A 288,358-nucleotide genomic window follows, 5' to 3' on the forward strand; every position below is an offset into this window, starting at 1 on the left:
TCACCCAGCAGAGGAATGACTTCCAGAAACACCCCATCCCACACTCTGCTGAAGTGGGGAGTCAGAAAAACTATATTTTGACAGGTTTCCCTGATATGAGCAACACATACTGTAGCCAGACATAAAATGAATGTCATCAAGGAGACCACTGAACCACCTCTCTTGAAAGGCAGCTGGAGGACTCCAGTGGGCAGAAGATTTGGGCAGAACTGTGGTTAGGAATCTGAGATACAGAGAGAAAGAGAGCTGGGAACCAGAAAATGAGACGAGGAGCACACTACCAGACGGAGCCATTTTTATTTCCAAACATGAGTCAAAACAGACATACACTTTCCTACCTCCATACAGGATTTTCATCTTATAAAACAGATGTGCTGCTAAAATCCTTCATAAAATTTTCCTTTCCCCTTTGCAATGGGAAATAAGCAAGTCAAAGGTTAAAAGGTCATGCATAAAATATTTTATCCACCGAGATAATTATATAATAGTCTTAAATTCTTCACAAATCAATGATAAAACATGAAGACTAATTTACACTTCACTATATTTTGCTACACTTCGACTTTTTTCTTCATATATTTATGTTCATATTTCACAAACGATATTACAAAAAAGGTTATCAACTTTTTCATAAACTAGGAAAACAAAACAAAGCCACAGCATTGATATATCAATCTGCAGAGCATAAACTTAAAAAAAAAAATAATAAAGAACAAAAGCTAAAAGAAAATGAACTCACCCCAAACCAAAACACCTTCAACATAAAGTCTGTAGGCTTCCCAGAGGAGTTCTTAGCACTCGGATGTTTGGTTGCTTTATAGCCTCTCTTGTATCTAGTGGTTTTGTGTATCCTGATTCACAACTGTTATTACTACAAGGAGAATTTCGAGGACTGAGGCGAGACACAGTGCAAGTCATTAGACAAATCACGCATATAAAAGCTTTAATGAAACTCAAGTATTTCATCAGAAACAGTGCTTACCCCTTTTTCTTTCACTCCCTTTCCATCTGAGCGATCCCTTTAGAAATCTGGAATCATCTGCTGTCTACAATTACTACTGGATTTGGCTTATAATCCTAGGGGGAGGAGATGCCGTTTTAAGGAAGTCTGTGCATATATTATATTTTCTTTGCTTTATTAGAGGTAGATAACCTCAAAGGTTGTAAAAAAAAAAACACACAACAACACATAATATTAAACAAGGAGGGTGGATGTAAGAGAGTAAGAACTAAAATCCTAATTTTTAAGAAAAAATAGCTTTGATGAAGCATGTGTCTGTGTATATGGAATAAATGACCTACAAAAAAACGCTGTAGAAGAAGAGGTCAATACACACAGTTTGTCAGCCTTACAAAAGTGGTTGGAATTTATAGTTTGAAGAAACCTCATAGATCAAGTAATCAATTCTCTGATTTACAGGAAAGAGAAAAGAGGCCCAGAGGTGGTTGAGTGGCTTGCCTGAGTACATTAGCACACTAATTGGTATGACTATTTTTATACACACACTGTTGCATTTACTTCCGTTTTGTACAACAAATAAAAAAATAACTATGCCAATTTTCATTTGTTATTTCATTGCCAGAAGTGGGAAATGCCCATCTTTCAAATGAGTAAAAGGTCCTACTTCCTCCCCCTGATAAATCTATTAAATTGTATCATTACTTGGCTGGACTGCTACTCTCCCAAGTCCCCGAAAGAGGCAGGGACTGGGGGAGACATACGCGTGGCAGGAAAGAGAGCAGAGGTACTCAACTCACACCCGGATTGGAGTTCCCTGTCATGCCAAGATGTTGCCACTGGCAGTGAAGGCTTTACATCAAGTTAAACTCGGGCTATTAACACTTCCAGACCTGATGGAAGGAGATGAGAGTGTAGGCACCAGGTGCCGATGTCTGCCCTTCACCCAGAAGAATAGGAGCTAGTGTTCCTTTGACCATTGAGAGCAGAAATGAGCAGTGTGTGTCTTGCCTAAGCTATAAACTATCAATTTAGATGATTTTACTAATTTCTAATGATCTTAATTTGTATATGCATTTGAACATCAAAATACTTAGGCCTAGTGAATAGTAGTATTAATAGCTATTTTACCTTTTATATCCAAATTAACATGTGGATATAATTCTCAGGTAGTTTTTTAAAAATATTATTTTTAATAACCATTATCAACTTTATTCTGAAAAAATCTTGAATCTAGCTACATATATGAACATTAAATAACTTAAAAAAATAAACAATACATTATATATATACCAAAATAGCCCCATTTTAAAGCTATGAGAGTGAAAAGGTTGTTTTCAAGAATAAACTAGACCAGTGGTCTGCAAACCACAGCTCACGAGCCACCTGCGGCTCTTTGGCCCCTTGAGTGTGGCTCTTCCACAAAATACCACGTGCGGGCGCACACATACAGTGCGATTGAAACTTCGTGGCCCATGAGCAGAAGTCGGTTTTTAGCCTGGGCGAGTCTATTTTGAAGAAGTGGCGTTAGAACACTCAAGGGGCCAAAGAGCCACATGTGGCTCACGAGCCGGGGTTTGCCGACCACTGAACTAGACCCTCCCCAATGTTTTTCCTAAATTTAACTAATATTAAACCTATCCTTTTTTCTGACTATGCCAAATATATATGCACTGCTCTTGGTAATTTATGTCAGAAGTATTCATTATGAAAACAATAGGTTGGTTCATTTGTTTTTACTTGTTCTACAATGGGAAATTTATTCTAAATTTAAATAAATTTGGTCCCACAAGTTCCCCCCCTAGGAGATGGCATAACAACAACATCAACAAAAAACCCCAACAATGTATAGACATCTAATGCATGCAGTCTTATATTTTCTAATAATAGTGGTAGAAAGTAACATTCAAGTATCATCATAATCCAACTGGACTTATAGATAGCTATCTCATAAAATCAACACTCTAAAGGAAGAACGTCATTTGAGAAACTTGTCCTTGCTAGAACACTTTTGCCGAAATTCCCATAGGAAACAAAACCATCCATCCACAAAGGACAGAGGGCCCTTGGTACCCAGCGCTGACCTTCAGGTACATGCATTTAATAGTGCTCTGAACTCAAAGTAAACTCTAGCACACTGAAGGAGAGCCCACACTTTCTTAACTCATTAAAGGTTACTGTATCCTCCAGAGGTGGACCCGTTTCTTCTAAAAAGAACTTCTTGATGAAGGCAGGACCCACAGCTATTTCCAGCTCCTAGTCCTGCTCTCTGCAGTGATGGGTATTCGCAGCAGTTTGGCTAAAACAAGAACAGAGAGACTGGCCCACCTGGAGAACCAGATTTAGATGTTTTTGCACTTCCGTTCATCCAACGCATCTTTAAAAATTAAATTAACATAAAGCAGGGAATAGAGATTCCATAATTCACAGGGAATAGGGCGAAATGAGTCGACTAAAAAGAACACGTCTTTCCAAAGCAGGTGCAGGAGGTCAAGAAGGGCACAAGCACTCTAGAAACTCTACTCCTTCACAGGTTTTGATCCAGCCACTTAATGTAGCTATTCCTAGTCCGGACGCCCACGGAGAAGTTGGTGGGCCAGCTGGTGAAAATCATGCACCCGTGGAAGCCATCCTCGAAGTGGTCGAGGGTCACCTCCACACCTGCACTCTCCAAGCGCTTTGCGTACATGATCCCATCGTCTCTTAGCACATCGTGCTCACAGGTCAGAATATAGGTCTTGGGGAGGTGCTGCAGGACCTCCTGGTCGGCGATGAGTGGGGCAGCACGGGCATCCAGCAGCTGAGGGATCTCCTGCACAATCCTGGTGTTGCCGGTGGCCTGCACAACAGGCTTGTAGTTCTTGGTGATAGACTCGGGCAAGAGGGACATCCAGTTTAGGCGGGCCCTGAGGGCAGCGGCCTCTTCCACATCAAGAGAAGTGTGATTGTTCACTATCATGGCCTGGACAAAGTCATAGTTGCCTTTGAAGTAATCCACCCAGTACTTCACCATGACATAACGGGGCAGGATTGGGGTGTTCACATTTTGCTGATAGGAGGGTGTGTTAAAATCCAAAGCTTGGAGGACTGGATAAATTAAAGCTTGCACTTTGAGCTTGTTTTTCAAGTTGGGATCTTGACTAAACTGGAGGAGAAGAAGCAAACATGTTATTTTATTTTGCATGGTTCCTTCTACAGAAACCACACCTTAAAAAGGTGTAACCAGCATAGCTCAGTGGTTGAGCATCAACCTTTGTATGAACCAGGAGTTCACGGTTCGATTCCTGGTCAGGACACATGCCCAGGTTGAAGGCTCAATCCCCAGTGGGAGGTGTGTGCAGGAGGCAGCTGATTTGATGATTCTCTTTCATCATTGGTGTTTTTATCTCTCTCTCCCTCTCCCTTCCTCTCTGATATAAATTATATATATGTACTAGAGGCCCGGTGCATGAAATTCATGCATGAGGGTGGGGGGTCCTCTCAGCCCAGCCTGCACCCTCTCCAATCTGGGACCCCAGGATCGGGCCTAAACCAGCAGTCAGACATCCCTCTCACAATCCGGGACCACTGGCTCCTAACTGGTCACCTGCCTGCCTGCCTGATCGCCCCTAACTTCTACCCCCTGCTGGCCTAGTCACCCCTAAGTGCCCCCCCTGCTGGCCTAGTCACCCCTAACTGCCCCCCACCAGTCTGGTTGCCCCTAACTGCCCCCCCTGCAGGCCTAGCTGCCCCCAACTACCCCTCCCACCATCCTGGTTGCCCCTAACTGCCCCCGGCTGGCCTGGTCACCCCTTACTGCCCCCCTGATGGCCTGGTCACCCCCAACTGTCCCCCCCTGCCAGCCTGGTCACCCCTCACTGCCCCCCTCTGCTGGCCTGGTTGCCTCTCTGCGCCCCCCCCCCCCCCCCCCCCGCCAGCCTGGTCATCCCTCACTGCCCCCCTCCGCTGGCCTGGTTGCCTCTCTGTGCCCCCCCCCCACCAGCCTGGTCGCCCCCAACTGCCCCCTGCGGGCCTGGTCTCCCCACATAGCCAGCTGTTCGGTCATTTGGTCGCCCCTCACTAACCCCCCTGCCAGCCTGGTTGCCCAACACAGCCTGTTCGGTCGTCCGTTCATTTGGTTGCGATGGTCACTTAGGCTTTTATTATTATAGATATATATAAAAGGTGTTACTTTGAATCAGTCAAAAGCATACAATTGTTAAATTTCTAGCAAGCATGGTATTCATGTAGTTTAAAAAAAATAAATCACCAGCCACCACTACCACCTGATCAAGCTGCTGGACACTGACCAACAAAGGTATGATGTTTGCAACTCATAATTTTAAATGAAAACTGCAAAGGTACATGATCTCTTAGGTCTTTAAACCCTCATTAACATGTTGCCTGAAGCCAATTCCAGCATGTCATAATGTAAGAGTTTCATCAAAAGGTTGATGGAACTCAGGAACTCAACAAGGGCTGAGTCACATATGTTATTGCCTGCTGGACTGGCTAAAGGCATTTCCCCAAACCTGAAAAGGATGATTGTTTACTGCCAGACAGCTCAGGGCATCTTAATCTACATGTTATTGCTTCCTGTTGGCCAAACACCTGAAGAGCCGAAGGCAATTCCCCAATCTGACAATGGATTCTGTAGGAAACCCTACCCTTTGAAGTGTATATCTCCCCCTTGCCTTAGGACAAATTGTGTTAATAAAAAGCAAGGGGTCCCGAGACAAGGAGAACTTGGTTTCTTCAGCCAAGCTCCTCTGCCTCCCCCAATATGCCTTTCAAAATTATGTTTCATCTCTGGACTCTTATTTAATATACGCACAGCCCTTCTCCAGACTGCTGAACCCTTCTAGATGCTGGATCAAGACAACTGGCGTTAAATGACGCCCAATGTCCGGCATTAACATGTTACTTGTATCTATCCACTGGCACTCAGCACATCCTTACTGGGTGTTGTGTGATAATGTGTGAACCTTATTTAGTTTTGTATTCCCTGCAAGGCCCAAAAAGCAATGGCTCCCTAGGGAGAAAAGACAAGTCTGACCCTTCCAAAGGCGAAAGGCAGGAAATGAACAGATGTCAGGAATCCAGTGTTTCCTCAGGGCCTCGGGTTATCTACTCGGCCAAGCACTCAGCCGTCATGCTGGTGAGAGTGAGGTTTTACATGGTGCTGGCCATGTACCCTCCATTCTGCTTAATGAGCACGTGCCCCAGAGTGAGGTCGAAATGGGAGGGGAAGGACCCCCTCACCTCAGCAAATCTCAGTTCCCCCATTCCTCCCCCAAATGAGAATGCACCACCTCATGTTGTGATTCTAGTGTCTCAAATGACTGATTTTTCAGGTAACACCTAAAAGACAGCTCATTAGCTCACTGTGGGCAACTAATCAATCTTCCAGGTAACTTTAGCTGTACAATTCTGTTTCACACTGGCCTTTAGAATCCCATCCCCGGGGAAGATGGAACTGCTCTGGGAAAGTGAGAGGAAAAGAACAGGAAATAGTGCCATTAATATGTGCCCAGAATTGTATAAGGACATCTTCTCTCTAAGTCCTGGCAACAGCCCCGCAATCAGATGATACAATCCTCATTTTCCCGAGGCTCGGAGAGGTTAAAGGACTTGCCCAGAGCCCCGTAGCTCCCAAAGGGGGCCTGGATACCCTCTCAGTTCTGTCTGGTTTTAAAGCCTCCCCAATGCACCAGGCCTTCTTACCGCATTTGGACACATGGATAGCAAACCTGCCAATGCCAAGTGGAGAATCAAGTTTTTTAATTACAGAGAAGGGGAGGAAACCAAGGTACCCCCCAAATAAAAAGGCAGAGGCTACGTGAAAATAGCCCCCACATTTGGAGATGAGAAGGCAGAGAGGCCATTTGTAAGTTATTTGATACGTTAAACAAAAACCTTGGCAGCCAAAAACTTCTCTGGAAGAGAAGGTTTATGGAGCCATGTGCTAGCAGAGAGAGGCCCACGTCCTGGACACGCAGTCTGAACTCCAGCTGCAGGCCGAGGTGGGAAACACAAATGTGTCCACTGTCCTGGAGCTGACAGGGCTCTTTTTTTTCTTTTATTTCAGTGAGGAAGCGAGAGGGAGAGAGAGAGAGAAACATCAATGATGAGAGGGAATCACTGATCGGCTGCCTCCTGCATGCCCCACACTGGGGATCGAGCCTCAACCAGGGCATGTGCCCTGACCAGGAATCGAACCGCGACCTCCTGGTTCATAGATTGACGCTCAACCACTGAGCCACACCAGCCGGGCTGACAGGGCTCTTTTATACAATGGGTTCCAGGAAGAAAACATACGTTGTTTGAAAGAATTTACACTGGACAGAGGTAGGGGGGCAGGAAAGGGGAAGCAGGGGGAAGTGCTAGGATAGGTGCTAGCTGAGGTACGGTTGTGGTCCCCAATCTGGAAAGTTCACGCATAAGCAGGGTGCAGTCGTGCCTGGTGATCGGCTATTTATTATATCTTAGATCACCACCTGGAAGCTGATTCAGTGTTTCAGCATCCGTTCAGGAATGTGAGCAGTCTGCTGCTGGACTGGCCCTGAGGCTCTGTACCAGATCCCCTCTTACCTCTTCCTCCCGCCCTCCAGCCTGCTGTCATTTAATGCAGGATGGCTCAGAATCTGTCTCTTGTCAAATCCCTAACAGGAAGAAAATGTACTTGTCGTTGAGTTTATACAGCTGCCCCAAATTTTGTTTTTAGAGACTTTAACCAGGTAAAGCTCAGATCTATTATTACATTTAAAGTGGCAGAGCCATTTAATATTTTCTTTGATATTAAAAAGAAATTGAGAGACACTTTTTAATTTGGCTCTAAGTTGTAAGGAACCAATCTCGGCAATTGGAATTTAAGGGAAAAAAATTTTTTTTAAGTTTTTAAAAATATATTTTTAGTGATTTCCGACAGGAAGAGGGAGAGAGATAAGGAATTGAATTAAACATCAACGATGAGAGAGAATCATTGATTGGTTGCCTCCTGCACTCCCCACAGTCGGGATCCAGCCCCCAACCAGGGCCTGTGCCCTGTCTGCGAATTGAACCGTGACCTCCTAGTTCATACTAGTGGATCAACGCTCAACCACTGAACCATGCCGGCCAGGCAGAATTTAAGAAAACTTTTAAAATGTTTCTACCTTTGGAAGTCCAACATGGAAAAGGAGGAGATCCTTAACTTCCATGCATCCCCTGAGGAGCAAGGGGTGGGGGCGGGAGCCTCTAAAATTGGCTTCTTGTTGTACTGACTGTACTCAGAGCCTGCACACGGACTCGGAGATGACATGTCCCTCAGTGACCCCTCTTACTTCAGAAAGCCCTCTGACCTGGGCATGTGCCCTGACCAGGAATCGAACTGGTGACCTCCTGGTGCATGGGCTGACGCTCAACCACTGAGCCACACTGGCCGGGCTGCACTTAAATATTTTAGCAAAAATGTCATGAACACGTAATGATGTGATAAAAAAAATTATCAAAAAAAAGTGTTGGCAATAGAGAATGAAAATCAGTATCTGATTTAATGAGGTACCTCTGAGTGAAAAGACAGCAGATAGTTATTCATTTTTATAAAAATTAAAGAAAGAAAGAAAGGAAGGAAGGAAGGAAGGAAGGAAGGAAGGAAGGAAGGAAGGAAGGAAGGAAGAAAGAAAGAAAGAAAGAAAGAAAGAAAGAAAGAAAGAAAGAAAGAAAGAAAGAAAGAAAGAAAGAAAGAAAGAAAGAAAGAAAGCCCTCTGAGCTCTCCAGGTCCAGCCATCTGAGTAACCTGGCCACACAGTGGCCAGCACACCTGGCTAAGCCTCTGCCATGGGTAGTGGAGAGTGTGTTGGTCTTTCGGATGTTACCATGCACCCTCCTCCTGCCAGCACCTCAGAGCAGTCAGTTACCTGTTGGCCCAGGGCAGCGGCCAAATTCCCACCAGCACTGTCACCAGAAACGCCAATTCTGCCTGGGTCCACCGAATACTTCTGTAAGACTTCCGGCTGCATGAAGTACTTCGTAGCACGTACAACATCGTGAATTTGCTCAGGAAAATAAACCTTTGGAACTAGCCTGTATCTGTGAAGACAAAAGTTGTATTCATTTAAGGACATCACTGAGTCTTTAAGGCCATAGAAGGCACTGGTTCTTTTGATGCCAGAAATAAACAGGTAAGGAATTGAATAAAAAAATAAACCATTCATTTTCTTGCAAATCAAATACTTAGTTTTAAAATGTAATGATTTTATATTATCAGTAATTCTTCTTCCTCCTCCTCCTCCTCCTCCTCCTCCTCCTCCTTCTCTTCTTCTTCTTCTTTTTTTTTTTTTTACTACCAACCAGCAAACCCAAACACCACCACTACCAATGCAGAAACAAAACTTCAAAGTAAAAGGCAGCTGTCGATTATTCAGCTATGGATAGAACCACAGTGGATTTGGAATTTCATTCTGGAAGTCAGCATCCCCTTCACCACACTTCTGGTTTAAAAGGTGACTCAGCAGCATTAACCACTTCACCGGCCCTGTTTAATGAGTCCATATGGGAATCTTCATGATATACTTGTTAAATGTAGTAAAACTGTACTCCACTGAAGAGGTCGTACCAGTCTGACATTACAAGCAGCACATTCACTCTCTGGAAGGCTTAAACTAAAGTGCCAGTTGTCAACCAGCTAAAAGGAAGCCAAACTGCCAGCCGGCCAGGGCAGGCCCTCTGAGACACCTCTGGGCTTCTCCGACTGCCCCTCTTTGCAAGATCAGAGTCCCTTTCCGTTCCTACTCTGTGCATTCATATTCCTTTAAGAGTCCCCCAAACCCGTTTTTGTCAAACGCCCCCTGCCATCTTACAAACCCATATTTGGTAGTCTCATCTTGGAGAATCCTCTCAGTCTCCACCCTCCTTCCTTGCTTATTAATTCTCACTCATCCTTTAATCCTTACTCTAGGGTTTGGCCTCCTCCAGGCAGCCTTCCTTGACTATTAACTCCACTTGCTTCTGGGGCTGAGCTAGCTACTATTCCTTGATACTTCTATGTGCTGGGGCATATTACTGTTATTGTCTCATCTTGAAATGATTTCTTTATGTATTCCTCTAAAGAGTGTGTTCTCTGATATCAGGGACTGTGTTTTGTTCATCATTGTGTCTCCTGTATCTATCAATGTGCTAGACCAGAGGTCGGCAAACTCATTAGTCAACAGAGCCAAATATCAACAGTACAATGATTGAAATTTCTTTTGAGAGCCAAATTTTTTAAACTTAAACTTCTTCTAATGCCACTTCTTCAAAATAGACTCACCCAGGCCGTGGTATTTTGTGGAAGAGCCACACTCAAGGGACCAAAGAGCCGCATGTGGCTTGCGATGAAGGCTCAGGATGAGTGGGTGTAGGGAGGAGGAGGTCAATGGGAAAAACAACAAAAACAAGGGGGGCATCTGCAATGCCACGGTGCTAGGCACATAATCATCCATCCAGTAAATCTTTTGTAAGTATTAATTTACCTTCATTTTGCAAATAAAAACACTGAGGCACAGACAAGTTACTTTACTTGTGAGTAAGTCTAACACATCAAAACAAGGTAGAATAGAAACCACTTAATTAAAATCTAATACTTTATTATATGCATATATGCATAGCCCATGGACACAGACAATAGTGTGATGAGTGGGTGTGGGGGGGAGGAGGTCAATGGGAAAAACAACAAAAACAAGGGGGACATCTGTAATACTTTCAACAATAAAGATAAATTTAAAAAAATATAAAATCTAATAGTTAAGAACTCAGGTCTTTTGATTTCCACTTCAAATTAGCATTCTTATTTTCAGAAACTAATTTTTCCTAAGCTACTCTATATAAGGCTATTTATTTCCCCATATACTAGTAAAATCCAATTATTTAACTAAATATCTTCACATTCAGTGTAGATAGTCAAATGGACAAATACTTGTGAAATACTTTGACAAACAGAAATGTAGATCTGGTCATTCAGGAATGACTACATTAAACAACTCTAGGTGCAATAAGAAATTCCCTTGGGAAAAAAAAATTCCCTTGGTGGTTGCCTTATAACAGATAAATTAAGTTTTCTGATTTACTTATTACTGTTCATATCTGTGGTGATTAAGTAATACCCAAAAATGTGGTTTTTTCTCTAGTTGATTTTCATTAGTCTTAAAGCTACTGCTATAGCATTCCATTGGTAATAACTGGTGAAAGAAATATAATGACATCATTTTGTCCACTAGGTGGAGACATCTCACATGGTTCTGGGAGGTCTCAAAATTTTAACTCCAGTATTACAGCAGAATTCTTAATTCTTTCAGTGAAATAAATACAAATGCACTTTATGACTCAAGTTGTGAAAATAAAGGCTATTTGGTCTCAGTAAGATTCCATATATCATGATAAACTATTTTCCTGATAGCCCAGGAAGTCAGAACATATTCTATTAACACACTCACATGAATTCAATTTTCAGATGTTGTTTCACAAAAGGCCCTAGTGATTTTTGAATAAAGAGAAAATGGGTTAGCCTAAAAAAAAAAAAATGCTATTACCTCAAATCTTATCAGCCAGTTAGTAACTGGTTCAGATTAAACATGCTTAGATAGGTTATGATAAAAAGTCTTCCCAGCGCCCATAAAAACCTATCTCCCCACCCTTCCCTTTACCTTTGTTCAAGCTGGAAGCATTCTCTAATTCAATAAGAAGGGACACTATTTGCACAGACTGGGGACTACAGTGAAACTAGATATTGCTGAGGTCACCTTGTGTAAGATGAGCCTTCAAAGGAGCTTGAAATGGACCAGAGGAGCATAACAAAAGTTCTGTTGTATCCAGACACAGGAAACTGAGAATCAGGAGGACATTTATGAGTGGTGTAGCCCAAGAAAGCATGTGTAAATATATTTATTGCCTGTTTTGGTTCAAATCTATGTCCCTACAAAGTACTGAGAGGATTCTGCCTTTTTTTTATTTTATTTTAAAATTATAGATCTTGACTAAAAGCGCCTGATGAATTCTAGCAAATAGAGTCTCAATTTCCCCAACTCACTGCTGGGATGGATGACTCTGCAATGCCAGCGTTTGCCTATCTACTACTGTTGCACGCCTCCCACCAGAACAAAACCTACTGTCCACTCAGGGATGCGGTTTAATCAAGTTAATAAACGAGTACACTCTATAAGAGTCATGTTGTTCCTGCTAGGCGAGCACCTCACCAAGTGCTCTGCGGGCCTGTTTCACTCGAATCTCAGAGCAAACCTGTGGGTGTAAGGATGAACATGGAAGGCTCAAGGAGGAAGGGTCACTTGTCTACAACAGCTAGTAGGTGCCCAAGCTGTGATCTGAATGCACACAGATTCCAAAACCCATGTGTGTCGTATTCCCCCTTTTAAAATATATTTTCTTCAACACTCACAGGCTTTTACTAATGTGCGTGTGTGCTCTCGTTACCCTACCAAAGCAGTAAGTTCTCAAAAGTGTAGATTTCTGCCTGGCCGGCATGGCTCAGTGGTTAAATGTTGACCTATGAACCAGGAGGTCATGGTTCGATTCCTGGTCAGGGCACATGCCCCAGTTGCAGGCTAGATCCCCAGTATGGGGCATGCAGGAGGCAATGATCAATGATTCTCTCTCATAATTGATGTTTCTATCTCTCTCCTCCTCTCCCTGCTTCTCTGAAATCAATTAAAATATATATTTTTTTAAAAAGTGTAGATTTCTGACACCCTAGAACATCTCTCATGATTTCAATGGTTTTGCAATATTCTCAAAACAAACCACCAAGCACAGTGTCTGGGCACATGGTACATCTTGTGGATGAAAAGGGGTGTTATAATAAACTAGAGGCTCAATGCATGAAATTCGTGCACTGGTAGGGTCCCTAGTGGCTGCTGGCCACCACCCTTCCCCCAGCTGCCTGCCACCACTGCCACCCACTGGCCAGGGCCTCATTCCCTTCCCCCAGCCAGCCCTGCCCCCTGGTCGAACTCCCCGTCAAGGGGATAATTTGCATACTATGCTTTTATTATATAGGATCATAAATCCCTAACTGGGCAAGTCATGGGGTAGTGATGCCCCAGGCATATAACTTCTTTAGTTTTTAAGCCAGCCCAGTCCATTGTTCTTGTGCACCTAGGTTAACACACCTTTGAGAGGCCAGATTAACTCACCTTTGAGAGGCCAGAAAAGACCCCTGGAAGGTGTAACCACCCTCAAGACAGCACATAATCTTGTTAACTACCCTGTAATCTAACCAGGCCTTGCTTTCTCCCGCCTTCCTGTCACCTTTCTTATCTTTCCTCCTTAATTCCAAATGCATAAAAGAAACTGCAAACTGACACTCTGGAGCATCGGACATCTTGCTTCCAGGTGACTGCCATCAGTTCTGGCTCCAATCAACGCTTATAAAAATTCTCTGCAGGTTTGGAGGTTTCTTATGTTGACAGTCTTTAGTAACATACTTTTCTTTCCTCCCAATACAATTTTAAAGGTTTACCTCTTTTCCATATAACACTCTCGGTGGTGAGAAAAGTAATAAGCCATATGGCTTTAACAACATCAAAACAGAGACTGTTCCTAACCCACCTACCCGTCTGGTACATCTCCAAGCTTCCTGCGTTCTATGCATAGCTCAGTTTCAAACTCCGCATGCACTGTGGGGTAACCCTGGGGGCTTTACAGAAACACCAAGCCCCTCTACAAAACATTCCAATTCGTCGGCTCTGGAGTGGGGCCCAGCATATCTATATTTGAAGAAAAATTCCCCCAGGCAAGTCTAATGTGCAGCCAAGGTTCAGAAATACCACCGAGTCCAGCCACATGGAGACTCTTCTCTGAGCCGGGTCCCAGTGCATTGATCCCTCTCTCCATCCCCGATGGCCCCCTCCCCCACCCAGCAACGCCTCAGCCAATGTTCCAATCCTTTAAGTCTCATTTCAAATAATGCCACTTCTTCCGTGAAACCTTCCGAGAGCCCAGCCAAAAGTAATTCCCCCCTTCCTGGAAGCCCTACAAGTCTCCCCGAGGACAGGTCAGGTCGTAACGCAGGCATCTCTGGAAGCAGATGGAAAGTCAGGATGACGTACTGGAGAGCTGGATGGACACCTGCCTGAAATAGGCGGCACCCACTTTATTAAGCAGCAGGGAGAGGGTGCTCAGAAAGCCTGACAAGCTGCTCCTTCCGTCAAAGGCTGGTTACTGCACACGAGCCCCGGAGTTCCCGGAGTTGAAGGGAAATGTAAGTTGCTACAAGCCCGCGGAGGCTGAAGCCCTGAATGTCACTATTGTTCTAGTGACACAGGAACGCGTTCTCCCTCCAATCACCCAACCGGGAAACACTGTGTCCAACCTCCCACTGCAGACAAGGACACCGAGTGCTCTCCATGGGCAGCCAGTTAGGTGACAGGTACGCGTGACATTCGAGAGTGAAATCATACACCTATGAGATCCGGCAGGAGTGAGATAAAAATCTCATTCCTTTTTTTCTTCTTTTTTTCCTCCTTTTCACTATCTCCCAAGAGGAGCTCAATAGATTCATCTTGAGAATACAAAAAGGTTACTATTCGCCTGAATGGTGTGGCTCAGTGGTTGAGCGTCGACCTATGAACCTGTCGGTCACGGTTCGATTCTCCGTCAGGGCACAGGCCTGGGTTTCAGGCTCCATCCCCAGTAGGGGGGTGTGTGGGAGGCAGCCTACCGATGAGTCTCTCATCATTAATGTTTCTATCTCTCTCTCCTTCTCCCTTCCTCACTGAAATCAATAAAAAAAATACATATATTTTAAAAAGCTTACCGTTCTCATTCATAGGGAAGGTATCTTCAACAGATCAATAATTGCATCCGTATTGTGCTCTCTGTGAGAGACGTCTCCAGAGGAAGTCTATTCCCCTAACAGGGAGAAGCTTCCTTTCCATGAAAAGAACCTACACTAAAACTGCAAATGTGGAAGCACTGGGAATGCTGGATCATGTATCTTTTCATTCTGAAAATGTGGTTTGTGCATCAAGATTGAGGAAGGGTCCTCCTTTCTGGTTCTACTCTCAAAACTGGCCCCTGGAGAGAGCTCTGATATATTTACGGTCCTTGGGCAAGGGAGAGCTGGGGTTAGCAAAGGCTTGGCTGACTGGGTAAGAATCGCATCCACAAGAACTGACGTGTCAGGATGCTGCACCAGAACTGTGATCCATTCCAAGGATGCGACTCTCTGATGCTACCTTCACCAACTAAGACTTCTGGAGTCCTATCTCCCTACACAGCAGGGAGCTCCCCAGACTCTCCGCCTTTATCTAACTGCCTCCTCCCATTCAGATGCAAACCTCCCCTTTCGCCTCAAAGGTAAATAGGGAGCCAGCACACTCCCCCAGGTGGCTGCAGAAGTCCAAGCAGGCTCGGTGCCAGGTCCCTCTGGCCTCCTTTCTCTGTCATTTCAGAAGCTAAACATAGCTCTAGGGTTCAGGCGTGGGCAAACTAGGCTCCCAGCCCCGCTGTGGTTTGCAGTCCCAGGTGCTCTGTAGCCGCAGTGCAGGCTTTTTGTAAAGCTCCAGTCTCCCCCTCGCCTCCCCCAGAAATTCTAAAAAAACCAAAACCACAAAAGAGAAACCGGTGGATTTTTGATAGTAGAAAACAAAGCCGAAAGACTTGAGTGAAATGACTAAAAAGGGGATTCATCACGTGAATGATAGGGAAGAGACTAAAAGGACTGACTTCTTCCAAGAAGCCTTTTCTCTTGTTTTTTTTGTTTGTTTTTTTTTTTGGTTTTTTTATGGTCCTGTTACTGCCACCTGACATCTGATGGAGAGGGAAGAAATCACCATCTAAAGTGGGGAGCGTACGAGTATAGTAAAGGTTTCATTGAAAGCAAAACACAACTTGAAACTGTTTTCCTCACCCAAGAAAGCAACATAAGTGCTTTCCAGAACTTAATAGAACTCATAGGATTAAATAAAATGTATTAAATAGAATTTAACAACATGCTGTGTTAGCTTACATTTTATCTTTTAAAAAAAAAAGGAAATCAAATCTTCCTTTTCCCTCCTGTTTCATGGTACTGGTATTGTGTCTTATTATATAAACCATGGGTAAAGAGGTACCATTTTTAAAGAAAGATACCATATTACAGCTAAACTGCAGTGAACGTTATGAAAATAAGTTTATGGATATAAAATAGGACCTTCCTAGATCATATAAAGTGAGGCTACATCCATGTATCCTTGGTATTCTAAGTTGAAAAGATAAACTTTTTCATTGATTTAATGAACACGTATTGGGCAACTGATTTGTAAAACAGTGTAGTGTTGTAGAAGCTACTGAGTAGAAGGCACAGCCTGTTGTTTTCATACCTCAGGGCCTTTATCTGCTTCCCCAGAACCTTGAGCCAGTGCCAGCAACACGAACTGAGCAGTTCCAACTCCTGCTGCTCTCCTCACGTGAGGGGATCCCATGGTCAGCGCGGGCCCCCAACCCTTGCCTACCAGCTTCCTCAGAGTAAACCTTCCCCCAGGCCTCACCCCTGTGAAGGAAGCTGTGACCCCACCACCGCTCCCGTGGGCCTTGAAGATAAGGGAGCAGCTATCGAGACAGCATTCCTGCTGGGGAAGGTGGGATTCCAGGAAAGCCAGGGGCCCTGTCTTCCCCAAGACTCTCAGGATCACCCACCCTTAATTCTTCTTTTCCTTAGTCATCGTCAGCAGTGTGAGTCCCTCTATCTGTCTTCTCTCCCATTTTATTCCCTAAATGCCCTCTGCCTCCTTTCCTTCCTCCCAAGCCCTCTCATGACACCACTTTGGACCTCCAGGACCAACTCACTTTGTCTAACTAGGTTCTACTCATCCCTAGGACCTTGATTCAAAGATGACTTTATGACACCTTTTCTGACCCTTCAAACTGGGTAAGATCTTACCTACTAGATTCCTCCTTTACTACCGACCTTCTACTTCACATCACTTATCACACTTAGCATGACTTGTTCAAGGTTTATTTTCTCACCTAGATTCATGAGGGCAGAAATGATGTCTGTCTTACTCACACTGTATGCCACCAGAATTTAACATAGAAACTGGCACATAATACAAATTCAATAGATATTTACGGGATAAAAGAAAGAGGAAAGATATAGCAGTGAGAGAAAATATGACTCCAAGCCAGACGATACTGTCCAAGAGAAACATCATGATCATATGATATTGGCTATCCCTCAACTAGAGCATAGGTTATGCAGCTCTTTGTGGGCTGGTTGGCCTGGATCCTAAGCATCTTAGCTCATCATTTCTGCGAAGAAAAGTGCTGAGAGTTCCAAACACGTGTTGGTAAATCGATTTGTCAGCTGGGCCTTTCCATTCTGTGGGCTCCAGCACTAATCCTCCCGACTGTCTTTGGGTATCTGAAGCCCCTCTATCTCAACTGTCCAAACTGATTCTCCTGACAACTCTCTGAAGTCATTAACCCAACTCAAAGCATATTTGCTTCACATACACGTGCTAAGCCGTGCACTGGGTGATGGGGACCCAAAGGAAAGAAGGCATGATTTCTGTCCCAGCAGCTCACATTTGAGACACACACAAAAGAATCCTAACCCCACTTTGCGCAAGAGGTTAAATGACTTGCCTGAGGTCACGCAGTCATGAGTAATGATAATGGCCCACGGCTGCGATGCCTCCCGGCTGATAACTTCTGGAAGCTACATTAGGCCCTATGGGAAGTCAAATATAGAAGTGGTCCCTCCATGTTTTAGTTCTTAAAAAAAAAAAAAAAATCTTAAAAAGCCTCTCATCCACCCTTGTGTGTTTTATGATAAGCCCGAGAACACCTGTTTTACTTAAACCAGATGCTGACAGGTGGGGAAGGGCGTGTCGGAAGAACGTAGGCATGTTGCCAACTGCTTCTATCGAAGCCCTGGAGGGTGAGGCCCGGGTGGAGGATCCTCGTGGTGCCAAGTAGAGCAGGGCCAACTTTCCTCCTTCCCCCAGGCCTGGAGGAGCTGGGGCTGCACAGGAAACCACAGAAGAGACTCCGAGGCTGGTTCCCCAACACCGAGCTGTGGGACCTTGCTCCGTACTGGGGCTCAGCGGCTTACACAGCCCTGGTTTCCTCTGGCCAGCTGCCTGGGCCAGATGACATAATAATCACTTAAGTGAAGGTTCCTGCATTACAACACTTCCCCGAGGTCCCTGGAGTGATCTGGGAGGCCTCACGGAGAGGCCAAGCTGCTGAGGAAGCAGCCACAGCGCCACCCCATGTGGCTCCAAGGCTTCTGGGCACAGGGTCAGGGCTGCCCACAGGACTCGGGAGACCAGCCCTTCCCAGGGCTGCAGAAGAAAGGATTCTCTGAGGTCTCAGATCTGGGTTGGGGGCGAGGAGGGAAATCTGCTGGCAGAAAGAGGTAGAGGGACCGGGACAGCTGGGTAAGCTCAGGGCCTGGAGAGTGGCTGATGGTGCCGTGACGTTGTCACACTGTTACTGAGCATTCTCAGCTTCCTCAGTACTGGCTTGATGCCGGGCCTCGGAACGGTTTGGCCTGGCTCGGTTCCCCCCTCCAGCACTGTGACTAGCTAGCTATGGGACCTCATGCAGGTTACTTAACTTCTCGGGCATCAATTTCTTCATCTGTGAGGAAAATATCAAAATACTTATCTGGATGATTTATATGAGAATTAAGCAAGACTCAATTCATTCATCCCACAAATATTTATTGAATGCCCACTATCTGCCAAGAATATTTCCAGGCAATGAACAAAAGAAGCAAAAAAATCCCCCAAATCTCTGCCTTTATGAAACGTACACTGTCCGTTTCCATTCAGTATAGTAACTACATAATAAGTTTAATTTATGATCTGTCAGATGTTGACAGTTTTGGAGAAAAACAAAGCAGTGGGTTGCAATTTTTTTTTTTTTAATAATGCGGTTCTATCTGTGAAAGGAGGGGGAAGAACTGGTAGGTAGAGTTGTGTCTGCATCTGAAATTTTCATTATTTATTAGCATTTTTACTTACTATCAGTTTACATTTTTAAGTGTTTTTAGAGCTCTTTAGGGGTATAATTGACATAAAATAAAGTACACAGTACACATATTTAAAATGTACAATTTGATAGATTTTTACATATATATACACCCTTGAAACCACTACCACAATCAAGATAATAAACACGTCCATCACCCTTCCAAGTTTCCTCCTGTCCCTTTGTAACCTATCCCTTCCACCACCCGCTTCCCCAATCTGTCCCCAAGCCATCACTGTTCTTTTTTCTATTACTATAGATGAGCCCACATTTACTAGAAATCTATATAAATTGAAGGGTTGCAATTTTAAATAGGGTGTCAAGGAAGGCCTAGCTGAAAGGATGACATGAGAAAAAGATGGATTGGAGGAGAGACAGGTGTGCAATAGCACCTGCACCAGGTCCGCCACAGAAGAGGTACCATGGTTTTACATTATCACTGTCCCCACATCTGTGATAAACATCCCCATTCTACTTAGTTTCCCAGAAAGATGGCTAATACATAACTGGTAGGAGCAACTCAAAAGATCGATACTAATATCACTACTAATAATGATAATAATAACTAAATCGAGGAAGATTCGTTGCACTCATTACTGTTCACAAGGTCTGACTTACAGAACCTGAGTCCGGGAGAATCACTTTTACAACTCTTGGTTGCAGGAGAGATTTTCTCAAAATGCTGATTGGTTTTTAATTTTAAAAAAGCAATAATCAGCCCAACTAGCGTGGCTCAATGGTTGAGCGTCGACCTATGAGCCAGAGGTCACAGTTCTATTCCCGGTCAGGGCACATGTCCAGGTTGCCGGCTCGATCCCCAGTGTAGGGTGTGCAGGAGGCAGCCAATCAATGATTCTCTCATCATTGATGTTTCTATCTCTCTCCCTCTTGCTTTCTCTCTGAAATCAAGAAAAAAATAAAAATAAAAAGCCAGTAATCAAGCTTATATGCTATAGATAACTGACTGTATATACCTCTCAATTTTAATTAATTCCTTTTCCAGAAGTTTCCAAAACTAAAATTTAAAAAAAAATAAGTTGAGGCATTATAAAGCGAGAAATTCTAAGTTATGTCTGAAATCATTTTGTGTAACCTTGGGAAAGTCACCTCACCTCTCTGGGCCTTTATTTTAGACTTTATTTTATCACTTGTAAAATAAAGTAACTACATAGTTATTGAGGATCCTTTCTTAAATTTTTTTCTATGACTAGTATTAATTACTTACTCAATGGAGACAATGACAGCATTCAACTCCTCAGCCATTGCTGTACACAGTTCATCATAATATCTGATTCCTAAAGGAAACAAAGGAGCAATCACTATTAAACAAGTTATCTAATACTGTCTGTTCTTAAATTCTGCTAATTGTGAATCCCTTTTAGACTTGAACTTAAGTTATTAACAATAAAAAGCAAATGTGACCATACATCTCCTTAATACAGTTACGTATACAAATGCAGAATTTAAATTGGTTTCTGTTAAAATGCAATTGCTATAAAATAACAGGGAATCTATATTAGATTGCCTTTGAATGTGTTTTTAACTAACTAGACATTTGTTTCATAATGGACTCTATGAAATGCACCAAATTCATTCTGATTTTGCAGCTCTTCAAATGTATGCCTTTCCAAAAATCACAGCCAATAAGCAGTTTTCTCCTGAGAACCATAAAAATTTTCTCTTTTAACACCCCCATTTACTGCAATTCGGGAAAATCACCAATTTGAAGAATGTGGTATTTTGTTTAAATCAACACATAACAAACTAAAATTTTAAGAACTCTTAGCAGTTCTTAGAAAGAGAATCCAAAGACTTGCAGTGACAGAAGCAATTTTATTATGTAAAAAAAATCAATCCCTTAGCTGTTCTCCCGATATATTAAGAGCAGATTGTGCCAACAAAAAGCCAAAATATCACCTTATCCATAGGCTTTCCAAGGCAGTGTTAGGATCAGAAGTTTAATAACAACATAACCATCTACACACCTCCCTCAGCCTGATGCTTCCTCTGACAATAGTGATCAGTCAAAATTAATATGGAAAAGGCCAGGTTGGCTCTTAAAATCTACACCATTCCTGGCCTCCAGTGTAATGTCTCACTGACAAGTGTCCACTGTACAGACTCATTCTTTCTAGGAAAAAGATTCTGTTTTATTCATTTTTATATCCCAACACCTAGCACACATTAGAGTGACCACAGGTACCGGTCTGCATGCAACTGTTTGAGTTTTTGTACCGGCAGCCCTGCCCTTCAGGAAACCTCTCAGTCCTAGGCAAACGCACATGCTCAGTAAACATCTCTTGAAAACGTCAACAAATCAACGATTAAAGAATAAATTATGAATATGGAGTTAAATGAAACGGGATTACTATAAAGAGCTATACTTTTGGCCTTCCCCTCATAAAAAAAAATGTTATTAAAACAAAACAAACAAGCAAACTAGAACTAGATGCCAAAGCTCTGGGTTGAAGATGAGGAAGTGGCTCCATGAAAATCGCAGGTGGAGATAAGGCCCTCACCTTCTTCCTGGTTTGCATTCTGCCCGCTGCTCCACCTGGCAGCGTGACATTTCCATCCCGTAATTCTACACTAAAGAGAACATTCTTGAACTCTGTCAGAGCACTTCCTTTTCACGGTGGCACACTTTTATATTTCCATCCTTGGTTTCATAAGCAGATGAAATGCAGATGAGTTAACATGTGCATTCGGGAATACCCGTTCTATTTCATAGAAAGGGGTCTTCAAAACGCAAGTTGGCAAAAGAGCTGCCGATCATTCCCATCTTCCGGCCCAACGAAATCCCACCTTATTTGGGTGCAGAAAGCTACTGCCAGCACTTGGTAATAAATTAGTCTATGATTTAGGTCCCAGGAAATATTTTCAAAATAGTCTACCTTAATTAACAAACCAATAAGCAAATAAGCAAAAACCTTTATGTAGGGTATAATCATCCAAACCAGGACACACCAGCATGAAAAGGACTCACCACTAATACTTCTGCTGGGATAATAGGAGCAACTGGGACTGCCCACAGGGACCAAGTCAAACGGTCCCCCTCTCTTCACCCAAAGAGAAAGTCAGACTCAATTACACACACACCTCTCTCCCAGGGCCAACCACTACCCCAAAGAACCTTAAGAGGACCAGCACATACTTGCGCTTGCCAAGGCCCAGCCTCCCCCGTGAATATAAACAACGCTGCGCTTCAGGGGCTCTTCTGGCTTTGCAGGCCCTTCAAACACTCTGACTTCCACGCCGTCAAAGTCAGTGTCCGTCACGTTCACCTGAGCAGATGACCAGGCGCTTTTCTTGCCGAAAGAACCGATGATAAAATTCAGGGCGAGCAGGTGATGGCTCAGGCCCAGGTAGTGCATCAGGTTACTCTGCAGGGTGAGGGAGGGAATACAGAGGGAGGGCACGGGTCAATGTTGTCATCACCGGAGCCACACTCACCAACGCTCAGTATTGAAATTCTTACAAGGACTTGCTGCCCCGTTTAATACAGTAACAAACTGCATTTACCAAATTGCTTTTGGAGCCTACATCGTATTTTCATGCCTTAGATTCCCTTTGATTTTTCAAAATCAGCTCTGAGAGGAGACTGGGACGGGTATCCTCAGTCCCCTCTTATCACAAAGGCATAGAAATGAAATAAACTTGCCCATTGAGATGGGTAAGTGGCAGTTCTGGGACTGAAACCTGGAACTCATGAATTCCAGGATCCAGTCCTTTTGTTTTTTCTTCCAACAGCACATCGCAGTTCAAAAGCATTGAAGGAGTGGAGGAAAAATACCTTATTTAAATGCAAGTAAGAGGAAAATTTATATTTAAGTATTTTTAAATGTACATATTTGTCTGTCTGAGAGTAGGGAAAAGGAATAAGGTATGAGAGGGAAGAGCAGAGTCGACTGCGACCCTAGCATTTAGAAGCAAGCTAAACCAGGATCACAACCAGGATCTTTTCAGAAATGTGCAAAGAACATACAGCACCCTCACTTCCCCTCTGAGCCCCGAGGGCATCGAGCTCCGTATTAAATGTTCACAGAAAGTTATTTGGGTGGAGAAGGAGCATAGAGAGAAGAGACCCAGGTCATCCCTTCAGCAAAGACCTCGTGGAATGCACTCCTCTCTCTTCACTTCTTATACGGGCTCTTCCTATTGCGTGCACTTGGGAAACTGACCTCCCTACAGGACTTACTTGCTTGTTTATAAGAGAGAGATTTGGAAGCAGCAGAGACCGGTCAAACTAGAGAGGCTCAGAGGTGTCGGAGTGATTGGAAACCAGTCATGCACATGTGTGTGAACTTCCTCCAAGCGGCTCTTAACCGCCGGAAGGGGAGTAGCTGGAGAGTAACAGTGCCCTCCTGTAGACCATGAAATAAAACACTGATGATTAGCAAAATATGTAATGCCATCCTAAGATCCAGGAAGCAATGCTACCAGCAGAAATCAGGACTAGTGCTGGAGGCTAATTCCAGCATGTCATAATAAATGCAAGAAGTCCTCCAAAGGTTGATGGGCTTCTATATTCAGCAGGGCTGAATACATGTTATTGCCTACTGGAATAGCCGAAAGCATTTCCCCAAACCTAAAGATCTGCATATATTATTACCTGTTACCAGACAGCTGAGGGCATTTCAATTTACATGTTATTGCCTCCTGTTGGTTAAACAGCTGAACAGAGGAGGGCATTTCCCCCAACCTGACAATGCCTACTCTATACCAAACTTACCTTTGATATGTATATCTACTTTGCTATAGGGCAAAATGTGGGAATAAAAAGAGCCCTGGGTCCGGAGATAGAGAGAAGTTAGCTACCACAGCTAAGCTTCCTCTGACTCCCCCATGGATTACAAATTTATATTATATTTCTAGTCTCTTTATTAATTTACGCGCAGCGCCTTATCCAGATTCCTGAACCCTTCTAGATGCTGGATAGCACCCTGGCATTAGACTAGATAAAGTCTGCAATACCCCATCACACAGCTTCCCAGCACAGTGTGCACGGCACACCGTGAAGAGTGTACCCATGTACTGTCACCCAGAACCCCTCAGCCCCTGGGCAGCCAAACTCCTGAGCCCATTATCCCAGTGTCCCATGTAAATATTGTTATTGAATACATATGGCTGCCATGAAAAGAGTTGGAAAGCACTGTATTCTAAATCCACTAGCCAGTGTTCATGAAAAGAAAAAAAGAAAAAGAAAAAGAAAAAAAACACCTAGAATAGTGGCTGGTACACACTAAGCCTTATAGGGTTAATGTTAGTATTATACCTCTGATCCAGAAGATCGCTGCAGCTTCTGGGGTCAGCCTGGGGGGACAGGTAGTGCAATTTTTCTTGAGAAACTGAGATAACCGTTTTCCCCCCTGATGTACATTTGTAAGTAGGACGATGAGGATGATCAAGTTCTAAAATTATTTCAGGTTAAAGAGATGTAAAATAATTATCTCTAAAAAGTTCATTTGTATGCTTATGTCAAAAGGGACGGGAGGCTGGGGAAAAGCCACAGTACACTGATACCCACACACGTAACTAACTTAGCACGTGGTCAACTTTCAGCATGAGCCAACCACATTAAATGCTTAGAGCTTCTATTGCTTCATTTCCTAGATTCAAAGGCTGTATTCTATGTCAGTGGTTCTCCACCTTTTTCAGTGATGCTCATTTCATTCTGTCAAACAGTTTTTAAATTCTCCTCTCTAAATCCTGCTTTACTTCTGCCTATTATAGAAAAACAAATTTTCATGGACCATTTATCTGCATGAAAATCTATGGTCATGATTAACCTCTGGAAGGGGAGTAGCTGGCCTGTGTGGCTCAGTGGCTAAGTGTCGACCTATGAACCAGGAGGTCACAGTTCTATTCCAGATCAGGGCACATGCCTGGGTTGCAGGCTCGATCCCCAGTGTAGGACATGCAGGAAGCAGATGATCAATGATTCTCTCTCATCATTGATGTTTATATCTCTCTCTCCCTCTCCCTTCCTCTCTGAAACCAGTATACTAATATATATATATATATTTTTTTTTAAAAAAAAGGTGGGTAAAATAGGTAAGAATTTAAGTCTTGCCTTATTCCCTCCCTTTCCGCAAATTCCCATCTTTTCTGAAGCTTTCACAGTTCCCTGTACTTGCTTTGAGACTTTAACTCTGAAAAAAATTCCTTTGATTTTAAAGCATCAATTCAGATTAGTGTTTTTTTTTTAAGTTGGGAACCGAACAAAACATGCCCGAAGGCCAAATCTGGACTAAGGGCCACCAGCAGCAACTTCTGGCAGAGAGGACTATCCGGTCTGACTGGAAGTGCAGCAGGAAAGCTGCTGGCAGAGTAAATGCTCTCAAGTGTAGACCTTAGTGTTCAACGGTAAAACAACAAAGATTGTGGGACACTGTTTTACTGTTGTTATGAGATTATCCTTTAGGAAGAATTATGCAGTTGAAGTGTATACCCAATAGGGTGGTTTAAGAGAAGAGATTGGAGGCAAAGGCAACTGCTATAAGTCAGGTGGTTGTTTGCAGGAGAGAAAATGAGGGTCTGCCCCTGGAGAACACGGGGGTGGGAACATCAGAAGGATCACGGAGTCAGAGTTGATGGGCCTTGGCAACTGCTCATAGAGAGGAGGGGCTGTGAGGCAGGTAGGCAGGGTAGAGGGACACAGAGAAAAGATTCAAAGATGCCCAGGGTTTTCACCTGGAGTATGAGAAACGGAGAACACGGGCAGAACACTCAGGGAAGGTAAGATAAGATTCATTTTAGAATTGTCCCATGCAAAGCCAATGGAACAGTTAGGTAGATCAGTTGCTCCCCGTATGTGCCCTGACCAGGGGTCAAACCCAAAACCCTTTAGTGCGAGGGATGACACTCCAACCAACTGAGCCACCTGGCCAGGGCTGGCCATCAGCAACTTTAAGCTAACTTATAATTTATGTTTAAGTTAACTTGTAAGATTCCAGTATATCTTCTAGTGAATCTGAGATATTATAAAGTTCTTCCAAAATGCTGATTTTTTAAAGATCTCTTTGTAATAAGTATACATCATTTAGGACTTGCCGAAGGAGAACAGTGTTACAAACATCAAAGATGAGCATCAGAATCTTAAAAGAAACTGCAGGTGACTTAGAAAGGAAAATTAGATATATAGGCTCATTTCAGAAATCAAAAGGGAAGGGAAGTGGAAAGCGTTGCCCAACTAGCTAGTGGAATGGCTATGCTCCAGAGAAAAGAAACCTGGAGGCAAGACTGGGTTAGCAGCCCAGAAAGAAAAGGCACAAATGTCTTACAAATATGAAAGACCGGGTAGTTGTGACACAGACATTCCCTTGCAGGGCTAATTCCCATCCAACCTCATTCCTGCTAATGCAACATTTCTCCAATTGTCACACTTCAGCCAGTTGGCTACTGCACCACCTCTGAGAGAATGGATGAGACTGGATGGGTTCCCCACCGCTGGAGGGAAGCTGAAAAGGCAATGCAAGGCAACAGAGTCAGAGCCTAGCTCTGCTTCTGTTGTAACTCAGCTCCTCTGCCAGGGACTGGACCTTCATGGACACCGGGTATTTGATAGAGAAGTCATGAGAGGTTGTAGGTATATATGAGAGTCTTCATTGTAGAAGCCAGGGGCCATGCAGCCATTGCTAACAAGGAGCCACTAGACAAAACAGTTCTCTAAAGTAAAGTCTCATACAGTAGCTGTATACCGGCTAGGTAACAATACATCTTTCCTACATCTGTACCCACAGCAGCAGCCTGTTAGTCAGCAATACATCTGTACCCACAGCAGCAGCCTGCTGGTCAGTAATACATCTTTCCCATAATACAGCCCCACATAGGAGCAGCTGCCTCTGGCTGGTCAGTGACAGCTTTATACTACTTAGATAAAAGAGACTTCTTTCTGAAATGTGAACTCACTATTTTGGGTTATAGAAGGGCACGCTTGTGCAGTGTACAGTGCAATAGTTGTGGCCTTGCTGTGCACCTGTGATAGCAACTCAACCTTCAACATTTTGATCAGGATTCCCATGCTCAGAGTGGCCTTGAGCATCCGGTGTACTCTGAATAGGGTCCCCCAGAGCTTCCTACCAACTTTGTGATTTATGCAAAGTTATTACATCATTCTGAGCCTGTGCTTTTTCTGTGTGTTAACAACAACAAAAAATCTCATCTCCTTCCATTTCACAACCCATCACAGCCTGGCTTCCAGAGAGACCAAGCAGGCCGTTAGTTGTGAAAATTTTATTGAAACATCTGGCATATAGCAGGCACTAGTATATTACTTTATTCATTTAATCTGATGGTTCTCAAAGTTGGCAGTATATTAGCTTCATCTGAAAGTTTTAAAACTTACCAGTGTCTGAGTCCCATCCCACTCCTATTAAATAATTATCTCAGCGAGTGTGGCCAAAGGCATTGGTATTTTTTCAGCTGTCTATGTGATTTCAATACATAGCAATGTTGAGAATCACCAAGTAAATCAAGTCAGCTAATTCACTCAACCACCACTTATTAAGAACCCATTTGGTCATGACTGGTCTAAAGCATTATGGGTACAGGATGAAGTTTTAAAGATCAACGGCTTATTTCCCAGAAACATACAAAGGTGGTGGGGAGGCCAGGAGGGAATCTCCCCAGAACATGCTACCCTGGCATACAGATTATTTCAAGCTGAATATAAAATTAAAGCCCAGCAAACTCAAGATGATTGTTTTTTCCCCTCCTCTTTCTTCTTTCTTTCATCTGAATAAGAGATTCAGATAAAAATGAAAAAGAAACAAACAAAAAATCTGCTTCAGGAAGGGAACCTTAACATAGTCACCTTAGCATATATGAATTACGTGTAGCAGACAGGGAGAATCCAAGCAAAAATCTGTTCTAGATTCCTCTTTGTGTCTTATTGTTTCTGGGTGGCCCTATAAAAATTTGTTTATGAAAAGTTTGCTTTTTCTCATCTCCCTGTGAATTGCCTACCTCCCCCTCCTTAGTCCAAAATGACATATAGACCTCATTTTGCCCATCTTTGGAATTTCGTGCTTATGTGAATTCCCCATGCACATGTGTTAAAATTTTATTTTCTCCTGTTAGGCTGCAGTATGTGATTTGAATTATTTAACCAGCCAGGACTCCTGGGTTAAGGGGAAAGTTTCACAGGCCCTGAAAGTGGGAACACACTAGACACAATAGATGATTATGATATGATGCAGAAACTTCAAAAATAGAGATGTATACCTTAAAGTAGAAAGGTATGTGGCCCAGCCTAGGAGAGAAGAGACAGCGGCTGTGTGAAGAGGCTGCCTGAAGACGGTCTTCGATGTGTAGTAACTGAGTTTTAATGAATGATCAGTAGTTGGGAGAAGGAGGAGAGGGGGAGGAAAGGCACACAGATATTTGTGTGGGGGACAGGTGTTCCACACTTCACCTTCTGCCCCCCGCCCACACTTTGCTTTACAAGTGTTCAGCACCACTCTCCTCCAGTGAGAATAGGAAGACATCGAAGTCCTCTTTCGTACTCCTACCCAGATTACAAAAATAAAAAACCACTCCTTCACTTGCTTGGGGCTGGCTCTCTGACCCAACCTGACTCCGGCTATCTGATCACCATTTCTGAAGGCTTTTAGCAATATGGTAAATTCCACTGGAGAGGGGGAGTCAATGTGCTCAAGGAAAGCAGGAATTGTAAAGCTGAACAAAATAAAATATGAAACCTTGGGAACAGCAACATTTGAAGGGACGGTGGACAGGAGAGAAAGAACCAATCCTTAAAAGACCTTCCCCATCCCTATCCCCCCGCAAAAAAAGAGGAGGCATTAATGATTAGTATGGCAAGAGAAAAAAGAAGCTGGAGAAGTTGAGGGGAAAGAGTTTCAAGAAAGAACAAGCTGCTAAATGCCTGCAGAGAGGCCAAGCAGGCCATCGGTGTTGACAGTGGGGTTATGGGATCATCGGTGAACCTAATGAGGACAGCCGAGTTGGAGATACCTGGCTGGAAGCCAGGCTGTGATGGGTTGCAGAATGAGTGGGAGTGAAGAAATATCCATGGTGAATGTGGAGGAGTACTTTCACTGTTGTAGAGAAGGCAGAAGGACAAGAGGCTGAGGGGAAAAGTAAAGAAAACCAGAAAACCTTTTTTTAAAGATGAAAGTTGAGCATGCTTGTAGGGAAAGAGCCTGTAAACAAGCAGAGACAAAGGTTCCAGAAGAGAAAAAGAAATAATAAGTGAAGTGAGCCCCTGGAGGAAGAAGGAGGAGATAGGTTCTGGAGACAGATAAAAGGGTCGGGCTTGGGAGGCAATGGCAGGTGAGATTAGAGTTGGTAGGCAGAAAAGCTGAGAGCATTTACCTCTAAAGAGAACGTGCTTTCTGTTGAGATTGGTTCTGTTTTTACCCTAAAGACAGCGACTTTTCAAAGGCTGACCTCTTTGAAGGCAACCCATTACAATCTGGCTTCCGGCCGGATACCTCCGACCCCATTGTCTTATGAGGTTCACCAATGGCCCCATCACCCCCTGCCAATGCTTGGCCTCACTGCAGGCATCTAACAACTTGCTCTTTCTTGAAACTCTCTTCCCCTTAACTTCTCCAGTCTTGCTTTCTCTTGCCATAGTAATAATTAATACCTCTTTTTTTTTTGGGGGGGGGGTGTCTTTTATTGATTATTTCTTCCTCTCCTGCCCACTGGCCCTTTAATAATGGTGCTCCTCAAGGTCCCATTTTTTAATTTTATTCAACTGCACAACTCCTGCTTTCCCTGAGGAAACCAATGTACTTCTACAGCACAATGCCTAGCAAACAGGAAGTGCTTACTAACTAGCAGCCTATTAAATGGAATGGCTAGGACCTCTGTCCATATGCTGGTGACTTCCAAATTTCTCTCCCCAGTTCCCAATCAGTGGTTCTTAAGCTGCAGGTGCCTATTTCCAACCATCTCCAGGATCTAGCCCAAGCATGTCGCGGGGCCCGCCGGGGGTGAGTTTGACATGCTCGATCTAGCCTAAAAGCTCTTGGAAATGAACATGTTCTACCCTCTCTTCTCCACCCCCAACTTAGCAACTCCATTCTTTATTCATGATCTGACCATAATTCTAGTGTTCAAGCTGGGAACAATCCTTCTACGGGTTTCTCCTGCCATCTGAAAGTAGAGCACCCTATGAAAGCTTCCAGTAACTGAAATGGCATGAAGCGAAGAAGCAATTACCATTAATTTAAATGGAAACATATTTTTAGTCCAGTTTTACGCTAAGTGTAACAGCCTTACAAGCTCCCTTAGGCTTTCCTAATAATACCTCAGGACACATTTTGCTAATGGATGCACAACATAAATCGGGAAAAAGCCCAGATGCTCACAGGCACAGTACAAAGCTATGGTGGCTTGATGCTAGGATACAGAGTGTAACTCCTGGGGTGCCACTCTCGCTGCTCGGGGTGTGTGCTACCTCCATGAGGGCTCGCTGCAAAACAAACTCTGAATGCTGTTTTTGCTTTTTACCATTTTTCATAAAAATGAAATCCTTCCTTTAGGTTAGCGAAAACAGGTACTAATGTAGGCCTTTCGTAAAAGCAAAGTGGCACAGCAGGGGACACCTGTATTTTCTTCAGCTCCTTCTCTCCCTCACATGATATCCAATCAATCATCCAGCTATGTCAATTCCACCTGCCAACCATTTCTGAATCTTGTTCTACCCCCAGCCTCCACCCACCCAACTCTACCTTGATTATATGCTCATCATTTCCTGTGTTTGCCTACTAACCTGAATTCTATAACCTAATGTTTACTGCTTATCAGAGTTCTTAACTTAAAAGGCTGCTCACATTACCTGGCTACTTAAAAACTTCCATTGACTTCCAGTTTCCTGCAGAAAAAAATAAACACACTGCACTTGACATTCCAGTCTGATACCACTCTCTGTTCCAACCCCATCTCTCACCACCCCAACCCTTGTACTTTCCAGTTCTCGGGAGTCACATGTACTCAAGTATAACTTACATAACTTTATTTTGTCCTGTACCTGCTGTTTTTGCTGGCAATGGCCTTCAGTGGTGTGCTGGAACTAACTCTTTCCAGGTCATAAAAATCAACTGTTGACATCTACAAGTCAGTTGACATCAGGTCAGCAGCTTGAAATTGGCCGTGGTGGGAGTACTTACATCATGGAAATTAGCAAGAGCTACAAAGCAGGTTTTCCCCGAAGCACCCCCCTCTCCCGTCCCCTCCCAGCACTCCATTGCCTCTCTACTTCACCCCTTTCCCTGCTCATCCAGAGCACTACATACTAGTTTAGGGTGTGGACTAAGAAGTCATTCGGCCAAAGTCTGATCTTGGCTCTGACACTTTACTAGTTGGGTGATTCCAAGCAAGTCACCAAACCTCTCTCTGCCTCTGTTTCTCCACCTGCAAAATTAGGGTGATCATCATAACTACTTTAGAGTGCTTTTTAAAGCCTTCCCGGCATAGAACTTAGGATATCCATTCTCATAATGCTCTTTTTATTTGCTTATGTAAGGCCTTCATAGCATCTCAGACTGTCATAGAATAAAGGCTCACTACCTGAGCTTAGCTGTAGTGACTGGCAAGGTCACTCTCACATCCACTGGGAGCCACGCTGACTCACTGGCTGCATGTCCTGAGCTGAGAGATATACAAGGATGTGGAGAGCGGCTACAGTGTTTGGACAGGTTCAAGCCTCAGACTAATGAGAGGGCACAGTCCTCTCATTGCCACGTGCAAGTCCCAGCTTGGAGGGCAGAGCCCTCCCAGCACAACTATAGCCTATGGTCTGAACACGTGGTCCCCATGTGCCTGAGTGATGTGGGCTTGATAGAGTTCAGGTGCATGTAATTGAGTTGACTGGAACATTGTAAACATCTTGACCACACCCTTACTTTGCCTTGTGGAATCTGCCTATAACATAAAAAGACGGCTTACAGGCTGTGGCGCTGTTGCTAGCTCTCCATCAGAGAGGACACTGTCCCATCCAGACCCAGCTTTCATTCTCTTGTCTGTCTTTTCTCAATCCTTCACCACCGCCTCTCAGGCTCGCCAAACCTGGCTGAGGTGGCTCGGCACATATGGCGCCCAACATGGGGCTGAGTGTGCCATGGCCTTGCCGGCTCGCCACACAAGGACTTCAAGGGAGCAGAGCCCTCTAAGTGATATAAACACCCATCTTCCAGGCTTCCTCCGAAGATGTGAAGAATCACTTTTCATTATCCTGCCTTGAAATTCTTCGAACAAGGTTAGAAAGGCTAAAGGAAATAGGAGGGAGAAGAAAGAGCCCAGACCTTGCACAGAGACCAAGGCCAAGTCCTGGCTCTATCATTTATTGGCTACATGACCTGGGCACAGTTCCTAAGTTCTCTGGGCCCCAGGGTCCCAGAGGGAAGAAAGAACACACGTGAGAAGTAAATCCACATCCCCTGTTGTTGCCTCCTCTCTCTGGAGGCCCTGAACTGGCAGGAGCCTCGCTCAGGACTTGGGTAGGTTCCCATCTGGTTAGGCCTGCCCTTCTCTCTCCCCAGTTCAGGGCCTCCAGAGAGAGGAGGCCTGCCCTTCCTCCCTTATTTCTTTTATTCAACACTGTTTTGGTTAAAGAAACCTTCTTTCCCACACTCTGAGAGTAGGCAGGGACCAAAAGAGTTGTGTGGGGCATAGCAGCACTCTTGTCCATATAGCAAGGCACTGGGGGGAATCGTTAAGACAACCTGGGAAGCACAGTAGGGTTCTCAGAGGAGATGACTCTACTATAGAATTTCAAATTTGTTTAGTTCTGTATCCAAGGATTTCATTACAAGCTACAAAGAAAAGCCTCATCACCACGCAGTTAACAAGGTAAACTACAACAAAGGAAAGAGCTCAGAGGGATCGACACCCTAATCCCTTTACCCTAAAGCCTTCCGTGTGTTCTTTCCCTCCCAATTCAATCTGGGGGAGCACAAAAAGGATAAGCTTTTTTCTTTCCAGTTCCTAAACCTGTTTGTTTTTTTACTATCACACAGAAGACAAAGTACTTGCTTAGTTCCAAAAGCCTCGCATATTCTGTCAAGACCTGTCCAGGAGTATAATAATAGCTCAGACATACTGACATGTGCTGTCTGCCAGCCAGTGTTCTCAGTGTGGAAGTATCTCGGACCAACAGTGTCCAGTGACTTGCCCAAGGTCACACAGGCAGAAAGGAGTGGGCTGGATTTGAACAGAAGCTTTCTGGTTCCAGAAACCTTAACCATCACCCTCTACTGCCACTCACCAGTCAATTTATTCTCAAACCTATATCATAAAACGGGAAGATTTTACATTTGGAACGCACATGTAATTTCCCATATTTACATAAGGGGAAACTGAGGCTCGTGGAAAATACATGCCTCCCCCAGGGTCAGCAGCCGTAGCAGAGCAGCTCTAGCCTTGACCACTCTGGGCCCAGGAGGCACACCCCCCGCCCCTCTCTTCCCTCCAGTTCTTCCTCAGCAGCACATTTCTCTCTCAGCCTTCTCTGGGCCTTTTCTCTCTCACCCCTTTCTCGGTTCTGTTCCATCTCACTTTCTACCTTCCAGACACACGCACATGACAGCTGGAATGAGACTTGAAAAAATTAATTCGAGTTCTTTCTTACTCACACCTCTGTTACCTATAATAGCAGTAACTAGATTGTAAGCTCCTTGGGATAAGGCCTGAGTCTTGGCAATCAATTGTTTTCCAGTGCCTCAGACAGAGCTGGTCATCAACAAATGTCCTTCATGGGGCCACTGCAGCTGCTAAACGCCTCCCTTGGTCGCCGGGACAAGCAGCATTTGTTTTCACTGGAGTGTTCCAGATAGCAGCTGACTAAAGGCAGCACAAAGGAATTCAAGTCCTCAACAAACCTCCCAAGCTTCCTTCGGCTAGATGGCAACTCAGAGCCTGCCCACTCACGCCCTCTGCCTGACTTCACAAGTGTGTTCCTTCTACAGGCTTCTCCAGAATGGAGATTAACCTTACTCTTTTCATGTAAAGTGCAAGAAGCAGCAAATTAGATGTGACCTTTGAGAAGTGGTTTCTTAAGTGGCAGGTAAACTCAAAAGTCATAGGCAAATGATTTTTATAGACACCTACAGATGTCGGAAGAGCCAGAGTCAGATGAGTTATTCTAAATTAAGACACCTTTGTGTACCTTCCGAATGTGATTATAATAAATGAATGCATACTATATAAAATACATAATCAATTTTAAGAAGCACAAGAATGACTCTTTTGTACAATGCTTTACAGTTTATGACCGTTTGAACTTTCCCTTGTTTCAATCTCAAAGAACCTGTGAAAGAGGAAGAGCAGGTATTACACTCATTTTATGCTCACTTGAAGCTCAATGCCTTGCCCAGGATCATAAGCTCCAAGTGACAGAGTGAGCACCAGGACCCAGCCGACTGCCCCATCGCTCTGAAGGCCATTACTCAGAGCTCAGCATAAAATCACTAACCCAACCATTATTTAACGCTGAGCCTCTCCCATCACACGGGTTTCGAGCACTTCAGAGTGAAAGGTTTAAAATCGGGGTGGAGAAGGGAAGTTGGTCATTTTCCCGACCAGCAGTACATGTGCCAGCAGATCTGCTGGGCCGGTCAACAGGACCAGATTGCCTCTGTCAACAGGGCCTAAGCAAACTGGCTTTAGTACAAAAGCCCGTGGCTTTACAACAATTAGAATTTCTACAGCCAGAAGTTTCAGTCACTCCTTGGCCTGAGGCCTTAAGAGAGATGATGGCCCAGCGGTCCCAGAGGCTCAGGAAGGAAGGCAGGCTGCAGCCACAGGATCTGGAGGTCGCTGACAATGGAGGTTCTAAATCTAGCCCAGGAGAGGATTCCGATCTAACAAACTCAGGAAATTGAAGCAATCTACACCGCACAGCCTTGTTCAGATGTTTCGCTGTAGATTGAATGTGTTTAAGGTCTAACATGAAGTCTAAGTCAAAATATCTATACAACAGATAACTATATTGGTTATAGTTAGAGGTTAGATAACCAACTGTTGTGAATTCATAGGTTAGATAGCCCATCACAAGGAAAAGAGTCCGTATCTATTTTTTATCCGCTTGTTCAGCAAACATTTGTGTTTACTTGTGTATCAGATACCACAACTGGTACAGAGGCAAGCAGAAGTAAAAAGATGGGCTCCATCCTTCAGTGACAGTATGAGGTGGATATATACTCTGCATGGCAATAGTAGGAAAAGGATCCTGGGTACATACACAGAGAAAGAAGTAACAATTTCTGCTCAGAGGAGTTTGCAACATGTTCACAGCATGGGTGATATTTGAGCTGGGTCTCTGGAAGCAAATAATAATTTGCCAGAAACAAAAAACAAAAAACAAAACGAGAAAAACGAGAGACCACATTCCAAAAGGGAACAGAGTATGGTAACTTACAAGGTAGAGAAGAGAAAGGCTTGCTGGTAAGTTGGGATGAACTACTTGGCCCTGAGAGAAATAGGGTTGACACTGTATTTCAATGTGTTAAAATAGTCTTTATTTGATGACTTTGAATCTAGTCTTTATGATACTTGCTTTTTAATCTTCACTGTTGAAAGTATTACAGATGCTCCCCCTCCCCCGCTGAACCCCCTCCACCCTGCTCCCTCTTTATGACACTTTCTAAGAACATCTACTCCTCCCCTCCATCACCCACCCCTCATCCCCAGTACAAAACCCAGGAAAGCAAGAGTCTGGTTCCACTAAAAGAGATAAACTCCAACTGAAAAGACAAAATGAGTTTGGCACAATAAGTAGGTTAGTAAATTATTAGTTTTTACAATTCACCTGACTCTAGCACTTAGCTATACACCCTTCATGTGTAGTGTGAAGAAGAGTTAAACTTGAGACTAATTTTTTTTTTCTCATGATCTCTTCTGAGAGGATTGGAAATTGAGGCTTATAATGACTGTCAAGCAGGTACAAAGTAAAGATTTCCATTTTGAGACCCATTCATCATACTATCACACTACACATGAAAGTCAAAACTGAACATATTCTCAGTACTTAATTCCTTAGTTCCGTTAGCCCTGAAATTCCCTAGTGCAGAGAAAGCAGAATCCCAGAAAAATGCTGTGTTTTATAACCCAGAGATCATCAGCTTTACACTTCAGAGGAGAGTGATGGGTTCGAGGAAGCCTGTGTTGGCAATCAGGACATTACTACTTGCATTAGTTGTTTGCATTAGTTGTGCCTTTATTACTTTTGCTGAATAAATGTTAAATGGTGCATGGTTAAATTTTACTGCTTGCGCATAGACATATATAGAATTTTCAGTAAGAAAACTTTAATGTAAAGACTCAGTTTCTTTGTGGGTTTTGAATTGTGTGTGAGCCAGTGATTTATAAAGAAACATAAGTATAAGGTTATTTCCCACTGTGCTGTTAATAAAATTAGCATTATTAAACATTGTCCTCCTCTCATACTATGTATTGGATATATAAAAAATAATATAGCCCTGCTGGTTTGGTTCAGTGGATAAAGAGTCGGCCTGCAGACTGAAAGGTCCCGGGTTTGATTCTGATCAAGGGCACATGCCCAGGTTGCGGACATGCAGGAGGCAGCCAATCCATGATTCTCGTCGTTGATGTTTCTAATCTCTCTCTCCCTTCCTCTCTGAAATCAATAAAAAAATATATATTTTAAAAACTATATATATAAAAGAGTAATATGCAAATCAACCAAACAGCAGAACAACCAGAAAGACCACTTGACCAGTCGCTATGAGGCGCACTGACCACCTCTTGGTTCCCACCGCCCCCCGCCCCCCTGCACCCCGCCCCATGGCAGGCTCAGATTGCCTAATGGCAAACAGGGAGCCAGGGGTGGGTGGGGGTGGGTGGCAGGGCCGGCTGCCGGCAGCTGGGGAAGATGGCTCTGATCACAGGCCAGGCCTAGGGACCATAACCACGTGCGCTGGGCCTCTAGTAATAATATAAACTGAGCCACCTCAAAATGGAGTCTGAGCTGCCATTCAGGGGAACTGCCTTGTACATCTTATGTCTCAAACTTTGAAATGTTAAAACAAAGCAAAACAACCTTTGGACTGGGCCTAAAGCAACACTGTGTCCTGAACAATCATTTGCAAAGATAAGAAAGCAGATATGACTACCAGACTGAAAATTTTAAACCCTCTTTAGAATTAGCATCACTATATCAGCTTATCTGCACCTATGGAAATGCCTTCCTTCACTGATGTAATTGTTCCCCTTTCCTTTTTCCTCAAATACCCCTTGCCTTTGCCTCCTAATCCCATCACTATCTGTGTTTCTGCCTGAATCAGAGCTTCCTGAATAGCTATTCATATACATATAATTCATATACATATAATTCATATATATATTGATTTCATAGAGGAAGGGAGAGAGATTGAAACATCAATAAGAGACTACAGTGGGAAGGCAGGGGAGAGTTGGAGGGGGTAAGAGATTAACCATAGGACTTGTATGCATGCATATAAGCATAACCAATGGACGCAAGACACTGGGGGGGGGTGGTGGTGGTGGTGGTGAGGGCATGTTCTGGGGGGTGGGGGGAGGGTAGGGGAGGCCAGGGGGAGGCCAATGGGGGAAAAAAGGAGACATGTGTACTACTATTTGTAATACTTTAAACAATAAAATTAAATTAAATTAAATTAAATTAAATTAAATTAAATTAAATTAAAAGAGAGAATCACTGATGGGTTGCCTCCTGTTTGGCCCCTACTGGGGATTCAGCCCACAACCCAGGTATGTGCCCTGACTGGGAATCAAACCATGACCTCCTGGTTCATAGGTTGATGCTCAACCACTGAGCCACACCAGCCAGGCGCTATTATTTTTTATCTCAAATAAATGCTGTTGCCTCTCACTTTGGCCTTTTATTTTTAGGTCAACAGGTAAATCAGGTGATAAAGCACATTTCCTTTCTGTGAAGCTTCACTGAAAGTTACCACTTTATCGTTCTTTTATAACTTGAATAGAATCCTATATAATAAAAGCCTAATATGCAAATTGTCCCCTCGGGCAGTTGTTCAACCAGTAGTTCGACTGGGAGACCAGGAGTTTGACTGCTCACTACGACATGTGCTGACCACCAGGGGGCAGTGTGGAACATGGCGGGCGTCAGCAACGCGGCACTGGCAGCGGGCAGCAGGGGAGGCACTGCAGGACTGTGGCGGGATGGTGTAGCAGGTGAGTGGGCGGCACCAGGCCAAGGCAGGTGCGAGCAGGGGCTCGATCGCCCTGCCGATCACCCTGCAGATGGCGACCAGCAGCGGCGGTGGGGGGCCTGGCCCTGATTAATTGCTCTGTAGGCAGGATGGTGGAGCAGGTGAGGGGCTGGCGCCAGGCCAAGGCAGGGTGCCAGGCTGGGCTATGGGGCTGGGAGGCGGGGGGCGCAAGCTGGGCCCCCGATCTCCGCAGGCCACCCCAAGGGACCCCACCCATGCACAAATTCGTGCACCGGGCCTCTAGTCATTATATAAAAGTGAATGAGGGAGAGAATGTTTACAAAGACAATTCTCTGTTTGAAGACAGACACCATAGGATAACGACAATGCATGTTTTCACTGCTTCATCCCTACCACTTAGCGCATTGCCTGGCGTACAGTAGGTGTGCACCAAGCCCTTGTGGAACGAATGCGTGTCCACAATCACACTTAGAAGTATATATTTATAATGCTTGACAACACACTGGAGCTTCCCATATATCTGAAACTATTTACCAAGACATACATTACCATGTCTGATAATTATGAGATCACTAAAACTAATTTTACCTTAGCAACTACTCAAGAAAATCAAATCTAGAAAATGCTGCAAGACTACAAGTAAACAAAAATTGGAAACAGCTCGCTAACGTGCAATTATCTAGGCACAAAAACAAACAAACAAAAAAACCATAAATCTGGGTGAAAGTTAATCCAGTAAATACATTTCTTAGGAGATGTAATGACTACTCAATCTAGTTCAGATGTCGTGTGGGTTTAGGTGGGAATTTAAGCCATGTTAACCTAAGAAGCCAACTGAACAGATACTATCTAGTCTGTGTGCAATTCTGTAGAGAACTCCCAGTAGCCAGAACTCGGTCTCAGAGAGAACCAGTAAAGATCCATCCCCACGGAGCATGTAAAGGAGCCTCTCTGACCTAATTCTGTCTCGTCTAGGTCTCAGCTCTCATTTCTTCAGACATCTTTCCTCACCAAACCCCTTGGTGAAAAACTCAATCCTGACTAACTTACACTGGATGTAAACAAAGTTGTGCAATTCTAAAACCTAAAGAGCCCACGGGTATATAGACTCTCCTCTCTACAAACTGAGAAAACTGATGCCAGAGAGGTAAGGTGACCAGCCCCACACCATCCAGTCACTGACATGTTTGGACTAGAATGCAGGTCTGCAGTCATAGTTCCAGGTTCTTTCACTACATCTCCATGGAAAAAAGTTTCAATTTATCTCAGAAAGTTTCTGTGACTCTAACGGTTCATCTCTCCCCCTTCATAGCAAAATGGCTTAATTCTAGACTTATTAGTGTTATTTTGCTATTGTTGTTGTTATTTTAATTCCTCTATTCTGAGGCAGGATAGTAAGAGGCTAGGAAAATTCTTTGGGAAGTGGAATGAGGGAAACTGAGACAAAATCATGAAACAAGGCCAAACAATCTGAGCAATTTACAGACACCAGGTGAATCACAAGGCCTTAGCTTCCCTAACCAAGGACACTTAGGAGCAAATGGTTTACACACTCCAGACCATGTGGAGGCAGACCCACCTCCCTCCCAGTCCCTCTTCAATGACATTTTTTAGAGATGAAACTCACCAAAGAATGACCCTGACCCTTCTATACACTCATTTTGATAAATCAACAAATTGAAGGACAACTAATGAATATGCTGTTAAGAGACCTCCCCTAGGATTCCCACAACAGAGGGGAGACAGAAGCCTCAAGACAAAGGACCCCGTGTGGGCTCTCTCTCAAGCATGCCCAAGCCTTTTCTGATGCATGGATTTTTTTACTTTCTTTTTTCTAAACTCTAAGGGTCCCCTTGAAACCAGGGGAGCAGCAGGCAATAGGAGCTTGTCCCAGGCTAACCCCCTGAACCTGTCTTCAAGATCCCCCTTTTTCTCTAAGCAGTCCTGCCCTAACTCACTTCTGTCACTGTGACTTTCACTTCTCAGTGAGTTCACGCAGCCTAGTGTGGCTCACTTCTTTCTTATAAAGCAGTGATGGCGAACCTATGACACACATGTTAGCACTGACACGCGTAGCCATTTCTGATGACACGCGGCCGCTGAGGTTTATTAAATACAATTATATATAACAATTATACATTTATGTTATTTAAACTATAAATATCGCGAAATAATGTTTTTTCCTCAAAGTGACACACTACCTGAGTTATGCTGTTTTTTGGCGAAGTTTGACACACCAAGCTCAAAAGGTTGCCCATCACTGTTATAAAGTCTCTAGAGAGCCAAAGCAGGCTCTGACCTAGGCTCTTTCCAGTTACTTCTTTTACCCTAAGGCCCTCCTTTGTTTCACTGTCCCCAGCTTTAATAAATGCACTCTCAAAAGCACCTAGACTCACGTTGTGATGTGAAATCTTTCCTGCCCGAAGCCAAGAACCCACACACGCCAGGCCAGCCCAAGGCAGACCTGGTCGGGCCCAGACCCCATCGAGTAACACTTCCACTTTATTATTCCATCTGCCTCCCCAACCTACAGCCAGAACGTCCATGTTTCAACAGCATTATTGTAAATCCTCACTACCTGCTAACCTGATTCCGAGCTCTCTTTGGCATCTCTGGCTTTCTAGGCTTTTGTTGCCTTTTCACATGCTTAGAATATTAGAATGTTAGAGCTGGAAGGAAAACTACAAAGCAGCTTTTCCCAAGCTGTGTTCCATGAACAGCAGTTTGAGGAGGTAATTTTGCACAGAGAACAGTGAAAGGCTCTAATCCTGTGATTAACTAAGCTTGGGAAATACTGCCTATCAGTTCTCTCACAGGTTCACAGGGCACACCAGCTTTTTATTTTTTTTAATCCCCAACCAAGGATATTTCTTTCCATTGAATTTTTTTAGAAAGAGGGAGTGGGGGATAGAGAAACCTCTATGTGAGATAGACACATCAACTGGTTGCCTCCCATTCGAACCCTGACCAGGGCCGGGGATCAAGCCGGCAACCAAGGTATGTGCCCTTGACCTGGAATTGAACCCGGGATACTTTGTTTCGTGGGCCAATGCTCTAACCACTGAGAAAACTGGCCAGGGCCACATCAGCTTTTTAAAGACAATGACAAGCCCCAGTAGTAAAACAGGAATTTATTTTACTCTGCTCAGTCTTTCATCTTTTCACACCTATTAAATTCCCTTAAAACTGGTTTAGGAAGACTGTGCCTAGCCTAGCTCCCTTCTTCTACAAATCAAAACTGAATCTGCGTTTGAATCACTTAACAAGATCCTGCTTTATTTGGGAGTCAGAGCCAGAGCTCCAATCCTGCTCCGAGTCCCAGACCCTCCGAGTCCCAGACCAGGGCCTACACGCTAAGTATTATCTCTCCTCTGCTAGACCCAATGCTTTCTGGTCTTCAGCACACCCAATATGCAACCGTTTGCCCCGAGATGGACTACAAATGTTCACACAGTGTACACCTAAGGGAAAGGGAAGAAGAGTGGATGCTTGGCTTTATCAGGACATAGGCCTATGCTGGGTTTCCTCTGTTGCACAACATCTGTGAAACACGAAACACTGGGCATAGGCATGTAAAGCCATCCTAGGGATCTTTCTCAGGGCCTCCAGGGACCTAGAGGAGCAAGCCCAGAGCAATGTGTCCTGGAGGCGATTTGAGGGTGAGACTGTTCAGAGGAGGGCCACAGTCTTTAGGCCAAAGGGTTGGGTGAACCTGGACCCCTCCAAAGATTTGATGGTACATGCCAAACTGCCCTTCCATCCTCTCCATGCTTCCTTTTCAAGTTCTCCAAGTTTTCCCAGATAGAGATCCTATTATGCCAAGAATTAGTCTCCTTTCTATTTTTTTCCTGGGAAGGGGGGCGGGGGGAGAGCTAGGAAGAGGTAACACAAAGGAGGTTTAAGACAGTGGGAAACATGGTTTGCACAAAGGGCCAGTGTTTGCACAAGCTGCTGTCTTTCTGTTTGGGCATTTCCAGAATAATTGTGAAGTGAATGGACAATGATGGTGAGAATTAAAGGATGGAGGTCAGATAGTTTCACTGATGAATGGCAGCCCATACTCTTCTAAACAGCTCCTTTATCCAACGAAACAGGCCTGCTCACAATTCCTACGCATGTGCTTTCCTACCAGCTTGCTTTTGTTCATATTTTATATTATTTCCTTTTCCCCTACCACACAGGACTCCCTTTCCCTACCCTCCCTGCAATACTATTCTGACCCACTCTTCAAGGTACAGCTTGGATCTTAACCCTCCCAAGGTTACTCCAATTCTGTTTTCACCCTTCTCTAAGCTCCCAGCCTTTGTTAATCACCCATGTACTCATGGCCTCCTAACATCTCTAAGCTTATGCTCCTATATTATTTTACTTACTGTGCCATTATGTCTTGTTTCTCCAAATAAAATCAGAACCCCTCAAGCATAGAAATAATTTAGAACACTTGTGCAAAATAAAAGTTGTTCAATAAATATTTGTTAATTAAGTAAAACATTAAATGAATGTAACTAGAGAACACAGGTCATAAACTCATGTCTTCAAGGGCCAGGGCAATGAATAAAACAGGTGTAATACACCAGGGAGTGGGGAGGCTGGTGGTAAACTGGAGAAACAATGTCTCGAATAAGGAAGAAGTCGCTGCTCTCCCCAGGTGACTGCATGATGTGGAAATTCTGGCCCCATGTTGCCAGATGATCTGACTTTTTAAAGCAAAAAACCCAGATTATTATGTAAAATATCTGAGATCTTAAGTATTGGCAATGAACTTTAAATTTTTTAATATATGGTGTCAGCCAAAACTAGCATATCTACAGGTCAGTCTCTGGCTCTCAAGCTGGCTGTTTAAATCACTTTTTTTTTTCATACAAACTATATGCATGATTGACAGTATTGTATCCCCAAATGTGGACAATAATAAACAAAACTAAGACATGAAATCAGAATATTTGATTTTTTGTTTTGTTTGTTTTACATTTTGAATTATGATGATGTGTAGAAACAGTTTAATTAAGGAGCAATGGCAATGGCTGTGGGATTATAGAGAATCTGCATGGGATTCATGGATCCACCCAAGGATTTCATAGGCTGATGCAATTGTTTTTTTTATTTTTATTTAATTTTATTTTTTAAAATATATTTTTATTGATTTCAGAGAGGGAGAGGAAGAGAGAGATAGAAACATCAATGATGAGAGAGAATCATTGATCGGCTGCCTCCTGCATGGCCCCTACTGGGGATCAAGTCTGTAACCTGGGCATGTGCCCTTGACCGGAATCAAACCTGGAACCCTTCAGTCCACAGGCCAATGTTCTATCTACTGAGCCAAACCAGTTAGGGTGTACTTGTTTCTTTTAAAAATTCCCTTTCCTTCAAAATACACAGATTTCCTCTTCCTTGATTTGAGTGCAGTCTTCTTGTCAGAGGTACTTATAACAACTTGGGAATTTAAAAAAATGGAGAATAAAGAGTCATTTTTCTGAGATTATTAATTTTGTTTGTGTTAGAAGAAAAGATTAAAGGGAAATATGTCACAGAGAATATAATCTACACTAATGAAAGAGTAAGATGCAAATTGACCATACCTTCGCAATGCCCACCAGCCAATCAGGAGTGAGTATGCAAATTAACCCAACAAAGATGGTGGGTTAATTTGCATACGCAGGCACCGAGGGGCCGGGTGCGCGGCAGGACGCCGGCCTTCCTTACCACCCCAGCCGCTCCAGGCCTCTGGGCAGCATGGGAAGGTGGAAAGGTGGCTCCAGGCCAGAGGGAAAAGGCGGTTCCGGCCGGAGTGAAGGCGGTGCCAGCAGCCAGGGGAAGGAAGGCCCATTCTTGCATGAATCTTCATGCATTGGGCCTCTAGTATGATATAAGTATGAAAAAAAGTCCAAGCTGTCTCCTTCACCCACAAGGATACAAGGAAGTGGGCTACTTATAGCTGGGTATTATAATAATAGATGCTCAATACTGTGTGAAGGGTCACTTGCCCTTCTCCTTGAGGTTGACATATGTCTTAAACACTTGGTGGTACCCACAGTGGCTGTGGACATGCATGGCCCTACAATCCATGCTGAAAGTGGAAGCTGACAGTTCTCACACCAACTGAAAACCAAAGCAACATCCAGAGCACAAACCCTTGCAAAGAAGGGAATTCATATGTGTGATCCAACTGTTTCAGAGAGCTTGGTTCACTTTTTTGTGTACCCTTATTGGGAACAAATCCTCTTTCCCTGGGGTTGAATTTGATTTCTGGAAAAGCCAAAGTTCCTCTAGATAAAGAGGTGTATAATGAAGCTAAGGACTGTATTTTATTCATAAACAAGGTGAACTGATGGTGACATGCACCTCATGAAATGGCTTGGAATGAAATTTCTGAAAAAAAGTTTTATACATGTTCTGAGTACTAGCAATGGCATTATAATTAGATTAAGTTTAGAGGAAGATACTTGGAAGAACAGGCACCCTGCTAAAAAGCCCCTATAGCCCAGCAGGTGTTGCTCAGTGGTCGAGTGTCACCCTATGAACCAGCAGGTCACATGCCCAGGTTGCAGGCTCGATCCCCATAAGGGGTGTGCAGGAGGCAGCTGATCAATGATTCTCTCTCATCATTGATGTTTCTATCTCTCTCTCTCCCTCTCCCTTCCTCTCTGAAATCAATAAAAATATATTTTAAAAAATAAAATAAATTAAAAAATAAAAATCACTTATATTTCCCTTCACAGGGTAGTGTAGCAGATTGGAAAGACCATGGGATTGAAATAAAAGACTGGGTTGGAATCCCTTCTTAGCTGTTCACCAGCTGTATAAGTTTTGCAAAAATAATTAACGTCTCAAGTATTTTTTTAAACGAAAGTTCCTTTAAGGGTAAGAATAGAGGGTGAGAACAGGAATTACTGCATTTGTTTACTAGTTTTCCTCAGGATAGAGCTAACACAAAGTAGATGTACAAGAAATAGTCATTGAAGGAATGAACAAGAATTCTAATGTCAACTGTTTTCAAAGAAATTACAATTAAACCGAGTACTGATTTAAGCTATTAAGTTAACAAGTTTTTAAAAATCAGTTACAATATTTTAGGCTGGGAAGAGTATAGCACAATTGGCATTCTCTCACATTGTTATTAACCATAGAAATAAGAGAATAACTTGGAAATAAGGACCTGCAAATATATTTGTACTCTGATCTAGTAGTTCTAGTTTTGAGGAAAAATCTTAAACACACACAAAAATTACATATACAAATATGTTCACTGTGACATCATTTATAATAGCAAGTACCTAAATAGTCTGTTTCTGGTAGTAGGGGAATATCTGCATTAAAATGGCACATGCTCCATTACAAACAGAAGGGAACACATAAGCAGTAAAAATGTGGTCCATCCTCCTGGTGGACTTTTGGGAGCTGGGTCCACAGGGTACTTTTGGGAGCTGGGTCCACAGGGGTGAAGCCCACAGACATGCTCCCTCCCCTCACACAGCTTCCAGCTTGGCTGGGGAGACAGAATTACTTCGGGAGACAAATTACTTGGAGTAATTAAACAAACAGACAATCATGAGTGGCAGCGTGTTCTGTGGAGGGAAAGAACAGGGTGGAGCGAGAGAGGAAAATAGAGGTGAGAGGGAAACCAGACTGGGTGGTTAAAACAAGAGGTCATATTCTCCAGCCCAAGACCCAACCCCTTTGACAAACATGCAAGGAGCTTCTGACTCACGTGAGGCACCATGGCTGCCAACAACTGCAGTGCTTGTGTCAAGCTTTCAACAAGGAATGACTTTCTGAGGCAGAGCATGTGGGGCACAGCAAGGAAAGACTGGCTTCAGTTTTTGTTTCAGACCAAAAGCCACTAAAACCACACAATCAAATGACATATTTGGCCACCAAAATATAAATGCCACTCTGGGGGCTTAATTAAAACAGAATATTTTTCATAAGAAGTTTAAAGCTTAATTTGCCAAGTGGTGCTAATTCTTGAAATACCAGTATCATACAATGGTTGTGGGCTTTCATAATCCTCCTATTAGCTTACTTAAAGTTACCATAATTAAAATGGTGAAATACATTTTTAACAAAACAAGGCTGGGATTAGCTCCGCCCACCAATCAGTTATGTGAAGATCTCCTTCAAATTTTTATTTTCTACTGGTCAGAAACTCAGTGGAAGCAGTTAGTTCCCTGGATGGGCCATGTTCTCCCACCTCACAGTTTTGCACCTGCTGTTTTCTCTTCCTGAAATGCCCTTCCTTCGCTGCCTGTCGTGTTTCTTTTTGTCCTTTCAGTCAGCTCAGCCTGCACTTGCTCTGGGTCCCTCCCTGGGCCTGAGTTCCCCAGACTCCCAGAGGCTTCCTGGGCTGGGCTCCCATGGCGCCTACTATGGACCACAAACTGCAGCACTCAGCAGGATTTGTTGGAATTGTCTACTTCTTGGATTTTCCAAACTAGAATATGAGTACCTCAAGGTCTCTGCAGGGTCTGGCACATTCCAGGTGACCAATACATGCCTGCTGAACATACGTCGGTATTTTAGAGCATGAATAATGCATGATTTTCCTCCATGAACAGAAACAGGAAGAGATGTAACAGAAGACAACATTATACATTTATTTAAGCCTCACTTCAATGTTCACAAAAATGACCCCAAGTAAACCTGGTTCTTCCACGTGATCAGAAAACCACAGGAACCGATCTTTATTGCAACAACTTCAAGGATCATTGGTGTATAGAACTTAAAAATGCTACCCATGGTTGCCTGCCACTCCCTTAAACCTAAAAATGGAAAGAAAAAAAAAATGGGGTTGGGTGGGGAGGGAGAGAATGGCATACAGACATAAAGACATCCCAAATGAAGTCCAACTTTTTAAGCAGTTAAAAGTCTGTAATTTTCTCAAATATATACTTTTATGCAATAAAGAAATCGTGCTAATGTTTTTAGAGTAATTGAAAAATCACTTCTAAACAGTTTCCTCCTGTAGACATAACCAATTAACAATGTTTTTTTTTATTTCCATCTAAGATATATCTTCATTTAAGTTGCAGAATTATGCAATTTTAATGGGCTACACGAAGAAATAAGACTGACAAGTTATTGGCTTTGTTCATTAGGAGCTTCTGTGGCTGTTAAGACCCAAATCTGGCACATGGAGTGTCCTGTAAAATAGTGGCCCACTGTCCTTGAGGAAAGTATAGCAGTGCATTTCAATGGTACACTGCTAACTATAGAATTAAAAGCATCAGGCTGCAATGGAGCAAGTTTAATATTCATTGATGTGAACCTCATTTTGAAGCATGCAGGAAAAGCTACTTAGACTCTTAAGAGTCCAGATTTTATTTTGTTTTGTTTTATTACTTTTTGTTAATCCTCACTCAAGGATATTTTCCCATTGTTTTTTAGGGAGGGTGGAAGAGAGAGGGAGAAACATTGATGTGAGAGAAACACAGCGACTGGTTGCCTCCCACAGGAGCCCTGACCAGGGCCCGGGCCTGCAACCAAGAAACGTGCCCTTGACAGGAATCAAACCCAGAACCCTCCTTTTGGGGCTTTGACCAGGTCCTGGTGACAGCAGAGCCCTGTGTTCCGGCAGGGGAGACCCCCTAGACCTCTCACTGCAGGGGCTCAGATGCATCCCTGTGTCTGTGCTTCAGCCCTGTCTCCCGCTCCACTGGGTCTCCTCGCTCCACTGGGTCTCCTCGGCAGTGGGCACACCAGAGCAGGCTGCTTGGTGGGAAGTGCAGGCTACGTGGCTCAGGGACTCCTCCCCTTACCGAGCCCCCAGCTGCCGGACGATGCAGGGTACTCCCCAGCCGCCTTACCTCCCAGGCTTTCCCCCCAATGAGTCCAGCCTGGGACTCTGCTTCCTGAAGCACCAGGGTTGACAGGAGCCAGCAACTGGGGTGTCATGCCCATATTCTAGATGCCAAAACTGAGGCTCAGAGAGGGACAGCAGAGGTCCCTAGCCTCAGCCCACCTCCCCCTCAACTCAGCCCAGCTCACAGGGGGCTACCCCAGCTGCTGCCTGGTTGCCATAGTGTTGGAGGAGGAGGAGGAAGAGGAAGAGTTTTCTGAGAAGCAATCCAAAAATACACACCCGCTGGCCCCTCCTTCCTCACTCCCTCTCTCCAGCTTCAAAGCCTTCTTTTGTGCAGGTAAGGGCGAGGGAGGGGGCTCTCCCTGGCCAGGCAACCGGGAGCAAAGGTCAAGGAGGCAGAGGGTCCACAGAGTGGGTTCTGGGACCCCAACCTCACCCAGCAGATTTCCTGGACCTGGTCTCCACGCTCTCCCACAGTTCCCAGACCAGGCGGGCTGTTTCCTGCCTCCCTGCCTTCGCACATGCAGTTCCCTCCACCTCGGATGCCCTTCCTCATCCTTCAAATCCCAGCTCAGCTTTAACTCCACTGGAGAACCTTCCCTGAGTCACTTGGGGTTCCCTCTGCATCCTGCACCCACCCCAGTCAAAGCTGTTTTCTTGATGATGCTCTCAAGGGGCTGTGAGGTCTTGGGGATGCTAGCTTTGCCCTTGTACCCCAGCCCCTGGCAGAGACAGGTGCTCAGTAAATCCAGAAGGAAGGGAAGGAGGGGGGAGGGGGGAAGGGAGCAAAGAAACACCTCTCATAGGGTTGGGGAGGATCTGGACCATGAACACCTGGCACAGGGCTGGGCATGGAGCAAAGCCCACTCCCTTCCTGCCGCCTCCACTTGAGCCTGGGCTCCAGCACCTTCTGCCTCATCTGGTTTGGAGCCAGCTCAGGGATCCTCTCCATACCTGCAGGCCTGTGTCTGTTGCCCATTTGGATGGAAGGTAATTACACCAGGATGCAGACGTGCCCTTGACTTCATAAGGAGCTAGTATGTTTGGAAGAAAGGCCTCCATTCTTGGAAATCCCAGACTGTGCAAACTTGCAAGGGCCTGAGGGCTGACCTTGAGCAGGGGTTTTCAAAGGGTTTTCACACTGACTACTTTCTGCAAACAAAGCCTTACCTGACAGCCATTATATAAAACAGAAGGAAACTAAGCTGCTTGGGGCCAAGTGGTGAGTGTTGAAGGAGACTGGGAGATGGGACCAGAGTCCCCTTTCCCCTGTAGCTCTCTCTGGGTCCCCGAGGAGATGGGGGTTGGGGTTGGTCCTGGCGGTGGGATGGGGCAGCCAGGAGAGAGGGAGAGCCCTGCGGAGAGTCCAGCGGCTGAGATTTACTAACACAGAAGGGCTTCAGTATTTTCAGAACTGCGTGTTCGTGCCAGTGTGGCTGGGCCAACGAACTCCTCTTTCACAGCAAGAAGGCAGTCTATGCAAACAAAAATGAAAATTTGTCCTTGGAAAAAATCATAATGACTTCAACCTTTAATGTTCTCACAGTTTCGGTTTTTTTTTTAAATCTTGAAGGGATATTTTAGGGGAAGTATCTCTCGTCTAGAGGAAGTATTTATATGAATTCAGCAATTCTATCAACTTCTCTTTTTTTGTGTGTGAAATTCAAGTAAAATTAAATTTAAAATTATATCCAAAATATGATTGTTATGGTTTTTTGTTTTTTTAAATATATATATTTATTGATTTCAGAGAGGGAGAGAGACATCAATGATGAGAGAGAATCATTAATCCGTGGCTGCCTCTTTCATGCCCCCTACCAGGGATAGAGCCTGCAACCTGGGCATGTGCCCTTAACCGGAATCGAACCTTAGACCCTTCAGTCTGCAGGCCAATGCTCTATCCACTGAGCTAAACCAGCTAAGGCGATTGTTCTGGTTTTATAAAAGTATCTCTAACCCCCACCTCCACCAAAAAAAAAAAAAAAAGATTAAAATAAGATTGGGCTCCAGCCAACTAAAATAAAACTAAAAACAAAAACCTAGAACTCTTTGGTCTGCAGGCCGACGCTCTATCCACTGAGCCAAACTAGCTAGGGCAAGAGTCCAGATTTTAAAATGTATTTCCATTTAGATGAGCCAACCAACAGAAATTTAATTATTTGGGGAAGGGGAGTTTCTTTACTTTTTTATTCCCCTTGGTTGTTTGTTTGTTTGTTTTTAATGTACTAAATTATTATATAGGTATATATAATTTTATATATTTAATATATCAATAATGTCCACCAGTAACCTCCATCTCAGGTTTTAATCACGAGCTATAAAGTATATTTAGGCTATTTCCCGTGAAAAATGAGAGCTCAATATCCACACTGCCTAAGTCAAAATGCTAGTTTTGTAAGGAATCCTTGAAATCATTCCAACAAACAGGCTACAAGTCGAGATGCTGACATATAAAAGGGCCAGTTGCCTAGGAGTACACTTTTGTGTCTGATACATTGAGGGATCCACCAGCATGCAGAGCTGATAGGACTTTTAGCATCCTCACGTTCCTCAGTCTCTCAGGAGAACTGACCTCCCACCCCCCACGCCCCCCATGGTGCTCTTTGTTGGTTTCTTTAACACTGTATTTTCCTCTTTGTTCCCTGACTGCTGTATCTCTTTTGCTGGCTTCACCTCTTCTCAGAACTCTAAAACTCCTCTCTTCTCCCTCAACACTGTTTCCTTAGGGGATTTCATGTCTTTATGGGATTAATATCACTGACCTGCCAACAAATTTCTCCATATTTCCTACATTTGCCTTTATGTGATTACTTGTCACATATTTTGGCATGGATTGTAGCTCCAGGAAGGCTGGAGGCTGGGGTGTGTGTGTGTGTGTGTGTGTGTGTGTGTGTGTGAACTGCTATAACCCAGCGCCTGGCACACAATAATTGCTCAGTTAATGAACGATAGAGGTCATGGTGGTCAATTGAGGACACCTGCCTTTAATAATTTAGACATCAAAGTCATCTTTTCCATAGTTATAGACCAGAACTCTGGGCCCACAGGCAATCATTTGAGCAAATCCAAAGCCCTTTGTTGAGGAAAATAATCCTGCTTTGCAAGTACTTCTTCATACCTTCACACTGTGGCAAGATGGCCACTATTAGGACAGAAGTCCAATAAAACACTTTATATATTAAAAAAAAAATGTCATGTCACCAACTCTAACTAAGGAACTCTTTTTCAGGTAACACATAATTTCTAAAACAAATTCATACCTTGGCAAAGCCCAGTAGAGATCTTTGATGTAAGACAGTGACAGTCTAAAAACATACAATTTCTCCAGCTTTCAGAGCACTAATTCCACCAAACTGCCTGAATGACAACTCTTGCTCTGGGTGTGGGACTTGGGCAAGTTACTTAACCCTTCTTTGTGCCTGAAATTCTTCATTTACAATATTGGAATAATAATAGTACTTACCTCACAGGGGTGTTATAAAGATTGAGGTAATATGTTTGCAAAATGATTAGAACAGTATGAATTAGTGATGCTGCTGCTGCTGACGATGCTTTATATATCCACTAGAACATCAGCCCAAGCACTCGAAATTTTAACCATAGGAAGAGGTTTTTAGTTCTTGCTATACACAAAGCACTGTGCTAAGAATTTTGTATCCACAATCACATTTAATTCACATAATGAGCCTTGAGAGAAGCTCTATCATTATCCCACTTTAATAGATAGGGAAACTAAACTGAAGTTCAGAGAGCTTAACTAACTTGCCCAACTAGTCTCACAACAACTACTAAGTGCTAAAGCCAGGATTTCAATCCAGTAGCCTAGCCAACAGGTTAGATCTACACCTATACAGAATTCCACAAACCTGAGAGCAGTAGCAGATTGACAAGAATAATGGTGAAAATAAAAAAATAAAAACCAGCATATTACTGTTGGAGTATACTGTAGACAATTGCCAAAAATCAGATCTGAAAGAAATATATGTCTTACGTGCCAGATACTATTTCAAGTGCTTTACTTATTAACTAATGCATGATAATGATGACAAACAATAAAGCTTTAGACACGTTACTCATACAATCTTCAAATAACTTTATGGACTAAATATCATGACTAGATAAGGAAACAAACTCATAGTGAAATACTCTTCAAGGTCACCCAGCGAGCATAGCTCAGAGCCTCGCGATTTGAAAACAGGTCTCCTTGATCTCAAAATTTATGCTCTTTAACACTATGAAAATGGTCCCCCAAATTTGGTAAATATACCATCAGTATTATGAACTCCTTTGTAAAATAAAGACCGATAGTCAATTAAGTTTGGACTTGTTATATATTCTCTCTTTAAGACTCAAAATACATGTCAGTATGGTAGGAATTCTGAAACATTTACAGTTTAAAAACAAATCCCGATGAACTCTGTTTAACTCAGCATTTCCAAGTCTCATTTAACCCTGGAATCTTTTACAATGTGTAACATACATTAAAATCCTCCAGAGCCCTGGCCGGTTTGGCTCAGTGGATAGAGCATCGGCGCTCAGACTGAAGGGTCCCAGGGTTTGAACTGGTCAAGGGCCTGTACCTCAGTTGTGGGCTCAATCCCAGACCCTGGTTGATGCTAGTGCAGGAGGCAACCAATCTACGTGTCTCTCTCACATCAATGTTTCTCTCTGTCTCTTCCCCTCCTTTCCACTCTCTCTAAAAATTAATGGAAAAATATCCTCGGGTGAGGATTAAAAACAGCAACAACAAAACAATCCTCCAGAATTAAAATTTGTAAATACATAATACATTCCTTTCCTGCGTGATGCTTTCTTTTTCTTTATTTCTCTTCTTTTTTTTTCGTACACCCTCTTAATGTGGATCACACAACTAGTACAAAAGATTTCAGAGTGCAGGAGGTGGAGTGGGAAGGGAGGAGGGGAGATTGCACAATCCTGATAGGAAACAGTAGAATAAAGTTCAAAAGGCACTGGTGTCCGGCAGACGTTGCTCACAGCCAGCCTCCCTAGGCAGTCATGTGTCTGTGAACCAGTTACTTACTCTTGCTGAGCTTCTATTTCCTCTTCTGTTAAATGAGGACATTAACGACTATTTTGCAAGGTGGTTATATTTATTATTCAGTAAGTGGATTCATTGTTATCTGCCAGAAATCTTATTCTATTAAAAGCAAATAACCTCCTAAAAGCAGAATTGAGTTGCCTTACTAAGACAGTCGAGGACGCAGGCACTATTGGTGCTCTGGACTTGCTTCTCACTGACAAGGAAGAACTGTGTCAGGAAATGGAAAGGACTGGAACCTTGGGACAGAGTGGCCTTATCTCCATCTGATGCAGAAACTAGGAAGAGAGAGACAAACAACTTGCACTTTAGAAAAGTAGACTTCAGAACAGTCAAAGAAAAGGTCATCTGAGTCCCAGAGCAGGGACAACATTATGGGATAGGCAGCACAGAAGAGGGTCAGGTCAAATTAAGTTTCTTATGGAGCATTCATCAATTATCCCCTCAGGAGGAAAAGGGAAAGGTAGAATGACATGAAATGCATGTGGGGATTTACCAGCAGCAATCTTTTAAGGAGATGGCCTGTAACTATAATTAACATTTAGCTAGAGCGGGCACGTAATTCACTACAAATCTGAGAAAAAGCATAATCTGCAAAAATATTATGAGGAAGCCAGAAACCAGAAAGCAGTGAGGCTTGCAAAAAAAGTTGCAAAGGGACAACAAAAAGCCATTTTTAGATAAGTTCGAAGTCAGGAGCACCTGAAGCACTAGGGGTGCCTCTCGGGGCAAATGGAGTAACACAGAAGACAGAAAGTGGAACCATGAATTCCTGTGTTCTCGATGGCCAATGATCTTCAAACCAAACCAAAGCAAAGCAAAAAACAAGAAACACCTGAAACAGTAAGAGAGAAATTATGTCTCTAATAGGTGAGAAAGTTTATGATTTGGTGGGGACTTTGTACATATCAACAGAAAGAGAGAAACATACAAGGGCCTTAAAAGAAAAACAAAACACAGGGAACATTTGCCATCTTGCTCCCAGGCATACGTTACCAGTTTGGCTCAAATAAATTCTTATAAAAAATCAAAAAAAAGAAAAGAAAAACAAAACGCTATCAGAGTATAAAGGAGAGAGGTAAAAGCTGACTGGTCACATGATCTCACTCATATGTGGAATCTAATGAACAAAATAAAGTGATGAACAAAATAGATCCAGAGACATAGAAGCATGGGACACTGTGGAATCTCAGAGGGAAGGCAGGGGTGGGTGGGTGGGCAGGAAGAGATCAACCAAAGAACTTGTATGCATATATGCATAACCCATGGACACAGACAATTGGGTGGTGAAGGCCTGAGGCATGGGGGTGGGGAAGAGAAGGGGGGCGCTAGAAAGGGTCAATGGGGGAAAAAAGAGGATATGTGTAATACTTTCAACAATAAGATTAAAGATAAAAAAGCTGACTGCAGATAAGGGGGAAGTTTCCAAAAGAGATGATTTTCCAGGAGGTATTGAAAGATGTGGGGGATGTTGGCCAAAGTAAGACAGAGAGTGGGAGGGCATGTGGGGCAGAGGGGACAGAGGAGGAAAGGTGTCAGGTAACAAGTGTGCAAGTAGACCTGCATGGGAACACTGTGAGGCTAGACTCAGCAGAGTGTTACTTCCAGGTGGGAGCAGGCCCTCAGTGCCAGCTAAGGAATGTAGTCCTTTTATTCTGCCGCTATCCTAGGGGAAAGCAAGTCAGGGGGTAAGGGCGGTGGGTGTCCACTGGAGGGTTAGCAGTCAGATTTGAGCAGAACAGGAAGCACAAGGATCATTCTACAAATTAGACATGATGCTGCTGAATGTTTGCAAATCAAATAAATGTAGGCCAAGCACCTGTCCAGATTTGTCTAGGTATAATTCTGGTTTAAAAAAGTTGTGTTGGCATGATTATTAATAGCAGGCCCTATCACTCTCAAAAATGGCCTGGTTTGGACAATTAATTAAATGGCTACCTAGATAACTTGAGGACTATCTCTCTACATGTAGTAGCACTAACAATAGACTATAGAAGAGGAGAGATTCCTACCAGGTATGTTATGAATGGTTTACAGGTGGGCCACAGATATTGGTTGAGGGTTTTATAGAAGTAAAAACTTAAAACCATGTTGTATAACTATTCAAATTTATCAAAGTTGGCATTTTGTTGGAGAACCATTGTATAATTCTCTTTATAAGTCTTATGAATTCTGTCATTCAAACCCATATAGATTTCCCCCCCATTATTTCCCTCTGTTTCCCCTGACACACTTTAAAAATGTAATCAAGTCTATGGCATGAAAAAAGAATGGGAAACACTGGTGTAGATTAATTTCACTGCTGGGTCTGGGGGCTCAATAAAAGGTCAGGATACAGTGCACTAGTGACTGTAAAGTGATCATGCATCCCCGCATACATGGCCACGGCTACGAGGGGCCTGTCAGAGAAGTACACCATGGACAAAAAGGAGCAAATCCATCCTAGAGGACTTCATTTCAGGTCAGCCTGGCCCAGCAGTAAGAGGCGAAACTAGGAGTCTAGGAACCTTGATTCCAATCCCTATTTCGCCAGTATAGCTAATCATGTAAACTTAGGGGTATCAATGGTCCTTTCTCACCTGACAAATGGAAATAACTAATGCCAACCAGTTATCCTATACAATAAAAGGCTAATATGCAAATAGACCGAACGGCAAAACAACTGAACAACCGGTCGCTATGACGTGCACTGACCACCAGAGGGCACACATGGAACATGGCGGGCGTCAGCAACAGGTGGCAGAGCGTGGAACATGGCGCGACGGGATGGTGGAGCAGGTGAGCAGGGTCGCCAGACCAAGGCGGGTGCCGGTCGCTATCATCGGGGCGAGCCTCTGGTGGTGCTGGCCCCGCTCCCACCTGTTGTCAGTGCCCCGTGCTGGCCCAATTGCCCCTCAGGGCTTCTCCACCTTCCCCTGCTCCTGAGGGGCGATCGAGGCCGACAGCCAACTCTTGTACCTGCTGTCGGCGATGGCCCCGCTGGCACCCGCAGCCAGCGCCAGAGCCGCCACTTGCACCCGCTGCCAGTGCCAATCGCTCGGCACCGTCAGCAGGTGCGAGCAGCGGCTGCTAGCCCCAATCGCCCCTGAGGGCTACTCTACCTCCCCCTGCTCCTGAGGGGCGATTGGGGCAGCAGCTGCTGCTTGCACCCGCTGATGGCGCTGGCCCAGCTCACACCCCCCGCTGGCACCGCCACAATCTCTCCACGCCATCAGCAGGTGCAAGCAGGGCCAGCACTGTCAGTGCGTGGGAGCAGGGCTGCCAGCAGACAGGGAACTGGGGCCAAGGTGGGAGGTGCCAGGCGGGGGTGTGGAGGATGGGCTGAGACCCGCCCCTGTGCCCACCGCTGCCTTGCAGCCCACAATTCCTTTCAAGGTGCACTAATTCCTGCACTGGGCCCCTAGTTTATTATAAAAATAAAATGAGATGATCTAAGTGAAACCCTTTGTAAGAACCTGGAGCTCTATATAAATGTAAGGTATCATAAAAACGTAGGTTCTCTAGGGTCTCATTTCTCTCAGGGCTAGCCTCCTTTTCCTCCAGCCACTGCTATCCCCCTGGGGTATCTTTGGTAGGATCCCCCAATCCTACTCTCACTTCATACACATTCATTCCCACTACTTACACCATTACCCACTCACTGACCACTCCCAAGTTCCTATCTCCAGCCCAACTCTCTCTCTCAATTTCTCTCTCTCTCCCCCTCTCCTGAACTCTGGCTTTGTGTATATGTAAGCTGTTTCTGAATTGCTATCCTTGGACCAGTCCCACAGATATTCAAAACAATATCCAAACTCTCTTATCTTAACCCTCAGGCCTGCCCCTTTCCCTAAATCAGAGTCCTTACCACCATTTACCCAGTTACTCCAGAGCCTGTGCCAGGAGTCATCTTTGACTCCTTTCCTCCCTCACTCGTACTATCCCCTCCATCAGCAAGCTTCACTCCAAACCAGTCCCACTTTATTGGCTGACGCTCTCACCTCTCACCGGGATTGCTTCCTAAGCGGTCTCTCACCTCCACTTGCTTTCTTATACTCTAGTCTCTGCACCGCCACTGACAGAGACTGTTCACACTAAAGCACAGATTTGATCATGTGGTTTTCCCACTAAACATCTTTCAGTGGCTCCTTTCTTGGCCCGCAAAGCCCTTCATCTTCTAACCTGTGCTTCCTTCCTGCATCTCGCTGACTTTTTTGAGCTTCATGCTCCAGCCAACCTAACCACGTGTAGTTCCTTAGCTGTATCACCCTCTCTCCTTGGAAAGTCCCTTCTGGCTGGAGTGCCCTTTTCACCCTTCTTTCTCCTCTCTCCTCTCCTCCCCGCCTCCTTCACTCAGCTGGCTCCTCAGGAAAGGCATTCTAGTACTGTGATCAAGCTCTGGAGCTCAAAATAAGACAAGCTGGAGGGGAAGCATGACTTCCCCTCTTACAAACTATCTCCTTGAGCCTGTCCTTTGCATTTCAGTTTCCTCCTTTGGGAGATAAAGAAAATAAGAACACCCATCTCTTCGTTATAACCCTTGCTAGAGGCCTCAGTCTTCTCAGCTGGGCTTCTAAGGGCAGACAAGGGGGGGTCAGGTGAAACCACAGAAAATGGGTTGGTTTAGATAAAGGGTGGGGAATGTCTAGCCCAGGCGTCCTCAAACTACGGCCCGTGGGCCACATGCAGGTGTTTTTGCTGTTTTGTTTTTTTTACTTCAAAATAAGATATGTGCAGTGTGCATAGGAATTTGTTCATAGTTTTTTTTAAACTATAGTCCGGCCCTCCAACGGTCTGAGGGACAGTGAACTGGCCCCCTGTTTAAAAAGTTTGAGGACCCCTGGTCTAGCCCATGGGCTGTATGTGGCCCAAGAAATCAGTTGGTCTACCCCTACCAAGACATTAGGGGTGAGTTAATTAAATGTTTGACCAAATAGAGCAAGCTAATTTTTAAGTTGATAATTTTGTATGGCTCTCAAATGATGTTCTAAATATCCAAATGGCCCTTGAGAGAAAAAATGTTCCCCACCCCTGGTCTAGATAATACATAAATTCCTTTCTGACCCAGAGATCTTAAAGGCTGCTAAGCAGAGGCACTATTCACTTCATGCTTTTACAGGTTTTTTCCAAGGCCATACACTTCATTTTGATGTGTCAATAAACCAGAAAATAATCCCCAAAAACAAAAGCAAAAAAACCCACCCGACTCATAGAATTAGAGCGTAGACTAAATGAATTGTATGCAAAGCATGTAGCTCAGTATCTGGCACAGAGTAAATGCTCACTGTACATGCCTAATAGATGTTAGCTACTTTTACCGTAAACATTAACCTTGATAACTCAGATTAGATGTCAATGTGAAAGGAAACTCCCCAATGCCCAGGCCTACATTAGATATCCTTTTTAAGGCCCTTGTAGCAAACCATAAATACTTCTATCATAACTCTCCTTCTGTCATTCAAGTCCCCACTCTATAATTACAATAAGTTTATCTCCCTTTCAGTTGACTGTAAACTTTTCAAGATTAAGTATGTGTCTTCTTTGTTTTCCTTTTGCCACTCCCTGGCATTGGTGTTCAATTACTATTCATTGAATATCTGATGACTTCTAAGTGGTAGAATTTTAATTTTACTTTGGAAACACTGAAAGATAAAATGAAGGAGAAAATAAGTGGTAGACAGTTCTCACATAGTTTCATTTGGCAGTAAAAGTAAACATTACTATTTTAAAAGAAGTAAGTGTGCATTAATGGAACATTTAAGAATGATTATTACACTTTCACATCTCACAGAATTACCATAGATCAAGCTCAAGCCACTTGTTAGAAATGGAATGTACCATTAAATAGAGTAATAATGATAGCATTTCTGTGCTTGGGACAATATTTGCAGAGTTCTAGGACAAATAAAAAGAAAAACTATAAATTGAGCATTATCTAACACACCTGGTAGCTGAATCAATCTGACCTTAATGTTTGATTGGATCCACCAAAGACCAACTCAGATTGCTGATCTGTCAGAACTAACGCTGAATAAATATTGTCCCAAAGCTATTCTTAAAGCCTCTCTATAGAGATATTTAAAGAAAAATCCCACCATATAAGCTAAAAAAATTTGTGACTGGTGAACTCTCTAACTTACTTGAAGAAATATGTATCATGGCAAGTATAGAAGGTGGTAGACAAACTTGTTATTACTATTGTTTTCAGGTTAAATCTACCTACCATTAGCACACACCCAGTTCATGCATGAATGGTTATGAAAAAGGTTAGCAAGTTGAAGCTCTGCAAGACATCCAGCTGAGCTGTCACCTAAACCACAACCACATCATGCTCAGAATATTCAGGTACGATCACTTTAGATTTCAACGAGTTTGGGGACATTTTACAGGACAATAAAAAACTTGCTCAACTAGTCCAAAAGCACTGACATCCATAAGAAAGAGGGAGGATGTTCAGTAGAAATACCAATCTCAACAACCTCTTTTACATATGTTATCAAAAAGTCACATCTCATGTAAGCTAAGAGATGATCAAGATTTAAAAAAAAGTCAAGCTCTTACTCTGAACTCCCTTTAGATGCCGTTATTAACTTTATTCACCATCTTACCGCCTTTCTAAACTATATATATAACCTTGCTTCCTCTGAGTTTCTATAACTGTACCTCTTCTGTAACATCTGTCAGCTCCTACCTTTTTAATGGCTGTATGTTAACAGGGCTTGTCCTAGGCTGCAGTTTCTTATAGGTCATTTTAGCATCTCCCTAAAACTCCACACAGTAGGCTTTCCACCTGTGTTACAGCTAAGTGACTGAGCATCAAGCAGACCACTGGGAGAGCCTTTAAAAAAACACCTGATTTTCTTCATAGAATAATTACTAAAAAATTATTCGCATTAATATACATAGGCACATCAATTCCACCTTAGAAGTAGGAAACCTACTACAAAACTTATTACAAAAAAGTTTTAATTTATTATATTACATGATCATTGTAGAAAAACTAGAATCTATAACCTTATGACCCCCCAAATCCCTATATTTTAAATTATATCCTTCTGCTTTTTCTATACCTATATATATAGATATACATAACTATGTTGTGTGTATTTTTTAATTTATTGATTTGAGAAAGAGAGAAACATCAATTTGTTGTTCCACTTATTGATGCATTCATTTGGTTGCTTCTTGTATGTGCCCTGAATGGAGATCAAACCCGAAACCTTGGTTTATTGGGATGATGCTCTAATCCAGTGGTCGGCAAACTCATTAGTCAACAGAGCCAAATATCAACAGTAGATTGAAATTTCTTTTGAGAGCCAAATTTTTTAAACTTAAACTTCTTCTAACACCACTTCTTCAAAATAGACTCGCCCAGGCCGTGGTTTTTTGTGGAAGAGCCACCGTCAAGGAGCCAAAGAGCGCATGTAGCTCGCGAGACGCAGTTTGCCGACCATGGTTTTAAACTCTTTCCTTGCACAGCAGTTTGAAATCAGTATCGGAACCTCCCCAAACTCCATTCTTTTGTCCCTCTAGTTTTCTGATGCCCAATCTTTATCTAAACCTCTCTTCCCTGCCTTCCCAGACCTTCATTTGTGTGTGCTTTCCCACTGCTCAAGTCTTATTTGATGGCTCTGCTGTAACACTGAAATTTGCCTTGCTAGGGTTTTATCCCCTTAGACTCTTAGCGCCAAAATATCAACCAACTAATCTGGTAGACTAATCCATGCTAATATGAGAGGCTCATTCCCAGCAACATATGTGCAACATAACTTGAGCAGTTTGAGGAAAATACATTATCTACATCTGCAGTGCATTTTATTTCTCTTAAAGCACAGTGGTTCTCAAATTATGCTGTACTTTGAAATCACCTGGGGAGCTTTTAAAAACACTGATGCCTGGGTCTCACCTCACAGAAATTCTAAATAAAGTTGGTATAGGGCAGTGGTCAGCAAACTGTGGCTCACGAGCCACATGCGGCTCTTTGGCCCCTTGAGTGTGGCTCTTCCACAAAATACCATGTGCGGGCGCGCACGTACAGTGCGATTGAAACTTCGTGGCCCATGTGCAGAAGTCGGTTTTCGGCTCTCAAAAGAAATTTCAATCGTTGTACTGTTGATATTTGGCTCTGTTGACTAATGAGTTTGCCTATCACTGGTATAGGGTATGACTTGGGCATCAGGATTTTTTAAAGCTCCCCAGATGAATCTACTGTAGCAGCTGTGTTTGAGATGACTTAGAGAAAAATTCCAAGTGGTTTCTTCTTAGGTAATATCGGAGGACTCCAAGGAAGAAAAGTACAATAAACATAATTCTTCCGCACAAAACAAAGGAGGTAAGAGCGGATTGAGGGGCGAAGCATTTGCCAATGACAATAGAGTAAAAATTAGTATTTGTGTTCTTCTTGATGGGGAGGCATGAGTCTGCTGTGTTAGGAAGTAGGCCAAGCTTCACTTCTGAAGTAGCTTCAGTTGCTTCTGTATTGGACCAATCATCTCTAAAATTATTTGGGTAACAAACTTTATGCCCTGGAATGTCTGTGGTAGCTCCCCAGGTTTCAATTACTTCCAGTTTACATTTGTTTTATTGTTTCAACAGAGTTGGGCAATCCCACAGACTTGGGAATCTCCACAAGCCGTAGCAGACCTACGGGACAACTCTTAAAAGAGTGACTACAATTTTCAGGCCTTTAAGTACATTACTAGACCTCACAACAACATTACAAGGTTAGCCTTAGTTTACAGGAAAAGCTGAGGACCAGAGCAGGTTAGGAAATTGCCTGGCCTCACCATCAGTAAGGGGTCTGGCTGGGATGTGCTTGGGGAAGGCAGGACTCTAACACTCATGCTCTTATCTAATTACAATGTGTCAAGCCACATTGTCCTTCCCCAGGACAATCTGAAACAACATTGGAAAACTGCTTTCCTGGGCATTAGAGGCTTCCATGCGGTCTGAATGATTTTTCTATTTCTCAATTCCGAAGGCGAGAGATGAGAGCCCCTTCTGTGCAAAGCCAGTCCCAAGCTCCGTTGCTAGGTGAGGATACTTGGCTACTTCATCTATATCCGGGACCTGGCATTACATACATTATCATTCCCAAGCACCAGCTAGGGGCACATTCTTCTGTCAAGGACCATAGGGTCCAAAGGCCTTGACTTTAATGGGTTGGTAGCCTTGTTGGGGAAAAATGGCTTTTCTTGCAACCTGGCTTTTCCCAGGTATGATGGGGAAGACTTCTTTGGTGACCTGAAAACTAAAATTAATCTCTGTGGCCAACATAGAAGTTTCATTCTTCCTCCCATCCCCCGTTTTTCTTATTCTTTTTCTTAGTCACCGTTTTCTCTTACTTACTATCTGCTATTTCCTAAAGACTATTTAACCCACTCCAGGTAAATACCATTGTACCCCAGAATCCTTGAAGGATGTTACTCCCAAATTCCATAATTTCTGAAGGAAAAGAGGGATTGCAGGGCTTTCTACATGAAGACTGCCTTTCATGAAATCAATGCTGGAGAAGGGGGTAGTCATTCCTTAACATTCTAGGGAGCAGGAGGAAAGGAAGAAGATCTGTAGCTTCATAGACACTTCCTAGGAGACAGCAGGAACTTGAGGGGTGAAGGAGGTGGCTGGACTCAAGAGAAGCAAATGCCTACTAGGAATATGCGACAGTGCCCTGGTAAAGGAGCTTTTTGATAGGACAAAGCTTCAGAGACTATGGAATCCTACACACAATGAGGACGGAGAAGGATAAGGAATATTAGGGAAAGTCATGATTCCCACCCTCCACCTCTTTCTCTAGTCATTCTTAAAAAAAAAAGTTAACAAACATAGCCTGAGATTAAAGCCTAAGGTTGGGGAGAGAAAGGAAACTTGATTTTGGAGGAAGGTTAGGAGCTTAGATAGAGCAAGCTGTTCAGAAATGCTGTACAATCATAGGGCTCAGCCTTGGCTGCAGATGGTAGTTTAGGTTTTAGAGTCTCTGGCACTAAAAATAAGGCCTCTTACCATAAAATAAAGCAGAGACAGTAATATTTTCCTGTTTGGGGGGCAGAGGGGGGAAGAGGAGAAATAGACAGCCATGATCCAGTAGAAAGAAATGTTACTCTACCAGGGTAAGCCAGGGCAAGCCAGTGTATTCTGGCTCAGGCAAAGGTTATCTCCTCCACAGCCAAGGACATCAAATAAATGCTGCAGAGCAGGCAGGAAACAAATGCATCATGCAAACACGGGCTGCTGGCCTCCAAGCCTCTCCTGCAGCCAGCCAGGCCTCCTGGCCTTCTTCCTTGGGCTAAGCTGGTAAATGCCACGCATGAAAGGGGAGATCTGAGCGGTTCCTCAAGTGCTTAGAGGAGCCCAGACCGCTGGCCCCCGGGAATGGAGAGCTCCACAGCCTGGGGATGTTGGTTGGGACACCGCCTGTGCCGGCTTCTGCTTTTAAGGTGGCTGCATTGCTGGAAACGAGAGCCGGTTTTATCCAGAGCTGTCCTGACAATATTTAAATCGCTCTCTGCCGGCCCCTTTCGGAGAATGAAATGGGGGAGAGGAGGTTTATAAAACGCTGCAAAATTGTTGTTGTTGTTAATCCTCACACGAGAATATTTTCCATTGGCTTTGAGAGAGAGAGTTGGAGGGAGGGGAAGAGGCAGAGACAGAAACATCGATGTGAGAGTGCCTCCCGCAGGCGCCCCGGACCAGGGCCAGGTATTGAGCCTGCCACGGAGGTACATGCCCTTGACCAGGATCGAACCCGCGACCCATCAGGCTGCCGGGCAGCCGGCTAGGGCGAAAGACTGTTTTGACTTTGCAAACCAAGAAAGAGGGGGCTGTGTAGGTCAGACGAAGGGTTAAACAGTTGTCAAATTCTATGCAAAGAACTTCACCTTCTCCTTCGCCCACGCAGACAAGGAGACGGAGAGCCAGCCCGCCGCTAGCAAGGAGGCGAAGGCGAAACCCCGAAAAATGCCACATGGAACCACCTTAAAAAGAAAAGCAGTTGCCTCACTGCGTTAGGAAAACATGCATTCTCGTGGGACACGGTCCGGAAATTTTGCTTCCCCTTCAAATACCACTTGAGAGGAGGGAGAGAGAAAAAACCAGCGCTGGGCTGCGTCTCACCACTTGCTGTGCGCCCCGGAAAGTCGCGTCCAGCAGCATCAGCTTCCAGGGATCGGACAGGGAGCTGGGCAGGGGGATGTAGATGTAATAGGCGGCCAGCGCCACCAGGGCGGTGAGCACCACACAGGACGTCCTCATCCTCCCCCGGGGGCCGGCGATCTGCGGGCGGACGAGGACGAAAGGGCGATGCCACGCGAGGACCTCGAGCAAGTTTATGCGAGGGCCAGCTGCTCATTCACTGGTTTCTTATGCGCCCAGGAGCCAATCAGAGGCGGCGTCGGGAGGAAGTGGGAGCGCAGACGCGCCCCCCTCTTCGGTGTCCTTGCAAAGTGCACACACTCCAGGTTGGAGACCGCGCCGAGGCTGCTCTGGGCGCAGCACAGCGGACTCTGGAGGACACAGGTCTGTATTGCACAAGGGCTGCCCCCTGAAGGTTCTCAAATGGAAAGCTGAAACACTGTTTGTCCAAAGCCTTGCTGACTCAAAATGGAGAAAAGGAGAGAGATAAAAATGGGGAAGGAAGATAATTACAAATTCGTATAGTGCAAGCAAGGACAAGCCAGTAGTAGTTCTAGCACCTAAGTGTGGATTTCTAAATCCCACTCTCCAGCCCTGGCCCGTGTGGTTCAGTTGGAGTGTCTTCCAGTGTATGGAAAGGTCGAGGGTTCCATTCTGGTCAGGGCACATACCCAGGTTGGGGGCTTGATCACAACCAATGCTTCTCTCTGTGTGTCTCCCTCTCTCTCTCTGGCAGATAAAATACAGGATTGGCCCTTTGTGCTAGAAGATAAAGAAGTGCTTAAAAAATGAAGAGGCCCTGACCCGTTTGGCTCAGTGGATAAAGCGTAGTCCTGCGGACTGCAGGGTCCCAGGTTCGATTCCGGTCAAGGGCATGTACCTTGGTTGCGGGCACATCCCCAGTAGGGGGTGTGCAAGAGGCAGCTGATTGATGTTTCTAACTCTCTATCCCTCTTCCTTCCTCTCTGTAAAAAATCAATAAAATATATTTTTTAAAAAATGAAGGGGACTGGTCAAAAGGACTCAAGTGGCAGCTTTAAGGATCTCCCAATGGTTAAAGTTGGGGTGATTTTAACATCAAAATGAATAATAATGATGGATTTTAAACCATTGAATGTAATAAAAAATACATGAGTCTATACTAAAAATATTACTAAATGGGGAAATGCCACCTGAAAAAAATCCTTAGTAGGTCAATGGAACCCTAAAAAGCACTCGAATCCAGAACTACAACCAGAGCTAAACATATTTAAAAGGGCACTTTTAATAAAGCTCTACTTTTGTTGTAAAATATTATCCTTTGCTAGCCTTTCCAAGTTCATATGTTTTGTTCTCCTCAAGGCCTAAACTGAGTTGATAGGAACCAAGCCAACTCTCTAATCAAAGTTTGCTATGGGGGCTCTTGACATGCCAAAAAAGGACATATTTCCTACACATTCCATGTTGAGCAAGATACCTCCTGACTTTTTAGGCTAACCTTTCATTTTAGCCAGGTTGTAGATTATCCTAACTGCCAGAATTTATAGCAAAATGAAGAAACTCAACATTAAAGATATATTGTTGTTGAAAATTGAATTATTTACTGGTAATTTTGCTTTTCTCTTATTAAACTTCATCCCACTTTTTGTAAGATCTTAAAGTAATTTAAAATTCTTACTACACCTACTAAGAAGAAAGAGGTTTGTCTGTTTTATTCACTGCCATATCCCTAGTGGCCTGGCACATAGTAGGTGCTTAACAAATATTTTTAATGAATGAACATTAGGAAGCATTGGTAAATTAACTCAATACTTTTTTAAAAATTTAATGAAAATGCCATTTATATAAATTATCAATAAGTACATTTAGAGGAATCATAGATTCAGAGAAAAAGACAAGGGAAAAAAGAGGCAGAGTAGGTAAAAATAGGAGATAAAAAGGAAGTGCTGGAGGGAAAACATAAAAAGGAAAGTTTTAAACTAACTCCCCAGAAATATTCACTTATTTCATTTTCTTTAAAAGGTGAATCATCTACCTCACAGGTGTGGCTCAGTGGTTGAGCGTTGACCTATGAACCAGAAGATTCCCAGTCAGGGCACATGTCCAGGTTGTGGGCTCGATCCCCAGTGTGGGGTGTACAGGAGGCAGCCGATTGATGAATCTCTCTCATCATTGATGTTTCTATCCCTTTCCCTTCCTCTCTGAAATCAATAAAAATATTTTTTTTTAAATAAAAAGTGAATCATCTGACTCTTCATATGCTTTATAGTGAACTAGAGGCCCGGTGCACGAAATTTGTGCATGGGTAGGGTCCCTAGGACTGGCCAACGATCAGGGCCGATCTGTGGGGTGACCAGTGGGGCAATCGGGGGCTCCCACTGGCACCTGCCTTGGTCGGCCTGGCACTGCCCGCTCACTGGCCGCACCCCCTGCTGCCACCACCAGTCGCCTCCCTCTGCGGGGCAACCAGCAGGGCAATGGGGGGGGGGGGGTGCTAGCACCCACCTTGGCTGGCCTGGGGCCTGCGGGCTGGGGGCAGCTCCTGCGTTTAGCATCTGCCCCCTGGTGGTCAGTGCACCTCATAGCAACTGGTCATTCCACCAGTCATTCAGCCGTTAGGTCAATATGCATATTAGGCTTTTATTATATAGGATAAGTTTGGGACCCTATTAAAGGAACATTATTTCAAAGAAAACTTGCATGAGTGCCATAGTGGACATTTGTTATATCTGTGTCCTTCTGAAATCTTTTGAAAAACTTTTTTTTTTTTAATTTACAGGAACAAAAACTTGATTCATCTAGTCCAAAAGCACTGCTATTTATGAGAAATATGGGGGACCACTCAGCAATATTTTTTATCTTTTATTCCTTTATTTTATTTTTTTTGAGAGAAAGAGAGAGACATCAATTTGTTATCCAATTATTTATGCATTCATTGGTTGATACTTGTTGTGCCCTCACCAGAGATCAAACCTACAAGCTTGGCATATTGGGATGACGCTCTAGCCAACTGAGCCACCCGGCCAGGGCTGAACACTCTTTATAAATGTTGGTAGTTTCCCACATTGTGAAAGTTGGAAGCTATAAATGTCAACTTTCCAGTCTCTCCCACATCCCAGACACCCAGCATGTGCCCTGGATTCTGTCATTAGCAGCACTCCTGGAGACCTTTGACTCAAAAAATCATCAAGAGGAAGAAGACACTGTGCAGAGTCCTGTTGAGAGTCATGGAGTTCTTCGTGGCATAAGAGGTGAAGGTTGGTGTTAGTATCTGTACGCATTGTTCCCAGAGGCACTGGGGGTGGTCTAATGGTGGCTTTGGATACTGCTCCACGCAGCACTAGCCTCTGAGAATCACCCTTTTCTGTTAAAACTAGCTAGAGTGAGTTGATTCTGTTGTTTGTAACTGAAAGCCCTGATACAACCATTTGGGAACTCACAATTATAATGATTTTTAACATTTTGTAAAACCAGCTCATTAATACAGGTATTTGTGAATTCCTGAAGGCAGAGGCTGGCCGGTGGTCAGCACATCTATTAGATACACAGGAATCACACTTAGTTGCATTTGTTCTTTCTCACCCTTTCTATCCATGTATAGGTCCACACCACTGCACTTCCAGAATTAAGTTAGTGAATGCACAAAGCAAAAATATATACTGAACCTGATATTTATATATTTTCCAAGAAGACAAAATAAACACAATGCAGGCATCTCTGTGAACTAGTCCTAATTCAATTATGGACCAACCATGTGGTCTGTGGGCCTCTTCCACCTAGCTTCCTCCTCTGTAAATGGTAGGGTTGTGCTAATAATAATAGCTATCATTTATTAAGCACATGCTTTGCCAGTCATTGCTGAAAGGGAGATGAGTAATATTACTACTTCAGGATATGAGAGGAGATATGCGAAGTTAAGTAACCTGCCCCAAGTCATACATTTAGGCAATAGCTGAGATGGACAACAGACTCAGATGCTACCAAAACTTTACTTCTGAACCTTCATCAGGTGATCTTTTGTGTTTCTTTCAGCTATACTTCTCTAAATTTCCAGAATTAAATTAGTGAATGCACAAAACAAAAATATATACCAAACCTGATATTTATGTATTTTCCAAGAAGACAAAATAAACACAATGCAGGCATCTCTAGGAACTTGTAGAATTGCAGGATAGAGTTGTGAAAGACAATGAGGGGTATGAGAAAGAGCATTGGCAACTAGTCCTAATTCAATTATGGACCAATCATGTGGTCTGTGGGCCTCTTCCACCTAGCGCCCTCCTCTGTAAATGGTAGGGTTTTACAAAACTCCTTGTTTTCTTTTATAAATTTAGATAAGGAGAGATGTAAGCTGACTTTCACAAGCAACACTCTGCATTTTGATTATTAAGCAGCCTAAGGTAGTGTAAGGGTTCTTGGTAAGCTTAATAGCCTGTTAATACCTGTTGAAACTGACCCAAAAGAGAAAGAGCCATGAGGCTTGGCGGCCATGGGAAGAATCCATGACTAATGATGACTGTGTATTTGGAATGGCACAATGACAAGGTAGAGACTTCTGGGCTGGGGTCCGCACCAGCAGCAAGAAAACCCCACACAAAACAGGAAGCACAGTGGTGGCAGTAGCAGCTTTGGAATAAAATGAAAATCCTTGATGATTATCAAACAGCAAGAATAGGACTGGAAACTGCAGAGTTCCCAGCATCGTTGTCTTCTGTGTCGTCATCATTATCATCATTGTCACAAACACCTCTTGAGTGTTTCTCTGTATCAGGCAGTATTCTAAATATTTTTTATACATTATGTTATTTAATCTTTTTTAAAAATATATTTCTACTTTTACTATTAGATAAATGTATATATTTATAAAAGTGGTTTCATATAATATAAAGTTTTATTACCTGCTTTTATAACTTCATGTATTATAAATATATTTTCTTGTCTTTGAAAACAGGGCTTCTCAAACTGTCCTTGGTGAAGGACCAGGGTTATTTTTCAGTTCTTTCAGGCCAGTATTTTTGTTACGTTACCCTGTGATCATCCACTTGGACGTCACAGCAAGCTATTCAAGTTTCTAAATGCTAACTTGTAATTTCTGTACTTATCTCATTGTGAACTTAGAATAGTTTATAGACTGCTTCTGATCTACAGATCACACTTTGAGTAGCACTGTTTTAAAACACCTAAAGTTATTGCACAGTATGAAGAAAAATGAATTTGATAACCAGTCCTGTTGAGGATATCCGATAGCTTTGTACAAGGGCAGTGCCTCCATTCAGTGGTTTTACTAATTTTATTGCCTTGAGAAACAAGTTAGGCTCTGCTGGAAATAAACTATACTTTGCTATAAAATCAACTCCCTATAGCATGCTGTGGATTATAGAAACTTGCACTTCTACCTAGCTTTATATTATTCTCCTGTATCTAATCAGTCACTAACAAGTCTTCAATTTTGTTTACCCTGGCTCTCACACTCACTTTCTTTTTTATTGCTATCACCCTTGTTCAGGACTATAGAAGCATGATTCATGAACTATTACAAAGGCCAGTTTAATAGTCTCCTTGCCACCAGTATCTGCTTCCTTTTCCTTCTCATGTTCCTTGTTTAGAAAATGAAGTAGCAGAGACTGTTTTTAAGGTGTTCTCTAGCTCTAATAGTCCATGATTTATTCTCCTGTTATTCTTACTGACTCTGCTCTGTCCAAAATACCTTATTGTAAGGTTCACATTGTCATCTTGACCACAAAAAGATAGGTACAAAAGGGAAGTACAGCCTGAAGATGAGCAGCTGAAATTTAAAAGTTACAACCTGGCCTAATATGCTGACACCTTGGATTGATGTTTTCTGGGTTTTTTTTATTTGGTACTATATCCTCAAAGTAATTAATATTTCTGTACCCTAGGAAGATAATCCCTAAGAGGAATGAGAACTAATAATGAGAATAGTATATAAATAACAAAAAAATAAATAAATCCGTAGCATTAATACTTTTTTAAATACTTGAAGTAATAAAAGTAATAATAAGTTCTATAATCTATATAATTTGTGTTTTTTAGTTTGATAAATGTGTATATCATATTTAACAAAATATGATATATCAGACTTGTGATTTTTAACTAATAATTATGAAATTTTGATATATTTCAATGTCTCAGTAAGTAAATAATGTTGAAATTTAATTTGATTTAATATCTCATAACAACTCATGTTTAAACAATTCATGTAATAAAGTAGCATTAAACAAAATACATATAGGAGTGAGAGTTCCTTTCCAGGAAAAACTTCATGACATTGACGATCCTATCAGTACTACAGGAAGATAGCTGTTTTGCATTTCAGAATCACTGGAGGAGGGAAGGAGGAGAGGGAGAGCTAGAGACCAGTCCTTTGAGGGGAAGGTAGATTCTGGTCTGACTTCTAGTGCCTTTTTCCTGAAACATAGTGAAGGCAATTCTGAGGGTAATGAGGATATCAGACTTACTCCCACACAGCATTCTGGGACAGCTGCTAAGTAGGGGTAGTTTGGAAATGCCTGAGGACGGATTTGGGGGAATGTCATGACTGGCAGAAATAAAAGGTATTCTTGTTCAAGTGTAGCATGAAAGGAGTAGAGAAGCCTGCTTGCAAATAATTCATGCAGACCTCAATAATTAACACCTGACAGGTAATCAGAATGGACTGAAGACCAGAATTCTTTCCCACACATTTTCTGGATTACTTTTTTAAAAATATATATGTTTGTATTGATTTCAGAGAGGAAGAGAGAGGGAGAGAGAGAGATAGAAACATCAATGATGAATCCTAGCTGGTTTGGTTCAGTGGATAGAACATCAGCCTTCGGACTGAAGGGTCCCGGGTTTGATTCTGGTTAAGGGCACATGCCCGGATTGCAGGCTCGATTACCAGTAGGGGGCATGCAGGAGGCAGCCGATCAATGATTCTCTCTCATCATTGATGTTTCTGGATTACTTTTGATGATCCAGATTGTTTATGATCTTAGAGGAGTAGAGCCTGTCTGCCCTATCAACATTGTCCTGTATAATCAGCTTAACAAGATGGGTTCGATTTCCCACCAATTCTGATGAGTACCAAGTTTAGGCAGACTGCCGGGGCTGACCAGCAGACCCTGATCGACAGATGAATGGATTACTCCAACACAACATTTGCTGTGAAAGAGAGGGCTAAGGAACTGCCTGGCTAAAGGAACCAGACAGGCTTGATTACCTGCCTTGTTAGGCTTTTATTGTAGCAGCAGTTTAAGATAAAGTTTATCTTTAAGATACAATCAGTAGGGTAAGTAATCTTGGGACGACACATGTGTTTGCAGTGTCCTTTAAGCAAGGACACCCAAAGACTTAAGCATAAGGATTCCAATAACCCCTCCCCCTCCTGGGACGTCGCATGTGCACAGTCTAGTTTGGAAAGGTCAAGGAATAATTAGGGGCACCGCCTTCAGCACTCCCCTAAGTCAGAATTCCGATAAATAGGGCAGGCGGCCTTCCACACACTTCCCTTTTCTCGGAATGTCCTCCTTACAAACTTTCCAACCAAAGTCTCATGTGCTCCCCAACAGCAGATAAATCTAATTTAGGACACTAAAGAAAAATGATGTGTTTTTGGACCCAGTATTATGAAGCAGATTCACATCCTTTGCAAATGTAGTAGAGCCAAGTGCACTTTGATTCAGCCTGAGCTGTTCAGTATTCATGGGAAAGGGAGACCACAGTGGAATCCTTGGCTTCTGGCAGAATATGCCCACATTTGAGAGGAGATATAAAAAGGACTATCATGTGAAGCAGGAGGAAGTGAAGCCCTGTAATGTGGTGGCAGCCAAAGACAATGAACTAGAATCTGGCTCTTCATTTCTATAGCCTGCGAAGCAAAGCCTCTGCTTAAATTCCCCTTTCCTGGTTCAAGAAGAGGAACTGTGCCCAGCCAGCATGGCTCACTGGTTGAGTGTTGAGCTATGAACTAGGTCATGGTTAGATTCCTGGTCAGGGCACATGTCTAGGTTATAGGCTCAATCCCCAGTGTGGAGCATGCCAAAGGCAGCCATCAATGATTCTCTTTCATCATTGATGTTTCTATCTCTCTCTCCTCTCCCTTCCTCTCTGAAATCAATAAAAATATATTTAAAAGAAAAAAAAAAGGAAGAGGAACTGTGCCACAATAATAAAAACTTGTCTGTCATGAGGGATTTTAGGTATGTGCAAGAAGTCAAGTCAGAGCTTGTTCACCAAAGGTGTTTTGTTATTTTTCTAAAAAATTCTTTTCCTTGTAATAATCTTGTTACACACATATTTGATTTTTCTCTTGGAACCTAAGATAGTAAATATATTTATTAAAGTTCTAACAAGATAATGGAAGAGATTAATAGACTTGAACCTCAAGTTGTGTTTTGTTGTTGTTGTTTTTATATTTATATTATTACTTGTAAAGTTTCTGGGTAGATGATTTAATTTCTAATTGTAAAATTGTAAATAAATATATTATTTGTGGTTTCTCCCTTAAGGTATTCCAAAACTTTTCAGGAAGTAGGCCTCTGAATTTATGTTCCTTATTTTCATAGCATGAAACCATATTTCTTCTTTCTGATTAGGGGAGAGTTGATAAAACACTTAACTTTCATGGGAAAGTTCTTGAATGTATGTTATTGGTAATTAACAGGAAGTGAAAGGTTTGGCAAAGAAAATGATACAATTGAGGGTGTTCTATTTTCATAGTTTTAAATTATAAAAGTAATCCTTGTTCACAATCTAAAAAAAATCAAACAATATAGAAGTGCTGTCTTGAGGTACCTACTATATGATAACACTAGAGGCCCAGTGCACAAAATTCATGCATGGAGGGGGTCCCTGAAACCCAGCCTGCACCCTCTCTAATCCAGGACCCCTCCGGGGATGTCTGACTGCTGGGGATTGAGCCTAAACCAGCAGTTGGACATCCCTCTCACAATCTGGGACCATTGGCTCCTAACTGCTCACCTGCCCGCCTGCCTAATCACCCCTAACTGCCCCCCCTGCCAGCCTGATCACTCCTAACCACCTCTGCCTGCTGGCCTGATAGCCTCTAACTGCCCCCCTGCTGGCCTGGTCACCCCTAACTGCTACCCCCTGCCAGCCTGGTTGTCCCCAACTGCACCTCCCCTGCCGGCCTGGTCACTCCGCACTGCCCCTCCTACCCCCCAGCCTGGTCGCTCCCAACTGCCCCCCCTGCTGGCCTGGTTGCCCCACGCAGCCTGCTGTTCGGTCATTACTGTTACTATGATGGCGTCCTGGACAATTTGCATATTCCTCTATTATTAGTATAGACTAGAGGCCCGGTGCATGAAATTCGTGCACGGCGGGGGGTTGTCCCTCAGCCCAGCCTGTACCCTCTCCAATCTGGGACTCCTGGAGGGCAGTCGGACATCCCTCTCACAATCCAGGACTGCTGGCTCCCAACTGTTTGCCTGCCTGCCTTCCTGATTGCCCCTAACCGCTTCTGCCTGCCAGCCTGATCACCCCCTAACCACTCTGCTGCCAGCCTGTTTGCCCCCAACTTCCCTCCTCTGCCAGCCTGGTCACCCCTAACTGCCCTCTCCTGCAGGGTTGATCACCTCCAACTGCCCTCCCTTGCAAGCCTGGTCCCTCTCAACTGCCCTCCATTGCAGGCCTGGTCCCTCACAACTGCCCTCCCTTGCAGGCCGGGTGCCTCCCAACTGCCCTCTCCTGCTGGCCATCTTGTAGTGGCCATCTTGTGTCCACATGGGGGCAGGATCTTTGACCACATGGGGGCAGCTATATTGTGTGTTGCAGTGATGATCAATCTGTATATTACTCCTTTATTAAATAGGATAGAGGCCTGGTGCACAGGTGGGGGCCAGCTGGTTTGCCCTGAAGGGTGTCACAGATAAGGGTGGGGGTTCCCTTGGGGTGTGGGGCGGTCTGAGCGAGGGGCCTGTGGTGGTTTGCAGGCCGGCCACGCCTCCTGGCAACCCAAGGGAAGGCCCTGGTATCTGGAATTTATTTTCCTTCTACAATTGAAACTTTGTAGCCTGGGGCAGCAGCCATTTCTGGGGCGGCAGCCATTTCTGTGGCAGTTAATTCACCTTCTACAATTGAAACTTTGTAGCCTTAAGCGGGTGAGCCCGGCCAGGGTGTGCGGAAAGCTTTGCTTCCCCTGTTGCCGCCGGCAACCCTGGCCTGCTCTCTCAAGCTCCATTCTGCCGCCATTTGTTTGAATTTGTTTACCTTCTATAATTGAAACTTTGTAGCTTGAGTGGAGGCTTAGGCCTGCAACGGCTATGGAAAGCTTGGCTTGCTCTGTTACCTGGGAAACCTTGCTCTCTGTGGCTGTAGCCATCTTAGATTGGGGTTAATTTGCATACTCGCCCTGATTGGCTGGTGGGCGTGGCTTGGCTGGTGGGCATGGCTTATGTAGAGGAGTGATGGTTAATTTGCATATTACCATTTTATTAGAGAGGATATTCTTGGCTTTTAATTTCACATTGGTGTACTCAAGGGTATTGATTTAATACATATCAACTTCTTGGTCAGTCACATTCAGGCAAAAGAAAGGAAAAGAGAGAAGGGAAGGGAAGGGAAGGGAAGGGAAGGGAAGGGAAGGGAAGGGAAGGGAAGGGAAGGGAAGGGAAGGGAAAGGAAAGGAAAGGAAAGGAAAGGAAAGGAAAGGAAAGGAAAGGAAAGGAAAGGAAAGGAAAGGAAAGGAAAGGAAAGGAAAGGGAAAAGGATTTCAATTAGGAAAATAAAACAATGTAAGTTGAAAATATTGATAAACATCTCAACCCTAGATTACCCAAAACAGCTCCATTTAATCTTTAAAAAGGGAAGCATGCAAAATGTTAATGAAAAATTAAAGGAAATTATGCTTAATGAAGGAGAAAATAGCCTAATATTTTAATAGCCTCTATAAAATAAGTTCAACTGTGTGTGAAAGAGAAGGTAAAAGTAATAAGAGATAAAGCATTAATTTTTTTCTCCACAGCAGTTGCTATATTAAGCATCACAACTTTCATGTTAGTATGCATTAGGAAAATGTTTTTTTATTTTATACATATTAAGATAAAATTACCTCTTTGTTATGGATGGCTTTATGAACTCCAGTTGTAACAAAAAGAAAAGCATGGGAAATAGGAGGGTTTGAAATTGTCTAGACTCTAGATAGAGCTCACTAAACTCTGATCTCTGTGAGGTCAAAGGCCACATCAATTTGTTCCATAGTTTTCTCTCCAGTGCCTAGCATGGTGCTTGGTGTATAACAGGTACCTAATAAATATATGACAAAGAAATAATACTAATAATGCTGATACTAATTAGTATTATTAGAAATAATACTAGTAAATATTGAGTGTTTTTCATGTGTCACTATCCTAAGCTCTAATATTTCATATAATCCTCACAGAAACTCAAAAAAATACTTCATAGGATACCTGTTAGTTCATTCGCTATAAGGCAAAGGTTAAGAACTTTTGGAATTGTACAATTGCCAGCATTTTAGGTTTCCTCTGATTTACTTTTGTTGTCTAAAATATGCAATTTCTTTGCCTGTCTGGTCTTTATCATCTCACACACTGTTTACTTGGTCCCTTATGCTTGTTAGAATTTTATTCCTTCAGTCATCATGGATTTAAAATTTCTTTTGGACCACATTAACTTGAGCTCATATCCCATAAATTATGAATTCCTGCACTCCTTTGCTTTATTTCTGTCCCAGAATTTAGGAAAGGTGTCATATTCAGAGCCAATATATCATAACCATAGGAAAAAAGATAGGAATTGGGAAGCCCATTAAGTCAACTACATGAATAAAATATAAATAAAATTTGGAACAACCAAAGAAAAACTTAGCAAGGGTCTCAAGAGTCTGGTTTGATTCCCAGTCAGGGCACAGGCCCGGGTTGCAGGCTTGATCACCAGTGGAGGGCATGCAGGAGGCAGCTGATCAATGATTCTCTCTCATCATTAATATTTCTATCTCTCTCTTCTTCTCCCTTCCTCTCTGAAATCAGTAAAAAGATTATTTTAAAAATAAATAAGTAAATATATAGTAAGATCTTTTTAAAGATTATAACCAGACAAATATAAATATAATAATTACTTAATATCATCAAATATCCAGTCTGCATTTACATTTCTTTGATATTCTCATTTTAAAATAAATTTTTATCAAATTTTCCTCCAACATTTTATGAAAATTCTCAAACAGCGAAGTCTAAATAATTTTATAGTAAACATCTCTTCACAGACCACCTTAAAAGTGAAATCAGACTATTAATAGAGTTAAATGTTCAACAGCCAGGAAAACAATAATCATCTATCAAAACACTCATGATAGAAAATTTGAAAAGTGCCCCAAAAGTAGAAAGGAGGAGAAATAATCTCCTCTGATATTTATGTAAGAACATATTGTATATTTCTCTACAGACAATTGTTTTCTATGTATAGGATTTACAGAGTTGAATTATGCAATGAAATATCATTTGCAATACTATATCTTACCTTTTAAATATCTTCCCCAATGCATTTCTATTGTTTCTTCTATGTGATTTTTTCCTTTTGTTATTCAACCTTCAGTTAATCTGCTTTTGTCAAATAGGCATACAATTGAGGTCAACTATCCACATTTTTTTTGATGACTTGGGATCCATTTTTATATCAACTGCACTAGAAATTACATTTTTTCATTCATTTAAACAGCAGCAACATATATATGGCTAAGGACAAGCAAAGTATTCAAATTGTTGTCTTAGCAAATACTACTCTACAAAGATGAAGTTGTAGTCAAAACTAAACTGGCAGGCAGTATAACTTTGGGATATCCCAAATGTTTGCAAGGGATAGTGAGGAAAAAGCAATTTAAGAGTGTCAGTGAATAATGCATGAAAGTGTAGATTATAAGAAAACTAAATTTTTGATATGGGTAAATGTCTATGTTCATAAACAGTGGCAAGTCTTAACTGAATCTGTTTAGTACCATTAACCTTAACTTTCTTACACTCATAGCTGGACTAACTATGGTACAAGAATCATTCAATTCTTGGGTAATTTATGCAAATGTCAAAGATGTAAATTATTTTATCCTTCTTTAAATGTATTAATTTTGAAAATATGCCACTCATTTTTTTAAGTTATAAATAATGGGTTAGAAAGAAGTAAAATAATAGAAACTTTCTTTTGTATCTTTAAAAATTTTTTTAATTATATATTTTTATTGATTTCAGAGAGGAGGAGAGAGGGAGAGAGAGATAGAAACATCAATGATGAGAAAGAATCATTGATCGGCTTCCTCCTGCATGCCCCATCCTGGGGATCAAGCCCATAACCCGGGCATGTGTCCTGAGTGGGAATTGAACCAGCAACCTCTTGGTTCCTAGGTCGACGCTCAACCACTGAGCCACACCAGCCGGGCTTTAGTATCTTTGGACAAAGCACCACTGATATTATCCATAATAATAAAAGCATAATACGCTAATTAGACCAGACAAAGCAGGGGCTGTGAGAGCTGAGGCAAGCTGCTGTGGTTGTGAGGGCCGAGCCCCTTTCACAAATTTCATGCATTGGGTCTCTAGTCTATACTAATAAAAGGGTAATATGCTAACTAGACCAGACGTCTTCTGGACGTCCTTCCTGACAAAGCCACTGTGGCGGGGGCTGAGGCAGAGGTGGTCAGGGGCGATCAGGCCAGCAGGGGAGGGCAGTTGGGGGCAATCAGACTGGCAGGGGAGCAGTTAGGGGTCGATCAGGTTGGCAGGCAGAGGTGTTTAGGTATGATCAGGCAGGCAGGCAGGTGAGTGGTTAGGAGCCAGCAGTCCCAGATTGCAAGAGGGATGTCTGACTGCCAGTTTAGGCCTGATTCTGCAGGGTCAGGCCTAAACTGGCAGTCAGACATCCCCCGAGGGGTCACAGATTGGAGAGGGTGCAGGCCGGGCTGAGGGACCCCCCTCCCTGTGCACGAATTTCATGCACCGGGCCTCTAGTCTACACTAATAAAAGAGAAACATGCAAATTGACCGTCCCTCCTCTACGCCCACCAGCCAATCAGAGCGAGTATGCAAATTAACCCAACAAAGATGGCAGTTAATATGCAGGCACGGAGCGAAGACTGAAGACAGCATAGAAGGAAGCCAAGCGCTGCAGAAGGGAATGAAGCTGTGGAGAAGGGAGTGAGGCAGCGGAGATAGGAGGGAAGCGAGGCAGCGGAGATGGGAGCGAAGCCCGCCAAGGCAGGCTTTGCTCCCTTCTCTGCTTCACTCCAGCTGCAGGAAGCCCTATTCTTGCAGGAATAGGCCTGAGGAAGCCTTATTCTTGCAGGAATCTTCCTGCAACAGGGCTTCTAGTAATATAATAAAAGGCTAATATGCAAATCGACCGAACGGCAGAATGACCAGTCACTATGACGTGCACTGACCACCAGGGGGCAGATACCTAACGCAGGAGCTGCCCCTGGTGGCCAGTGCACTCCCATAGGGGGAGCACTGCTCAGCCAGAAGCCGGGCTCATGGCTGGCGAGCACAGCGGTGGTGGCGGGAGCCTCTCCCACTTCCGCAGCAGTGCTAAGGATATCCGACTGCCGACTTAGGCCTGCTCCCCCGGGGGAACGGGCCTAAGCCAGCAGTTGGACATACCCCGAGGACTCCTGGACTGTGAGAGGGCACAGGCTGGGCTGAGGCCCCCCTCCCCGAATGCACGAATTTTGTGTACTGGGCCTCTAGTCTATATATGTAGAAGGCTAATATGCAAAGTGTCCCCTTGGGAGTTCAACTGGGAGACTGGGAGTTCGATCACTCGCTATGACGTGTACTGACCACCAGGGAGCAGTGTGAAATGAAGGAAGGCCCTGGCTGGCAGCTGGCAGCCAGGGAAGGGAAGCCCCGGCCAGCAACAGGAAGGAATGCCCTGGCTGGCAGCTCGAAGGCCCTGATCGGCCCTGATTGCCGGCCAGGCCTAGGGACCCTACCCGTGCATGAATTTCATGCACCGGGCCTCTAGTATTATAATAAAAATAAGTTAATTCATTTGTTAATGTATTCACTTGTATTCCAACAAATATTTAATTGAGTACCTTCTACGTGTTAGGCACTGTGGAAGAAATGGTGGATAAAAAGATGTTTTCCCTACTTTCAACTAGTTTAGATAGCGGAGGAGATAAACATTAATCTAGTAATCACATCTTTGATGAGTACCACAAAAGAAATACTCATGGTGCTGGGTATTGTGTAATGGCAGTTCTGATAGTGTGGATCAGGCGTCCTCAAACTACGGCCCGCGGGCCACATGCGGGTGTTTTTGCCGTTTTGTTTTTTTACTTCAAAATAAGATATGTGCAGTGTGCATAGGAATTTGTTCATAGTTTTTTTTAAACTATAGTCCGGCCCTCCAACGGCCTGAGGGACAGTGAACTGGCCCCCTGTTAAAAAGTTTGAGGACCCCTGGTGTGGATAGTTAGAAAAGACCTTCCTAGGAGTGGTAAGTGAGAAAATGCTAAAGGATGAGAAGTTGTCTACTACAGGTTAAAGGAGTGGGAATCAGAGGGATTGGTAAAAAGAAGAGCAGGTGTGAAAGTCATTGACAAGGAAGACAGGTAGAGAACTCAAGAGAAAGAAAGTGGTGCTTGCTTCGGCAGCAAATATACTAAAATTGAAACAATACAGAGAAGATTAGCATGGCCCCTGCGCAAGGATGACATGCAAATTTGTGAAGCGTTTCATATTTTAAAAGAAAGAGAGAGAGAGAGAGAGAGAGAGAGAGAGAGAGAGAGAGAGAGAAAGTGAACATGGTATAAGATGAAGCTGGAAATGCAGATAGAGGTCAGACCAGGCAGGTGGTGATATGATGAATTAGGATTTGCATAATGTCACTTTGAATGCAGGCTGGAGAATAGATTAAAAGGAGATATAGATTCTTGGAGATAAATTACAATGCCATTCATGCAACTCTTGAGAACATATTATGTACCAGGAACTGTTGCTAGGTGCTGGAAATACATTTGTGAACAAGATCAACAAGGCTCTTAGAGAACTGAAAGCATTTTAGTGATTTCAAAGGTAAAAAAATAAGCATTATGAATAAATATATTGGTACTTTTATAAGTATACTGTAAAATATAAATATTAATATCTTTAATAAAAAGACAGAATCGATTCATGGAAATAAAACTTTTGATCTTGGTTTTGCCACTAACTAGTTACCTGACCTTGGAAAAGGACGATAACCCCTCTGTTGCTAGCCTTAGTAAAACTCATCTGTAAAATGAATGAGACTAATGAGCTAAGATTTTTTTCCACATCTAAAATTTTACTAATCAAATTAGATAATTTGAAATAATGGCCTCATCACATTTGGAAAACTCTTGCTCCATCAAGGAAAGTGAATTCTATTTGTGAAACTTTAAGTGCTAAATCTGTACAGTCTTGTAAATCTATGTCAAGTGATTTATAGCCCATTGATTCATATGAATAAAGCAATGATTCATATCTTAATTACTGGCTATTGAAGTGTATAAAATAGCTTCGTTTGGCTCAAAGTGATTATAATTTCTGAAGCTTGTTTTTCAGGCAGAGATGACAGGTTAGAAGATGCTATATTATAACCAACTTGGAAATATGACATTTTAATTGGAAAATGTTAATAATTCCAAGATAGAACAGAATTCCATGGCTATTCATTAAACATTTTAGAATAAAAATCTTAAGTGATAAATTCTTAGGATTGAATCTTTGTAACTACCTAATGTGGCATTATATATGGCTATGTACCTCCTAAATGTCTTGAGGGAAAAAAACCATTATGTGAAATCTATGAGTCATTATAGTGTTAATATTTAGTTACAATAAAACATTTAATCCTTTAAGACATTTAAAATTATTATAAAATAGATACTATTATAGGTTGATAACATAACATTTCATATTTAGAAATAACATTAGACAATTATATTTTATCATAATTTTACATAATAAAAACAAAGACCATTACAACAAAGTTGCCCATTTATTGTAACAAACTTAATAATTTTTCAGGTATATTAGTAGATTCAAACACACTAGAAAGTGAGAAATCTTGTGTACTCTGATTTGAAGAGTGATTGCATGGGCAGTGTGCACACTTGCGACTGAGGGTGGGTGGAGAAAGATAGTCCATAACCCCAAACTAACTTTCCCATGCTCCCATTCTCTGCTGCCCTGAAGGAATATAGATAAAAGAAAGAAGATGGAGATGGATGGGGGACGGAGGAAAGGAAAAATAGAAACTATGAATAAAGAGGAGGGAATAAACTGGAAGAAGAGCAAGTGTGAGAGGGAAATCAGGAAAGATGGTCCAGTCTGTCACTCAATTCAGAGATGGAGGTGGGGAAGTTGATCCTCCAAAAGAATAATCTCAGTAATTCAATCTTTTTTTAAAATATATTTTATTGATTTTTTACAGAGAGGAAGAGAGAGGGATAGAGAGTTAGAAACATTGATGAGAGAGAAACATCGATCAGCTGCCTCTTGCACAACCCCTACTGGGGATGTGCCCGCAACCAAGGTACATGCCCTTGACCGGAATCGAACCTGGGACCTTTCAGTCCGCAGGCTGACGCTCTATCCACTGAGCCAAACCGGTTTCGGCAGTAATTCAATCTTTTACATTTCATTTTCCCCACCTCAGAAATTATTTTATTGCTTGGGGAAAGTTTGTCACACACTTCAGTATACTACGTACGGAAATTCAGTTCCATTCCTTTAGTACTTTTTGTCTGAAATCTGTTCATTCAGCATCTTAGGAGTTGTGGATGACACTAAGAATTTACTGAATGGTTTATTCCTTCAAGGAACTTCTCATCTTCATTTATCTATCTACCTAGCTAGCTTATACTTTAAACAGTTTCGTCCCCTTGACATATGAATTCAATAACTGTATTTCCAGGGGAGGGTCCTGGAGAAAGAGTGCAGCATTTAACATAAGGAATCTTAGCTAGGACCTGCCTTGGAAAGGGACAGAAGCCTGGACAAGAGCACCAGGAAAAGGGCCAAGTCTGCTAGACAAGATAAGGGAGCTTGAGTACACAAGCCTTTCCCCTAAAAGAGAAGAGGGAGATTAGATTCGGTATAGAAGAAGGACTGTGCACCTTCTGGTAGGAAAAGGATGCAATGGAGGTCTTCTCTGCATCAAGATTGGCCTGATGGGGTTTGGGGGGCGGGGAGAGGATGACTTGGGGCTGGAGTAAGGTGAGGCAAAGGGAACAGAAACGTAACTACCATAGCTCCTATGGTCAGGGGTGAGAAGGCAATGTAGAGAACCATTGGTGCACAGTGGTTCTCAACCTTTCTAATGCCGCGACCCTTTAATACAGTTCCTCATGTTGTGGTGACCCCCAACCATAAAATTATTTTCGTTGCTACTTCATAACTGTAATGTTGCTACTGTTATGAATCGTAATGTAAATATCTGTGTTTTCCATTGGTCTTAGGCTCTACAGCAGCGGTTCTCAACCCAGAGGTTGAGAACCGCTAGCAGGGTCGCCTAAGACCATACGATTCATAACAGTAGCAAAATTACAGTTCTGAAGTAGCAACGAAAATAATTTTATGGTTGGGGGTCACCACAACATGAGGAACTGTATTAAAGGGTCGCGGCATTAGAAAGGTTGAGAACCACTGCAGGTTACAGGTCTCAGCTGAGAGAATAGTAGTAGTAAAGTAGTAGTGATATTAATAGCTAACATTATTGAATGCTTATGTGCCAGAGTATGTTCTAATTACACACATTAACTCTTTTTTTATGAGACTGACGCGCTGCCTACTGCGCTAAGAGGGCAGTTATTAACTCTTTTTTTTAAAAAAAAATATATTTTTATTGATTTCAGAGAGGAAGAGAGAGGGAGAGATAGAAACATCATGCCCCCTACTGGGGATTGAGTCTGCAACCCAGGCATGTGCCCTGACTGGAAATCGAACCGTGACCTCCTGGTTCATAGGTTGATGTTCAACCACCAAGCCACACCTGCCATGCCACACGTGAACTCTTTTTTTTAAAAATTTCTTTATTGATTAAGGTGTCACATATTTGTCCTCATCCCCCCCATTCCCATCCCCCACCCCTCCCCACAGATGCCCCCACCCCCCTGTTGTCCTTAACCATTGGTTAGGCTCGTATGCATGCACACAAGTCCCTTGGTTGATCTCTCTCCCCTACCCCCACTCTCTCCTACCCTCCCTCTGAGGCCCGACAGTCCGATCGATGCCTCCTTGTTTCTGGGACTGTTCTTGTTCATCAGTCTATGTTGTTCATCATTTCCCCTAGATGAGTGAGATCATGTGTTACTAGAAATATACTTATAAGAACCGAATGTGAGACGAGCAATAATAGTTATGCTGACAGGCAAATGAATCAGTCTGTAGTGAGTTTCTTTCTGGACCAACAGTTCTTTTGAGATCCAATTTCAATATCCACCAGTTCCTTATGTGTACATGTCGGCACTGACTTTTCAGCTCATGATGGTGGGCAAATGGTGGTAATGCAGGTCCGACTCCCTCTGGTTTGGTCTTGCCCGGACTCAGGGGCGCGCGGCCTCACCCGGACCTGGGACCCACCATCACCCACGCCCGGGGGCGCGTGGCCTCACCCGGACCCAGGTGTGTGCGGCCTCACCCGGACCCAGGACCCAGCCTCACCCGGACCCAGGGGCGCGTGGCCTCTCCCGGACCCAGGGGCGCGGCCTCACCCGGACCCGGGACCCAGCCTCACCCGGATCCAGGGGCGCACAGCCTCACCCGGACCCGGGACCCAGCCTCACCGGGATCCAGGGGCACACAGCCTCACCCGGACCGGGATCCAGCTTCACCTGGACCCAGGGGCGCGTGGCCTCACCCGGACCCCGGTGTGTGTGGCCTCACCTGGTCCCGGGATCCAGCCTCACCCGGACCCAGGGGCGCGTGGCCTCTCCCGGACCAAGGGGTGCGGCCTCACCCAGACCCAGGACCCAGCCTCACCCGGATCCAGGGGCGCACGGCCTCACCCGGACCCGGGATCCAGCTTCACCCGGATCCAGGGGCGCACGGCCTCACCCGGACCCAGGACCCAGCCTAACCCGGATCCAGGGGAGCACGGCCTCACCTGGATCCGGGACACGTGAACTCTTTTAATCCTCATAACAACACTATGAGTTCAGTACGAACATGCCATTTTATACAAAGACGAACAGGCACAGAGGTTAAATAACTTGCTTGAGGTTAGATGGCTTGGAAATGTTATAAGATTGCACTGCCTATTTGGCAGTCAAAGTGACACACATCCCTAGAGGAATCAAGCAGAACTTTTGTTAAGCTAGCATACAATTTATGCAGTGATACTATGTGCTCAGTCATTAGGTTTGGGTGCAAAACATGTCTAACGAGGGAAATAGGCTGCTCTCCTCACTGGTGTAATGTATTTTCGGTGATGAGAATTTTTGACTTTTTTTGTTGTTGTTGTTGTTAATCCTCACCTGAGGATATCAACCAAGGTATGTGCCCTTAACCAGAATTGAACCCAGGACCCTTCAGTCCTCAGGCGGATGCTCTATATCCACTGAGCCAAACCAGTGTGATGAGAATTTTTGGAATGTTGGGCACACCCTAGTTTAAGAATGCAAGCACATTCCAAAGTGAAATTTCAATTACTGTTTTTCTTTTCTTTAGCCACAACGGTTATCACGGCTTATAATGAAGGGCAGACTGCAAATAGTCTTCAATTATAAACCGGGAAATCAATAATAACTAGACTGCTTCATTCATTTTGTTTATTGCATTATAAATTTCTTAGGTATTCTAAGTTGTCCTGACAAAATTAGAAAATATTGTAAATCCCCATGACTTGTTTGAGATATTCGCAAGTGCTCAAATTTTTTTCTTTTTTCTTTTTTCTTTTTTATTGATTTCAGAGAGGTAGGGAGAGGGAGAGAGAGAAACATCATCCATCTTGGCTGCCTCCTGCACACCCCATACCGGGGATTGAGCCTGCAACCCAGGCATGTGCCCTGGACTGGAATTGAACCCGGACACTTCAGTCCATCAGCCGACGCTCTATCCACTGAGCCAAACCAGCTAGGGCCAAAAGTGTTCCATTTCAAAGTGTTATGGAATAGAACAGGCGTCCTCAAACTACGGCCCGCGGGCCACATGCGGGTGTTTTTGCCGTTTGTTTTTTTTACTTCAAAATAAGATATGTGCAGTGTGCATAGGAATTTGTTCATAGTTTTTTTTAAACTATAGTCCGGCCCTCCAACGGTCTGAGGGACAGTGAACTGGCCCCCTGTTTAAAAAGTTTGAGGATCCCTGGAATAGTAAGAAGCTAGGAAAATTCTAGTACGAGGGGAATAGGTAGGGAAACCAAGACAGATAGTTAAATAGTTTGCAGCCATCTAGTAAATCCTATCTTCCTTAAACCAAGGACACTTAAGAGTAAACAGTTTGAGGGACATATGTAATACTTTCAACAATAAAGTTTTTTTTTTATATAGAATAAATGGTTTGCATTTCTCCCCAACCAGAGGGTAAATAGCTTAAATCACCCTATTCAGGGAGACAGATAACAGAAATCCAATTAAGTGCCATTTGCCAACCACACCCAAGGGCAGACAAATTAAGAGAATAAATCTTATTTTGGTACATCAGCCTGAAGCTGATGAATAGTCTATTGATCTGCCCCTAAAAGCTCCCTTACAGGCCCCGCCTTTAAAACCCCTGAAAATAGGGTCCCAGGGCACTCTCCCTTCAGGGAGCACACAGGAGCCCCTCCCCCCATTCCCCACATGTCCCCTAACCTCTAAGGGACCCCAGGAGACCTGCCCCCAGGAGAGCAAAGGCCCCCTATCCTCTGCCTGCCCGGTGACCTAAGGCAGCCCAGCCTAGGCTCCCCTGCGGCTTCCATGCCCTTCCTTGTTCCCCTCACCTGAGTCTTTTTTTGCTGCGGTCAATACATTCTTGTTTGCTTTTTTCCTACACGTTGTCTCTTGATTGAAATCTTTTTCTAGAGAAGACAAGAATCGAGGGCTCCTCCTCTCCTCCTCTCATTGGTAACAAAAGTCTTCCTCTTAATGGGATTCCCCTTTTTTTGTGTGAGTAAATCAGTGATTAGGTGGGAACTATGCAAAACCCACCTGGGGAAGACATACTTTTCTTAAGATCATAGTATTAGATAGGGCATTGTATTCAGAGAATGCAGGAAATAATATGCGAAAACAACCTTTGGTTTCATAATAACAATAGTTATTACAGGTAAAGCGATACATTTTTGGCTAGGCTTTAGCGGAAAGCAACAAAAGATCTCACGGTGGCGGTGGGGAGAAGGCATCAGGAAGCAATTTACTCTGGCTCCAGGAGATTCTAGAATCTCCAGACCATATTCTTACATTTGTTCAAATGGAAGCTTCTATGAAGAAAATAAAAGCCCAGGACATATTAGGGAACTTACTCTAATCACCCACGAAATTCCCTAGACCAGAGTCCAGTGCTTTACATCAGGGTTTAAATACAGCGGGTTGCTGATCTAACAAGTGCACCTGCAGAGGCCCGAGGTATCCTGCCCCGGTCCCTGCTGCGCGCACACCTTCCACCCAGCAGCCAAAGCACAAAGCCTTCGGGCAGAAAACTCTTCCAGATCTCAGCCATCAGTGGGGGTGTGGGGGGGATCATCTATGGAGGCACTGATTTCCTTTAGAGGATTTGGTGGCTCTAGGGGGGAAAAAAAAAGCTGTAGGAGAGGCGCATCCGCTCAAACTTTCCCCCAGGAAACGGGCTGTTTACTGAGTAAACAAGAGGTAGCCACAGACACACCTGCTCCTCCCAGTGGCGCCCGGGACCCACCACCGCCACCTGCTGGCCACATCCGGGCCCTTCTCTACAAAATCCTGACGTCCCGACGTCGGAGACGTTGGGTTCATTTGAAACCCAGGCCCCACCAATCAGGGGCGGAGGGCAGCGGCCCATCCCCGCCCCCCCGGAGGCTCCAGCCTATGGGAAAAGAGGTTGACATCACGCGCCAATCGGCATGGCTTTTAGAGAGAGAGAGGCTCCCTTTTTGAATTGGCCGTGGCTGCCTCCTGCGAGGAATGGCGGTAACGGGGAAAGGGACCGGCGTGTGAAGAAGTGGCACTTTCCGGGGCGCTGTGTGAGAGCGGTGAGGCCTCTGGGTGGGAGCGGGGGGGTGGGAGCGGGCTCGCGCCCCGGGAGCAGCGGGCTCCTTTGCTGAGGTCCGACAGCCCCGCCCCGGTGACCGCGAATTCCGGGCACCGCCGCCGGGTCCGGGCTCTGGGAGCTGCCCCACAGCTCTCCCGGCGCCGGGGCGGGGCGGGGCGCGGGGGTGGGAGCCCCAAGCCCACCAGGTGGCTGTGCTCTCCGCCGCCGCTCACCTGGCTGGCTGTTCCTTCCCGAAGAGTCGGCGGGTGGAGGGAGGGGGTTGGTCGGGAAGGGGGCCTTGGCCAGCCTCACCGCCCTCTGCGGCTGCGGGCCCGGCGCGGCACCCTCCGTGGTCTTATCTCAGGACGCAGTGGTTTCGCTCCAGGATTCTCCTGGGCCGGCCTGTCGGTGGGCAGGTGAGTTTGTACGTGAAACGCCAGCCCATCCCGCCCCATCCGCCTCCCTCCTACCCCCCCCCCCGCCCCCCAACCCCGGTCCGCGCGCGCCATCCTCTCGGGTGCAGATGCGGATGGCTTAGTGGTTAAAAGCGCAGTCTCTGGGGGTGAGCCCGGCCTTGAACCCCCGTTTTACCCCTAACATTGTGACTTGGGGGAAGTTACTTAACCTTTCTGTTACAGGTTTCTTTTGGTTGTTACAGGTTTCTCTATCAGCTGGAAGCAGTAACCGTACCCGCCTCTTAGGATTGTTGTAGATACTAAATAAACACAAGCAAAAAAGGGTTGGAACACTGCCTGCCCCATATGAAGGGTTAAATAAATCTTGTTAATCATCCTGTTCTGTAATGTTATCAGTATTATTAAAGTGGTCAGTTACACCAACTGCATAGCCCGGTATTGCATTGAGCTCCCCCACCCTGAAAGATGATTGCCTAAAAACTAAAAAGAAACCGAAAGTATTTTGGTTAAATGACAATTTTTAAAAAATATATATTTTTATTGATTTCAAAGAGGAAGGGAGAAAGAGAGAAACATCACTGATGAGAATCATTGATCGGCTGCCTCTTGCAGCGCCCCCTACTGGGGATAGAGCCTGCAACCCAGGCTTGTGCCGGGAATCAAACCGTGACCCCCTTGTTCCCAGGTGGATGCCCAACCGCCTGGCCTGAGTATTTTTGATTGTTATTTGTACCATAGTCTACGGAGTCAGGTACTGGTGTCTTTATGTTATAGAAGAGGAAACAGGTTCGGAGATGTTGAGTGAACTTTCTTTGGTTCAATATTAAGAAAAATGGGTGCTGATGCTTTTTATTCTTTTGTTTTTATTTATTTTTAAAAATTTTCTTTTACTGAATCTTTTTATAAACTCTAGTATAAAAGCAGAGTTTGCCCAAAGACCATATTTGTTTCATGTATCCTTATTCAAATTTATTCTTTTTTAGTGAACTTAGAAGAGTACAAACAATGGCTGACAATAGTGCACTAACGTGTGCTGGGAGGACAAGCTTGGCAGACTCTTCCATTTTTGATTCTAAAGTTACTGAAACTTCTAAGGAAAACTTACTTAATGGACCTACTTTGTATGTTGAAGGTAAATGTGCTTTAAAACTGCAAATCACTATTTTAATACTGAACTTATTAACTAGAGACTTTTTATCATTTAACTGTAACACTGTTAAGTTAGCGTACAGGTATTCAGTAAATATTTGTTGACAATCTTTACACTACATAGATTTAAAAAAATTATCTTTATTGTTGAAAGTATTATAGATGTCTCCTGTCCCCTAACCCTCACTGACCCCCCTACACTTTTTATTGTATGGATTAATGCTTCCTAACTTTGAAGGGGAAGTCATATGAGATATTGCTTTTTCTGTATGTGAGGGCAATCTAGCTGCAACAGTGTTAGCTAGGTTGTATCCAATTATGTATGGTTAGGTGAAAAGACTTCTTCCCTTACCTCACTATGTAAATGGGTCTTTCCTAAATTTGAATGCACTGTTGATGAAGATGATTGTACAAGATACTGAATGCTTTCTTGGGTTAGGAGGAGTGTTGATGTTTGTATATATGTTCTCTTCCTTAAAATGGAATGTGGTCAAAATATTTTTTAATAAGCTGGGAATAAGTAATTTTAATTTTAGAGAATGTTATGATCTCAAAGATGGAAAATATAGTAGATATAACCAAAAATGGGAATAGGAACTACTGATTTTGATGTTAATTCCTGATAAATATATTTAAACATTTTAATTTTAATAGAAGAAATGCCTCAGGTTGAAACAAGAGTGGTATTGGTTCAAGAAGCTGGAAAACAAGAAGAACTTATAAAAGCCTTAAAGGTATGGAGTTTTAAGTTTTTAACTTCTTAAAAAGGCTGTTTTTCTTCCATTAGGCTATAAATAATTTTATAGTTTTAATCTCATACTTAAGTCTCTTTTCCACAGACTATTAAAATAATGGATGTACCAGTTATAAAGATAAAAGAAAGTTGCCCTGGAAAATCGGATGAAAAATTAATAAAAAGTGTTGTTAATATGGTAGGTTCAGCATTTCAATGCATGTGGCATGCTGCACTTCCCTTGACTGTATTCTTATATTTCACTTATGGTGACGACCTAAATTAGGTGCAGGGTATATTGTGCACTCTGAAACTAGATAAATAGAAACAATTTTAAATTTATTTCTAAAATTTGGGTGTTTCTGAAACCCCAAACTATTGCATCTATTGCAAATAATGGAATCCTTATCATTTGTCATTGTAAATTTAAATGGCATATCATGAATTTACAAAGATCTGATATTTTTCTCTAAATTCTTTTATCTTTTTTCTCATTAACTTTGTATTTATTCTAAATTCTTTATTTCCAAATTATAAATCATAATTATTGACAGTCATTAGGGACTTTGCCTCAGCATATGAAATATATATATTTAATTCTCTGTACCATTGTAATAGTTTGTGAGGGCTGCCATACAAAATACCACACACTGGGTGGATTAAACAACAGAAATATATTTTCTCATAGTTCCTAGGTCTAGGAGTCCAAGATCAAGGTATTAGAAGGTTTGGCTTCTCTTGAGGCCTTTCTCCTCGTCTTGGAGGTAGCTGCCACTTTCTTGCTGTGTCTTCACATGGCCTTTCTTCCGTGTATGCACTTCCCTGCTATCTCTGTTGTGTGCCCCCTCAAATTTCCTCCTCTTATAAGGACACAAGACGGATTGGATTAGGGCTCACCCATGTGACCTCATTTTACCTTAATTATCTCTTAAAAGGCCATTTCATCAAATATACAGTCACATTTTAGGTTATAAGGGGGTTAGTTTCAACATGAATCTTGGGGATACATGATTCAGCCCATCACATCAACCTAGAAAAGAAAGCCCAAATCATTTAACCATTCAGAATTTTCCTTTAAATGGTTCTCTTTTTTTGTTACATGGGAGTCATATAGGTACTTAAATATCTTCCTTCTTTTTCATAGATGTACAGTGATATTGCTTTCTTTGAATGAAGTGGTAAACAGTAACTTGCTTTTTTATACATCCTTGCCATGCTGCAACTGCCTACATAGTTCACATCTTTCTCTTATTTTCCTCATATATACTGAAATGATTACGTTAATCTATACCCTTTTGGAAGATCTCAGGTGCCATAGTTTTCTATTTTTTCTAAAGACTTATTTGTACAAGAAGGAACCATATGTATGACATCATTTTCTTGGTTAGAAGAAAAAGCAATAGCGGATATCTTAATGCATCCTACTGTCAAAATGTGTGTGCTTAAATTCATCATTTTTATTTTATATGCATACAAGATGATTTATAATGACTATTAAGTCAAAACTTAGGCCTTTATAAGAGAAATCTTCAAAATTTAAGATCTTAATGTAGATGGATATATATATATATATCAATGCAAATCAGCCACTAAAGAAATGACTGTTCACTCTTGAATATAAAGTTCATTATTGTATGATTTAAAACTTAAGTTTTCAACAAATATAAAATTAAAATTTTGGTATTGAATTTGTAGGTCTTAGAGAGTTAATATGAATTAATTTTATAATACATACATTTTATTTCTATAACTACATGAAAAAAATCAAGGAAATTAAAGTGCCCTTTGTAAAGATGGAATCAGTAGAAGAATATGAAAGTTTGGATTCTCCAGAATTTGAAAATGTTTTTATAGTCATGGACTTCCAGGATCCTGTCTTTACTGAGTTATACAAGACTGATTGTAGAGTTATTGGACCACCAGTAGTATTAAACTGTGCACAAAAAGGAGAGGTAAGAAGAATATACATTTATTATGACTTTTCCAGGTTAAATTTTTATTATTGAATGTTGCGCAAATTGAGAAGTAGAAAATTCCGTTAATTGTTGAGAGTATGAAATATTTAGAATAGGAATAGTAGTAGATAGTGTATAGTCCTTTTGTTTTATTTCTATTGTAATTTTCAGTAGTGAAAATCTAACACCTTTGAAAGTTAGGCAATAAAAACTATATATATAATATACATATAAGAGTTGTAGCAGAGTTAGTCCCTATTCTTTGGTTTTATTGCTATGTTTTGCCATTCTAAAGTTTGCCTTATTAACTTAAAATTGCTTAAGTCATTGTGTTTTTGTTATAGATACTAGTAAGAAGCACATGACTATCTTTAATTCTCTGTTTTGGTTGAGAAATGTTGCTTGCAGAAGCCGAGTAAAAATTTTAAAGCCCAAAATTAAGTATATATATATATATATTAACTGTTAAATATCTGTATATTCTTACTCTGATATATATGTGTTAAATTGGTTAAAATATTTACTGATTACCTCCATTTTTTTAGCTCAAAAATTGGAAGCATATTTGGTTCAATTATATGTTATATACCTAGTATTTATAAATATTTGACCTGTTTTAACTTTAATTGGAAGCATTTACAGTAGTGTATGGAGTCAGAAATCTGTTTATTGATAATATTTCACATGTGACAAAGTACATTTTAGAACTAAAGGTTTGAATATATTTGCAAATCATAAAGTGTGCTTAGTTTATGTGTATCAAGTATGATTTGGGAATTGTGGAAATTTTATTGTGAAACTAGCAATTTTTTTTTTTTTGCTATTTTTATTGCATATTGAAAAATGCAACTAAATCTTTGGATTGGGATAGTTGATTGATAAGAGGGCAGATATGTTTAACTTGAGAAAGATGTATTCCATTTTCTACTATAAAGAAAGCTCACAGATTTAAAATTATTCTTCAGCCTTTGCCATTTTCATGTCGTCCACTGTATTGTACAAGCATGATGAATCTGGTACTATGCTTTACTGGATTCAGGAAGAAAGAAGAACTAGTAAGTATTTAAAAATATTCTAAATTGGCACTTTTTGATAATGTATCCTGGTTTTATTTTCAAAGTTTTGGAGGAGAAATTACTCTGTCTATACCAGTTTCAAATTTTGTGAAGAAATATTCTGAAGAGCCTTGTAAAAAACCCCAAATATTTTGTCTAGGATGGCTAGCATATGAATTAACAGAAAAAATGAGTAACTGTCTAATCTGTTTAAACTCTTTTCAGTATCCTATTGGCCACATTATTTGAAGTTTTTGTGTACACAGTGCAATTTATTTATTTATTTTTTTTGTTACACAAGTTCAGCCTTAAATTATTCTTACTGCTCTGGAGAATACACAGAAACTTCTTTTTTTAAAATTTATTTGTTTTGTTAATCTCACCTGAGGCTACTTTTCCATTGATTTCTAGAGAGAGTGGAAGGGAGGGAGAGAGACAAGGAGAGAGACAAGGAGAGAGAAACATTGATTGGTTGCCTCCCACACATGCCCCAACCACATGTGTTGGGGATCAGGGATCAAGCTCTTGACCAGAATCAAACCTGGGAATCTTCTATCCACTGAGCCAAACTGGCTAGGGCTTTTTTTTTAAAAAAAGAAAATATTGATTTCAGAGAGGAAGGGAGAGGGAGAGAAAGATAGAAACATCAATGATGAGAGAGAATCATTGATTGACTGCTTCCTGCATGCCCTCTACTGGGGATTGAGCCTGCAACCCAGGCATGTGCCCTGACCTCCTGGTTCATAGGTCAACACTTAACTACTTAGCCACACCAGCCAAGCTCACAGAAGCTTCTTTGATTTGTAAGTTTCTATGTTGGAGGTAATGGAGGATTACTCTAATTTTGTGGGAAGAATATTGGTATAATATAACCTCATGTTATAAAAAAAAGTAATATATTTAGCTGTGAAAGATAGCTTAATTAACTGAGTTTTGTGTGATCATCTTTACTAGCTTATTTTATATAATAAAAGCCTAATATGCTAAATGTCCAGTCCCCTGGTTGGCTTTTTGACCAATCTAAGTATAATATGCTAATGATATGCTAAGGCTGCTCAACCGCTCACTATGACGTGCACTGACTACCAGGGGGCAGACAGTCAACCGGTCGATCGGTCGACCAGTCGCTATGATGTGCACTAACCACCAGGGGCAAACGCTTCGACTGGTAGGTTAAAAACTTGCTGCTGGGGTCCAGCTGATCGGGACTAAGTGAGATGGGCTGGACACGCCCTGGAGCCCTTCCACGGTTCCTCCACGGCTGGCCAACCTCCTGTTTTCCTCTCGCAATCCGGGACCCCTCGGGATATCGGAGAGCCGGTTTTGGCCCGATCCTGCAGGCCAAGCTGAGGGACCCCACTGGTGCATGAATTCATGCACCGGGCCTCTAGTCACTATATAGTTTTGTACCAGTAAAATCGTTCAATTATTTTGATGTAAAGTTTATACCTTTATAAAAATTCCTATATGTACATTATAAAACAGAAAGTACTCAGTTAATGCTAAATAAGTTGTAAACATAGTTTAAAATTTTATTTAAATTAATAAAGCTAATGTTGCTTAATTTTTCTTTTGAGGTCAGATTGGTGACATTGGTCCATCACATGGGTGGAGTTATTCGAAAAGATTTTAATTCCAAAGTAACACATTTGGTGGCAAATTGTACACAAGGAGAAAAATTCAGGGTATGTAAACTTGGGTATTTGTGTGTATTTCAGGATTGCATCATTCAGGATTAGATTTAATAATAGTGTCATCTATGTCCTATAATTTACTGAAGTTCAGAAATTCAATTTTTGCTTTATGTATATGTAGCAACATTTTTTCTTTTTTCAAACCCTGTTTTTTTTTGTTAATCCTCACCCAAGGATATTTTTTCCTCTTTCTTTTTTTTTTTAAAGCATTTTATTTATTTATATATTTATTTTTAATCCTCACCAGAGGATATTTTTCATTGATTTTTAGAGAGAGTAGAGAGGATGGGAAAAGACATATCATTTGGTTGCTGAATGAGCCCCAACAGGGCCAGGAATGGAACCTGCAACCCAGGTATGTGCCCTGGACCTGGAATTGAACCCCTGACCCTTTGGTTCTTGAGCCGATGCTCTAACCACTGAGAACACCGGCTAGAACACAAAAGTTTAAATCATAGGAGTGTGGTCTCAGGTTTTAAGGTGGCAATGGAACTTGCGTTAGGTGCTCAAAGATGAGTAGGATTTTGGAGGTTTGCTGATGGATAACATTTCAGGCAGATGAATACTATTTGCAAAAGTTACTATGAGCATTAGTAAAAGGAGGGTTGGGAAGTGATGAGAGAGATACATGCATATTTTACTCTTATCTAAGTGGTCTTTATAAGAACAGAGCAGAGCTATCCTATATATATTTTATATATATTATATACTAGTAAAGTATATAATAAAAGGGTAATATGCAAATTGACCCTAGTGGCGGAACAACCAGAATGACACTTGACCAGTCACTATGAGGCACACTGATCACCTCTTGGTTTCTTTCCCCGGCCGGCAGGCTCCAATTGGCTAATGGTGAACAGGGAACCGGGGTGGGTGGTGGGGGACACAGGTGGTGCCAGGCCAAGACACCCGCCCTGCCAGTCGCCCCACATACAGAGGGCCACCTGCAGTGGGGGTGGGGCCGGCGAGCAGGTGGGAATGGCCGACTTCTCGGTCCCTTCCCCTGGCCATCAGGTTCTGATCCCCCAATGGTGAATGAGTAATCGGGGGTGGGTGGCAGCGGAGGCCGGGGAAGATGGCCCTGGTTGCAGGCCAGGCCTAGGGACCGTACCCGGGCCTCTAGTGTTTTTATAAAATGCTCCTAAGATTTAATATTAAAATGAGAAAGTATCTTTATTAGGATTAAAATCTTAGTTAAGATTATACTTGAATATCTATGTTAGGGAGACTTTATCTCTCTGTTCCAACCCTCCATCAGTGTATTTATTTATGTAGCAAATGTTAATTTCAGTTAATTCCAGGGAATTCCTACTTTCTAATTCATACTGAAGTTTTTAATCAGATGTTTTCTTCTGTAGTGCTGTCTTGGGGGTCAGTTCTTGAAAGAAGTAAACATGAAAGGAGAAATGAACTATAATGAAGGTGAACTTCATCAACTTCAGAGATACATATATTTAAAGTACTAGTAAAATAAGGAAATGGTTTGCACATCATGGGATTTGTTTTAACCTAAGTTGTATGATTAAGAGAGTTTTTTTTTTTTTCTGTTAATTTTGCTTATGTTACAAAGTAGATGAACAATGATCTAAAACTGCAAAAAAAAGTATGTAATTGCTTGGAACTTCCATGAATGCAGTTATTTAAAGTAAAAATTAATAGTAGTTTAATGTTTATATTTTTAGATTGCTGTGAGCCTGGGTACTCCAATTATGAAGCCAGAATGGATTTATAAAGCTTGGGAAAGGCGGAATGAACAGTAAGTATTTAACAATTCAGTAGTTCATTATGTGAATTAAATGTTATAAAGGTAATCCCATGTGCTTCAACCCTAAATTCATAACTAATATAGAAGAAAATGAAGTCAGTCTTGGGGTAGCTTGGGGAATAAAGGTTAGGAAGAGTGAAGTTATAGAAAAAAAGTTATGGCTGGCTAGTGTGGCTCAGTGGTTCAGAGTCAGCCTATGAACCAGGAGGACATGGTTTGATTCCTGGTCAGGGCACATGCCTGGGTTGTGGGCTCGATCCCCAGTAAGGGGCATGTAGGAGGCAGCCAATCAGTGATTCTCTGTCATTATTGATATTTCTATCTCTCCCTCTCTCTCTTTGAAATCAATAAAAATATATTTTAACTTTTTGCACTCAACATGGTTAGCATTAGAATAAAGGAATCGAAAAAAGCAAGCGAGTGCAAAGGGTTAAAAATTATGAAATATTGAAAATTGGAAGACATCTGAGAAATGATTTTGATTATCATAAATATTCTAAAATTATTAGGTAACTAGAGGCCCAGTGAACAAAATTCATGCACGGGAACGGGGTGTGTGTATCCCTCAGCCCAGCCTGCACCCTTTCCAATCTTGATGGATGTCCGACTGCCTGTTTAGGCCCGATCCCAACTGCTCATCTGCCATCCTGCTTGATTGCCCCTAACTGCTTTTGCCTGCCAGCCTGATCACCCCCTAACTACTCCCCTGCCAGCCTGATCGACGCCTAACTGTTCCCCTGCTGGCCCGATTGCCCCTAACTGCCCTCCCCTGCAGGCCTGGTCGCCCCCAACTGCCCTCCCCTGCTGTCCAGTCACCCCTAATTGCCCTCCCTTGCCAGCCTGGTCACCCCTGACTGCCCTCTCCTTCCGGCCTGGTCGCCCCCAACTGCCCTCCCTTGCAGGCCTGGTCACTCCCAACTGCCCTCCCCTGAGGGCCTGGGTGCCCCTAATTTCCCTGCCCTGCTGGCCTGGTCCCTCCCAACTGCCCTCCCTTGCAGATCTGGTCCCTCCCAACTGCCCTCCCCTGCTGGCCATCTTGTGGCAGCCATCTTGTGTCCACATGGGGGTGGCCATCTTTGACCACATGGGAGTGGCCATCTTTGACCACATGGGGGTGGCCATCTTGTATGTTGGAGTGATTGTCAATTTGCATATTACCTCTTTATTATATAGGATAGCTTAATGGATATTTGGATCATGTTTTTTCTTATTTTATGTTTTTCTGGTTACATTTTAAGTGGTAATTGCAGTTCATAATCTTTTTAAGCTTTCCAACCTTGTAATTCCTTGCTGTTGTGCTTCTTCATTACTTAATATTTAATGAAATTAGAACCCCTAGCACACACGTGAAATTTCATGTACAGAGCAGGAATTTGAATCTTGTAAAAATTACCCATGATCAAATTTTGTCAGAATTTAATTCAGGATGACATGAGGACACATCAAAAAAAAATTTTTTTTAGCTGTTGTTATTAAAATGTTAAAGTTTTGTTAATATTTCAGGATCTGCCCTAACCAGTTTTGCTCAGTGGATAGAGCGTCGGCCTACAGACTGCAGGGTCCCAGGTTCGATTCTGATCAAGGGCATGTACCTTTGTTGCGGGCACATCCTCAGTAGGGGTTGTGCATGAGGCAGCTGATCGATGTTTCTCTTTCATCGATGTTTCTGACTCTCTATCCCTCTTTCTTTCTCTCTGTAAAAAATCAATAAAATATATTTATTTATTTTATATATATATATTTTAATTTAAAAAAAAATATTTTTATTGATTTCAGAGAGGAAGGGAGAGGGAGAGATATAAACATCGATGATGACAGGGAATTCATAGATTGGCTGCCTCTTGCACGTCTCCCACTGGGGATTGAGCCTGCAACTTGGGCATGTGCCCTTGACTGGAATCGAACCCGGGACCCTTCAGTCCACAGGCTGATGCTCTATCGACTGAGCCAAACAAGCTAGGGCATCAATAAAATATATGAAAAAAAAATTTCAGGATCTGATGTAAAATATTTTCAATAAATGTATTATGCTAAAACCTTGAAGATTAGAAATTGATGTACCTAATTAGTTGAATTTAAGTTAAGCTGTTTTAGAAGAGTGTGTGTGTGTGTGTGTGTGTGTATTTTTTTATTTTTTATTTTTTATTTTTTTAGGGATTTCTGTGCATCAGCTGATGACTTTAGAAATGAATTTAAAGTTCCTCCATTTCAAGATTGCATTTTAAGTTTCCTGGGATTTTCAGATGAAGAGAAAACCAATATGGAAGAAATGACTGAAATGCAAGGTAGAATTTGACATAATTTAAAAGTTTTACATATGTATTTTATTCCCCACTCTTGCCTAATGACTTCCTGGTGAATATGCCTCTTAAAAAAATTTTGGGTTTGGTCCTGGCAGAGTGGTTCCGTTAGTTGGAGCATCATTCTGCTTCAGTGACACGGGTTAGATTCCTGGTCAGGAAATGTGCCGAGGTTGTGTGTTCAGTCCCCAATTGGGGCGGGTATGGGAGATTACCAGTTGATGTTTTTCTCTTTCTTTCTTCCTCTTCCTCTTTCTCTTTCTCTTTCTCTTCCTTCCTCTCTCTAGGAAAGAAAAAGGATTTGTGTGTGAAGTAGTTTGCCTTATTTATATGTTTGTATGCATTTTTTCTTTAGGAGGTAGCTATTTACAGGTTGGAGATGAAAGGTGCACTCACCTTATAGTTGAAGAGAATACAGTTAAAGAACTTCCATTTGAACCTTCAAAGAAACTTTATGTTGTCAAGCAAGAGGCAAGTAATTAAAAAATGAGATTGGTTTTCTAAAACTATTACAACTGGCATTTCTGATAATGCGAATCCTTAATTAAAATGTTCTTTTTCTCACCTAGTGGTTCTGGGGAAGCATTCAAATGGATGCCCGCGCTGGAGAAACTATGTATTTATATGAAAAGGTATGCTTTTTAAAAAATGTGTCTTAGTTATTTGTTCTATGAATTTGATTTTATAAAGATGACACTTTCTATCCAAAAAGAGCATGGTATAATTAGCATACAGGTCATCTGTTACATCATGTTTAGGAGTTTGAGAACAATTGGAGTAGTTGTCTATGTCTATTTAGGTAAAACCACTCATTGTAATGGATATTGTTGTAATCTTAATATCACTAGAGGCCCGGTGCACAAAATTCTTGCACTTGGGTGGGAGGGTCCTTCAGCCCGACCTGTGCCCTCTCACAGTCCAGGAGCCCTCAGGGGATGTCCGACTGACGGCTTAGGCCCATTCCTCATCCTTAGTTGGACATCCTTAGCACTGCTGCAGAGGCCTGCTACTGCCACTGCGCTCATCAGCCATGAACTTGGCTTCCGGCTGAGCAGCGCTCCCCCTGTGGGAGCGCACTGACCACCAGGGGGCAGCGTTGAGCGTCTGCCCCCTGGTGGTCAGTGCGTGTCATAGCGACTGGTTGTTCCACCGCTTGGTCGATTTCCTTATTAGCCTTTATTATGTAGGAATCTGTACTAATAATTGGTGGTATTATTATTATGAACACTGATATCCCTGTCTTCAGAAACTTAGAACTGTAAGGGAAAGATAGATATGCAAACAGTTACAGTGCAGAATTATATATGCCATAATTGAATAATGTATTTTAACTAGCCTCATTCTAAGAGACTTGGGTAGGATTGAAAAGAGCAAAGAAGTGTTGAGCCAATTTACTAGGCTAACCTGGTAAGGACATTCAAGTTTGACAGCAGGTGGGAGTGGTACGAAAGCTTGAAAGTATGTTAAAATAGTAAGTAGCTTAGTATGGCTTAGAAAAAAAATGTGAGAAAGAAGGCCAACAGATAAAGCTTACTAGGTGGGCAGAATTAACAAGTTTTTAATATATTGAAGTGGCTTAAATTTTATCCTGTAAGTCAGCGACTTTCAACCTTTTCTATCTCATGGCACACATAAACTGATTACTAAAATTCTGCAATATATCAAAAAAATACATTTTTTGCCAATCTGACAAGAAGTAGGTATAATTTTCATTCATTCCCACTGGATGGCTATTCTTGTATTGGCTGTTGTCATTTTTTTTTATTGGACAGTCTAAAGGAAATGAGGCCAGTGCCCCTGACTAAATAGTCAGGTATTGTGTGTTTAAAAATTCTTGCAGCACACCAGTTGAAAATCACTGCTATAAATATTGGGAGACATTTAATATTAAGGGGAAAGATGTCGTTAAAAACAATGACTGTAGGCAAGGAAAACTCAGCCTCCATGTTGGATCTTGGTGAAGAGTGGTATCATTCACCAAAATGTGGCATAAAGCTATAGAAGAGGTTTTACGGGAAGATTTACTTCAGTTTGGGATTTAATAATTTTGAATAGAATACTGAAGATGTGGTATGGGTTTAAACAGGTAAATACTATATTGTGTTATCTTCTCATTGTTAGGTTCTTAACATAAAGTTAAAATGCTTTAGATACTGAGAGAGAGCTTTTAAAATCTGGTGTTGACAAATGTTGGAGAGTGTTGTGTCCAGCACTGTGCTAAATGCTAGAGATACAGTGAACAAAATGTGAATGGCTCCTGCTCTCCTGGAGTTTATGGCCTAATGGGGAATAGATAGTAAACCAGCTTACAGACGAATATGTAATGGTGATAGTGCTGTGAAGAAAAGGAATGAGGTGCTAGGGCTTAGACAATTACAGTGGTCCCTTGACTATTATGTTTTATGTAGCTTCTGAATTACCTGGCAGAGTATATAGTTGTAAAATTATTGTGCGAAATCCAGGTTTTGTCAGACTCAAATATATTTTTCTTTTGTTCCTGTCTCAGTAAAGAACCATGGAAGTGAAATTGAGATTTTGTGCTTTTGATTGCAGGCTAATACACCTGAGCTCAAGAAATCAGTGTCACTGCTTTCTCTAAGTACTCCAAACAGCAATCGCAAAAGACGTCGTTTAAAAGAGACGCTTGCTCAGCTTTCAAGAGAGACAGACCTGTCACCTTTTCCTCCCCGTAAGCGCCCATCAGCTGAACATTCCCTTTCTATAGGGTCACTTCTAGATATCTCCAACACACCAGAATCTAGCATTAACTATGGAGGTAATTCACATTTAAAATTTATCTTTAAAGTTTAGTGGAATGGAATATTGTTAAACTATAGATAAATCTCTGCTTATATTGAATATGAAAGGCTCTGCCTTTAATTACTTTTGTTCTAGTTGAGGAGAAAAGGCACGTGAAAATGCTTCTATTTAATGATTGTTTACTATATGCTATGTGCTTTTGTATATTTTTTGTATTTATGAGATAGATTTTATTTCTCCTATTTACGGATGACTAGACTGAGGTCAGAGAAATAACTCATTAAGGGTCACACAGCTAGAAAGTGATGGAACCATTCAAAGAGCATTCTTAAGCACTAGCTAAATAAAATTATAGATGTATTATGGGGAAAACAAGTACAGTGAAGTCAGAGGAGGCTGAGTTTACTTTGTTCTCAACTGATACAGGAAAGCTACAATGAGTTCTCTGTTGATCATCGATTTTTTATTTTTTAGTCAGCATACTAATAATGTGTTTTCTGGACTTGATAACAATCAAAACCTCCCCTCGATCTCGTGGCACTCTCTATTTTTTATTCCCTTTTTCTCTTCCCTTTCACATGAATACTCTTCAAAGAATTACCTTGATCCACTGTCTTATTTCCTGCTTTTCATTGTCTTTTCAACATTCCAATTGAACTTCAGCCCCCCTACTGTGACATTGGATCTTGCTAGAGAGATGACAGTTTCTATGCAATCAACAGTATTTGACACATGAACAGCTACTTACTTCTGGACTCATTTTTTTTAAATCTTGGCTTATGTACATTTCTCATTCTCCTTTGCCCAGCTTCACTCTCCAATTCTGGATGTTGAATGTTATTCCTATGTTGTTTCTTTTCTTTTTTATTTTCCCTAAATGATCTCATTTAATTCCATAGCTTTAACAACATTTATATGCCGATGACCCCAAAATTTGTTGTCTTCCCTCTCCAATTGCCTACTTCATGCCTCCTTGTCCGAAACTTAAACATAACATTATCAAATTAGAACTTTGATTCTCTCTACCACTCTCAAACTATTCATTTGCCATACTTTATCAACTTTTTCTGTAGAAAAGATCTCTCTCAGACAATTGCAGTGGTCTCTTTATATCCATTTTTGCCTTTCTACATTAGCATTTAACAGTGGTCTCTAAAATTATATAAATTAGATTAGCAGTCACCAACCTTTCGGACCTGTGGTCTGTGGTCCACCGGTTGGCGACTGCTGAATTAGAGCATGCCACTCTGCTTAAAGTCATTGAGTGGCTTTGTATTACCATAACTTTCAAGTTCCTATGTAATCCTTCCTCATCTACCTCAAACCTCATGTGATATCATGCTTTCCAGTGATACTCTCTAAGCTTCAGTCACACTATCTTTGTTATTCTTTGAGTATTTCTACTACATCCATAGCTGAGGAACATTATACTTTCTATTAGAAGATTCTGTATATAATGTTGAAATATTCTAATCATATTGATAGTAAGAAAATGTATTTTAAGCTTTTATAAAGTTTAATTTTTCTTGAAATACATATAAAATATATGAATGCATCCTCCCTGCACTTTGGGTTGGACTAGATGTTTTATATTAAGATACTTTGAACTAACAATGAATTTGCAGTTGATGTTGGGTATTTTTTGAGGGAGGCTTTTTCCATACACACACACACACACACACACACACACACACACACACACACACATATATATATATATATATATATATATACACATATATATATATATATATGAAGAGTGTAATCATAACCTTTTCCTCCTTTTTTAACTTAAATCTTTCTATATGTTGCTTTTTATTTTATTATTTAAGCTTTTTATTTTGAAATAATTTCAGATTGCAAAAATACTGCAAATATAGTATAAAGATTCCTATATACTTTCTACTCAAATTTCCCAAATGGAAATATTCTGCTATGTTTGCTTTAACATTCATTCATTCATTCTCTCTTTCTCTGTGTCTCCACACATATTTTTAATGTTTGAGAGTGAGAGTACATTGCAGATATGTTGTGCCTTTATGTCTAACACTTACATTTATATTTCTTAAAATATAGGGATATTTCTTGTATTTTGTAATTAGGAAGTTAACCTCAGTGCTATGATCTACCCCACAGACCTTCAAATTTTATCAGTTGTTCCATTAATGTCCTTTTTAGCAAAAGAGAAAAGTTTTTTTTGTTGTTTTTTTCTGGTCTAGGATCTATCCCAGGATCACAGGTTATATCTCTCTAGTCTCTTCTAATCTGGTACAGTTCCTCAGTCTTTGTTTTTAATGACCTTGGCATTTTTAAAAAATACAGGCCATCTATTTAGTAAAAAGTCTTGTCAATTTGGAGTCATCGATATTTTTGACAATTTTTTTTCTCTGGCCTCATTTTATGAGGAAATTTTACCATAATGAAAATCTATATGGTGGTGTATTTATAAGAGTTAGTATACATTTATAAGAGTTAGTATGCTTCCCTTTTTCTGTTAAATCTCTGCAATGTTTAGTACTTATATCTGGCCTGCATTTTAAATCATTCCTCCTTTTTTACCTTTTAGAAACACCAAAGTCTTGTACTAAGTCTTCTAAAAATTCCACTCCGGTTCCTTCAAAGCAGTCAGCCAGGTGGCAAGTTGCAAAAGAACTCTATCAGACTGAAAGTAATTATGTAAATATATTGGCCACAATTATTCAGGTAAGAGTTTGGTTGCAAAATGATTTCTATTCCAGTGTTTCTACATAAAAAAATCTAAGAGATGTTATTTCTTACAAGAAAATTACATAAGCATAGAATTTGAACATAGATATTAAAAATGAAAATGTGTGACAAAAACTGCTCTTAGGGAAATGCCATAACTGTAATAGTAATTTTTATTCATGCAGAAATAGCACCGTATTTTAGAGTGACTTTAAAGAGAGAAGGATCCTGATTAGATGATCATAGAGGGACCAAGTTTAATTCAGAACTTTGCAGGTTCCTTGTCAAGATAACTGCATTTATATTTATATTTGGAAGTTGGAGATAACTTTTTCTGAAAGTGTGTGTTCTCTAGAGTCATTGCTTCAGGTAGTGCTGTATATTTGTGGAAAAAAGCCATAGCAATAAAGTGTAACAATATGGATGTCAGTACTTTTTTAAAAATCCTTTCATATGTCAAATTTTCTTAAACTTTGCAATGGTTAGTCATAAATAAATGTTAACTCCTTGCTTACCACTATTAAAAAGTACTGTGAAGTTATTTCTGAAGAAAAAAACAATCCTTGTAATATGAGATTGAAGAAAGTATTAAGGAATAAACCAAAATTCAAGGTTCTGGAAGACATAATAATAGGGCTTTTTTTGGGAATCTGTAGAAAGAAGGAATAAATTTGTTTTAGGTATTGACAGAGATAGTTAGTCAGGAAAATGAAGTTAATACCATCAAACTTATCTTTGAATAGAAAAATAATTGTGATAAGAAATGGATAAAAAATGGAAATTTCTTGGTAATAATGGAGAGATTATCTTTCACAGTTAATTTGTTTAGTAGTAGTGAAGGTTTCATGAGGCCTCAGCTGTATTAAACTTTACTTCTTTTAAGTCATCTTTTCTCTTCCTCAAGGGAAATATCATCCTGGATGACTTTCTGGTTTAAGTTTTTATAGTCAGCCAAAATGTAGTTGAGTAGCAGAATATCCTTTTGGCATACACTTTTCATGTACTGTGGTAGTATTTATTAACTAGAAATGTAAATTCTTTCAAGCCATGGTAAATGCACTGGAGTTTCAGAATTCTAATTTGCATATCAATTACATTTTCCAGAACTCCTCTTTAAAAAGCCCTTGAAATTATTAAACTGCATACAAAATTTCATACTACTATGCTTAGTATAAACTCACCTAATCTTTAACTTAAACGATTATGGTCTATCCCTGGCCTGTGTAGCTCAGTTGTATGAACTTTGTCCCATGCAACAAAAGGTCACAAGTTTGATTCCAGGTCAGGGCACATGCCAGGGTTGCATGCTCAATTCCCAGTAGGAGGCATGTAGGAGGCAGCCGATCAATGTTTCTCACATCGATGCTTCTCTCTCTTTCCTTTTATCTCTCTAAAATCAATAAAAACATATTAAAGAAAAAGTTAAGGTCTAAATTCATGATAGTGTTTTCCTGAAGCTTTATTTTAGGACTGATGTATTCTTTTTTGTTTTTTGATATTGAATTTGGAGTAAATTTTAGCATAGCCTCCAAATTAAATAAATATCCAGAATATATTATAATAGAATGTAGAATAACATAACTATTCCAGAATATTATAAAAATTAATAATAATAAAATATAAGTTAATATTGTGCCAACCGTTAAAGAGCATTTTTATTTTAAATGAGTTAGACTGAAAGGAGAGGAAATAGAATATACATACCAAATTGTAATATCAAGCAGAAGGTTATGTGCATCATGGGGGAGGTTTATTTAAGAGAAATTGGAGATTTGTGAGGTTTGTTTTACTCCTCTTTGAGCTTAGGAAAGTGTTGGGTTGGAATTTTTGATAGGTTGAACATTGAAAAAAGCATGTTAAGAAAAAAAATTGAGTTGGATTTTAAAGTATGAGTCTGATTGGGACATGCAAAGAATATCGGTGGGCAGTGTATTTGAGATTTTGCAAATAATACAGATGATTGAAGATGTATATTCAAGGTATTGAGAATAGTCTAGGGGGATTAGAGTTTAGGGTAGTATGAAGGGAACGAGGGTGGGGATAGGGTTTGGATACAGTGAGACTTGAAATAAGATGCCTGTGCCATAACTAGGAAGGCCTTTCTATAGTGTGCTGTGTCATCTGGAAGCTGTAGAATGGGAAGGTACATCTGATGAGCATTTTAGAAAGATAACTTGGTTCAGTTTGAAGGAGATATTAAAGAGAACAATTTGTGGAGTCAAGTAGACCAATGTGGAGGTTATTTCAGTAGTCTTGGTTAGATTTTGAGGACCTGGACTTCTTAGGATAGTATCAGTGAAAATGAAATGAGGATAAATTTAAGAAATATTGGAAAGGTAGAGTCAATAGTTTTTTGCCTCTAATTTTATATGGGGCTTAAAGCAAACCCAGAAAGGTTTTAGAATGGTTTAACATATATTAAGACTACTGAGAAATTTTTAATGAAACTTGATGTATTTTGGTTATTTGAATATTTTTGTTAAGGATTTCAAATTAAATGTTGATTAGATAAAGGAATATTTATAAATGATTGCAAATATGTTTGAAACCTTTATTGTGTTTCTTTCCCTTTGTCAGATAATCATCATCTTGAATTTTGTGCTTATTTCCCTTAGTTCTATCATATATGTTTAGAAAAAACAAGTTATAACTATGTTTATATATTTTTAGTGATTTGCCTTTTCACTTGAGAGTAATGCTTTTGAGACACATCTGTGTTGTTGCATGTAGCTATAATTCATTTTTCTGTATGAATAAGTCAGTTTATTTAACTTTTCTTTTTAATGACATTTGAGTTAAGTTTTAGTGTTCTGTTTTTGTTTTTTACTCTTAGTAGTCTACTGTGAATATTCTTACTCATGTCTCCTTGAGAACATACTCTGGGTAAAAATTTGGAATTTCTGACTCATACACACATTTTTAACTTCACTGGAAGTTGATAGTAAGTTGGAAACTAGGTTTGTGCCTACTGAGGTTTTCATAGGTAAAGCTTAACTTTCATCAGTTTAGGCCAGTGGTCGGCAAACTGCGGCTTGCGAGGCACATGCGGCTTGCGAGCCACGGTTTGCCGCTCTGTTGACTAATGAGTTTGCTGACCATTGCTAAGGCATTACCCTTACCCAGAAGTTTTGACTTCAGGTTAAAGACTTAAGTACATTATTAAAATGTTTTTTAAGTGTTTTTCCCTAGCAGTGGTCGGCAAACTCATTAGTCAACAGAGCCACAGTTTGCCGACCACTGGTTTAGGCAAATGTCCTTGGCAAAAGTTGGTTTTAGTGTTCAACTCTCTACATTCACTTAGATTTTGGCCTCTGAAAGTATTTCACTGTCTTGTGTGCTTATTGGTATATTTAGAAAGAAGTTTTTCTTCAGTCTTTTCAGTTGTTTTCAGCAAGTAGGGTTTACCATACTTAGAATTGGAAGTTCTCAATAGAAGAGAATGAACTGTTGTAAAATTGTAGTTCTTAAAAATAGTAACAATTCGTAATCTTCATGTCATTTCATAGTATTTATAATGTATTATCTTTTTTTACATTTCTTAAAAAAAAAACTTCCATTAATCTCCTACATATGGGCTATTATTGTAATTCATTTTATTTCTACATATCTTAAGAACCCAACAATACTATTATTTATTATTTTTAATTGGGTTTCCTCCTGAGTTTGAAAATTATATATATTTCTTTGTCAGATATGTGATTTGCAGATATTTTTTCTTAATCTATAGCATGTCTTCTCATTCTCAGATTTTTGCTGAAAAAAGTTTTTAATTTTAATGAAGTCCAATTTATCAGATTTTTAAAAATAGATTATACTTTAGTTATATTTAGGCTGAGGTTTATTTTTTTGCAAGAAGTGTTCGAATACCATTTGTTGAACAACTGGCCTTCCTCCATTGAATTGCTTTTATACTTTTATCAAATATGACTTCATATTTGTGTGGATTTGTTCCTGGACTTTATTCTCTACTATTGATCTTGTATGTTTCTCCCTTCACACACAGTCTTGAATACTGCTGTTTTAAACTAAGAAGTTCCTTTGCCATTCCATATACATTTTTAGAATCTGGTTTTCTTTATTAACAAAAAGTTCTGGAATTTTCATAAGTATTGGGTTAAATCCATAGATCAATTTGGGTGAGAATTGACACTTACTGTGTAGAGTCTTTCAATCCACAGCCATATGTCTTCTTTGATCAGCATCCTTAGTTTTCAGCATAATTTACATGTTTTATTATAGTAAGTACACATTTAACATTGTTCATAGGTTCTGGCACTTTAAGCGAAATGACATAAAATAAAACCAGTTTGACCATAGGCTAATTGATATAAATAAGAATTAAGTTCCTATAGCATCCAACAACATTATAATGAAAGAATGTTTATTCAAGGACCTGCTGTATATTTATACTTAAGTACTTTAATTTTTTGTACATGATACTTTTTAAATTTTGGATTACTTTGTACATTATTGGTATATATTCAATGTGTCTGCGTCCTCTGTACATGAGTGAATGTGCATGCTGACCTATGTGAATATAGCAAATAATGACTTTGCTATATTCACATATTAGCTCTAGGAGCTATTTATTCTTTATTTTTGTATTTTTATTTTTTTATATATATACTAGAGGCCCAGTGTGCGATTGAAATCACGTGAGGAGGTGCCCTGCCTCCCGCCGCTACGAGGATGCGCCCTGCCTCCTTGCGCAGCCATCCTCGCGCACCTCGCTGCGCACGCAGCCTCCTGCTGATTGGTCATTACGGCATGATGGCGTGATGAACATTAGCATATTAACTCTTTATTATATTGGACAGATTTTTTAAAATTGATTTCAGAGCGGAAGGGGGGACGGGGAGAGAGAGAGAGAAGCATCAGTTATGAGAGAGACTCATTGATTGGCTGCCTCCTGAACACCCCACCCTAGAGATCGAGTCTGCAACCCAGGCATGTGCCCTGACCCAGAGTCAAACCTAGACTTCCTGGTTCATAGGTCGACACTCAACCACTGAGTCACACTGGTCGGGCACCTTTATTTTTTATTTGTTTTAGATTGATACAAGCAACAACATAAATACAAACAGGTCTTTTGTTCCAAATCTTGTCTCTTTCTCCTAACACCAAGGTTCTGTGCTACCATTTAAAAATATTTAGTACTTATAGTAAGTATATTCTGGAAATAACTGATTGCTTATTGCTTTCTTCCTCACTAACTTGAATAAAAATAGATATTATTCATGTATCATACTACCAGTTTTAATGATTTGTAGAACTGTGTGGTAAAGTTTAAAAAAAATTTTTTTTATTAAGGTATTACATACGTGTTCTTATCCCCCCATTTACCCCTCCCTCCCGCCCCACCCCACTCCTGTTCATGCTGTCACCCCCCTGGTGTCTCTGTCCATTGGTTATACTTATATGCATGCACCTCCCCTACCTTCCCTCTGAGCTTTGAGCATCTGATTGATGCTTCTCTGTCTCTGGATCTGTTTTTGTTCATCAGTTTATGTTGTTAATTATAATCTGCAAATGAACGAAATCATGTGATATTTATCTTTCTCTGACTGACTTATTTCACTTAGCATAATGCTCTCCAATTCCATCCATGCTGTTGCAAATGGTAGGAATTCCTTCCTTTTTACAGCAGCATAGTATTCCATTGTGTAGATGTACAACCGTTTTCTAATCCACTCATCTGCTGATGGGCACTTAGGCTGGTTCCAAATCTTAGCTATTGTAAATTGTGCTGCTGTGAACATAGGGGTGCATATATCCTTTCTGATTGGTATTTCTAGTTTCTTGGGATATATTCCTAGAAGTGGGATCACTGGGTCAAATGGGAGTTCTATTTTTAGTTTTTTGAGGCAACTCCATACTGTTGTCCACAGTGGCTGCACCAGTCTGCATTCCCAACAGCAGTGTATGAGGGTTCCTTTTTCTCCGCATCCTCGCGGTAAAGTTTTATTAGATGCTAACATAACATTTTATTACAAGAGCATATATACGCATATACACAGATCCTATATAATAAAAGGCTAATATGCAAATTGTCCTCTCGACTGGGAGTTTGATCAGGGGGCAGGGCCGGCCAACTGCCTGCAGCCCCTCCCCCCGGGCGGCCCTGCCCTCGATCGGCCCTCCCACCCTGATTGGGGGCGGGACCGGCCAGATCTCATTCGTTTGTGAATTTGTGCACTAGGCCTCGAGTCTATATATATAAAAGCCTAAGCAACCAAAGGACTGGTTGACCGGTTGCTATGATGTGCACTGACCACCAGGGGTCAGATGCTCAATGCAGGAGCTGCCCCCTGGTGATCAGTGCACTCCCACAGCGGGAGCACTGCTCAGCTGACCTATAGGCACCAGACGCCCAGCTCATGGCCAGCAAGCGCAGCTGTGGCGGCAGCTTGAGCCTCTCCCACGGACACTCCCCCTGCATGCCCCTCCCCCATCTGGACGGGGATTGGAACCGGCATCCAGACTGACTGGGCACCAGCAGGCCGCCTCAAGTGGAGCGAGGCTGCGATGATAAGCGGCAGCTGCGTGGTCATGGGCGCACCAGTATCGCCCAAGGATGGGCGCGTGGAGATGCCTGCAGAGTGGCAGCAAGCCTACTGAGCGGCGGCGGCAGGCGTAGCGGGGCCAGGATGAGCAGGAGCGGTATGGCGTCTGGCCTGGGCCTGGGCTCCCTCTCCTCCCTGCCTGCTGCCGCTTCGTGCACTACTTCATGCTGTGCGGGATCAATCAGTTGGTGGGTAAGGCCAGGCTGCGGTGGTGCGGAGGTCCACTGATCCCCGCAGGCCAGGCCGAGGGACCCCACTGGTGCACAAATCCGTGCACTGGGCTTTTAGTGTATAAATAAATATGATAAAGTAGAATAGAAAATGTTAGAAAAAAAGGCCTCAAATTTAGAGAAGTATTTTCATCAATTTTTCATCTCCCCTTTATCACTATGTGTTAGTTTCACTCCCTTTCCCCTCCCCACAGTCTACTGAAACCATTTTTTTTTTTTTTTACCTTTTAGTTATTTCAGGTACCTCTGGAAGAAGAAGGACAACGTGGTGGGCCTATCCTTGCACCAGAAGAGATTAAGACTATTTTTGGTAGTATCCCAGATATTTTTGATGTGCACACTAAGATAAAGGTAAATTTGTATATGTTAGGCTCATAGTAATTCTTTTTATATATGTATTTATTATGATTTTTCAGGTACTTCTGATGAGCTAAATAAATTTTGTATCTAAAAATTTTCATTTATTCCTTTGGATGATTTGTTCTTTGCTGCAATGCATTGTTACTGTTTGTTGTTTGCTTGTTTTTTTTTAAAATTTGCATTAATCCTGAAAATAAGGAATTAAGGCCTCACAAAATTCTTCTATAGAGAAATGTAGTTGCTAGTGTTATTTTTCTACTGTTCCTCTGCTCTATGTTTTTGTTTTGCTTCAGTTTGTTTGAAAAACTGTGAAACTGGAAGGGACTTAGAGTTTATTTCATTCAATTTTCTATAGTTAGATAAATGCTAAAATCATATAAGACAATCCTATTTTCTTTTTAATGATTTTTTATTTTAAATGAAGGATCCGTGATTTCCAAGTACCAATCAATCATAGTAAAGTAAATTTGGGGAGGATTAGCTGAGCTTTTAAAAGTAGTTTAGGTTTATTTCTTCTTATTTTTTCTGTGTGGTTCTTGAATTAAATTTATCGGTTTTCTCAAAATTACCCATATTAATGTTTATCCCATCTTGCAGGAAAAAGATTAATCTGAATTATAAAATGTTTCAAGCAAATATATTAACTTACTTTTGATATTACTGTACATTACAAATAAAAATATAAAAGATCTATAAGTTAATAAAATGCAATTTATCAAATACTTCTATTTTATATTTTATCAAAATCCTTTGGATATTTCAGTTATTTCTAGATATAAAGGGGACATACTGTGTAAAGTACCTTCAAAATGACTATCTTTTTTTTTTTTTCAAAATGACTATCTTGAAAATGTTTTAAAAGATACTTAAGAGATTGTCAAGTACAATTTTAAATGTCTTAATTTGTGTGTGTGTGTTTTTTTTTTCTTTCAGGATGATCTTGAAGACCTTATTGTTAATTGGGATGAAAGCAAAAGCATTGGTGACATCTTTCTTAAATATGTAAGTATCTTATTTCTTTTTTTAAAATTTCTAGATTAAATATCATAAAGGATTGGCAGGAAATGAAAGTTACCTGCTTAAATGTGAGAGCTTTTAAAACTTTGACATCATTGTGTTTGTTAAATATAAAACTTAACACTTTGAATAGCTCAAGGTCATCATTAGGAACATTGTAGTATTGTGCTATAATTATTTTATTATATATCAACTTATTTGCTGTTCACATGGCCATAGATTAATGATTTTTCTGAAATTTTCTTTAACTGAGTTTTCATTTTTATTTTTCCTTAGTTGATATTACTTGCTGTCATTTTGTCTGCTCTGCATAAAAGCTTCTAATAGACTACTACTTTTTAGGAGAAGAACAATATAACTTAAGTTTTTTCAAATAAAGTAAATTCATTTTGAATGAGATGATATGAATAGGACTTACACATTTTTTTTAGTCTTTTTGAATATAATTGTAAGTTTCAGTGCCTTGGGTTCTGGCACATTTATTTTTGTTTTCTGAGGGCTTCTAACTTCCAATTCTTACCATCTAGTTGCTCAGATTTTTTTTTTGTGTGTGTGTGTGCTTGCTTGAGAATTCCAAATATGCAAATTATTCTCACATACCTTTTGATACTTTTTAGTCTCCTCAATTAGCCAAGACATTTTTTCTTTTATTGTATGCATTTTTGGCTAATATAGTTAATCTTTTAATGATGGTTTGGATCCTTCAATAAATAATAGCATGTTCTTAGGTTCTGCATAGATCAATTCTAATTACTATATTCTGAACTTACAGACTTTTTTTATTATATAAGTTTCAGGTCTACAACGTAATTTAGCATCTGTATATACTTACAGAGTGACGACCAAAAGTCTAGTTATTATCCATCACCATGAAATTGACTCCTTCCCCCTCTTTTACTCACCCCTGAACTCCCTTCCACTTTGATAACTACTGATCTGTTCCCTGTATGTATGATTTTGTTTTGTTTTTTCGTTTCTCTCTTTTTTAAAAGATTACACATATGAGTGAAATCAGACGTTACTTGTCTTTATCATTCTGACTTATTTCACTTAGCATTGTACCCTCAAGTTTCATCTATGTTATTACAAATGGTAAGATTTCATTTTTAATGGCTGAATAATATTCCACTATATAGAGAGGGTATCTCACACTTTAATAGCTGATAGCTGAATTTTGAAAATGAAATGTATTTTAATAAACACTGCCATTATAATTATTCAAAGTGTGTGTATACATTTTTTGGGGAATACACACACACACACACACACACACACACACACACGCATATCTTATTTATCTATTCATCCATTTACAGACACAGGTTGTTTCCACTTCATTATTGTAAATAATGCTGCAGTGGACATAGGGATGTGTATATTTTTTTGAATTAGTGTTTTCAAATTCTTTGGATAAATACCCAGAAGTGGAATTGCTGGATCATATGGTAGTTCTATTCTTAATTTTTTGAGAAATCTTCATACTGGTTTTTATAGTGGCTGCACCACTTAATCCCACAGATAGTGTACAGAGTTCCCTTTTCTTTACATCCTCTCCAACACTTGTTATTTCTTATCTTTTTCATAATAGTTATTCTAACAGATATGAGGTCATCTCTCATTGTAGCTTTTGGCTTGCACCTTCATAATATTTAGTGATGTTAAACATCTTTCCATGAGCCTGTTTGCCTTTGTATGTTTTCTTTGGGACTACATCAAACTAAAAGGCTTCCTTCACTGTGCAGAAGCCTTTTAGTTTGATGTAGTCCCATTTGTTTATCTTTGCTTTTGTTTCCTTTGCCTCAAAAACATTGCTAAGACCCCTGTCAAGGAGTTTAACCTCCTATGTTTTCTTCTAGGAATTTTATAGTTGCAGGTCTTACATTTTGAATTAATTTTTGTGTGTAGTGTAAGAAAGTGGTCTAGTTTCATTCTTGTGCCATGTGGCTGTCAAGTTTTCCCAGCACCATTAATTCTAGAGACTCCTTTCTCCATTGTGTGTTCTTGGCTCCTTTGTTGTGAATTAAATTTATAAGTTTTAAACTTGTTATGTTTATATCAGTACAACAAGTTTTAACATACTTTTCTTTCTTTACTGTGTTTACTTTTCAGGCTGTGCGTACCAATTGATGCATTTTGTTTAGCAGTTAACTCATAAATTTTTGTATTTAACATGAGAAGAAACTTACTTTTGCACTCTATGTCAGATTATGACTATTGATCATTCGACTTCAAGTTTTATTGTCTAAGGGTGGAAGGTATTACAAATTAATGTGTGTGTTTTTTTTCTTTCTTCTTTCTAGTCAAAAGATTTGGTAAAAACCTACCCTCCCTTTGTTAACTTCTTTGAAATGAGCAAGGAAACAATTATTAAATGTGAAAAACAGAAACCAAGATTTCATGCTTTTCTGAAGGTAATGTACAGTCTTTCAAATAAAAATCTGAGAATAATTTCTCAAGGAATTCATTAAAATTATGCTTTTAGTAAAAATGAGTTCATGTAAGAAGATCTTAATGTTAACTTAATTTTAGCTGTACCTTCTGATAGTAGCAGTGATGTTTAGATTCTGAAGATTCGACATATTAGGTAGCAGGGTCTAAGAGGCAGCTAAGTAAATGAGAATCTTGTTTATGGTGTTTGTTTGTTTGTTTGTTTTTTAAAGTTATACATGTTTTAGTTCTCAAACACCTAAAACATTTCTAGGGGAATTCTGTCTTGCCTTTAATGATTCACACCCCCCCCTCCCTCCCGCCTCTTACCACTGCCTTATTTTGTTTATCCAATCAACACAATATTTTAAAAGTTTTTTTCCCTTACGAATCATGTAGATTTAAAACTAGTTTAAGAAGGAATATATAGTAGTGTGTAGAGTAACTCACTTTCTGGTTAAGATGTTAATTAACCCTTGGCTGGCCAGGAGGTTATTTCAACCACAGTAATCTGCCAGAGAACATTGCCACCCCAGCTTTCCTGTTAGTTGTCAGGGCACTAATGAAGAGGTGTAATTGATAAATGTAGGGTGTCTAATGTTTGCAAAAACCATTTTTAAAAATTGTTGAATAAATTAATTCTTTTCAGATCAACCAAGCTAAACCAGAATGTGGACGGCAAAGCCTTGTTGAACTTCTCATCCGACCAGTACAGAGGTTACCTAGTGTTGCGTTACTTTTAAATGGTACTTGTCTGATCGTTTTTTAGACCACTTGGATGTTTTTATAGAATTGTTTTGTTCTAAAAAATTTGAATCTCTTTTTGTTTTCAAATTTTCTTAGATTTTAGCATTAAAGTTTATATCTTTTACATAGAAAATATCTTTATGGATAATCTTAATCACTGGTGCTACAAAAATTCAGTCTGGTTTAGAATGCTTTATTTGTTCTGATATCAATTATATTGACCAGTATTGTACTTTTTATCTTTCCACTAAAAGTCTCCTTAAATTTCTTGGTGTGTCATTAATGCAAAATCAGTTTACATTCATGTAAACAACACCATTCACCCACAGAAATCCCAAGGCAAGAGATGATTCCTTTGTCTCTAATTATTTGGTTCTTTTCTGAGTCGTAGTAAAATTTTGTATATTTGGTCTTCTGCTGTTTTTTTCTTAGATTGTGCAGAACACTTGAAATACTCATTTATTTTGGAAAGTAAACTATGGATATCAATGGAAGGGAGTTTTATAGTGGAGAGTTAATTTTTTTTTAACTGTTCTGGAGAGATAGCTTTATTTATTTTATTTTTTAAAAATCTTTATTGTTCAGATTATTACAGTTGTTCCTCTTTTTTCCCTTCCATAGCTCCCCTCCACCCGGTTCCTACCTCTCCCTTACCCCACCTCCCATCCATAGTGTACGATTTTTGTCCATTCTCTTCCTGCAACCCCCACACCACTTTCCCCCCAAGGATTGTGAGTCCACTTCCTTTTTATGCCCCTGATGCTATTATATTCACCATATTATTCTGTTCATCAGATTGTTTATTCACTTGATTTTTAGATTCACTTGTTGATAGATATGTATCTGTTCATAATTTTTATCTTTACCTTTTTCTTCTTCTTCCTCTTCTTAAAGAACACCTTTCAGCATTTCATATAATACTGGTTTGGTGGTGATGAACTCCTTTAGCTTTTTCTTATCTGTGAAGCTCTTTATCTGACCTTCAATTCTGAATGATAGCTTTGCTGGGTAGAGTAATCTTGGTTGTAGGTTCTTGCTATTCATCACTTTGAATATTTCTTGCCACTCCCATCTGGCCTGCATAGTTTCTGTTGAGAAATCAGCTGACAATCGTATGGGTGCTCCCTTGTAGGTAACTAACTGTTTTTCTCTTGCTGCTTTTAATATTCTCTCTTTGTCTTTTGCTCTTGGCATTTTAATTATGATGTGTCTTTTTGTGGTCCTCTTTGGATTCCTTTTGTTTGGGGCTCTTTTGTGCTTCCTGGACTTGTAAGTCTATTTCTTTCACCAGATGTGGTAAGTTTTCTGTCATTATTTATTCAAATAGGTTTTCAGTATCTTGTTCTCTCTCTTCTTCTGGCACCCCCATAATTTGGATGTTGGTACGCTTGAAGTTTTCCCAGAGGCTTCTTACACCATCTTCATATTTTTGGATTCTTTTTTCTTTCCCGGTTGGGTGTTTTTTGCTTCTTCAAAGATTTGTATTTCAAATCTTTGACTTGATTCTTGCGATCCTCTAGTCTGCTGTTGGATCTCTGTATATTAGTTTTTATTTCAGTCAGTGTATGCTTAATTTCTAGTTGGTCCTTTTTCATATCCTTGAGGGTCTCGCTAAATTTATCTGCCTTTTCTAGAAAATTCTTTAAAAACCTTATAACCGTGGTTTTGAACTCTATATCCAGTCATTTGCTTTCCTCCATTTCTTTTCATTTGTGACCTGTTTCTTTGTCTCCGCATTTTGGCGGCTTCCCTGAGTTGATAGAGTGGCTTTGTGTGTTAGGTGTCCTATGGGGCCCAGTGGCTCAGCCTCCCCAGTTACCTGAGGTGGACACTCTTGGTGCACCCCTTTGTGGGCTGTGTGCACAGTCTTGTTGTAGTTAAGCCTTGGTTGTTGTTGGTATCACTGGGAGGAATTGACCTCCAGGCCAATTGGCTGTGAGGATCAGCTGTGTCTACGATGGGAGAACTTATGTGCTGGAGACAACCTTATGAGGCAAGACTTGCTTCAGTGGGGCTTTGGTGCTCACTGAGTCTGCCCCCTGAGTGTGTCCCTTATAGATCTGAGGAGTTGTAATCTGGATGGTCCTACTCTGACCCCTGGGTACACTGGCTGTGGATCTCCAAGGAGGTGCTAATTTAGCCTCTGCCTGAGGCCACCCAGCAAGAGCTACAGAGAGATCTGCAGATTCCTCTTCTTTGTTTGGGTTTTGGAGGTGCCCAGATGAGGCCCTGCTGTGAAGCAGTGCAAGCTGCTGTGGGGCCTTGGGCCTTCTTTTGGATGTTCTGGGTCTCTCTGACTCAGCTGCAGTTTGTTAGGTAAGTTTAGATTTCAGAGGACCAGGCCATTCATATGCAAAAGCCTCTGCACACAGCTTGGATGGGACGGAGTCTCAGAGTGGAACAAATAGCAATGGCTTTCCGTCAGCCCTGCCCTAAGAGAACCCCGGGTCTCAGTGTCCCTTGGTAATTGCTGCAAGCACCTCTGAGAGAAAGCCGCCCTCAAGTTCCACCCGCTGCCAGACAGTCCAGTTTCTCCCCGTATGGGTCTGAGTCCCCAGAGTCTCGCCTGGAGCTGGAGTTCAGAGCAGTCGGGAGCTTGTGTCTCCCTATGGATTGAAAAAGCCAGCTGCATACTCAGTTGCCAGCCCTCTCTGCGCGCGCGCCTCCATACCTCTGCATTCGGCACCTCCTCTGAGTCTCAGTGTGCTTTTCTCTTTCCTTCTAATTGTAGAATTTCCACTCAGCCAGTCTTCCTGTGGTTCTGGATGATGTCTCTTTTGTCTTTTAGTTGTAGTTTTGAAGTTGTTGTGCGAGGCGGCAAGTTCAGGTGTTTACCTATGCCGCCATCTTGGTTTCTCCCTCGAGAGTTAATTTTTTGAATAAATTTTGCTTGCAGTAAAAGACAAGCATATGTATATGCCTTTACATTTAGCTTACTGTATACTAGTGAATATTTTTAGGACAGTGTCAATTTTTATATTATTTAAAAAATTTAAGTATGAAAATTAAATTACTTATAGGAATAAGTCTGTAAAAAAGAATTTTGATCCTCAAACCTTAACTACAGTAGTATGTGTAGCTGACAAGGAAGCTGATTTTTTGGCTATTTAATCATTTTTCCTTTAAAATATTTCAGTTAACATGAATTATAGTAGTAACTAAAAAAGAATTGATAATATTTATTCTCTTTACGTTTATCTAATGTAGTTTAGAATTACTAGCATATAAAATTATTTCCTAGTCTTTGAAAGCTGTCCTATTTTATGGATTATAAAGAGAATATATGCGCAATCAAAGCAGTGTATTTTTTTTTGTGTGCTTATCTCCATTAGTACTTACAGAAATGGTGTCATGACTAAAATGAACTTGATTTCAAAAAATAAATAAAATGAACATGATTTCTAAGATTTTCTTCTATCAATCCATTTAAAAGATTAAGTGGGTGTGGTACTAGGCAATCATTAGGTGAATACAGCATAGGGAACATTATGAGCAACCTGGGTAAGAACAATCAAGGCTTAGGCATCTCATGAACCCGTAAATGAAACAAAACCTGCTCTAAGGACACCAAAGGCTCTCTGTGATGGACTCATGGACAGCTATATAATGATTTCCCAGCCTGTTGAGGACCAAGTGTTTTCATTCATGGAGGGAATTTAAGGAATCTAGCAGTTCTCAAACTTTACTAGAAGGAAATTGAGATAGCTGTGAAATAATGGGTCACATATTATTCTGTAAGTTTAATAAATAAGAAACAAATGTGGGAACCTTAACAAATGTTTAGGAAGAGAGCTCTTAAGGTAAAGGTTGGATATTATCTTTAAAAATTATTAGTCTATGTCTGTTAAGATGGATGGTGTTTTTTAATTAAGTCTTGGATGGAAAACCATTGAATTTTTGTTAATCATGGAAAAAACATTTTATCATTACAGATCTTAAGAAACATACAGCTGAAGAAAATCCTGACAAAGACACTCTAGAAAAAGCTATTGGATCACTAAAGGAAGTAATGACGTAAGTGCATTATTTCAATTTTTTTATTGTTCCTTGGATTTAGAATGGAAATGATAGAACAATTAGAATCATAAATGGGGAGAAAAATAACAACAAATACTTGTTATTTTTCTAATACTGTAGTTACACATTAAAATGATGAGAAAGTATTATAAGAATACATTGATTAATTAAAAACATTTCTTAGGGTATTAAACTATTATGTACAGAGCGTAACAATGGTTTACAAATTTGAAAATGTTATAATTTACTAATAGCCATTTTCTTTATCTACCTCTAATCATAGCTTGTTTTTGTGTTCATATTCACATAAATTGCCCAAACGTAACTTGGAAATTTGACTGTGGTGAAATAAAAAAAGATTTATAATACTTTTTTTCACTTTACATTTGGCTTTTGGCTTCTTACCTTGAATTTTAAGTAATTAAATTATTGGGATTGGTTGGAGATGTATGAAAGTATAAACTCAATGAAATTGCCTTGGGGCCTTGATTATTAAACTTGTAGACATATTTCTGATCAGAAATGATCTTTCCAGACTATTATGATCAGAACTGAAAACAATGTTGGTATTGCTTTGACTCATGGAGGGTGAGGGCATTTCAACTCTTTGGACTTTACATATCAACATATTTAATAGATTTAATTAAAATATTTCTGAGATTTCATGAGGTGCTTCAGTCTGAAATCCTATATAATAAAAAGCTAATAGGCAAATGGTCATCACACCCTCACGCTCTTGTGCTAGGTCTGGAGGACCTGAGGCTACACCAAGAGACCTGAGGCCATGCCCCCCGCCCCACGGGGCTGGATGGGGGACCTGAGGCTCTGTCCCCCCGCCTGGCACTGGGCTGGGGGACCTGAGGCTGCTCCCCCTGCCCTGCAGGGCTAGACAGGGGTGGGACTGGCTGGGTCTGGGTTTCTCTCGATTTCGAGGTGTGTGTGAGTGGGTGGGGACTTGACTCAGTCCCGCGGTGCACCTGAGACACTGACAGGAGGGAAATTTTCATATACATTTTACTAATTTTCTTTAATCTCTGACACTTCTATTATAGAGAAAGGGCAAATAGCAATATTAAAATATTTCCTCTAATTCCCTTTTAATGTGCATGAATTTTGTGCACTGGGCCACTAGTAGTTTCTTAAAATACTTGAAAATACCCTGGCCAGTGTTGCTCAGTTGGTTGTCATCTCATGCATTGAGAGGTTGCTGGTTCGATTCCCAGTCAAGGCACATGCCTGGGTTGTGGGCTTGATCCTCAGTAAGGGTCATGCAGGAGCCAGCTGATGTTTCTTTCTCTCTCTACAAAAAAATAAAAGAAACAACCATATTTAAAAAAAAAAAACACAAAAAAAAAACAACAACAACTTGCAAAGGCACTCTTAGCAAGGAACTTTACTAGCTGTAAGAGTGAGAGCCCAGCGGTAAAATAATGCTCAAATTAAGAGTTTCAGTTGCTATGGATAGTTTTAGGCATGTTTTGTTTTTTGCTCACATTCATATTTTATATGTTTTATCAGCCAGGATAATAGTTTTTTAAACACTTCATGGTTTAACAAACTCTCATTTCTTACCTTGATTCATTCAACAACGCTTTGAAGTAGGCAGTCAGTTGTTAACATATTTTCACAAAAGAGAAAAGTTGAGAGGTTGTTACTTGGCCTATTTGCCTGTTTAGTGTTGATAGCATATGCTATTTATTATTTATATATAATGTATTTTGGTAAACAAAGATTATAAAGTAACCTAACTAGGGAGTAGACTTGTCATTTGACCTGTTGCCTCCTTTGTAGTAGTGTCAGGTGGGCTGCTTTAGGAATAATGAGCCAAATTGATAACTGGTGATTAAAGATTTCTTTCTTTTTCAACATTTTATTTAAGCTTCCTCAGAATTTACAAATCTTTCTAATATATCACTACCCTAAATGGCTTGCTCATAGATTTTTTTTTATATATATAGATTTTCAATAGATATTGAACTAAAGAAGCTGCAATTTTAATGTTGAGTTGTGATACTGATTTGTAAACCTTACAGAATTTGACCACACGTGAATTCTTAGGATTCTTGAATATTTAGCATAGGGATTAAGTGCTTACTAATATTGTGGTTGATTGAAACACAATAATCTGTAAGATAAAGGAAACAATGAGAGAGCACCAATTAACTAGTCCTTGCTATTTAAGCAAAACAAACAAAAAAAACCCCCTAAAATTGGATTCTAACACCATTAATTACACATATTTACTTATAAACATTAATTTGTTATAGATCTACATTTTAGTAGTTTTCAGTACATTTTTCTTAGCAAATTATATATGTTTAATATAAAGTTTTTTTTAATTTTGGTATATATATTATACTCCCATAAAACGATCACCACTATCAAGTTAAGGAACATTTCCGCTACCTCCAAGTTTATTCATAGCCTTTGGTAGTAATCCCTTTTCCTCCCTCTCTGGCCCATCCTGAGGCAACAACTACTCTTCTTTTTATCAGTAAAATTTGCATTTTCTAGGATTTTTATCTAAATAGAATCAAATTGCATATTATATTTTTGTCAGGCTTTTTTTTTTTTTTACTCAGCATAATTATTTTTAGATTAGTCCTTATTGTTGCTTATATCAGTAGTTCATCCCCTTTTATTTTCTGTTGTATGGGTATACCACATTTATCAGTTCATGTGTTGGTGGATATTTTGATTGTTTTCAGTGTCTGTCTATAACAAAGCTGCTATGAGCATCTGTGAATACATTTTTATATGGACATATACTTTCATTTCTTCTAGATAAAAAATATCCAGAAGTAGGAATGGCTAGGTCATATAAGTTTTAAAAAATTCACCCAACTGTTTCCAAAGTGGTTGTATTATTTTGCATTCCCACCAACAGTGTATGTTGAACACCAGTGGCTCTATGTTTTTACCAACACTCAGTATGAGTAGTCATTTTAATTTGTGAAATTCTAATAGATGTATAGTGAAATATCTTATTGTAGGTTTAACTTGCATTTTCCCTAATGCCAAATGACGGTCAGCATTTTTTCATGTGCTTATTTGCCATTCATATTATCTTCTTTGTGATATATATGTTCAAATCTTTTGTCTACTTTTTTAAAAATTTGAATTTTCTTATTTTGAGTTTTTAAAAAAATATATTTTTATTGATTTCAGAGAGGAAGGGAGAGGGGGAGAGAGATACAAACATCAATGATGAGAGAGAATCATTGATCGGCTGGCTCCTGCACTCCCCACATGGGGTTATAGCCTGCAACCTTGGGCATGTTCCCTGACTAAGACTTCAACCATGACCTCCTCGTTCATAGGTTGATGCACAACCACTGAGCCATGCTGGTTGGGTCATTGTTTTTGTTTTTTTAACCAGGGACCAACTAAGTTCCACTAAGCTTTTAAAGTTTTAAAAATAACCTTATTAATTTTTCAGGCATATTAATGAGGATAAGAGAAAAACGGAAGCGCAAAAGCAAATTTTTGATGTTGTTTATGAAGTAGATGGATGCCCAGTAAGTATTCATCTTGGATAATTGTAAATTTATTTTCTTTCTTGTTATTTAGATTCTACAATTTTTAATATAAAAAGAATCTTGGCACCACTTTCTTTTAAATTATAACTTAAAAAAAATTCTTTGCTCCCAAATGATCTATTAATATTTTCAATCTACACAGGCTAATCTTTTATCTTCTCACCGAAGCTTAATCCAACGAATTGAAACAATTTCTCTAGGCGAGCACCCCTGTGACAGAGGAGAACAAGTAACCCTCTTTCTCTTCAATGACTGCCTGGAGGTAAAGTTGTACTTAATATAATATAATACTGATTTATATGACTTCCTGGAATGTTTAAAACCAAGCTTTGATTAAAGTATTATAGGTAAGTTTAAAGTAACTAAACGTAAATAATCACACTTTTTTAATTGAGACCAATTGTTGATTTAATACTTTTTATTAATGGAATGTTTTTAGAAGAAGACCTAATATTAAGAAGTATGATGAATTTTCATGACTTCAAATTTAAGTCAGAATGAAAATTTAGTTTATTTCCATGCAAATAAATGCCTAAGTCAAAAGAATTTTAGGAACTTCTTATATCTATATATAAAGATGTATGACATAGCTATGAGTAACTTTGAAATTTAAGTAAAGAAATCAGTATTTTGTTGAAAAGAGATAAATTGATTGTATAATATCATGAATTATGATTTCCTGATTCTTCCTTAAGTCATCAGGGTTAAATGAGTGGGGAGTATATCAGATGATGTGCATTGATTCTAAAATTCTCATCTAATTTAATTTTTTTTCTCCCATATTATTCCTATAGACAAACTGAATTATATTTGTGTGCTTTTTCTTTTTTTTAAACATATTTTTATTGATTTTAGAGAGGAAGGGAGAGGGAGAGAGAGATAGGAATATCAATGATGAGAGAGAATCATTGATCAGCTGCCTCCTGCATGTCCCCTCCTGGGGTTTGAGCCCACAACCCCAGCATGTGCCCTTGACTGGAATCCACCCCAGGACCCTTCAGTCTGCAGGCTGAAGCTCTAGCCACTGAGCCAAACCAACTAGGGCTGCTTTTTCAACTGTTTTCTTTCATTCTGTTAATAGTGTACTTTCAAACATTAAAATGGCCTAATGTGGGATATAAAGGAGTGTATTTTCCTTTGTCTCAGGAGATAAAGCTATTCATTTTGATAAAACAGATATTAATTCACCAGAAGACTAATTTGACATTTCTGTTATTTGGTATCTACCTGTTGCTTTCATTAAAGTGATTTAATGGGTTTCCTTAAAAAAAAAAAAAAAAAAAAAAAAAAGTCTATACCTCTTTCTTTTCTACATGTCTTCTGGTGTTGTGCTCTTGTATCATGTATGTTGTTATAAAACACAGAGAACTCTTAGAGAATAAATCATGCCCAGTCACCAAAAGTTCACTTGTGTTAAATGCAGAGTGTTGTTGTGAGATTAGTAAAAAATAATATTTTCATTTGTTCAGGAATGTTACAAAACACAAAGTAACGACACTGAAAATACTATACACAATTGACCATACCCAGAACTAAGAAAGTTATAATAAAAATCATGAGGCAGATAAATCGTACTTTACCTCAGTAGGCATTATCATGGAGTTTTACTGTCTGTCCATAGTTGCTCAGTTCTTCTCTATTAGGTCCTATTAAAGTTTTTTTTTTAGGATTTTTCCTGTTGAATTCCCTAGGTCAACTGGCTCCATTCATCTAATTGGTTAGGTTATCTTTACTTCCAAGCTAATCCATTCTGGGTTTTATCCCCTTAATCCTGAGAGAGTTGTAGTTAACTTTAATTTTTTGATCTTAACATCCCCTTCAAATTCCTTGAAGTATTCTATAACTGGCTCATTGACTCACCTTCCACTTTAATTCTTGCCATTTGTCATTCCCTGTAGCTTCCAGTCGGTTATGTAATACCCTGGCCTCTCATTTCATTCACCAGTGACTTTTTGTTCTACTCTCTCTTAGCTTTCCTATCTCAGAATCATAGTAATTGAAACAGTACTATTTCTAACATTAAATTTGGACTTATAAGATTTATAATCCTAAACTCTCATTCTTTAGCTTGTTTGTCTGAAAAAAACACACCAAACAGTCCTGGCCAGATATCTCTGGTTAAATTGTCGTCCCAATATGTCAAGGTTGTGGTTTGACACCACCTCTCTTCTCCCGCCCCTCCCCCCCCCCCTCCCCCCCCCCCCCCCCCCCGTCCCTGCTCCCTAATCAGGGCACATATAAGAATCAACCAATGAATGCATAAATAAGTGGGACAACAAATCAATGTTTCTGTCCTTCTCTCTCTCTCTCCCCCTCTCCACCTCCCTCCTTTCCTCCCTTCCTCCCTTCCTCCCTCCCACCTTCCCTCCTCTCTCTGGCTTCTTCCCCACCTCCTCTAAAATTAATAAACTGAAAAACCAAAATCACAAACAAATAGCCAAACCTCTTAGCAAATTTGGAATGAAGAGTAAGATAAAAGTTAGAAACCATTAAAATGGATAAAATCTATATTGACTTCTCTTAAATATGGCAGGTGATGTTTTACTGAAGCTAAACTAATTTAGTATTTAAGAATATACTTGCCGAAACCGGTTTGGCTCAGTGGATAGAGCGTCGGCCTGCGGACTCAAGGGTCCCAAGTTCGATTCCGGTCAAGGGCATGTACCTTGGTTGCAGGCACATCCCCAGTAGGGGGTGTGCAAGAGGCAGCTGATCGATGTTTCTCTCTCATCGATGTTTCTAACTCTCTATCCCTCTCTCTTCCTCTCTGTAAAAAATCAATAAGATATATTAAAAAAAGAAAAGAATATACTTTTCTTTTTATATTTTGTTTTGAGTTTTATGTACTAGCATATGTGTCATTAATATTAATACTTGCGCCCTAGGTAGTTTGGCTCAGTGGATAGAGCATGGACCCTCGGACTGAAGGGTCCCGGGTTCAATTCCAGTCAAGGGCACATACCTTGGTTGCAGGCTCGATCCCCTCAGTTGGGGCGTATGTGAAAGGCAACCAATTGATGTGTATCGATGTTTCTTCTCTCTGTCTCTTCCCCTCCCTTCCACTCTCTCTAAAAATCAATGGAAAAATATCCTCCGGTGATGATCAATAACAACAAAAAGTATTTAACACTTGTCATTGCTTTTCCTTTTAAAAAAAACCTTAAAAATTATATTTATTCTGCTTAACCAAGTTAATGTATATTTAAATATTAGTGAAAATATTTAAGTTTTTATTGCTTATTTTCACTACATTAAGGTAAATTAACTTAATATTTAATACAGATCTGAGTCATAGTTTTGCTTCAGTATGAATATGTACTGACTGCCTTTTGATCTTTTCTAATTAGCCAACACTTAAGTACATATACTTTTCAGCCATACTTTGTCATATTCATGATGGTGACCAGTTAATCTCAATTCATTAAGTAACCTAATCTAAGACATTTTGTGTGGATGTCCTTCAGTTGATGATTATTACCTCAAAAGAGATGTCCTTTTAAAAAAGCTAAATAACATACCAGGCTTTCATGGAAATGGAAACAATAAATTTAAAGACCTTATTAAATTCACAGAACTCACGTACATCATGAATTACAGGGTCCTTTCTGATTTTGCCCCTGGTTTTTCCAGCGTTATTTACCTCTTTCTTTTGCAGGAATCCCTAGTTTAGGTAAAATTATGTCTTAACACAGCACCTTGAGTTTATAATTTCTACCATTTGTTTAATTTATTGTTTAGTTACCTTTTAACTGTCTCCTTTCTCGATGGTATGAAAATATGAGAGGCAGAACCATTTCTGTGTTATTTACTCCTTTATTCTCAGGATCTGAGATAATTGTGAATTCTGCTCTTAAACTGATATCAGTGATCTTTTGTACCCAATATAGAGGTCCCAGAGTAACTATTTTTCTTCCTAACTCAAGAAAATTCCTCAGTTCTTTGATCCTATTAGTTCTCACAATGCTTCTAAGTTTTTTCACACCTCTAGGATTTTTTGTGTAGATCCTGTCCCTTTGCCTGGTTTTCCTGACCTTTGAACTCTTATATAAACATGAGCATATCTGTTATACAAGTACATGTATGAATTTTTACATAGCTTCTTATCTCATAGTAATTCTGGAATGACTAATAGTCAGATGAGGTGCATGTAGTTTTATGTGATTAGTGCATTTTGTTTTTAAGTATTTTGTCTTTTGTTTTTATTCATATTACTTATAATGACTTTTGTTTTTCTATAATCAGATAGCAAGGAAACGCCACAAAGTTATTGGCACTTTTAGGAGTCCTCATGGCCAGACCCGACCTCCAGCTTCTCTTAAGCATATTCATCTAATGCCTCTTTCTCAAATTAAGAAAGTGCTGGACATAAGAGAGACAGAAGGTATGCTTATTGGATAAACTATTGCTAAATAAAAATAGTTCATACTCATTGCGGATTTGTTTCACTCCCTTATATATTTTTTCAAATGAAAGTGCTATGTACCCTAACCTAGCCTGTTCCCACACCAAAACATTTTATTTCTTCAGAACCCAAAAGAAATCATCTGTGCTTTTGCATCTTATACTTTCCTTGTTGCCAGTGGCAGCATTGTTAAGGATACAGTTAGGATATGACCAGGAATGATGTGCATGAGTAAATACACCCTAAGTAACTATGGTAGTCTTGGCATGGAGTTAAATGTGTATTAAGGGAAGCTTTCTCCCTCAACTTTGATAGTGTAAGGGAGGTATCTCTGAAGGCCTGAAATTGCCAAAAGTTTATACCTACTAAAAATAGTATCGTTGTTTAACTGGCACTAGTGATATATCTTTATGGTCATATTTTGGGTGTTAGGCATGATTTTTACAGTGTAAGCTGGTTCCATTAATGATCCCATCCTCTCATGATGAAAGGCTTTGAGTTAATAGAAACAAAGAATATTTGAATAGTAACTTATATTGCTATCTTTGCTCTATTGTCAAATTTGAATTATGGGTTATGTAGTACATTTATTTTAAATATTTCCATATTTTTGGATTCTAATAATGGAAGATTTCATTGTTTAAATAGGTTCTAAAAATTTTGTAACAATTTTAATATTTGAAAATTTTGTTTCTTTAAACTTGATTTAAATAGGTTGAGTTTTTAAATTTTTCTTACAATGCCATTTCATTTAAAAACTCAAATTCTAGGATAATAAGTAATGATACATTCTAATTGTTTAAAACTCCATCATATAAAATATTAAATGTCATGGAAAATACTGTTTATGTAATGTCAAATTATTATTGTTGGTTCTTCATATGGTACTTACTGTTACAGTTCTTTTTAATGTTTCAGTGTAAAACAGTGATAATCTTTGTCCAATTAAAAATAGAGGGGGTGGGGAGGGTGGAGAAAAGATCATTCATTTCATTGGAATGTTGTTGAGCTGAGGTAACTAAACTTGCATAAATCTATCATTTTCCAAGAATAACACATATTGTTTATAATTCTGGAACCCTAGATTGCCATAATGCTTTTGCCTTGCTCGTGAGGCCACCAACAGAGCAGGCAAATGTGCTGCTCAGTTTCCAGATGACATCAGAGGAAATTCCAAAAGAAAACTGGCTCAAGATGCTATGTCGACATGTAGCCAACACCATTTGTAAAGCAGATGCTGTAAGTTCTTAATCCTATGTAATAAAGAGGGAATATGTTAATTGACCCTCACACCATTGCAAAGATGGCGGTGCCCACAGCCACAAGATGGTGGCACCCAGTCCCCTCAGCTCCCCAGCCACCCAGGGCCGGCTCGAGGCACAGGCAAGTCTCGGATGGTGGCTTCCCAGCCTCCCAGAGCTGCCCAATGCTCAGGTAACCAGGGCCAGCTGAGGCTTGTGCTGCCGGCAGTGGCAGCAGCAGAGGTGTGATGGGGCGTCGCCTTCTCCTAATCGCTGGGTCGCCTCCTGCCCCTGAGGGCTCCCAGACTGTGAGGGGGGGCAGGCCGGGCTGAGGGACGCTCCCTGGTGAATTTTCATGCACCAGGCCTCTAGGCTATTATGAAGAGTTAAAACTCCATGGCAGTGCATTCAGGCTAAATCTGTACATTCCTAATGACTTGTTAATTGCTAATTGTGATTATAAGAGAGTTTTAGTTTTGTATGTATTAAGGAAAGCTGGTTTAATAAATTGTTTTGTAAAAGATATTTTAAAAGTGTAGACACATGAAACACTCAAATTTTAGTTTATGGAAAGGCCCTGTTAACCTTATAGCTCCTCTGGCTCTGATTGGGTGAGGCTTTTGGGACTTGTACCCTGTGATTTTCATGGAAGCTCTTAGGCCTGGCTGTTTGTAAAGTAGAGGGTATTCTGTTCTGCTGTTCCCTTATCTAACTGCAAGCAATAATGAGATAAAGCAAGTTGCATTTCCTATCAGGCAAGTAGCCAATCCAGTTTTCTCAGTCCAGCCTCTTAAAATCAAATGTGAATTGTGAATATATACATCACTGATGGGCAACCTTTTGAGCTTGTGTCAAACTTCTCCAAAAAACTGAGCATGACTCGTGTAGTGTGTCACTTTGAGGAAAAATCTAACTCCAAGACTCTAGTCGCAAATGTTTCATCCTCAGGAGCAGCAAATGTTTCATCCTCGGCATGCGGCCGCATGTCATCAGAAATGGCTACGTGTGTCAGTGCTGACACGCGTGTCATAGGTTCGCCATCACTGATATAGAATATGTAATTATTTTTACCCTATATCGATTAATGTGAAGATACATGAGAAATTCAAATTATCAAAGTTAAACAACTGTCAGAATTCAGGTAGCCTATAGTAGCTCTTGGATAAAATATAGGTCCTATAAAAGATAATTTACTTTCTTCATCATTAATGGTGAGACATGCTATAGATATAGACCATCATTTTTGCATAAATAACATGTTAATTAAAAAATTCATTTGTTAATAGAATTATATTTTTCATATTGGAGATTAGAAATCTAATGGCTTCAGCAAAGCTACCATCTGACCTCAGGTGATGTATGAGCCTTAAGAGTATGGACAACACAATTAAAGGTTACACGTTGGCAAGAGACCAAAAATACATACCTAAGTATTCTGAGAAAAAAATTTTCAACAAATAAAAACTTTAATCTTTAAATTTGAAATAACAGAATATGAGACATCATATCAACAAGGAGAAAAACTATAGAGAGTTACAAGAATAAGGATACCTGGAATCTAATATTAGCTTTATGCTCTTGGCCTTAGTTTTCACATGTAAAATAATGATAATAGATTAAATGTTCTTTCAGCCTGAAAATTTTAATTCTTAAGTCATTTACAAATGGGTATGACAAATGAAATTAGTCTAGAATAAAATAGTTATACTTATTCTACTCTTAATTATTTAAGCTCCAATTATTTAGGGCACCAATGAATATGTATTAGAAGGACAGAAACTACTGTTTCAAAGAATCAGATTTTGTTTTGTCTTTTGCATCTTTTGTATATATATATTTAAAAATACTTTCTCTTCAACATGGCATATGTTCTCAAATTATAAGACACATACAAATGATAAGAGAATGTATTGATAGATGACCCTTTTCAGTACAATAGTACTGTAACTGACATTGCTTGGACATTCCTGTGACAGTAAAATGTTTATTTTATCATAGTTAAGTCTTCTTATGAAAGATATTGAGATATAATTATTATGGTTTATAAAGTAGATAATACATGGCTAGAACGTCCTACCTAAATGTTTAGAACAGTAAATAGACTATTTTTTGCTTTTGAACATTTCTATAGGCCAAAAATATAGGATGCTTGTTCCACAAAATGGTTTATAGAAGTAATGCAATGTTAATTTATAAAACAGAATATTGGCTAGAAAAATGATGGAGACAGTTTTTATTATAGAGCTTACAAAATCGCTCATTATATGGAAGAATTTTTTTTCATAGGTCTAGGTATTCATATACAATACATATCCTTGCTTTATAGTGATTGCCTATTTTAGAAATTACTCCTTTATTTATCAAGATGTCAGAGTAGATGGCTTAGGCAGTCCTTTTTGAATTTATAACTATAAAACTGAAGCATAAACAGTTAATGGAAAAATTTTCTTGAAATACAATCTATTGAATTACTAGCTATAAGATAGCTAATAATCCTAGAATCTATCTATCCTATATAATAAAAGGCTAATATGCAAATCAACAGAATGGCAGAGTGACTGGTCACTATGATGCACACTGACCACCAGGGGGCAGATGCTTGACGCAGGAGCTGCCCCCTTGTGGTCAGTGCACTCCCACAGGGGAACGCTACTCGGCCAGAAGCCGGGCGCATGGCTTGCATGTGCAGCAGTGGTGGTGGGAGCCTCTCCCACCTCCGCAGCAGCGTTAAGGATGTCCAACTGCCCACTTAGGGAGCGGGCCCAAGTCAGCAGTTGGACATCCCCTGAGGCCTCCTGGACTGCAAGAGGGTGCAGGCCAGGCTGAGGGATCCCCCCAAGTACACAAATTTTGTGCACCGGGCCTCTAGTATATATAAAAGGCTAATATGCAAAATGTCCCCTCGGGAGATCGGCCTGGAGACCAGGAGTTTGTTCGCTATGATGTGTGCTGATCACCAGGGGCGGCATGGAACAAAGGAAGGCCCCAGCCGGCAGCTGGAAGGCCCTGATTGGCCCTGATCGCCGGCAGGCCTAGGAACCCTACCCATGCACAAATTTCATGCACCGAGCCTCTAGTATATATAAAAGCCTAAGCGACCGAATAACCAGTTGACCGGTCACTTTGATGCGCACTGACCACGGGGGGCAGACACTCAACTCACAGGATCAGGCTCCCTCCTGTCTGGATTGGGCCTGTGGGGATCAGGCTGAAACCTGCTATCCGACACCCCCTGAGGGGTCCCAGATTGCTAGAGGGCACAGGCCAGGCCGAGGGACCACATTACTGCACAAATCCATGCACCAGGCCTCTAGTTTTATATAATAAAACCCTAATATGCAAATTGACTGAATAGTGGAATGAACAGTCGCAATGACACACACTACCAGGGGGCAGATGACCAGCGGCTGCAATTGGGAGTCAGGGCCGGCCAGTGGGCAGTGCCAGGCTGCCAGCCAAGGCAGGCGCCAGCAGAGGCCCCTCCCGATCACCCCGCCTGTCGGTTGCCCCACAGATGGCCCTGATTGCCAGCCAGGCCTAGGGGAACAGTCTCTTAGATTTAAAAATTAAAACCTCTCAAGGCTGCTCTAACACTGAAAAAACAGGATGATGCAATGATGACATGCATGGACTCTGGCTTGCATATTTTGTGGTCAGCCCTGATTCTGACACTTATAACTGTGCGACAAAGCCAATTACTTAACTTCTCCTGCTTCAATTTTTCCACCCATAAGATGGGGAAATGGTACTACTGCCTCAGAAGGATCATGTTATGTACTACTTTTTATAATCAGGGCAAAAAAAAAATGTAGCTGCCCATACAACAGCAAGATACCTTTCACCTGTATGGAAAGTATGGTCACTGGTGCATGCAGCATCCCGGATTGCGAGAGGGATGTCCAACTGCTGGCTTAGGCACAACATCCCCTGAGGGGTCCCAAATTGCAAGAGGATGCAGCCTGTGCTGAGGGATACACCCCTCCTGTGCATGAATTTCGTGCACCAGGCCTCTAGTTTGTATATAAACAACAAATAATGAAACAAATTTCATAAAGTAAAATTAGCCACAAGATGGCAGCAAACATTTAACTATGTACTGATTTATACTGTCTTAAAGAAAATGTTTTTCAAGTTGTCACATTTTGTTACTAAGAAATAAGTCTGTAAATTCACATATTGACTTCAGTTGAGATATTTCTCACATTTAAAATACTGCAGAGTAATTTTTTTTAAACGTCCTGAGTCAGTGTCTTATCATTTGAGAACATTTGCCATGCTGAAGAGAAAGTATTTTTAAATATTTGTGTGTGTGTGTATATATATTTATATATATGTGTGTGTGTACAAAAGATGTAAGCGATAAAAATATCTGATTCTTTGAATCAATAGTTTCTGTCCTATTTATTATGTATTCATTGGTGCCCTAAATAATTGGAGCTTAAATAATTAAGAGTAAAATAAGTATAACTATTTTATTGTAGACTTATTTCATTTATCATGTCTATTTGTAAATAACTTAAGAATTCAAATGTTCAGGGAAACTTATATAATACTTTAAACAATGAAGAATTTAAATTTAAAAAGAGAACTAAAATTTTCAGGCTGAAAGAACATTTAATCTAATATCATTATTATACATGTGAAAACTAAGGTTAAGAGCATAAAGCTAACATTAGATTCCGAGTATCCTTATTCTTGGTTAAAACTCTCCATAGTTTTTCTTCACATGGATATGATGTCCCATATCATATTCTGTTATTCCAAATTTAAAGGTTAAAGTTTTAATTTGTTGAAAAATTTTTTTCAGAATACTTAGGTATGTCTTTTCAGTCTCTTGCCAACATGTAGCCTTTAATTTTGTTGTCCATACTATACTGTTAAGGCTTATATATCACCTGAGGCCAGCTGGTGGCTTTGCTGAAGCCATTACAGATTTCTAACCCTTAATGTCAAAAGTGTATTTCTAGTAATAAATGAATTTAAGCAATGTTACACTCCCCTCCCCCAATTTGAATAGTTTAGAAGTAACTTTATAATTAAATGTCTTATGCTACCACTCAGTACTTTTATCACTAATTATTTATTAGTAACAGTATTTATTTAATATTAATAATAATCAATATTGAAGAACTAGAATTTCTAACTACATGAGGAATAGATTGAAGATATAACATATACAAGAAGAGTTTATGTTTCTGAGCCAATAATATTTATGCTGGAGTTAATACAATTTCTATTTAAAATTATTATTATTCTGCTGGTTAGTAGCCATACATAGTAAGTTGTTAATATAAATGCCTGTTATTGGTATCATTTTAATTTGACCAAATCAGATACTCTAAGCCAGTGATGGCGAACCTATGACATGCGTCAGCACTGACACGCGTATCCATTTCTGATGACACGCGGCCGCATGCCGAGGATGAAACATTTGCTGCTCCTGAGGATGAAACATTTGCGAAATAATGTTTTTTCCTCAAAGTGACACACTACCCGAGTTATGCTCAGTTTTTTGGCGAAGTTTGACACACCAAGCTCAAAAGGTTGCCCATCACTGCTCTAAGCTATAAACATGATTACAAAGTTTGAGGAAATCCCTGTGTCACAGACTAAGGGAGAGGACACAATGATACTAGATACTATCATAAGTGAGTGAGTTTAGCTATTTTTGTTGTTTTTCTATATGGGTAAATTTTTGATGTATGGATGTTAATTTTGTAACACATCATTTTTATTAAATTCTCTTACTATTTCCAAATGCTTTTTGACAATTTGATTGGATTTTTCAGCTATCAGTTTTTAAAAAATGTCACTTGTTGACCAATTCAGAGTGATGATTGATACATTACCTTGTAGTTTAAAAATGAGACATAATGGAAGAAAATGGTTCTGTGTAAAAACTTTTTCTGAATTTGTGTCTATGTCTAGGACCATTTAAACCTACTATGAGATAGATTTTCAATATATTATTCATTGGATGAAATCCAAATTGGAATGAAATTAAACTTAAAAATTGAATGAAATGAAAACAAAATTAAGTTCATAAAACTAAAGTTAATGCTTTGCTTAGTTTATGATGCCGTATGTACAGCATTTTAGGAAATGTGATCCCATCTCCTGTGTGTAGGAAATCTTAATAGTGCAAAACCTGGAAGGAGTATGTGAGTGGGGATGTTGAGAGACTCAGAGTTAGCCAGAGCTTAAATCATAGCCTTGACTGCTTTGTTTCTCATGGATTGGCAAGAGATGTTAACTGTTCAAAGTTATTTTTCACATGATTGTCTATATAATTGGCAAGAATCAATTGAAAACTACTAGCACTTATAACAGAGTTAAGTAGCCAAATAAATATAAATGCATACATACCAATGGTTTTCATCTTCGCTAGCAGTAACCAACTAGAAAGTAGGAAATAAAGAAGATCCCTGCCGCCTTTCCAGTAAGATTTGGTATACATTTAGAAAATTTTAGTGTGAATCTAGGAATAGCCTTATAAGGAACAAATGAAACCTATTTTAAAGAAAACTATGATTCCAATTTTGTTACAATAAAGTATTTTATGCATGTAGGAAAATATCTGTAAGGAATATACCAAAATATAAATAGTAAATGTTTAGTAGGGTTTATGGGTAATTTTATTTTAAAATTCTCCCCCAAACATTTAATGATGTGATTTTAAAAAAACACAAAACTCAGAAAAAAATTGTAACATTGTTTTTAAAAGATACTGATATTTATAAATACTCAGTTACCTGAGTACGATTAGATTAAGCAACTGAGTCATTTAGCAAGTAGATCAAGTAGAAAAGAGAGGGTCTTTTTTTCTGATAGAGAAAGCAGGGTGGATTTGGTTTTTCTAATTAAATTAATTTTTGTGATACTGATTTTGTAGCAGACATTATTCTTAAGCATATAAATTATGCTAAATTTCTAACTTACTAGTTTTAGGGTTGTTGGTAAGATTTTATATATATACTAGAGGCCTAGTGCACAAAATTCGTGCACTCGTGGAGGGGGGCATCCCTCAGCCTGGCCTGTGCCCTCTCACAGTCCGGGAGCCCTCGAGGGGTGTCCGACTGACAGTTTAGGCCCATGGGGAGTGGGCATAAGCGTCAGTCAGACATCTTTAACGCTGCCGCGGAAGCAGGAGAGGCCACTGCTACTGCGCTCGCCAGCCGTGAGCCCGGTTTCTGGCTGAGCAGCACTCCCCCTGTGGGAGCGCATTGACCACTAGGGGCAGCTCCTGCATTGAACATCTGACCCCTTATAGGCAGTGTGCATCATAGTGACCGGTCATTCTGCCGTTCGGTCGATTTGCATATTAGTCTTTTATTATATAGGACAGAGGTCCTCAAACTTTTTAAACAGGGGGCCAGTTCACTGTCCCTCAGACCGATGGAGGGCCGGACTATAGTTTAAAAAAAACTATGAACAAATTCCTATTCACACTGCACATATCTTATTTTGAAGTAAAAAAACAAAACGGCAAAAACACCCGCATGTGGCCCGCGGGCCGTAGTTTGAGGACGCCTGATATAGGATTTCCAGTTGCTTTGGTCTCCATTGTCCTTGCAATGGATTTTTTATTTACTGAGTGTTTGTTTTCCACTATTCTTAAATTAATACATTTTAGAATAGAAATGATGTCAAGTATGTCAGAAACCTTGAGTAGCTTCTTTTATATATACTCCCATATGAAGATAAGTGCTTAAAGGTTTGATTTTTTAAAACAGTTGTATATTTCTAAAATTTTATTTTAAAATAATAAAAATGTTTATTTTTTGAACAGGAAAATCTTATTTATACTGCTGATCCAGAAACCTTTGAAGTAAATACAAAAGATATGGACAGTACATTGAGTAGAGCATCTAGAGCAATAAAAAAGACTTCAAAAAGGGTGAGTCCCCTGGCATTATTATTTAACATATCTCCAAACAGTATTTTTTAGACTACATTAAATATTGCCAGAAACATCAGTGTAAAGGTGGTCTATAAAACAAAGTTAGTTTGAGGGCTTAGGAAATGGCCCACAGAGATAATAGTTTTAGTTTAGTGAATTCTTTAGTACAGTAATTATAACAACCTGTTACCTTCATATGCTTTTTATAGTGATACTTCTATGAACTCTACTTCAGTAGAAATGTATTGATGGTGTTGTAGATGTAAGTTTGTGTGCATTCATCTTGAATATCGCCTCAGATATTGTTCAGCAAAGGGCACACGACAGAGATCCTGACCATAGTATAACGCTGGATATAACTTCCCTACTTACCTTATCAGAGATAACTTCCCTGCTTACTTTATTGAGAACTACGTAAGAATATTGGGCCTTTTAGAAATAGAAAAAAAGGTATATTAATAGTCTAGGTGAAATTTGCAGCCATACTCTATTGCTAGATTTACAAGTTTTTGCTTTTGAAGGGAAGCTTTGTACTTTTTTAATCATCTTTATATCTCCCAAGATTAGCATGTTTGCTATATGGTAAATAAATATGTTAAATGGGGAGTCAAATTAACTCCTTCACTTCTTCAAAAAGGAAATTGAGGTTCAAATGGCTTTGGGTTAAAGATCTCACAACTAAATTTTAGTGGAATCAGACACAAAAAAGCCACGTTTCTTCTCTCCCATGCCAGGTTTATCCTTGCACTTTTTTCCTCCCATTTGACTGTTGTGCTCTAAGAATGCGAGTATACAGCAGGTCTTTAAATAATGTTCAGCGTTGTTTCATTATAATGATGATGAGAATGCTATAGGAAATTAACTCTTGTTTATATCAATTAGCCTCTGATAAAATTGGTTTTATTATATCATTTCACTTGAAGTCTCAGAACATATCGAGGACCACAACGTTGAGTGAGGACTATTACTATACTACATTTTCTCAGTGTTTTTTCCAAAGAGATTCTAAATCTATGATAATACTATTTGTACAAACACTTTTGATGTGTATTTGGCTTTGTTTATGTATAATTGTTCTGATCAGTTATATTAAACTTCTTTAGGCTTAATTGTAACTTCTTAAAATTCTAGGTTACAAGAGCATTCTCTTTCTCCAAAACTCCAAGAAGAGTTCTACGAAGGGCTCTTATGACATCCCAAAGTTCAGTGGAGGGAAGAAGTCCTCTCAGCAATGACAAGCATGTAATGAGTCGTATGTCTAGCACATCATCATTAGCAGTAAGTGACTTTGATTTGATGGACTAATGACTTATTCACACTTAAGGAAGTTGGTATGCAATTTGCCAATCTTAAAGATGGAAATCTAATATCTCCATTTTTTTTTTATACTTCTTAACTTCTAACATATTTTGTTAGGTAAAGATAACTGAGAAAACATCACTTTAATGAACTAGAAATAGAGACATACTTAATATGTAGTTTATTTGATAAGAAATTTTTATTCAGATTGAGACATGTTCTAAAGTCTCTAAAGAAAAAAGCGTGTTTCAATCTGGCCTCTCACTTTACTAACATAAATAGCAATGGTTCTGTTTATATACATTGGTCCCAGCAATATAACAGAGACTGAGTTTTATTCTTTTTACTGTTTCTGTGATGAGAAGAATATAATTTCTGAAACTGTAGACTTCAAAGGATGATATGTGTTCTGAATTCATATGTGTTCTGAAAAATACAAATTCCCAATGGTGTCTGAAGTATCCTATATAATAAAGAGGTACTATGCAAATTGACCGTAACGCCCCCACAAGATGGCTGCCTACGACCAGGCCAGCAGGGTGGTTAGTGAGGGACGGCCAAATGACTGAACAAGCAGGCTGTGTGGGGTGACCAGGTTGGCAGGGGGGTTAGTAAGGGATGACCAAACAAATGAACAGCAGGCTGCGTGGGGCTACTCAAAATGCCTCTCACTATATAATCACACATACTTATATTATGTGATTATATAGTGAGAGGCATTTTGAATAGTAGCTAAGAGCATGAACTCTAGAACTCATGTGATCATATCCCACCTCTGCTATTTACTAACTCTATGGCTTTTGATACATTATTAAAGATCTCTGTTTCCATTTCACTATCTGTAAAATGAATCCAAAGTAGAGTTGTAAGGATTAAATAAGTTAATTTATGCAAAGTGCTTTGGTCAGTCCCTGGCACACAGTGTGAACTCTAGTATTTTTTTTTTTTTTCTCCCCTCACCCCATCCTCTTTCACCCTACTCATGGCTGCTAGAGAGAATCCCTGTTGTTCCCAGCTCCTCATTTATCTCCCTCCACCCTTAGAATATCAGACCTCTCCAAGGCAGCATACTCTGTTCCTCCACCCTTTCCTTTAATGCATGTCTCCCCGCCCCGCCACACACACACACCCTATTTCAGCCACACTGGCTTTCTTGCTTTCCTTAAAAAACTCAAAGCTAATCCACCTAGAGCAGTGATGGCGAACCTATGACACGCGTGTCAGCACTGACACGCGTAGCCATTTCTGATGACATGCAGCCGCATGCCGAGGATGAAACATTTGCTGCTCCTGAGGATGAAACATTTGCAAAATAATGTTTTTTCCTCAAAGTGACACACTACCCAAGTTATGCTCAGTATTTTGGCGAAGTTTGACACACCAAGCTCAAAAGGTTGCCCATCACTAACCTAGAGGCTTTGTATGGGCTGTTTCCTGCACCATTAATACCTTTCTTAAATTCTGGACTTTGGATCTTGTGGACAAAAAGGGGTGCTGTAATAAATCATAAATCCCTAATTGGGCAGTTCATGGTGAGTAGTCACCCCCAAGGCTGCTCTAGTGTTTTATAAGTGGTTACCGTTTATTATATAAAATTTATACAGACTTTGGAATCTAATAAACAAAATAAACTGATGAACAAAATCCCAGAGGCATGAAAGCATGGCACAGACAGGAATCTCAGAGAGAAGGGGTATTGGGAGTGGTGGGCAGAGAATGACCAAAGAAAATATATATATATATATATATATATATATATATATATATATATATATATATATATATATGCTAGAGGCCAGGTGCACGAATTCATGCACAGGTGGGGTCAGGCCGGCTGCCCCAATGGGGGCCCATCGGGCCGGGCCGGTGGTGGGAGGGGCCGTGGATGGTTGACTGGCCAGCCCCACCTCTGATTGGGGTGTTGGGGCTGATCAGGTTTGGGGCCAGCTGGGGGGAGGGGCCACAATGGTTGGCAGCTGGCCCTGCCCTTGATCAGGGTATTGGGGGCTGGTTGGGGCCCGGATCAGGCTAGCTGGCTGCCGCAGTGCAGTGTGGGCAATGGGGAATAATGGAGCACATGTGTAATACCCTCAAGTAAATTAAAAAAAAAAAAAAAAAAAAAGCTAGTTAAGTCTTTAGTTAATACATCAAAGAGTTACAGCTGACTCTGAGCATGTCTATACGGACTTTTTTCAATCCTATAATCCTCACCTGAGGATATGTTTTTATTGATTTTAGAGATAGGGAAAAACACTGATGTGAAAGAGAAACATCGATTGGTTGCTTTCTGTAGGTGCCCCGTGCCCCGTGCCCTGTGCCCCAACTGGGGATCAAATCCACAACCTAGGTTATGTGCCCTGACTGGGTATTGAACCCACAACTTTTTGGTGTGCAGAAGGGTGCTCCAAACAACCGAGCCACCCAGCCAGGGCAGAGCATGTTTATAATGGTATTTGATCAAGGTTAAATTTCCAATACTTAGCTGATAATATAAACATGCATAGAAATTTGATTAATATATTAAATGAAATGAAAAATATATTAAAATTGACAAAAAAACAGCATCTCTTTATTAAAATAGATTATAAGCTTTCTGAAGGCCAAAGAACTGTCCCTTGTTTATTTCCTATAGTAACTGTTATAAACATTGCTTTTCAAATGAAAGTAACTGGATTTTATAGAAACTTTTTAGTAAGTTAAATTATTTGTGGTTTTGTCACTTTTATGTAGACAATATAAATATAAATAAGAAGTACCTAAAATATCTTTCAGACATTCATGTCCTTTTCTCCATTGCTTATTTCTGTTCTGACAGATTATCCATTCAGTTTCCACAAGCAGTACAATTGGATTTACTAAGCATGTTTATGCTCAGTGCTCATACTCTACTGGTGGGCGCTCTCAAAACTCCTGGTTCCCATCTATACGTCATTCTGCCTCACGAGTTAGTGAGACACTGAAAGAAAATATTGATTTTTCAAATTTCAAAAAAAGTTCTATCCAAGTCATCTTTGGTATTTGTGAAGAATTAAGAGATAATACCAACCAGTAATGGAAACAAGCCTCAAGTTTAATGTGAGCTTATTAGCTATTTGAAATTTGTATTTGTGAAAAAAGGAAGTATTCTTACTCCATTACATTACTTATTAGGTGGGTGGGGACTTTTGAATTCACAATTTTATAACTGCTTTATTGCAGATTGGCACATAAAAATATTTTTGCAAGGTAATTATGCTCAAGTTCAGAAAAAGAATCAATACTATTAGAAATTTTCTTATTTATGAAAGTGAACATTTTAAAGAATAATAATTGCCATGTAAAGTGGATTCATGTTCCAAATCTGATTCTTAATCTTAGATTTATGGCATTTTATAAAATTTATGCTTTTAATATAGCAAATAAAAATTTTTTTACTTTCTACTTAAATCATTGCTTTGTTATCACTTGAATGGTAATACTTGATCAACACAGATCTTAAGAAACATCATTTTGCTACCTTGTAGGTGAGAACATTGTTGGCTAGTTACACATAGCCTTTCATATATGCTAAAATAAAACACTAACTTTCTTTGTAATTCATTTTGATTTATACTCACTGTTGGTGTTTTTGTATTTCTGTGTATGCCTATTTGTTATTGTTAAAAGCTCTTATGAGAAATTTAGCTTTGACCTCTGAAACAAATTTAGACAGCTTAGTAACTGAATAATCTCTATTAACAGAAGTGCTGCTGTTGTGCTCAATTTATTTTATTTTTTAAATATATTTTTATTGATTTCAGAGAGGAAGGGAGAGGAGAGAGAGATAGAAACAATAATGATAAGAAAGAATCATCGATTGGCTACTCCTGCATGCCCCCTACCAGGGATTGAACACACAACCCAGGCATGTGCCCTTGACCAGAATCAAACCCAGGACCCTTCAGTCAGTAGGTCTACTCTCTGTCCACTGAGCCAAACCAGCTAGGGCTCAATTTTTATATGGAGCAAAATCACAAACATACATATATAAATATAGGTTGTATACATAATCCAAAACCTCTTTAGGAGTATATGACTTTCAATTTTAGAAAATTTTTATTTGTCATAAAATAATTTCTCTTAATTTTGCTTTATGATTAAGTTAAGAAGAAACCACTAGGGTTTATCTTTTTACCTCAAAACTTGTTTACTAATTTGTAATTTTTTTTAATAACCTGAAACACTGATTCACTAATATCTCATAGAAGTTAGGTACCACTACTAGCAGTAAGCCAATATCTATTCCAGTGAGTTGATATGTAGTTAACTAGTGAATCCATTTGTTTTGTTTTCAGAATGCTGAAATTTCCTCCCCTCCAGTTTTAAATTCTTTTGCTTATTTACAGAGTTTAGGATTTTTAGATGTCTTTAAATTAATTGTTATGGTATTTTGTGAAATGTAAAAATGATATGCATGATGCATAACTAACTGTATGTAACAAATTTTAAAAAGAAAAAGTTTAAATAAAAATATTTGTCTTATTTTTACAGGGTATCCCATCGCCTTCCCTTGTCACCCTTCCTTCCTTCTTTGAAAGGAGAAGTCATACTTTAAGTAGATCTACAACTCATTTGATATGAAGCTTAAAAAAAGAATCTTAATTTATAGAAACTTAACACCTCATACACAAATAAGGAACTGACTTATATGGTACTTGTCATTAGCACTTGGTGAAATCCGGAAAGAAGATAGATAACACTAAACTATGCCAGTTGATTTTCTTCTTTGAAAGAGTAAGGTTAACCTCTTACATTTTCCAAGTTAATTTATTAAAAGATTATATTGATTTTGATGTAATTTTTCTCTTTGCTTGAATCCTTCATTTGAAGACCAATATCTTAAGTTATTCATGATACCAGTAGCGCTACAACCTGATATATACAGTAAATAAATTTCATTGGTGGATGCCAAATATTGCTGTGGATTTCTTTGTATAGTGCCCATGAATGAATTTTGGAAATACATATTTGTGTATCTCAATTTGTGCAGAAATTAGATGATATCACAGTACCTAATTATATTAAAAACCTGCATAGATAACTGATTAAATAGTGGGGTCTTATTTCATATGTGCTGTTTGAAGTAGTTAACTGCTCCATTTTCAGTTTAATTTATTCTCAAGTGTCTTTAAGATCTAGTGTGTGGATTTTAAAAGATTTGCCCTTATTAAAAAGAATAACAGTTAAAGGAGATTGTTTCAAAATACTTTTGCAAATTGAGATAAGAACAGAAAGATTAAAAAATAATGTATATTTTGCACTAACATGATATTGGTGTATACTTGTAGCTGCTTCAGGGCTTTATTTATGGTGATTTTTTAGCCACTATCAAATCTTGATTTAATTTGATAGTGTGTGGGGTTTTATTTTGAAGGATGACCATGGGGAAATTGTAGTAAAGATTGTTTATACTCTTTATGAAATAACTCTAAAACTGGCATTAGTTTTATTAATCTGCTGTCAAATATTACATGGATATGTGTTTGGTCAACTTTTTATTGTTGTCCCATATAAAATGTAAAATTTAAATACATTTATTTGCTGTTGTAAAATATTTTTCAAGCCTTGATATTATTTTTCATAATAGTTTTTTTTATAGTCAGCAATACAAAATAATCAAGTTCTTACGAATAAATTAATTTTTATTTCCTACCTGTTTAGGGATTACTACAAACATTTAATTGTCATTTAACAGTTCTTGGTTATCTTCTTAATAGTTTAACTGACTATATAGATTTTTTTCTATACCATGTATGTACCACTTTATTGCTATATTTTAAAAGCAGTTGTATTAGTAAGAACTTTGTAAATAAATACTTAAGACCCGAGTGTATTTTGTGTTATAATTTTTAATCTGGACTCTACTTTGCAAAATGGGAATGGTGGATTCTATGATAGTTATGTAAAATTATGTTTATGTGCACATACGCATTTTTCTGGTAGAAATTACACTGCTTTTATCATTTTATTGGGAATGGAACTGTGAGTCCCTCCAAAAAATGTGGTGTTTCAAGTGAGAGGAAATGGCATAAGGTGTGACATTAGAAACATATTGGATGTACACAGATAAGTTATGAGGTTAAAATCTGATACAAAAATCAGTATACAAATATTATCAACTAGAGGCCCGGTGCACGTATTCGTGCACCAGTGGGGTCCCTCAGCTTGGCCTGTGCGATTGGGCTGAAACTGGCTCTCCAACATCCCCTGAGGGGTCCCTGATTGTGAGAGGGTGCAGGCCAGGCCAAGGGACCCCACCAGTGCATGATCGGGGCCGGGGAGGGACACAGGAGGTTGGCCAGCCGGGGAGGGACCGTGGGAAGGCTTCAGGGCATGTCCAGCCTGTCTCACTCAGTCCCAATCGGCCAGACCCCAGCAGCAAGCTAACCTACCATTCAAAGCGTCTGCCCCCTGGTGGTCAGTGCATGTCATAGCAACTGGTCGACCGGTCAACTGTCTGCCCCCTGGTGGTCAGTGCATGTCATAGTGAGCGGTTGAGTGGCTTAGCATATTATGCTTTGGTTGAACGGACAACCAGACACTTAGCATATTAGGCTTTTATTATATAGGATTGTATTTCTTGACAACAGCCACAAACATGTTGAAAATATATATTTTTTAACCCTTTGCACTTGCTTTCTTTTTTCTTGATTCCTTTATTCTTTTTTTTTTTTTAATATATTTTATTGATTTTTTACAGAGAGGAAGAGAGAGAGGGATAGAGAGTTAGAAACATCGATGAGAGAGAAACATCGATAAGCTGCCTCCTACACACCCCCTACTGGGGATGTGCCCGCAACCAAGGTACATGCCCTTGACCGGAATCGAACCTGGGACCCTTGAGTCCGCAGGCCGACGCTCTATCCACTGAGCCAAACCGGTTTCGGCTTGATTCCTTTATTCTAATGCTAACCATGTCGTGTCACACTCGACATCCGAGTGCAAAAGGTTAAATTACCTGTTACAATAGCATAACAATTATTGAAGTATTTAATAATCTAATAGAAGATATACAAGATTTTACAGAGAAGACTATAGAGTTATATTTACACCTTAATAGAGATGCTTTATCATAGTCATGGATTAGATACATCAATATTGAAAATTAGCAGTTTTGCCCAAATTGAACTATAGATTCAAACATAGCTGATTAAAATACTGACAGTTTTTATGTGTGTATACCATGATAAATTGTTCCCAAAATTAATACAGAAATACAAAGGGTTAAAAATAACCAGTCAGTTGAATTACAAGGACCTGCTCTATCAGAAACAAGGTTAATTATAAAGTGTAGAAATGAAGACAGAATATAGAGCTCTTGGTATACTTAACACAATAATAGATCACAATCAGGTAAAAGTGAAACTTAAACAGTGGGAAAAGAGTCTACTCAATAAATGGTTCTGAGAAAAATTGGTATCTTTATTTTAAAAAAGTAATCTCTTTTTATACTCTATACAAAAATGAGTTCCAAGGGGATTATAGACCTAAACCTGAAAGGTAAAAATATAAAGACTTCACTAGATAATATAGGAGAGTATTGTAATTGTCAGATTGGAAAAGACTGCTTAAACATGTTAACACGTTTAAGATCATTATAATGGAAAAGAGTGATAAATCTACATTAAAATTAACTACTAGTTTGAAAAGATGTAAGAGTGGAAGTCATAGAATACATGTGCATAATATATGTAACTGACAAGGACTCATATCCAGAATACAAAAAGAACCAAACAGAATAATCAAACATCCTCATAAAAAACCAGGCATTTCACAATGAAAATTCAAATGGATTTTTTAAGCTTATTAAGAAATGTTTTTATACATTACTAGAGGCCCGGTGCACAAAATTTGTGCATGGCTGTGTGTGTGTGTGTGTGTGTGTGTGTGTGTGTGTGTGTGTGTGTCTCAGCCCAGCCTGGATCCTCTCCAATCTGGGATCCCTTTCACAATCCAGGACTGCTGGCTCCCAACCGCTCGCCTGCCTGCCTGCCTGATTGCCCCTAACCACTTCTGCCTGCCACCCTGACCACCCCCTAACCACTCCCCTACCAGCCTGATCAATGCCTAACTGCTCCCTTGCTGGCCTGATTGCCCCTAACTCCCCTCCCCTGATAGCCTGGTCATCCCTAACTGTCCTCCCCTGCCGTCTGGTCGCTCCCAACTGCCCTCCCCTGCAGGCCTGGTCACCCCCAACTGCCCTCCTCTGCAGGCCTGGTCACCCCCAACTGACCTCCCCTGCAGGCCTGGTCTCCCCCAACTGCCCTCCCCTGCAGGCCTTGTTCCAACTGCCCTCCCCTGCAAGCCTGGTCCCCCACAACTGCCTCCTCCTGCTGGCCTAGTCCCTCCCAACTGCCCTCCCTGCAGGCCTGGGTCCCCCCCAACTGTCCTCCCCTGCCGGCCTGGTCACCCCCAACTGCCTTTCTCTGCTGTCCCGGTCACACCTAAGTGGCTTCCCCTGCAGGCCTGATCGCCCCCAACTGTCCTACCCTGCTGGCCATCTTGTGGTGGCCATCTTGTGTCCACATGGGGGCGGCCATCTTTGACCACAAGGGGGTGGCCATCTTGTGTGTTGGAGTGATGGTCAATTTGCATATTACCTTTTTATTATCCTATCTAATAAAATAGTAATATGCAGATTGACCATCACTCCAACACACAAGATGGCTGCCCCCATGTGGTCAAAGATCCTGCTCCCATGTGGACACAAGATGGCTGGCACAAGATGGCCAGCAGGGGAGGGCAGTTGGGAGAGACCAGGCCTGCAAGGGAGGACAGTTGGGGGCAATCAAGCCTGCAGGGGAGGGCAGTTAGGGGTGACCAGGCCAGCAGAGGAGGGAAGTTGGGGGTGACCAGGCCTGCAGGGAAGGGTAGTTGGGTGGGACCCAGGTCTGCAGGGGAGAGCATTTGGGGGGGACCAGGCCTGCAGGGGAAGGCAGTTAGGGGTGACCAGGCCTAAAGGGGAGGGCAGTTAGGGGCAAACACGCTGGCAGGGGAGCAGTTAGGCATCAATCAGGCTGTTAGGGGAGTGGTTAGGGGGTGATCAGGCTGGCAGGCAGAAGCGGTTAGGGGCAATCAGGAAGGCAGGCAGGCGAGCAGTTGGGAGCCAGCAGTCCTGGATTGTGAGAGGGATGTCCGACTGCCCGTTTAGGCCTGATCCTAGTGCAAAAGGTTAAATTACCTGTTACAATAGCATAACAATTATTGAAGTATTTAATAATCTAGGATCGGGCCTAAACGGGCAGTCGGACATCCCTCGAGGGGTCCCAGATTGGAGAGGGTGCAGGCTGGCCTGAGGGACACCCCCTCACACGCTGCCCCCCCACCCCCGTGCACGAATTTCGTGCACCGGGCCTCTAGTATAGGATAAGAAAATACAAATAAGATACCATTCATTGCACATGAACCATATTGGCTTGGCCCACATGGAAAGCAGAAAAGTCTCTTCCATTGCTTGTAGGAGTCTGAATTGTGTAACCATTTTCAAAACACTTGGAAATTAACCAATGAGGTTTTAAGATATGCATACTTTAAAACCCAACAGTTTGAATCTTAGATGTTTATTCCAGAGAAATGTAGGCAAATGAATACAAGGATCCATGTATAAGAATGTTCATAGCTATATAACACATAATAACATGAAACTGAAAAATCAGAAATTTATATTAGATAGATTGATAATACGGTGTTTTGGACATGCATGGAATGAACTAATGAACTTGCAGTGACCTGGATAATTATTGAATGTAAGGAAGTCGATATAAAAGAATAACCACTATATGATTTCACTTAGATAAAATTTAAAAATTGGCAAAGTGATACTCTATTGCGTAAGGTTAGAGAGTTAACTGGCAAACATTCAAAGAAAAGCAAGAAAGTATAATATCCCTAAAAACCAACATATACTGTATAGCCTCCACAGGTAAAAATGAGGAAGGGGTAGGCAGTTACTTAAGTGCTGCTGGCAGCATTCTATTACTAAACCTGTGATATTTATACAGTTCATAGTAATTTGTTTTATCCAGTTTTTTGAGAAGCCCATAACATTAACATCTCAAGGTTGAGGAGAGATAGAGCAAATAAACAATGTTAGGTATGATCTACATCTGGACATAATATGAACAACTTTCAAAATTCAAGAAACAGATTGAAGAGCGAATATTTTCCATTTCTTAGTTAGTTTAACATGACCTTGATATATAGATAGATAGATAGATAGATAGATAGATAGATAGATAGATAGATAGATAGAACAGGGAAGGAAAATGGTAGTCTAACCTCATTCAAGACTCTCATGTAACTATTCTAAAATTGCTACTATTCTAAGCAAAGTGTGTTCACATAGAGATTATGCATCATTATTAAGTTGGGTTTATCTGTGGAATGCAAGGTTGCTTTAGTCATACAAAAGCAATGTAATTCACTGCAACAGTTAAGTATTTGGCTGGTTATATGATAGATATACAAAAGTTAAAAGCTTTTCTCCAAGTTGGCTATATCCAGTTTGCATTTGAAGCAACACATTAAAGATTTTCCTTACAATAGTGACAAGTTTATAAAATCCCTTGGAATAAATTTAATGAGAAAGGTACAGGCCTATGTAAATACAAACTCTTATTAAAGGGCATGAATCTTGAATGACTGTAGAGACTTATTTTTCCTGGATGATAATACCTATTGATTTTTTAGAAGAAGGAAGAGGGAGAAAGAGTAACATCCATGTGAGAGTGGACCATCGATCAGCTGCTTCCTGTACACCTCCTGCTGGAGATCAAGCCAAAACCTGGACATGTGCCCTGACCCGGAATTGAACCCTGACCTGGTTCATGGGTTGATGCCCACCCACCGAGCCACACCAGCCAGGGTGATACCATTTAAAATAATTTTTTCCGAAATTTATTTCTAAACTCACTGCATTTCCACTTAGTATCTTATTTTTTTCTTATTTATTATTTTTGAGATATAATTGACATTTGTTTTAGGCATACAACATAATGGTCAATATTTGTATATATTTGACAAATGATCACATATACCATCCATCACCACGTGTAGTTACAAAATTTTTCATGTGTGATGAGAACTTTTACAATTTACTCTCATTCTGGCTCTTGTGTATGCTGTATCCCCTCCCTGGAATGACCTTCTCCATTTTTGCTTAACTTTCTCAGGCCAGGTTAGTTCCCCTCAGACATGTTCCAGCAGCACCCTATGTTTACCTTCACCATAGAATTAATATTCTGTTACTTTTTTGTTGAGGGGGACAGTAATTTATCTGTTAAGCTAGATTATCAATTTCTGGCACAGAACTGGACAGATAACAGGTACTCAAAAACTTGGAATTGTTCCCATATCTATATGAAAGCTGTAAATTAGGGAAAGTGAAGCAACTATATCACTGAGAAAAAGAATAACCACATTCCGTGTTTGTCTACATACCTTTGGGGTTTTAGTTCCTCTCAGAAGGTGTTAATGTAACATGTTCCTGTCAGGTGTACCTTAGGAAGAATGCAGGTTTTAAGCATTGCATGAAGGAGTGTTAGGTAAAGAGATAAAAAGGTGTCAGCGCTGACATGCTAGAATGGTTCAAAGAGCAGTCTTCTCGCTACTGATGGAAACAACACCTTGCAGATCACCCGCCTGCAAGAAATGTGAAACTGAGAATCTGGGAAGCCATGTCTTACAGAGAGAGTTTCAGCCCTCCAGGAAATGGCACCCACATGCTGGAACTGGAGAAGCAGCGCGTGAGCCTGGAGGAAAAGGCCGGGATAACATGTAGAGTTGGAATTGTGACGTAGGGCACTAATGTTGCACCTCCGCAGGATCTGTGTCTCCCTGCCAAGAGGTGTGGCACTGCTATAACCTTGGAAAGTGTGGCACAGATTTGGGGAAATATTGTTGGCTGAGAGGTTATTTTTAACTTCCAAATATATCTTTCAGACTGAATTCATTTGCAAAGGAATAGATTTAGCTTGATTTGTTTGGTGTTCTTGATTTCAGCATTTATAGAATTAATTTGTGCCAAATTTATTATCGCTTAATTTTTTAAATGAAAAATTGTATAGTTCTTGATTAGGAAAATAATAAAAAGCTTATAAGGATTTCTAATTTTAGTGTTACTAACAGTTACCTCCTTAACTTTAAATAATACAAAACACTGCTTTTCTTCAACTATCCACTTTAGGCATTATATTTATTTGCTGAACTTCCAAGAAGCTAAGAAGTATAATTTCTCGCTTCTCTTCCTTCAATTGAAAGTTATTTTTGTTGCCCAGCCAGTGTGGCTCAATGGTTGAGCATTGACCTAAGAACCAGGTGGTCACGGTTCGATTCTTGGTCAGGGCACATGCACTGGTTGTGGGCTTGATCCCTGGTGTGGGGTATGCAGGAGGCAGCCAATCCATGATTCTCATCATTGATGTTTCTATCTCTCCCTCTCCCTTCCTCTCAGAAATTAATAGAACATATATTTTTAAAAATGCTTAAAGTTATTTTTTTATTTTACTGAGGTAGCATAGAATAGCTCCCAATGATGTTAATGTTAAACATCTATTGAGTGCTTACTGTATAACAGAAACTTCTAAACATTTTGTATACACTGTACATTAACTCATTTTTTCTCACATTGGACCTATGAAAGAGGTTAATTATCCCCATTTTTTAGACGTGGAAACTGAGGCACTGAGCAGTTACATAACTTACACACGGTTACTAGTTAGTGGGTGTAGAGCTGGGATGGCTCTGTTATCTGTGCTAGTTATTGTGCCTTGCTGTTTCCCCACAGAGGAGGTATCAACACCTAGCCTTCCCTCCACCTCACCTTTCCACTCTCACCATATATCTGCTGTCCCCCTGCATCTAACACTTTTTTCCCCTTTTCATCCCCATATACATCTTATTCACTTTCTGGAGCTCAATGATTAATTTTCTCACTCTGTGGCTCTCCTCCCTCAGAGGAAGTCCTATTTTCTATCTGCTCCCAGGTCCCAGAAGTGAAGACGCAGCCCCTCCAAGTCCCGGCCATGGGGACCGGGAAGGGTGGTGCCTAGGTGGGCGTCTCTTAGGCACAGAGTCTGGGGCTCCGGTGTGAGGAGTGCCCTGGGCGGAGGGCCTCATGGAGGACAGAGGGAGCTGGAGATCCTGGTGGAGAGCATTAAACTGCACTGAAAAACAATTCCGTATTGTCAAAATCAGTAACATACGTTCTGTGATATAACATTTTAAAGTTTTCCAGTTTGGCTAATAGGTTAATTCAAAGGTTCAACATTTGATGCACAGCATTTGCATGATTATGACTAAGTGCATACAATACTCTCCAGTGTAGAGACAAGTAATACGTTAGGGTTATACATTCACTGTTTCAACCTTGGTACCAGTCAAAGCCAAATGGTCCTCATAACCAGTTCCAATGATTTCCAGTTCTTCTCAGCAAGCCCTCCTCCAGCTGCTCAAAATCATACCTTATGGTTCTTGGGACATGACTTTCTTGTGAAGGTCTTCTTGTGTTCCTTTTTGCTTCCCCCCCCTCACCAGTCCCTGCACCCACAACCTCTGTAACCCCACCTCCCAGAGTGTTGTTGAGTAGAGAAATTTTAATTAATCTCTCTTCAGCCCCCTCCCTATCTTCCTGTCTTCCTCCTTACCTCTAACCTTAAATTTGGAGCCTTTGGGGTTCTGACATCACCTCTCCTTTTTGCTCCTTTTCTTCCTTCTGTGAATTCTAGATCCCTGCTTTCCCAATTGGTTTTATCGTCAATAGGCTTCATCCTCTTTCCGTCTTTTAGAAACGTGTTCACAACTCTCCTTTAGCCTGGCTGGTGTGGCTCAGTGGTTGAGTGTCAACCTATGAACCAGGATGTTATGGTTCGATTCCCAATCAGGGCACATGCCCGGGTTGCAGGCTCCATCCCCAGTGTGGGGCATACAGGAGGCAACTGATCAGTGATTCTCTCTCCATTGATATTTCTATCCCTCTCTCCCTCTCCCTTCCTCTCTGAAATGAATAAAAACATATTTTTAAAAAAATCTCTCTTTTTGAATTTTCCCTTTTGTCCACTTTTATCACATGATTTCTTCACTCTTTCTTAGTAGAGTCTTCATTGGGTAATCATTACTATTTAAGCTTCAGTTTGAACTAGAAATCCTAATTTGGTCGTGTGTGTGTGTGTGTGTGTGTGTGTGTGTGTGTGTGTGTGTAAAAGCAGAAATGTGTAAAAATGACTTTTAAAAAGCATGTAAAAAAAGCATTTGTTTCTTTAAAACTGTCTTAGATATGGATGAATAGAAATATGACTTACAAATACCTAAACATTAAAGAAGATAATTTCAGGATATTATTCTCCACCTTTCACCTACCCTAGGCTGGTAACACAGAGAACACTTTGTTATTAGATCCCTCATTAATTAGACTCCTCAGGTTAAGCACACTTAAAGCGCAATAATAATTGATGCTCACATGTTTGGCCTTAAGGTAATACAAGACCCAAAAGCATCTTCATAATTATTGGAACAGAGTTTAATTATGTTTCAGATTAATTTTAGTGCAAATTATTCTAAGCTAGGTCTATAGACATTTGTGATAAATTTATTTATTGCCCTGTCATATTATGGGAAGGATTTGAGGTGTTTTACATAAAAACAAAACCCAAAAAGGTAGAAAACAGTGGCAAAAAGAATAGTCCTGGGAGAGGATGTTAGGGCTGAGGTTGGTACTCAACGCAAGTGCCTGCAGAGTGTCTGGTGCCTTTGTTAGATGTTTGCCACACATTTTATTCTGAATGTTCTAACAACGGAACAAAAACCAGTCCCTCCACCAGCAGGACCAATCCTTTGATTCACAGTGCCTGTAAAATAAAAACAGTTTGATGTGGAGGAGAACTGTTGCTGGAATAAAGGCTGGGGCAACTTAACTTCCTGTGGGATCTGGTGGGGAAGGTGTGTTTAATGCAGTGTATGATGTTGTAGTAACTATAGCAATATGACGCATATGGGAGTTGTAATAATAGGAACAAACAGAACTCTCTAGGGCACAATTACAAGCACCCTTGTTCTCTCTCCCACTCCTACACCACAGCCTGTATCCATTTGATGCCTGTTGGTTTTCCCCACTCCTTTTGTGAAATTTAGGACCAGTCTCTTGAGCTTTTTGTATCATTCTCAGAAAACAAATTGTTTCCTTTCACTTTTAGTCCATAGACTAGTCTCCTCTATAATCCTTACTAGAGGCCTGGTGCACGAAATTTGTGCACTTGGGGGGGGCTGTCCCTCCACCCGGCCTGCACCCTCTCGCAGTCCAGGAGCCCTTAGGGGATGTCCGACTGTGGGAGTGCACTGACTACCAGGGGGCAGCTCCTGAATTGAGCATCTGCCCCCTGGTGGTCAGTGCACATCATAGCGACTGGTCATTCCGCTGTTTGGTTGATTTGCATAGTAGCCTTTTATGCCTGTGGGATCGGGCCGAAACTGGCTCTCCAACATACCCCGAGGGGTCCTGGATTGCAAGAGGGTGCAGGCCAGGCTGAGGGACCCTACCGGTGCACAATCGGGGCCTGGGAGGGATGTGGGAGGTTGACCAGCCGGGGAGGGACTGTGGGAGGGCTCCAGGGTGTGCCCAGCCCATCTCGCTTAGTCCCGATCGGACGGACCTTAGCAGCATGCTAATCTACTGGTTGGAGCATATGCCCCCTGGTGGTTAGTGCACCTCATAGCGAGTGGTTGAGCGGCCTTAGCCTGTCATTAGCATATTACACGTTGATTGGTTGAACGAACCACCAGACGACCAGACACTTAGCACATTAGGCTTTCATTATATAGGATTATGTTCAGGCCACCAAAATGATAAGAACTATGAGCTTTATTTGAAGTTCAACTTTTCTTTTCCCACAGGTTGGGTTGGAAGTCTATGGTGATCAAGGGAGGGGGCATTGTCTTGGATCTTGCTTTTTCTCAGGTCTTGACATTTTGTTTCTTTCCTTCCTTACACCCTCCTTTTTTATTTTATTTTTTTAAGTGAGGTATATTTTATCTATCTATCTATCTATCTATCTATCTACCTACCTACCTACCTATCTATTTATTTTTACTGATTTTTTTAAGAGAGAGGGGGAGGGAGATAGAGAAAAACGTCAATGGGTTGCCTCCCACACACATCCTGACCAGAGATCCAACTGCAACATGGTTATGTGCCCTGACTGGGAATTAAACCCTCCACCTTTTGGTGTGCGGGAACAAGGCTCCAACTACCTGAGCCATACCAGCCAGCGCTACACCTGCCTTTCTTACCCCTATGACTAAGCTGTCCCAGATTCCTCTTATTTGGGAAAAGAGGAGGTCAGGGTCAGGAAGCATCTTACTTGGTTGATAGTGCTGTGCCCACACGGTTGGTGCAAGTGTCGCTAGCGCCCCCTGCAGCTGCCTCAGGGCACAGCAGTGCCTGTGCCCTTCACATTTGTCAAGCTCGGTAAATGTTCCCCTTAAAGCCCCTAACCTTGAGGTAAATGGGAAACATCCGTTTTCCTCCCAAGGGAGGAGGAAGGGAAAATGTCACAGCACTGCAGGTTTTCTTCCTCTGCCTCTGACATGGTGTTGAGCTGAAGTCGAAAGACCAGTTCCTGCCGAAACCGGTTTGGCTCAGTGGATAGAGCATCGGCCTGTGGACTGGAAGGTCCCAGGTTCGATTCCGGCCAAGGGCATGTACCTTGGTTGCGGGCACATCCCCTGTGGGGGGTGTGCAGGAGGCAGCTGGTCGATGTTTCTCTCTCATCGACGTTTCTAGCTCTCTATCCCTCTCCCTTCCTCCCTGTAAAAATCAATAACATATATTAAAAAAAGAAAAAAAAAGAAAGACCAGTTCCTGACACCTGCTCTGCAAGTCTCCTTCGTCATCCATCTACTGTTGGGCTCTCCGATTCTGGGTGGCCTCTGCTGAAACGGATACAAAAAGGAGTCCCACTGTAATATATTGTTCCATTTTCAATAGAGTTCTGCCATACAAGTGGATGGGAAATATTGTGAAAGTGCCTTTCTGCTTTGAGGACCAAAACAATGTGGTTCAGGTGTGAGGTACTCTGCTAGCCCAGGTTGATGGTGTTTTATTCTTATTGATTTATCTATTTTCTCCATTTAAACTATAGAATTGATACCAACTCATTTTCGAGAAGCATTGATGAGCAAAATGAAAAGTTATTAAAATTACTCTGTCCCATCTTTCAGGGATAGTTACTATTAACCTTGGATCATATTCTTTTATTATTATAATGGACTAGTGGCCCGATGCACGAAATTCGTGCAAGAGTAGGCCTTCCTTCCCCCGGCTGCTGGCACCAGCTTCCCTCTGGCACCTGAGACCCAGGCTTCCCTCACAGCCCTGGATTTGTCTGGAAGGTCATCCGGAAGGACGTCCAGTCTAATTAGCATATTACACTTTTATTATTATAGATAATCCTTGCCATTGAATCTCACTATCCAAATCTTTGTTTAAAAGACTTATAATAATTTTCCCCAAAACTCACATCTGAAAGGAAAACTTATAACAAATCCACATTTCATAGCAGCAAAACCGTTTAGTTTCTGCACAAATTCAGGGGAGCATGCTGTAGTCGATTCTCAGCTTTTCTTTTGATAATACTGAATCTGTGCTTGCACAGTTTAAACATGTGCATCATCTCATCACATTCCCTATATTATTATAAGAAAATGTCTTCTAAGAATGCTAAAAAGCCTGCAAAGAAAGTAGATGAACCCATGCATTGCAGAACACTATTGACAAAGGTGATTGAACTGCAAAGCAAATTTTTAACGTTGATGAAATTGGGCTATTTTGGAAACGAATGCAATCCTGTGTGTTCATTTCAGAAAAGGAGACAGAAGTGTCAGAACATAAACCATATAAAAAAGGCTAACACCATTTTAAAGTGAATGTGATATTAAGTTGAAACTTCTGCTAGTGTATCACTTCAAACCCACCCCCCCCACCCCCTTCCATGCCTTTTAAGGACTATTGAAGAGTGAAATGCCTGTTAATGACATTCAACTCCTAGAACTGGGTGACCAAGGCAGTGCGCAGTAATTACATGAGGAGCTGTCTCTATTTATCAACGAGTACACAAGGATGGAAAACTTGCAACCAAGGCTTTTTTGATAACAGACAAGTCTCCCAGATGTCCTTCTGCTGTTGACAGTTGCAGAGATAAGTTCACAGGGGTCTTTTTGCCTCCCGGCATTCAGTCACTATTGTAGCCTCTGGACCTGAGCGTTGCTACAAGGCAGTTTCAGATGGTGATGCAGTATGTGGCGCTTATATGCTGATATACAGTCTGAGGATGCCGGCAACACTGCTTCGATGAAGGATTTATGGAAGAGTTTTGACATTCAGAAGGTCTTCACATTTATCACCTGGGCTTGGCATGTATCATAACACACAATAAATGATGTATGGGAGAAACTAGCCCCACGATTGTTGCTGACTTCCAAGGTTTGGGGGAAGTGATTAACGCAAAGCAACAATTCTAAATCTTGTGAAGAAGGCTAGATTTAGTGAGGTGGATGGTACAAACAACTTACGGCCAAGAGACTTGTTCAGCTGGATGTTCATTCAGGTCAAAGGAAGAGCAGGAAGAGGAATGATAAATAGCGGGTGCAAGGTCTTTAGAAAACTTGGAATTATGCAGATAAAAGGTTTGTTCTTGCACTTCTGTTTCATTCTGGGGGTCCATCATTATCTACCATTTTAGATAATGGCTCCTAGCCATCCATTTCTAGACTGAAGTTAAAAAGAGATGAGTGTCCTCAAGGCCCCTGGACTGGAATTAGGGGACTGCTGGTGTTTGCCATTTCGCTGGCTCTCTGCTAGCTTATTCCCACTCCCCTTCACTCACTGCTGAGCAGCAACAGTGTCTCCCTAACAGCAGCCTCCATCTATCTCTTCCTAACCTGCTCCTTATCTCATAATCACTTAAAAAATTCCATGTTTGCTTATTTAATTAATGGTATTGGCACACATTATGTAACTTCCAAATATATAGTATTTTTAAAAATTTACATTATAGTATATGCTTGTTGCATTATACAAAGAAAACTAATTTCTACTGTATTGTTGCATATTACAGAAAATATATCCATTAAAAAGCCCATGAAGTATTAAATAATGATGTAGTTAATGTTGTGTATAATATATGTAGGTAGAAACCCTTGAGAATGTTATCATATAGCTGTTTAAGAGTACTTAAGTAAATTTTGGAAAGTTGGTTGGGCTCGAAACAGATTACATATTTTTTTTTCCATATAAAATAATGGAATATTTTTGCCCATTCTCTCACTACCTCCAAACTTGATATCTAGCACACCAAACCTGGGCTACTGTCTTATTGACTTGAATCTGCTCTTTCACAAAACATCGTAACCATATCTCTATATAAATAAACGACATTGATATTTATAGAAATACATTATTTGCCCTATTTGTGTAATGGATAAGCCAAGCCTTAGAATACCAGTCACAGCCACATCTCCCTTCTGAAGGCTTCCTATCCATGGCTCTCTCTTGAGGGAGCAGGGCCACATCGTTTCTTATAAAAAACAGGGAGCTGTTTCTTATCATGTGACTCTACCACTCAGGTCACAAGTGATTGGAGCAGAGGAGGGCACTTACCTCAGAGTCTGCAAACTCAAAAGCCAATGGAGTCCAGCCAGGAAGCAGGCAGATGGCGTGAGACAACAGAGAACTCACTGGAGGCTGCAAAGAACTGGAAAGAGCGGGCCCTGTCTTAAGGGGGAGACCAATATGCAGTTTTTGCCAACTGTTGCCATCCAGAAATAGACTAAATATTACCCAGACCTTTGAATTTTCAAGCAAAGCTAAACATTTCTATTTTTAAACAAAATCCCCAGGTCTCCTCACTGTGTGGGCCAACAAAGCTCAGGCCAAACAAATCATGTCTTTGGGCTAGATTTAGTCCACATGTGGTTGCAACCTCTGACCTTTCTAAGAGCAGTCAATGTATGGACATTGCAGTGACCCAGAACCTATGAGATGGCCTGCCACAAGAGCTTGCTCTGGCAGAGACGACAGCAACTAACACGACCAACTGTATTATTTTGAGAATTGAACATATTCTAGGATTTGGTCAGTGACATGGGAACAGAAGAAAGAAGATCCTCATGGGAAAGGTTGGCAGGAGGGAAATAAAGCAGCAGATACCAGGAATAAGGGAAAGTTATGATTACTAGTAGCTAAGTAACATAGTTGAGGGTAAGGTAGTTGGTTGGTAGGAACAGTAGTAGCAGTTAGATAGTAGCTGAGTCATGATAGTCAGGATTAGCAATTCCGCGAGGAGAAAAGGACAAATACTCTATTTCCTTAGGCTGTGGGCTCCTGCATGACTCTTCAGTTCTTTAATTTCATTCTAGTCTTTGGGAAGTCTTAACAGATGACTTGGGCTTGCACTTCCTGTGAGATATGTTTTTGGTTCCACTGAAGCATAACTGTGGATAAGGCTCCCAACTTCCTTTCTGTGCTATTAGTATTCCAATCAGTGTTCACTTACTTAAAAGCAAATTGAACAAATCTCTGGTTATAACCAAAAAAAATTCTAACAGTACGAATGTACCATATTTATTTAATCAATTCCTTATTGTTGAACATAAGATTATTTTCAAGTTTCAACTTACAATAGTCCCCCCTTTTCCCCGATTTTATTTTCTGAGGTCTCAGTTACCCGTGGTTAACTGCAGTCCAAAAACATAAAACAGAAAATTTCAGAAATAAATAATTCATAAGTCTTAAGATGGGTGCCATTCTGAGTAATGCCTAGCTCTGTGCCATCCAGGATGTGAACCATCACTTTGTCCAGTGTATCCACGCTGGATCTGATACTGCCTGTCAGTCACTTAGTAGCCGTCTAGATTACCCGGTCGACTCTTGTAAATAATAGTTAGTGTGTTCAAGTAACCCTTATTTTACTTAATAACGGCTCCAAGGCTCAATCATCATGGTGCTGGCAATCTGAACATGACAAAGAGAAGCCATGGAGTGCTTCCGCTAAGTGAAAAGGTACGTACGATAGGAGAAAACATAGTACACATGGAGTTTGATATTACCCATGGTTTCAGGCATCTGCTGGGGGTCTTGGAACGTGTTCCCCGCGGATAAAGAGGGACTATTGTGCACACAATTTTGTCTTGAAGCCCCTGGTCCTTCATTATAGTGTGTGTGATATTCCTTAGGATAAATTCCTAGAAGGAAAAATTTCCAGTCAAAGACTCTGTAAGCATTCTAACAATTCTGAGGCATATTGCCAGATTGCCATCTAAAAAGACTACAGATATCCACTCCCACCAGTGGTCTGTGAGAGTGCCAGCTCTTCCTTTTTCAGTACTGGACGCCACTTTCAAATTTTAATTTTCACTAATATTTTGGGTAAAAAAAATGCTGACTTGTTAGCGTTTTCTTTAGTTACTCGTAGTAATGGCTATTATTAATTTAGAGCTCTGTGTCAGAAACTGTGCTATGAACTCTGGAAGCTTCATCTCATGGAATCCTCACGGCACCCTTAGGAGGGAGCTGATCGGTCTTCAGACATTAGGGAAGTGGAAACTGAGTTAAGATCAAACAGTAAGTCGTGTGATTTGTACCCAGGTTTATCTACTGCAGATTGTGAGGTGAGTTCATTAGTTTTTTTTTAGGCCATATATGCAGCGAGTATTCCCCCCCCCCCCCCCCCAGTTTTTCATTTAATTTTATTTATATTTCTGTCTTGATTGATGATCAGAAGTTAAAATATTTTATACATATTCTATCCATTTTTAACTTATGGATTCTGTTTTTATTGTCATGCTCTAGAAAGCCTTTCCCATTTCAATATTAAAAGAAAAAAGCTTTTACATTTTCTCTTAGATACAGATTTTATCATATCCAGGGAGTAGATACCCTAGGGATTACACTTACTTTTCTGTACTGATTTTTATACTTGAGAACTTTCTCATATTTTTATGTATTCCTCAAAAGCTTGATTTTAAATGTCTGCATATATTTTACAGGTCTGTACCATTAACTATCTTCCTGTTACCTCATTGGTAGGTACAGTACTTAATTTGTCTTTAAATTTTCACAACTACTCTGGTAAACATCCTTAAAGTAACTTTTTGATTGCATCTTGGATATTTCTTCAAGACAGATTCCTAGAAGTAGGATTATTGAACAAAGAATCTGGACATCTGTGGCTTTTAAAACCTTTTTTAAAAATAGACTTCAGCCCTGGCCGGTGGCTCAGTTGGTTGGAGCGTCATCCCGTTCAATACCCAGTCAGGGTACACACCTAGGTTGCCGGTTTGATCTCTGGTTGGGGCGTGTAGGGAGAAAACCTATTGATGTTTCTCTCTCTTACTCTCTCTCTTGCTCTCTCTCTCATTTCCTCTCTCTCAAAATCAATAAAAACATATCCTCAGGTGACGATTAAAAAAAAAATAGACTTCATGTTTTAGAACGGTAAACAAAAACAGCAAAACTGAGCAAAAATTACGGTTCCTATAAAGCACCTGCCACACATGTATAGCCTCCCCTACTGTCAACATTTGTTACAAACAGTGAACCTATATTGACACATCATTATCACCCCAAATCTATAGTTTATATAGGGTTCACTCTTTATGTTGTATGTTCTGTGGGATTTGACAAATGTGTAATGATATGCACCTGCAATTATAGTATCATAGGGAATCGTTTCACTGCCCTAAAAGTCCTCTGTGCTCCACCTGTTATTCATTCCTTTCTCCACCCTAACCCCTGGCACCACTAGTATATTTTACAGTCTCCATTGTTTTTACTCTTCCAAATATCATATAGTAAAAGTCATACAGCCTTCATTTTTCCTTTATTTACTTGCTTAAGTAGTTATTTTTAATTTTTCTCTCTATTTTATTTTTTTCCATCTCCATTTATCCCCCAGTATCCTTTCCCACCTCCACCCACCCCATCTTTCCTTTTAGAGTCCACCTCCTCCTCCTCCTCTTCCTCCTCCTCCTCCACCTCCACCTCCACCTCCTCCACCTCCTCCACCTCCTCCACCTCCACCACCTCCACCACCTCCACCTCCACCTCCACCTCCACCTCCACCTCCACCTCCACCTCCACCTCCACCTCCACCTCCACCTCCACCTCCACCTCCACCTCCACCTCCACCTCCACCTCCACCACCTTTTTTGCCATGCATGTCCCATGTCCCATTTTTTAGCATCTAACAGCACCTCGGACGCTCGGCTACTTGTTTGCATGTCCTCTCCGCTTCTTTATTCTTAGGATTTTTATCTGGGTGCCACTTCAACGCCAGTTTCCCGTACTCCTCTTTCATGTCCTGGGCGGAGGCAGGTCTCTGCACACCTAGACCTTCCTAGTAACCCAGCCTGTTTTACAGGCTGTCGGAACCGTCCAGCACCTCAGCGGGCGGCGGGGAGGCAGCCCGGCCTCCTCGGCTTCTGGCTTCTCCGCGGTGGCGCTGGTGACAGCGGCGGCGGCGGCTCCTCGCGCTTTCCTTGAAAAATGATCTTAATATGCATTTTTTAAAATTTCGAGTTAGGTTAAATGTGTGCGTGTGTGTGTGTGTGTGCGCGCGCGCGCGCACTTTCCTTTTTTAGTAAATCACCTAAGCGATGGATAATCATTGAGGGGCAGAGATCGAGCTTTATTTAATCTTTTCTCCGGTACTTAGAGCCATCCTGTACTTCTAGGCCATGTAGTGCTTTCACATCACTGAGCCGGTCACTGCCTCTGGTTGTGAAGTTATGGCCCAACAGAGAGGAGGGTCTGGGCTGACACCCAGCCTGTATTTATCCAGCCACGTGCTCTGGTATGGGCCCATCAGGCTGGAGAAAGGGGGACCCCTCTGTAATTTTTTAGGCTGTTTCTACAGATTTGCATGAATGCACGGGTTTAAAGATTGGATTTTATTGTTAGGAATACGGCCCTTTGTACCTCCCGTGCCTCCAGAGCTGAGTCAGCCGAGGACGGGGCCTCTGCCGGATCCCCGCAGGGACCTCACCACCCTGTCCCCTGGGATTCTCACAGGACCACCCCCTCCTTATTGACGTCAGTGAGCTGCACTCCACAGGGATGTTGGGCCAAAATAAAAGTTGAAAACAAGTGCCATAGTGGATGGCAGTCCTAATATGAGACTTGAACATTGTTCTTTAGTCAGGTAATTTAAAAACACCCAAAATACCTCCTTCCCCTGATGGATCAGGTCTGGGAGCCCTCCTGGAACAGCCGTTAGAGAGCCCAGAAGCCCAGTATTTACAAACCAACAAATTCAGATTCATGTTCATTTTGTGAATCACAGAATCTAAGATATTGGAATAAGTGAAATTAAGATGAAACATGTCATCGATGGCAAATTTTCTGTGCATTAGGAAAAATATGTACTTAAGAATCAAAAGACCTGATTTCACACACCAGCTCTACCACCTACTGGCTGTGATATGCTGGGTAAGGTTCTTTTATAATTTTATCAGTATCTCCATTTTATTTGTAAAATGAGGATGATATATTCTTCTCCCTGTTGTCAGGAATAGTTAAAATTATGCATGCAAAGACAGTATCACCAAAATGTTAATTCCAATATATCATATGTGTAATAAACATGTTAATACTTTCAAATGGTGACCAAACTGTAAAAGCCTCATTGGTTGAAATCATGACCGCAATTCAATAGAAAAAAATATCTGGAGCATGGTATATTTTAATTTTTATTAAAATTCGCACTCAAGTCATAGTGACATTAAGTCCTCGTTTCTCTTAAAGTCCTGGGGCTTTTAACCTGTAATAATGTGCTTGACTAACCATATGTAATTGTTTTTTTTAAGGAGTAAAGAACTTTCAAGTCTTTCATTCTCAATAAGTACCTCGGGCAAACGGCATGGGCTAGGATGAGGACTGATTTCACAGTTGAGGAAATTCAGTGATTTATCCCTGGGATACATTTCGCCAGTCCTCGTAGCATGGGCAAGGGGATAGGACTTCCAGCAGCTTGATCAAAAGAGACCGACAAGTTTGTATATTATGCAAAAATGTTGACCAACATTATTGCTACCATGTTCTAAAGTTCTTTTCAGATTAAGTTACAAATTAACACTAATGATGCTCATTGGGCAGAGTTCACCTCTTAATCTCACTATCAATTTTAGGGGTTAAAACAACAAAATCTCTATGATTACTCCACATTTTCCTAGGATATAATTTTTTTAAATTTCACAGATTTGAATTATCAAGTTATTTGTTCACTCTGAGCCTCAATATTCCCTCCTGGGAATTAAAGAGCTATTATAACCCATGTTTATCCATGATTAATGAGGTAATGAATGTGAGGAGAACTCCCTGGAAGAAAGGCAGGAAGGGAAGACTTGGGCTGACTCACTGATTCCAACAGCTCAGAGTCATGGGTAAATCTTTGGGTATCCTACCTACTTAGTCTACCCAGCTCAAGAACACCTTAAACCTGGATTCTGGAGACTTTCTTAAATGTCAAACTGATCTACTTATAGCAGAATTCATCATCTCATTTATAATTAACACAAAGCATTTTTGAAATTAAATGATTCATCTCACTGTGTTTTTGCAGGGTGGGAGGTAGGGCAAGGCTAAGGACCGACACGGAGTTGGATTGCCTCTGTAACATAGCCACGAGCTGCTTCACTGGGTCTTTCATGGTCTTTCAGAATAAAGAGTCCTATCCCAGAACCACTCCCTTTAAAACAAATTGATGTTTTCATTATCTGAAGCTTTTCTAGGAGACTGGAAATGAATTGGTAACATTTTAAAAAGCCCAGAGCAGAAGATAAAAACTCACAGCTGGAAGAATTGAATGACTACTATACCCAGCTGTTTCCCAAGAATCTAAAAGTATGTTGGGGATGTCAAGATGTTGCTGTAGATGTGGCTGGAAATTCCTCATTATCCCTCTGGCTCTGCGGGTTGAAATGGAAAACAATTTCAGAAGAACAAATAAAGAAATGATTTTCCAACCCAACTTTTTGGTTAAATGAGACCCACCACATTTTATTAGATGTGAAAATCAGTCAAGAGGTGCACCACAGTTGATACACATTTAAGATAGTTATTTATTCTTGATAAACTGGCTTTAAAAAAGTCATTATAAAATGTCCTTTCTCTGTATGTATTTTAGGCATAGTTTCCTTAGTTTTGCTTCATTTATCAAGGCTCTTCTATCTGCTTTTTGTAATATATTATTTTTTTTTTTGGGGGGGGGACATTTCTTGTGTGTTAATGGTTCTCATAATGTCTTCATTGTTATAGCTTTAGAAGTTAGTTTGTTAGGGGGCACCGCTGGTCCTTGGGGTAAAGCTGGAGTTTTTAATAAATGGTGCTGACAACAGGGAGGGCCAGAGGAAGAGCATGGTTGAAAGCCAGAAGGACGACTAGCTTGACTTCGGACATACCGCGTATCATGTGTGGTGGATATTTTGGCGGAGATGTCCATCTGGAAGTTAGATGCTGAGCCTGAGGCTCCAGTCAGGTCCGAACAAGAATTGAGATTTAGGTATCTCAGCCCATGAACTGCAGTTAAAACCATTGGTGAGAAGCAAATAACACCCGAAGAAAATGTGCAAGCTGAATTGGGAGCCTCCATAGTTAAGACACGTGCAGATAAAGAGAAGCTCACAAAGGAGATATAAATGGGATGACCAGAGAGGCAGAAGGACAATCAAGAGTGAGATATCACAGAAATCAAAGATGAGAGTGTTGGAAGAAGACGGGAGAAATCACCTGTGGCAAATCTGTTAAGACTAGAGGCCCGGTGCAGAATATTCATGCACTGGAGGTGAGGGGATCCCTCAGCCAGGCCTATGCCCTCTCACAGTCGGGACCCCTCGGGGGATGTCTGCCTGCTGGCTTAGGCCCTGGGGAGCGGGCCTAAGCCTGCAGGCAGACAGCCCCCGAGGGGTCCTTAGCACTGCTGCAGAGGCAGGAGAGGCCCCCGCCACCACCACTGCACTCGCCAGCCATGAACCCGGCTTCTGGTTGAGCAGCACTCCCCCTGTGGGAGCACACTGACCACCAGGGGGCAGCTCCTGCATTGAGCATCTGCCCCCTGGTGGTCAGTGCACATCATAGCGACTGGTCATTCCGCCATTTGGTCAATTTGCATAGTAGGGTTTTATTATATAGGATGAGTACTGGAAAGTATTCACTGAATTGGAAATTAAGAGGTCTCTGAGTTTGGACTCCCATCTTGAGAAGGCTAGAAGGAAGTTATAGATCACCTCTTGTGTGAGTGTATTGATACACTCATGGGGCTACTTGAGAGAGATCATAAATTCCCATTCTGTCAATCAATGTCCAATAAAAAGGCTGAACTTTAAAGCATTTCCTGTTAGCTCTCTACCTATAAAAGATGATTCTATATTTCTTGACCATATACATGTGTCTATGCTCTTTTAAAATGGTAGACTATTTCTACAATTGCTGACCATATGAAATACATTTCCCATCACCAATCTCATATATATTCAACTATCGTACCTTTCCCCAAACAGCCAGAGATTTATTCATTATATTGAATTGCAATCTCACCCTTTCTTTCTGCTCTTTTGTAAACAGGAAGATAATATTTCGGCAGTTTTTGCAACGCCTCAGCCTTGAGGGAATGTAAATATAAGCATAATTGATTTTCTGAACTTGCTTCCCCCTCCCTACATTCCAGTGCTTTCTGCATTATAGGTGGAATGACTGACAAATCAGTCCTGATTGCGAATTAGAAAGCAGACTATATTGAAAGCTTAGCACATACATCCAGTTTGCTCTCAGCGCAAACCCTGACACTTCTCAATGCTCCAGTGCTTGCTGTCTAATTACCCGCTCCTTTGCTTTGCCTTTCCCATTCAGGAATTCCGCTGGCTGTGTCTGGCAGGTCAGGGGTGATTGCTAATTAAATGGCGGAATTCACTTTGCCTCACCTTGACTCATCTTTTCTTCCCTTCTCCCCTCGGAAGTGACACTTTTCCTCAAAAAGCATTTCTTCCCTTCAAGTCTTGGCCAGATAATGAAGGCTGGTGCTCTTATCCCTGTATGAAGCCCACATTCTCAAGGTAATTTTACTTCAAGGGTTGGTGAAATAGGAATTCCGTCCTCTCCTCTTTCTAACTCTGGTATAAAGAGGTCTTTTTGTGCCAGTACCCTTAATGACAAGGCAAGACCCCCAGGGTTCCTATTCTTCTGTGCATCAACTCAGCAATCAGCTAGTGGGCCTGAAAGGAGAGGCCATCTTTGCCTTTGTGTTTGAAATGAGAGTTCACTACTCACACCAGGAAATCTGTGGGCACCTGCAGCCTGAAAAGGAAGAATTGATTTTCTTCACCCTCCCACTAATCGGAACGTCACCTCCAAAGTGCCCAGGATTTAATTGATCTGTGACAACTTCACGGCAACCCTATGGAAGGATTAAGACCCTATGGAAGGATTAAGAATATTTAGGAGGTTGGAGGCGCTAGAGACACTGAGGGTAGGGGGACCTGCTTCTCTTCCTAGGACCTGGTTAGCAAGCATTTGAATGCGACTTGATTCTTACAAGTGCTTTACACTAGTTTCTCTTTATTTGAAGGTGGCTTGGAAGCATCATAGGGGACTGAACCGCATAAAATTGTCCATATCTGCATGTTTTCCAATTTTAAAGATGGCATTTTCATTGGGCTCAGCTTAATATTAGCTACTGTCACCTATGTGAAAGATTGAGCCCGGATAGATGAAATAAATTCTGAGTTCCTATCCCAAATTTTTGTTCTTATAACTAATGGATTAGTGATGTCACTCATTTATTCATTAACAAAACATTCATTGCATATTTATTCTTGTACTGAGCATTGAGGCAAGGATGCCAAGGGTTGGGTAAGTACTGGCACTGCTTAATTACCCAGTAGGCAGATTAGGCATGCATGTAAGGCCCTGCAAAATAGGGCAATATATTGTCTGTAATTTAGTTTAAAATCATTCAGCAGGGAAAGTGTAAGACATATGTGTGTGTTTAGCTAGTTTAACCTACCTCCAGGGGCAGCTTGCTAATATTTGAAGTACCTTAGTCAGAAATATACATTCCAGGGAGCTTAGTTAGCATTTGAAAGACTTTAATCAGGTAGCTACTGTAAATGTTTAACTCTTACCATCTTCATTAGCACTAGAGGGTTTATTAACTAGCCTGAGGAATGCTAGCAATCATTTTAAATTAGTGGAATAAGTAGTATTCCAGATAAGCATATTGGCTGGGAATATGGTGCAGGCACTACTGCCTTGCTGGAATGAAGTATAAGAATCTAGGGTGGTCTTGACCCAGGGTTCTGACTCCCATTTAGAAGGTTGGCTGAATTCTTGTTACAAGGGAATGATTGTATTTGCCTTGAGTAGGCCTTTTGTGGAAGGTGCTGGTTGCAGTGCTGATAAACAGAGAGAAAGGGGAAACTCATAATATTGGGTACATAATAGGGCATAATTGGGTTTGTTTTCAGAAGAAACATTCTGACAGCAGTGTAGAGGATGCATGTGGGTGTTCGGGGCTGGAGAGGGAGTGAAGAGAATGAGACCAATTAGTAGGCTATGGAAGTTACATAATGGTGAAAGCCTGAACTAAGATTGTGGCAGTATGAGTGGATGGAGAGGACAGACTTGAAAGATTTGCAGGGGAAAATTAAATGGACTCAGTGAATAATTGGATATAAAGAGGGGGCATGTAGGTAAGAGAGAGTCATAAGGACAACCTCCAGGGTAACTGATTTGCAGGATGCCATTTACTAAAATATAGAACCAAAGGTAAGGAAGAGGTTGGGGGCCAGTTGAGAATAAGCTACTTAAAAAATATACATTTTTATTGATTTCAGAGAGGAAGGGAGAGAGAGAAATAGAAACATCAGTGATGAGAGAGAATAATTGATTGTCTGCCTCCTGAATGCCCCCTACTGGGGATCGAGCCCTGACCGGAAATCGAACCCTGACCTCCTGGTTTATGAGTTGATGCTCAACCTCCGAGCCACACTGACTGGGCTTATTACTCATTTTTTATGCTCCAAGCCAAGATTGGTGTAATCCTTGCTCTCATAATAATAATACTTGGCAGACATAGTATAACGGGAGCATTTGAAGTCTTAAGGATGAGGTCACCTAAGGAGAGTGTAGTTAAAAGTGCAGCAGCAGGGTTCTGGATGAGTAGCTCAGTTGGTTAGATATGCCAAGGTTTCGGGTTTGATCTGTGATCAGAGCACATATAATAATCAACCAATGAATGCATCAATAAGTGGAACAACAATGTTTCTTTCTCTTCTTCTTCTCTCTAAAGTCAATCAATCAATAAAAAATGTTAAAGTGCAGAAGTAGGATCTCATGAATGATTAACATTTAAGATGAAAGAGGAAGAAAATGATAGATGATATGAAAGACAGTGTAAGAATGAAAATGGGAAGGAGGACTGGCCAGATAGAAGGAAATGAGAACAGAATGATACCAAGAACATCAAGGGATATAAAAGTTTCCAGGAGAGAATGTCGGATGGTATCAACTATTGCAGAGATCAAATAAATAAGGAGTGGAGAATCATCCACTTCACGTGACTCTTCGGTGGTATCTGAAGGAGAAAATGAGAAGTGATAGAGTGGAAATGAATCTTTAAAAAGATTGTTCCTAACCCTGGTTGGTTTGGCTCAGTGGATGGAATGTCAGCCTGCAGACTGAGGGGGTCCCGGGTTTGATTCTGGCAAAGGGTAAACGCCAGGGTTGTGGGCTCGATTCCCAGTGTGGGAGGCAGCTGATTAATGATTCTCTCTCATCATTGATGTTTCTCTCTCTCTCTCTCTCTCTCTCTCTCTCTCTCTCTCTCTCTCTCTCCTCTCCCTTCCTCTCTGAAATCAATAAAATTTTTTTTTTTAAATGCTTATTCCTAGAGGGACTCTAGAAATTATTGGATAGGAGGTTTTTGAGAGCTTCCTGCTTGATATGATTCAGGGGCAGAACTCTGTAAGAGCAATTTGCACAGAAAGGAAGCAGGGTACAATAATCCAAACAAAGAAATGCCAAAATAGTAAAGGAGACAAAACTAGGTATAAATTCCAAACTTTGTTCATTATAAAGAAAACAAATATCCTGGTAGCTACGTATTATGGGATGCAACCTGAGAAGTCCGGCTTCTCTAACACAAACCTGTCCTGTGAACATCCTGTGACAGACAGTGTCCCATGAGCACTCGCTGAAGTAGGGGGGAGGTGCCATGACCAGAGAGGCCCTTTCTCATCTGCTGGAGCTCGGACAGGCCACTTTACGTGGGACATGGTTCCAGGAATGATATTCCATTACAAGTGAGTCAGCATTTCTGGGGCTGTCACAGTTTTACTGGAAATAAGTACCACGTTCTCTTCTGGAGCAATTACTTTGAAGAAATATGATGGGAAAAAATGTCAAAGCTCTGACCTCTCCAAATTTACTATTTTTTTTTCTTTGCAGATTCTCTGTAGAGTTGTTCCCAGTTGAGAATTGTTTTCATTAGAAAGAACACAATTAAAAGCAACCAAATCTAGCCCCAGGACCAAAGGGGAGACACTGCCTGGTAGTCTGGAGCCCACAACATGGCTTTAAGGTCACACGGGCTGTATAGTCGGGATAATAAAGACAACTTTACAGGAAAGTTGTAAAATAATATACATTAAGTGTTTTGAAGAGGTGGTTTGTTTAATAGTATCTATATATATACTACTCTATTTATATTTGGTATATGAATCTGGTCGACATCTTTGGTTAAAATTGAGCAACATTGGTTCAGCCTCTATGTATGATAAGCAAAGTACTCTGTCACATACACTGCAAATCCTGGTAAATGACTTTTTTTTCTATTTATACCAATATATCAAGAAAGAAGGTAGAGAAATTGATGCAGGAGGGATTTAGATGAAGGTGCAGCAGAATACAATTTCAAACCACAGTGAAATGCCACCATGCCATTATAGAAGAGTCAATAAGAAACCTTGAATGGAGATTTAAAAGAAAAAGGTAGTAATTGTTACTTTGAGATGATTTAAGTGCTAGAAAATGATGTCGTTTCCATGGTTTCATGCTATCTTTATCATCTTATACTCTCAGAAAGGGCTGGGCCACTTCCACAGTTTGAGGCACCCAGTATCTCTGCAAATGGGGAAATGCTAAAATAGGGTTAAAATTGTGGAATATAAAAAATAATTTATATATATGCATATGTATGTATGTTTGTATCTATCTATCTATGATCAATTAACTTATTTTTTTATCCTCACTTGAGGATATGTTTTTATTTATTTTAGAAAGAGAGGAAGGGGGAGAGACACAGAGATAGAGAAACATTGATCTATTGCCTCCTATATTCACCCCAACTAGGGATGAAACCTGAAACCAAGGTATGTGCTCTGACAGGGAATGGAACCTGAAACCTCTTAGTGTATGGGACAATATTCCAACCAACTGAGCCACCCGGCCAGGGCCAATTACATCTTTTTTAAAAAATATATATATATTTTTTGATTTCAGAGAGGAAGGGAGAGGGTGAGAGAGATAAAAACATCAATGATGAGAGAGAATCATTGATTGGCTGCCTCCTGCAGGTCCCACACTGGGGAGGATTGAGCCCACAACCCGGGCATGTGCCCTGACCAGGAATCGAACTGTGACATTCTGGTTCATAGGTTGATGCTCAACCACTGAGCCACACTGGCTGGGCCAATTAAATGTTTTAATACAAAAAGATATGATGCAACATAAACAGGCTTTTCACAAGATATTACATGACTCATAAAAACTTATTCTAAAGTCCAAAATAGGCACTATGAAGAACATCTTTCAGTCTTGCCTGTGTATCCTTGGGAAGATATTACAGCCTACACTGGCCTGCATGTGTGTGAGGTTTGGGCCTTATACGCATGCAGGTCATAAACTCTTGGCAATGGACTCTAAGCAGTACCGCTGAAAGCTCACCCCTGGCATCACAAAGATGCTCAAGAAAAGTTGGTTGAATTAGTCAGTGAGCTCCTTTGTACTGATTATCACCTAGGAAGCTTGCTAAAGGTCTTTCAGCCCAGCCGGTGTGGCTCAATGCCACAGTTTGATTCCTGGTCAGGACACATGCCTGGGTTGTGGGCTCAATCCCCAGTGGGGGGGGGGGGGGCGTGCAAGAGGCAACCAATTGATGATTCTTTCTCATCACTGAAGCTTCTATCTCTCTCTACCCCTTCCTTTCTGAAATCAATAAAAACATGTTGAAAAATAAAGATCTTTCAAACGGGTGTGCTGCTAGATTGGGTAAAAGCTTGAGATTCCGTTCATTTTACAGAAGGACAGAACACATTACCTTTGCTGGACTTTGCACTCTTTATATGGGTTACTTCCTCTTAATTGGAGAGTGCTTGGTGCTGTGCAGAAGAGGGGAGGTGGAAGATAGTGAGGGATGTGGACAAAAAATGCTCCATCAGCTTCAGTTTGCTTGGGCTGTTACTGTTCAGACCACGAAAGGATTCTGGATTTTACAAAGCACAAATGGCACAGTCTCAACCTTGCAGCATGCTATTAGAAGTCAGTTCTATCAGCAGCAGCATCTGGGCAGTCCTCATTTTCCTAGAAATTAAGAGAAAAACCATATGTTTTTAAACGCAAGACTTCTTCCTCATCTTTAATCCCTGTTTTTAATAATTCAAAGGTGTGCTAACTTCAGATACACAGTTCCATCTTCAGACCACGCATCTAGAATAGACCAGGCCACCTGACCTTATGCAAATGCTTGTTCTCATTGTTTGGCCTCCTTCTCATCTCCATGTGATTCACTTCTGACAAAGAGAAAGCAGGGTAGAACATTTAAATCCTCCTTAAATTGATGCGGCTTAGCAGGCTCAGTTTTGAAGCCCTCTGAGTCCCGAGGGCCTGGTTTTTCCATTCTAGATGGGCTAATGCTTCTGTTCATTTCCCCCAAGTAGGTAATTAATTCTTGCTGGTGTGCTGGAGAGAAGGGGAAGGCAGGTTGCTTTAGTTTTGAGTCTTTAAAAGACTCTAGTTTTCTTTATCCATGGGATCTTCCAGCATTCCCAGGCACCAGAGGTAGAGATAGCAGTACCAGCAATAATAATAATAATAATAATAATAATAATAATAATACCAAGACAGTATAATTTTGTATTTAAAAGTTGCCCATCTACAAAAATCTGTGGATTGTAAAAAGCATGGCTAACCTACACACCAGCCTCCCTAAAAGCAAAAGAAGAAAGCAGACTCACGTCACTGAGGACGTTTAATTTAGTGAACAAAAAATGCTCCATCAGCTTCAGTTTGCTTGGGCTGTTACTGTTCAGACCACGGAAAGATTCTGGATTTTACAAAGCACAAATGGCACAGTCTCAACCTTGCAGCATGCTATTAGAAGTCAGTTCTATCAGCAGCAGCATCTGGACAGTCCTCATTTTCCTAGAAATTAAGAGAAAAACCATATGTTTTTAAATGCAAGACTTCTTTCTAATCTTTAATCCCTGTTTTTAATAATTCAAAGGTGTGCTAATAATTCATTGCATGTTCAGTGCATGTTTGATTCTACATTAGGTATGTTGGCTGGAAGAATGGAAAGATGATGGTCTTTGTTCTTAAGCCCCAAATCTAAAAGTGGAGGCAAACTTTCCAAAGTCCCATGCCCTGTCGTCTTGCTGCACCTCTGTCTCTCCCTTTTCTCCTCCCTTCATCCCTGCCTTCAACCACCATTCCCTGAGAGCCTATTTTGTGTCACGCCGAAGGCCAGGTGCTGGGGAGTTGGTTTGCAACTCTGTGAATTTCCCAGGTGAAACTGGCTCCCGTACACAGAAGGCAGGGAGAGACCACTCCAGATTTCATAAGCAAGGAAACTTATAGATGAGCTTTGTCTTGGGCAACCAAAAGACAAGTAGATCTCTGCACCAGCCCACCAAAATCTTAAAGGTTTTTATAGAAACCTTACCTGGGTTCAACTGCATATTTAGTTCAGATGGTCTCAACAATACATTACTTGCTCAAGACTGCATCCTTGAAAATGGCTCTGGCTCTGAGAACCATCATTCTACTCTCTGCTTCTATGAGTTTGTTGCGTACTTTAGATTCTATATATAAATAATATCATACAGTATTTGTCTTTCAGTATCTGGTTGATTTCATTTAGCACAATGTCCTTAAGATTCATCCATGATCTTGCAAATGGCAGGATTTGTCTCTTTTATATAGCTGAATAATATTGCATTGTATATCTGTTTTATTTATCCATTAACCCATTAATGAATACTTACATTATTTCCACATCTTGACTAATATGAATAATGTCGTAATGTAATGGGAGTACAGATATCTTTCAAGATACTGATTTCATTTCTTGGGATATATAGCCAGTAATGGGATTGCTGAATTATGTGGTAGTTCTATTTTGAATTTTTTAAAAATATATATATTTTTATTGATTTCAGAGAGGAAGGGAGACGGAGAGAGAGACAGAAACATCAACGATGAGGGAGAATCATTGATCAGCTGCCTTCTGCACCCTCTGCACTGGGGGATTGAGCCCACAACCTGGGCATGTGACCTGACCTGGAATTGAACCATGACCTCCTGATTATAAGTTGACGCTCAACCGCTGAGCCACACTGGCGGGCTATTTATTGTACTTTTATCAGATCTGATCAGCACCAAAAAATTGAGAGTGGCCATAGAAATGATTCTTTGTCATCATTGATCTTTCTATCTTTCTCTCCTTCTCCCTTCTTCTCTGAAATTAATAAAAACATATTTAAAAAATAAAAATAAAAAATCTCTCCAGCCTTCATGTTCTATCACCCTGCCTTTATAAAAATCCTAATTTATCCCCAATAATAAGCCATCTCTCTTCCTTTGCAAAATTCAGTGCACCTAATTTGAATCTCTTTCAATCATCTTTTTCATGTCCTCTCCTGTAATGAGCCATAGAATATCAAAGATAAGGACCCTATCCTGACCATTTTTGTATCCCTGACAATGTCTTGCACATAGCAAAAACTCAAGAACTATTTGGTCAATGAAAACATGCTTTCAGAATTTGAAATGGGGGATATGGGATGTTTTTGAGCATTATCTTAATTTCTCAATTGTTTCAGTTTATCTCCTAAAACTCCCCAAACCAATTCTCACCTTATGGTGTCTTTTTTCCCATCAATTCCTTTAACCCAGGCTCCTTATCTCTGGCCCTTTCTTCTTATCACCTTCATATCTAGTCAGTTTCTATATCTTGTTAATTTTTCATTTAATGAAGTCTGTCTTTGTCTAAACAGTACTTGCCTGAGTTTTTCCAATAGTCTGCTCAATAATCTTCTTGATTATAGGCTTCCTGTTTCTAGTTTCCCTTCCCACGACCTCACAAAGCCAGACTCACTTGCCTAACAAGTAATAGTCATAGTAGATAATATTTATTGAGCACTTGTGAAGCACTAGGCATTGATTTACATACTGTCTCATCTTCCTAACAAACTTATGAGACAGTGTTAAGGACTAAATGTTTGCGTCTTCTCAACATTTATATGTTGAAGCCTTATCCATGCAGTGTGACTATTCAGAGAGGACCTTCAAGGAGGTGTGAAGGTTAAATAAAGTCTTAAGAGTAGGGCCCTGATCTGTTAGGATTAGTGTCCTTATAAGAAGAGACATTAGATAGCTTGTTTGCTCTCTCTCCATGCACACCCACCAAGGAGAGGCCACATGAGGACACAGTGAGAAACTGGCCATTTGCAAGCCAGAAAGAGAGTCCACCCCAGAAACTGACTATGTTGCCCACTTGATCTTGGACTTCGGCCTCCAAAACTGTGATAAAATTGTTGTTTAAGCCACCTAGTCTATGTTTATTCTGTCAGCCTAATATAAGTAGGTTACAATATTAAGATATGAGGATAATAAGGCTCAGAGTAGCCAAATGTATTGCTCAGTCTCATAGCTTATAGGTTGTAGAGCTAGGCTTTTAATCAATGTCTCCTCAATTCCAAATCTCTGTTCTTAACCACTATGCTATATTTCTCATGCTTTCATATTTTGCTCCCAAAGATGTGCTAGAAAACTGACCTTTTGAAAAAAATGCCTGATTTACAGTGCTTGGCAATTACTGTGGTGTAAATACTCCCACATTTCAAGCTACCAATGGTTTAGCAACTCGTTTTGTATATTTAGTAATGGCTCTTGCAAGCCAATGACTCTTGCAAGCTGCCTCTAGCACACCACTAGTTGCTCCATTCTTTTAAGAACCTCTTGTGAAAAAAATAAAAAAGCACTCTAACAAGAGTAAAAGCTCCATGAAGGTAGGAACAATGCTTATCTTTTTAATTAGTGCAGTAGGTTTTCCATAGTATTTGCTAAATATTTATTAGCTACTTAGGAGATTTCATGTTTATTATTTCAGTTAACTAATGGTCTGAGAGGTAGGTATTAGTCTCATTTTAAACATTAGAAAAATGAGGTTTAGTAGAGTAAGTAACTTGACATCTTTCCACTCCTATCCTGAAGCAAGGATTTTTCCTTTCCTGTGGTCTTAACACAGGCAGAGGTTTAAGTAAGAGCTCAATGAGTACTTGATGCCGGGTTGCTTGCATCAGCCTGAGCATTTTTACTCCGAAATCTGTGAAATGCACAATTCCTGTTAAAATGGTTATATCTTGTTTTATATAGATGATGATGAGAGTGTGTGCATGCACCTGGGACAATATTGGTTTTTTTAAACCCACTAGGAAACATTAAATCTAGAAACAGATCAAGAGATCCTTTTCTTGGCTCCACTCTGAGGGTTAAGAATATACTCGTCAATGCTTAAAAGGAGCCAAGTCCAGTAGCTGACCTCCTTTTGAGGAGAAAATAAAAGATAATGCTAATTGGAATAACATTTAGTGTTACTCTGTGGAGTTGCCTGGCATCCTCACACTACACCTGAAACAGATTTCTATGCCAGACATGGGTATGTGGAGAGAAGACATTAAAGCCTGATTAATTTATAGACCTGCATTGACACACAACCAGGGCTGAAAGATGAAGTGATGGGCCTCAAAAACTGAGCTCCACCAGCCTACCACCAGGAATGCTCAGGACCTACTCAAGAAGGCAAATAATTTTTTCCACTAATATTTACAGGGTAAAATAAGATTGTTGTTAGAGTAATAAATTTGACAGTAAAATAGTAGTCAAGTTTTCAGGCAAATTTAAATTGGCTAGTTGAAACAAGCGAATATGCTAGAAAAATTAATTGTACTGGACAAAAAGGTGTTCCTAAAGTGTTAACTAAAATTTTTATTGGTAGTTCATCTCATGATAAAATTGCACACCATGTAATGAACCTAAAACAGTAATATTATAGTGCAAAAAATTAAAATTTAAAAGCCATCAAGACTACATTATAAAATTTTCAAAAGCCTCCTAAGATTTAAATCAAGAAAGGGGGGGGGGGGGGGAAATAGTAGAAGAATATCATGTAAGGAAAAATAACCTGTAAGTAAATTACATCTAGAAAATTAATACTTTAGAAAATTAATTGTAAGGCTAAAAGCAAGACACCCATGAAAAACACACAAGGTGTCAAAACAAGCCAGAGGAAAATCATTTGGGCAAAAAATGAAATAGGATCCCAAGTCAAATTTATAGAAAATATTCCTTTATTAACTTTTGGTGGAGAATATGATTGTATATTTTCAGAAAACAACTCCAAGACCATGTGGATTCCGGCAACAGAGAGGAATCAACAGGACTACTCCAGCCATGAAGACAGAAGAGAAGCAGTCCAGAGATGGAAGACGCCGACGTCGCCTTGCCATACTAGCAGTTAGCAGCTGTGCGTCACTGCAGGTTGCCCAGGACCAAACCAGAGAGAGTCAGACCTGCATTACCACCATTTGTCCACCATCCAGAACTGAAATGTCATTGCTGACATGTACACATAAGGAACTGTTTGACATTGAAATTGGGTCTCAAAAGAACTGTTGGCCCAGAAAGAAACTCACTACAGACTGATTCATTTGCCTGTCACCATAACCATTATTGCTTTTCTCATTTTCGGTTCTTATAAGTGTATTTCTAATAAGACATGATCTCACTCATCTAGGGGAAATAATGAACAACATAGACTGATGAACAAGAACAGACCCAGAAACAAGGAGGCATGGATCAGACTGTCGGGGCTCAGAGGGAGGGTAGGGGAGGGTGGGGGTAAGGGGAGAGATCAACCAAAGGACTTGTGTGCAAGCATATGAGCCTAACCAGTGGTTAAGGACAACAGAGGGTGGGGGCATGCGTGGGGAGGGGTGTGGGATGGGAATGGGGGGATGAGGACAAATATGTGATACCTTAATCAATAAAGAAATTAAAAAAGAGGAGAACCAAGATGGTGGCAAAGTTAAACAACTAAACTGCGCCGCACAGAACAATTTCAAAAATACAACTAAAAGACAAAGCGTCTACCACCCAGAACCACGGGAAAGCTGGCTGAATGGTAGATTTACAACTAAGAAGGAAAAAGAAAGAACAAACGCGGAAGGGCTGAGGTACAGAGGTGCGTGAATCGGGCTGGTGGCGGGTGACGGGATGCGCGGCTTTTTTCCCAACCCGAAGGGAGATAAGCTCCCGATCACTCTGAAATCCAGTTTCTGGGGACACATGGGGGACCCAGACACCTACGGGGAGAAGCTGGACTCTCGGCCATTGTGTCGGAAAGTGAGAGTGACTTTTTTGCAGAGGTGCGCCTAGCAATCAGTGTTTGCTGCACTGGAGCGTGGGACTCAGGGACTTGGAAACGTGGAAAGGCAGAAAAGGCAGAAAAAGCAGACTAGCAGCCATTGCTGTTTGCCACGCCCTAGTCTAGTGACACCCTGAGACCCCGCCCCGCCCTGAGACCCGCCCCACACATTCTACAAACCCGCCCAGGCTCCAAACAGCAGCTTTTGCATATAAATGGCCTGCCCTGTGGCAGCTTAACCAAATAAACTGCAGCTCCAGTCAGACTGCTCCAAAACCACTCAAACAAAGAGGAGAAAACTGCAGTTTTTGCTGTAACTCCTGCTGAGTGTCCTCAGACAGTAGCTGACCTGCACCCCATTGGAGACCCAGAAACGAGGGCATCTAGTGGTTGGTGTGAAACGACACCAGATTTCAACCACTCGCATAAGGGACACATTCAAGAGGCAGACTCAGTTAGTGCCAAAGCCCTACTGGAACAAGTCCCGGCCCATAAATGTGTCTCCAGCACAGCAATTCTTCCTTTAAAGATACAGCAGGTCCTCACAGCCAATTGGCCTGGAGGTCAATTCCTCCCAGTGACACCAACAACAATCAAGACTTAACTACAACAAGGCTGTACACAGAGTCTAAAAAGGGGTGCACCAAGAGCGTCCACCTCAGGTAACTGGGAGTCTGACCCATTGAACCAATAGGACACAAAGTTACCCTACCAACTCAGGGAAGCAGCAAAAATGAGGAGGCAAGGAAACAGATCCCAAATAAAAGAAATGGAGGAGAACAAACGACTGGACATAGAGTTCAAAACCATGGTTATAAGGCTTTTCAAGAATTTCATAGAAAAAGCCGATAAATTTAATGAGACCCTTGAGGATATGAAAAATGTCCAACTAGAAATGAAACATACACTGACTGAAATAAAAAATATTATACAGAGACCCAGCAGCAGACTAGAGGAATGCAAGAATCAAGTCAAAGATTTGGAATACAAAGAGGCAAAGGACACGCCTTCAGAAAAGCAAGAAGAGAAGAGAATTCAGAAAGTAGAAGATAGTGTAAGAAGCCTCTGGGACAACTTCAAGCGTACCAGCATCCGAATTTTTGGGGTGCCAGAAGAAGAGAGAGAGCAAGGTATTGAAAACCTATTAGAAGAAATAATGACCAAAAACTTCCCCCACCTGGTAAAAGAAATAGACTTACAAGTCCAGGAAGCGCACAGAACCCCAAACAAAAGGAATCCAAAGAGGACCACACCAAGACACATCATAATTAAAATGCCAAGGGCAAAAGACAAAGAGAGAATCTTACAAGCAGCAAAAGAAAAACAGTTAGTTACTTACAAGGGAGCACCCATACGACTGTCAGCTGATTTCTCAACAGAAACTATGCAGGCCAGATGGGAGTGGCAAGAAATATTCAAAGTGATGAATAGCAAGAACCTACAACTAAGACTACTCTACCCAGCAAAGTTATCATTCAGAGTTGAAGGGCAGATAAAGAGCTTCACAGATAAGAAAAAGCTAAAGGAATTCATCACCACCAAACCAGTATTACATGAAATGCTGAAAGGTATCATTTAAAAGGAGGAAAAAGAAGAAAACAGTAAAGATAAAAATTATGAACAACAAATACATACCTATCAACAAATGAATCTAAAAGTCAAGTGAATTAAAAATCTGAAGAACATAATAGACTGATGAACATAATAGAATCAGGGGCATAGAATGGGAGTGGATTGATAATTCTCAGGGGAAGGGGGTGTCTGTGTGGGGGGTATGGGAAGAGACTGGACAATATCATATACCTATGGATAAGGATAGCGAGGGCGGGAGGTAAGGACAGAGGGAAGGGTGGGAACCGGGAGGAGGGGAGATATGGGGGGGGGGGGAAGGAGAAACAATTGTAATAGTCTGAACAATAAAGATTTATTTAAATAAAAAAATAAAATAAAAAATAAAAGGCAATATCTAAAAAAAATAAAGAAATTAAAAAACAAACAAATAAACAAACAAACAAAAAACAAGAAAAAAAACAAAAACAAAAAACTGAGCTCCATGAGGAATAGCTTGGATAAAAAGACTGTGTGCTGTGTGAGTGGAAAGTCTGATGCAGGAGGGAACTATTGCATCTATGTTATATTTGAAATAACATTAGGCTTTCTAGCTTGGCTGGTGTAGCTCAGTTGGTTGAGCATTGTCCCATGCACCAGGAGATCACTGGTTTGGTTCTCAGTCATGGCACATGCTTGGATTGTGGGCTTGATCCCCAATGGGGGACATGCAGGAGGCAGCTGATCATCGATGTTTTCCTACCTCTCTCCTTCCCTCCCCTTCCTCTCTCTGAAATCAATAAAGACCAATTTCAAAATAATTCAAAAAAGAATAACATTAGGCTTTCTTGAATCTATTTAATAAATGGAAGTTTATTAAAGGTCCAAGGATAAACTGAGAGAAGATATATGAATGTCTCAAATTTAGCCATAATTCTTCTTAATATCTTGATGTGAAGAGGAAAAAGGTACCATTGCCTTGAAATAGTTTACTGACATTCACCTGGAAATTTTCATAATGAATAGACATATCTATGCTAAACAATATGAACGTCAACCCCTAGAATATATTCTACACATCTATATGTTGTGATCCTACAGGGATTATCTAAAGGGTATAAATATATGATGGTATGAAGGAAAAATGAATGATCAGGAGAGATAAAAATTTAGTCAAATTAAAAAAAAGATTCTTATTCAGAATCTATAAGATGCAATATTTATATAATCTCCTTCATATTCCATGAGTGGCATGGAAAAGTTAAAATTAACCCTTTGCACTCGCTTGCTTTTTTCTCGATTCCTTTATTCTAATGCTAACCGTGTCGAGTCACACTCGACATCCGAGTGCAAAAGGTTAAAATCTAATTAATCTTTAATGTACTAATCTGAAGATTATTGTATCAATTTTATTTATTTATTTTTTTAATATATTTTATTGATTTTTTACAGAGAGGAAGAGAGAGGGATAGAGAGTTAGAAACATCAATGTGAGAGAAACATCGATCAGCTGCCTCTTGCACACCCCCTACTGGGGATGTGCCCGCAACCAAGGCACATGCCCTTGACCGGAATCGAACCTGGGACCCTTGAGTCCGCAGACCGACGCTCTATCCACTGAGCCAAACCGGTTTCGGCTATTGTATCAATTTTAAATGAACCAAAGTGAATCAGGGAGGGCAAATGTTTGGCCCAAGGCTGTTGCGTGAGTGGCACAGGTAAGGTTTAAATGGAACTTGCTCCAGTTCTCTCTTGGAAGGGCTAGTTTTTTCTTGTTTTCCACCAGCCATCCAGATGAAACTCAAAGTGAAGCTTTAAGATACAAATGGAAAGTGGCAAAAGCTGAATCTAAAAATAGATTTGAAGGTTTCGATAAATTCATAGAAGACAGACCCATAATGGTAACCAAGGGAGATAAGGATGCCTGAGGAGCATCTTTAACTATTGCACACAGTAGCAGCACCAAGAATGGCTCATGAGGGGGCCACTGACAGAGTGAGAGAACTAGGTCAGGGATGGGGGTGTGTTTCCTATCACAGTGGGTCACCCTAACGTTCTTATTATAAGTCTTCTTCCTTTCTCCTTTCCCTGTTCCTTCATTCTTTCTTTTAATCATTTATTTTAAAATTTCACGCAGATAAAAGCTATTGCTGAAAAAGAAAAGAACTGGGGCTGTATTTCCAAATTGAAACAGAAAAGAACTGGGGCTGTATTCCTCAGAACTACAGAATGAATCATGGAAAGCTCTGTACCTGTCTATTGGAACATCTATCCTGATCCTTGCTCCTACAGTTGGGGTCTCCTTATAGGGTTGTACAAGTAGAAAGGGCAGGTCTACTGAAACCTCAGTTTCAATTTCAGCTTCCATTTTTTTTCTTCCTTCATTGATTGATTGCTTTATTGATTGAGTCATTCATGCACTAGAAGTAGCACATAATTTCTGTATAAAATATTTGACTAGGTTCTAGAAAAACACATAAATCATGATTCCCAGTCTAAAAGAGTTATATACTGACAATGATGATGACAGGCTAATAAAAATAATAACAACAACGCCATATATTGAAGGCTTCAGGTCAGTCTCTGAAATAATTATATTACACTCAGATATTAGAATCCTACTCACAATGCTTCTGTGAGATAGTTGTTATTATCTCTTTTTGTAGACCTAGGAACTGGAGCCTAGAGAGGGGAGGTGACTTTCTCACTACAAGGCTAGTAAGAGAGGAAGGGGATAAGACATACAGACTATAAACAAGGAAGAAAGTAAGGAGGACTGAAAGAGGAGCACACTCTGAACTGAAGTGTACAACAAGAGAGATGAGCTCAGACATCAAAGGAAAGATTGGCAGAGTTTTGGTAGGTTGAAATGAGCATTCCAGGTGGACATAGTGTGTTGTAGGTATTTGTGGCTTTTGGCTGCCCAACCTCTGTTGTTTGTTCTTTGGGTACTAAAACTCTGATTTACTTTTGGAGAATTGTCTTCTCCATTTGGACAAAGTTTAAGAAGTTGTCTACTAAGGTGCTCTTATTTTCTCTAGCCAAAGCCAGGTCAGTTGAATACTCTGGAACTGGAATCTGGGTAGACTGGCAAAAATCAAACAGAAACAAAAGTCTCAAAAATCTTGAGCTCATTTATTTACTTTAGCTGTCTCCTGAAGAGACTGTTCAAAAGTTTCTGCTATTGAGCACCCCACTCCCCAACAGCTCTGATTTCTTCCCTTTCTGTGCCTTGCCCTTTAGCCTTTGTGAACTTCCAATATATACCCTAAGGTAGCCAAATTCAGTTTTTGTGGCTTGCAACAAAGAACTCAAAGTGGCAAGAATTAAGGCACATGTGGGGGTACACTGCCAAGTGCCAAACTATCCAGATTATCAGTGGTGCAGAATGCATGGAAGAGGGCAGTGAGTGATACATCTGAAAATGTAATTTGAAGTCAGGTTGTATGAGGTCGAGTGCCAGGTTAAGGAGGTTGAACTTCATTTGGTGAAAAATGAAGACTTATTGAATCATCTAAGCTGGGGCAATATTATATCTCTCCTTCAATACTAATCTGGCAGCAATGTGATTATATAAATTGGAGAATGTGAATATTAGGGACAAGGTGACTAGTTAGGAAGTCACTGATCTAGGTAGGGGGTCATGGAGGCCTGCCCTTGGTGTAGACGTGGCAATGAAAAGGTGCACATGGATGAAAGAGCTTCTTGTTCTTCTGGATGGAAGCCAAGGGGAGACAGTACTAATCTGTAACAGCGCTGGTGGGGAGCACATCCCATAAGTATATAGAGCTGATGAATTCTGCTGCTTTGCACCTTAAGCACCCCAGAGAAGGAGGTTGGGCGCATAAAGAGAAATGCAGAAATTCAGCCTGGAGAGCAAGTTAGTTGAATTTGGACCAAATTAATACCTCGAATTGTTGATGCCGAAGCTTTGACCACTCCCCTGACAAAATTTTTGGTTGAGGCAGCAGGCAAGAGAAGTTCCCATTTGGAAGATTTGGTATTTCTGTGGTTTCTCCTCCTGAAAAAATTAAAATACAAACCCCATTTTTTTCTTAGTAGCTCATAAAAAGTTGCAAAAGGGAAAACATTATTGAGCAATAAAGGGTGTGTTTATGTGTATTCATAAGAAGTGGGCTAGAGGCCAAGTCCCATAAACGTGTTCACTTGTATCTTGGGTACTGAGCAATTACAAGAGTGCTTTAAGCTCTTATTTCACTCAGAGGATGTACTAGAGGCAGCCTTTGCAGCCCTTCCAGGCTCATCAACTGGATAGACTGAAGTGGGGAGCCTGCACCTTTTAGTGTGGATAGTAAACAAAATTGTGACATTAGCAAAGATGGTCTTTGGAGCCCAATTCTCTCTATTTTCCTCCCTGGCTTGGCAGACACCTGTGTCTACATGCATCCCCTTTTGTTTCCAGCCAGTATTGCTGGCTCTGAGCCTATCTCATTTGGAAACATCCAATGATATCAGGTTTGGGGACACCGCTTTCAAGTGACATTTGTGTTCAGGCACTATAGCAAGTTGTTTTCCATTGTGAAAACTGGACCCTCTGATCCAAAGATATAAGATTTCCCTACAGAAAGCAGGGATATTGCCCTATTCAACTGTCTGTGATATTACTTTCCCAGTTTTCAAGGCCCAGTGGGAGGCGGGAGGGACATTTTTGGGGGAAGTAGATTGGGGACCTTATTCTTCCCCGTGAAATCACTACAGAGGCAACTGCTCATTTCATGCAAAAGCAAGACTAGCTCTGCCTTCCACAATGGATTATTACGTGGAACATACAAGGGCCTGGGAGGCCAAAGATTTGCCTGATAGTTGCTTCACTCCTCTTTAGCCCCTATCATTTAGAGACTTTTTTTTTGTCAAACAGGATTGAAGACTTTCTTGAAGGCAGAAACTATCAGGAGGAAAATGTCTCAATATTAAACTCCCCTTCCTTTTGGGTAAGTGGATAGTTGAGTATTTATTTCTTATCACTTCCGTCACAAATTTCTATGAACTTGGTGGCTTAAAACCACACAAACTTCTTATCTTACAGTTCTGAGATCAGAGCTGCACTAAATAAAAGCAGGAAATCAACAGGCCTCAGGGAGAATGTTCTTGCCTATTCCACGTTCTATTGGCTGCCCACATTGCTTGGTCTGTGGCCCATTTCCATCTTCAAAGCCAGCAATGGCTAGTAATCTTTCTCACATACCATCACTGACACTTTTTCTGCTTCCGGCTTTTACTTCCAAGGACGTTAGTGATTCTGTCAACCCAGATAATCAAGGAAAAATCTCCCCATTTAAAGTCAGCTGATTAGCAACCTTGATTCCCCCCCTCGCTATGTAACACAACATATCCATGGATTCTGGAGATTAGGACTTGGACATCTTTGGGAATATTATCATTCTGTCTGACATATCGAGGAAAGATGAAAAAATCTGCCCCCTTCTCTTTTGTGTTCTGTTTCTTTGTAACACTTTAAAAAATTCTTTAAAATATGTTCAAATGTCTTCAGAAGTAGCACACCAACATTTTTCTCTCAAATGACTTCAGGGTGCAAGTCCCTGTGCGAGGAACTATTGGAGGTACAAAGGAGAGCATGAGGGATTATATTACCTTTAAGGAAATTTTACACACTCTCTGAGTGCACGAGACAGACATGCACAGACAACACAGCAGGGCAGGACTTGATAAATGTCATGGGCTGCTTCAGCCAATTGGTGCCGCGGGAGTTCAGAAGAGGGAGCATCGCTCTGAATCCCATTGACCGAATGTTTCCCCTCCCGACCTACAGTCACTCCTACCAGTGGAGCATTTCAATAAGGCTTCGTGGGAGCAAATTTTCTCTATTATTTTTTATTACAGCAGGTATCCTCCAGCACTGGGGAGTGGGGAGGAGGAAGGAAAGAACAAATGCCAAGTATCGGTGCAAGCTGGCCCCAGACAGCTATAACTTACATGAGCCTCCCTTTATGCTAACTAATGCTGGAGAGATTTCTTCCCTTCCTTCTAAAGCAGCCAATTCCTTCAGACAGGTGAGAGTGCTGTTCCTTGGCACAGCAGCCATGGAAAACAAGGAGAGAGGATCACTTCCTGAAAAAAAAAAAGGTGGGAAAGAAGGAGAAATGCGTAAGCATTTTCAGATGTGACCATTGGAAAGCAGTAAGCAGCAGCTATCAATAATTTCTACCCCAAATGATTTGGGGGGCTTTTCAGCTGCCTTTATCTTTGAGCATCTTCTGGGACTTGCTGTGGTTGGTGAGGAGATATTTGAAGAGGGGATGGAGTGAATAGAAGTGTCTTTGGGGATAGCTCATGTAACCACTCTACAATGGAGTCTTTGGAACTTGCTTCTGTTCCCTCTTTATTTGTAGAACAGTAGTCCTAGCAATACCAGAAATTTCCTAAGATCACTGTTGTGGTTTACTGATGTGGTGGCAGGAGCAAGTACATGCCTTGTTCCCAAACCTGCTCTTCTTGGACAGGTCCCTGCAGCAAGACCTTGTCCAGTGTAACAGGATGCATGAATGCTCCTCTTCCTTAACCTACCCAAAGTAACACCCCCTGGGAATGAAAGTATGGAAACATGCAGACATTTCAACCCTCCTAACAAACACCATATGGATGTACACACGTGGCTTTAGTTCAACATTAAAAATATTTTACACTGTGTATTTTTTAAAATATATATATTTTTTATTGATTTCAGAGAGAAAAGGAGAGGGAGAGAGAGTTAGAAACATCAACGACGAGAGAGAATCATTGATCGACTTCCTCCTGCACACACCCTACTGGGGATCAAGCCCGCAACCCTGGCATGTGCCCTTGACTGGAATCGAACCCAGGACCCTCCAGTTCACAGGCTGATGCTCTATCTACTGAGCCAAACCAGCTAGGGCCACACCATGTCATTTTAATATGAAAATATAATGATTTTTGAAAATGTGACACTGGACAGCAGAAATTCTTTTTCACCCAAAGTGCTTCCTCAGTGTGAGAATTTTTCCAGTCCTAGTGAACATACCTGCCAAAGGATGAAAAGGCTTTCTTCAAGACCTGACCTCTGGCACTGCTGAGGGGAGTCAATACGAATAAAGTGAGCAGAAGAGGCAATGTCAGGAGTGGCCCCCTTCCTAGTGAATGGCCAAGGCTGAAGGGCTGCCCCCTGATTAACGCCTGTGGTCCAGAGGGAGAGCCCTCTTGTAGGTCTGTTGGAAAATGCAGTCAGCAGCAGGTCAGATGGCTGTTCCCTTGGCTGCCTTTGAGTCTTCTGTGACTTTTCCCCATGAAACTGCCCCAGTGATGCTGGAAGCCAAAAATCTATTTCCTTCATTATTCAGAATGGCAGTGACCTGGATGAAGGAAGTCAGGTGCATTACCCATAACCACAGAAGTCCTGATTTTCCTTCCTGCCACTAGCAGTGCTGTCTGCATTCGGAAATGTCCTACTCATCCAACTCAAGTACTATCTCTGTTAAACTTGCCTGTTTCGGTCTTCTCACATAGAATTTCATGTACTGTATACTGAAATCCCACTACTTACAAACAAATAGTAACGGTAATGTATCTGTTTATATTTCTTTTCTTTCACTAGACCATCATATGCTTCTTGAGGTCAGGGACTATCTCCTTATTTTTATATATCCCATGCCTGTTACCCTCTCACATTGCCTCTTGCATAGTAGATATAGAATTAATGCTTAGGGCAGGTGTCCTCAAACTTTTTAAACAGGGGGCCAGTTCACTGTCCCTCAGACCGTTGGAAGGCCAGACTATAGTTAAAAAAAAAATAAAAAACTATGAACAAATTCCTATGCACACTGCACATATCTTATTTTGAAGTAAAAAAACAAAACGGCAAAATCACCCGCATGTGGCCCGCGGGCCGTAGTTTGAGGACGCCTGGCTTATGGAATATATGAATGGATGAACAAATGAGTTAATTTATTGTCTGAGAAGAGTAGTGATTGGTAAGTGGTTGACAACACTTGTTTTTTCTAACACTGCTTGCCAAAATTACATGCAAATGAAGACAGAGTGTATATACATTTACATTTGTATAATGACCACAGTTAGAATAACAAACAACAGGAGGCTATTTATAAATCCAGCTAGAATTCCTGAGGCTTCCATATCCATCATAAAACACTGTGTGGAAATGCTTTAATGAGCTTAATGAGATTTGGTATAATATACCCCAAGCTTTGCAGCCTCCAAGGGGTAACTCCTTGTAGGTTACAAATGTCACCGGTGTATAAGCCACCCAAGGGCAGTTGGAGTATAAGTGATGGAGATAGGAATGTAATTCTATAAAACCAGGTGAGCTGTGGGTATGGTACCAGTTTCTTATGCTCGATATATTCTCTGTGCTACAAAAGGCTAGGCACTCTAACTGGACCAAGAGTGGAAAAAATAACACTGAGAAGAAAGAGTTATTTTTTCCTTTTTAATTTAGAAATTACTGGGTTTTGATGTCATCCTAGCCTTTATCCAACGGTGGGATTTTAATAACACCTGAAAAATACAACATAATTTGTCTTTTTAAAAAATTTTTCTCGCATCGGTGCAGCTATAGTTTTCCAGTTGGTTGCGTATATAGCACAATAACACAGGTAGGTGCACACTGCTCCGGTCCTACTTTAGGCCGTAACAGTTAATAGCCAGGCTGGAGCCCAGGGGCACTGCACCCAAGACTTTTGCATTGTTCCTTTGCATATGAGCTTTGATATCTTCAAACTGCATTTCATAAACGGTAGATTTCTAGAAAAATAGAGAATTTTGGTTGTTATAAAGCTTCTTATAAACTTTATAGGCGTTCTTTTACTACAGGGGAAAACAGACTGAGCTGGAGAAGTCCCGACGAAGGAATAAGGGACATTCTGTTGTCGGAGGGTGTTGTAGGGAAGGGAGGGGTAGAAATTTCCCCAAGACTTATGGATGCATAAACGACATACGACCTGAAAGCGTTAGGGAGAAGAATGTCACTTTAAAACAATTCAGGAGAGCCTTGCTTTGCGCCATTTCTCATGATTATAGGCTGGGAACCTGGAACAAGATGTCAGAATTTAATACCTGAGTTAGTTTATGAAAAGTACTAAGCAGCAGACTATTGCATTACTTTAACCTTTTTAATATTCTGGAAGGTAATTGTCCACACCATCTCCCCCTTCCAGCTTAATGAGGTGGCTAACAGCCCACAATAGAAAACGACTGCTCAATCAAATGATGACAAACAAGGGAAAAAGAACGAAAGAAAAGAGAAAGGAAGGAAAAGCCCATGGGAAGGTCTGAAGTTATATAGGTTTTATTATCTCCCATTCTGTTGTCTCCTCGTGATGGATTGCAAAAAGCATCAGAAAAGGCACAACATGAATCTGCTCTCAGGACAATGATTGTAATCAAAATAGGAAATGGTACCAGCATAAGCCATTCTCCTTGCAGTTTAAAGATTATAAATCCCTTATTCATCTGTTATGATCCAGGGCCTACTTGTGATTTTTATAGTCCTTTTTTACGCTCGGAATTTTAAAACTGTAACGTAAAGGGGCTACAGCTGTTCGCTTTCGGAGTGGGATGTTTAATCCCCGCTCGGAGCGTTGCACCCCGGTCTCCCCTCCCTCTGCCCATCTGCAGCCTGAGCCCACTGCCAGCGCCTCACACAGGAGAAACGCACGCGGCCTCTTCCCCTCCAAGTGATGAAACACAGCACCAACCACTCCAAGGGGCTCCGGAAACATCCAGAAGCGCTTGTCAAGGGGCTGCTCTTTCTCGGAGAACCAAACCATTCTCATAACCACTATGCAATTTCCAGTGGTAGGGGGAGATGCCGTAGCTTTGGAACCGGAAGATTTGGGATTTTTACCTTTAATGTGCCTCTTTGTAGGACTATGACCTTCCATCTCCGAGCCTTCGTTTGCTCATCCGGAAAATAATTGCGCCGCCTACCACGGGAGGCTGTGTGCAAGATCAAAGGAGCTAATGCGTTGGCAACTAGGACCAGCTTTTCCAGTGTCAAGTGTTGTCAAGCGTGGATAGCCGGCAGTGAGGTGAAAAGCCAACAGGGAGATGCTAGTAACAGTGATCTGGGGCCTTGTCAGTTTCCTAAGTACATAGTAATGCACTTAGAGGTTTCCTGCTTATGAAAGACGTAGCCAGGCCCTTGGGAGAGCCAGTCCTTCCAGGACATTGGGAGACAGTGGGTCTAAGAGAACGGGTTTCCTTAGCTGTGTCCCAGGGAACAATGAAAGCGATGCGCTTTCCAAGGGCCTCAGCTTATACCCTGGAAGAAACTTGTTTGTTGAGTATTTTGTTCTCACCTACATTTTTTCTTTTCTTTTTAAAAATATATTTTATTGATTTTTTTACAGAGAGGAAGGGAGAGGGATAGAGAGCTAGAAACATCGATGAGAGAGAAACATCGATCAGCTGCCTCCTGCACACCCCCTCCTGGGAATGTGCCCGCAACCAAGGGACATGCCCTTGACCGGAATCAAACCTGGAACCCTTCAGTCTGCAGGCCGATGCTCTATCCACTGAGCCGAACCAGTTAGGGCTCTTTTTTTTTTAAACTGAAATTCCTCAGAGATGATCAAGATAGTCACACCCCCCCAATATCTACAAGTACAATATATGCAGTTCTTATGATCTCAATGCTTCTCAATGGGAAATGTTTTCTACTCATCACTAGTAGTGTTTTGAAAATGACCTCAAGCTTGATCATTGGCACAAACTTACCGGAGTATCCTTTTCCTATTCTTCGAGGAGCCCACTTTTGTCTGGAGTGACCATCCTTTAAACGTGACTGTATTTTTGCTTACTGGAGCACCTTCTCCTGGCCTGTACCCTGTGGCAAGAAATTCATGATTTCAGCGGTGCTGTGATGTCACCATCCTTGCTTTCTAGTCCCACATTGCTCCTTCCCTCGCAGCCTGCCTTCCTCCATAGCCCAGGTGGTCTCTCTATGAGCAGGGCAATGACCCACAGTATAGGAGCTTCTCACTTCCCATGCTCACCGCTGACCAAGACCCAGCGCTCTTAACTGTGGGCGTCTTAGAGTTGGATGTCCTGAAACTTCCAGAGTTGGGGAGCACATTTTATTCTGTGCCTATTTTGGTTTTGAATTTTCTAATTTTATTCACTTCAGTGTTTCTTTCGCTTCTAATTTCTATGGAGGCAAAAATAGTTTTAAGCCTGCCTTTTGCCAGGTGGTCTCATGATTTTAAAGAATCTCCACACATTAAAATTCCATTTTTATGTAATATCATTTTAATAGAAATGCTCATTTTATGGAGGGAAAATGACTGATAAAAATTTGAATGATTCTTAGGAGCCTCTTATACCCTTTTTATTGCCTTTTGATGAGGCTTAATTCATTAATAAAGGAGGATGAGTTGGAACGGTGACATGTTTTGTCCCCTATTATTATTCAACAAAAGAGTATTTTTTCAGTGAAACTTATGGAGTCAATTTCTAATTTTCCTTTTCTGAAAAATACTTAAAAAAATGGAATGATCTTGGAATAAATTCAAAATTGAAATTTTACAGGCACTCTTTTAGTTCATATACTCTCATAACAGTCCCAAGGAGGTAAGATCTATTATTATTATTATTATTATTATTATTATTATTATTATTTCTATTTTGCAGATGGGGTGAGTGATATTTGGAGAAACAATGTGGGTTGCCTTTGATCACAGCACAGCAACTTCATTTCTAGGAACTAGGCTAAAAATCAATTGTGCTAAATTTTAAACTCAATTGCTAAACATCTTCCTTCTCTTTTACCATCCTATTTTCCTTCTTTTCTATAAATATTTCCAGAAAATTCACTCTATCAAAGAGGAAGGGAGAGGGAGAGAGAAACATCAATGATGAGAGAGAATCATTGATTGGCTGCTTCTTGCATGCCCTCTACTGGGGATGGAATCACATCCCCAGGTACATGTCCTGACTGGGAATCAAACTGTGACTTCCTGGTTCATAGGTTGATGCTCAGCCATTGAGCAACACAGGCTGACATAAGTGACTTTTTTTCTTCTTTTTTTTTTAATCCTTCCACTCCCCAGCCCCACCCCCGAAACAGCTCTTTATCTCTGATTCTGTCTCTATTTTTAAAAAAATATATATTTTATTGATTTTTTACAGAGAGGAAGGAAAAGGGATAGAGAGTTAGAAACATTGATGAGAGAGAAACATAGAGCAGCTGCCTCCTGCACACTCCCTACTTGGTATGTGCCCGCAACCAAGGTACATGCCCTTGACTGGAATCAAACCTGGGACCCTTGAGTCCACAGTCCAACGCTCTACCCACTGAGCCAAACCAGTTAGGGCTGATTCTGTCTCTATTTTGAGCTGAGGCTTTGAAGGCTGAGTAGAGAAGAAGGGAAAGGGTGTAGGGAAGAGTGAGAATAAGTTAAGGAAGGCAGGGGATTGTCAGGGTGTGATGTCATGCCAAGTATCACTGAAAAAATGGGGTACTCCGGGATAGAACTACTCAAGGGATGGGCAGGAAATTCAGCAAGACTGGGTCTTGAAGTCTCAGTGCATCCCAAGTGGTCTGGCCGGTTCTGCAGAAATGGGTGCTGATGATGGTGTGAAAAGCAGGGCAGTGACCGACAGTTGTGGGATTCTGAAAGATTGCTCTGGTCACAGTGTGGCTGAGGTATTGGAGGGAGGAGAAGTTGGGAGAATGAGGCCCCTCAGGAATAATTACAACTCATAGAAGACGATGTAAAGCTTGAGCTAAGGCAGTGACCATAGGAATCAGAGTGGGATGAACGCATTTGAGCTTTTGAGATGGACTAGAGAAAAGAAAAGACACCTTGTTGCAAAGTATAAGGGAGAAGGCAAGTTTCTATTTTACAAAGATCTAGAATTCTGGAAAAACACAACATATTTAATTTATAATTGTAATTATATGAAACAGAGCTCATTAAATACCTCAAATAATTGGTTTTTCTTTGCTGAATGTTTGTGAGGAACGCAAATGGCAAGAAAACAACCCGAGTGTAATTTTCTTTTCAAAGAAGCAATTCCTGCATCCCCCCCCCCCCCCCCCACACACACACACATCAGCTCCATTTCTTACATGTTCTGTGCCACATGGCTGCCTCCTCTTCCCTCTGAATATCTCCTTCTGGTCGTCCTGCACTCACACACACTGGGGCCCCTCCTCCCTTCCTGCCCCTGCAGAGGGACAAGTTCACCACTGGCTGCAGCACTGTCCCTCCGCTATCATGTCACCTTCCAGGGCAGGGATTGTCTATCACTCTCAACTCTCAGAGGGAGGGCACTGAGATTTTATTCCAGAGTCTTATATGTACCATACACTGTACGGACAATTAACACACACAATCAACTTAAGGCTCCCCATACCCAATTGAGGATTATTGTTTCACAGATGAGGAGTCTGAGACCCAGTTCACAATGAAAAGGCAATGCTTTTTACATTATTTTACATTACTGTCCTGTGTCTTTTTTACATCCTCGCATACAGTTGGGTGCTCTCAGTAGACGTTTAATTAGAATATACAGAGGTGGATCTTCTCAACAACAGCTTTCTGTCACGCTTGCTGGTGGATAGGGAGTCCCTTGTCCCTGGGATACATGAATAGCATTGTGTTTTGGTTTTATTCTGGGTTAAATGCAGTATTGTGAGTTAGCACAGGACTTCCACTTTGCTGCCACTTACGTTTTTATGGGCTAATGTGACTCAAGGGACTAATAGTGGTTACAGATGTAACCAGCATGCCCTTGGCTTCTCCTGTGGTAGTGTACCTGTGTCACATTTACAATAAGATCACAAATCGCAGTGTTTTTTGAGTGTCTTCCTTCCTATTAGCAGGATGTTTAGTCTTTCCTAGGATCCTTCTCTCTGAGTATTCCCAGGAGCCCCTGCTGTGCAATGTGGGTCCCTTTGTGGTCACCATCTGACCTGAATTAAGGCAAATTCTACAGCTCTAGAGGTTAAAAAAGCTTTTTTAGGAAACTTAAAGCAAAGTTCAGCAAGGTGTGGTGGACATAACGTCCACAGAAAGGTGTGCTGGGTGCAGAATACAGCGCTGGACACAGCAGGAGGTGTATGTTTCAGGAAAGCACTTGCCTTCTTGTTGATCGCTCATCTTATAGAGCAAGCAAGAGAGCAAACTACTCAAGGGGGATATGAACAGACTCGAGGGATTGCATGGCCAGTTGTGTGGGAAAGCCAATTGCCTGGCCTCTGGGGTCCTTGGGGTCCATGGCAACTTACAGCCAGGGTCGTAAGGCCAAGTTCCTGTTAGCTCTGCCTGCCAGCGAGAAGGGAGAGCTCCCAGTGCCTGCTGATGTTTTTCCAGGCCAGTGCTGGTCAACAGAAATATAATGCAAACCACATATGCAATGTTGAGTGTTTTAGTAAGTACAGTAAAAAGGTAACTAGAAACAGGTGAAATGAATTTTTAATAATGTATTTTCTCTGAAAGACTATATTTAAAATATCATTTTGACATGTAATCAATTTAAAAATTGTTATTGAAATATTTTACATTAAAAAATACTGTCTTTACATAATTTCTCAATTTGGGGTACTAAATTTTCTTTGGAAATACTTGATTTATACTTAAATTTCATAAAAATTGTACTTAAAAAGTAGATTTTCGTACCTGAGTTTTCTAAATATACTTCAAAGTTTTCCAATAACTGAATTGAATATCAGTTTTTAAATTTAACTTTAGTTAAGTTAAAAATTTAAAGTTTAAATTAATTTAGGTCTTTGGCTATACTAGGCATATTTTGGCGGCTCAATAGTCCTACCTGAATGGTGGCTACTGCATTGGACACAGAAGTGAGATCCAGGAGTAATTTTTGGGTAATTCCAAGAATGTATAAAGCTAATGTTATCTGAGATTCACAAGGTCTTAAAAACAGGAATACAAGGATAAAACACAGAGAGGCAGTATCAACTCCCAACACTGGATTTGAATGCCAGCTTTCCTACTTTCTAGTTATGAGAAGCTACTTTACCTCCTGGGCCTCCAGTTACTCACCTGTAAAAGGAGTTATATTTTCCTTCTCAGCTTTGTAGTGAGGACTAAATAAGACAATGCCTAGCTTATAATGAGTTGTCAATAAAGATAAGGTGTTGCCTGGTTGGTGTGGCTCAGTGCTTGAGCATTGACCCATGAATTGGGAGATCACAGTTTGATTCTCCTTCTGGGTACATGCCCCGTTGCTGGTTCGATCCCCAGAAGGGGGCAAGCAGGAGGCAGCCAATCAGTGATTTTCTTTCATCATTGATGTTTCTATCCCTCTCTCCCTCTCCAGAGCTTCCTTTCTCGGAATTCAATTAAAAAACATATACATAAAAAGGTAAGGTATTATCACCTCAGAATTTAAAAATTATTTCATATTTCAGTATCTTATTTTCTCCTTACTGGAACCTCATTAGATAGGGAAAGAAGTATTATCCCATTTTACAAAAGAGCTAGGACTTAAACTCAAGTCTTCAAAATCTAAGCCCATTTTGCTTTCCATTTTATGTTTACCATCATCATAAGCGAACTTGAATAGAACAGTACTGGTGAGAGGTCTTGTTCTTAGGGCTTTACATTGACTAGCTGTACTACACCAGTTTTCCCCTTCCGGTTTTAAGGAAGCAGGGCCTGACACAGCTACTTACCACTGTAAACCTGCTGTGCAAGGCTCAGAGAAAAGGCTGGCTTGCTATCAGTATCAGGGATGCAATCTCCCCATTGCTCACTAAATATTTGCCTTTCCACTTGCCCAAACACTTATTTAAAAAGAAAGGGAAAGTCTTGATTATTAATGCATATGAGTTTTGCACATTGCCTGGGATAGATCACACAAAAAGAGCATATCAAATATTTAGTTCTCAAGTTCCCATACCATTCACTAAAGAAGGTATGTGGAGAGTGATTTTGAGTTCTAATTATCTCATACAGACTGTTTCTGGCTTCTTTTCTTGAAGGCACAAGCAGAATATGCTTATATTGATAACTTTTGGGATTTTTTTTTCCGTCTGTTTTCTGATTTTTTCTGCCTTTGATGGCTTGTCAAAAAACAGGTGCCAGCCCCCAGGTGTCATTACATTCCATCTTGACAATCTGCTACTTGTCAAGGCAGTACAATAGTCCATTGTATCCATGTCCCAGGAGCCCAGGGAACTGCTGAGTGGATCAGGCAACTTGTGAAATATCTGATTGAACTTGGACTCCATCACACTATCTCAATGAATCAAGCCACTGTAAATCAAAGCTTTGTTCTGCCAGTGGTCTCTCAACTTTCAATACATTTGATTTAAGGGACTTTGGTCTGTGATCATCTCATATTTTATGAGATGATATCCCATGTGTACAGGGAAAGAGTGAAACAAAACAACCAGAGGAGAAAGTTATGAGGAACAAAAGCAAGGGGGAGAGAAACGAACTGAATATAGTATCATGCTGTTATTTGTAAAGGCAGGTAAAACACCCTAATTGGTGTTCTGTGTAATAGTTACTTAACTGACCTTTTGGGCTGCATGTCCCGGGATGTTTGGTGGAGGTGGTCATAAAAATTTTATGCCATAAATAATTCTGTAAACAAATGTTTCTCCTGGCCTCTGTCTATGCAATATCAATGATCTGTGATGCAAGTATCAGAATCTATATATATAAAAGGCTAACTGACTGTCTGACTGTCTTACCAGTTGATCGGCCAGTAGGTATGACATGCACTGACCACCAGGGGGCAGACGCTCAACTCAGGAGCTGCCCAGTGATGGCAACTCCCCCACTCTGGGACCCCTTGGGGGATGTTGGAGAGCTGGTTTCTGCCTGATCTCCGCAGGCCAGGTCAAGGGACCCCACTTGCCAGAGGGACCCCTCTCACTCCCCAGATGCCCTTTGAGCAACTGCACCTCCCCAGGTGTGGCTGGCAGGGAGGGGCCATGGGAGGTTGGCCCCAGGGCGTGTCCAGTCCATCTCGCCCAGTCCTACCCTGCTGGCCACCTTCTAATTAATTTCCTTTCAATGGAAATTAATCTGTGCACCGGGCCACTAGTATATATATATATAACCAGGCAAAGAAAAATCTCATGGTATTTCACTACAATGTGATAATAAATAAGAATATTTTTAAGGATTTTTTTTCTTATTATCAAGGAACATATACTTATTGCATAATATTAAGAAAAAGATAATAAAATCACCCATAACTGTCACCATTAAAGATAACCCATTCTTAATATCTTATTGTATTCCCTTCTAGTCTTTTATATGCATATATTTTATAACCTAGTTATAATTGTGCTGTATATAATTTTATATCTTTTTCTTTTAACATCATAAAATTTTTATGTTATTAGGTTAAGCACTGGTTAGATTGTCATAAATCATTTAGTCTATTACCTATGTTGGGAAATTTTGGTTGAGTTCATTTTATTTTTCTATTTAAAATAATGTAGTGCTGAGTACCTTTTAATTTTATTTTTTAGTACATATTTGATTATTTCTTTAGCATAGTTACCCCAAAGTAAAATTATTGGGTAAAATATATGAACACCTTTAGAGCTCATAACTAACAGATTGCTTTCTAGACTTAAAAAAAATTTATCTCATTTTCTGTCCCATAAGATGCATAGAAAAGTGCCTGGAAAGACAGATTTTTTTACACAAACATACTGCCATGTAAATACCAAGGTACATGTGGCTCTCTTCAGAGGAGTCACCTCGGTAAGCTGTATTTGTTTTGCTGCAGTTGCCTTTGTGTGTGTCCTCACTTCAGAGATACACATGATCCTGGACACAGAATAGCATTTATTCAGGTGAGCATTTACTCTAGTCACCAATTTGAGTTTTGAGTAGTTTCTGGCTGTTTTTAAAAATTGCATAATCTGATCTCAAAGAATAAGGATGTGCCACCTTTGCAAATATACAAAAGTATGAATCTGCAGCTCTGAGGCTGTATCTTGCCTTTGCTATTTGCTTTTTCTTCTTCATGGATCCTGTCCCTGCTGACTGCTGTTGTGACCGTCAAAGAAAGGCCACAGAAAGGCCAGCCGTGAGAAGGAGGAGGGGGGCAGTGTGGTATGTGCCGGCTAGAGCCTCCTCTTCCAGCATTTTCTAAGTTATTGTGGTCACTTGGCTAATTTGATGCAGAGAACAAATTTAGACCTGCACATTGGGGATTAGCATAGTACTCATGATAAGGTAATTTCATTAAAATAAACAATTTGTTTTTTTCTATTGAGTGTGTCATACAGGACTTGATGAGGGAGAGAGAGAGAGAGAGAGAGAGAGAGAGAGAGAGAGAGAGAGAGAGAGAAAGAAAGCAATGAGGCAAGATGTTAATAATCAGGGAAATCTATGTGAAGGGCATATGTGTTATATTGTAGTATTCTTGCCACTTTTCCATAGATTTGAAGAGTTGGGGAGGTAAAATAATTTTTCTTCTACCCTTATAGGTATGTGTCTGAGACACCCCTGTAAGGGAGGGTATCTTTCATATGGAAGATTTATTTCCAGCTTTAAGAGGAACAAAAGAAGATCAAGAGTGTTCTCCTTGCCTAGACTGTTTCTCAAGTAATTTTAATTAAAAAAATAATCAATATGCCAAATGTGGTGAATTTTAGGGTGACATATTCTGAACCTCTACACATGCCAGCAAACACCACCAAAATGCCCCGAAGAATGCTCAGGAATGATTGAGAATGATCAAATGCCTGGCATTTAGGCAGACATGGATCAGAACACATGATTGTCATGATGTCATGGGTGGCCTCCTTTGGGATTCCTCCTTTGGGGGGCAGAGCTTCTAAACTTGAACTATTTCTTACAGAAGAAATACATATTGGCAGTCCCTGTTTATATACATTTTATAAACAGAATTTATCAGCCTAATGTAAATAAGTTGGGAAGAATCTGTTTAGGTACTTTTTTAAAAAAAATATATTTTATTGACTTTTTACAGAGAGGAAAGGAGAGGGACAGAGAGCTAGAAACATCGACCAGCTGCCTCTTGCACCCTCCCTACCAGGGATGTGCCTGCAACCAAGGTACATGCCCTTGACCGGAATCGAACCTGGGACCTTTCAGTCCGCAGACCGATGCTCTATCCACTGAGCCAAACCGGTTTCGGCTGTTTAGATACTTTGAAAGCCAAGGTGTCCCTAGTATTTGAGATCAGTAGAGCTCTGTGCCCCTCCAGATGTGTCGGCCAGTGATGGAAGGACATAGGAAGTAGTGGAAGACAAAGGAAGTGAGATTACAGAAGCGGTCTGATCATAAAGTGTATATCACTTCTCCTTTTCAGCCAATATGCCTTTCTTTTGTTGCACTTAGTGTTTTTAAAATACTACAGAATAAAATCCCACATACCTTCAAGACAACAGCAGAAAAAAAGAGCTGACATCCTATTATTACTGAACTTTTAATTTTTTGTGTGCATAAACCTTTGCGGAAATGATATTTGGAGATATTCATTTGGACCCAAACCTAAGAGTGGCTACATCATCAGTCTCTAAGTCAGGTTAATTTTGAGCTGACAGGAAAATATTTTTCAATATGGGAAAGAAGCAATTCTCAAACTTTAACATGAATATAAATCACCCAGGGATCTCATTAAAAATACAGTAGATCTGGGGATGAGCTTAAAATTCTGCATTTCTCACTAATTCCCGAGTAATGCTGATGTAGCTGGTCCATGGACCACATTTCAAATCGCAAGAGGAGGTCAGAACAAGTCTTAGAGTCAAGCAAGTTCTCCACCTTCTTTCTACAATTGCAAAATGGAGAAAATGCATATATGATGAAATTCTTGTGAGGCTGATATAAAATAACCTTTCTGAAAGCACTTTGTAAACTTTCCTTTCCCTAGTATTGATTTTTTTCTAATACCATATTGCTTTATTAATCCTTCTTTGCAGACAATCTTATATAATAAAAGCCTAATATGCTAAGTGTCCAGTCATCTGGTAGTCTGTTCAACCAATCAAAGCATAATATGCTAATGACTAGAGGCCCATTGCACGAAGATTCATGCAATAGGCCTTCCTTCCCCTGGCTGCTGGCACCGATTTTCCTCCGGCACCTGGGACCCAGGCCTTTGCTGTGGCCGCCACCTTCCATCTTCACTCCGGCCGGAGCCTTTAGTCTTTGCTTCAGCCAGAGAGCCGCTCCTGTAGCTCCCTCCACCCCCCGCCCTCCCCCTCATGGCAGGCATCCCACCCTGCCCAGCTGCTCCACACCTGCATGTGTGCTGCCCAGAGGCCCGGAGCGGCTACTGGGCGGGGCTGCCATCATCTTTGTTGGGTTAATTTGCATACTCACTCCTGATTGGCTGGTGGGCATCATGAAGTGATTGTCAATTTGCATATTTCTCTTTTATTAGTGTAGACATGCTAAGGCCACTCAACTGCTCTCTATGACGTGCACTGACCACCAGGGGCAGACGCTCCAACTGGTAGGTTAGCTTGCTGGGGTCCGGCTGATTGGGACTGAGCGAGATGGGCCAGACACTCCCTGGAGCCCTCCTTCAGTCCCTCCCTGGCTGGCCAACCTCCCATGTCCTTCCCCAGCCCTGATCGTGCACCAGAGGGGTCCCTTGGCCTAGAATGCACCCTCTCACAATCCAGGACCCCTCAGGGGAGGTTGGACAGCTGGTTTCGGCCCGATCCCGCAGGCCAGGCAGAGAGACCTGACTGGCGCATGAATTTGCGCACCGGGCCTCTAGTTTAAAAATAAACAAGGGCCCTAGCTGGTTTGGTTCAGTGGATAGAGTGTTGGCTTGTGGACTGAAGGGTCCCAGGTTTGATTCTGATCAAGGGCACATGCCCGGGTTGCTGGCTCGAGTCCCAGTAGGGGACGAGCAGGAGGCAGCTGATCAATGATTCCCTCTCCTCATTGATATTTCTATCTTTCTCTCCCTCTCCCTTCTTCTCTGAAATCAATTAAAATATAAAAAATAAATAAATAAACAAGGGATGGGAGACCAGGTGCAGTAAATTTTGCAGCATTATTGCTTCTTAAGGAGCTTGAAACTAATGTGGAAACCACAAGCAAATTTCATTCCTATGGATATTCCTATTATACCTATTAAGAATTCTAAAGATTTGATATCTTTTTGAAGAGCTATGAATGTTATTAACTGTATTTATTTTTTTTTTCTGAAAAAGTTTCTTTTGAAGGTTTTGGATTCCCATTTTATATCATTCTTCCCAAGACCAACTAGAATAGCCTTCCTTTCTCTATGTAAGCTCCAGCCAAAATAACCAATGGATATTTAAAATATATTTTTATTGATTTCTAGAGAGAGAAGAATGGAGCAGGATAGAGAGATAGAAACATCAATGAGACAAACAACATCACCTCTTGCACACCCCCTACTGGGGATTGAGCCCACAACCTGGCATGTGCCCTGACCGGGAATAGATTCATTGACCTCTTGATTCATGGGTCGACACTCAACCATTGAGCCACACTGGCTGGGCACCAAAGGATATTTAGTATTGGATTTGGGAGAAATAATCAAAGAGTGAAGCCCTAATCTAAAAATTGTAATTACATCATTTTCAAATATAGTGTTTAGGTACTGTGGAATGAAAGAATCCAAATTTTCAAAGAACAAAGGTAAATCGATTGAACAGCTATTGAATATCAACAGACCTTTCAGAAAATAGTCAGTGCTAAGATTCTAACCCAATTAAAAAACAAAACAAAAACCTGTTACTCGCAGAACATAAAAACCCTTTTGTAAAATAAAATTTTAATATTAAAGTTACAATTCAAATCTGATAAGCTTCATTTCCTAGAGACATGAGGATTTTTTAAAATAATGGGAAATTCCTGGGCAATGATCAGAAGTGATAACAGCATCAGTGGTCAGATAGAAGGCTTAGCCATTCACTAGACTCCCACATTTGGCTAGATTCAAGTGTCTATACAAAGAAATGATTTTTCAGTATGTATGAGAACAGAACTGAGATGCCATGCTGGTGTGAGTTTAGAAATAAAAAGAAGCTTTTAAAAATTCTACTGCCTTTAACTGAGTACAAGGGTATTAATAACTAACCTGAAGGAAGCTGGTGGCAATGATGGTGTTCTCTGGGTGGAGCTGAGTAGAAAAGAGGATACTATTTGATAAAGGTAAGATTAAGCAAATTGTCCCCAGGGGAACCAAGATCCTATTTTATTTCAAGATTTTAAAATATTTATATCTTGCATAATTATGATTATACAAACCTAAAATATATTAAGACTAAATTATTGATTCTTTTACAATCTCATTGTATAAGGAATCATTCAGCACTAAGTATTTTATTATTTTACTTTTCATGTTGTTTATTACCAATGTACTTTGAGATTCTGTTCATTTTTACCCCACTACTTTTAAAAATTATGTTTTCTTATTTATTCCTCTGTATCTGACTTCCTCCTTCTCACTCTCTTCAAACCCCTTTTTGATGTCAGCGGAGGTCTTGAGTGATGGTTATTGGCTCACTACCTTGTCAAATATATGCATTGTGTTGAGTCATTTAAGGGGAGGAAATATAAAGGATACAGAGAACAGAACCAAGATTTTAGTGAGATAAGTTAACAGATAGCATCAGCCATACTACATATGACTATCTCTATAAGGATCAAGAAAGTCTATAATCAGTTTTATAATTTTAAAAAATTGCATTTATATTCTCTGTCCACATCTGTATATGGTGTGTGAATAACTCTTAATAACTGCACATGACTGTGCACATACACTGTAAGCATACTTAGGTAGTCCTGGTATACCTTAGTCAATTTTAAAAATATATTTTTACTGATTTTAGAGAGGAAGGGAGAGGGAGAGAGAGAAATATCAGTGATGAGAGAGAATCATTGATTAGTTCCCTCCTGCATGCCCCCTACCTGGGCATGTGCTCTGACTGGGAATTGCACTGTGACCTCCTGGATCATAGGTAGATGCTCAACCACTGAGCCACCCTGGCCGGGCCCTTAGTCACTTTTGAAAGAACAAGGCAAGTGAAAGAGGCAGCAATGGTGATTTTATAAACTATTTAACTAAATAAGATGAAGTTAAACAAGAATCAAGTCAAATTTGCTGAGAACATTTATTGCTGCCAGTTGAGATTAATGAAGTATAGACCGTCTTTGCTAAAGATGAGCCAAGGGAAGCGCCACCTCATTCCCTTGGCAACAGGCCTCGGTTATGAGCTGTCACTGCCAGGCTGGTGGGATGCCGTCATCCCTTCCTCCGGGGTATCTTGTGGTAGCGCCTGCTCCTCAGGGACTAGCTTTGCTGCACGGTCTGAAGCCGCTTCATTTTTGTTTTCTGCCTTCGAGCATTTCTCAGTTTTTTAGTTTTTAAGAAATTATCCTCTAATTGGTATAGAAAGTCTTCAACTCGTCCAACCTAGGAGAAATAGATACAAGATTTGTTGTTGTTTTCCCAGGTTTTGTATATGTAGGGAAGTGGTGATGTATTTAAAATTAAACGACACATATAGGTCCATGTTGGGACAGAACCGGTAGAGACAGAAACGATTAAACGTAAAAGGCTCCTTCTGTCTCTATTTCCGGTTCCCCGGTGTTAGGAATGTGAAGCAGGCATGAGGGCGTTTGCTTTACCACTCCGTCCTCCTCACTGGGTATGAGAATCACTGGCTGTCTTTAATGGCCAGTAAAACCAGGGATTTCAAATAGAAGTGAATGGTGAAAAATTAATCTATTATCAAAAAGATTGAAAGAAACAAATCTACTAATCTCAAATCAGAGATTCTTGCATTTGTGTGCCCTTGGCCAACTTGGGAGAAAAATGAGTATTCCACATTGTCTTAGGAAGAACTATTTTTTTTAAATAAAAAGGAAATTTTGAAAAAAAATTTTTTTCTTAAAAAATTGCCACACTCCAGGGAATAAGATAAAATAACGAATACAAATAAATAATTCTTAAAAATAAAGTATTCAGCCCTAACCGGTTTGGCTCAGTGGATAGAGCATCGGCCTGCGGACTGAAGGGTCCCAGGTTCGATTCTGGTCAAGGGCATGTACCTTGGTTGCGGGCACATCCCCAGTTAGGAGGTGTGCAAGAGGCAGCTGATTGATGTTTCTCTCCCATCAATGTTTCTAACTCTCTATCCCTCTCCCTTCCTCTCTGTAAAAACTCAATAAAATATATTTAAAAAAAAGAATGTAAAAAATAAATAAATAAAGTATTCAAAAAATAGATAAAGTATTCATCTTTTTTCAAAGAAAATTTTTAATTATTCAGTGATGGTTGAATGTATTATGTGATTTGTCAGAAAGAACTATAGAATAAAACCATTTACATATATTCTGAGTTGGGCCCCCAGATGTCTGTAGATACAACAATTCATACTTAACCCTGATTGCCAGGACCCATTTATTTTATTAGCCTAAAGCCATTTGCTGAAAACCTCATTGTCATCAAGTTAGCTCAAGGTGCATGAACAATATCACCTACTTAAGATAAAAAGCACTTACAACTTCAATTTTCCAATTTTGAGTTCTACTTTTAAATCACTTGATTTATTATTCATTGTGATATCAAAGAGAGTTCAGATTGCCAAAAGAGAGTGATAGATGGCAGCACTAATTTATCTGTTATTTTTAGGTCTTATATCACCCAGGTGATGTAAGCTGTCCATTGATTTAAAAAGAAGAAAAGAAAATAAGATAACTTATTCATATGAAAACAATTCATTTTGAAAATTTAAAATTACTTCAGCTAAATTTCTCCAAAGGGACATTGTTGTTTATGATGTCTGATGATTGCAGCAATCATCAAGATAATTTGACAGAATATTTTTGGATCTTGTCATGAAGTCAATGCATTATTTTATGTATTCCATACATTTATACTAACCATAGTATACCAAAACCATGAGTAAAAAATTAACATAGAGCACAATCACAACAAATATAATGGATGGCACTTTATTGTAACTTCAATAGTTGAGTTGATGCACTAATTTATCATTTAAATCAAAGCTCTTTACAATTAGAATGTTTGTAATTAGCTCAAATACAACTTAAAACTACAATCCTAATGCAACAAAAAGCTTTCTTCAATGATACAGAAAGATAATTGTTTTATACTACCCATTAGGTAACTGCGGTTATTATTTATTTATTTATTTATTTATTTATTTATTTATTTCAGTTGTGTTTATTAACAACCATGTTGCCTGGTGGACATGGCTCAGGGATTGAGCTTCGATCTATGAACCAGAAGGTAACAGTTTGATTTTCGGTCAGGGCATATGCCCAGGTTGCAGGTTCAATCTCCAGGGCGGGAGGGGGGGGGGGGCATGCAGGAGGCAGCTGATCAATGATTTTCTCTCATCATTGATGTTTCTATCTCTCTCTCCCTCTCCCTTCCTCTATCAAATCAATAAAATCAGTCAATCAATAAAAAGAATAGTATTGACTAACTGTGTTGCTTTTCATTATAAACATTACAGACAAAAAAGAAACAAAGATGTGTCATTGGAATAGAGTACTGCCTAATTAAGCTGAAAGGTCTAGTGTGCAAACTATGTGCATGTCTCACCTGGCCTGTGTTCACCTCCTACCTGGTCGTCTACATGCTGACTTTTCAATCCATTCTAATGGTACTGGACTGATCTTTGGAAAATGTAATCCCAATCACATTATTCTTTTGCTTAAAATACTTAAGTAGACTCCCACACCCTAAACATGGCTTACAATGCTCTGGGTGATCTGGATCATTTATGTCAGTCCCTGTGCCTCAGCCATGGTTCATCTTTCGGTTATTTGAGCACAGCTGTGCAGTGTTCTCTGTGTCCTTGACCCTCCTAATGCTCTACCCTCTGATGGAATACTCCCATCTGAACCCTTACACATCCTTTGAATTTCAAATTCAATATCAGTGTCTCAGGAAGTCTTTCTGGATAGCCCAGACCAGATTGAGTCTCTCAGTAACATATTCCCATAGCAACCCATTCATTTCTTTGCATATTGTAGCTTTTTTACTTAATTGTTTATAATGATTTATTTAATGTCTTCCCATCTGGGCTTTAATCTCCACAAGGCAAGAAATAGGTCCATATTGTCCACTATTTCCAGCACCTAGGATATAGTAGACCCTCATTAATCCTCCTCTCTGATAATAGAGCTGCAACCAATGTGTTTTCCCATACTCAAAGTGATGCCTGGTATGGAGCATATCAGAAGGCTTTCTTTTCTCTTACAAGTTAAATAATCACTACTTTCATATGCCATGATTCTGTTAGTATTGTTTAGCTTTGAGACTCTCGAGGCAAGGTAATAACAAGGTGTGGTCTCCACACTTGAAACTAGCCAGAGGTAGAAAGGGCACCGAATAAGGAGTAGGAGTTGTTGAGTTCTGTTCTTGGCCTGTCTTATAACCCTGATCTGTTGACCTCACAGAAGTGATTTGGTCTTTCTGAGCTTCAGTTTGGTGAGGAATGGGTTAGCCTGGAAATTTCCAAGGACACACCGAGCCAAAAAATGCCCTGACTTATATTCATAGATCAGTTAGTCCAGTCTTAAGATGAGCCCTCACATTTTTCAGATCAGAGATTATTCTCTTAGAGTACACCATTAGATGAATGACCCAGTAAGCAGTAAAGTAAGCCCATTTTAGCTTCTATACTTACTGAAGTGTAGGAGAGTTGCAGCATGTATTTACTAAAGCTGGTTCTTTATTTTCCTTTTTTTTTTTAAGTCAAGGAAAGAAAAATGCTGGTTGAAGAGAAAATAGATTCATATAACTAAGATGAACAGATTGCAAATGATAGAAATTTCTATAAAGCCCTTAGGGAAATAAAACACAAAGAAATATGTAAGCATGCAAAGAAGGAAATGAGCCAGGTTTTGGAGCAGAGGCCTCATTAAGACTTTCTTTTTGGTACAGTATCTACTTGCTAAACTATGTCAGATTGTCTACTTGGTCATTCTGGGTCTAATTTTCCCATTTGCAAAATGGGCAGATACCACTTCCCTGGAAAGGCAGACTTGGCATTACAGAGATACGGGCAGCTGACCAAGTGAGCTTGCAGAGAATTTTGGGCTGTCAGATGATTGAGGGGAACTAAAGGTCTCACCAGGAAAGCAGATTCTTAGCTCTCGTATGACTATCAGTTATATTCACATAAAAAAGCCAGGGTTATTCACTAGTTTCTCAGGACCTTTCCATTCTTGTACACAAAAGTCTGTCAGAAGAAAGATGACTATGGAACTCTAAAACAGAAGACAGCCTGAGAATATAGGAGATCTCAAAATTCTAACACTACAAAAACAATATCAATTAAGAAGAAATGTGCAGGTTGACCAATATTATAGAAAAATATCTAGCCAGGCCAGATTTTAAAGAAAGTACATTCATACTTTCATGCAAATATTTATTATCTACTATATATTTGGTACTGTACTAGGGCAAATAAGCAAATATGTCAAGATGTTTGTCTATGAAGAACTCATATTCATGTAGGAGAGGCTGTTAATTATTACTATTACAATAATGCATAACTGTTTATATGTGAACAATGTACAAAAAGCTCTGTTAGCAAAAATGTCAGAACAGTGAATGTTACCTGCAGGAACGTGTAGGTAACAGGAGCCAGGTCTTTGCTAGGACAAGAAACACATTCCAGCCCAGCAGGTGTGGCTCAGTGGTTGAACTTTGACCTATGAACCAGGAGGTCAGGGTTCAATTCCCGGTCGGGGCACATGCCTGGGTTTTGGGCTCGGTCCCCAGTAGGGGGCATGCAGGAAGCAGCTGATCAATGATTCTTTCTCATCATTGATGTTTCTATCTCTCCCACCTTCTCCCTTCCTCTCTGAAATCAATAAAAATATATTAAAAAAAAAAGAAACACATTCCAGACAGAGGAAAAGCCATCCACCTAAGCAAAATTTGAGAGAACCTGGGCCATTTGATAGGGATGAGTTGCTTATAGCATAGATAGAGGCATGAGGAGGCTGGGAGTAGAGACATGTATAGTAGGAAATACAGACTGGGGTCAGCTTGTAAAATGTTGAACATATTTAGCTCTGTGGTTAGAAAGATAAATCTGGTGTCATTGTGTGGAGTGAAATGCAGTAAGGGAAACTAGAAACAGGTGGATCAATTAGGAGGCCAGTTCAATAGGATATGAAAAACACAACAAAGGCCTGATTCAAGGATTTAAGAGACATTTAGAAAGTAAGAACTATAGATTTAATGAAAAATTCTTGGTTAGGATAAGAAGGCAGGCAGAATTAGGAATGACTGTGAAATTTCTAACTTGAGATCATGATCATATCTTAATGAGGTAAGGAATACAACTCAATGAGTAGTTTTAGGGCAAAAGAATGAGTTTAATTAGTGACAAATACACAGTATGGAAAAAAGCCCACATAATCAGGAATGTGTTAAAAAAAATGGGCTTATATAATAGCTTAGCCCTAGGCTAAAAGCCAAAATGATGTAAAACTCCAAATTGAAAAGAAAAAAACAACTCACTGTTTTATAGTTTACCACGTGAGAGTGAGAAGCATTGTAGAAGTCAAAAGTACTAAGAAAAACAAACAAAAGGATGCTTTCAGTTATTCAAAGCAAAAAGGTGCTCATGACCGAGATATGACCTACTGTTGAAGACAGATACATCTGAGTGGAAATCCCAGCTCCAGTATGTTCTTGGCATGTGACTTAGGGCAGACTTAATTGAACTTCTTGGAACCTAAGTTTCCTCATCTATCCATTGATTCAAAGGTCCTGGTCAGATGAAATTAAAACAATTTACATAACATGTTTGCATAGGCCTGGATTGCTGTTATGTAGTAGTAGCACTAATACTAGAATCTGGAAGTATAAACCCCATAAATGGGAAAAGCATAAATACATGGAAAAATGCATAGTAAAGTGAAGTAAAATAAAAAGCTGAACAATGTCATCTAATAGTTACTGTGTTTTTGGCCTCTCTTCTGGGAGGGATGCTGCCTCAGTAACCGTGCTAAGTGTAGGTGTTTGACATACATTAGTCTTATGATTAGGTCTCAGAGTTTCACTATATAAAAGGCAGAATTAGGAGGGGGTCAAAGGAGGGGAGAGAAGTAAGTTTCTGATAGTATGTACATATTAGCCACAAGTTCAATATAAATCAACAGGATTACTTGGTTACCTCCCCCAGAGCTGATCTGAGTATAGACTAGTGTTTACTAGTAAAATGTATCTGTCTCAAAGGAGGCAATGGTTTTCACTTTCTCTGCTCAGGTTATATCACAACTGGGTTATCATGCTGAGTTCTGGATGTGTCCAGGCTCTGGACTCCAGATTGTATGAAGGAAGTTGAAGAATCTGGAAGTGTTTAATATGGAAAAGAGAAATATATCGGGTTTCTGTGGTGTCCTGAGTTATATGAAAGTTGTTATGTGGAAGAGGTGCTGGATCTGTCTTGTGTCAGCACACACATTGGAAAGAGAGTGCTATCTAAACATAGAGGATGCACTTGATTCACAGTTCTTTGACTAGTCACATGACTTCACTTCTGAACTTTTATTTTCTCATATCTATTGTAAATAAAAATTAGTGATAATAAACGTAGTCTAGTTTACTGGGTTTTTGTGAGGATTTAATGGCTTGATGTTTGTGCAAAGCTCTTCATAAATGGCTAAACCTTCTACAGAGATTATGATAGTACCTTTTGTAGTGCCTGGAGGTTTCATAAATAGGTTCTCAATAAAACTTTGAGAACTGAATGATTAGCAAATGAGTAAAAAAGCAGACATATCAACATTAGGTATAACTGCTTTTCACAGCTATATAAACATGGAAGGGACTTCAGGGTTGAGATATGGCAATCCCCATCACCAGAGGTTGGAAATGAAACATGATTGGAAATCAATTTTGGTGGGCATGAAGTATTCATGAGTCATGTGTGAGCTGAAGCAACTTCTAAAATCCATTCCAACTTTAAAGTACTAATTTTATGATGTTTACTCTGGCCTGGATTCACTCTACAGAAATGTGTTCAGTGGAAAGAGGACACACTGCAATTTGCCTTGTACCACATGGTGAAGCGGCAGCATGGAAAAGAGAGGGGTCCAACCACTTCTGCCGTTGTGGTTTTTGTCTATAATGAACGGTACTGACCTGGTTAATATAAACACCCACAGGTACCAGGATTCTTGGGCCTCCCTCATATCCTATGTATCAGAATTTTATCTTGCATCCAAAGGGTCCCTCTAATGGATCAGCTTAACACCAGAAGGTAGTTAACAGCCCACTTTATTTCCTTCTCATCCTATAACTGCATCACATTACTTACTGGTACTAAAATATTTTTCAGCTCATGATTTTATATTTTTCGGCATATCAAAATTTAGGATTTTCTACTGGATTCCGGGATAAAAACAGTAACATTGTTACAGATTAAAATAATATACCTTCCCCACATACAACCACTTCATAAGTCACTTTTGGTATGGGTAAACTAAAAAGTTGTTGAAATTTTCTCCAATAATCTTTTACCATAAAATGGGATTCTATCTTATATATCCAACACAGTTTTATATGTGGGTGGAAAGTGTGGGGATGCACTGGGGTCAGGTGACCCTCTGTGCACCTTCCTAGTGAAGGAAGATTGCTATTAGGTTCATTGGTGCATAGATCCAACATATTTTCGCTTGGTGATTGAAGGTGATGAGAGCCAGTGGTGAAAGCAACTTTGATTATTGTGTGAAGGCTGGCCATGACACCAAGGGCATCGCTGAGGAAGAAACTGAATTTCAGGGCAAAGAGAGTTAGGGATGGGAGCATTCTAGGGAAAGAAATGACAAGAAGCTCAACATGAGCAAAGCTGGTGAGAGATGATGACATTAAGGGGCAGCACAGCCTACCAGAGCTTTGAAAGGGGCGTCATTCCAATGAGGCGGTTGGGAAGGAGAGTCACTGTAGAGATCTGGGCAGCTTTTTTCCTTTTAAAGCCATTTAACATCAAACATTACTGTGATGAGTTGAATTTTATTTCCCCCAAATTTGTATGTCAAGGTCTTAACTCCCAGTCTTTCAGAATGGGGTCTCTACGGAGGTAATAAAATTAAAATGAGAGCATTAGCGTGGGCCCTAATCCAAAATGCTGGTGTCCTTATAGAAAGGGGTACTTTGGACACGCACACAGGGTGACTGCATGTGAAGATGAAAGCAGAGTTACGATGAAGATTGTCAGCAGACCGCCAGCAGTTATGGGAGAGGCTGGGGACTGATTTTCCTCATGGCCCTCAGAAGAAATCAACCCTGATGACACTAGGATCTCAGATTTCTGGCTTCTAGAACTGTGAGACAATACATTTTTGTTGTTCCAGCCACTCAGCGTGTGGTACTTTGTTGCAGCACCCCTAGTAAACTAATGTCACTACTAAGCCATAAAATAAGAGGAAGCCCAATTAAGTTCTAATTTTCCCCTCAAGCATGACTGGTGCTTTTTTAGAATTCACTTTCCTGCTGTCTGATGCTCTCTACTTGCTTGGTGCCCACTGCACAGGCTAAGAGTGTACCTTGGGAATCAGGGTGGTTTCTTTCCAGTAATGGCAGGGAGAGGAAGTTGACCTCAAACACAAAGTACGGGTAGGTTACAGAGAAGAAAGGCACTGGGTTTGAATTGGGACTTCCTCTTGGATTTCATCTAGTCTGGATCAAGGAGAGAGGATTAGGTTTGTTTACACATGTTCACGCCTCAGGGATCGGGTCCTCAAAGGGTTTCTCGTTTTAGTACAGCTTTTAAAGATGTCTCTTAAGAAAAATGGTACATGGAATAAGAATCGGATTCTCCAGGGATAAGTATCAGGTTTATATGACTGCAGTGGTGGTTACAGAATGAGGGTGTGTTTCCAGCGACCAGCAGTGTGGACCGAAACCCAATCCGCAAGGCAGACATTTCCCTTCATCACAGTGGATTTGATAACATTAGTTTCTCTGCTCTGTTCCAGATTAGTTTCCAGACCAAATGCTTTTAAATATTTATCATCCAAAATGGTTTGAATTTTAATTCTAATTAGAATTACAATTGTTTTCCAACAGGCTTGAAATTAATTTCTAAAGTAAAGTTAGTTTCTGCTATTCACAATATAGCATTTTTCTTGAGCTTTTGGCTACCATTCAAATAGACAAGCAAGCTCCAGATTTCCCTTTTTTTTTTTTTATGTGGAGAATTTGGTATGATATTGTGTTATAGTCATAAAAGAACAACGTAAAATCTGAGGCACCTACTGCTGAGTTGTTACAAAATGTGCAAAAAACTTCTTGCTAAACTGTATTACCAACTCAATTGAAAATGCCCATAATGGTAGCACTTTTTATTATGTTTAGTATACAGTTAAAGAACATTACAAAACCTTGCTATCACTCTGTCCAGGAAAACATGTATTATGACTATTTAAAAATTTTTCAACTTTAGCCCTAGCTGGATTGGCTCAGTGGATAGAGTGTCTGCCTGTGGACTGAAGAGTCCCAGGTTCAATTCCGGTCAAGGGCTCATGCCTGGTTTGCAGGCTCAATCCCCAGTAGGAAGCATGCAGGAGGCAGCCAGTCAATGATACTCTCTCCTCATTGATTCTTCTATCTCTCTCTCCCTTCCTCTCTGAAATCAATAAAAAAATATATATTAAAAAAATAATTTTCAACATTTAATGGCATAACTTATTTGAAGGTTTGAATGTATTTTTTAACTTTTACTTGGACATAATTGTAGATTTCCATGAATCAGTAAGTAGTAAAGGAAGAATCTTTTACTCTTTAAAAAAAAAGTTTTTATTGAATTTTTTTTAGAGAAAGGAAGGGAGAGGGATAGAGAGATAGAAACATCAATGAGAGGGAAACATCATCAATTGGCTGCCTACTGCATGCCCCCTACTGGGGATTGAGCCCACAACCCAGGCATGTGTCCTGACTGGAAAGCAAACTTGTGACCTCTTGGTTCATAGGTCAACACTCAACCACTAAGCAACACTGGCCAGGTGAATATTTTTACTCTCAATGTACTTTGCCCCAGTGTAACATTTTGCAAAATCCTATATAATAAAGAGGTAATATGCAAATTGACCATCACTCCAACACACAAGATGGCCACCCCCATGTGGACACAAGATGGCCACCACAAGATGGCCAGCAGGGGAGGGCAGTTGGGAGGGACCAGGCCTGAAAGGGAGGGTAGTTGGGGGTGATCAGGCCTGCAGGGGAGGACAGTTGGGGAGGATCCAGGCCTGCAGGGGAGGGCACTTGGTGGGTACCCAGGCCTGCAGGGAAGGGCAGTTGGGAGGGACCAGGCCTGCAGGGGAGGGCAATTGGGGGGAACCAAGCCTGCAGGGGAGGGCAGTTGGGGGCAACCAGGCCAGAAGGGGAGAGCAGTTAGGGGCGACCAGGCTGACAGGGCAGGGCAGTTGGGGGGGACCAGGCCTGCAGGGGAGGATAATTAGGGGCAACCAGGCCTGCAGGGGAGGACAGTTAGGGGTGACCAGGCCTGCAGGGGAGGGCAGTTGGGGGCGACCAGGCCTGCCGGCGAGGACAGTTAGGGGAAACCAGGCTGGCAGGGGAGGGCAGTTAGGGGTGACCAGGCCTGCAGGGGAGGGCAGTTAGGGGCAATCTGGCCAGCAGGGGAGCAGTTAGGCATTGATCAGGCTGGCAGGCGAGTGGTTAGGGCGTGATCAGGCTAACAGGCAGAAGCGGTTAGGGGCAATCAGGCAGGCAGGCAGGTGAGCAGTTGGGAGCCAGCAGTCCTGGATTGTGAGAGGGATGTCTGACTGCCTATTTAGGCCCGATCCCAGTGGGTGGGTGGTGGGGGGAGGGTCCCTCAGCCTGGATTGCGAGAGGGCACAAGCCAGGCTGAGGGACCCCACTGGTGTACGATTAGGGCTGGGGAGGAACACAGGAAGTTGGCCAGCAAGGGAGAGACCATGGGAGGGCTCCAGGGCATGTCTGGCTCATCCAGCTCAGTCCCGATCGGCTGGACCCCAGCAGCATGCCAACCTACTGGTCGGAGCATCTTCCCCCTGGTGGTCAGTGCACATCATAGCGAGAGGTTGAGCAGCCTTAGCATATATTACGCTTTGATTTGTTGAACAGATGACTGGACGACCGGACACTTAGCATATTAGGCTTTTATTATATAGGATTATAAGGTACTCACACTGCCTATGTAGTGTTATAGTATTATTTGTAAGTGGACAGGGATTAGTTATAAATGTACATTTCAAACTTTAGGGCAACACTAAAAAATGTAAAAAAGAAGTATAAAACCGATAAAAAAATGGGCAAAGGACCTAAATAGACACTTTTCGAAAGAGGACATACAGAAGGCTGAGGGACATATAAAAACATGCTCAAAGTCACTAGTCATTGGAGAGATGCAAATCAAAACAATGAGATACCATCTCACACCTGTCAGAATGGTTATCCATCACCAAATCAACAAACGACAAGTGCTGGCGAGGATGTGGAGAAAAAGGAACCCTCCTGCACTGCTGGTGGGAATGCAGACTGGTGCAGCCACTTGGAAGACAGTATGGAATTTCCTCAAAAAGTTAAAAATGGAACTCCCATTTGACCCAGTAATCCCACTTCTAGGACTATATCCCAAGAAACCAGAAACATCAATCAGAAAGAATATATGCACCCCTATATTCATAGCAGCATAATTTACAATAGCTAAGATTTGGAAATAGCCTAAGTGCCCATCAGCAGAAGAGTGGATTAGAAAACTGTGGTAAATATATACAATGGAATACTACGCCACTATAAAAAAGAAGAAACTTTTATCATTTGCAATAGCATGGATGGAACTGGAGAACATTATGCTAAGTGAAATAAGCCAGTCAGAGAAAGATAAATATTCCATGATCTCACTCATATGTGGGATATAATGATCAACATAATTTGATGAACAAGAATAGATCCAGAGACAAATGGCTCTATTGACCTGCCATTAATTTCCTGATTCTTTCCTCTGTCCCATTCATTCTGCTGTCGAGCCCCTCCAGTGGGTTTTAAAATTTGGTTTATTGTATCTTTCAGTTCTAAAATTTCTATTCGGTCTTTATATAGCTTCTATTTCTTTGCTGAGATTCTATTGTTTCATTTGTTTTAAGGTGTTTGTAAATTTTAATTGCTCATTAGAACATTTTTTTATGACGGTTGCTTTAACATCTTTGTCAGTTAGTTCTAATATCTCTAACATCTCTGGGTTAGCATCTATTGATTATCTTTCTTCACTCAGTTTGAGATCTTCTTGATTCTTGGTATGATGAGTGATCTTGGATTGAAATATGGACATTTTGGATATTATGTTATGATACACTCAGTCTTATTTAGATCTTCTGGTTTAGCTGGACCTTTACATCATTGATATCACAAGGACAGGAGAGGCACTGCCTCATTACTGCCAGGTAGGGCTAGAAGCCTTCATGGACACCCGAGAAAGGGGTTTCTCATTCCTTCTGGGTGAGGATGAGCAGTCAAGCTCTTCACTAGGTTTCCACTGACGCTTCCCTAGCTGGGAGGGGTGGGAGACCTCATCACTGTTCCTCCTGTGGCCTCCACTGACATCAGACCGAGGTGGGAGGCTCATGATAGTAGGTGGCTGGAGAATTTCCTGGCTCTCTACTAAGCCTCCTCTGATACAACCCCAATAAGGGGGAACCGAGAAGGGGGATCCTTACCACCCAGTGGGGTCAGAAGTCCAGGCTCCTTATTTGCTCTTCTCTGACACCATCCTGTTAGGGTGGGAAGGTGGGACACCTTGTTATAGCCTAGCAAGGGTAGAAGTCTAAGTCCTTACTTGGCCTTTGCTGACATGGGTGGGGGTTGGATGACCATTTTCCCTGTGGTGTTTGGCTAGAGTGGAATGACTATTGTCTAAGAGTTTTCTGTCTTATGTTCCTTGTCCTTTGGCTAGAGAGAGCAGGCTTTTTTTTTTTTTTTGGTATGCATATGTTAGTATTTCTGGGTTACCAGCTTCTCTAGCAATGAGTGCAGGATGTATGAATCAAAAAACAAACAAACAAAAAACCAATGAACTTACCCTTTACCACTATGTCATTCCTCAGGTCTCCATGCTCCTAGGTTGTCTGCCTTTCTCATTCTACCTTTCAGAGTCTTGTATTTGTTTTACATATACTGTCCATGGTTTTAGTTATACTTAATGGGAGGAATAGGCAAAACATGTTTACTCTATATTCCTGGAAGTGGAAATCCTCTATCATTACTTCAAAAATATATATTTTTGATCCTCATACCTTAGGAAGATGTACTTTTATTTCTTGAATTAGTTTTCCCAGTTGCTTCTAAATATCTTCAACAATATGATGAAGTGAATTATTGGGAAGCTGAAGAGTCTTCTCTCCAATTAAGAGGTCTGGGGAAGTTAAAAGCTTCTCAAGTCAGTAATTTAATCTTTAGGCTAGAATCTCTCTAACACAGATCCAATGTCACCTCGTCACCAGCCATCTCATGCTCCTCTCCACAGTCTTTTATGCAGCACAAAGTCATTTTAGCAGAGTACACATAAGCTTTTCACTCAGTTTGGATGATGCTAAGAAAAATGTGTTTGTTTGTGCTTACAGCATTTGTAGTGTTTTAGATTACAGTCTTGTCTCCTCTTCTACATGCACCATTTTAAGAAAGTCATAATCAGAATAACAAATGACTCATATCTTCCTTTAGGGCTGCATATAAAGGCATTTTCGTTTTTGCCCTTCTCCCAAAAGATGCAAGGTATAATGAGTGCACTCTAAATGACTGAATGAGCTACAAGTTAATTGCTCTGAACTCTGTATTAATCCCACTTTCAATACAGAATGCAAGATGTCCTATGGTTCATTTAGCTACCAAGTGGTATAAGCTATTATTCTGTTATTCTCCAGAATTACAAAGGATTGCAAAACTTAATGTATAAAATACATGCAACAAAATGCTAGGCCGTCAAGCAAAGAAAATACTTCTGGTATTTTAAAGAGAGTAACTTTAAGAATGAACTGCAAACTTACCTTTCAGTTCAAAATACACTTGAGATATATACTATTCTACCTCATGCCAGAATATTTCATTGAACTTCTGAAAGATGCATTTTGAAAAGTGTTTACAAAGATAAGAACATCGATAGGTTTGGAGTAACATGAGCATTTCTAGTTTCTGTGTTAGTAGCCTCCTTATATTATCTCCTTAGTGAGACAGGCAGAGAGAGATCACAGGAAGTGAAGCAGGTTAACAATATGCTGTCCAATCCCAGCCCCAGGGCTCTGTGATGTGAAGTTAGAGCTTGGAGGGCTTATGCCAATATGTACTTCTGGACTTGTGTTTTCATTGAGAACCTGGTGTATTTCAGAATGCTAATTCAGATAACTCACCAGAGAGTGGCCCTCAGAGTGACAGTAAGTCCACTACAGGAACAGTTAGGCTTCCAAGCTGTTTTCTTGAAGTTTTGATGTTGTAGCAGAAGTGAAAATGGTGAGGTATAAAAGCCAACCTATACATGATATGTCTACAAAGGGAAGGATGATGAGGGAGGACAGTAAGAGCAGCATGATCTAGGGGGATAGTGTGTGCCAAGGTTTGGATTTGGTCAGGGAGCTGCTGCAAAGCAGTCTGGATAAGTCCTCGGCTGGGCCAGTGAGCTGTGATCTAGAGAAAGACAGAGGATGCCTGCAATAGTCTCTAGTGCTTTAATCCCACTCACTGCCCATGAGCAGACTCAAAGGTGATTTCCTTGGTTATCTTATAGCTAGGGTCAGACAATGTTCTTTACGCCATTGACCTTTAGTATCTGCATTTGGTTGAACCTAAGCAGTCTAGCTAATGATTAAGAATAGAGCCTTGGACCCAAATAATCTGACTCAAAACCAAACCCTATCAATACAAACTTGGACTTGATTCCGTTGTTAATTCTACAATGCTCCTTTGCATCATCTTTCAGTGGAGAATTAGTGACATCTCCCTCATAGGGTTATTGCAATAATTGAAATGATAACTTGTTGAAATGCTTGGCACACACTAAAAGATCAATAGTAATCACTGATGATATTTGTCATCATTACATTATTAACTTATTTATTGGAGATACATTTTTCTATGCCTTGTTTCAATTGCTATAGCTATTTGAAAGCAAGCTTCAAAGACTAGCATAGTTTGATAATTTGTTGAGCTATAGTATTTTATTAAGTACTAGGGGCCTAGTGTACGAATTCATGCACCTTGAAAGGAACTGTGGGCTGCGAGGCTGCAGTAGGCACAGGGGTGTGTCTCAGCCCATCCTCTGTGACCCCACATGGCCCCTCCTGCTGTGGCCCCTGGTCCCCTGTCTGCTGGCAGCCCCGCTCCCGCTGCTGCCACTCCCACGTGCTGACGGCGCCAACCCCAACCCCGCTTGCACCCGCTGACGGTGCGGAGCAATTGGGGCCAGTACCAGTGGGTGCAAGTGGTGGCTGCTGCCCCGATCACCCCTCAGGAGCAGGGGAGGTGGAGAAGCCCTCAGGGGCGATCAGGGCTGGCAGCTGCTGCTCGCACCCGCTGATGGCGCCGAGTGATCAGGACTGGCGCCGGGCACCAGCAGCAGGTGTGAGCAGTGGCTCCGGCACAGGCTGTGGGTGTGAGCGGCGGCTCCAGCACCAGCACCGCAGCGCACGGGAGCAAAGATTTTTTAGTAACCACCAGAGGCTCACCCCGATGACAGTGACCAGAGCCCTGCCTTGGTCTGGTGCCCCTGCTCACCTGCTCCATCATCCCTCCATGGCCAACACAACCATGTTCCGCACACAACCCCTGATGGTCAGCGCACATTATAGCGACCGGTTGTTTGGCTGTTCAGTTGTTCCAGTTGTTCCACTGTTCGGTCTATTTGCATATTAGCCTTTTATTATATAGGACAAGAGCACAATGGCAATTAGCTTTGTCTGGCCCTTGATAAAGTCCTGGTTAAAAATGGCAAAACTTTTGGATACATGCTCCCTAGATGCAGGCCATGCTAGGATTCCACTCCTACACAGAAATTTCCTGCAAAATCATCAACATTTTAGAAGATAATACTTCCCGCCAACAAAGTATGTAATAGAGGCCTTCCAAATTTTGGAGGAATGTCCATGTACAGGTGGACAGTGAATGATTAGCAACTGCACTTGTTGAAAATGTGTAACAAATTAACCATATACTTTTTCCTTTAAGTCAAATGAGAAAGATGCGGTTTGGTTTACATAATTGAAATGTGCCATTTAGATTTGGGGTATGCTCTGTGGCTGGGGGAGATGGCCAGAACCAAAGCATTTGGTTTTCTGTACTCCCCAGGCTAGACCTGGCTTCGCTGTGGGTAACATTTGAGAATGAGGTCTTCCAATTAGGTCTGACTGCCCCAGGGCTCAGCCTGTGACCACAACAGGAGGTTTGCCTGGGCTTTGGTGGAGGCCCCTCCACTACAGCTACTGACCTGGACACCCTCTGGCACAGACTCATTTATCCCAGGAACCACAGGGATTTACTAGTATTTCCTGCACGTGGCCTCTTCATCCCCTTGGGCTTTGCCTCCCTTCTTGTCCTCAGAGCTTTTCCCCACCCTGCCCCCAGCATGGTCAGAAATCAGCACTTAGGTGTCCCCACGATTTGCATTTTGCCATGGATAGAAGTGCTTAGCAGTGCTTGGAGCACACACTGTAAAGGAATTTGGGGATATGCTAATGTCAAAGCCCGTAACCAGAAGCTGAGAAGATTCATAATCAAATTGCAATAAACCTGCAGAGACTCTTTAAAGAACAAGACACACAGGAAAAACCCGATTGCTGAAAAAACTTGCAAATGAGTGGTACGGCTGCTGAATCGCTGAAAAGACAGCAGTGCTTTCAGAGAGACACAACTGCATGCCCTAACCACAGATTAGTCAGCCCAAATGACTGGCCGATAAATGATGGTGCCGCCTGTGCAGTCTCTCTCATGAGGGTTTCTGGGAGGGTTTCAGGTTTGAATGCTGATGTGGAAAGTAAATATAATGCTCCAATTTGCTCTTCCTTCTCCCTCCTCAACCAACTGCCCCTGGCCCATCTCCCAGATTTGTATTCTCCCCTGCTTGCTTTGCCTGTATCAGCCTGGAACAGAACAGCGTTGCTAAGTGACATACAATTCTCTCCCATTTTCATCCCAAAAGACCAAATTAGTATATCAATGAATGTCATTTCTGTGTAAGTGTGATTTATAAGTTAAGATTTTGAGATTAAAAAGGAACATAAAAAGCTAAATAATTTTGAATAAGTTCATATGGATGATTTAAAGATATCCACCTATACTGCACTAGTTGGATTCATTGAAGATCATGATGTACTTTGTGATATTATAACATTCGATGAAATATAAAAGTAGCATTACTGTTCATGAAAATTCACAGGACCATGATTATATGCTAGAGTATTTCTATCATTACTTTTAAAATAACAGTTTCATTCTCTCATTTAGTCTCACATCAGTGATCCAGAGGCATATCAGAATAAGAAAAAAACTTTGTTGGACGAGATTAAATTCTGATCTTCTTAGTGCAAAATTTAGACTTTGTGAGTGAAGAGCAAGTAACTTTTCTTCTAAGTTGCAGCAGAGTGTGCTTAACTATTTCTCTTAACTGATTCTCTGGTGAGAAGAAATAGGAATGTTCCAACTTAACAGTTGGTGCATTTTTTAAAATAATTTTTTTCTAAAGACTCCTTTTTCAATTTATTTTCAGGCCTAGTTTATAAAGCTTTAATGGGCCTGTGGATTCAATGTTAAGAAACACAAAGTCATAGACTCTGAAGGAGGTAAGGATACAAATACATTATGCTTCTTAAAAGGTTGTGACTTGCCTAAAGTCCCATGAATGGGAGCTGAATTAATGGTCAAAGATTTGCAGACTTAGGCTGTGTATTCTTTTTTGTAAATATGTTTTTATTGATTTTTTTTTTAGAGAGAGAGGAGGGTGAGGGAGAGAGAAGCATTGATGTGAAAGAAGCACATCAATTGGTTGCCTCCCGTTTGCACCCCAGGTACTGAACCCACAACTTGGGCATGTGCCCAGACTGGGAATCGAACTGGTGACCTTTTGGTACATGGAACAATGCTCAACCAACTGAGCCACATTGGCCAGGGCTAGGCTGTGTATTCTTTATGGTTATAGATTAAAAAGTAAGGAACAGAGGAGAATCCTTGATAGGTAGATTACAAAGGTATACTAAGCCAAAAATTCCTTAGAGACTTTTTTTTTTTTTGGCTCAGATTAAAATAACTTTATTTTGAGAATTGAAGACATACAAACTAGGCTAGTTTATGGCCAAATTCCATTTTGGTTAGAGGTTACTAAAATTCTCCATTGGCCTCACACCTGAATGCTCAGCTATACACAAAACAATGCTGGTCAGTCAGGAATTTTCGGGCAGAACAAAATGTAGGCTTCTATCAAGGTCTAGATCAAGTCCTGGTTCTACCACTTGCTGGCTGTGTGACTTTAGACACACTGCTAAACTTCCTGTTTAATGCATTACCTCATGTGAGGATTAGTGAGATATGTAAAGTGAATAGGAGAGTATTGGCACTCTTGAAGAGCTTAGTAAACATTAACTCTTATTCTTTCATTTTGAAAGTCTGGCTTTCAAAACAACAAACAAACAAACAAAAAACAACACTTAATTCATTCAGAGCTAGGAGGAGACTTAGAATCTTCTAGTTCAATATCTTATTTTATAGATAAGAAAACGGAGGCCCCGAGAAAGAAAGTGGTTTATGAGCTAATGGTGAAAGGCCAGATCTCCAAATTGCTAGTTCAGAGTGCTCCCCTCCCCTCCCCCGTACTAGGCTCCCTCTACATAAACCTTTTCTTCACTTCTTTCATCCACTGCCACCAACTGGCTTCAAGATTCAAGCCATCCAACCTTGGGTTTAAGCCACCATAATCACTCTCCTGTATCATATCATTGTAATAACCTACTAGCTAGTCTCCCTGATTCTACCCTTGCTCCCTTCAATCTATTCTATATATATTTCAGAGAAAAAAGGAGAGGGAGAGAGAAATAGAAATATCAGTGATGAGAAAAAATCATTGATTGGTTGCCTCCTGCTTGTCCCACACTGGGGATCAAGCCCACAACCTGAGCATGTGCCTTGACCGGGAATACAACCTTGACCTCCTGGCCCATAGGTCATCATTCAACCACTGAGTCACTCCGGCCAGGTATTTTAATCTATTCTAAACAGCAGCTCAGATTGTTTTCTTATTTGACAAAGCATTACATCCTCTGCTCTCTGGCTTTATTTCCTATTGCTCTTATTCATTCTATCCTAGTCACACTGCCCTCCTTGCAGGTCCCTATACATGCCAGGCATGTCCAATCTTCAGGTTTTGAATTTGCTGTTTCCTTTACTTGGAATGATTTTCACCAGCTATTTGCAAGGTTTGCATTTCTTTCAGCTATTTCTTTAAAGTCACCTTGCTGGATCCTGCCCTGACTATTGTATTGCAGTTGTAATAATCTGGTATTCCCCATTTTCTTTTCCTGTCTCCTCCACCCTAGCATTTACTACTTATAATACATTCCAGATTTTTTAGGTGGTATATTGCCTACTTTTCTCTAGTAGAGTGAAAACATCATGAGGGCACTGCTTGTAATAGAGTTGGACCCAGAGGAGGTGCTGGATAAATGCTTGATGAATGCATGAATGAGCTGTGTGTTAATAGGACCTGTGAGATATTCAAAAGAGTGTTTTCTCAGGTATTTATAGACTAAAATGAAGTAAAGTGTGACAATCTTAATTAAAGAGTTTTGCTGTGGCAAGGGACTTGCCAATACAAGAAAATTTACTTTTTTTTTTAACATAACCTGCTTAGTTTTGTATATATACAGCTAAACCAACATTAATATATCTTTCTTGAGTTAATTACCAGAAAGAAAATAATGCTCAGTAAAGCCAAACCAAAACAAAAGCAAATAGCCTAAAACTTTATAAAGAATGTATTTTAGTTCTAGTGAGTTAAGAAAAAACAACTGTCTCATACTCTCTTTTTCTGGATTGTTAGTGAAATCTCAAAGAAAACAAAATATAGACAGGAGGTCAATGCTCACGGATCGGATTTCATCTTGCGAGGCTTTTTATAGACCTATAACAAAGTGGAGCTCTAAACATTGTGTTAGATAATGGGGATTCTGACAGTCCCTGTAACTATGTGGAACTAGGAGGTGCTGCTATAATTCTGCTGCTTCCGATGAAAATTTCAAGTGTTTTCATTAGGTACAACAGCTGTTTCTATTACAGATAACAGATCTCAGAGGTGGTGATGCTGATATCAACTTCTAGTGGGCTCAGAACACAGTGTAGCTTGTACAATTAGTTTTTTTTTTCAAATTATTTTTTTCTGCACACGCCAATTAACTCTGTAGCAATAAAAGGAAATTACTTACTTGCTACCGGAATTGTCTGAAAGTGATAGGATCATCCTTTGTAGAGTCACATTAACCAAATTAAAAGCCCTTGGGAAAAATTTGGCACCCTGTTCCTTCACGTTCACATCTTCCTAAACACCTCTTAGGAGCTTCCATTTAGAAAGCTAGGATCATTTCCAGGGCTTTTAATTTGGAAAGATTGGCTGCTCACCAGTGGGTCTTTCTAGACACCCAGTGGTTGGGTGGAGTGGCTCTGGAGCGTTCCAGTCTCAGTGGCCTTGAATTGACTATCCTCTTGACTCCTGCTTGCTTGCAAGTTTTCCAGCCCAGAGTGAGTCACAGCTTTGCTGCTGGAGCTTGTCTCCAAGACAGACACTATCATTTCATTCTCTCACTGGATGTACACATCCTCCTCCAGAGAGAAGTGAAATCTATTCCTCCAACCCTGTGAATCTGGGCTTGCCTGTGACTGCTTTGACCAATAAATATGGTGCAAGTCGCTCTGCCACTTCTGGGACTAGCCTTTGAAAGGACTGTGGTTTCTACTTTCCTTGTCTTGAAATACTGCCTCTTGGAACCCTTAAGTCACATGGAAAGGTTACATTAGGGCACTTCAGTCAACGGTCTCAGCTGACTGGTGTCAACTGTCAGCCATGTGAGTGAGCCATTCTGGAGTCTAGTTCATTTTAGCTTTAAAATGACCCCATGTTATTAAAACCACCTGATCGAACTGCACGAGAGACATGAGCAGGAACCACCTGGCTGAGTCTGGTCAGTCTATGGAACCATGAGAGAGGAGCACATTGTTGTTAAACCACTATATATTTGGGGTGATTTGTAACACAGCAAAATATAACTAAAATAGGGGCAAAGTGGAAAGCTACAGGCTCAGTGCTTCTATGAATGTGAGTGTCAAAAAACTAGCTGAGAATGAGGTAGAATTGGTGGTTGTTTATAAGATGTCGACAGATATAGGTAAATGTCAATCTGTCTTCCACCTTTTTGGCTTGTCATTGGAATTTCATATTTGAACTCTTCTGTTGTCACTTATATTTGTAAATATAAATATCACTGTACAAATGTTATTTATATACTGCAAAAATATAAATATTATTACATTATTATATAAATGCAAATATTTCTGTGAAGGGTAATACCCTAAACCAAGGTAGAGCAAACTTCTTCTGTATAGGAACAGATATTAAATGATTTAGGCTTCGTGAACTATACAGTATTTGTGGTGACTGCTCAACTTGACCAAGGTGACAGAGACAACGGTATGTAAATAAATTGCATAAACATGTGCAATAAACTTGATTTACAAAAATTGGTGGTTGGCCAATTTTGACCTGAGGGCCCGGAGTTTGCTGACCTTTGTTCTAAATGATTATTTTTGTAGCTAACAGAAATATTTGATTATATTGTGTGACTCTCATCAGAATTGGATTTGCTTTACCCGCAGCTCCCATCTCTCTTGCCATTTCTTCTTAGTCTCATTTGTAGGGTTCTCCTCTTAAGATTGAATGTGCTCCTAAAGCCTCTCTTCTGACTCTGTGTTCTTTCTCAGCCATGTCACTCAAACGATTTCCATTAACAGCAATTTGGCAATGACTATTCAGTCTTTTATCCAGAACTCCAGGCTTTTGTATTCCTCTTGGATATCTTGCCAGCACTGTAAGTTCATGGTACCTTTGTGTCAGTTACTGCCTATTGTCTCTCAACTCCAAGCTCACAATTAGTTCTTTGATGCGGGGGCTAGAGCTCTGCAAACTCTACTTCTATTTTGCTAGCTCTTAGTCTCTGTCAATAGGGCAAGAGAGGGACTTGCTGCTTTCTGTTTACTTGATGCTGACTTTCTGTCTAATTGGGGTTCCTGTGAGCATCTTTTCAGCAAAGCTTTTTTCCTGTAGTAACATGTTCCTTTCTGTAGTATCAGAATTACCTTCATTACCACTCCTTCTCCCCTGTCCCCCTATGCTACAGCACAGTGGGTTAGTGTCCACTCCTCAGAAACCGGGTCTCAGCCCTTCAGGACCCCTCCTTTAAGCTCAGCGATAGTAGCACCAGTTAGGCAGCACCTCCCAGTGGGAGGTCTGAGTGTTAGCGCAGCTGGGTTCCTTTTCCGAGTTTCTGTTTTAGTAATTCCCACATCTTCACTTTGATCTTCCAGCACTAATGGGTGGTAGATGCTGCCTTTAATGCTTTCTTTGTGATAAGTTATTGTTCTCCTTTGCTTTTTCAGTTATCTAGTTAACAATTTCATACCTAGTTAACCATTTTTTTATATTAAATCCCCTTTCAAATATCGGGCATGGTTTCTGTCTCCCAGCTGGGTTCTGAAGTAGTTCAGATTCTCTGCCAGAAGCTGCTCCTCCAACAGTGTTTGCTTCCTCAGTAAATGGCACCAGCAAATCTCTCTCCATTCCCTGCCCAATGGTTCAAGCCAAATATGTGGGCATCATTCTTAATGCTTTCTATTCTCTAAATTCCCACAGGCAACCAGTGAACTACAAGGCCTGTTGATTTGGCTTCCTGAATATTTCTTATATCAGTCTGCTTCGCTCTACTACTATATCCTCCACTGTAGATCAAGCCACCACCTTAGAACTGACCTCCCCACATTTCTGTAGCCCCTCAATCTGTTCTCCCACTAGAGCCCAGGAGGTGTCTCACACGCGTAAATTATGTCTTGACATAATTTATAAGTCTTTCTGTGAGATGGTTTCTGCCTCTACTTCATTTTGAAATATGTTCCTTGTGTCTGTCAGTTTTGAATCTGCCGTGCTTTCTTTGCACTCTTGGTACAAGCTATTCCTTTTGTTTAGAAATCTCCCTTTCATCCGATAATGACTATGTAGACTTTGAATGTTGTATAAATATCACTTTTGGCTTTTCTGAGCTATTTGTTTCTATAGATCATTGAACATTCACCTTTTCACTAGAACATTCCATAAACTTATAAGTAATCTATAATAATAAAAGCATAATATGCAAATCGACCGAATGGCCGAACTGCAGAACCACCATCGGGACAACCACGCTATGACACACACTGGTGCCAGGCCAGCCAAGGCAGGTGTGATGCGATTGGTCAGGGGGCCCACCATTGCCCCATGATTGCCCACAGTGGGACCAGGCCACTGGCCAGCAGGCCAATCAATTGGGGGGCTCCATGATTGCCCCAAAGAGGAAGGCCTAGGCCACCCTCTTCAGGGCGATAGATCAGGGGGCTCTGTGGAACTGGGGAACTGGGGGTGTGGTGGCGGCGGACACCGGCAGCACCAGGCCAAGGTGGGTGTGGGTGGGGGGCGGGGCCGTGGGGCCGTGAGGCAGCCAGGGCCACGAGGCAGCTGGGACTGTGAAGGCCTACCCTTGCATGGATTTCGTGCATCGGGCCTCTAGTTCTTTAATAACTGTCTTCTCCAGATGGAAGGCCTATATAGGCAGGGGCTATGTTTGTCTTTCCCAGCACAGTCTTTAACACCTACTGTTCTCTCTGGCATAGTAAATATTCAACAAATATTGGCCGAGTTCAGTGAGTTTCTGTTTTATACATTTATCATAGGGCCTCTGAATGAGTTCAGAAGGCACACATTTCCTTGGATGTGCCAGAATCCCTCATGGCTGACTGCTCCCTTTTAGAGTGAAGGCTTCTTTGGTTTGCTCCTCTCACCTCTCTTGGTACCAGTTCTCTTTGTGGGTTCTTATAGTGACTGGAGGAGACTGAGTGGGGAATAGATTGAATAGAATTTATTATTTTTAGCTGGACTTGAGACTCAATATTACTCACTCCTATATTGTCAGAGGGCTCTGTGGTATCACATAAGCCACCTGAGCATTGATGGCCAGGTACATCCTGGTGGTCACTTTATTTCAACCCCATTAGCCAATGAAGGGATCTTCCTCTGTGGCTAATAACCAGTATGTTATTCTTCCTCACAAAACATCAGTGTGCTAGTTTCTCTGTAGTTCCCTGAAATGTAGCCATTTTTTCCTCAAGTGATAAAAAGTGGGGGAAAGGGTTGGCAAATGGGCTGAACATGGATGGAAGGGCTTTTATTTTATTTTATTTTAAAAATATATTTTATTGATTTTTTTTTACAGAGAGGAAGGGAAAGGGATAGAGAGAAACATTGTTGAAAGAGAAACATCAATCAGCTGCCTCTTGCACAACTCCTACTGGGGATGTGCCCACAACCAAGGTACATGCCCTTGACCAGGATCAAACCTGGGACCCTTCAGTCCACAGGCCAATGCTCTATCCACCGAGCCAAACCGGTTAGGGCTGGAAGGACTTTTAGAAAGCTATAATAATCAATAATGAAGAAGCAGAGAATAAAAGTAGAATATGAAAATGACAATGATAAGTAGGTCCATACAAACATATGACTACAGTCTGCTGGAAAAGGAGCAGACCTGAGGGAACAGGTTAAAAAATCCATCTTTGATTTTGGTTACACTTCCAGAGAGAGAGAGAGCGCTGCATTTATTTTAAAAAGAAAACAAAGACTAAAACAACCTGAAGAACTTTCTTTTTATCGTCTAAACAGACTTGACCCAAGATGGACATTTGCTTTGAGAATCATATATCTTTTTTTCCTTCAGCTGAGAGTTTTACCTTTTGGATTGCATTCCACACACGTTCTTTATCGTTTCTTCTTCCTTCGAGGGTGTCCATAGCATCTGCCATTAGTGACTGCAGCTGTGGCACCAAGATAAAAATTATCAGTGTGGAATTCACACAGAAATAACTTCCCTAAATACACAGATTAAAACCTAATTAAAAAATCATTTGTACGCTGATGATTTTATTACTCATCTTTCCGACAATGAACATTGCTACCCCATCTTTGCTTCAGTCATTACTGAGTGTTATTGCAGATATAAAATATTGAAACAATGAAAAGATGCTTCTTGAAAATGGGTAGGAAACATATAGGTTTTAATGTAGTAAGCATTGACGTTTTGTAAAAACAGATTTGGGTTGTAAAGAATGAAGGCCAATAGTTAATTCTCTCAGGAAATGGCATGTAGTACATGAACGCGTTTTAGTATTTTCTCCTGAGGCAGATATATCATGATTTCAGGCATCATGCAAAAGCTCACCAGAGGACAATTCTGAAATTGTGCTGTCTTATTGCCTCTTAAAGGATCTAGCTCACTTTAATTCTTCTACTATTCTTTTTCTACTCTAAAACTTCAAAATAACCACATTTTCTTTTTAGGTTCCATTCAAAGGCAAGTTTTCAGAATTCCACCATTTGCACAAAACTGCCACATTCCAATTTGAAATAGTCCCCTATACACCTGCTGCATATGTAGCTGCAAAGCAGAGAAGCCACACGGAGCTATGTGACAGTCACAGCTAAAAAGGAAAGTTCTCTAAAGAACAAATGCCAGTTCAGTTCACTGTGGCTTCAAACAGTGGGAACCCTTAGAGAATCTTTCTGAACTTTAGATATTGCAGAGTTGAGGCAGAAGGGCAGAGCGGAGTCCCTCAGAACTCTTCTACGGAGCAGTCACTGTTTAGACAGTGCCACAGAAGGCATTACCAGGATTTATTGTCATGCTTCAAAGCTGAAAAGTAAAATCTGTTATTTACAGCGATGAAATCTTGCAAGATGCATGACTTTTAAACATTGGGCCTCCACATGTACATCCATATACATTAAAATTTTTTTCTAGTAGGCAGATAAATTATAAAAATATCCCATTCAATCCTATTTTCCAAGGTTTGAGAGAGTGGAATACTGCACTAACATGTTAATAAGGGATGTCAATAATGCTAGTTTGGTGCCCTCTGTGTATATTTGGAAATGCAAGTATTTCCAGAAGAAAGAAGCTGCAGATGTGTGGTGAAGAAGGCCTAGGTGCAGAAAACTCCCTTGTATTTGCCATGGAAATCTTGCATGTGCTTTTCAGGAAGACAGGATCAACACTGAGCCAGCTTCTCCGATTAATATTTTCTTTGCTTCCTCTTATCTCCGAGGGGCATTCATCATCTGAAACTGGCTGTAACCTGTACTTCGAAAGCTCCTTGCTTACTGCACCCCTGAATGCCGTATGAATGGTATTTTAAACACAACCTTTTAGCAGGTGTTCTGCTGCACACAACCCTTAAGGTTTTGAAAGCATGACTGCTAGTTTTGACTTAGTAAATCCTCGATTAATAGACTCCCCCCTCCTCCACCTATAGTTTTAATCGTTAGAAAGCATAGCTTTATTATTTGGCTAGTCAGACCATTTTGAATACTTACTTTGAATATCAATATTACACACACTTTAACAGGTTCAGATGAACATTATAAATGTTGGCAGTGCATTTCTCGATTAATTTGTTATAACTTTAAAAACTCAGGGAGGGAGGATTCCTTCAGGTATCTGGAAACTACAGGTGACCAGTTTGGGCTGTTCTCATCCTTGCTAGGTGAATTCAATTCAGGTCTGTAATTAGTTTTAGCTACCTGCAATGAAAGCCTCAAAGGCAAGAGCCCTCCCCTATCCAACATTAGGATCTCCCTATAGAGTACACCTCACTTTCCTCGAATGGCCAGCAGATGGTTAACTAATTGTTTTTCAAACTAGCTGCTGTCATTTCTAATATTGATTATGGTTATAATAAACAAATCTGTTTGAGGATTGTTTGAGCTATTCCTTCAACTAGTTTTTGACTGCCTCTGTGTTTTCTGAGTTAACTGGTCGATTCAGTTAAAAAATACAGCCATTTGACTAATTACATTTCCCGCTTGAATAAAATAATTGTTCTATCTAAATGTACCAGTGTGTGTGTGTGTATTGGCACTGCCAACACATGTGTGACACTAGAAGTGAATAAGAAAACTCTAAAGACTATTTTGTACGGTTGGTTTTCTGTACAGCGGTTATTCTTTTGTACTCTCAATTTTCCAAAGAAGAGAATCCTGTATTAATAAGGCTTAGAGTTTAAGAAGCAATTAATTAAAACTTTACTTAAAACAAAAAGCTTGACATACATTTCAAATAATCAGCCCCTTTCCATGTTTTTTTCCCCCATGTCAGACAAGTATTGCTATTAAATAATGGAAGCCAGACCAGCTTGCATGGCTCAGTGGACTGAGCACTGTACCATGCACCATAGAAGTCCCTGGTTTGATTCCTTCTCAGGACACACGCCCCAGATTGTGGGCTGGATCCCCAGTAGGGGACATGCAGGAGGCAGCCGATCTATGTTTCTCTATCATCAATATGTCTATCTTCTTTCCCTCTCCCTTCTTCTCCCTCTAGAAAAATCAATAAAAACATATATATATATATTTTAAAAATGGAAGCCAGTCAATGTGAGCAAATAAAATAAGACACCTTTCTACATTTCCCAGTTTCTCCATTAGAATGCTTCATGAGGGTTGGAGAGCTGGCCCTCAGACTATATTTATTATGACAAATTTCTTTCAGACCATATCACTTTTTCTTCTGACTCAGAGCCTGAGAAAGCCTTCAACAAAGAAAAACAAATACTTACCAATTCTGCCTCCTGTGGACTGATGTCCCGTAGATAGGGAATGGTCGCTAGCTCAGCCATTGCTTGATTGATCACCTGGGACTGCTCCTTTACTCTCTGTAACCGGCTGAGGAGGCTGGCGTACTGCAACTTCTCCATCACACCAGAGCACGCAGGGAAACTCCCCTGGTCTCCCTGGAAAAGGAAATGCTTTAGAACAAGACCACAGAACTAGAGCTTTCTCTGGGGATTGAAGTCAGGGTTGGTTATAGTACATTTACATCCTTTGAAGCAACGGCCTCTAGTATAAACATTTCCTTCTCTCATTTTAGAGAATGACCTGGACCCTTCCTTCAAACAGACGAGTGTATGCAAAAGGGAACACATTGCAGGACTGATCTGCAGGTGGCCCCGAATAAGCAAGTTGTGCCGAGGGGAGAAGAGGGGACTGACATTGAACGTGACAGCTCCACCTTCCCAGTAGCCATCAGAAAGCTGTGTCTGTTTGGGGTGGGGGGGCCTTTATCTATGTCACCCAGGTCATCATAAGAGCTAAGAGTTGCCCACTACCTTGTTTATATAAAAGAATATTTTTATGCAAGTTGAATCCTGGAAAATGTGCTGCACATTGAATTCTCTTTACCCAATGGCTTACATCAAAGCTCAACTCTGCTTTTATCTTTAGTTCTTCTTGTATGGCCTCGGACTCTGGCTCCTCTTCTTGTGGTATTATAGCACTTTATTCTGACTCCCAGGGCCACCCCAGCAACCGACATGACCCATCTTGAAACAGACTGCCGTTCACATTTGTAAGGACCACCAACCCCCATGAATCTATTGGTATTTTGGGCTGTCTCAAAATAGGGCCCTTTTCTAATAAGGTGGCCTACATACGTGTTTGCTATTGCCAGCCGTAAAAGAGGAGATGTCGCCTTCTCTAAAAAAGTTTAATACAAATCATAGTGCATGATAGGAAAGGCAAAGTTTATAATAAAATACCTACATTTATATTTAGAAAAAGTATTCCTGACATAAAGCGACCTATAAGGTTTAAAAGAAAATCCTTGAGTTTCAACTGTGTGGAGGGTAATGATAAATTGGGAGTCACAGGGGCATTTAGTTGGCAATTTCATTCCACATCCAGGTGCTCAGAGGAGGAAAGCTGGAGGACCAGCATCCCCTATGGCAGGGTTCCTCCTGCACCACCTGCACCAGAATCACTAGGTTTGTTGGTTAACTAGGCAGAGTCCTGAGCCTTACTCTGTGAATCATAATCTCTGATATGTGTCTCTCTTTATATGGATTGTAGCTAGGTACCCCCTCACTCCCCAAATATTCAAGTATCTCAAGAAGTTGAAGAACAGATAACTATCTTAAAACTTAGTATCTGAGCAAGAATGATTTTAGTTTGTGCATACTTATAAAACAGATTTTTCCTCCAGAAATTAGAGAAGGCAGACATTTTTTTTTCTTAAAATATATCTTCCAAAGAGAAAAACTATTAGAAAATAGCATTACTAAAGAGCATTGGAATTTCAGCTTGAATTTAGAAAGCAGTTCTTGTTGAAATGTCATATGCATGTTTTAATTGACAACAACCTCTAGAAGTTGGTGCTTTTCTAGAGTCTTGTTAATAAAGGAAGGTTGAAAACCACGGCATTGTATTTGCTGTATTTCTCCCTAACACTTATCTATACCATATGACTAATGTTCCTCTATTTCAACTAATTTGTTCTTTCAGATGAACCATTTGTCTAAAAATCTATAAACCTATAGGAGCAATGATTGCAAATTGTGGATTTGGGCTCCCTTCTCTGAACTGACCCAATAACTAGCCTACACATTTAATTTAATCGTGTAGCTAAACAATGGGATTCTGCCAAACAGAGGAAAGCAAGTTGCAGGAGAAATTGTTTTCTTTCTGAAGAAAAATTGCTTTATTTGTTTTAAAAAACACACACCAAAAAACACTGTGGCTAGTTGTAGGAAAGTGGGTAGTGGTTCAACTCCAAAGAGCAGAAACAACTGCAGCCTATGTGGGAACATAATCTAGCAGTGTAATTTCCTAAACATTAGGAAAATAAAAATAGTGGAAGGCAATGGTGTTTTGTTAGCTTGATTGTTGGGTGCATAACAAAACAGGAAGTACTCTATACATATAAAATACTAGGAAGAGAATATAGTTGACTACTAATAGTCAACCTTCCCACCCACCCCCAGCTTAAGACAAATGCAGTTTTGATTATTAGAAAACTACAGATGCATGCATATTTCACCTATATGATAGGGGTCTTTGAGAGACAAAGTGAAAAAGAAATTAATATAATGCCAGCAGGAATATTTTAATGCTGTTGCTTTAAGAAAATAAAGGAAAGGATGAGAAACGAAGGAATTACCTTAAACATCTAATGCTAGCAAGGGCTAAATCTAAAGGGAAGTAGCCCTCCCAGTGAGACCTCAGGAGTGATTAAAGGGCTCCTTAGCTGCTGGAGAGAGTGTTAAAAAGTGGCCATGATTGAAGCTAAAACCTCACATAGGTACAATGAAGTTAGGTAAGTAGCAAGTTTAAATGAGGGCTTCAGTCAGAATTGCCTAGATTTAATAGCAGGTATGGATTAATATTTGGCAAATAAGTGGCACTACATATAATAGTGCTGAAAAGTATTTGGAATATATTTCCACTTGACTCAAATATATAGAAACATTAATTGCAAAAAAAGGGGGGGGGTAGAAAAAATATTATTGTTCATTTCAAATGTGCATATGTAAACACTTTTTATGCTTCACTTGGAGGAAATTAAAAGTAAAATTAATGAGGTATTAAAATCGTGGTTAGTTAAGTCATTTTTTGGCAAGTCAGCCCATGAAGAAGGCTTCATGCATGGCAAGAGATTTTATTATTTTGACTCTTTAACATTTAGCCCAGGAAGCACAGTACATAAGGTTTGAAACTGACAGCAGCCAATAAAGTTAATGAATGAAAAAGCACAGTGGCATCTGATGGCATGTGAATTAATTAGGACAAAGATCCAGAGAAGGAAAACTACCAGTAAATGGGGTTGATGTTCACTTGGATTAAAAGCCACCAGATAGGCAGGTAGTGGAATATTTTAGATTATTCCTCTTAAATTACCAGAACCATTCTTGTTGGGCCATGTGTTGTGTGCCTAGCAAAGGAATCTATAAAGAAAAGGAAATTGGTGCTCGGCTGGTGTGGCTCAGTGGTTGAGTGTTGGCCTATGAACCAGGTCAGGGTCCCATTCTTTTTTTTTTTTTTTTAAAGATATTTTATTGATTTTTTACAGAGAGGAAGGGAGAGGGATAGAGAGAAACATCGATCAGCTGCCTCCTGCACAAATCCTACTAGGGATGTGCACGCAACCAAGGTACATGCCTTTGACAGGAATCGAACCTTTCAGTCCGCAGGCCGACGCTCTATCCACTGAGCCAAACCGGATAGGGCAGGGACCCATTCTTGATCAGGGCACATGACAGGGTTGTGGGCTCGATCCCCAGAAAGGTGCATGCAGAAGGCAGCCAGTCAATGATTCTCTCTCATCACTGATGTTTCTATCTCTCTCCCTTTCCCTTCCTTTCTGAAATACGTAAATAAAAATATTTTTTTAAAAGAGAAGGAAACAGAAGTCAGAGTGTAAGGAGAATCATTGCCTGAGACACAGAAACCTCCCTCACACCAGAATGTCCTTCACCAACTGAGTCTACCACCCCATGGCAAGAGGTGAAAATCCAGTTTCCCTGGGAAGCCTTACTGTGGGCTGTAGATCTGCCCCAAGGCTAGAGATGATAGTTCTAGTCCTGCCTTTATGACACAGAGCACAAAAATACCTCAACTTTGTGACACTGAGCACATCAGTGATGCAAGAAAAAAATTGAAATCCACAGGACACTTGCACGATCTTCATTTTAGAAGAATATGTCATTTCCAAGTACACAATTTGTATAAAGAAAAAGAAAGGTCTATAAAATGGTCCTTTTGTCAAAACAAACTAAAATTGATATAAATGATTAAAACTTCCAACATTTATAATACTTTGCAAAGTGCTTCAACATGGATTATGTACTTTTCATCTCATAACAACTATGTGAGGTGGGCCTAGCAGGTATCAGCCTGTTTTTGAAAAAATATATATTTTTATTGATTTCAGAAAAAGGAAGGGAAAGGGAGAGAGAGATAGAAACATCAATGATGAGAGAGAAACACCAATCGGCTGCCTCCTGCATGCCCCTACTGGGGACCAAGCCCACAACCCAGGCATGTGCCCTTGATTGGAATCGAACCTGGGACCCTTCAGTGCACAGGCCGACACTCTATCCACTGAGCTAAACTGGCCAGGGCGGTATCAGCCTGTTTTATAAATGAGCAAAAACAGCTCAGAGATTAAGTGACTTGTCCTAGGGTTAAACAGCCAGAGCACCGCCTTGGACTAATGTCTTTATCTACAGGTGTCACAAAGTAGGGTAACAGCTAATAAGGACAATGCAATGCCTAAGCATTCAAGTGGATGACATTTGATATCTGACAAGATAAAAACAGACCTCAGGGGATCTTAAAATCACTGTTGAGGGCTGTTTGGGTCACATTTAATGATACCATGTAGGAATAATTTCTACTCACCAACTCATTACTTGCTTCATTAAGCTAGGTTACCTTTGCAGCAATTTTATTTAGTCCTGCTTTATGAAGCTGTGATTGGACATATAATAAGAAACCTAGAGGCCAGTATTTGAATATACTCATGGTGCCTGGGTATCTTTGGGATCACTTACTTCGATTCTATTAAAACCCTTTGAGAAAATCTTTCAAAAACTGATATTTTCCATAGAAGCAAACATAAGAAAGCAGAAATTACTTGCAGCTAGCAAAGTGGTGCTGACTCATTTTAAAAAAATTGAGTTATTAATTAGATGCTAAGAATCTTAATTACTGTATGGTTTTAAAATTTCTATTATTGACACATAAAGATATCCTATCTAATAAAAGAGTAATATGCAAATTTACCATCACTCCAACAAACAAGATGGCCGCCCCCATGTAGCCAAAGATGGCTGCCACAAGATGGCCAGCAGGGGAGGGTAGTTGGGAGGGACCAGGCCTGCAAGGGAGGGCAGTTGGGGGTGATCAGGCCTGCAGGGGAGGACAGTTGGAGGGGACCCAGGTCTGCAGGGGAGGGCAGTTGGAGGGGACCAGGCCTGTAGTGGAGGCAGTTGGGGGGGGGGGGACCAGGCCTGCAGGGGAGGACAGTTGGGGGCAACCAGGCCTTAAGGGGAGGGCAGTTGGGGGTGACCAGGACTGAAGGGGAGGGCAGTTAGGGTGACCAGGCCAGCATGGGAGGACAGTTAGGGGCAATCAGGCTGGCAGGGGAGCAGTTAAGCATCAATCAGGTTGGCAGTGGAGTGGTTAGGGGGTGATCAGGCTGGCAGGCAGAAGCGATTAGGGGCAATCAGGCAGGCAGAAAGGTGAACAGTTGGGAGCCAGCAGTCCTGGATTGTTTAAACGGGCAGTCGGACATCCTTTTTGGGGTCCCAGATTAGAGAGGGTGCAGGCTGGACTGAGGGACACACACCCCCATCACGAATTTCATGCACCTGGCCTCTAGTATAATATATATGTGTGTGTGTGTGTGTGTGTGTGTGTGTGTGTGTGTGTGTGTGTATATTTTTTTTTTCCAAGTAGTTAGAATGTCCTTTTAAAGGTGAGAAGAAAATGAGTTAAGAACATGTAAAATGTGCCTAATGCTTAGATAGGTCTAATCAGCATTCACAACCCACTGTGAGATCTGAGCTGGCAACAGATGATGTGGTCATTTTCCTGACAAGTAACAAGGTGGGTCAGGTATCTCTCAAAAAAGCCAGGGCACAGACAGATCACCTCTGCAACATACATCTCATTGGCTCTACTAGGCTGACCACGTGTGGATGAGGTGAAATCACGTCACATGGTGATGGTTCTTGCTAGCAAAACTTTCACTGCTTGCAAGGGCCTGATGATGACAATGATGATGAGTGTGGGTCTCTAATTAGTATGGAGAGGACAGTAAGGGTTTGTGTCTGCGTGTTTGGAGGAGGTTGTGATAGAGAGTGAATTGGAGAATAGGACCCAAAATTTGTAGTGGAGCTGGTGAGAGTGCTATAAATGGAATGTTTGTGTCCACCCAAAATGCACACGTTGAAGCCCTATCCCCCAGTGTGATGGTATTTGGAGAGGGGGCCTTTGGGAGGTAATGAGATGAAGTCATGGGTTGGGGGCCCTCATGATGGGATTATTGCTCTTATAGGAGGGTATATCAGATGGTTTGCTCTCTGCCATGCGAGGATAGCAAAAAATAGCCAACTGCCAACTAGGAGGGGGCCTTCATCAGAATTTGACCATGCTGGCATCCTGACCTTGGATTTCTAGCCTCTGGAACTGTGAGAAAATAAATTTCTTCTGTTTAAGCCACCCAGTCTGTGGTATTTTGTTATGACAGCCTGAGATGACTGAGACAGAGATGGATTTCTTATTAATAGAAATAGAGGGGAGATAGTTGGGTGTAACACAGTTGTGGGAGCCAGGAAAAATCAGTAAAAATGTGCTTTTGTATTTGTAATGCTTAGAATTACAAATCATGAAAATATATGAGAGATATTATAGCTTTCCTAAAATGCTGAATAATGTTATTGAGCTGATAAACTGCTGAATAGATGTTAAGTCGCTGTTTGTCATGACCCCCTTGGCTCCCTTTGCAAGAACATTGAATCAATTATATAATACAAAATTCACAAAAAGAAAATTCTTTAAAATTTCAAGGGTACAGGCCTTTTGAAAAATACAGCAGTCCCTCCTTATCCTCAGGAAGACAGTTTCCAAGACCCCCCATGGATGCCTAAAACCCCATGGAGAGCATTGAACCCCATGTAAACTGTTTTTCCCTATACATATATACCTATGATAAGGTTTAATTTATGAATTAGGCACAGTAGAGATTAATAACAATTACCAATAATAAAATAGAGCAATTATAACAACATCCTATACTAGTATAATAAAAGCCTAATGTGCAAATTGTCCCCTCGGGTGGGTGGTCAACTGGGAGTTCTACCAGGAGACCAGGAGTTCAACCACTTGCTATGATGAGCACTGCCTACCAGGGGTCGGTGCGGAACATGGGGCGTCGGCAACACGATGCTGGCAACGGGTGGCATTGGAGGTGCTGCTGGCCCTGTAGGCCCCAAGGAGAGCAGGACCACAGTGGGATGGTGGAGCAGGTGAATGGGCAGCGCCGGGCCAAGGCTGGTGCGAGCGGGAGCCCGATTGCCCCACCAATCGTCCCACAGACAGCGACCAGTGGCGGCTCTGATTCTTCCATTACAGAGAAAGGGCAAATAGCAAGATTAAAATATTTCTTCTCATTATTTTCATTTCAATGTGCATGAATCTATGCACTGGGCCACTAGTATGGTAATAAAAATTATGTGAATGTGGTCTTTCTCAAAATATGTTATAGTATCATACTCATCCATTTTGTAATGGCATGAGATGATACAATGCCTATGTGATGAGAGTAAGGGAGGTACTAAGAACAATGTGCAATTTGAAACTTATGAATTGTTTATTTCCGGAATGTTCCATTTAATATTTTTTTGATCACGGTTGATTAGAGCTAAACCGTGGATAAAGGGGGAGGACTACTGTATTAAAAAAGAGGAACCTGCCTTTACAGGGTACTAATGAGAAGTTCCTTTTATACCTTATATTTTGTAAATTACCACAGCATAATTCAGGTCTTATTTTGTTAAGGCTGAAAAGTAGAAAGGGCATGCTTTTCTTGGAATAGAGAAAGGAATTAGATATACAAAGGTACACAAAAAAGCAATTGGCGATATTGAGTAGCGCTGAGTTTATTACTGTGGTGTGGTGGTGCCAGCTGAATTCTTGTGTAGGTAACAAGATGGTTATATGCAATAGCCCAATATGTGAAATAGGGAAAATATTGTGTACGCTAAAATTTTGTTATTGAGTTGAAATGAGACGTTCACTGCAACCTTGAAGTAGATATCAGGAAGGCACAAGAAAGGGCTCTTTAAAGAGACATTACTTACTAAATGTTTGAAATTGCAAAGCATAGCATTGTAAAATATCTTTAAAGATAAAAGGAATAAAATCATTAGCTAAACTTAGGTTTGTTTTGCAAATAAGATTTACTGTGAAAGTTTCTAAAATCCCTCAATACTTGCAATATTTGCAGCATAAGCTTTCCATAATTCTAGAATCGTTTAATATTATACATTGGAAAAATATAAAAAAAACTCATATACCTACATTCAATTGGGTGCTTCTAATAAAATCCAGTATTGGCAAGATTCGCTTCCCCATTGTCTCCATCTGTCTCACTGTGTCTTCTCTGGTAAGCAGACCGAAGGGAGTTTTATATTCTAAAAATTGTAACAATAAACTTTTATACTATTTTTTTCCCAGACTTCCATTTCAAAATGCTTTCTTTAGCAAGCTATGAACAGATATCTCAATGCTAAAAGATATGAAATCTTTAGTAGAGAAACCAGTCCTATCCCTACACCACATGCATAACAATGAAAGATCTATGAGGAGAGAGGCAGAGGAGACATTGCCCTTTAGAGACTATCATTTAGTCATTTTGTTGTGGTCCTGATTGAGAGATCTAAGAGACAGCCTATAACAATTCACCTCTCTCTGCTGAGTATGTTTTTCCTGAATTGTGAAAAAATGTTGTCATAAATGTGTCTGATTCTTGTCTTGTTCCTCCCAGGTATTATTCAAGTGTGCAGATCCCATTGACTTTGAATGTAGCTCAGGGTTGAGATAAGCCTCAGAGGATACAGTGCCAAACAAAACACAAATCCTTAATTATGTGGGTAGAGCTGAAAGAATAAATTTAACCCGGTCATGAATTCATCCCACAAGTTTGAGAACTCAACTCCCTGTGAATATTTTCTTGATTTTTTTTGAAAGTTTCAACTAGAATTACTGAACACCATTTATCTATAATACTCTTCAAGAGATCTAAGTTCTTGGTTAATTACCTAAGAAAAGAGTGGAACAAATATTAATATAATAGCAGGTAACTGAAGTGATTTAAGGTTGTCACTGGCTGTATTTTTCATTTCATAAAACAATTCTGTTGTGTAGGAAGCGGTTATAAGGTTAAGCCTCGGACTGACCTGCCGGCAAAGTCGCAAACAAGTCCCAGCTTGGAGGGCTCAGTCCTCTAAGCATAATTAAGCTTGATCTTGTAACTGCTCCCTAGATCTTTCCTGGGTAGCTAGTGGGCTGTGGGAGGGGCAGCAAGTGCTGCCAAAACAAGTGAAACTTACAACAACATTGTAGATTACCTTGTTTGTCCCTGATTATAAATAAAGCCTCAGCTTTGCAGTCTGGATCTGTTCTGTGGCCTCAGAAAGGCACAGAAGATCCACCTAGACCCAGCTTTTTCTCTTTGTCTATCATTTCTCCATCCTTTGTCGCCTCCGCTCAGGCTCGCCGAACCCTTGGCTGTGCTGGTGCGGCACACTGTTGCATAATTGTCTTCTACATTTGTTGATTGATGATGATAAAATGTGTCTTTGTGGAGTGCCCTATGATAGTGTGGTTGGGTGAGATGGTTAAGTGAGGAAGGTAGGCACTCTAGGATTGTATGGCCTTGGTGGAAGCTTTCCTGGAACCAGAATTCCAGGTATTGTTAACTAATCCACAGAGAAGATTGGCAGGAGTTAATTCTAACCCAACATTCATTTTGGGGTCCCAGGCCCTACTGTATGCTAGGCCTTGTGATGAGTAAGACTTGAATAATGTACAGCTCCTGCCTTATAATACTATTGAAAGATAGTAAGTCCAGGTGATTTACCTGTAAATGTTGGCAGCTTCCTACTTGATACTTTTTCCAAAAATTTCCCATCTTCTTTGTTTTTGAACCCAAGAGTCAAGAGGTATTGTTGGGGAGAAAAAGATGACCAGTCAACTGTCTGAGGCAACATGTGGAGTCCTTGAAGATCTGAAATACAACAGAAAGAGAACTAAAGACTTTGTTATCATATTATTATTGTCTTCAGAGTATTTTTTCCTAGATTCCAGGAGCTATGCTTGGAAAAAATAAATACAAACATTAAAGACACAAAGTAAAAGCATGCATCAAAAGGTCAAATAGCTGATATATCAAAATTATATTTCATCATTTATATTTTTTCTGAAAACATAAACATACATGAGGCATAGAAATGCTCCTCTTTCCCACATTCAAAATAGTAGAAATTTTATGACCAGCTTGCAGCCTCAATATTTTCCACTGTGACTCTTTTCAAGGGAATTTCATTTTTCTGTTCATAGCTTGAGATGAAAGGAAATAATGTTATATAAAAGGAAAACGAGAAATTACCAAGTGAGAATTAAAATATAAAGCTAATTAATTTAGTTACCATCCCGCCTAGTTGTAGAAGGAAATTTGAAAATGATAAATGTACTGACTTTTGTAATGAGACTTGGAAATAATTCGTGTCATTAAAAAACTCAGTTCTTAATGACCATAAAAGCTAATATTTACTGAATACTTGTTCTACCTTCCCTTGTTTGAAGGATTCTGTGTGCATTGTGTTTTTAAATCCTCTTGAAAACTTTACAAAATTGGCGACGTTGTCCCCAATAGGAAGTTGAGGCACACAAGAAGTGACTTGCCTAAGAGCACAGTCTGTATGTGGACAAAGCAGGATTTACACCAGGCAGTCTGACTCCAGAGACCATAGGCCTAACCGCTGCACTCTGCTCAGGGCTTGCTTGGCTCTGGATTACTCTTGGGACAGGGACAAATGTTAGCCATAGAGTCTTGGAACACAGAATCACTTAATTCATTTCCATTCTGAATAATAAGGCTTTTGGTTTATTGCAAAAGACGTCTCAAATAAAGGATGATGAGCAGAGAGGTTAATGAGCCCTCCCTACTTACCACTGCCAGAAAGGGGGAAATTCAAATGTCCTGCAATTAAAATTTAGTTAAAGGTCAATTTTTAGTGTTGAATAAGAATGCAAATGGTAACGGTTCAAATAGAGCCTTCACTATTTATCTGCAATATATTTTTTAAAAAAATGAACAGAGTAAATAAACCATGAGTTTTTATTTACCCTTCCCATCCATACTTCTTTAGCTGTAGAACCCTTTGTTAAAACTAAAATTTACTGAGAAGCCCAGTATTTAAAGCCAATAAAATTAGAGCAGTTCCCTGGTTATGGTTTGCTGGTTTTGCTCCCTAACTTAGAAGGCCCCAGGATCTCCTGGCCATGCTGTTGATGGCGTCTCAGATTATCCTATGGAGAGGTCTTTTGCTTCCTGGGTAACTCTGGATGTCCACAGGGTCCTTGAGTGGGTGTGGATAAGCTTTATGGCTGTTCGACCTCCCAGAGTACATCTAGCTTGTTGAAGTCTTTGGATCCTAAGATCCTGAAGTCTCCTGAGGGTACCAGAAAGGATTCATCTCAGACATGACACCTCCAAAACTTTTAGGCCTACACTGAAGTGATCTTGGAGGTCCCAGAGTCCTGAAGTTCAGAAGAGATTAGGGTGTATTGTGCATGGACTGGTGTTTTTGTGGTTTGCAGGAAGCATCTCGAGAATTGGCATTTTCTGGTGTAGCTCTATTGCCAGAAACATCCAGATGTTTGAGGGCTCTGTTATATAAATAACATAAGGCCTTTGAGAGGTTGATATCTTCCTATTCATAAATATTTGGTGGGTAAAGAGGAGACCAATGCTAATAGTGGCAGTGATTAAATAAATGAGCGAAACAAATGTAAGCATTATATCTAATTTATTATAAAATATGCTTGCAAAAAATAGAAGTACTAGTATTTTCTGTTTATTTTGACCCTCTATGTTTTATCTTATGAGTGTTTAATCCATTATTAAAATTAATTTCTAATATAAGTTTTAAAATGTGAGAGGTCCCTACATACGCTCTGTTAAACTTAGAAAATACATTTTAAAAACTATCATTCTTATTCCATTTGTATGCAGAGTAAATTGCAGTTGTGTGAACATTTAGCCTAGCAGGTGGTCTATGGCCCAAAATGACGAAATACTTACCAGATGTTGAATCTCATGTAACATTAATTTGAGTGCTAATTGTTCTCAATTTTATGCTCATAAACCTATACCTACGTCCGAAAAGCCCTATGCCTCTGATGGATATGAAAGTTAACCAGATTATGTTGTCCTTTGATAGGAAAAGTTGAATTGATTAAAAACATCTTTTTTGCTCCTGTCATGTAAGAAAGAAACTTTGGATAAATCCTTTAATGCATTCCGTTACAATTTATCACAATTGGAGATGAAATTTAGATGACTATGACCAAATTTATTATTAAAAGAGTCAGTTTGCAGGTATGATGCAGTTCCAAATTTTTACCATGTGGGAAGCTGATGCTTTAAAAAAGATTATCAAAGATAGATTATGTAGATTAAACTTCTTACAGAAACATAATATTTTAATTTTTTCTTCCAAATAAAAGATGTTTAACTCTCTGAAAAAGAAGTTAATGAAAGTTTGCCCTTCATTAAAATTTTTTATTGTTCCACAGGCAGCTGAAATTGAGCAGTTTTCAGGTCCCCAAGTCATGCATGCTCTTTGACCTTCTGTACTGTTGAGTTCTCTTTCTTTCTCTGTCTTTGTCTCTTTGCCTCCTGTCTCTGTCTCCATCTTCTTGTCTCTCTCTGTCTCTTTTTATGTGTCTCTGGCTCCCCCTATTTCCTGCACATGCATACATACTGATACCTGTTTCTCCCTTTCTGCTCTTGCTTTCTCGTTCAGGACTCTGCCAAGCTGTCTCTGGCTCACTAATATGTTCTTCAAACATACACTCTGGGGGAATTTCTCTGTACTGTGGTTTTAGCTCGTACTTCTAACCAAATGATTGGGGATCAAAGCTGTAGTCTCATTTGACAATTATTACCAAATTCCAACACAGCATTTCCAAATACCAACAGAGCAAATATATCCCTTAAAAGTGATTTTTAAAATCACCACAACTCCCCTCTTCCCTACTTTTTAACCAATACGCTATAAGAATAGTCAGTGTTCACCCCAATTATTCTGGCTTAAAATTTTGAAGCCACTGTTGACTTTTCTTTCCTCTATTTCCTAACATTTAGAGAGACCCCAAAAACTAATTAAATATGACCATTGCAATACATGTCCTATTAACCCCTTTCATTGCATTATCATTGCCCATCCTGGTCAAATTTCTGATCACACAACATCTGGATTACAACCAGCCTCACTGCCTTGCCACCTGTATCATTTCATGCCAATATATCTCTACACAACCCCCAGTGAGTAGCCTGGATTACTGCCTTTGTCATCGTCACATTCATCCAGTGACTTCTTTCCTGGTATTCAAGGCTCTCAACTGTGTGCATCTCGCCATCTACACCAGTTGCCATGTTTTCTCCAGTATAACCCTTATCAGCTGCTGTGCTGATTCACTAAGTTGCACCAGCCTTTGCTTATCCTGCTTCAGAGCTCTTTTTTTGTGCTTTTCTACCCAGAAACACCTACATTTTCTTCCCATTTGGCCTGTATTCAATTGATCATTATCCTTCTAGATGCACATAATTGAAGTCCCATCTTGTCTATGAAGGGTTTCCTGAATATTTCAGTATGCCCTTTAAACTCTTAAAGAACATCTATACTATCTATACTTCAGACTCGATAGTTTAGAGTGGCTTTCCTAATGTTTCATGGGCTTTATCTTATCTCCCCTACAAGTTTTAATCTTGAGGATCACATCTCCAAATTATTTTCATGCCCCAAGAACTTGGTGTTTAATTAATACTTGAATTGAATCTAAAAACAAACTTTTCCAAATCCTGAAGTTTTTTTAAAAATATATTTTATTGATTTTTTTACAGAGAGGAAGGGAGTGATATAGAGAGCTAGAAACATCGATGAGAGAGAAACATTGACCAGCTGCCTCCTGCACACCCCCTACCGGGGATGTGCCCGTAACCAATGTACATGCCCTTGACCGGAATCGAACCTGGAACCTTTCAGTCTGCAGGCCGACGCTCTATCCACTGAGCCAAACCGGTTTCGGCAAAATCCTGAAGTTTTAATAATTTAAATTAAAATATAACTTTAAATAATCAAAATGAATGAAATGTCCAGAGCTTCTGCGAAATGGTTTATTATCTGTTACTAAAGAAGTTAGAAATAAATATCTCACAGTCTTTGTTGTTCGTTTTACCAAAACCTTAAGTAATTTCTGTTCAAGTTAAAAAGGATGAGTGAGGTAAAATAGTCTGTAACAGATAACTCAATGAAGTAGATGTTCAAATAAACAGAGTAACTTTGCCTGGATGGAAAAATTAGTTTCGGATTCGGATTATATCCTTGCTGCAGTTTGTTCTCTGGCAAATATGGACTTTTAGCCACAAAAGAAAACTGCATTAATAGAGAGAGTCTGGTTGTTAACACCAGAAAAGCATCTGCAAAAACATGAGATGTTGATTGTAGATCAGCAGACTCATCTATATATTTGAAGGATAACATTATTCGTTACGAAGTTAAAAATCCATAAAATAAAATTTGAGCTCTCTAGAAATTGGTATTTTCTGTTGGACACCTCATCATAACCATATCCAACAGATTGTAAATAAACTTTATAAAGCAATTAGAAAAAAGAAAAGTCATAGAAATTTTAAAACTCTTTTAGAAACACACAAATTTGTTTAGTGTTTTATCATCACCTTTCTCTAAGTTTCATTTCCTTTTCATTTTTTGGTGTCTATGTCACTTCTCTGCCCTTTGTCCATAACAAAATGTTCTGACATTTTGAGTTAAAGCAAAATTTCATTTTTAAAGGTCCCAATTGCTCAGTGTAAGTTGGGGCCATGTCAGTTTTATACGACTTCTTTTTACTGATCAGTTTCAGAGTTTAGCTTCTGCAGTGCCTTTAGAATGCCAACACTTTGTCATTACTTCTTTCCCAGTCATTCTCCGAGTTTTATCTTGTGCTCCTTTTTATGCCACTACTTCCATCTTAGAAGTTACCCACCAATTCACATCAGCAAGGAAAGTGCAAAAGGCAGCAACTTTTCAACTCAGTTATCATTATTGCCCCCCCTCACCAAATAATAAAAGTTTCTAATTTCAAAGACATTGATAGCATATTTTGATTTTTGCATTTGATGTGTGAGAAAGCTATATAGATAATGGGATACATCAGTGAACAAAACAGATAAAAATTCCTGTGTTTCAGGAACTTATATACTGCCTGAAAAACTTAAGCAAGTCAGGAATTGTGAAAAGACAGAGACTGACTAAATAAATAAGTAAATAAATAAAAGTTCAGTTATGAACTTAAGAGAATACCAAATAAAAAGGCACAAAATGTTGAAAGTAAAAGGATTAAAAATAAATACCAGAAATCAGAATAAAACTAGTGTTTTTATATTAATATCAGACAAATCTACCTAATAAAAGAGTAACATGCTAATTGACCATACCTTCGTGACACCCACCAGCCAATCAGGAATGACTATGCAAATTAACCCAACAAAGATGGTGGGTTAATTTGCATACTCAGGTACCGAGCGGCCGGGGGTGGGGCGGGATGCTTGCATCATTGCCATGGCGATGAAGCAGGCGTTCAGCACCACCCCAGCCACTCCAGGCCTCTAGGCAGTGTGGGAAGACAGAAAGGCTGCTCCAAGCTGGAGCAGAAAGGCTGCTCCAGCCAGAGCGAAGGCAGTGCCAGCAACCAGGGGAAGGAAGGTCCATTCTTGCACAAATCTTCATGCATCGGGCTTTTAGTATACTATAATACACAAGACATTATTAAGGCCAAAGAGCATAATTACGTAATGATAATATACCATTCATAAGAAAAGTTTAACAATATTAAAAGTGTATGTACTTTAAGCCAAAACTTAAAAAGTAAAAAATGGCAAAATTATTAGAATAAATTGACAAATCCACTACCATCATTGATTATTTCAACATTTTCTATATATTAATTAATCAAGCAGATAAAAAATTAATAGCATATCCATCAAGCTTGAGCTAATGGATAAAAAAATGCATTTGACAATGAGAAAAGTATATTCTCCTCAAGCATCAGTGTAATATTAATGAAAGTTCACCATATACTAGGCCAGTGGTCGGCAAACTCATTAGTCAACAGAGCGGCAAACCATGGCTCGCCACAGGCCAAGCCTTAAAAAATTTAGGAATTATTATAATTTAGATTATGTTTTAAAATATGATAAAATGAGGTTAAAATAAATAACAAAGATAAGTAAACATTTCCTAACATTTAGGCGTTAAGAATGACATATGTAAATAAGCCCATGGCTCAGAGAAAATTTCATTTTGGAGGGTAGAAAAAAAAAAAATATATTTATTGTTGAAAGTTTTACATATGTCTCCTTAGAAAATATTTTAAGATGAAATATAGTAAAACTGTTTTTTCCCCCCAAATTTGTAGGATGCAACCAAAATCATTCTTGAAAATTTTTGAATCTTTTCTAAAATTAATGTGCTCAGAATTCAATGAAGGAAACTAGATGATAACAGAATAAGCATCTAAAACATGAAATAATGGAAAAAATAAATATAAGAACAGAAAAGAATGAAATAAGAAAACAAACAAACAAACAAATATACAATAGAGAGGATAAACAGTGCAAAAACATCTATCAAAATAGATAGTGACTTCCTTAACCTGATAAAGAATATTTTAAAAGACCTACAGTAAATATTATATTAAATGGTAAAACTTTAAAAATCTTTTGCTTTAGAATCTGGAAGAACATGTGGATACTTGCTATCACTTCCTTTATTTAAAATTGTGTTGTGGTCCTAGCCAGAACAACAAGACAAGAAAAAAGAATGAATGAGTATATATACTTGAGTAGGGATGTATTCTTAAATGAGACAAAGGCATGTCATTAAAAATTTAAAAAATAACATTAAAATTTAAACTTTAATTCATCAAAAGACAACATAGAAAAGACATGCCTTTGATTGGAATAAGATATAAAGTTCTAAAAAAAATCAATAATGAAACTATTCAGAAACAAAATGACCAAAGGATATGAACATGTCACTTACAGAAATATATAAATAGTAAAAATGCCATTTTTATAAATTTGCAAAATTTTGAGAATAATTTTGTATACCATTTAAAGAAATACAGCCATGGGTCAATGAATGACACAACATATTCAACTTGATTAACAGTCAGGGAAATATTTGCTTTTTAAAAATATATGACACCATTTCCCATTCATGGACTGGCAAAATTAAAAAAATATGACATTCTAGATTGATGATGATATATATCAATAGGCACTCTTGTACTTGTATTTGGATGGTGAAACAAAAAACCACTCTAATAAGCAATTTGGCAATGTATAACAAGTTGAAGATGCTTATGCTTTATGACTCAGAAATTAATTCTACTCCTTAGTAGATGCTTCAGAGAATTTCTTGAATATGTGTACAAGAAAACCATACAAAAATGTTCATACCACTTTTGTTTGTAATAACAAAATATCGGAAACAACTTAAATGACTAGTAATATTAGATTTCACATATAAATTTTAGGTAGATCACACAAACACTGGAGATAAATGAGTAGAGTATATTGTATAAAAATGGACTGATCTTATAAGTATAATATTGAATAAAAGAAACTTGCAGAAATATGCAAATAGTGAAAATAGCACTTATATGAATTTTAGAAAACCTGGAGGACAATTCTACATATATTTTAAGGATACATACAGGGTGAGGCAAAAGTAGGTTTGCAGTTACACATATGGAAAAATGATACAATCTATCTATAATAATAAAAGGATAATATGCTAATTAGACTGGACGTCATTCTGGATGTCCTTCCTGAATGAAGCTAGGGCCGGAGGGAAGCCATCCGGGTCCCGGGTGCCTGTGGGAAGCCCGGGAGAAGCCAGCCTGGGTCCCAGGTGCCTGTGTGTAGCCCAGGGGAAGCCAACCCAGGTCCTGGGTGACTGTGGGTGGCTGGAGGAAAGCCAGCCTGGGTCCCGGTGCCTGCTGGTGGCTGGAGGAGGGAAGCCTGGGTCCGGGTACCGGAGGAAAGCCTGTGCTGGCAGTCCAGGTCCTGGTTGCTGGAGGGAAGCTGGTGCTGGCAGCCGGGGGAAGGAAGGCCTTCTCTTGCATGAATTTTTGTGCATCTGACCTCTAGTCTCTCTCTCTCTATATATATATAAAAGCTTAAGCAACTGTTCGACCATTTGACTGTTAGCTATGATGTGCACTGACTATCAGGGGCAGATGCTCAATGCACAGGCATGGAAACATGGAACAGACTGATGAATCTCAGAGGGAAGCGGGGAAGGGAGAGGGCGGGAAGAGATTAACCAAAAATCTTATATGCATACTAGAGTCCCAGTGCATGGATTTGTGCACCGGTGGGGTCCCTTGGCCTGGCCTGCGGGGATCAGGTGGAATCTGTGCACTGGGGCTCTGATATAACCCGAGGGGTCCCAGATTGTGAGAGGGCACAGGCCAAGCCAAGGGACCTCACTGGTGCATGAATCCGTGCACTGGGCCTCTAGTAATTATTAAATAATAATACAAGAATAAACTCTGTGTTTCATGTTCTCATAACTGTAAACCTACTTTTGCCCCAACCTATATATTCTATATAATAAAAGTGTAATATGCAAATTGACTAAACAGTGGAATGCCCAGTCGGCAGGAGGCGGGACCAGCGAGCAGGTGGTGCCAGGCCAGCCAAGGCGTGTGCCAGCAGGCAGAGGGAGGGGACAGTGATGGGGTGAGTGGGTGGCGGCGACCAGCAGTGGGGCAATGGGGACCAGCGCCATCCCCTGATCGCCCGCCCAGTTGCCTCCTACAGAGAGAGGCCACTGGCGACCACAGGGGAGTGATTTGGGGCGGGGCCGGCTGCTCGCTGTCCCGAGATCAGCCCGCCCACAGAGGAAGGCCAGACTGCAGCTTAGGTCTATGGGGAGCAGGCCTAAGCCGGCAGTTGGACATCCCCTGAGGGCTCCTGGACTGCGAGAGAGCACAGGCCGGGCTGGGGGACCACCCCCCCCCCCCACTGAGTGCACAAATTTTCATGCACCGGGCATAAACGTCATGTGTAAGAGTGATAAACATTGAAAAAAGTGTTCCATCTATAATAGCATAAAAATAATACAATAATTAGAAATAAACTTAACTTAGCATGTTAAAGACTGTACACTGAAATTTACAAAACATTGCTGTAAGAAATTAAAGAATAGGTGGAAAGACATCTTGTGTTTATGGATTGGAAGACTTTGATATTCAGATGTCAATAATACCTAAAGCAATCTAGAAATTCAATTCAATCCCTATCAAAATTCCGAGGTTTTTTTTGCAGAAATAGAAAAGTCCATTTTAAAATTCATAGGGAATCTTAATGAACCCAGAAGAGCCAAAACAATCTTGAAAAAGAACAAAATTGGAAGTTTCACATTTTCTGATTTCAAAACTGACTACAAAGCAACGGCAAGGAAAAGACACACATATAGGCCACTGAAATAGAATAGATATCCCTGAAATCAACCCTTACATATATGGTCAAATGATTTTTGACAAGGTTGTCAAGATCATTCAATGGAGAAAGGGCAGTCTTTGTAATAACTGATTCTGGGAAAACTGGATATCCACAGGGAAAACAATGGAGTTGGGCACTTACCTTACACTATATACAAAATTAACGCAAAGAGAACCGAGGACCGAATGTAAAAGCTAAAACTATTAACAATTTAGAAGAATACATGCGTGAAAAGCTCCAGGATATTGGAATCGGCAATGATTTTTAAACATGACACAAGAAGCACAGACAACAAAAGAAAAAAAGTAGATATATCAGAAGTCATAAAAATTTAAAACTTGTTCATCAAAGGACACTATCAACAGAGTGAGAAGGCAACCCATGAAATGGGAGAAAATATTTTCAAATAATATATCTGATAAAGGGTTAATATCCAGAATATATAAAGAATGCCTACAACTCAACAACAACAACAAAACATGGGAAAGGATTTGAATAGACATTTCTCCAAAGAAGATATGCAAATGGAGAATAAGCACATAAAAAAATGGTCAACGTTACTAATCATTAAGAAATGCAAATCAAAACTACAGTGAGATAACTACTTCTCACTCATTAGGATGGCGATTAAAAACAAAATAAAACAACAAGTGTAGGCAAAACATATATACCATGTGATTCAGCAATTCTACTTCCAGGCCTGTTGTTTAATAGGAAACATATATATAAGAATGTTGACATAATAGCTTTTTTGGTAATAGTCATAAACAACACAAAATTTTGGACTATTCACATAATGGAATATTATATACCAATAAAAATGAACCAACTAAAGCCTTTTGCAACATAGATAAATTTCATAAAATATTGAGCAAGAAGAGTTAAATATAAAAAATATCTACTTTATGATTTCATATTTACAATGTTTCAAAGCAGGCAAATTAATTTCAGGGTTTAGAAATGCATAGTTAGGTGTTAACTCCATAAAGAAAAGTAGGAAGTCAGTATATTAAGACTCAGGACAGTAGTTACCTTGGTGAAGAGTAGGGAATGGTTTCGGATTGGGAAGAGGCCAGTTGAGGATGCAGGGAGAGCTGGCAATGTTTTATTTTTTGACTTGATGCTCATTCTGTAATAATTAGCTAAACGGTGTATTTGTGTTATGTATTTTTATATATGTGTAATGTCTCACAATAAAAATGTTTTTAAGAATAAATAAAAGAAAAAATACAAATGCTTTGATGAGGCTCTGCTTTAGGTGTGAAATGCAGTGATTATTTGTGGACCCCAAGAAACACTACTAGAGTGTAAGTTAACTGTGAGTCTAGTATTAAAGCAGAAAAAAATAGGACTCAAATGCTGAATATGCAAAACTAAATTTAAAAAAGGATCACACTACAAAATGGAAATTTCTAATTTTGTGCAAAATCCACATGTGGAATTTAAAATTGAGAAAGTAGAGACATTGTTTTATATGATTGGGAGCTCAGTCTTTAGGGATTTTAATGCTCAGCTGCATGATTTATTAGATGGCAGTGCCTAATGATTGGCGATAATATTACAGAGTGGCTGATTAGATGGCATAAGTCAGTGTTTCAGAAAAAAATAAAGTCTTAATATATTTATCTCCCTACTCCCTGAATTAGCTCTGTCTATTTTGAAATGGTTATGAAGTGTTGTTGTTTTTTTCCAGACTGGAATAACTGGTGATGGATAATAAGAACTTGAGAAACTGGTAAAGTGACCAAGTCCAACATTTTAATATTTTAAGAATAGAGACTTTAGATCCATATATGAGGATTTTGTTACTTTGGGAATGATTCTCTGTTTCTAACAAAAATTCTGTGGTGCAAATATGAGATGATTTATCATGTTTATAACCAATCTGACTATAACCCTTTCATAATAATATTGGGGATGTAGTTTCTTGAATTCCATAACCACTTCTATTTGAGAGAGCAACTCACATAGAGGAAAATAGTCTGATCTTAAAAACTCTTGATCATGATAAAATTATAATATTTTAAAGAAGAAAGAATAAAATGAGAAAATTTAACTTCATGTTTTAGAGAGCATGAGAATGTATTATCCTTACTGGTAAATGATGAATGTACAAGCACAAGGTTATACGTTTCAGTGAAAAGCAATTTTTAAAGGTCTATTTTAAAACAATATATTTCTCTGAGCATACATATTTACTCTTGGGAGTTAAATTACATTGAAAAGACAAAATATAACTCCATCCATCTAAGTGTTAAAGTAATTGATATCTTATCCAGAAAACTTTTCTATTAAACATTACTAACCACAAATCCATTACTGAATATTTATTTATTTAGCAAATAAATCTTGATATTTTCATCAAGAGAAGACAGCATATGCTTATTGTATTACTTTATTATTATTAAAATACAACCATGCGAGAATAAGAATTACATAGAATTGCATCATTTCATTGGCATATATGAATAAAAATCTCAAGAAAAATCTTTATAAGTGAAACATAATAATTCTGGGGCTGGTGAATTATTATTTGTTTTATATACCCTGACTATTCTGCATGAATCAAACTGGATTTTTCTTTAAATAAATAAAAAAAATGGATAGCTACACTGCTAAAAAAATTCAGTAATCTTTTCTCCATGAAACATAATACAATACAATGCTACTATAATATGGATTTAAGATTTTGGTAGGTCTCACCATATCCCCACAATAGCAAAGGATGCACAGTGAGTTCCTGAGGATGCAGACGTCTGGTGTCCCACAAGGCAGATTTGAATTTTAACTTTCCTTCATCACTCTCACAAAGCTTATCAGGGCAATATAGTGGGTTTTTCTCACCATAAATCACTAATTTATTTGGTCTATTCAATAACAATAAATTAAAAATATTTAGGGCTACATACATTGTAAAAAGACTTTATTTTTATAGTTTTTCCCTTTGAATCTGTTTTTCACGTGGAAATCCCTGACAAGGGGGGCTGTGAATTGGGAGCTGGCTAGAGAGAATACACTGCCTGGGGGATCTCTATCATAAGTTCTCTTCCTGCTCATCACCACCACCTCTGCCAGCTATTGCTGGGCTCACGGCACTGTCACGAGATCAAGGAGTAATGAATCCAATACTATCTAGGCTCCATGAAGGTGACCTGGAGTTGGGCAGAATTTCTGAGTCGGAGGTTTGTCTGCCAGCCCCTGCTGGGGGAATTAAATGTGTTCGTCTCCAAGTTTTAATGATAATAACTACTTATCCAGGAAAACTTTCATAGGTAGACTCCTCATCCAAGATCTCTGAGGTACAGATATTATGACCTTCATTGTTGACTGTTTATTTAGATGATCTCTATAATTTAGAAATTCTTACTATGGCTTCAATTTCTCTGGCTGCAATGAAAACTTCCTAATTGTGTTCTACCTCTCATGGAGCACCAGCGTCTCTCCTGAAATGGTATCTTTCTGGGTGGGTCCAAACAAATGTGCATGAGAGCATCCACCTGTAGTTGCCTGCGGAAGGATGAGTGAAAGTGAGGGAGAAGAGAATGTGCACAGACTCTCAATGTTCCTGAGGAAGGAGTTGATTGCATCTGGAGGAGTGTTTATTAGGTTCACATGAATTCATTGTGTACATTGTAGTTGGAGTAGTAAGCTGCTTACTTGTTTTGATGTAAGGCAGGGAATTAGTTAGAATAATGCTAATTGGTTCAACAAACAACAACCCCCCAAGTCTCAGTGATCTACAGCAAGAGAATTTTGTTGTTTGCTCCCGTGGGTATTCAATGGATGACCTTCCACATGTTCATCCAGGGATCCAAGCTTCTTCTGTTTTGTGGCTTCTTTAGATTCATGGTCCTATCCACTTAGTCAGTGGCTAAGGAAAGAGAGCTCTGTGTGGTGGGTATGGTAGGGTATTATGGGCCAAGCCTGGAGGTGGCATACATTATTTCTGTCCATATTCCATTGGCCATTATTTAGTCACAAGCCTCACATAACTGTAAGGAAGGCTGAAATATAGTCTAGTTGCATGCATGAGGGGGAAAATAGTTTGGTAAACATCTGGCCAGTCTTTGCCATTTTTGGTGGCAAGGATTCTATTTCCAAATTGCTCCCTTGTCTGTTTTCTCCTCCATCATTCATTAGAGTCAGCCTTCCACTGCACCATTAGAACTTAGGTTTTAATGGAAAATATTCTTTAGAAGAGAGAAAAGATATAACCTCAAATATAAATTAATAAAGTCAGATCCTTTCTTAGGAGCAGGTATATTCTAGCACTACCTAGAATAGTGTCTAGAATATATGTACTCAATAAGTGGTGAATATATGATTAGATGAACAAACTACCCATCTTCATTGTAGATCTTCTTCTTGTCCTGAAGATCTTGGGATTCTGGTGTGTGAAGAAAGGGAGAAGAGAAATGGAAGAATAACATAGCAAGTTGGAGAGAGGGCTAAAACTACCTCCAATATCTAATAGAGAAAAGAGGATTTCTAGAGTTAAAACTCAAAAGGTGACTGGGTTCACAAACCAGCATTCTGGCAAAGAGAAGCAATCTCAAGAGAGTAGCTCTAAGCTGGGCCAACGTGTATGGTAGGAATGGTTGGTGTGTGTATATAAAGAAGCATCTACACCATGAGGCAGCATGGGAAACTCATATAGGTGCCCTTGAGTCATCTAATATGCCACAAACTAGTAAATGAGCCCGTCACTGGCTCTGCTCAAGCCAGCAGAGTTGATTTCAAGTTGCACGAGTCATGCAATCAGCAGCTGTATCCACCTGCACCAGACTTCAAAAGGGGACTTTTTCCTCACATGACCACAGACACCTTGGACACTGGGTACGTCTGAGTTCTGTGGAAGTTGAAACCAGACCAGAGGAAGGAGAAAATCCCATGGAAAGAAAGGGGAAGAAAACCACTGAATTTGATTAGATAGTTAACTGAAGAGACACCAAATGATTAGATGGGACTGAGACTCCCTATGATGACATAGAATATATTTTTGATTCTGGGAAGATCAAAGATGAATATGTGCAGGTAAGAGAAAAAAAGAGTCTTATGTTTGAAACGTCTGCAGTGTGGTTGTCTAGTCACACCTGCTACATGACGATTTATTGAAATATATAACTGAATAAATTTCTTGGCAGGATAGAAGCTTCTTAAATTCTATCTACAAGGTGGATAGAAGGAGAACCCTGGTTTTTGGGCAGTGCCAGCAAAAGGTGGCAGCTACTCTTCTAGGCCCTGTCTCTCTTAGTGACTCACTTTCTAACTATTGCCCTTGGCTACTGAATACCTACCATAACTGCCACTCTGCACCTCCTGCATCAGATATCCAGATGCTAAAGAAAACATTTCACCTGCTCTCTTTTAATGTTTTGTGCCTTCACTGACCTTGGAATTACCTGGGGAAAAGAAGCCATACTACTCGGACTGTGGCCATACAGTTAGCAAGAGTGGTTCCACCATCATTCCAGCAATGGCTTTGGGGAGGATGTTTTAATCATTTGCAACAGAGACAAGTAATGTCACCTGTGCAATAGTCTTGTTAGCCCAAAGTACAGGTTCTACAGAGCAAAGGACCTAATTAGTCCCAAAGAAATGGAAAAGTCTAGACTACCTTTTCCATCTCCCCTTCTTCCTCCAGAAGCTGTGCCTTTCCTCTCTAGGTTCTCCTATAGCACTGTCATGCTCCAGGAATTAGTCGTTATAAAGTAATAGAAACAATCATTAATAACTTATAATTATCTTCTCTTCCAAAGTATAAGTCCCTTTAGCATGAGTCATCTTGCCAATGGATCATAATTCATCTTGATAACAGGTTTGATAGAGTTACATGAAACATGAATCCGGCTCATTAATGTTATTATTGTTTTTAAACTATCAGTGACAACAGTGCTCCCCAAGTATTAATTAATCTTCATGACTTCTCTGTGAGGCAAGTTAAATGTACCTAAATTCATTCTACCAGTAGAGGGTCGACAAACTGGTGATCTCCTCCATGAATCTCTCTCATTACCAACAGAGTTGAGAATAAAATGGAAATAGCTGAATTTGATTCATTTCCGTGACACTAGATAGACATGACTTCTGTGTGCTATTAATGCTCCCCCAAACCTCTGTAAGATATCCATGATAAAATAAAAAATGATTTATAACAATTAGCAAATAATATAAGTCCTGAAGCATTTTTTCTCTACTTCCTGACAAAATGTTCAAATGAAATAAATAAACATCAATGATCATTATAGCACATACTGTACTTTCTTCTCTTCCCTCAAATTCTCATTGTTCCTTAGGGATTCACTATTTAATCATCACTGGTTAGATTATTTCCTCTGTTTCTTCTGAAGAGCTAAAGGTATAGTAGAAATATAAAAAAAAAAAAGGACTCCATAGGATTTAAATTCAATACTTCCATCACATCTCTGCTCCTATCAGATGGAAATAGTGTAACTCAATGACAAGGACATGGGTTCACATCCAAGGCCTGCTGCCACCAATTTGCTGTGCATCTTTGGAAAAGCTATTTGTTGTCTCTGATTGCTGTTTGCTTGTTTCTAAATGAGAATCATCTTACTCACTTCATAAGTTATGGGAATAATGAGAGATAATGGATGTAGAATGCCTGGCATATTAAAAGTGATCACTAATGGAATACATTATGAGTCCTATAAATCAGTGATGTGGCCTCAAAGCCCTGACAAAAGGAATGAAGGGGCCTTAGTAGGAGGATGTGATATTAGGTATGTGCATCTAGAGATTTTGCTTAACATGCTATTTATTATTAAGAGCTATTAATTCAGTACATGAAAATCCCTGTCTTAATTCAGAATAACACTTGGTACATAGTAGGTAGTAAAATGTGTTTTTGGATGAATAAATAAAAGCAAGTGGCTTCCAAAGACAAAGAGAGGGAAAAGGAATTGTACTGGTGTTTTGTCCTCTGGGTACACTTGTCTGTCGACATCTCGTATGGCTACCACTGATCTGAGAACATAAGGCAAGGGGGAGGTTTGGGGTGTGAGATAGATGGAGGAAGGAAAGTAGAAATAGCAGGAACTGGCAAAAAAAAAAAATCTATCTTCAAGAAATACCATAATCATCTAGTTTATCGATGAAGGATATGGGGAAAGAATATTTTACTAACGGTTATTTTTATTTTATTTTATTTTTAAAAAATCTTAGAGCTTCTAGGTTTTATTCCTCATCTTAAAATATAGAAACATGATGGCACTAGGAATATTGCGCTAGACCCAACTGTTAGCCACACTTAAAACCTTAAAATGACTTTCCATTTCAACTTCTCAGCTAAAAACACCATACCCCTAAAGCCGAAACAGAAATGGTTCTCTATTTATTTTTGTTCAATCCCCACCTGAGGATATGCTTAGAGACAGGGAGAGGGAGTGGGTGGAGAGAGAGAGAGAGAGAGAGAGAGAGAGAGAGAGAGAGAGAGAGAACAAAACATCGATGTGAGAGAGAAAAATTGCCCTGACTGGGAATCGAACTGACAACCTTTTACTGCACAGGATGACACTCAATCAACTGAGCCACACCAACAGGCCTCTACTTTATTGGAAATGAAGTATCAGCTGATAAGTCAAATGAAGTATCAGCTGATAATATATTTACCTGTGTAGATATATTCCACATATGCAGGATGAGTTTTTGTGAAAACCTCTTTTACTTTTTCTACTTTATCAGCTCTGATTTTTGTTGCAAATGGTGTGTACATAACTGAGAATGACTCTGCTCTGGTGATGGCTTCTTCAATCATGGCCTGAGGAGAAGCAAACAACCCATCAATAACAACACATGACTTTTTAAGAATGTAAAATAATATAATTACCTTTATGGATGATTTAAAATCTATATACTGTACTGCAAAGATAACATATTTTGGTCTTGAATATTCATTAGAATGAAATTTTAATTAGTTCTGGAAATACTATTTCATATTAAGAAAACCAATTAAATGAAGAAAGTTTGTAAACAGACACTTCTGAACTGAGCTTGCTTTAAGATAAAAATAAAAATTCTATTTTCTAAGGTGTCATTTTTTACTTGATTTTAAAAAATCAAATTCTTAAGTTTAACATAATTATCTTACAGACATTGATGAGCAATTTGTACTTAAAAAAAAAACTAATTGAAGTATCTAGATCTAAGTATTTTCTATAAATAACATGACAAACTAGACACATTTTTTTTTCTTCTTTCACTACCTGGGAAAGCCTTCTGGAACAAGAAAAACCTTCTCAACGTGAGCCCAGCAAAGCTTCCCTTCTAACCACATCACAGGAGCTGTTTGAGATGGATTTCGCTATTTAATAATTTAATGATTTCTTTAATTTTTCTTTGCTCATATTACCATCCTATATAATAAAAGTGGAGCATGCAAATTGTCCCCTCGACCGGGAGTTCTTCCGGGAGTTCAACCAGGGGGTGGGGCCGGCCGGGGGAAGGGAGGGAGTACCCAGCTGGCCAGGGCAGCCGCAGAGACCCTACCAGTGCACGAATTTCATGCACTGGGCCTCTAGTTCTTTATAAATCCTGCCATCACCCTGAACTTCCTGTTTTAAGTAGGCCCATTATTATTTGAAACAGATAAAAAAGAAAATTATGAGAAGTTTTTTTAAAAAAGGAATTTATTCCTTTTCTACAACTATTCCTTCTAATGAGGCTTGGACATTGAATTCAAAGTAGAAGTGTCTATAGTAATCTTATTTTTCTAAAAATAGCATAAAGGCATATTATAAAAATCTATATTCATGGATAGGGATAATTCCCCCTCCCCCCGTAAGAGTGCCAACAACTAATAAGGAATAGTGATAGATCTGAATTTTCTAACAAAGAAAAAAAACATTTAACAAACAGCAATTTATATTATTACAGCATAGTATTTGTAAACAACTTTCTTTTTAATATTAAAAGCAATGAGGAGTTGATTTTAAACCGAGAAGCCTAATTTAACTTGTACATTGCCTACTCCATGCGTCAGTGACTTCAAATGGCCTCTATGATCATCTATATTGTGTGTAGAAGAGCAGCTTTGAAGGGATTTTCTGGGTACAAAGCATCCTCCTTTCTCTGAGACTTGAACTAGAAAATGACATAAATTTGTAAATTTATATTTTAAATTTGTTGTGGGGCAAATGTCTGAATGGCTGCATAAAAGAACTTAACATTGCCCATGGCCCTGTACTTTCCAGGTGGGAGGAACTGGAAGGAAACAAAGAATACAGGTGTGACACCAAACCCAGAGCCAGCACTCAGATGGAAATAGCAGTGGGTTGTGAATGTGTGGCAGGGTTTGGATGCTCAGGCCTGGATGCCAACATGGGTAATATAGGCGTCAGGTTTGGAATTCCGGGACGTGGATTAAGAACTTAAATAAGGTGTTTTGGTGCCAGGTTCTGGTCCTCCAGCAAAAATAAATACTCTTTAGATTGTGTAGGAGAATAATTTCTCCAGATTGGTGCTTACATATGGTCACTGCTGGGATCAATCTTGGGATGGCCTATCCAGACCAAAGAAAGCAAGTAGTTGTCCCTAGATGCATGTGGAGTGATGTGCTGGAGAGGGAAGGTGTTCTAGATCTCAATTCGAAGGTCACAATCTCACCTTGCCATCTTGCCACCTGTGTAAACTATTAATTCTGTATTAGTTTGTTGGGGCTGCCGCAACAAAGTATCATACTTATTTTTATAGTTCCTGAGGCTGGAAGTCCAAGGTGAAGGTGTTTGCAGGGTCAACTTCTCAGGTCTTTCTCCTCTGCATGTAGATTGGCTGTGTAGCTTCTCCCTGTGTTTTCACATGCTTTTTCTTCTGTGTATCTGTACTCTAATCTCCTCTTCTTACCGTATTAGGGCATCAGTCATGTTGGCTTAAGACCCCTCCAAAGATCTCACTTTAACGGAATTATCCTATTTGAAAATACAATCCCAATCCCCAAAACAGGGTTAGGATTTAAGCATATGAATTTTGGGGGACACAAGTCAGCCCATACCAGTTCCTCACACCCAAATAGTTTTTCTGAATACCTTGGTGAAGGATATTTTGCTTTAAATTCTGGATCAAAAATTTTAGTGAAGGGACTTAATTCTCTAGTTTTCTCCCAGAAAGACATTAACAGTATCGCAGCAAGGCCAGGATAGAAGAAAACAGTCTCTCCCTTTCATTTCTCTTCCAACTGCTGGCAGATTAAGTGACTTCTTCGGGGTAGCTTTGCTAAGCCATCTCACAGCAGGGACAGTAAGACTCGTGCCGAAGAGCCTACACCAGCTTTTTTTTGCAAGTGGCAGAAGTGTGGTTTTTGTGTGGCAGCTTGATCTGCTCCTTTAAGGCACTATATTCTTGGCAGGATGCTCAAAGCTTTGCATGGAGGTTTTCACAGGGCTCTCCAGGTAGGAGGGGATGTGCTGGAGCGCAGCCTTCCTCTCTTCCCACTCAGAGCCAATAGACATGGGCTTCTTTTGTGGCTTCTGCCCTCTATCTTGAAGATGGGTAAGGAAGTATGTGAGTGAGCAGAGTGTGTAAGTAAGGGTAAGAATTGAATTCCCCATAGAGATACTTTCTCAAAGGAAATTATTATAGCCCCAAGAAGAAATATTGAAAAATAGAATATAAATGAGAATACAAATTACCCTTTTACCAGATCTTGTATACCCTTGTTGTGTTTTAATGTATAACATTTTTTATTCTTTTGGAGACCAACAAATCTGGAGGCTTTGAACCTGGCTCACATTGCTCTGGCAAAGGAATATATATATATATATATATATATATATATATATATATATATATATTTTTTTTTTTTTTCTGGTACATTATGGAATAACTCCTTAATGAAACAACTTTGAAAAAAATGTAGCTTTATTAAAATCATGGGAATTTTTGGTTAGAGACCAAAATGTCAGGTTTTCATTTTGTGATGGTAATTTTGAGTTGGGCTTGTCTTTCATGAAGAGTCTATTATATGCATATTGAAAAACTATTTCCTTCATCCTCATAAAGTCCTTTCAAGTAGGTATTCCTAGTGAATGAATAATATGATTGTTTTGTTTTATTTTCAAAGTTAACATAATTTGCTTCAAAGGAAGCAGTGCTATATTTGCAAGGTTCCGAGATGGGGACTTTTAATATTTAGTGGCCAATGGATCTTTGTTATTACATTAATACTGACACAACTTTGGCCATAGTCGGTTTGGCTCAGTGGATAGAGCATTGGCCTGTGGACTGAAGGGTCCCAGGTTCGATTCCAGTCAAGAGCATAAGCCCGGGTTGCAGGCTAGAACCCCAGTAGGGGGTGTGCAGGAGGCAGCCAATCAATGATTCTCTCTCATCATTGATGTTCCTTTCTCTCTTCCTTCAATCAATGATTCTCTCTCACTATTGATGTTTCTATTCCTCTTCCCTTCCTCTCTGAAATAAATAAAAATATATTTAAAAACAAAATAAAACAATGATACAATTTTGGATGATGACTAGAATTATCTAGAAAATAGAAATAAATTTTGTGAGCAATATTTTCAAATTAATCTTTTTAAATATATGTGGGTTTAATTTGGATGACTTAATTTTTTTTGAAATTTAGAATTAACCTGAAGAGCAGATTATCCTAAAGAACAGAATATCCTATCTTGAGATTTCCTTATAAGCCTGTATCATTTATGCAATAGCTAGATTGACATTTTTATGATGATTTTATTAATATAAGTATGTCAGAATAATATATGTAATAATTGAATGCCTCCCATACCTTATGATCAACATTTTAAGGCTGAAATATTACCTTGAATTTACAGTTCTTTTATTAAACAACCTTCATCATAAATTCTGTATTTTTCTAATGTAAGGGAATATTTGGCAGTTTGCCATTACATTTATCAGCCCAGTGATGTGAGAATTATATTTTTATGCAGTTTAAGTTATTTAAATTTTTATTTGCATTTATTAGTACTGTCCAAAAACAACCAAAGATTGTATAAACAGGTAACTTGTATGTAGCAAAGTAAGCAATTTTTTTCTATAGCTGTTTTGAATTCTCTACTTTGCAACCTGCCCTGTTTAAAAATAGTCATAATAATATAATTTTAAATTCTGAAGTATTTTATTTACTTTAGTTTTGCAGTATATGTGAATGCTGTATAATTTTGAATATATATATATACATATATATATATATATATACACATATATACATATATATATATTCCAATATATATATATATATATATATATATATCCATGAAGAGTGTGTGTGTGTGTGTGTGTGTGTGTGTGTGTGTGTGTGTCTACACTACTGTCCACTGTCCAGTCTGGTTTTAATTATACACGATGCTTCCATTAGCAGAATAACTTCAGCATTTAATGCCTAAAATTTACCCTGAACTTTTAATCACTTATATTTTGTAGCAAAATTTTATTTCCAGGTTCTTTCAGCATAGAACTAAGGATATCTGAGGTATTTTAAAATCACTCAACTTTATAACCAAGGAAGCTGAGGGTGATGAATTCTGTTGACATACCTGAAGTCACAAAATTAGAGGTGAAAGCCAGACAAGAACCCAAGTCTCCTAAACCAATGCTTTCTCTTACCCTGAGCAACTTTTCATCCTCCTAATTAGATTGTAAATTCCTGGGAGCATAAGATAAGTACTACTTCTCTTTTTCTTTTTCTAGGACTATGTTAATCCTGTCTTTAAAGACAGCAGTTTGACTCTAACACTAACAGAGAAACAAATGAATCACATCACATCAAACCTAAACCAGGTCAAGATCCCCTTCACAAATTAATCCAAACGCAAAACAGAATATTCGTCCTTCACAGCTACTGGTAACAATAAAACTATTTAGTCCACCAGCCACTCATTAGATATAGGATATGCTATCATTTTGCATGCCTGTCTCAAAGGAAAACATTTATAAAAATTAAATGAGTGGCTTCTTGATAGGGAAACTTAAATGATGTGCTTGGGTTGGTGTAGCTTAGTGGCAAAGCACATTTCATTTATAAATAGAATTTAAAGTACACTCTTGTTCTAAAGACCCTGAATAATTTTCTGCTTGCGCATTAGAGAAACACCAGCTGATAGAAACCCAGAGTTATCAGTGTGGGTTTCAGCAGCCTCCAGACTCTTCAGAATGCCACAGAGCTTTTATTCTTGAAGATTTAAAATGAATCACCAAAAGGTATCACAGGAATAAATAGCCACATTACGGCAATTATTTCATAAGCACACCTGGGTATTACTAATGAGTTTTAGGCTCTGTGTTTAGTGGTAAATGTTAGCAGAGTTTAGGACCCTTTTTGTCGTTGTGCATTCCAGCTCTCTACTTTGTTTAGTTTGAAGTTAGGTATCCATTTCCCTAACTGTATGTTGTTTTCTGATTGCATTGTTTGACTGGTGGTTTTGGATTAGGGTATGGCTTGCTGGTGTAAACAGCTGATTAAAGATAGGGTTGGGACAAGAACCTGATGATCTGGTCCCCAGAATTGTACTGCTTTTTCCACAAAGCATCTGTTTTATCTCTTGGGCTGCGATGCAGATTACTGAGTGGAAAAGCCAAGGATGACCTTGAAAAAGTGTATATTGGAGAAGTCAAAAGAATTCAAGGATGCTTTATTTGAAGACAAGACGTAGGTTGCATGGATTAACTTTCTGCCATTAGAAAGCAACCTGCCCTTGTACTCTGCCTATGTAATTCATAGATTAATCCGTAAAGCTCATTTATTAATTGAGTGGTCACTGTGCATTGGGTAAGTGCTGTGGATAAATTATTCTGTTTAATTGTGAAGGCAATACTAGAAAACAAGCATTGTTATCCCATTTTACAGATGAGAAAAACTGTATTAAACAATATGCAATATTTCACATGCTACTTTGTGTCAGAGCTTTTTTCGGGATTCAGATCAGTTCTATCTCAGTCAGAGCCTCATGCTGTGAGCTATTTATGTTGTGGGGATGCAAAATGCAGTCCACAGCCCTGTCTGGCACTAAGAGAAGACTTCGAATATAGGAAGCGCTCCTTTATAAAGCATCACAAAGCAGAAGGAAAAATGTACTAAAGGAGCCTCCCAGCGAGGGAACTGTTCATCTGGGAAGCCAGTAGCTCTATGGCCCTGGTGGTGCACAGACCAAGGAGGGATGACTGTCTGTGTGGAACCCAGGAAGAGGCACTGCTGTGCCATGTAGAAAAGTGTCCTTATAGTGCTAGCGTCTAGTGCTCAAAGTTTGTCTTAGGTGTATCCCAGCTCCCAAAATGTCTTTTCTTCCTCGGGTTTCAGCTTTGCTTGGCAACCAGATACCTCTTCTTTTTCTTTCTTATTTCTCTCATTTGCCTGCAATTAATCTCTTCCAGGCTGTGGCGCCTAGTACAGGACTTTATATTTTAGAATGCAACAGATTGGAGGAGGATGCCATTTAGGGGGCAGGTGTCCTCCTATATCTGACTTCCCATCATCAAGATGTCTCAGTCCTAGCCAGTTTGGCTCAGTGGATAGAGCATAAGCCTGCGGTCTGAAGGGTCCCAGGTTCATTCAATTCCGGTCAAGGGCACATACCTTGGTTGCAGGCTCCTCCCTGGCCTGGGCCCTGGTTGGGACTCATGCAGGAGGCAACCAATTGTTGAGTTTCTCTCACATCCATATTTCTCTATCTTTCCCTCTCTCTAAAAATTAATGGGAAAAATATCCTTGGGTGAGAATTAAAAAAAAAAAAAGATGCCTCAGAATGGGGATAAATGAAATGGGAGAGAAATGAAGTGCTATCGTCAAGAGACCTGCCACTATACTTCCAAATTATCAGTTTTATATACTTCCAGTCTTCAGTTTTATTTGATTTGTGTCTTATATACAAACTAGAGGCCCGGTGCAAGAAATTCATGCATGGGGGGTGTGGGGGGGTGTCCCTTAGCCTAGCCTGCACCCTCTCCAATCTGGGACATCCCTCTCACAATCCAGGACTGCTGGCTCCCAACTGCTCTCCATCCTGACTTCCTGATTGCCCCTAACCACTTCTGCCTGCCAGCCTGATCACCCCCTAACCACTCCCCTGCCAGCCTGATTGATGCCTAACTGCTCCCCTGCCAGCCTGTTTGCCCCTAACTGCCCTCCCCTTCAGGCCTGGTCACCCCTAACTGCCCTCTCCTGCAGGCCTGGTCCCCCCCAACTGCTCTCCCCTGCAGGCCTGGGTCCCCCCCAACTGCCCTTCCCTGCAGGCCCAGTCACCCCCAACTTCCCTCCTCTGCCGGCCTGGTCACCCCTAACTGCCCTCCCCTGCAGGCCTGGTCACCTCTAACTTCCCTTCCCTGCAGGCCTGGTCCCCCCCAACTGCTCTCCCCTGCAGGCCTGGGTCCCCCTCAACTTCCCTTCCCTGCAGGCCCGGTCACCCCCAACTTCCTTCCCCTGCAGGCCTGGTCCCTCCCAACTGCCCTCCCCTGCTGGCCATCTTGTGGTGGCCATCTTGTGTCCAAATGGGGGCAGCCATCTTTGACCACATGGGGGCAGCCATCTTGTGTGTTGGAGTGATGGTCAATTTGCATATTACTCTTTTATTAGATAGGATAGAGGCCTGGTGCATGGGTGAGGGCCAGCTGGTTTGCCCCGAAGGGTGTCCTGGATCAGGGTGGGGGTTTCCTTGGGGCATGGGGCAGCCTGGGAAAGGGGCCTGTGGTGGTTTGCAGGCTGGCCACGCCCCTCGGCAACCCAAGCGGAGGAGGCCCTGGTATCTGGGATTTATTTATCTTATATAATTGAAACTTTGTAGCCTTGAGCGTAGGCCAGGAAGCTTGGCTTCCTCCATCGCCGGGGGCAACTCAAGCCTCCTGCTCTCTCCAGCTTTGTGGCTGCCACCATTTTTGTTAGGATTTATTTATCTTCTATAATTGAAACTTTGTAGCCTTGAGTGGAGGCCTGGGCTGGCCAGGGTGTGCAGGAAGCTTGGCTTCCTCCATTGCCAGGGAAACCCAAGCCTCCAGCTCGCTCCGTGGCCACAGCCATCTTGGTTGGGTTAATTTGCATACTCGCTCCTGATTGGCTGGTGGGCGTGGCTTGTGGATGTAGCAGAGTGATGGTTAATTTGCATACTACTCATTTATTGGATAGGATGTTAAAGCAGGCCAAGTCCCAACTCATTAAGAATGGATAAAATGAAGATTTGTCATGCTTTTTAAAATTTTATCTTTATTGTTTTATTATTTATTTATTTATTTTTTATTTATTGATTAAGGTATTATATCTGGGTTCTTATCCCCCCAATGCCCTCCCCTATGCCCACTCATGCCCTCATCCCCCTGGTGTCTGTGGTTAGGCTTATATGCATGCATACAAGTCCTTTGGTTGATCTCTCCTCTTTACCCCCACCCTCCCCTACCTTTCCTCTGAGGTTTGACGGTCTGATTGATGCTTCTCTGTCTCTGGATCTGTTTTTGTTCATCAGTTTATATTGTTCATTATATTCCACAAATGAGTGAGATCATGTGATATTTGTCTTTCTCTGACTGACTTATTTCACTTAGCATAATGCTTTCCAGTTCCATCCATGCTGTTGCAAATGGTAAAAGTTCCTTCTTTTTTACGGCAGCGTAGTATTCCATTGTGTAGATGTACCAAAGTTTTTTTAATCCACTTATCTGCTGATGGGCACTTAGGCTGTTTCCAAATCTTAGCTATGGTAAATTGTGCCGCTATGAACATAGGGATGCATATATCCTTTCTGATATGTGTTTCTAGTTTCTTGGGATATATTCCTAGAAGTGGGATCACTGGGTCAAATGGGAGTTCCATTTTTAGTTTTTTGAGGAAACTCCATACTGTTCTCCACAGTGGCTGCACCAGTCTGCATTCCCACCAGCAGTGGACTAGGGTTCCTTTTTCTCTGCATCCTCGCCAGCACTTGTCATTTGTTGATTTGTTGATGATAGCCATTCTGACAGGTGTGAGATGGTACCACATTGTTGTTTTGATTTGCATCTCTCGGATGATTAGTGACTTTGAGCATGTTTTCATATGTCTCTTGGTCTTCTGTATGTTCTCTTTCAAAAAGTATCTATTTAGGTCCATTGCCCATTTTTTGATTTGTTTATCTTTTTTTTGTTGAGTTGTATGAGTTCCCTGTAAATGTTGAAGATTAAACCCTTATCGGTGGTAACACTGGCAAATATGTTCTCCCATGCAGTGGGCTTTCTTGTTGTCTTATTGATGGTTTCTTTTGCTGTACAGAAGCTTTTTATTTTGATTTAGTCCCATTTGTTAACTTTCTCTTTAGTTTCCATTGCCCTAGGAGCTGTATCAGTGAAGATATTGCTTTGTCATATGTCTGAGATTTTGCTGCCTGTGGATTCCTCTAATATTTTTATGGTTTCCCATTTTACGTTTAAGTCCTTTATCCATTTTGAGTTTATTTTTGTGTATGGTGTAAGTTGGTGGTCTAGTTTCATTTTTTTGCAGGTATCTATCCAATTTCCCCAACACCATTTATTGAAGAGACTGTCTAGATTCCATTGTATGTTCTTGCCTCCTTTGTCAAATATTAATTGAGCATAGTGGTTTGGATCGATTTCTGGGTTCTCTATCTTATTCCATTGGGCTATGTATCTGTTCTTGTGCCAGTACCAGGGAGTTTTGAGAACAGTGGCTTTGTACTACAGCTTGATATCTGGTATTGAGAGCCATCCTACTTTGTTCTTCTTTCTCAGGATTGCTGCAGCTATTCAGGGTCTTTTTTTATTCCAGATGAATTTTTGGTGAGTTCGTTCTAGGTCTGTGAAATATGCAGTTGGGGAGTGCATTGAATCTATAGATTGCTTTAGGTAGTATGAACATTTTAATGATGTTGATTCTACCAATCCATGAACACGGTATGTTCTTCCATCTGTTTATGTCTTCCTCTATCTCTTTTTTCAGTGTCCTGTAGTTTCCTGAGTACAGGTCTTTTACCTCCTTAGTTAAGTTTATTCCTAGGTATCTTATTTTTTTTGGTGCGATGGTAAATGGGATTTTTTTTTGGTCATGCTTATTATCATGTTTGCCAAGCCTGTGTTTTTGGGTTGAAATAGTCCTTGCAAGGTTTGGTGGATGTCATTGGCTCTCATAGGCTGATACTTCTGGTTTAGACTGCACTGTATAAAATAGCACATACATTCTTGGATGGAAATAGGTTAGCTCAATAGTTACTTAAGATCCCGAGAAACAGTAAATCATGCCATATGTTAAAGGTTGACATTGAAAATGCCAAAGTCTCATTATATGGAAGAGGGAAGGTTATGAAAAAGAAAATGATCCAACCAGGAACTGCAGCACAGGTAGAGCAGCAGGGAGTCTTCAATAATTAGTGAGGAAAATACAATCATATGAGTTCAAGAAAAGAGGAGAATTTATTTTTAATTTTTTAAATTTAAATTCTTCATTGTTTAAAGTATTACATAAGTCTCCTTTTTCCTCCATTGACCTCTCTCTGACTGCTCCCACCCCCCAGCACAAGCCCTCACCCCCCATCTGTGTCCATTGGTTATGATCATATGCATGGATACAAGTCCTTTGGTTGACCTCTTACACCCTCACCCCCCACCTTCCCTCATAGGTTGGACAGTTTGTTCAATGCTTCTATGACTCTGGTTCTATTTTTGCTCATCAGTTTATGTTGTTCATTATATTCCACAAATGAGTGAGATCATGTGATATTTATCTTGAAGATAATTTGTTTTTAATTGGTGTGCAATACCATCAAAAACATGGCTAAATATAAATAAAAACATTAAAAGCTTTGAGCTTTACAGGCCATCTTATACCTGGGTGAACACAGCTTAAAAAAATTCATAACTTCATGGAATAGTTATTCCATATCTCCAATTGCTAAAATAAGTGACTTCAATTTCTCTGCAAGCTTGTAAATCAATAACCCGTAAAAATCTATGGAAAATATAAAAGTTAACCAGAGAAACCTCTAAATTTGATTTGAATCATAACACTTCGTGATTTTCATATGAAAACAAAACAAAGAAGGAATCAACATGTTCACAAATTTAAACTGAAAGGCAAATCCTCTACTTAAACAAAATGACCTCCTGGCATCCTAGCAGAATAGCCTCAGGACTCTTGGGAATCAAATAACTATACCTGAATTTGTTCAAGTAAAAAATGGCCTAAATTGCCTTGCATCTCTGAAATCCATAGCATTCTCAAATGAGAGAAAATGAAACGAAATTTAGAGGTTACTTTTATCCTCCCTTAACAATTGTCAGAAACCCGAAAAGCTTTTTAGGAGAGGCCTGGGAGGAAAAGTTGACTGTTTAAATGGAGTGGGGTTCCTCTATCACCTACTGATAATGACTGCAAAACCAAACCAGCACCATTTAAACAACAAGTAAATATTTCTCAGGAGAGGTTGAGGATTAATTTATTTTTTGCTTGATACGATGTCAGCATTTTCGATAGAGCTTGAATGATCAATTTGCAGATAGAGGGCTAATGTACAAGGGAAGTATGCTGCCCCCTGCAGGGCACATTCAGAGGCACTGTCTTCAAATTCATACATTATCTGGATACCTGACTGTTTCAGCAGGATTCAAAGCCCTCTATTTTTGTGACAATTGGGGCTTCAAAGCCAGACAACCTCTGCAAAGATGGCACTCTGACTAAAATTCACATGGAGGTGAAGTAATTAAATGTTAGGCTCATTTTTGAAAGAAGGCTTTGGCCCCTGGCATGTCCATGTGTGGTTGAGGAGGAGGGACAGTGTGAGGAAAAGGGAGGGATGGGTCAGGTAAAAAGCGACCTCACCTACTTGACATTCTGGGAAAATCAACATCACCAAATATACACTGAGTTGCCAGATTATTATGATCTCCGAACGCATAATAATCTGGCCACTCAGGGTATATCCTATATAATGAAAGGCTAATATGCAAATTGTCCCCTCGACCAGGAGTTCGACCAGCAGGCAGGCTGGCCAGCCGCCCATGTCCCCTCCCCCTGGCCAGGCTGGCCGGACCCCACCCATGCATGAATTCATGCACCGGGCCTCTAATATATATATACTGAGTGGCCAGATTATTATGCATTCAGAGATCATAATAATCTGGCCACTCAGTGTATATAATAGTAGTAAAATGTACACATGAGTTTAATATGATTAGGGTTCAGGTGCCTTCTTTCCTCCCTCCCTTCCTCCCTCCTTCCCTTTTTCCCTCCCTCCCTCCTTCCCTCCCTCTCCATCTTTCTTTTCCTCCCTTTCTTTCTGCCTTCCTAATGCCTGGAACACTCACAGCACATCAACAGAAGAACTACACAAAACTATACAAACAGGAAATAATGTCATGGTCACTATCTCCTTCATGGGAACACTCACCCTTGGATCAAATACACGCCTACATCTTTCACTTAAAAGTGAACCTCCCCTACTGGCATACTACCTCAAATAGCATCAAAGCAAAATGAAACATAGGCAGCATTTAACAACGCTGGTAACCATGGAAACACATCATTAAAGAACATATAAACAGGAATGAATAATTAGATGAGGAATTTATTTCTACATTTATCTTTTTCCAAGACCCAGGAAAAGCAGCTCTCTTTTACCTCTTATTTAAATTTGGACACTTCCTCTTTAGTCTGTCTTCTAACTGAAAAAATATGAGAATTTATAGAATTTTAATATTTCCTAGCTTAATATACAAATCTCTTTGTAGGCAAGTGACTAAAAAATCTTGCAATGCTCATTGCTGTCTAGATGTAACACTGAATGCAAGAAAGTCTCCTGAAGCAGCCACGGAGTTTGCTTAGGGGATGGGAGATGTGCAGGCAAACCTGACTCATAGCAAGGTGAGGAGGGGAGAACAGTTGTTAACTTTTAAAAATAGGAAGCACAGGTTGCCTGGGAAGGCTGAGGGAATAATCTGGGGCTTATGCATTATCTCACTTGTATTGTCAGGTAGTCAGCATCACCTGTGCAGGACATGTGACACTCTACTTTTCTACCTAGGGAATGCTAAATTGATCATTAATTTTAAAAGAAATTGTAATGGCCTTAGAGACCCTCTAGCCCAGGACTGTGCATCAGAGTCATCTAGTTGGGGAGAAGTAGACAAATATTTTAAATATTTTCCCAAGTGACTATGATACAGTTGGTCACTTGATAGTATTTGAGAACCACTGTCTGAGGCTAACTTCCCCATCATATCGAAGCAGAAACTGAAGTCTAGGGCAGTTGTAGATTGAGTTTCTGGATTCAATTTCCCCTCCCTATAGCAATGTCATATCCACATCTTTGTCATAGCTTTGCAGTGAGTAGATGAATCTTACCCCTTACCACTGGGTTTGGCCACATGGCTTGCTTTGGCCAATGGGTTGTTAGAAAGCATAGTGTGAGCAGAGGTTGGAATGTGCTTACTAGTATATAGTTTTGCTTTCTCTCTTAGACTCCTGTGTTTTGCCATAAGAAGAAGAGACATCAGGTAGCCATTGGTCAAAGGAGGATGAGAGGCATGTGGATCACACTTGGGCCTCTTGGTAGCTTGGAACTAAGCCTAGTCAAGCCCAGGCAACCAACCTGTTTATTATTAGAAGTCACTGAGTTTTAGAGAGATTTGTTACACAGCATCATTATAGCAGTATCTGACTGATACAGAAATGACTTATTCAAAATAGAATTCTAGCATAGGAATTAGAAGTTACATTTTGTGACTCTCAGGCCTGACCTCTTTCTATTGCTCATATTTATTTTGCTTCCTTTCTTTCACAGAGTTAAGCACAGGTAGCCATTGCTTCCATAAGATCCTCTGCTCAAGATACATTCTCTATATCCCCAAACATTCTGTCACTGTTCCTCATTAGAGCTTGCATGAATTCTGTCACCTTCCATCATCAGAGCTTACCTCTTCTTTGATCTTGTTCCTTCAGGATTCTGTTTTCATGTTTCCAAAGAGACTAAGAAGTCTTAAATGAACTTATTCCCACAATTCTGTTCAGGGTTCACTAATGAATGAGTTAAAACTTTCCAGATAAAATTATTTTGCATAAAACCATAGAGACTCAATGCTAAATGGTGGGAATGTAAACATGATACATGGAAATTGATAGGGAAAGGTTTTTAGGTGAGTGTTTTGGTTATTTCTCAAATCATATCTAATGTAAATACTATACATGAGGCAAAAGTAGGTTTACAGTTGTTTGTATGAAAAATAATACAATAATTAATAAATAATACTACAAAAATAAACTGTTTCCTGTACTCACAACTGTAAATCTACTTTTGCAACACTATGGATAATGCCTGCTTGCTTTCAGACACTCTGTGTCCAAATATTTTATAAACTCTCTGCCTGACAAGGACAAATAAATAAATAAATAGACTTTAAATATGCACCATTAAGAGAAATGGCTGATATGGTATTTCTATTTTGTTCCTTTTGGTGGAAAAATTTTTCATGTGGAAGAAAATCTTTAGAGAGAACACATTTTTCTTCTCCAGAACATGTAGGTGTTTTATTAAAGCTAATAAAATTTTTTTCTGTTTCCTTGACCTTACTTTGCCTGTCATTTCATGCTGAAGATTTTATTTTTATTCTGAGGTTGAGATATCATTAATTTTCACCATGTAAATGACTAATATTGGAATGATTTTGCAATATCAAGAAGAAAAAAGAACTGAAGCAAAAAAGTTAGAATCAATTATTAGTATAAGGAATCAACTTACGTTCAGTGTTAAGTTATGCTACACCATTCTCTGATTAGTGCAGAGAAATCCATTAGCTTGCTGCTGCCTTGATTGCCACATTTGAAAGAAGCTAATAGCTAAGACCTTCGTATTTTCATGGAGACACTAGTGATCACAGAAACCAATGAGACAAAAACTCTTGGAATTCTATACCCTTCTCCAAATAGTCTGATGAATCCAACATTCAACTAAAGCACAAAAAATGTCCACAATTGTAAACTTAACATGCACACACACAGAAATATTTGTGGAATACATATAAGCACTGAATTTTAAAATTACAAATAAAACAACTATTTCAAAATATTCTAAACATTATTGGTTTGAGCTTTATGTCAAACTAACATTTAATGTAGTTGATTTATTCATTTAACAAATACGTATTGAGCTACTTTTTGCAGTTCACTTTGATGAAAAAAAAGTGGAGAAAAACATGTACAGAAAAAGAGGTTAAGAAGAATTGGTGTCTAATTTAAGTACCAGTTGTTTTTCTTCATAAATATTCTGTGTCAGAAAACATATATGTTCCTTCAAGACATATATCAGCGATGCCTATTTTGTTTAGTGACGCATTCCCAACACACAGCACAATGCCTAACATATCATCACTAATAAGCTCTCAATAAATATTTGCTGAATAGGTATGATAACAAATGCAATTTGAGAGCAAAGAAAAAAGGTATCTACTAATTTAAGAAGCATCTGGAGACACAGGATTGGAAAGGTTTCAAGTTTGAATGACTACAGTGCAGTTTCATCACATGGCACTAACATTCTGGGTGCTATTTTTTGCTTTAAGTGCTGAAAGCAGTAAATGTCTCTTGCTAGGCCCAATACCAAAGAGAAGAAGGGCTGCTGCAAAGAGAATGAGTCGTGCAAGAGTCTTAACTCCTGGTTGTGAACCCCTGGAAGTCAAGTAAGGGCTTTAGGGGCCCAGAGATGGCACCAGCTTCTTCAAGGATGTGGCTGGGGAAAATCTTGTTTCTTGGTGCAGCCAACACCTGATTTTGTCCACTGAGAATAATTACATCAAAGAAGTATTCCTTTTTGGTGAGCCCTTTTTGGAAGCCATATATGCCATTGATATCTTGAAGATGGTGAACATTTCAATGCCAAGTACAACTTGGATTGGATGGGAAGTCTTGGTATTCTCTGCACAGATGGACAACCTGTGAAGTTGGCACTGCCTCAGCCTTTGCTGCTTCACTAAGGAAAGATGCTGCACATGTCAGGCTTTCTACATGGGTCTGTGTTGGTGTCAGCAACCCTTCCAACAATCCCCAAAGAGGTCTTTTACTGCAGTGAAAGTCTTCAGCTTCCTCAGAGCCAAGAACTCAAATCAGTGCCACTTCAGTAGATCTTTGTCAAGATACAAGAACACACACCACGAGGTTCTTGCCTATTAAAGAAGTTTGTTGGCAATCCCGAGGGGAAATTTAGAAATAATTTGGTTTGGTTAATTTTTTATTTTAAAAAATATATTTTTATTGATTTCAAAGAGGAAGGGAGAAGGAAAGAGAGCTAGAAACATCAATGATGAGAATCATTGATCAGCTGCCTCCTGCATGTCCCTCATTGGGGATCGAGCCCGCAACCCAGGCAGATGCCCTTTTTGGGAATTGAACCATGACCTTCTGGTTCGTAGGTTGATGCTCAACCACTGAGCCATGCTGGCCAGCTGGTTAATTCTTTTAAAATGTTTAAGGGAAAAGAAAACCCATTTTAGAACAAATTCATAGTGAGTTCATTCCAGGACTAGTTTTTATTTTTTTCATGCCTGATATCTCAGATAAAGTAGATAAATTTTTTGATTGACATACTGAATTACCTATTAGACGTGCTGCTGAAAAAAACTATGAGCTTGTCTTTGGTCAAGCTGCTTCTTCAAATGAGGTGGCCAGAGTCAAATAACAATATGAACTTTCCAATATTAGGGGTGAGGCTGACAAAGTTTGGAGAGTTTCTAGCTACAAAAATCTATAGAAGCCTAGCAAATGGCTTATGTCTTATAAAAGTTCCTTTTCATTTAGATAGCGTTAACATTGAAACACATTGCTGACATAGACAGCTTTGATGATATCGAGGCAAAGAAAAAAAGGTATCTACTAACAAAAATAAATCTCATTGACTTGAGGACAAAGGAATGATATAATATAAATTTTGGTGTTTATTTATTTATTTATTTATGTTAATCCTCACCCGAGGGCATTTTTTCCATTATTTTTTAGAGAAAGAGGAGGGGAGGGAGGGAGGGAGAAAAAGAGAGAAGGGGGGCATTGAGGTGAGATAACACATAGATTGGTTGCCTCATGCATGCACCCTGATGGGCTGGGGATCAAACCTGCAACCCAGAAACATGCCCTTGACCAGGAATCAAACCTGCCACCCTTTGGTGCAAGGGCCAATGCTCTAACCATTGAGAACACCAGCCAGGCCGAATTTTGTGTTTTTTGATGCCTGCCTACCCATATGAGATATTGTGAACTATAGGAGTTCTAACTCCATTTGCTATTCAAAACTGTGAATCAGGGTTTTAGCTCTATAGCCATTAAAATGAAACGTTGACAGTGATGAGATGTCAAATATAATATTCCAATTTTTTCTTCCAGAAAACGTGCACAACCCTCTCACAAGAGTGAGAAAGCCAGAGTAATCTGTAAATGCTGCTTTGGTGTTCTGTGTGTAGGAGATCAATTTTCAATGCAGTGAGATAAAGGGTAAACATATTTTTCTATGTGTATGTGTTTATGAGTATTGTTTCTAGGTGGATGCCTGCAAATTGAATCAGATTCTCAGAGGGGTTTGTGATTCCAAAAAGAAAAAAGAAAAGAAAAAATTTAACAGAACAGTTAAGGTGGGGAATGAGCTTCTCAGGCAGCTTGCCTGGGTAGAGAGAGGAGGGGAGGGAGGGAGGGAAAGACAGAGGGGTGGGGGCATCGCTGTGAGACAGACACATAGATTGGTTGCCCCACGCACGCACCCTGACAGGGACGGGGCTCCTCCGCACTCATTGCATGTAGTTCTGCTACAAAATTAGCGGCTATCGCCGTTTCTCACTCCACTTTGCTGAGTGGTGCAGACCAGAGTTGGCTCTGTTACTCACATGGCAGGAGATAAAGCCACACAGAAGATAACCCACGTGGCCGAGAGCATGGCTGAAAGTGAAGGCTGGAAAGCAGGAAAAGGAGACAGGAGTGGAAGAGCAGGAAGTCTTGTTTGTTTCCTGATGCTATCAAATCTAGCCCTGGACCTAAGGGGCAAAGGGCTTGGGTGGTGGATTAGAGTTTACTATGAAGTTCTTCATGGAATAATATTATTATTTTTAGGAGCAATATATGAATACATAAGGGACACTGCTTTAAAATAGTTAATTCTTAGCCAGAGTAGGGCTTTCCATTTTGTGAATTAGTTCAGAATTGTGATGCGGTCTCCAGTGTTGGAGAAAAGGGTGGCTGATAACAGAAGAAGGGAATCAGTTGCAGAGGCATGTATGCAAGTACAGTCTCCTGACAAGTTATTTCCAACCCTCTCTAGCTCTGACGAGGTGACACTATTATAGAATAACATGTGCAAACACTCTTATTCAAAGTGATATATCCCAGTGTGAGCTGTCATATAGTGTAGAGATTTATGCCCTTCTTTTCTTGCTGAGTGGATGATATGAAAATATTCTTAATACAATTTAAAGGAGCTCTTGAGCTTACCAAAGCAAAGGTCTATTCTTTTGCATATAAACTTTGTAACTCAATGGTCTTTTATAAGAGTGGGTATAGACTGGTTCTCAAATTTTTACATTATGAAATTTTCCATTTCCTGCTTAAAACCTCTAAAAAGAATAACTGACCAGAATGGGAGGGTTTTATGTGGTTGAATGGAAACTGTATAGTATCTTCTCCACTTACAAAGGTAGTGAAAACACCCCCGTCTATATTCAGCCTGAATGAATGTCTACGAATGTACATGCAAATACAATTCCTAGTCTGTGATGTTTGGGGCATTCTTAAATTCAACAGTGTAGTTGCAGTGGTGTTGGGGTAGTGGGGCATTCCTACCTTTAAAGTCGGCATGGACTGGACACTCTCGGGCAATGTCCTAAACCTCCTTTTGGTTTAGAATAGAACAGGTTTATATTTATATTTGAATTAAGATCAAGGAGAGGCTAGCTAGCACAAGGAAGAATATAACAGGTGAGACAATGGTGTGGTGTGGTGAGGCTGGGGCTAGTTAGAGGGTTTTATGGAATTTACCTACAGGATGAAATGTCTAATTATGTTACTTTTTTTCTTAAAATTTGTGATATCATGTTTGGATGTGCCTAAAAGTGTGAGATTTTAGTGCTCACATGGGCTTTAAGAATAGACCTCCTCAAGCACTTTATGCTAGGCATCTCTTATTTCACAACTGAAGCCCCTCTGGAGACTACCCAGCCTCAGGTTAGGTGACTAGTGCTTGAACTTGGACTGAATCACATGTGACTTCCAGACAAGGGCTGGTTTTCAATATACCATGTTTGCTTCAAATTAAAAGAGAAAAGAAGAATACAAAGAGAAATACATTTTTCTTATCTTTCCTTAATACAGAATGGCAAAATAATAGTGTTTGTTTTATTCTTTTTTAATATAGCAAACACGCATGTATTGCTAAGTGGAGATTATTTTCTTAGTTTGAGGTAAATAGTGATATTGGAAACTATTTGAAAGATAAAGGAAACAAAATGATTAACCAGTTTCAGGCTCTTGACCTGTCTTAGGTTGAAACAACATTGGACCTCCCCCCCACCCCGCCCAGCTCAATGCAGAAAACACAATAGATATTAAATATATGTTTAATGAATGAATAAACTAAAACACTCATTTGAGAGCTGATATATGCCAGGCCTGCTAGCTATTATCTCATCCTCAAGATTTAATTCCTGTCCCATCTCTCTCTAGAAGCCTCTGAAATCCTTTAATAAAGTGTCTTCTTCCTTTACTCTATCTATAGCCCATATTATTTGCTTGTGTTTCAAATCTAGCAATTCTTTACAACTATTTACTAACATGTCTATAAGCAACTACTACTATTTTGTATATTCTAAATTTCCTTAGAAAATTCTAAAACTTATCAGCAAATTAATAATTTTTTGAGATTAAAATTTACCTACCTAAAGGTTCACTTAAAAAAAAACACACGTTTACAGGTCTCAATTATAATCATCCAAATATTTAGATGGAACAATATAAATTACTGAGAATTTTACATGGCATACCTAATACTTTACTGTTTAATGAAGATAACATTCTGTATTTCCTGATAGAAATACAGAAAACTAAGGGCTAAGACACAATAGTGAGAATGTGGGAACAATTAGGAAGCATTAGAAGATGGCAACAATTATTTCTCACTTTCATATTAGTGTTTTAGCAGATCTTATTCTAGTTGGTTCCAAAGGTTCATATTCAATTAAATGAAACTATCTTGAAACACAAAGGAAAAAACAGCCTCACATAGTCTGGAGGGCAGAAGCTATGGAGGAGGAAGGTGGCTTTTGTAGTTGATTTTCAAATATTTGAAAAAAAATTATTTGGAAATGTGTTTCCATTTGATCATTGTGGCCCCACTGGGAACCGTTTGATCTAAGTTTCAAGGGGGTAGAAATCCACTTTGAATGAAGAAAGCAGTTTATCTAGTTAGCAAGTTAGATGTTGTTTCTTGAGGATAAGTGAGATCTTCATTTTGCACATATTTTAGCAGAAAGTCATTGACAATTTGTGGGGGGCAGAATAGGACAAAAGTAGATTTGTATGTTGTGAAGGAGATTAACTTAGTACATTCTTAATTCTCCTATAATTCTAAGAAATTATGATTCTCTTCTTGACATGTAACTGACCTTTCATATGACTTTTTTGCTGCCATTTTGAATAACAAGAAAGATCTGCAGTTTGTTTGGTTATTGTTGCAAATCCTAAATATTACCCAATAAATACAACTGATCTTTGTATTTCCATTTATTATATAATTGGTATCACTTGTAGCATCTGATTTTACAGGTCATAGACCAAAAAGAATGTATGAAAATACAAAGTTAATATTTTAAAGGATCATGTCATAATAGCAGCGTGCCTGAGAAAACAATTCTGGGGATGTCTAAAATTTATATTGGGTTGTAAAACTGCAGTATGGGCCAAGGGTTAACAACCTTGAATTTTGCCCTTAAAACTAGCCTCAGAAATTCTACTTAATTACAAATACATTAAATACATTACTACTGAGTAGTGTCCCTCTGATGGATATGCTCACAGCTACCTTTTTCAGCAGTCTTGTAAGTACCAACCCTTCATTTTGGTTCTAAAAATGAGTGGGCCCGTCCTTCCTAGTGGGGACATCAATTTTTACCTGCCAATACAGTTTGATGAGCTTGCTTATACACTGTTCACTTCCTCCAAAAAGCCAGAACATGTAGTCAGCAATCATGGCACTCCTAAGAACAAGGACAGATAAAAAACAACAACAAAAAACAAATTTATATGACAAAAGGAAAACCATACCAGGCAGTATATGTAAATACCGAGGAAAAAGATTTTGTAATATATAAGTAAGTCTTATTTTTTTTTTTGATGGCTACATTCAACTATAAGAGAAGCAACTAGCCATTTATCTTTTATATATATTTTTGATTATACAGTATAGGAATAGTATTTACAGATGATGAGAGAATGCTTTGTTTTGGTTGCCTCTTACTAAGCTCCAAAGCATTTATAGAGTAACACATTTTATGGAGTCTAAAATGCCTTTAAACCTAGCATAGCATTATAGCTAACTATTATATATTGGTATTTAAGCACATCTCCTGCTTTACCTGAGTTAAAGATCATTCACCTCTGATTAAATTACCCTCCTTAAAATTGAAAATAAAAAATTTCCAATTCTACAAACACTCCCCTCCCCGTAAACTTGTGTTTAATTGAATTGGTTTTAGTATCTAGTGTGTACAACCACTGCATTAGTCTTAGGAAGCTGAGGGGATATTAAAAAGTATTGTGCAATGGATATTAATTCATTGCTTAGCACCCTTTGGAAAAACAGTTTACTTTTATGACTGTTTCTCTGCTAGGCTTCTCTATTTCTTTTCTCCAGAGACTCCAAATCCAATTAAATGTGACTAGAAGTAATTCCAAATTGTCACGTTAGCCAATTAAACATATAATAATCCTGTGTACCTAATCACTAGAACCAAAAGTTTATTTATTTAAGTAGAGCTATCACTGTGTACCCCTGAATGTTTTTCTTATCTTTGCCTGCAGATACGTGTTGTTTCTTGACATCATTGTAAATTGAATTAGAAATTTTACTTCCCTAAGTGTGGGTTGTGTAAGACACAGCAGCTATAAACTTACTATGGTACTATGTTAAAAGAATTAAAATGTTTAGATTCTTGCGCAGAACAGAGAAAAATTGGGACTTTAAAAATTAACAATGGAAAATAATACCACCATTTGGCGGATTATTCAGCTCAATGTTTTTCTTTTCACACATGTGTTATTGAAAAGAAGCTGTCCATTGACATTTCAAAATAAATGATAATAATTTAAGAATAAGTAATCTTTTAAGAATCCTTTTATATTTTCAGAGCTCTAGTTTAATAAGATAAAGGGAGCTAGGAGGTTTTGATGTTGTATGAATATGTATGGGATAGCCAACAAGCTATAGAAATCACAGACAAGAAAGTGGTAAAAGTGAATTTCAAACATTTGCATTGTGAGAGAAACACCTGGAAACATTTTCTTGCCATGACTACCTAAACAGGCAGCCTATTGGATATAGAGGTACCTGTCCCCTAATAGGAATACATTTAATAAATTCTGAATTGAGGAAATAAATGAAAATATCAATTAAAAAAATCAACCAATGGAAAATCTCACTCTCAAGGATAGCACACATTGTATAGATAGAAGCTTATGTGAGGACTGACTGCATTCTGATTCTTCCTTCCCTTGATTATTAAATATCGCTCAACTATCACTGTTTAACAGGACACCAGCCATTAGGTAAATGGGGGCGGGGGACAAACTTTACCTATAAAAAAATCAAAATCAGATAGTAAATATTTGTGGGCCATGTGTCTCCTAACAACTCAGCTTTGTCACGCGGAAGCAGCTATAAACAATGCATAAACAAATGACTGGGGCTGTGTTCCACTCAGACTTTATTTCCAAGAACATATGCAGGGCCAGATTTGGCATAGTTTGTCTAACTCTAAGGTAAACAAATTACTAGGTTGAGCAACAGGTGGCAAGCATTGGTATACCTGTCAGTCAATCGTCAGAAACCAACGTCTACACCTTCTGGCCATAGGCCTCCTGAAATATTTCAGTCTACTGTTTTCTCTTCTGGGGCAATGTACACATTGTACTAAAATGACTGTGCAGAGATCAGGAAAGAAACTTTATAATTTTGAAACATTAAAAAAATGTAGAAGATATTCTGGCTCATAGACCTAGTGTCTTGAGTTAGGTAAAAGCTAAATTGATAGTTTCTATTATGTGAATGATTGTCACCCTTACATTGGAATAATTGTGAGAGAAAAGGAGATAGATCAATACAGTGGGTTTCTGGAGATTGTCTGTATTTTTAAAGCTTCTGGCGCTTTGGTTTTGAGTTTACTAGTGTAAATTTAGAAATTTTAGTATTTTTATAATTATTTTCCCAAAGTTGCTTTTTTTCTGTAATTATGTGTTGTCAAATTGCTAAATTCTTAAGTATGATTTTATTACACCTGGGGGCTCAAGTCTTTTTCCAAAGGAACACATCTTCAAATTTATATTGAGACTGGGTAAAAAAGGTGAAGAGACTGAGAAGTACAGATTGGTAGTTAAAAATAGTCACGGGGGTGTAAAGTACAGCATAAGAAATATAGTCAGTAATATTGTAATAACTATACTAATATAGTAATATACAGTAATTATTGCAATAACTATTCCAGGTGGATCCTAGAATATGGGGGGGCAACACTTAGTAAAGTATATGATTATCTAATCACTATGCTCTACACCTGAAATCAGTACAAAATGATATTGAATGTAAACTCTAATGGAAAAATAAAATTACATAAAAAAGAAATAAGTGAGGAATTAAGATTCATTAAAATTTGTTACCTGCCCTCAGTGAAGCACAATTATTTTAATAGTAAAAAGGTATAGAGGGCCTTGCTGGTGTGGCTCAGCGGTTGAGCATCAACCCAGAAACTGAGAGGTCATTGGTTCTACTCCTGGTAAGGGAACATGCCCAGGCTGTGGGGCTCGATCCCCTGTGGGTGGTGTGCAGGAGGGAGCCAATCAATGATGTTTCTCTCTCATTGATATTTCTTTTTTTAAAAAAATATATTTTAGCCGAAACCGGTTTGGCTCAGTGGATAGAGCGTCGGCCTGCGGACTCAAGGGTCCCAGGTTCGATTCCGGTCAAGGGCATGTACCTTGGTTGCGGGCACATCCCCAGTAGGGGGTGTGCAGGAGGCAGCTGATCGATGTTTCTCTCTCATCGATGTTTCTAACTCTCTATCCCTCTCTCTTCCTCTCTGTAAAAAATCAATAAAATATATTTAAAAAAAATATATATTTTATTGATTTTCTTACAGAGAGGAAGGGAGAGAGTTTGAAACATCGATGAGAGAGAAACATTGATCAGCTGCCTCCTGCATACCACCTCCTGGGGATGTGCCCGCAACCAAGGTACATGCCCAGGAATCGAACCTGGGACCCTTGAGTCCGCAGGCCGATGCTCTATCCACTGAGCCAAACCAGTTAGGGCTCTCATCAATATTTCTATCTCTTTATCCTTCTCCCTTCTTCTTTCTCTAAAAGTCAATAAAAAAACATTAAAAAAAAGGTATGGAGGTTCCTCAAAAAATTAAGACTGGAGCTACCATATGATCCAGCAACCCCTCTTCTGGGTAGCTACCTGAAACATTTGAAAACATTTATTTGCAAAGACATATGCACCCCTATGCTCATTGCAGCATTATTCGTGGTGGCCAAGACATGGAAACCACCTAAGTGTCCTTCGATAGTTTTGGATAAAGAAGATGTGTTACATATATACAATGGAATACTACTCAGCTGTAAGAAAATATTAAATACTGCCATATGCTATGGTCCTTGAGAATATACTAAGCCAAATAAGTCAGACAGAAAAAGTTAAAAACCCTATGATTTCACTTATATGTGGAGTATAAAACTGAAAGCAACAAATGAACAAACAAGATAAAAACTCTTCGATACAGAGAACAGTATGGTGGTTACAGAAGGAAAGGGGGTGGGTGGGTAGGGGGAAGTAAAGGGTAAAGGGGATCAAATATCAGGTGACAGAAAATGATTTGACTTTGGGTGATGGGTACACAATGCAGCATGGAGATCATGTTTCATACAAATGTACACTTGAAACTTATATAATCTTATTAGCCAATGTCACCTCAATAAATTTAATAAAAAGAAAAAAGGTACTAGAAACAAAATATGGTTTCATAAAGCTACATGTGTGTGGAGATATTTTTCTTAAGTATCATGCATTTCTTTCAATACCTGACAGAGCTATGCTCATATGAGGAACACAATTTAACTTGTAGTTGCTCCAACCCCATTTTCTTCCCAGTGGAATGGGAGATATACCTTCACCACCACCTTCCTTTGTCAGGTTGCCTATCACCGCTCTGCCCTACAGCTTAGTCTTTATGAATCAGTATAAAAAGCAGTGGAAGAACATAAAAAGAGCACAAAAATAACATTGTACTATGCAATATTTATGAGGGAAAAGACTTTTTTTTTCAATCATGCTGAATTTATAATCACCTCAGAGCATCTACAAGGAATCAAGTACCTGTGGGATCTGAGTTCTGGCTGACTTATGAGTCGATGTAAACAGTGCCCTATCATTCCCCCTACTTTCCTTCAGGTATCTCTGTTTACTCTAGGCTGATATCCCGGATGCTAATCAATGTAATTCAGTGTTGCTTCTAAGTGTCTCCATTTCATTGTCATTATTCTATTCAACTTACTTTCATTAATCTACTGAATTTTGTAGCTGCACTGGAACTGCATGATCATATTAGCCAAACCTTTTAAATTGACAGTTGATGTTTTAATATCTGTCAGTTTTGAGCCTTTAATAAATGCTAAGCTCTTTGCATAGCAGAATGTGAACCCAACCCACCCACACTGCTGCACCAGACCTCATCCTACCATGCCTACCCGTGGAAACTGCTCCAGCAACATTCTCTCTCTCTCTCTCTCTCTCTCTCTCTCTCTCTCTCTCTCTCTCTCTCTCTTCTCTCATTTCTATTTTTTCTTTCAAATTTTCCTTGGATTTCTGCCCCCAGCACATAAAATGCTGTCCTTTTCACCTCCTTAAAACATTTCAAGACCTCTCTTCACCCACTTCCCTCCCTTAATCATTTCCTTCTCTACAAACAAACAAACAAACAAAAAACCTCCTTAGAAAGCTGTGAGCAGCCGAAACCGGTTTGGCTCAGTGGATAGAGCATTGGCCTGCGGACTGAAAGGTCCCAGGTTCGATTCCGGTCAAGGGCATGTATGTACCTTGGTTGCGGGCACATCCCCAGTGGGGGGTGTGCAGGAGGCAGCTGATCGATGTTTCTCTCTCATCAATGTTTCTAACTCTCTATCCTTCTCCCTTCCTCTCTGTAAAAAAAAAAAAAAAAAAAAAAAAAAAAGAAAAAGAAAAAGAAAAGAAAGCTGTTAGCAAATATCTAATTATCTCTAATTTCTCTCTCCTGAACTCACTCCAGCAAGGTTTTCATTCTCGCCTCTTTACTGGAACTGCTCTTGTGAATGCTGCTAAGGGTCTCCATGCTGCTCAATGCGATGGTTCAATGCTCAGTCTTCATTTTACATGCACTCTCAGGTGCAAGTGATGCCATTGCTTGTTCCTGCCTCCAGTATACCCCCCCACCCCCCGGTGACTGCTACAGCTCTGCTCTTTCTGGTTTCCTTCCTACCTCACTGGTTGCTCTTTTTAGTCTCCTGTGCTGGTATCTCATCTCCCTGGATTCCTGACTTTGGGGCAAGCAGGGCACAATGCTCACACCCCTTCGCTTTCTTTCTGTCCTCAATCCCTTAGTGATGCCACCAGTTTCACGGTTTTAAGTATCATTGGCAGGTTGACAACTCCTACATTTATACTCTGAGTTTAAACCTCTTCTTGGATCTCTAGACTCTTATAAAAGCTGCTTTCTTGACATCTCTACTTAGATATGTGAAAATAAAAAAACAGAGACCAGCCTTGAAAATCCCCTGGGCAGATAAACCAGGTTAGTCATACACACAAAGCTTCTAAACTCATTTTGCAAGACTAACTTGATGATGGGTGGTTTCTTGCTTATGCCTTTGGAAATCATAAGCAAAACTTCAACTGTTTTTCAGGTTGATAAGGGGTAACCACTGACCAATTTGCTATCATTTGAAAAATTCTAAGATTATAACCAATCACCGTGAAGGATAAACAGTCAATGCTTTCTCATTATATCGGCTGCTTTATAACAATAGACCCCTGAGCCTCATTCCATGTTTTAGTTTGACCGCTCCTGGTTTATAAACTATCTTTATGACTTGTGCACAATAAATTTTGCTAATTACTGCTACTTCAGTGATTCATTGAATTTAATTGGGCTATTTCTGAACCTTTAGAAGATACCTAATAGGTATATATATATTTTTTAGCATTCACTTTGTTATTATTTTAAAATATTTTTATTGAATTCAGAGAGGAAGGGGGGGAGAGAGAAAGAGAGAGAGAGAGAGAGAGAGAGAGAGAGAGAGAGAGAGAGAGTCAGAGAGTCGATGTAAACAGTGCCCTATCAACAAAAATAACATTTATCTCTATCCAGAGAGAAAGCGATAAAAACATCAATGATGAGAATCATTGATTGGGTGCCTCCTGCACACCCCCTACTGGGAATTGAGCTTGCAACCCGGGCATGTGCCTTTGACCAGAATCAAACCTAGGACCCTTCAGTTCAAAGGTTGACACTCTATCCACTGAGCAAAATTGGCCAGAGCCCTAGTAGGTATTTAAAATTTAACATTTCCATACCAGAGATGCTGATGCTCCTTACTTTCCCTCCCCAGTCCCTAATCATCTACCCATCTATCCAATTTCTCAGGCAAAAAATCTTGAAGTCATCATTGACACCTCTCTTTATTTCATATGTTCTATCCAATCTAAGATAAAATTCTGGTCAGGTTATCTTTAACCTATATCAGAATCCTGCCACTTCTCACCACCTCCAGCATTACCATCTGGTCCATCATATCTCACCTGGATTATTGCAACAACCTAACCTTCAAACTGATTCCCCTGCTTCCCCATCTGTCTATTTTCAATGCAGCAGATGGAACAATCTCATTAAAACTGGTGCGCTGGCGCAGGTCACTGCTATGCTTAAAACTGCAAAGGCTACTTATCTCACCTATAGACTCCACCAGTCTTTAAAATGGCATTTGATATACTACAAAGCCATTGTAATAAAAACAGCCTGGTACTAGCACAAGAACAGGCATATAGATCAAGGGAACAGAACAGAGACCCCAGAAACCAACCCACGCCTTTATGGTTAATTAATATTTGGCAAAGGAGGTAAGGACATTCAATGGAGTAAAGAGAGTCTCTTCAATAAGTGGTGTTGGGAAAATTGGACAGGTACATGCAATAAACAAACAAACAAATAAATAAAAGAAACTAAACCACCAATTTACACCATACACAGAACAAACTCAAAATGGATAAAAGACTTAATTTAAGCCACAAAACCATAAAAATCCTGGAAGAAAACATAGGCAGTAAAATTTCAGACATCTCATGTAGCAATATTTTTGCCAATACATTTCCTAAGGCAAAAGAAACAAGAGAAAAAAATATAACAAATGGGACTACATCAAAAAAAGCTTCTGCACAGCAAAAGAAACCATCAACGAAATGAAAAGGGAACTCGCTGTATGGGAGAATATATTCGTCAATGATACATCTGATAAGGGGTTATTATTGAAAATATATGAAGAACTTATTTAACTCAACACCAGAAAGACAAACAACCCAATTGAAAAATGGGTAAAGGACCTGAACAGACACTTCTATATACAGATGGCCAACAGACATGAAAAAAGGCTCAAGGTCACTAACCATCAGAGAGATGCAAATAAAAACTACAATAGGGATCACCTCACACCTGTCAGAATGTCTATATATCAATAAATCAACAAACAACAAGCGCTGGTGAAGATGTGGAGAAAAGGAAACCTGGTGCATTGTTGGGAATACAGATTGGAGCAGTCACTGTGGAAAACTCTGTGGAGTTTTAAAAATAAAAAATGGGACTAGCTTATGACCCAGCAATGCCACTCTGGGAATAAAAATAAAAAATGGGACTAGCTTATGACCCAGCAATGCCACTCTGAGAATTTGCCTGAAGAAACCCCAAACACTAATTAGAAAGAATATATGCACTCCTATGTTCAGTGCAGCCTTATTTCCAATAGCCAAGATCTGGAAACAGACCAAATGCTGATCAACAGATGAGTAGATAAAAAAGATGTGTTACATTTACACAATGGAATACTATGTGGCTATAGAAAAGAAGGAACTCTTATTTTCTGCGATAGCATGGATGGACCTGGAGATTATCATGCTAAGCGAAATCAGGCAGTCAGAGAAAGACAAATATCACATGATCTCACTTATATGTGGAATCTCATGAACAAAATGAACTGATGAACCAAATCTGTCCAGAGGCATGGACACATGGAGCAGATTGACAGATCTCATAGGGGAGGGGTGTTGGGGGGGGCTATAAGAGAACGTATATGCATAAATGCATAGCTCATGGACACAGACATAATGTGGTGAAGGCCTGGGGGGCAGTGGGGGCTGGGCAAAGTGGGGAAAATGAGGGGAAAATGGACGACATCTGTAATAGTGTAAACAATTTAAAATAATGGTATTTGAGTTCTACTCCATTTGGTCACATGTTGCTCCTCTGATCTCATTTCTTACTCTCTCCAGACAAACAGCAAGATCCCCCTTACTGTTCCACAAGCCGAACAGGGACGCTATTGTCTCTGGGATTTTGCACTTGTCAATTCCTGTCCTAGAATGTTCTTTCCCCAGCACCCTTAGCTCTCTTGATTACCTCCTTTAGGTCTGTATTGGGTGCTATTTTCTCACGGAGAACTACCCTGACACACTGCAATACTATCCATGTTCTTGCTTTTTACTTTTCCTACCGTACTCATCACCATTATTAGTTTTGGTAGCATTTATTGCTGTCTTCTTCTACAGCACAGGTCAGCATTTATTGCTGTCTTCCTCTACAGCACGGGTCAGCAAACTATGGCCTATAGGTCAAGTCTGGTCTGCCACCTGTTTGTAAATAAAGTTTTAATGGGATATAGCAATGCTCATTCATTTGTGCATTGCTTGTGCACTGTCTATGACTGGTTCTTGTGCAGTAATGGCAGAGTTGAATAGTTATGAGACACCCTTTGGCCCGCCAAGCCTAGAATATTTACTATCAGCTCTTTACTGGAATGTAAGCTCCTTGAAGGCAGGAATTTTTTGGCTCAGAACAGTGGTAGCTACACAGTAAACATTTGTTCACTTACTGACCAAACATTATCTTATTTATTTATTTAAACTGAAAAAATAAATTCTTGTTACAAAGAACCCAAAGCCTACAGAGTTACATAGCTCATTAGAATCCTAACATAAGCAGTCTGGCCCTAGGGCCACCCCTGTCCATATCTGACAGATGCTTTTGTAGTGGAGCTGGCATGGGAATGGAGTGACAGGGTAGGTTTTGTCAATTTAATTTCTGCAGTAGAGAATACAATGCAATGGTAAGTCATATGAGAGCTTAATAAATGCTAATGTATGCTGATGTATTTATCACATAAATTAAAAAGTAAAAGTACCAAGAAGCATATTGGCCTAATATGTTGTTTCTATAATTACTTTAATATGATGTCTTCAGATTTATTATTCCTCTGCAAGCAAATCTATTCTTTTGATATTATATTTGAACTCATTTTACAAAATTGTTTCTGAAGTCACATTTAATTTACTTAATACATCTGTTAAATATAAAAGGGTCAGAATCTGGCTTTTAAATATATATGCATCTAAAATAAAGTATTTTTATGTCATGAACTGAGCTTATTGTGAATCAAATCCCATCCCTATAGAATGGCAAATACACAATAAAAGAATTTGACATGACTAGAGAAGATGGAGGCTGGCAAGATGGAGGTTAGGGAGAGGATATGAGTGAGTGAGGGGGTGAAAGGAGAGTGTGTAGTGTGTGTGTGAGTGAGGGAGGGACAGTTAAGTCCAGCAGGAGCAGCAGGAGGTGAAAGACCAGGCTCTCTTGGACAGGGAGAATC

General features: G+C 40.3%; 3 protein-coding genes across 9 annotated transcripts in view; 1 reads left to right on the plus strand and 2 right to left on the minus strand.

Moving 5' to 3' along the window:
• Positions 1-275: 275 nt before the first annotated feature.
• NCEH1 (neutral cholesterol ester hydrolase 1) lies at positions 276-64,283 on the minus strand. The gene is made up of 5 exons (XM_079767394.1): positions 64,035-64,283; positions 22,080-22,308; positions 20,151-20,220; positions 8,836-9,007; positions 276-4,103 (listed from the first exon to the last, which is right to left on the minus strand). Exons 1-5 carry the CDS (start codon positions 64,170-64,172, stop codon positions 3,486-3,488), a joined length of 1,227 nt encoding a protein of 408 aa, XP_079623520.1. The 5' UTR covers positions 64,173-64,283; the 3' UTR covers positions 276-3,485.
• Positions 64,284-87,032: 22,749 nt separating this feature from the next.
• On the plus strand, positions 87,033-143,290 carry ECT2 (epithelial cell transforming 2). 7 transcript variants are annotated; one of them, XM_079762388.1, is made up of 26 exons: positions 87,033-87,170; positions 88,569-88,717; positions 89,389-89,468; positions 89,574-89,666; positions 91,237-91,419; positions 92,388-92,477; positions 94,055-94,162; positions 95,854-95,927; positions 98,091-98,221; positions 98,592-98,707; positions 98,806-98,868; positions 100,790-101,012; positions 103,563-103,699; positions 110,727-110,846; positions 111,789-111,857; positions 114,173-114,283; positions 114,949-115,045; positions 118,979-119,060; positions 122,503-122,581; positions 122,745-122,864; positions 126,845-126,983; positions 128,089-128,243; positions 136,035-136,142; positions 137,277-137,423; positions 140,260-140,519; positions 141,954-143,290. In XM_079762388.1, the coding sequence occupies exons 2-25, from the start codon at positions 88,591-88,593 to the stop codon at positions 140,494-140,496; spliced, it is 2,889 nt and encodes a 962-aa protein (XP_079618514.1). In that variant the 5' UTR covers positions 87,033-87,170; positions 88,569-88,590; the 3' UTR covers positions 140,497-140,519; positions 141,954-143,290. The 7 variants fall into 7 exon arrangements, with proteins under 7 accessions (XP_079618514.1, XP_079618516.1, XP_079618518.1 ...); XM_079762390.1 differs by having other exon boundaries at positions 100,790-100,925; XM_079762389.1 differs by lacking the exon at positions 87,033-87,170 and adding an exon at positions 87,477-87,585.
• A 58,719-nt stretch (positions 143,291-202,009) lies between these two features.
• The window catches only part of SPATA16 (spermatogenesis associated 16), a gene marked incomplete at both ends in the record, with an annotated part of 163,049 nt that continues 76,700 nt past the window's right edge, over positions 202,010-288,358 (minus strand). The window contains 7 exon segments of the mRNA XM_079767270.1: positions 202,010-202,132; positions 226,754-226,837; positions 229,634-229,798; positions 237,933-238,045; positions 239,494-239,640; positions 256,849-256,996; positions 278,310-278,394. Coding sequence (XP_079623396.1) covers positions 202,010-202,132; positions 226,754-226,837; positions 229,634-229,798; positions 237,933-238,045; positions 239,494-239,640; positions 256,849-256,996; positions 278,310-278,394 — 865 coding nt within the window.

This window comes from Cnephaeus nilssonii (assembly GCF_951640355.1).
Source record: "Cnephaeus nilssonii genome assembly, chromosome: 3".
Lineage (NCBI taxonomy): Eukaryota > Metazoa > Chordata > Mammalia > Chiroptera > Vespertilionidae > Cnephaeus > Cnephaeus nilssonii.

Excerpts from the sequence above, each read along its gene's own strand:
- ECT2 (XM_079762388.1), top strand. The coding sequence starts at position 88,591 with ATGGCTGACAATAGTGCACTAACGTGTGCTGGGAGGACAAGCTTGGCA. Across the intron at positions 111,858-114,172 it reads GTGACATCTTTCTTAAATAT|TCAAAAGATTTGGTAAAAAC; the intron begins GTAAGTATCTTA and ends TCTTCTTTCTAG. Across the intron at positions 122,582-122,744 it reads ATGAAGTAGATGGATGCCCA|GCTAATCTTTTATCTTCTCA; the intron begins GTAAGTATTCAT and ends CAATCTACACAG.
- NCEH1 (XM_079767394.1), bottom strand. The coding sequence starts at position 64,172 with ATGAGGACGTCCTGTGTGGTGCTCACCGCCCTGGTGGCGCTGGCCGCC. Across the intron at positions 20,221-22,079 it reads CTGGGCCTTGGCAAGCGCAA|GAATCAGATATTATGATGAA; the intron begins GTATGTGCTGGT and ends TGTTTCCTTTAG. Across the intron at positions 4,104-8,835 it reads CCGCTGCCCTGGGCCAACAG|TTTAGTCAAGATCCCAACTT; the intron begins GTAACTGACTGC and ends CTTCTCCTCCAG.